Source organism: Stomoxys calcitrans, chromosome 2 (genome assembly GCF_963082655.1).
Source record: "Stomoxys calcitrans chromosome 2, idStoCalc2.1, whole genome shotgun sequence".
NCBI lineage: Eukaryota > Metazoa > Arthropoda > Insecta > Diptera > Muscidae > Stomoxys > Stomoxys calcitrans.
The window spans coordinates 166,676,914-166,896,892 of NC_081553.1; the positions used below are offsets into that span (position 1 = coordinate 166,676,914).

Genomic DNA, 219,979 nt, shown 5'->3' on the forward strand with positions numbered 1-219,979 from the left:
AAGCCCCATTCTGAATAACAATTCCCTGGGAGCTAATTCCCTAATCCCTTTCCCCTAGTCTGAATAATAATTACTGGGAGATTTAGCAGCACTATGTCCAGCAGTCGTCCCAACCACCAAGAAAAGCGACCGCCGCCCTGAAATATCGATAAGATCTTCAAGTTCTAGCTCCATAAAAGTAGGATTTTAGATAAAGCGGCGTACCAGGCAGAACACCACAGCATTTATGACGACAAAGGAGAAGTAAACCTCTATACTACACACTTAAGTATTCTGCCCAAGAACGATCCGGTAGATTCAGCCACCGTAACTCCTTTTGGCAAGAGAAAACGCCAACATGCAGGATGTGTGCCCAATTCCCGGTACGGAATAGCAGTCAGCACCACATAGGTCGGAACATTTAGCTACGATTTGTGTGGTGTTGCGAGAAGCTTAGCTGCGAGCTACCGGATGCGTTCACAGATTGCCGATAGTAGAATGCCACATACGGAGTAGCGACAACGGCAGTCGCGGGCAATCATCGGTATCAAGCGGAGTCTCAGTGAGAGATTGAGCGGCACCGGCTCTTGCACAAATACAGACTGCCTATGATGCTCGTTATGGCAAAGCGGGTTAATGACGCCTTAAATAACCTACAGGAGCTTGACGTGGATCGCCAAATCCACATGAAAATGTGGCTTCAACAACAACACGACACAATTAATCTATTTATCTGTCCATCAGACAACTCTGGGAGCATCTTATTGTTGGATGAAGACGGAAAGTTGTTATCACAACACAGAAATATGGTGACAAGCCGTAGGCCAAAATGGTGTACTATTAAAAACCAAAATTAAAATAAACATTACGAAAGCAACACTAAGCATGTTTGTAAACTTTTTATAGCAAACCTTATAAATTCGTCTTGCACATGGCATATGACTGGGCTAGACCCAGAGGTCTCCATGTTAACCCAGAGAAGATTAAAATATGCCTATTCACGAGGAAGACGAAGGTGGGACAATTTAACGCACCACGTTTCCTCAATAAGACGATTTCGATATCTGACAACTTAGGTGTGATCTTGGACAGGTAACTGAATTGGAAGTGTCGCATTCAGAAGCGTACTGAGAAGGCTCACAGATGTTGGGCACTATGTAGACGGGCCGTAGGCTCGAAATGGGGCCTGAGTCCGAGGCTAGTTCACTGGCTCTAAAGGAGCGTGATTAGACCAAAACTTACTTAAGCCTCAGTAGTTTGCTGGACTGCTATGGAGAAAAAGTGCAACATAAGGACCATACAACAGGTTCAGAGAACATGTTGTCTTCGCATAGGCGTAGCGTTGAGGACCACGCCCACTAGGGCACTGGAGACTATTCTAGATATTCGACCCATTGACTTACAGATTAAAAGTGAGGCAGCCACTGCGGCTATGAGACTTAAGGCGATGGGAGAATGGATTGAGGATGGAAGCAGCTCATACCATCGCGGTATAATCGAGCCGACGATAGGAAACCTGGAAGAAAGGGAAGACGTTTCTGAGCGGATACCTGAGATGAACCTTGAAGTCGAGTGCGAGGCACTGCTGCCATCGGCTCAGTCTTGGATTGACGGAAGCCTAGTATTGCCATCTGGAAGATCATGTTACACGGATGGATCAAAGCTGGAGGACAGAGTGGGCCTGGGGGTTTACATTGAGAACCCGGAGACTGAGATCTGTTTTAGACTGCCTGACCATAAAACGGAGATGCAGACGGAGATCCGGGCGATCACGGAATGCGTATAATGGTGTGGTGCTAACGCGAAGACGTCGAGTGTGAACATCTTTACCGATAGTAAAATTGCCATAAGGGCAATAACAACCAGGACGGTAAGGTCACGAACAGTCTTGCAGTGTAAGAAAGAGATTAACGGCTTCCCTGAGGATGGCAAAATCCGCATCGTTTGGGCCATAACGGAGTAAGGGGAAATGAAAAGACAGGCGATTTGGCGATGAAGGCCAGACGGCTGCCGTCAATAAACTTGGTTAACCCGAAGCCTTTCGGGTTGACGAAGTCCGAGTTAAGAGAGCGGACGACGAATGTGCATGCAACATTGTGGAACACTGAAACGGTCGGTAGGACGGCGAAAAACCTATGGGGGGATCCAGATCGCAAGAAGATGAGGCTATTACTGAAAGGAAGCAAGAAGGAGGTCAGTATATCTATTGGTATCATAATGGGACACATAGGACTACGAGCTCAATTATGTAAAATCGGTGCGGCAAGTGATAGCATGTGTAGGGCATGCGGGGAAGATGATGAGACGTTGGAGCGTTTCCTTTGTCATTGCCCGGCTTTCGCGTCTAACAGATACCGGCACTTAGGTGGATAGAAAAAACCCGAGATGAACAAACTTGGGGGAGTAGTATTTTGTAAGTAGCACGGAATTCGCAACTTAAAATTTTCTTTTTAAAGGTTACTTTATAGTTTTTGGAGCGCACAACAAGACGATTACTGGCTTAGGTGTATGTCCATAGTGGCATGGGGCGGATTAATATCTGCACCCTCTTTTCAACCTAGCCTAACCTTATAAATTCGTTTTGCTCATTTTTCCATTTCATGTTCATTTTGCCAAAAGAAAAAAAAATAATAGTCAAATGTTTAGCTAAAATAAAACAGCTGAGACAAAACAGCTGATTTCGAACCGCTGATTGTCCGCGACTGCCGTTGCAACTACTATGGAGCCATGACATTATTACCAGGTAGTGTAACGTAAACAGCTGAGTACAATTTTTTCTGGCGAAGTGCACTATCTGTCAACGAGTTTGTGTGTGTGAGTGTGTATAGTAGTTAAGAACCAGAACACATAAACAACGAAAAATGGTGCGAAGTTGTAACTTATTCAAAATCAGAGTTGCACTAACCATTGATTTTGACAGATAGTGTACTCCATATTTTGTTGTTGGGCAACTGCCACTACCTGTAAATGAATATATCTTGCTATGGAGCATTCCACTATCCGCATGGTTGTTGCAAGTTGTGTATGCCAACAATGTGGAGTATATTTAGAGTCAACATACACCCATTGAACCTAAAAGTTTAGTTTATAAATAAAAGTACATTTTTATTCTGTGTATTGTAGAAGGCACAGCGGAGCGTGCTTGAGAGGGCTAGTTGTTAATAACACCAATTTTTAGGATCAATATCTTATTTTTATACCCTCCACCATAAGATGTGGGGTATACTAATTTCGTCATTCTGTTTGTAACTAATCGAAATATTCGTCTCAGACCCCATAAAGTATATATATTCTCGATCGTCGCGACATTTTATGTCGATCTAGCCATGTCCGTCCGTCTGTCTTGTGAAAGCACGCTAACTTCCGAAGGAGTAAAGCTAGCCGCTTGAAATTTTGCACAAATACTTCTTATTAGTGTAGGTCGGTTGGTATTGTAAATGGGCCATATCGGTCCATGTTTTGATATAGCTGCCATATAAACCGATCTTGGGTCTTGACTTCTTGAGCCTCTAGAGTGCGCAATTCTTATCCGATTGGAATGAAATTTTGCACGACGTGTTTTATGATGATATTCAATAACTGTGCCAAGTATGGTTCAAATCGGTCCACAAACTAATATAGCTGCCATATAAACCGATCTGGGATCTGGACTTCTTGAGCCTCTAGAGGTCGCAATTATTATCCGATTTGCCTGAAATTTTGTACTACGGATCCTCTCATGACCATCAACATACGTGTTTATTATGATCTGAATCGGTCTATAGCCCGATACAGCTCCCATATAAATCGATCTCTCTATTTTACTTCTTGAGCCCCCAAAGGGCGCAATTCTTATTCGAATTGGCTGACATTTAACACAGGTCTACAACCTATAATTTAATTGTGATCCGAACCGGACCATATCTTGATATTGCTCTAATAGCAGAGCAAGTCTTTTCGTTTATCCTTTTTTTTTGTCTAAGAAGAGATGCCGGGAAAAGAACTTGACAAATGCGATCCATGGTGGAGGGTATATAAGATTCGGCCCGGCCGAACTTAGCACGCTTTTACTTGTTTTCATAGGTAATGTGGCTTTTCGTGAAAGTTATAAGACTTGATACATTTTTCCGTTTTGGATTTGTATGATTTAAAAAAAGTAATTTTTCAAAGTGGGAGGTTTTGTGCGGGCCCTTTTTTAATATTTAAATGGAATAGACGTTATTTTGGCCATAAATAGTCATTCATTCGAGCAACAGGAAATAATTGTTAAGAAAAAAGTCATCACCCTAGTACCCACAATCCGGTACCTTCATGAAGTAAGGTTTCGAAAAAAAGACTGAATTAAATACCATATGTTTTTTTTTATAATTTTTATTATTATTATTATTTTTTTTAAATATAAAGTTAAAACTACAGTTATTATTTATTCTGTTTTTTGTGTTTGTTTTGTTTTTATACAATATTAATAAATGTATGTAGAGTAGGAGGAGTAGGAGATGTAGAGGGGTATGTGGGGAGGGGGTCTAAGTAATTTGTTTTTTTTTTTTGTTTGTTTTGTTTCAAGGGACTAAGAGGGGTGTTGTTTTGTATGTTTATAGTGTTTTATTTTATTTGTTTTTCTCTTGTAATTTTATGACGAATTTATATTATAGCTAAGAATATTATTTTTTGTTTGTTTTCTTCATTTTTGTTCATTTATGATATATGTATGTATTTTTTGTTTGTTTTATGTTTAAAACTAAGCAATTGTTTAAATGTATTCTTTTTTTCTCAATTATAGTTTGTTTTTCTTTCGGTTTTTATCTGTGTGTTGTGTATTGTTTCTTGCATTCACATAATCAATTTATTTTGTTTTTGTTTATTAAGTTTCTTATTACTTGCATCAATTAAATTTGGGTGTTAAGATTTTTTTTGTTTATTTTTAAATTAATTTATTTATTTATGTATATATCGCAAATGAGTTGTTTGTTTTTTGTTTATTATGTACGACGATGACGACGACAGACAAAAAGCGAAAAGATTTCGCTTCTGTAATAGTAACGTTATAAGCTAAAAAAATTTGTTTTCTATTTATTATGTGTATATAATATACTCGTATGCTTGTTTTGCCATTTATTTCGTGTTTTCGTGCTTTTACATATGTACATATATATGTATGTAGCATGTCTTGTGTGGCAACTATAACGCTTCAAACACCAATAGCCTTTATATGTTCATTATATATGTTATTATCTGATTTGGGGATGGGGGGGGGGGGCACATATGTATGTATGCAATGGAATCACGGGGCTCAATATGCTGGTGGTGGAGGAGAAGTAGGATTGTAATTGGAAATGGTGTTTTCGAAATCGAAATCTTCTGCCTGTACCTAATAATCTGTTGTCTCTGTTTTGCTTTTCCTTTTTATAGTTACCTTTAAACCTTAGTTAGTAGTTTTACTTTATAGACAGCGAAGTAAATAAAAAGGAAATCAAACGCTGGTAAACACAAAAAAAAACCCTATAATAGAAATTTTTAGAAAACCATAAAGGGGGAAAATATTGCATAGATTTCAACATTTACGTTATATCGATTTGTTGCTTGATGTTCTATAGTTTATTTATATATAGGGTGTATATCAATGTATTATATAAGTTATAAGTGCTCTGGAAACACTTTGCCTTTTTTCCATGCCTTATCCGTTGTCCTTTCAGAAGGTCTTAAAAATAAAGTATTTATTAATTGATTTTTTTTTCGTATCATGGATTTGTGTGTTTGGTTGAGAGGGAAAAAAGTGAGGGGCAGGGCGGACAGGGGATTGTTTTCTTGCAAAACAACAAGAGGAGAAACAAATTAAGAAATTATGTAGAATAAATACTGCCGTAGACTTTAAAATTATAAAGAAAACAAAGTTTAATTAAATTAAATAATAAAAAAAAAGATTGGAGCATATTATTTTCTATATGTATTTCTTTATGTATTTTTATAAAACTAATTGTTTATACACGTGCAGACACATTTATTAATATAATAATAATAATAATAGTAATCATAATTATAGTAATATTTTTTATATATATATATATATATATATATATAAATTTGTTATTTAATATTAATAATAATTAATAATGACCGACCATAAACTACAAATTCTTCTCTTTTTGTTATTTTAATTCTTGCAGTTTGCCTGCTTTGTTTTTCGTTTTTTTTTTCCTTTTTTGTATCATGGTTTTATTTTACGCATACATATTATAATTAATTAATGTTACAGATTCTAACAGAAAAAGCATTACAATTTATTTTTTGTTGTTTTTTTTTTTGTTTTTATTTTATAGGAATATCTTGCAGTTGCGCGTATGTTCTTGCTTTATTTTCTTTTTTATATATTTGTCGTATTAAATATATTTATATATAGTTTTTATTTAAATTTGTTTTTTTTTTATAAATTATAATCTTTACATTTATAATTAATTTCAATTGTGGGGAGGGGGAAGGGGTAGGGGTTGTCTATACAATGTTTTTGTTTTTGCTTTTGTTTTTACGTTAAATGTATTTAATATATTTTAACTTTTATATATGTGCAATTAAGTATTTAAACCTTTACTTTACTTTATTTCTCTTTTGTTTTATTTGTTTTTTTTTTTGCCGAATTTTCAGAGTCATTGTTTGTTTTGTTTTGTTTTTCTTTTTTTATTTCTTTTGTTTTTGTAAAGTAATATCTATAATTTCATAATAAAGATCTTTTTAAAAAAATCTATATGTAATGGTATACTTCTTTCTTCTTCTTCTTTTTTTTATCCTTTCTTGATTATTTTTCTTGTCAAATTAGCAACATTTGGGAGATAAATTCGTTGCGTCAGTATGTTGTTGTTGTTGTTTATAATGTTTGCCTACGATTTGTTTCATTTTATAATAGTTTTTGTTCGTCGTCTATTTTATCGGCGTTTACATATTTACACATTATGGATGATATAAACACAAGATCAGCTATTTATTAAAACCAAGAGAAAAAAATGTTTTGACATTTGATATAAAACAATTTGTATGTTTGCAAAATAAAAAGAAAACTCCATCTAGAAGTGAACTACAATGAGTAAGGGACGACAATACACACTACTAACATAGATATGGTAAGAAAAATTATTTTTTTTTCATTACTGTAGATAAACATTTGAAATTTTCATGGTCATACTACCCAAGATACATTCATTTACAGGTAGTGGCAGTTGCCCAACAACAAAATATTGAGTGCACTATCTGTCAAAATCAGTGCTTAGTGCAACTCTGATTTTGTGTATGCTACTAGTTCGCGCCATTTTTCGTTGTTTGTGAGTGTATGGTTCTTAACTATAATACACACACACACAACCAAATCTCATTGAAAGATAGTGCACTTCGCGAGAACAAATTGTACTCAGCTGTTTACGGTACACTACCTGGTAATTATGGCATGATTCCATGGTAGCATAATTTTGTTGGTCATACTACCAGTCAGTCTTTTGTCTTGAAGACACTTGAGAGACTGTGGGACGGGTACATCAGGGAACTTCTTCACCCATCGTTGGTAAGCGGCTATCAGCAGCCAAAAACGGTTTTTTTAATTTTTCATACTTTAATTCTCATTTCTTAACATTTTTTGTCACAGATCGGGGTTTTCAATATCTGTGAATTAATGATTACACATTTATTTGTAAACGGTAATCGATAGTTTTTGATTTTTTAACCAAGACTGATGGTTATGTGTACATTTTCACCAATACTATTACAATAACCATACATCAGATAAACTCAGCATTAGATATAAAAGGGTCTTTTAATAACCTGAATATAGAATCTATTAGGGTGTACACTCGATTAATCGATTATTCGCGACCTTTCAAATAATCGAACATTTAAATATGGCTCATTTTTGACCCTACCTGTCCAAAAGTTTATTCGATTGTGACGAGAATATTTTGCTTTAGTTCAAAAAGGAAGGTCAAATAAATCGGATCCATTTGCCCTATTCACAATTCAAATCGTCGTACAGATATAAGAAAAATTTGAAGAATAAAATCCTAAAAAAAATTCCAAAATATGTAACTTCGATTAACCGGTAATCGATCGACAACCTTTTTCGGCCTTGTTCGATTAACCGTTGAACCTGGATTTACAAATAAACAATTAATAGAATAATCCAAAAATACAAATAAATGTACACCCTTGGGTCTAAACATGGTTCTCTGGTTAATAGGAGAGTTCCCCTCTTCTGGTGATTTGGAATGATGTTATTCTGAAGAGTATAGGGCATAATCAATTCTTCAATGGCTGAGGCGCATGTGTCTGAAGGAGTTAAAACACTTTGAAAAGCAATAAAATTGTAATATTTTTCCAAAAAACAACAAAGTTTTTAAAATTCTGGAGCTACCCCCTGGAAGCCTGTTTACAATGGCATTCTCGGGTGCTTCGTGGACGAGACAGAGTGAAGGTGGTAACCTATGATGATGACGTCGTCGGGCAAGAGCTTGGCTTAAACCACAGAAAGACAAAGTTGGTGTTGTTTACCAAAAGAAGAGCGTATGGCGAGTTCAGGGGATCGGTAATGAATGGAGTGTAGCTGCCGCTAGGAATTATTCTTGACCAGAAGTTGAACTAGATAAGAAACGTCGAACAGGGGCTGAAGGCGCTCTACTCATGTTGCAACTCGATAGGAAAGAGTTGGGGACTTAAACCAAGAGCGGTCCACTGGATGTACACTGATGTGGTTTGGCCGATGCTCACCTATGGGTGCCTGGTATGGCACCGCGTCATGGCGACGGTGCCGATATCAACAACGCGCGAGGAGGAGTGTTCTGAGAGTAGCACTAAATGCCATACTTGATCTGAGACTTTTGCACCAGTACGTGAAGATCGCTGCGGGCTGTAGGGCGGCCAAGGCTTAGTGGCCAAGGTTCACGGGAACGAGGATGTCTATTGCCCTTGAGCTGAGGAAGGGCCAGCTTGGATTGTTGGTGGGAGTCCTAAATGGCCACTGCGATATCAGGTTGTTGACATCGTGATGGGCTCGGGGCAAAGAAGATTTCTGCAGAGTCTTCTGCGATGAGGAATAGAGAAAAGGCCAAGGATTATGAATGAACACCCCTTTTCTTCTCTAAGCATTGTATTGTCAATAAACACTTCAGTAGGAGCCTGAGCTTGCTGACGGGGCGGATTTCTAGTCGGTGAGACTACAGTTTCTGCGTCGGCCTTTTGTTTCTCGCTCTCTCTCCCTCTCTTTTGTCTTCAGGCGCATGTACCCTCATCTTTCTCTCTCTTGTTTCTTCTTTATCTAAGACGAACACAATGGACAAGAGGTCTCCGAGTGAAGCGGCTGGCAACTGCGGTTGCCAGTTGCGTGTCCTTTAAGCTAATCTAACTATTGGTCATACTAGCACGCTTAATGGCCTAAAACATCACTACTGCAAAATGATCAGAACGAGAATGGATTAATTCTATTACAGAAAAGTCAAAAAATGCAATTGTCTTTTAAAATGCTTTCATTTATTAAGTTTTTAATCGAGGGGTCGATTATGGATTTTTGCTCACAATACCATAAAATTAAGTGTGTTTTGAGCGTTCAGCTACTAAGTAAATTGTAAAATCATTTGTAATATTACACAGAAATGGAAATTTCTTTAACATATTTAGCCGTTGGAAACTTAACTGAAGTTGGGTTGTAATCCATAATTTAAAATTGTGCTTCAAAAATTCGCTGGTAGCAAAAGTTAGCGCCAGCCGACATAATTTTTATAAGATTTAGGGGTCGATAATGGATGACAAACTTAGTTAAATTACGGTAAATTGAAACAAAAAAAATACAAATGGCATCCTGCAACTAAGGTTGTCCTTTTGAGTTGCTTAAAAGGGGAATTTTACTACAACCGCCGAACAATGAAATTGAAAGGAAATAACACTTGCGTTGGCGTTTGTATGCTTCATTTAGGTAAAAATCATCAATTTCAATCAATTTCCAACCTTTTTCCGTTGATTCTTTGTTTATTTGCAGTTTTTCTTGCTGCCAGACTACCACCTAAAAAACTATTGGCGGGATCAATTGCCAAAAGTTATCACACAAGTAACACAAATTTTAACTTCGGTTGCGTTGTAAAATCCAAACATAATAAATTGAGGCTGGGATGAATTTCTTCCAAGCCGATCAAGATAATACACCAACATGAATGGGAAGTTAAAGAATGCTCTTAGACATGGCTGGCTATATTTTTGCTTTTTTTCCATAATTTGTATGTTTTGCAATAAGGAAGGAGATTCGTTTTAGGAATTTGTATGAATTTTAAAAGGAATTTGTGGCATTTTCAGTAATTTTTGTCATTTTTCAAGAGAGATTTTTAAAATGCATGTGTCTGATTTTATTGGCATATGCTAAACTATAATACATCGTGTTTGAAAGAGTGAATTGCATGTTTCTGCAGTGGTTTGCTGAAACACACAGAAAGATGGCGGCAACTTCTTTACCCAACACCCTTGCAGTTTGTCGTTTGAACAAAGAGGTCGCTTGAGGATAAACGCAAGTATTTTCATACATACACAAAAATGGCTTCGTCAAATGTCGATAGATACATTAAGATATACAAACCGAAACTGATACGCCTGCATTCAGTTTGTCTGGCCTTTTAGGATTTAGTGCTTGACAAACAGGCTAATAATGCTCATTTTTGTTTGGGTCTTTAGTTTTTTTTGGTTGGCTACTTGAAGCAACCAATATAACTTAATAAAAAAAAAACAATTTACAATTCTGTTACATTAGCCCCTTCTCTTTGTCTTGTCATGCTCACTATAAACTTGGCACTACAAAGTTAAAACGTTGTTTACAAACAAACAAACAAAACACACACGAAGAAATAAAATTTCTAGAAAAACATGTAAAAAAACTAAACATTGCAACTTGTTTCGTGAACTTTTCTTTTCAACGAGCTTCGAGAATTATGACATATCCAGTTTTGGCTGCTACCTATTCGCCTTTTTGTAATGTAAAACAAATGGTACGACTCTCGCAATAGTTTCTATATTTTTTAAATCCTTTCGACGAAAAGATTAACATTTGCGCAAAAAAAAAAACATTGAAATATTTCTACAGTGAAATAATTAAATGGAAAAATACTATTAAAACAATTTTGTTTCTCTACATTAGTCTAAAAGCACAAAATATACATAGATACAGTTTGCAGACATAAAAAAAGACAGAAAAAAAGACCAAATATCCAAACGTAGTGCGCATCCCATCATCTATTTGAGTGTGAATGCAGCCCAAGTACCGTCGTAGCATGAAATATCCACAAGTTGAATTTTCTTCCTAATAACCGGGCATAGTTAAGAAACGTTTTCTCTAACCGTTAGAGAGTTTTAGTTAAAGTATGCAGCATTTCAGAAATCTAAACTCATGCAAGACCAAGCTACATGGATATCTGGTTATATTCGAGGCAACCCTAAACACACACAAAGAAATCACCACATTGCCATCATATTCTCCATGCAATGTGGATATAGTTAACTAGTTAACGTGCTGGTCCCTTCCGATTTACAAACATACAATTGAATTATTCGCTCGACACAATCCATTTTCAGCTCCTTCCGTCACATTTCCCGATCGCGATCGCTAGAGGTCGCTGCTCAAGCTTTTCAATGTTGATAAACAAAAATATCAATTTATTGTGCGGGTTGTCTACCACCCGATTAAAACGTAAATAAAACTAACAATAAAAAAAATAACGTTTGAAATATTCAAACTTTCCATAAATCGAAAAAAGAAATTTGATATTTTGTTTTGCTATGCACAATGTTTGATTTTGACGAGGGCGGGATGGAGGGCTGGTTTTTGTTAGAAAAAAAAAAAAACAATTAAGTTTAAAAATTAACCTGATCTCTTGCGTCATGCTGTTGTGGCTGGTGATGGAGGATTGGGTGGCTCTGATGGCTTGGTGTTAGCATTGGCTGATGATGACTGTTACCCGTTGCTGCCGCTGTCGTTGGTGGCGGTGGCGGTTGCTGCAAGTGCTGCGATGACAGAGTGGGGGGAAGAGTGTGTGCTTGCGTTACCTGAGCATTGTTCTCATATTGTGATGACGACATTGTCGCTAAACGTTGCTGTTGCAGAGCGGCGGGGGGGTGATGGTGGTGCTGGTGATGGTGCTGATGAGGACTATGCAGCTGGTGATGATGATGATGGTGGTGGGGGTGGAGATGCTGATGCTGATGCTGCAGATGATGTGGCGTTTGTGGTAAAACCGAAGTTGGTGGAGGAATATTGTAATGTTGATGATGCAGTGGTGGCGGCAAGGGCTGTTGAAATGTGGCCGTATCCTCGTGTGTAGCAGCTGTTGTTGTATTTACCGCATGCATATCCATTAGACTTGTTGTGTTAGTTTGAGTTGTTATGGGAGTTGCGGTAGTAGGGTTGGGGTTATTAGCTAATGTTGTTACTACTGCTGCTGCTGCCGATGTTGTTGTGGTTGTTGTTGTTGTTGTTGTTGTGGTTACAGAAGGTATATTCGAAACAGATAGAAGTGGCATCGTTTGTGCCCACATTTGGCTAACAGTTTGGGGATGTTGATGGAGATGGTGTTGGTGTTGGTGTTGTTGTTGCTGCTGCTGCTGTTGTTGTTGGTGATGATAAGCAAACATTGTTGTAGCAGCCATTGCATTTTCAGCTGCCTGTAGCATTGTATACTACGCAACCGCAGCTGTCGTTGAGGTATTCGCAGTTGGGGCTTGAGATGGAGGAGCTGTCGTTGCAGGTGGAGGTGGTGGAGGTGCGGATATTGGTAGTTGTTGTTGTGCTGCCGCCGAACCACTCGACGATGAGTTTGTCGTCATGTTGTTCATGCTATTACTATTAATACTACTACAACCGCTGCCACTAGTGCTGCCAGTGGCCATTGGCGTTGTATTTGAGGAGGAGACTGCACCGCCCAACATATTGCTCTTTAGCTGTTCACTCGTCGTCAGCGTCGAATTACTACCACCGCCGCTACTACTATTGTTGTTGTTGTTGTTGTTGTTGATGTGCAGATGATGGTGCATGGCAGCTGTTGTAGTGCTCGAACTCATATTGCTACAGCTGCCCATGGAACTGTTCGTGCTATTTTGGCTAAGGCTGCTGGCCGCTGTACCGCAACTGTTGCTATTTGTACTGCTGTTGCTGACATCGTTGAACGCGGCTGTGGGCGTTATCTGAGAGCTACTATTACTATTTTCACTATCGGCAGATATTATCATGGAGGAAGATGGATTTTTACTTGGCATATGTTCAATGTTGTTGCTATTCGCTGTACCTTCGTTGACGGCATTGGCATGTGTGGATATGGGGGCCATTTCATTTCTCGCCTCGCACTTAGCAGTGTCCGATGTTGTGGCGGTCGCCACTGCTGCCGTCGCGTCCTTAGGCTCAACAATTTGCTCTTTCTCATTCAATATTTCGTCGTCCATTTTTGACTCTGCTTGGTTTTTCCTCTCTTGCATTCCGAGTTTTTGCTGCAATTGCTTCTGTTGCATGCGATATTCGAGTGAATTGACCGCTGCTCCTGGACCCCGAGATACTTGAAATAATACTCGCGATATTATCAAAGCCACCTGCTGATCCAGAATGTGAGACATCACCAGACCCAATAGTCGTTGTTCTTGTTGCATAAACAGGGATCTGTTGTCGGGATGTTTGGCCAAATGCAATAACGTTCCAGCAGCACGTCGCAGCATATCCAAACTGGTGCCCATGGAATCGGGATTCTCCCGCAAGTAGTTTATGCCGTGCTGATTGGCAACGCCTAAGGCTGTTTGCTCAGCCTGCTCTATAAATGCAACCAGATACGATATACAGGGAGATTGTAGGGCCACAGTTCGCGCCATAGCACTGTCGGCTGCAGCCAAGTAGTGAAGCAAGTTGACGGAAAACTCTCGAAGCACTTGGTCCTCATTACGACACAAGTGCCGGGTGAGAACAGCGCACAATTTCTCTAGCCTCGAGTGAGGTGGCGTGGCAATTACTAAGTCGACATTGTTGTCGGTAACACACAGCTTACATAAAGCCTCCAGGGCAAGTCTTTGGGGTGATAATGATGAGGCAGGACCACATGAGGGGAAGGGATCTTGACCATGCGCACTGGGGCACACTGCCCAGTGTAGCAAGCCGTCAATTAAAGGTCTGGCTATTAGCTCTTCGTAGCGTGACAAATCTAAGTGGCCGGCTATATTTGCCATTATCACCAGCATGTTTTCCCGTATGCTTATGAGATATTCCCACCACCATTCGCGTTCTCCTTGCAGGGAGCTGCACGAGTCGGAGAAATCTGTATCCTCCTCTGTGCCTCTGTCGTAGTTGCGATTTTTCGGCGTTCGTGGCAAGTGCTCGTGGTTCAGTAGAAGCAGACGTCCAAGTACCGCTAGAAATCTTTGCGATTTAGCTAATATCGACTCGTTGCCGGGAACAAAACTCATATTGCGGAATATATTTGAAATGCAAATGCACCGCCGTGCCAACGAATCTTGGCTTTCGTTGACCAAATATAGGCTGGCTTCGTCGCGGGTATAGCACTCGTCTTCGAGCGAGGAAGAAGAACGGCGGCGTTGTAAAACCAAAGCCGGATCCCTTATGGTGGTTTTGGGATCAAATGCTTTCGTAACTGAGGACTCTTTGGTGGTTATTGTTTCCAATTCCATGTCCACCTCTCGACAATCACTATCGGTATTCGTTGTTGTTGTGGCGGCTGCCGTTACCGTTGTAAGCGGCTCACTGCAGTCATCGTCCCTCTTTATTTCGAGTGGTATTGCGAAAGCAGACTTTTCAATTGGTCGATGCTCGTCACTTTGCAGTTTGGATTTCTTGGCTTCCGTCGGTTCCGATTGGGGCACAAGGTTACCCGACGCCGTAGAATTGTTGAACAGCCGGCGTTTTTTGTTAAATGTGTTTTGCTGTAATCTAGCTTCGACCTCTTCGTCCTCCTCCATTTCCCGATCACTCTCCTTGCTTTCCAGTTTGGGATTCAGCAGGTCTTCGCAACTGGTATCCTCCTCCAATTCGATTTTTACATTATTATCACCCTTTTTATGCTTTCTGTCTTTAGGCTTGGTTTTGATATAACGGGCAAATGGAATGTCTACAAACTCTGACTTGAACACATCGATAATGCCCTTGTTGATGTCCCGATCGGTAAAACCATAAGTCCAGGCATTGCTGCCAATTGGGGCCGTCTCTTCGTAGTTGCCACTGAATTCGGAATCCCACTCTTTAAGACCGTCGGTTATGAAAATATCTTGTTCGGCAGGCTGTAGACGTACTGGCAAACCTTTGCGAGACATCATTGTGTAATTGGGTGTATGGGCTAGCAATACTACCCGTTCCTCAGGATGCGGTATTTGCTTCACCTGGCCCAGATCGATGCCTTCATCCTCATCTGAGTCGATGCCGAAATCACCTTCGATATCGGCCTCAACATACGTTTCCTCTATGCCGTCCACTGTGTGGTCATGCAGGCGAGCTTGAGGATCTTCCTTCTCCTCCTCCTCCACCTCCTCCTTCTCCGGTTTAACGGTATCACAAAGCCTTCTTCGGTTGTGTGTCGAGGTAGTGATACCACGTCTATTTGAGGCTTTTCGATCACTACTAATTCTATCATTTTGGTTAGCCTTCTCATCCCCCTCGTCGCTAAACATCTCTGCGAGATTCTTTTGGAAATGTTCTAATAACAGCGTCAACAAACCGGGCAAATGAGCCAGACCGAAATATTGAACTGTGGAATCGTCGAATAGCAGAACATTGAGAACATCCAAAGCCCATGTACATTCGGTCAACTGACCCGATCTCATTGCCATGAATATACGCCAAGGATCCACTGGACAAACATCGGCTTTTGTTAGACGTTTACGCCGGTACAATACCGGCGTGGTTGACTCTACGCTGTCGGGTGGAAAAACTATTTCCTTTTTGATTAACGGAGGTCCCGGGCCCACTGGCGGTGGGGCAAAGGGTTGCTGTTGTGGTTGCGGTTGTGGCTGCTGCTGTTGCTGCTGCGGCGGTTGCTGTTGCTGCTGTTGTTGTGACGGCTGTGTTTGCGGTTGCTGTGGCGTTTGTTGTTGCTGTTGTTGTTGCGGCTGCTGCTGTTGTTGAGTTGCTGGTTGAGGTGGCATGACAGGCGCCCCAGGCGGACCAACAACTCCTCCTATCATCGGCTTTTGTTGGCTCCCACTTCCTATTGTGCCTGGCATCATGCCACCACCCTGAGCAGGTGGTATTCCTTGAACACCAGAACTGACGCCGGCCGCTTGTGGCGGAGGAGGCATTGAAAATGATGGTTTGCCAATACTATTCGTAGGCATCGTGCCCGTTGCGCTGCTACTATTCGGGGGAGCACCTGGTTGGCCGGGTTGAGGTCCACTGACTGGGGCACTATTGGGACCCGTCATACCCCCTCCAGGTCCGGAATTGGGCATTCTTTGTTGTTGTCCAGCACTTGGTGGCCTTAAAGGAGATCCTGGTGCCCCACTTGGTGGTGTTCCAGGTGCACCAGTCCCAGCTCCACCCATTTGCGTCCACTGCGGTGGTGGTTGCTGTTGTCCTGGCTGCTGATAAGGTGGCTGCTGTTGTTGCTGTTGTGGCTGTGGGGGTTGTTGCTGCGGCGGATACCTATGCTGATCCCACTGAGCACCAGAAGCAGGTGGTTGTTGTTGTCCCGATGGCCCCAGTTGACCGCCCGGGGGAGCTTGTGTTCGTGGCGGTGCTACACCCCAGGCTTGGGGCGAGGCTGAAGACGGATATTGGTTACGGTACTGGTTGGCGCCGCCTGGCCATCCTGAAAATATGGAATGTATATATGTAGTTATAAAATTAGTAGTACAATTGATTGGTGGTACTTAAAGCTACGCAATGACCACCAAATTTAGAATTTTCTCTACTTTTTTCCGGCCTCCAGAGATGCTGAATAAGTCAAATCAGAAGATCGATTAGTTAGTTTGCCAACAAAGACTGTCAGCCCTATTCTGAATAACAATTTCCTGGGAGATTTTTCCCTCTCCCTTTTCCCTTATTCTCCCCCTGCTCCCTTATGCTTCCTATATTCTAAACGAATTTCGAAAAAGGAAAATATTTCCCCAGGATAAAAGTGAGTATTCTGAATCGAAATAAAAGGAAGAATGAGATGATAAAATTTAGAAAATACAAATGGATGGGAGTTGAGATGAAAAGCATGAATTTAATGTTACTCAATAAGAAACGTTATACCACTTCTTACTATTTACTAACAATTTATTATCTACGCATCAAAAACAAGAGCATTTTTTTTTATTTTGTGTACCCGATAAAGCTGGTCAATACTTGTAACTTTCCAAGTGTTCCAAATGCACCAAATGCCAAAAGAGGTCCGTGGCTTTGGTGTTGGTTGCAGCACTTTTGTCAAAAGTACCAAGAATCTCCTCTAATATTTATGATGACCATCGGGTCCATCAATATTGAAGTTTATTTCGTCACAATATAAAACAAATCGTATTCTTCCCTCCAAAATTTCTTTTGTTTAATCGTGTGACCTTATGGCGCTGAGTTAGGGAAGTTTTTGAAATTTACTTTGCTATAAAAGGCAACTATTGGGTTGCCCAAAAAGTAATTGCGGATTTTTTAAAAGAAAGTAAATGCATTTATAATAAAACTTAGAATGAACTTTAATCAAATATACTTTTTTTACACTTTTTTTCTAAAGCAAGCTAAAAGTAACAGCTGATAACTGACAGAAGAAAGAATGCAATTACAGAGTCACAAGCTGTGAAAAAATTTGTCAACGCCGACTATATGAAAAATCCGCAATTACTTTTTGGGCAACCCAATATATTGCGTCAATATTTGTTGGATATGTTGTCTGGAAACAGATGGATCAAATTCGTGTTATATTTGTTTGTAACTCATGATTTCATTAGCTGCTAGTTGTCGAATAAACCTTTTTGTCTATGGTTTGAGTACATCCACTCCGCTAAACGCTGCTATAGTTGACAGAGTATTAACAAAAAGCTACAGTATTGTAGTGTGGATGGACTGTAGCTGTAACTTTCACTATTCTATTAGTAACTAAACTCATTTCAATAATCATTCTGCGTAAAAAATCTAAAAAAAAATGATATATTCTAGGAAATTTTAAACTTCAATAGAAATTAAGAATAACGGTACTTTGGATGAAGCTTAAACAGAGAATAGGTCATGGAATGGCAAAGTATTCAAGGTAGTGAACATTTTGTCCTTTAATATGTGTGTTCGCGCACTTGAAAATTTGTGCAAATTTGCACGAATTGTTACTGGAAGTCGTTTGCGTTTATTTGCCATCAGAAGAGAGCGAAAGATTGCGTGAGAGCGAGCACAATTTTGAGTGTTTGGTAATTGAGAGCTTGCAAATTTCTACTGAAAGGTCTTTTTCCCAGCAGAATTTTGCAGCATAGATCAGCTGATTTATGAAATTCAGCTGTTTAATTCAAAGAAAAAGCAAAAGAGACTAGAGCAAAAGAAAATTTGCAGGAGAGTAACTAAGAACTCTGGAACTTCACCAGTACGCGAACAGACCTAATGTTGTTCAATTACTGGTCTCATTTATATGACAATTTGTCTAAGATAAGTAAATTGACAATTTTGACATACATTTTAAATTAGATGTAAATACAAAAAGTGGCATGCCGTGTAATAGTGGCTTTAGAGTGACAAGCTGTAGGCCAATATAGAACAAGCATTACTAAAAACCACACTAAACATGTTTGTAACCTGTATGCTCACATACAGCTGCTTTCGAAAACTCGAAATTTCCTCTCCCAAATATTTGCTCTTCTCTTTCATTCACAATGGGAGGATTTAATTCGGGGGCGGGGGAAACTAATTTGCTAGGAGATTTCCGAATTGGGTTATGTGTCTCGTTGGACTAATCCTACTGTTCATTCATCAATGGAAGGCAATGGTCGTGGTCACATTTGCATTGCCAGGTGTATGCCCTTTGCATTATTTCGATTTTTCATTACACAAATTACAACTTACCGTATATTTGAGGCCTTGCGTTATATCCCGGATACGATTGAGAGTCCTTAACAAAATCAGGATGACGTCTAGGTTGGGGACCCTGCAAAGAAAGAATACGCTATTAGGACTATTTGTGCCGAGGGAGAATGCGATGATATTCTTACCTGATCTGGAGGCCTGTAGTACTCTTGTTGGCCAGGAGCACCCGGAGGAGGATAAGGTGAACTTCCAGGTGCAGGGGGTCCCCCTGGCTGAGGTGGACCGCCTGGAGCCGAGGGTGCGCCTGGTGTCGAGGGAGCCTGTGAAGTGCCAGAAGGAGGCTGACTATATGGACGATTGCCATATGGACCATATTGATTCGAGCCGGTTGGTGGTCTAATATTTACAAAAAAAAAAAAAAGTAAAAAGACAAACATTTTAGTTAGACTCTGTTCCAAAGAACATTAAGACAGTTTTAACAAAAATATTGACAATTTCCAATAAGTGAGGAGGACAATACAATTCGGTTAACGTAAAATGACAGAAATGTAAATGAGAAAGGAATAAGTTCACTCACGCTTCCCCTTCAGGTCCGTAGGGAGGGTACATGTTGCGATTTTGTGGAGGAAATTGTCCTTGTTGCTGGCCAAACTGACCGGGTGGACCAGTGGCATTATATTGATCGCCAGAGCCATATTGGCCGTAAGCACCTGGTTGAACTGGATATGGAGAACCTGTAAAAAAACGCCCAAACGAAAATTGTATGTAACAAATTGCCATATGTATGTAGAAAACAGTCAATTGGTAAAAGATTTTACACGAAAGCAAACACAAATGAAAATGAAAAATAATTTTGTTGCTGGAAACAGCATGGAGAAGAAAAGTGCGGAGCCAAAACAACACATAGACATTACTAGAGTTAGACCAATAAGAGAGTAGAGAGTGACTATTGTGTATATATTTGTTCTCTATATACCTGGTGCACGAGACACCGGCGGTGGGGGATAAGGTCCTCCAGGAGGATATGGCGGTCGGCCTGTTGGAGGAGGCTGTGGTGGCGGTGGACCCACATTTGGAGGAGGCGGCGGCGGTCCAGCCGCGCCACTGCTGGCACTATTTGCATGGGCAGTTGTACCAGCATTTGGCGCATTGCTGTTAACACCGCCAACCGGCTCGTCGAAGGGATTATTAACACTTATGTTATCCCCACCAGGTGTCGCCGCAGACGTCTGATTATTTGGACCTGTACACAACATGGCCAGGCATGAGGGTCACCATGTGTTGCCACACATATGAGTTTTGAGTCAATAACAACAAAAGGTGTGGTCGTTTGTATTTATGGATGAGAGGATGTTGTTGATGAGGACACGACGATGAGTTTTGGGCGATTTGATGGTGGGTGGATTAAATAGGTGTGGGTGTTTGTGTATATGTGCGTTACATTAATAGGTGTTGTTAAAACCAAAAAACAAAAAATAAATAAACAAATAAGAATAAATGTTTTTATTAAAAACGAACAACAAAAAATCAATTAAAAAGACAAGAATTCAAGCTACAATGTTTAAAAATTACCTGGATGAGGACTTTGTGCATTACTTTGAGATGGAGGCCGAGGCATTTGTCCGGCAGCTCCGTAATCAGGCTGCGGACCAGTGCCGGGATAGTTGCCAGGATAAGAAGGATAGCCATCCATAGAGGTATTGGCAGCACCCACTGGGGCTGGGAATGAGTCTTGCGAATTAGATGAGCCAGCTAGAAAACAAAACATACATAAGTTAATATACGATACAAACTTGTTTGGGTTGACACACATTTATTACCTGGCGATGGTACCGACGCGGCTTTAGTTGACTTCTTCTTAGTACCCGCTTCGATTTGTTGTATAATCGGCAGGGGATCTATATCGCCACGGTCAAAGTGGCACTCATAGGCCAATAGATTCTTTGTGTAATGTTTCCGCAACGTGTAGGCAGCACTACTGCTCGCACCAATGCCCAAAAGACCAGCAATATCCTTCCAAGTCTTACTTTTTGTCACCTTTTGTTATGGAGAATTGGAGTTTGAAAGAAATCAAAATACGACACATGGTTAATCAATTATGTTTTTTCTCTCTCTCACTCTCTCTAAGTGTATGGCAAAGAGAATAGGAATATTTATGAAAAACATAAAACATTAGATGAAGTTGTTATTTTTATTTGAAAAAAAAAAAAAATGGGTAAATATAAAACATTCGCCATTACGGATGCAAATAATTGAAACACAATAACGGGTAAGTTTAAAGAGAGCTACTAATTGTGGGTGTTCGTACTAACATGGGCAACTTTTGGTTTAATGCATCGTTATGAAGCGACGTTGAGAATTCGTAGGTAAAACGCTGGCTACGTATTTTAAACAAAATTGATATTTGCTTGCCAATCAAATCAGACTAAAGCTACAAAGGATCGTAGAAAACATACGTACTTTCGGCGTTGGTTTTTGCCGTACTAGTGCTTGCGAAATGTATAAGTAGGTCTTTGCACCTCCTCTGTGCCGTAGAAAATTAATCTCCTATCAATCCATAAAAACCATAGCCGTCAATCACGTTAAACGCTTGGGTTTAAGTCCCAACAATGATTATCCCCACACTATTGCTGGTGTCATTTCAAAGTATTTCAGACTAAATTGAACTCTAAACATAAATCGTGTTAAACGCCTCTTTGTTACGAGAGAAATTTCGTCCGCTTCTGATCCTAAATTTATAGAGCATATTAGGTAATTCAGGGAAAATACAAGATTCAAGAACCCAAATCGTCTTCAGATCAAGACATCTGTTTATAGGATGCAATGGGTAGGATCCCATGGGAAAAGTGACACTCCACGACACACGACACAAAAGCCGACCCATACTATTACAGGTGCCATGGTAGAAGGCATGCGTTTAGCTAGCAGATAACGGTGACGCCCGGCCTCTCACCGAGACTCTACACTCGATACCGCACAAACCCATGGCAGCCGGTTGTACGTACCGGATTGACCCGACGAAGTCCTTCATCGGCAAGGGCTGCCGCATCAGTGCACAACAAACTGCTACAACCACAACAATTTGATACCGCAGATTGTATGCGACTGCAGTTGCATCCCACTATACGCAAGCTATGGAAGCGCTCGGTTGCTCTCAGCTGCTCTCAGTCATCCCGTACCAGACAGCGGTGGTTATCCCCTCTTATTGCTGACTACATTTTTCAGGCAAAAAGCTGTCGCACTGCGACACACCGTTCGAACTCGTCTTATAAAAAGGAGGTCCCTTATCATTGAGCTTGAAATTTCACATCGGACAGCAGTTTGCCCCTGTTCCATAATGGAATGTTCATGGAAGAATTTGAATTTGTATAAAAATGCGGTATAAGTAAGCATCATGATGCGGTACACCGATATGAGTGGGGATTGTTTGAATACCTGCACATTCATTTTCATGCTTCTTGTACCACCGCTTTTAACATCGTCTTCGTCCATAGCGATGTTATGAGTAAATGTAAGACGAGAATGGAAACACCGCATCAACAAACAACACATTGACCCGAATCATAATTGCGGTGTTGGTTTTGGAACGATGAGAAAACCCATTTTATATTTTATTTAAAAAAAAGTACTTGTTGGGTTGCCCAAAAAGTAATTGCGGATTTTTTAAAAGAAAGTAAATGCATTTTTAATAAAACTTAGAATGAACTTTAATCAAATATACTTTTTTACACTTTTTTTCTAAAGTAAGCTAAAAGTAACAGCTGATAACTGACTGAGAAGAAAGAATGCAATTACAGAGTCACAAGCTGTGAAAAAATTACTTGCGATTACTTACTTGGGTTGCCCAATTACTTTTTGGGCAACCCAATAACATTAGTATTCATAATTTTTTGGAATTTTTTATGTTGAAAATAAAATGGCGGTGTTTGCATTGTTTTTTCAAAAACTCATCATAGACACGTGAGTTGAAGTATTTGCGGTGGTAGTTTAAACTCAGGCGTCGCTTGTTTGCTTCATAACTGTACATACGTAAAGACATCAGCACCACCTCAAAATCATTTGTTTTTGTTGTTGTTGTTGTTGTTGTTGTTGCCGATGAAGAATTCCATCGGGTCAATCCGGTTGCCATGGGATTCATTTGTTTTTGTAGAAGTCGGTTGCGTTGATTCGAGTTGAATGGTTACATTAGCTGCATTAATTCATAAGACAAGTTTTATGCGGTCATCTGATTCCTACTAACCCGAATCATCAAATTCATTGTTGCGGTAGATTAAAGTCTAGCAAAACGAGAAGGACAAAAAATATGTCAAAAACATCTGTTATTGAGCGTTCGCATACTTTTCCAATACAAATTTGGCAGTAAAAATTTGCAGGACAGTAAGAACAGCCTTTACTCCCGGCACGGGATAACTGTGAGCACCACACAGGCTAGAAAATTGAAGTTCGATCTGTGATTTGTTCATTGCTGTCACGAGAAGCTTAGCTGCGAGCTACCAGGCGCGACCACAGGTTGCGGATAGTGGAATGGTGCATACGGAGTAGCTGCAACGGCAGTCGCGTACAATCAGCGGTATGGAGGCGAGAGTCTCAGTGAGAGGCCGGGCAGCACCGGCTCGATATAACAAGGCAAGTTTTAAGCGCCTTTAAGTTACCAATGGCAATCTTGTTCCCGCGGAGATCGGTCCTTTTGACCGGAACGAACTTGCTCACCTACAAAAGCTCGACGAGGATCGCAAACTCCACATAAAAATGAGGAGGTGACAACAACAACAGCATTTATTCTCTTTTGCTATTTATTTGAACAGCTGGTGTACCTCGGGTATATGTTAAGCATCTGATGAAAAATGCATCATTTATAAACCCATAGCAGATATATTGAAATATGATCCGATTCGGAACAAACTCGGCACGGACGTCGAGTAAACAAAATTCACTGTTGGTAAAACAAAACATTGGTACGTATGGCACCTATAATTAAATATACATCGATCCGAACCATGTATGGCACGGATGTTGAAAAGTCAAACATAAGGTCACTATGTCAGCGAAATAAGGAGATCGGTATATTTGGCAACTATATCCAAATATAGACCAATAGGGGCCATATTGAAAGGGTCAAACGCAGCTCATTGTGCGAAATCGGTTAATAAGCGCTGAATTAACGGGCCCAACGACTAGAATAGGGAGATCGGTATATATCGCAGCTATATTCAAATATAAACCGATCATAACCATTTAGGGCACGGGGAACGAGAAGCCTAACATAGCTGTGTCAAATTTCAGAAAACTTGGGCCCAAGACCTTAAATCGGGAGATCGTTTTATATGAGATCGTTCTATATCCAAATATAGCCAGCCCAATCTTGACCAACGCAACAAATTAAGTCAAAATTTATCGAAATCGGATATTAAATGTGGCTTTAATGAACCTTAGACCTTAAATCGGCAGGTCGGACTATATAGGGGAAATACCAAGATGTAGGGGGAAATATCAAGATCGAAGTTGGACTTCTGCGAACTTAACCTGCCTATGGACAAAAAAATCTTTGCAAAGTTTCAGCTAATTATCTCCATTTTTTAAGTCAGTAGCGTGATTTCAGCAGACGGACGGGCGGACAGACATGAGTAGATTGTATTATATTTTTACGACGATCAAGAATATATATACTTTATAAGGTTGGAAATAGACATTTCGCTGTGTTGCAAACGGAATGCCAAAATTAAGTCTAGGTGTTGTGTGAAGAAAAGAAACAAACGGAACTTTGATGCAAAAATCAGGAAAAACAAATTTATGTTCGGCTACAATTACGTCCAAAGAATAAGTTATGTGTTGTACTGTGCAGGAGTTGAACAGTTGTATGAAACCTAGGTTGCTAAGTTGCTCTGTACTCAGAGACCTTAGGTCCAATCCATAGTAATGTGCAAAACAGCAGAAACAATAGATGAAGGAAACAGAAGTCCAAAAAGTGGCGAACCAATCGGACAAGGGAGAGGCTCTCATCGGAGAGAGCTTCGTCCAGTCAATCAATTCAGGTCTCTACAGAACTTCAGAATACCGAGAGCACTAATCGCCTGAATTGATGCCCTATGTTCACACTAAACTTTTTACTATTGGTCACATTTTTTTATATTTAATATGCTCCAATTGTAAATAAAGGACATAAACGCCTGAAGAGAATCCAGGCAGGGAGAGATGCTCATTGAATATCTTGTGTAAGTGATGTAAACTGTGTATCCAACTTTTTTGTGTGGCCAATTTAAGAAATTTTACCAAACCACATCTACATATAACTAGGGTATAGTTCATATAACTAGGGTATACAAGACGTCATGTGCAGACCACGTCGTTTAGGAACTCAAATTTTATATCGAAAAACAAACTTGATTGGGAATTTTATCAAATAACCGATAAGATGACACAAATGTAAGTTGTGTATGCTCTAATAAATGCGAATAGGACATCATTTTAATAAATAGTTATGTAATGTAGTATGTGTATGTATGTAGCTTAGAGGATATTGTATTAAACCAGAATCTGATGAACATAAAACAAACAAAAAAAATTAGAGGTTATTAAACGATCATGCACTACCATTTGGAGAAAAAAATCCATGAAACAAATAGAATATATCCATATTCATAATTTAAAAAAAAACACACACACACACAATACAGGACGAACAATTTAAGGTCACTATAATATGCGGTACAGCGTGAAGGGCAAATAATTGAAAGAAAAACAAATCACAATATCGCATGCAAACATTCGTCGCTCTAATATTGAATATGGACCAACCAAACGGAATAAATTTAAGTGGCTTGTACTTAATCACGGATGAGTTAAAAATTCTTTAAAGGTTTTGGTTTGGATTCTCTACAAGATATTTCTTATTTTGCTTGTGGTTTGCATTTTTTGTTTGGATATTGGTGAGATACGTATGGTTTTTTTGGTATACTTGTTTTTTTTTTTTTTTGGGAATTGCTAGTAAATCTAGAAAGAAGTTAGTAAAAGGAAATTTGCTACGGCACCTTGCATACCTCGACGAATCCGCCTCTTTCCTTTACGTACAAATACAATCTGTAAAGATCGAGGGGTTGTTTCGAGATGGTGGGACAAGCTGTTATTGGCGTCCGCCTCTCGTCCATGAATGCTCTCAATTTGTCAAGCCATATGCGGCGCTCGGGATTGTCGTCCATTTCATAGAGTTTACAAAGACTATCTGATTTCTTGGCTGACGTGGTGGCAACGGTGGGAACTGATGGTGTTGTCGTACGAAATGTCTCCGGTTGAGGAACATGACTGTTGAAACTCTGCAATTATAAATGCCGAAATGGTTTGAATGGAAGAAATAAATAGCTATGCGACAATTTGCCTTACCGGACTGGCAGGTGTTCGTGCCCAATTGGGTGGTGAATTGATTTCATAGTCTTCTCCTGGATGCCCTGGATGGGGACCGGCTCCTACACCACCCGGCGAAGTGCTTGGTGGTGCCAAGTGGCTTTGCCCATATGGATCATTTTTCCGCGATTTTGGGGTAGTACATTGGGGATCCTCACCCGATGCTGAAATGAATAATATGGTATAGTCGTTAAAGCGTTACATACGTGGCATTGTGGAGCAGAGGGGAGAATTTTCTAATTTTTATCTCAATTTTTTCACAATCTGTAACTACTCACCTGCTGAAGCATTGGATATTGTGCTTTGCTGGCTTGCATCATCCATTGGAGCCCCATCTGGGCCTGTTGTGACAACGGATGTGACAGGATGTGGTGGCCCTGAAGCCGAACCAGATGACCCCGAGCTCAGACCATTATCCTGTGATATATGTTCAGGTGGTGGTGGTGGAGGACCACCACCTTCTCCAACACTGACACCAGGCATCATGGACTGCGGAGGTGTGGTGGGTGGTGGCCCCATGGTGGTTGGACCGTGTGGTGGACCCATGTGATGTGGTGGACCCATAGGTATACCGGGATGCATGCCTGGACCATTGCCATAGCCTTGTGGCGGACCGCCAGGAGGTCCACCACCTGGATAACCACCCTTATGTTGCAAATGTTGTTTCAGATAATTAAGTGGACGAGGTGACCCACTACCCTGGGGTGGAGGTGGCGTGGCTTTACCCTGGATATGATTTCCCATACCGGGAGCTCCAGGTGCACCTGGACCTCCAGGTCCTGGTCCTACGGGTCCACTTTGTTGCGGTGAAGGTGGTACCCAATTTTGGTAGGGCGGATATTGACCACTATGATTTGGCATGGGTCTGCTGCCGGGATATTGCTGGGGCCCACTACCTGGTGGCATACTATTGGCAGATGAGGCCTGACTTGTGGGTGGTGGTGTCGATCCGTATCCACCCGGCGGGTACTGTGGTCTAGGCGGGTAGCTACCTTGGGAGTATTGTTGAGCTTGCTGTGGCGGCGGAGGAGGATATCCGGAGAGCATACCCTGTGGGCCAGGACTTTGTCCTCCCATTTTGTAGCTGCCGTGCATGTGAGGCGGTAGAGGGTAACCCTGAGCACCACCTGGCCCTTGTGACGGTGGCTGAGAGCCTATACTATTCTGATTTGGTAACGGCGGTGGCTGCTGACCACCCCCTTGAGGTCCACCCGCAGCAGCCGAACTAGGTGGTCCTTGCTGAGGAGAGTTGCCAGCCGACGACGAAGAGTTTGCGGCCCCCGTCACTGGTTGAGATTGCTGTTGTTGTTGCTGCTGCTGCTGTGTCGCTTGTTGAGTAGGAGGTGGAGGACCTCCACCACTACCACCGCTAGGTTGTTGCATTGGCCCACTACTAGATTGATTACTAGAAGGTCGCGAAATGGGATGGTTTTGAGCTAAAGAATGGAAATGTAGAAACAATTGTAAAACGTATGCAAAGAAATCATAAAAGACATTAGTACTTACCCACAGCAGGGGACATTGATCTTGAACCTGATGAGCCTGTGGGTGACGGTGTAGGACGCATTACCTGCTGAGGATTGGGGGTACCAGGTGGTCCCGAACCTAAGCCACTGTGACCGCCACCGCTCGAACTATCATTACTGTTTTGTCCTATGAGTTCCTGCAGAATAGAGAAAAAAAATGTATTACTATCCCAAGTTCATTGGCAAAATATTTTGAAATATTTCATTATGTACTTTGTATAAATTTTCAAAATGTTCCCAGGGTAAAACTTTATTCATTTTATTGTTATAAGTAGTTCTTCGGCAGTGTGTTTTGGTTTAATAAAAAAAATCACAATTTCGCTTTTTTCTGCACACAAATTAAACATGAAATACAATCCGTTTTCTTGATTAAAAGGAAAATGTAGTTGTCAATGTCATTTTTTTAGGTAACATTGTGAATGAAAGGTTTGGGGTAGAAAATAAGGCAACTAAGATGGATGTACAAGTGCGGTGATACAATTGAAAAAACAACAATAATAATAATAATTAAACTGACCTTCTCAATAATAGAAAGAACTTATCCAACTATTTGTAAACAAATTTAACCGCTAAATACCTATGTATGTTTAAAAAAAACATACACCCTTTATATCATTAACACAAACCAATTTTTACAACAATTCCAACAAAAAACAAGACATATGGAAAAAAACTTTAACGCTTCGCGTACACACTACACAAAATTCCAGCAGCCACTAGGAAATTAGTCACAGATTCCCAAATGTTGTATCAATGAGATAGACAAAATAAACACAACGAATTGGATACAAATAATGATAAAAAAAACATAAACAACTAAAACGTATACATAGGTAAATATACCGGCCGGCGTTCTTCTGCTTATTTTTCTCGTGTCAATGGTGCTCGTTATGATTGTGTAGTTGGTTCTGCTTAACTTTTCTATAATGTCCATTCCAATAGCAAAAAAAACACACGAACACATAAACATTTTTGACTTTCCTTGAATTCTTTCCCTTAAAATAGTATACAAATTGTTTTCGTTTTCATCATTTTCGAAAACAATTGTTAAAATTGTACGAGGGTAGTTTGAGATTGAACAAAAGTAAAACAATGAAAGTTTCGATATCTTTATAGTTTCATTCAATTATGTATTTATAAAATTTCTTGAACAAATCTAAATAAATTTTAGTCTATTGCAATTGCATACACGATTTGCAAGTTTTAATCAAAAATTTTGTTAAAATTGTACTTTTATTGTTTTGACAACAGTTTGGCAAACGTTAAAAGAGTTTAGGCTGGTACTATGTTCGTTAAACGAGTTTAAGGCTGGTACTATGTTCGTTAAACGAGTTTAAGGCTGGTACTATGAGGATCAATCTTTTTCACGATTACTTTTTTTAAATAATAAATTTTGAAGCAAACAGATTGATGTTATGCGGTAGGACATTCCCTCATTTAATACATATTTTCCCATGAACATTCTATTTAGGAGCAGAGATACTTAAAACTTCTCCAATAAGTTGTGTCATTAATTGGCACGACGTTCGGACTCAATATAAAAAAGGAGCCCCGTATCATTAAGCTAAAGTCTTAGGCTTGGAGCGATCAAAGCGCTTAGTTACTATACAGAGAGAAATTTCCTTCATAAATATAATGGTCGAATTTCATAGCTTTTTATGCGTAAATATTAAGAAATTCTTTTATTATATTATTGAAAACATCATAAATATTATGAAAATTCTTAATGAAAAAATGTATGAATATGATCGTTTAGAAAAAGTTCTTCCATTTATGAAACTTTGTTTCATCCATGTAAAGAAAATTTTTATAAATTAAATTATGTTACTGAAATATATCCACGTAGGTATACAATGAAAATTGTCTCATTTATGAAAATTTGATGGGGGAATTTTCCTGGTTTGTTGTTCATTTTCGCTCACATGCTTTGATTTTGTGCAAAAGAAAGAATGAAAAAACACACACAACTATACCTTCTTGCCTGTTTTACATTACAACAATGCACAACATAACAACGTGCACAGTTAGATCTCTGCGTCATTTATTATACGCAAAATATTGAAGGCATTGGGTGTTTTTAACTTTGCGGTAACATAGTATTTTTTGTGCCGAGAAATGTTTTCCAACATGAAATAAAACTGAGAATACGCGATATTTCATTAGCATTACACAATCTTATAACAAATCTTTACATTTTAAGGATCATCAGAACTGACTATCGCATGTATGAGTAAATGAAGAGTAAAAACTTGGTATATTATTTGCAAACTGGAGCTATTGATAGACTACCAAAATTTACAAAAAAAATGGCAACCGTTGAGAAGTATTTTTTTGTCAACTGTGGAACACAAATACAACAACAAAGAACCTAGATTAGTGTCAACTAATTTTATATTAATAAATTTAACTAAATACCTATCCAAGCTTTTGTTTTATTTTTCTGGCGGAGTTTGTATTATTTATAAAATGTATTCATCAAGCTTGATTTCACAAAATTAAAAAAAAAAATCAAATATGTAATCTTTATAAATACAATGAAAAAATTTCATAAACAGTAGAATAGGATTTCATGAATATAAGAAATATTATTTTAAATTTTATGATTTTTTTTCTTAATCTTATGCAAAATGCTCATAAATGTTACGAAAGTTTTTCATAAATGTTTTAGAAATTTTTCATAAACTATATGTTTAATTTTCATAAATGTTATGACAGTTTTCATTGATTTGAGATTTATGAAACGTGTTTCATATATGTTATGAAATGTTTCATTGGGACGTAATGTCATACATGTTATGACAAAATAATTAATACCGTGAACATTTTTCTTTCTGTATACAGCTTTTGGAAAAATTGGGAGAAACAAATATTCTCTCGTCTAAAACTAGCCCATTAAAAAGTTGAATACAGAGGTGTCTTTTTTATTTTTTAAAATCAGAAGGAGAAGGATATTAATCAATGACATTTTGGACTACGTAGAAAATACTGGTGCTTCAATCGGCGATAACGTATTACCACATATATATCAATATAGTGCATATACACGAATACCTGTCTGAGCTAACAATAGCATCGACTGGGACAATCCCGGCCATCTGGCAAGCCCATTGCCATCATCAAAACCATTGAGAATTTTATATAACTGCCAAACAATTCCTAAGAAACTTAGAAATGAATCAACATTTGCAATAAGAAGATAGTAAGTATGAGTAAATCGGAAAGTATACATACACCCATATGTATATGCATATACATACGCACGCACATACTCATGTACATATATTTAGTTCAATGCCCGAAGAAATCATAATAAAATGTATGAAAAAAATGTAAATAAATGATATTAAGATGCAATTAAAATAATCAAACATTACTCAATAATGTTGACGACAATGAAAGCAACACAACGGACTGCCGTGGCATTGACAGTTCCAACCTCACTACAACAACTACCAACGAAAAGTCCACAACTTGACGTTTCAAACAAATAGGGATGACGAATATCTTTCATTCGTTCACTTCCACTTACAGAATGTCATGCAGCTTATGAATTATTTATTCAAACGAAATGCAAAGAAAAAGAATACATTGCTCAAAGCTAAAATAACCGTAAACAAAACCAAATGGTTATCAGAAATTATTTCGCAGTGCATCTCATACTTAAACATTTGTATACCTACAAACACATGCATAAACGTTCGGTTCTATCTATACATTAGCCAGCCTTACAAAAGGTATGTAAGGTTAGGTATATATAGAAAAACATTTATAGGCTCGCTCAAGCAAAGTCATGCAAAAGTTAGTCGGCCACCCTATATATGGTGTTTAAGAGTTGCCGTATAATTGTTTTTCTACTATTTGTCACATTATGATAGAGTTACACTTTTTAAAACTTTCCATTATGGTTTCAATGAGATTTTTATTATATGCATTTGACAGACGTCCATATGAGAATCAGAACCAGAACGGCCTGCCGTAAGAGAAACCAAAATTATTAAAACACTATCGATACGTCTATCATACAAACTGAGGCGGTCTTATGTACATACATGTGTATTAATGTATATAAATATTTGAGACCCCATGTGTGTGCATGTTGATTATGAAAGAAGGCACGATTTAGAAAAATATGTGAAGAGACAACTGTAACGCGGTGAGGTATGGGCGCCACATAATCATTCGGATTTCATTAAGCAAAGAAGAGTACAACAAAATATGTTGAACCACAAATACAAAAAAAAAAAAGAAAAGAGGGTGGTAATCCCTAATGAGACTGGTATCTTTTTTCTTTGCCATTATTTTCTAAAACACTCCACTCATCATTCATTCACTTGTCACTAAAGAAACTTGTGCAGAAAAAAGGCGCGCATCAAAGCGCCTGTATTCATGTGTGCGACTTAAGAAAGAAATCTATATGAAAACACACTTGTTGTAAATGTAATTTAGCACGACTTCTAAACAATTAAACACAACAGCGTAGAAAGAAAATGGCACTATTTGTTGTATTTTTTAAGTTAGAATATTTGTTGTAACGCACGACGTTTTGGAAAAGAACATTTTCGTTTGAGAAATTAAGAAAAAAAAACGAAACAAATTAATAAATACGAGAATTGCTATACGTGCTTCTAAAAAACCGAGCTAAACTTCAACTAAAGCTCCCTCTCCTCTAAAAAAATATTTCACTTGCAGCGCATACAAAATATACACACACACGCAGCAAACGACTAAATAATAACGTACGACGAACATACGTTGGCTGAGCGTTGTGTGTTTTGGTGTGTCGTTGCGGGGACTAAGCGAACGAGTGGTGCAAGTGTATGGAGAAAACCACACACATGCTTGTTATTGTTGTTATTTGTTTAAAAAGTGTATAAAAATTAATAATAACAATATACACACACATTTACGTACATGTTCATTCCTCTATGAAAACATTTCGTAAAAAAGAATAACTTAGCAGCAACATCGCACACCAAGTTAGCCTCACTTCTCAAATCCCCCTTCTTCTATAAACACTTCCAATGCGCTCTCTTCACCGCTTTCAAATTAACAACACATAAACGAAAAATATAAAAAAATAATAACAAATTCAGAACTGCGAGAGAATGATATCAAATAGTTTTGGTGTTCCCACCGCATAAAGAAAACAAAAAGCAGCATTTCAACAATTCTACAGTCATAAGTTTTTTGAAATTTGTTTGTTTAAAATGTTCGCTTTAGATTAGTAAAAACCATTTAAAAATCTCCACGCTTAATGTGTTCCGACGCAAGAAGTTTCGATGAAAATTAAAAGCAAAATAATTTTTTTTACAAATCTAATATCAATTTACTGTTATCACAGCTGTAGTGTACCCAAAAAAATATAGGATTAAGGTCAACTATTTCCAAAAAAAAAAATACATAGGACAAGGTTTAATGAAACATTTTTACGAATTGCATTTTATGTTATTTTGCAAGGAACCCTACCGTCATTATTCTCCCAAACATAGGGTACACACGTATCCTATCCAACGAAAGGCATAGCTAAAAGACCTAAGAACATGGCATTCAAAGTAAAACTAGTTAATTTCATTCAGGGTTTCGACTCATACACATAGAGTTTAGTTGTTAGAATGCTTACTCCACCTTATAATTAATGTTTAAACCTAACAATGACACCAGACATTTGTATCTTGCCAGTATCAAGGAAAAATACAGAAAAGTTTAAATGTGTCCTGCCAAAATAGGCTGTCTAAGAGAAATTTCATCTCATCTTGAGTATACTTAGCTTTCAAATGTCAAATTCATTGTCTGTAATTTCACTGAGCAAATGTCACTGATCTGGATAGGTCCTAACTCACCGGAAAGTAAACTAAGATGATATTTGTTTAATTCAATTATTGTGTTTCTTAAAAAACACGATCAAATCTTGAAACCAATGTAGTCCTTCGTAAATGACTACATACATACTTCGTTTATAATGATAAAATCAAAAAAATCTATAAAATACTAAATTTGAACAACGATAAACCAGGCTGCCCAAAGTTTCATCAAACATTCATTATCACATTGTAATAACCGCTGAGAGTAGTGTAGTACCCCAGCTCAAGCTACACTTTTTGGCAAAACATTATGAAGTAAAAACGGCTGCACTCGAAACAATCAAGAAGAGCAGACAGACAATAACAAATTTCAAGTGACCCATAAAAATGCCGCAAAAAGATGTGCTGCTGATGCCGCATCAAGCAAAGTAAAATAATAACGTTACGATCAACAACGAGCAGTCGGTCCCACTCACGAGGGTAGAATATTTTGAAGATTATTCTGTTGATTTCAGAAATAAAAACAAAAAACTGTTGTTAAATTGAATGCGCCGCAGAATGTACGATGAGCACATAAATGCAATCATCAACAAAAACAGAAGAGGCGATGAGGAAAACCCCCCAAAAATACAACTAGAAGTCTTGTGTAGTCAGCAGCTATCAGAAATTCTGCAGAGAAGAGGCGATTTGAACGATACGATGGTCGTCTCAAAAGTGTAAGCAGATCCAATGATAACATGGAGTTGACATTTTTAAAGCCAAGCATAAGAAAAATACAGAAAACCAACTGGCCGCTGAGAAAGCAAATGAGACAAAATGAAAAGCGAATTCAACGTCAATCCAGCAGCAACAAAACATTAACTCAGCGGTGATTAATAAGAAACTCATTTAGTATTTCAGAAGAAACCCCAAATTTCCATACAGAGGGAAAGAACACACATACTTACATTTACATTAAATATAGCCGAAGCCAGTCAGCCAGCCAAGCCATTAAATGAAACGAATGTATATAAAATTATAAAATGAACGAACTCAGTCTCACACTGATTAGAGGGAAACAACAGTGTGGTGGGGAGAGCACACAGTAAAATGAAATGTTATTAAGAAACGACAGTGCACAACAGAAAATGAGGCGAGAGTCGTATAATGTAAGCAGTAGCAGCAGCTCTGCGAGCAACAGCACAAACAGTGGTCTTTGCTCACATCGTCGGTCGTAGTGAGTATCTCCGCACGACAGTAGGACGAACGAACCACCGAATAGACGTATTAAATAAAGTAGATTGGGTAAAAAAATACACAAATCTACTGAAACAACACAACACACTCAAACATTTCTGCCTCCCCTCCAACCAACCAACCCTCCTCAAACCATAGACACACAAATTGTATCCCCCTACTAACCATAAGAGCACAAACACGTACACAAGCAGATGAAAAACGAAAAGTATCGGCAGCCATGAAACGAACAATGGCAGCAACATGCATAGAGTTGCCATTTCTAAATGAATGTTTTTGTTGTTTAAGCTTTCAGCAAATATGGAGAACCATGCACCAATGCAGTATGTTATTGATAAGTCGATTTATCGTCGATTTATATTTATTATTATTATTTTTTATGATAAGAGTTCTCGTAATAAGTTTGTATTTCATTGCGAAAATAATGTTTCTGCACGATAAGCTATTAACTTAAAGGGAAAAAAATTAGTGGTACATTTCCTCATTATTTATGATGATATTTTAATACAATAATTAGATATTATTAATATTTTATGGTTTTTACTACAAACTTAATACCCACCTCTATATAACCAAAATCACTTCTAGTATAACATATAAATTATACCTCGACTGAAGGAGAAAAAGCCTCAGCCTACTTTGTAGTTACCATTAAGTTTGTGGAAAATTGAATTGATTTATTTCAAGGGAAAAACTATGTTGAAGAGAGATTGCGAACATTAATCCTCCCCACTGCCACTGATGATGAAACTGTCCTAATAGGCCATGATGTAGCAATCAGAGGCAAAGGAAAGACTAACTGTATTATTGTGTGCTAATGATGCTGGTACTCCCAACTGCATGGCGTTAGGTATTGGAAAAAGTGCTTGGAAAAGATCTTTAATGAGTTTCAACAAACTTCACGATATTTATAAAGCCAATATAAAAAGCTTTGGTAACTCAAAATTTTTTTAGAATGGTTTTACAAACGTTTTGTTCCCGAACTAAGAAGTCATTTTCAAAAAAAACAGGTCTGAAACATGATAGTAGAATCTTTCTATTAGTAGAAATCGTTCGAAGCATCCAGACGTAAAATTAATTAAATTCAGCCGATGGACCAGGGTTCATTATGAAGATTTAAATAGCATTATCAAAAAAAGTATATACTCGTGTTTCAGATATAAAAAATACAGATAACATACATCCGACAATGCAACAGAAATATTAAATGTAACGAACAATTTTACCATTGAAGGAAAAGATAGCTTATGTGCAATAATGCTACTGAATTTGCTGTTTTGTCCGATGTTAGAATTATGGACATGACATATGACACAGATAAGACTCAGAAGGGAAATAGTTCAGATAAAACTGATGGCGATGATATTAATCATCCAAAAACATAAAGAAGCAATAAATGGTTCCACAAACATTTTTGAACTTCTTGGAGATGCCTGGCTACTCTGCCATTTACAACCAAGACAAATGCTATTGAAAATGCGAGTAAAAAAATATTACTCCATTATCCAGGAAATCCGTAATGCCTCCGGTCCCGGGCATGCCGGATAATCGAGGTCCGACTGTAGTAATATCCAATGAAATTTTCTCTTAAGACAAGATTTTAATAAATTTCTTTTAAAGTTAATTAAAGCTTCTATAAAAACAAAAAAAATAAAATTGTTAAGACAACTTTTCAAAGAATTTTTCTCTAAAAACTGCATTTAAAAAAAGTTTTCTAGATAGAGAAAACTTTAATAAAATTTTCTTTAAAGCCAAAATTTTAATAAAAAATTATCTAAGTCAGAAATTTATTAAAATTTTTTCTAAATGTAAAGTTTGAATTATATTTTCTCAAAAACAAAATTAGAATGACAAATTTCAACAAAATTTTGCCTTCGTGAAATTTTCTTTAGATAAAAAATTTAAATAACACATATATTAAGGGCAAAACTTCCATAATTTTGAAAAACTTCTTTCAATTTGCGATCAGCGTTACCGTTGTGCCAATTTAGTATCAAATTTGACACTTTTTTTGTACGATGCCACTTGTGTGCCACTTTTTTATTGTATTTTGATACTAAATGCCATACTTTTAACATTTTTGCGCCACTTGTTCAAAAATACAACTATGTAGCGATTATCTATCGTCCAACAAATCGCATGTAAATCTTCAATGTTTCGAAAAATTTTAAATTTTTGAGCTGGACGCAAGTAACTGGATAAAACAAAAAAATGTTTGTTTTTTTTGTGAAATATATCACTTAAATCTTTAAATACCCAACATCGCAACTCGTCAAATCATTTATTCTAAATCCTACAAATACATGTTCAGTATATCGTAGATCGGATTTGAGAAGTCCGTTCGTCCGTCCAAATTTGAATTTGGCTTTTTAGTTCCAAGAAGTCTTGACCGAAAACCTAGGATTGATTTACGGTGGTGAGAATCTAAGATTCGGATTGACCGAACTTATCTTTTATACACCTTTTTATGCAATGTATAAAAAACGGAATTGTTTATGATACACCTTTTATGTTTGTTTGTTTTTTTTTATGATAATATTGTGCAAAATTTTGGACCAATTTCAACAAATTTTTTTTGTTGTTTATGTAAAAAGCTGAAGATTTTTTTTAATAAAAACCAAAAAATTTGCAACTTTTCAAAAAAAAATCCACTTTTTTTGACAAATGACACTTTTTGTGCCACTATTTGAAAATTTCTAACGGTAACGCTGTTTGCGATACAGTAAAAAAACCTAAAAAAAAATCGTAAAATCAATCAAATTTTGGCCAAAAAAAAATCAAAATGATGTAAAGTAGTCACGTCTAGCAGCCCTGGTTCTAAACAAATAAGTAGATCAATAAATCATTGTTAAGTAAAGTAATTGTAAACGAACTGTGTGTGTAACAATATGTAAAGGGTAGTTAAATTTTAAGGACTATGGTGATTTTGAATTATTTGTCACACGGTGCTCTTTCCGTGTTGCAAATTGAGTTAGTCTGAATTTGAGAAATATAAAATGAAATACAGAAAAAAATTGCCGTTTAGGTGTGGTTCACATTCAACATTGGTCCATAAAGTTTAACACTAACCCTTTATATGAACTATATATAAACGTGAGTCGTGAGTTATCGTGTCACGCGTGAGTCACGTAATTCGTAAGTGAGATGCAAATCCAATCACGTGATCGTGCGTGACCGTTCTTGTATTATAACTTTTTCGTGAGTCGTTAGTGCTTCCAGAGTCGTGAGTGCCTCGTGAGTAGTGGCTGCCTCGTGAGTGTTTTGTCAGTCGTGATTGTCTTATGAGTCGATTTTCTCGTGAATATTTCATGAGCCGTGAGTGTTTCGTGAGTCGTGCGTGAGTCAAGTTTTTATCTCGTGCGCGTGAGTGGAAAATCACTCACGCCTACATATCCAATGTGGAATATATTTGTTTCTTCCATGCGTTGTATAATGACGTTCAAAATATAACACGAAAGGAAAAAATCGGGCGGTGCCGACCAGAGAACGGTTTGAATGTCATTTTCATTGCCTATGAATCCATTTGTAAAAATAATGCATATTGTCGTCACCCCACATCATTTCAAAACAACAGCATTCAACACTATCCATAGAAAGAGGATAAGACAAAACACGTGCATTGCATTGTATGTCTTTTGGTTATCTCATCTAACACTCTCAAAAGGCAACGAATATGCAGCGAATGGAGTGAATCATTTTATTGAATATGATTGAATAAAGCCTTAAAATAGTTAAATAGAATAAAGCCTTAAATAGTTAAATCGAATCAGAAAGTGATTCTGTTTCGATCCAAATTCTTATCAATGGGTCCATTTCATTTCCTTATGGTTGTTACAAACAAATGCACAAAGTTATAATATAATGTATTTGAGGTTACTATGGCCGCGTGTAGCAGAAAGCTCTTACAAACAGTGAAGGCTGCAATGCAAGAAGTTGAAGATCAAATTTGTTAATATATTGGACTAATTTGATAATGGTGATTTAGATTGTGGAAAAAAGTGTACCATTTTTTTTGACATGTTGCACTAAAATCGAAATTTTGTGTTCGTAACCCCATCATCGGGTGTAGTGTTCGCTTATAATGGTGTTGCCTACAGAGAGTGGAAATATACTGCATTTCTTACACCGTGCCAAGTCTAATGTCGCATTTAAAATCAGCGGCTATCATTCAAGCAAATTTTGTTTGAACGGAAGAAGAAGAAGACAAAATTTGTTGAATGTTTGGAAAAAAAGCCTCAAATATTAAAAATAAATATATAAAAATGAAAAGTGAACGCGTTTTATTTAGCTAACGGCATATTAGTTGCATTGCTAGAAAGTACTTCATCCGAAGACGAGTTCGAAATGACTACATATGAACATGTTCGATTGAAAATGCAAAAAGTGTAACACTTGGGGCGACATTTGCAAAATGTTGTCCCGTATAAGTGCAAAATTAGTGTAATATTTTTTTTCGGAATCAAATAATCACCATAAGATTTTTGATAATTTTGTTGATTGTTACCATCAGAGATACTTATTGATGAAAATTGGCAACCCTGGACTCGAAGAAATAGACGCATATAGCATGATGAATACAACGAATTAAATTGACTTGAATCGTAGTCGTCGTAATGAACGACGACAGTGAAGATACGAGTACGATATGTTGGTGGCGGCGGCGGCAACGGTGGTGACAATCTACATCGCAGGAATATCTATCAACTCAGCGTAGAAGTAGAGAGAAGACAAAATGCCAACCGTAACAACTGAATAGCACTTTAAACGTCGTAGTCGTATATTGTACAAAGAACAAAATCAAGAAGAGAAAGAAGAAACAATACCTACATTTATTTTAGTCGACAGCATTGGGCAACGACATGGACGATTACAAATAAGAACAATGGCGAGAGGGGGGCTACACCAAAGTACTAGTTCTGTTCAAATCTAAAAGAATTAACACATTTACCAACACAGTTACGCAGCCAACAAACAGAGGCAGCCCCTTAATCAGTGTTGCCGTTTTGGGCTTTTTCTACCAAATTTTCATTGTGATCATCCATATTAGTAGCTTATGGCTGCTACTATGTCCGTTTTTCGCTACATTTTTTCGTGATTACTTTTTTTAGATAATAGATTTTGAGGCAAAGAAACTTGCTGATTTCATTCAGTAGGACATTCCCTCATTACTTATGAAAAATTTTCATAAAAGTGATAAGTTTTCATTGAGATTTTTCTACTGTTTCGTAAAAGTAACCGTGAAAAATATGTGTTTTAAATTGTGAAAAACGAATATAGTACCAGCCTTTAATTGGAAATATTGTTTAAGATTCCTGAAACAACGATTCTTCTCTCAAGAAAGCAACGGGTCAGTAAAGATTCGGTGTATGATTTAGAATTTCCGTTTTTTATCCAATAGGACTATTTTGGTATGGATATTAAACAATGCAGCCAGACAGTCTTTCACTTAAAGTATGCGGTATTCGTACAATTATTGGGTTGCCCAAAAAGTAATTGCGGATTTTTTAAAAGAAAGTAAATGCATTTTTAATAAAACTTAGAATGCACTTTAATCAAATATAAAAAATATATTCTAAAGCAAGCTAAAAGTAACAGCTGATAACTGACAGAAGAAAGAATGCAATTGCAAAGTCACAAGCTGTGAAAAAATTTGTCAACGCCGACTAAATGAAAAATCCGCAATTACTTTTTGGGCAACCCAATATATGTGAAAATCATACACTCAACAATTTTTTGAACAAATGTTAAAGATTCGAGCCAAAGATTAGCAAACTTAATTTAAAAATGATCAAATCTACAACTTTTTAAGGAAACATTCCCTTTAGTGAAAAATATTTTCCTTCATATTAAGAATTTTTCTAACAGATACCGGCACTTAGGTGGAGACACAATATTAGATATGAACCAACTTAGGGGAGTGGTATTGAAAACAATAAAGGATTCCTGACTTAAAATGTTCTTTTTAGAGTTTACTTTATAGTTTTAAGAGGGCACAACAAGCCGATTACTGGCTTAGGTGTATTTCCCTAGTGGCATAGGGCGGATTAATATCTGCACCCTCTTTTCAACCTAACCTAAGGAAAACTTCAAACGCACAGTCATGTCCGTTAGTAAATAGGAAACTAGATTTAAAGATAGTAGCATCTCCATTTTAATTTGTTAGTTCCTCAGCTCGTTTTCATTGCATTACGAATAATGAACAATTTAAAATTTTGGGACAATTTTTTTCAGTGTGGGGTGATCAATTCGGGGTTTTCAAACAAGATTATTGGGTTGAATATTGTAATATTGGGTTGCCCAAAAAGCAACCAATAGGTTTCTTAAAAAAATAATTTTTCGATTTTTAATGAAGCGGTGCGTGCCTTTAGAGAGAATTTTCTTTGATTTTTTTTTTGAGGTTTTGTCTTTAAAGAACATTTTTATCAAAATTTTGTTTTTAGAGAAAGGAGGTTTTAGAGTTGGTGTTGTTAGAGATAGATTTTCACACATTTTCTTTTTAGAAAATCTTTTAACAAAATGTTGTCTTTTAAGTAGCTTTCAAAAACTGTGCCTTCAGATCATTAAAGACATTTTTTCTTTGAATTATATTTTATCAAAATTTTTTATTTAGGGAAATTTTTATTGGAAAATTTTATCAACGGTTTGTATTTTTAGATGATCACTCAAAATTTTATCTTCAGAGAAAATGTTATTTAAGGAGTTTAAAATGTTGATCGGCTTGCTGGGGCTTGGATACACTGAAAAAATGTTCGTCCTAATTTTAAAGATTTGAGCCAAAGATAAGCAAAGTTAATTTAAAGATTATCAATTTATCAACTTTCTAAGGAAACATTCCCTTTGGCGAAAATTTTTTGCCTTCATATTAAGAATTTCTTATTTTAACTGGTAGGTTAATAAATCCTTAACTTTACGTATTGTTATTAAAGACGAAAATCTCATGAAGGTCAAAATATCGTTGAAAGTTGGGAAATAGACTTTGGGACAAGGCAACAGTGTGCCTTAGCCTTACAAATGGAGCGTCTTTAAATGTTTCGTTTTTTAAGGTTAAGATGCTAAGTTAAAAAAAAAAAAACATTTTTTCAAAAAATAATAATAGGATAGCCATCTGTGAAGTAAAATAAGAATCAATTTGCGATCAAAATTTTTAATGGAGGGTAATGTCCGATCGCATATTTATTGCAAAGTTTTGGTTCTTTGGCTCGTTTTCTTTGCTAAAATCCTACGAATAAGAAAATAATTTTAAATTATGGAACAACTTTTTTCAGTGTAGGGTGATCAATTCGACGTCAAAAAAATCCATTTTCCGAATTTTAATAAAGCGGTGAGTGTCTTTAGAGAGAATTTTCTTTAATTTTTTTTTTTTGGGTTTGGTTATCTTTTCACAAATTTTCTCTTTTTAGAATTTATAGAATATTGTCTTTTATGTAGGTTCCACAAACTAAGCCTTCAGATTTTTTGTCGAAATTTCTCCTTTGAAGTATATTTTATCAAAATTTTGTATTTAGGGAAAATTTTAACAAAAATGTTTTTTGGAACATGTTATCAAAAGTTTGTCTCTCAAAATTTTGTCTTGAGAAAAAATGGTATTTAAGGAATTTATAATGTTGGTCGGCTTGTTGGGGATTTGATAGGTTGAAAATATGTGATAGGATTTTTTTCTTTTGTTGTGGCAACACTGCCCTTCATCTCAAATGCGCTCTCACGATAGATAGTTAAAGGAGAGAAAGAACAGGGAGTAACAAAATGAAATTTGTATTAGAACCCTTGAATGTTAATGTTGACGTTGTTTTTGGCGAGACCATTCGACAGACGACCGACCAACCGACCGCCGTCGAATCACCAGCAGAACGGCGACTTATAGATAAGAATTACTCATACCCCAGAGGATCCATACATAAAGCAAAGGAATATAAACGATGAACCCACCGACAAGCAATGTTGGCAGCAGCAGCATTATTCGAAGAGAAGATGATATCACGAAGAAATACCATTAGTTGAGCTTGAAAGGTTGGTGGTGTTGGGTGGCATAAAAGGGAGAAAAATTACTCCAACGAACATGGTTGCAAGCCGGCCGGCCGGCCGGCCGGCAGTCCAGTCAGTTGGCTGGCGAACGTACCAACTGACTGACAGTCAGCCTCAATTGAATTCAATCCATAATAAATAAAACGACTTACGACTTATTCATTCCTTCAGAGCGAGTGATAGAAGGGGGAGATAATGGGGATATTGTAGCAGTTGGAATGCTTGCGCTATTCGACTTCATGCATACGAAGCTACATACATACACACTGTATACGGATAGAAGTATGTACATTCGCACATAGCAGTACATACTTGCTTGAAGAACATTTAAAGGGGGTGTCCGTCCGGTGGTGGTCCGTTGGGTTAGGGTCACAGAAGTAATAAAACCACACTGTCAGTCAATCCAATAAAGTTAAAAAGATATGGATGGCATGATTTGGGTTTGGCATGGGACTCAAGTTGGTTTGATGTAGTATATGTACCACGCCTTTTCACTCCGGCTGGAGGGGGTACTACTTGGCTAAGCTCTTTTGTAGTTGCTCGGTGCAAACTCAGTCGCACCAAATCTAAGCATAATCGACTCATAGGGATACATTTTAAACTAGGAGGACAACTACAATATACAACCATAAATGGTTATTTGAGTGATGGGACAGTAAGAGATTTTATTAACGGTACAGTGTTTTGGTTTCAATGGTGATACACCTCTTACGGAAGGCGGATTAGAAAATAACCAACAAACTGCAATATTCCAATTCATTTGTCATTACCTAATTAAAGCATTTTCAAATTGTGTCAAATTTATGTCCTGGTAGTAGGTTAAATTACCATTAAATTTGAAATATTTTTGTTAATAGAATGTTCTTACTAATTCAAATATATTTTCAGAAACCTTACAAATAGGAAACCCTTCAGAGATCATTCAATATTATTCAAAATGAATGAATTAAGAAAATTGCCCCTGGCAAAGTTCGGCCTGGCCCAATCTTATGCACCCACCACCATGGGATCGTATTTGTCAAGTTCTTTGCCCGATATCTCTTTATAGGCAAACAAGGAATAATGGAATTGCTATGCTATTGGAGCTATACCTTGTAATGGAACGCTTTGGGCCATACGTGTTTAGGATGTTGGAGACCATAGCCGATGTTAGTGTGCTTAATTTGGACCGTGATTTGCAAAGTTGTTGTAATTCGTAACTTAACACCATGTGCAAAATTTCCAAATCGGACAAAAATTGCAGGTGGTAAGGGCTCAAGGTTTCAAAACGGGAGACCTGTTTATATAGGAGCTACATCAGGTCATAGCCCAATTTACATCGTACTTAGCACAGTTGTTGGAAGTCGTAACAGAACAATCCGTGCAAAATTTCAGCCAAATCGGACAAAAATGCGGATTGTAAGGGCTCAGAAATCAAATCGGGAGATCAGTTTATATGAAAGCTGCTATATCCAAATCGGAACCGATATACGACCTACATCGAAAAGAGGTTTCAGTGCAAAAGTTTAAGCGGATATATTTATTGATTCGACCGCTAGGCACGGACCGGAGGAACGGACATGGCTATATCGACTCAAATTGACAAGACGATCAAGAAACATATCCTTTATGGGGTTTCAGATAAATATTTCAAGGTGTTATTGGTGGTGGGTATAAAAAGCTGCCAGAATGAATGCGCCGAAAAAGTCATTGTACGGGAATGGGCCAAAACGCCGTACAGTTTGCAACTCGTTTTTAGCCGACTCAGAGCACTAGTCAAGTCCAAAGGTGGTTAGATCGCGCAAACGTGTGTAGTGCAGGATGGTAAGGTCACGAACAGTCTTGCAGTGTAAGGAGATTAACGCCTTTTCTGAGGATGGCAAAATCAGCATCGTTTGGGTGCCGGGCCATAACGGACTAAGAAGGAATGAAAGGGCAGACGATTTGGCGGTGAAGGCCAGAGGACTGCCGTCAATAAACTTTCGGGTCGACGCAGTCCGAGTTAAGAGCGTGGGCAATGAATGCGCATGCAACCCTGTGGAGCAGCGAAACGGTAAGAAAGAGGCCAGTATAGCTTTCGGTATCATAACGGGACACACAGGACTATGAGCTCGATTATGTAAAATCGGTGCGGCAAGTGATAGCATGTGTATGGCATGCTGGGAAGATGAACGCTGGAGCATTTCCTTTGTTATTGATCGGCTTTCGCGTCTAACAGATACCGGCACTTAGGTGGCGACACAATACCAGATATGGATTTTGTAAGTAGATTTCCTTTTTCGAGGTTACTTTTTAGTTTTAAGAGCGCACAACAAGCCGATTACTGGCTTAGGTGTATGTCTATAGTAGCATAGTGCAGGTTAATATTTGCACCCTCCTTTCAATCTAACCTAACCTAATTGTCCACTATTATGGCCTACAGCTTGTCACGATATTCCTGTGTTGTGACAACAACTAACCGTCTTCATCCAACAATTATTGGTTAAAATGATATGCTTTCAGAGTGGTCTGGTGAACAGATAAATTGTGTCGAGTTTTCCCTGGATGCATGCGGGGAACACATCCTGCACGTTGGCGTTTACCCTTGCCAAAAGTAGTTAAGGTGGCTGAATCTACCGGATCGTTCTTGGACAGAACTACTTTAGTGAGTAGTAAAGAGGTTTGCTTCTCCTTCGTCGTTATGAATGTAGTGGTGGTCTGTCTGATACGCCGCTTTATCTAAATACCTACTTTTATGCAGCTAGAACTTGAAGAACTTGATATTGGTGGTTGGGACAAAGTGCTGCCGAAAAGCGACATTATTCCTACCCTCTTTGCGTAAATGCTTCTAAATATGGCGCCAAGCATTTTTGAATAATTCAGGTTTATTCAGAATTGGGCTGATTACTTTTTAATGGGGGAGTTTTATTTGGGAGTTATTCTATATCATATATTGTTGTCATAAATCCCTCAATCATTATGTTAGATAAATAAGATATGTAATAAAATTTAGTCTTTGCCGTAGTGATTCTCTTTATCTTAAATTGGCTTTTGACTGGCCTACATGATCGTTTGGAGCCCTGATCTACCCCTACATACTTTATCTCAAAAATTAATATCAAATTCGTACTCTACTTTTAAAGGCCTTTATTTGACTTTTCCATTGAGCCAATCGGGGTACATGCCTCCTCAAGTCTTTCATTTGATACCAATAAATTTTCTGATCGTTTTACATGTCAATTATGGAGGTTTTATGGGAAGAACTTTCCCCTATGTTATTTGTAAATGCAAATTAACCCATGAATATTCCTCTAAGGAAGGGAGCAAACTTCTCAGATATCACTGATTGCTGTCCGATTCAATTTTTAAGCTCAATGATAAGGGGCCACCTTTTTACAGCCGTGCTCGAACGCAGTGCGTCACCTCGTTGGGAAGAAGTTTTTACATGGCATAGTACCTCATAAATGTCACCAGGATTATGAGGGGATTACCATGATGATCTCGCCAGGATTCGAACCCAGGCGTTCTGCGCTACGGTGGCCTCCCCCAGGTTATTTGAAGTTATTTTTTCCCCTTGGGCCTAAACCCTACATCGCATGATAATTTCAGAAAATAAACAAACAAAGCGCAATAATTTGACAATAAGGATAGGTTAGGTTGAAAAGAGGGTGCAGATATTAATCCGCCCCAAAGCCAGTAATCGGCTTGTTGTGCGCTCTAAAAACTATAAAGTAAACTTTAAAATTTTTTTTTAAGGAATTCCGTGCTACTTACAAAATCCTTAATTGTTTTCAATACCACTCCCCTAAGTTGGTTCATATCTGGTATTGTGTCCCCACATAAGTGCCGGTAACGGTTAGGCGAGAAAGCCGGGCAATAACAAAGGAAATGCTCCAACGTTTCTTTATCTTCCCCTCATGCTCTACACATGCTATCAGTTGCCGCATCGATTTTGCATAAGTAAGCTCGCAGTCCTTTATGTCCAGCTATGATACTGAAAGCTATACTGACCTCCTTCTTACTACCTTTCAGTAATAGCTTCGTCTTCTCACGATCTGGATCTCCCCATAGGATTTTCGCCGTCCTACCGACCGTTTCGCTGTTCCACAATGTTGCATGCGCATTCGTCGCCCGCCCCCTTAACTCGGACGGCGTCGATCCGAAAGGGTTTGGGGTAACAAAGTTCATTGAATGCAGTTTTCTGGCCTTCACTGTCAAATCGTCTGCTTTCTCATTCCCCCTTACTTCGCAATGGCCCGGCACCCAAACGACGCGGATTTTGCCATCCTCAGAGAAAGTGTTAATCTCCTTCTTACAAGACTGTTCATAACCTTACCGTCCGGGTTGTTATTGCCCTTATGGCAATTTTACTGTCGGCAAAGATGTTCACACCCGGCGTCCTAACGTTAGCACCACACCACCTCACGTATTCCGTGATAGCTCGGATCTCCGCCTTTAGGACTGTATTATAGTCAGACAGTCTAAAACAGATCTCAGTCCCTGGGTTTTCAATGTAGACCCCCAGGCCTACTAAAGTGCCATCACAGGTATCCGATCGGAAACCGTAAATTTTAATTTGGGAGGTTTTATGAGAAGGACTTTCCCCAGGTTACTCGTTCTTTTTCCAACTTGGGGCTAAACCCTACATCGTGTGATAATTTCAGGAAATAAACAAAGCGCAACAATTTGACTATAACGTAAAAAGGGTACAATTAGTATGACGTATGAGTAGTGTATTACACTTCTTTCAATTAATCATACGCACCAACGTGTGGTATGGTATTTGAAGACATTTTAATAATGCGCACCACTGTAGCCTACTTTACACAAAAATATCGGGCAAAGAAGAAACGAAACGAAGGAAAATAAAAGGTTACACTGAGGAAAGCCGACAGAGGGGCATTAAAAATTTGGTTGAATACCGGCAGTCAGAGCGTCGAATGGACGACCGACCGACCGACGGACGAAGCGACTAACTTACCAACCATTTCAGCCAACTTTGTATTCTGTACGTTCATACAGCATTGAGGGTTTTATGCTGCTAAACATTTTGAAAAGAAACAATGTAAATAGAGGGATACTTGGAACTTTACTACTCTCGGATATCGTAAAGAGCAGCAGCGACAAACAACCACACAGTCACAAAGGCATGCACTTACATCCACCGCCTGCTTACGTTCATACATACATACACACAAACACATATTTTATTGTATTGTAGACACAAGACTTTATGAAAAGACGACAACCACGACGACGACGTTGGCACAAAAACACTGAAAAGAGAGGGGCGCAAAGGAAATCTTTGAGAGTTGATTTGAGTTGTGTTCACTCAACCGAGCAGAGTATGAGTTGGAATACCAAAACCGAACCATCACCAATTTTTATGTGGAGTCATGTCTTTGATGTTGTCGTTGTCGACTTTGCTATTGCATGAGTAGAATGTTTGTGTGAATGTTTGTTTTTTGTGCTGAGTACGATTGTTGTTGGCACGTCCTCTGCTTCCCCCCCTGGCTTATTGTTGTAATAATGAATTTTGAGAAAAACGACAACGATAAAAAGAAAAATTAATGCGACATACAAGTTAAAGTCGTCTTGTGTTTTTGGCCTGTTTCTACAAAAACGCTTGTGCTCTCTCTCACTCTCTCTCTCTCTCTCTCTGCTCCCATGGACCCACACGTTTCTTCTGGTCGGTCGAGAAAGGCATAACTTTTTTCTACTTTTTTCGAGGGGAACCGATAGAAGTGAATGTCAAACTAAAGGAATGGGAGTCTGAGTGCGGGGCAATGGTAAAGAAATATAAACAATTTAAGCTGCTGCTCTGTTGGGACGCCGCTTAACAACGGCGACAGTTCGCTTGTGCTATTGCCGGCTTCTTAGTCTCTTGATAAGAGATTCAAATGTTGTTTTGCAACAAAGACCGGGACGTTGTACGCGCGATACTGATACACAGAAACACAAATAGATAGGAGTATTAATGTTGTAGCTTTACAAGCTGGCAGATAGATGGAGGAACATGCCTCGCTGTCCAAGAAGGCAAGAGGTTACTTTGATTGTTGTAAATATTTTTTTTTTTAGTTTATGAGGGATGTTGGTGGTTGTATAGTATAGCCAAGATGGTAGTTGGCACTTTTACGTTGAAAATGCCCAGTGGAGATTGCTGATTACCCTTCACTGCACTTACGGCCAGGGAGAACATAATATAAGGCTTTGCATCAATATCCATTTATTCAGCAACCATGAGACATGCACTGATATTGACACAAATTTAAGAGTAAAACACCAGCACATTTCACTTTCATTTGGGAAGACCAAAGATGCGGAATACCAGCACAGTTTATTGCATCTCACCATACCCATCGTAAAGGCGTTTTGGTTTTTGCACGAGAACAAAGTTCGTCAGCTTTTGCTCAGTTCCCTTAAAGCTAGCAAAGGCGCGTAAATCTCCCAGCATGGCAATGTCATAAAAGCACAGGCGTCTTATTTGTATTTTTGTGAAAGCAACACAAACAACTGGCAAAGAAAATATTGATACTGCCAGTTTGAGTTAGAAAGAATCACCTTTGAATAGTTCTCCCACTTTGGTTAACACAATAGCCTGAGTAGGTATAAACTAAAGAATTTTAATATTCCCTGGGTAAAACCACTCAGCACGTATTTTTGTTTTCTGCTGAGTCGGTCAAAAAACAAATTGCACTCTTTGTAATTGGAACCGATACCAAATATGTTCACACAAAAATCTTGGTATTTTGAATTTGCAACACTTTGTGTAAGCTACCCTGTATATACATACAAGTTTATTATTCAGTTTACATTGATTGCAATTTAAACATAAAATCCTTAAAAAAAAACTTCGTGCTTTAAAACATATCCGTCCAAAAACCTTGTCAATGAAAACAGAGCATAACACCCAAACATTTCGGCTTGAATTTTAGGCGTATGCCAACGACAGCCAAATGCTGAACGACTTACAAACAAACTGGCAAACAGCGAAAAGGAGGACCACTTGAGCACGCATGGCACGAATGTTAAGTAAATCATGTTGGCATTATCATACGAAAAAAAAAACACAACAGCTGAAACAACAACTGTTGCTTAAGTCAAATCCAAAGACCTCGAAGAAATTACAACAACTGTCGTAGCATTAGGGCAATGCCGCAACATTCAGAAGCATTACAGTGTCAAAAAGAGAGTTAGTTGGCAGTTGCAGCGTTCAAGATAGGCAGTTAAGATAAGTGTGCCACAATGTCTGGAGGGTACAACGTCAATGTGGGAATGTCATGAACGTTATGACGGGTGTTTAAAAAAAGTCATTGTGTTTCGGAGGTATGGGTTTCGAGAAATCAAAATCTAATCATACAAAAATAAAGCCTCATTTTTGTTAACACATGAGAATGATTTCAACAACTACCTCAAATGGAGCGAATTTATGATTTTAATCAAAACAATAGGCATACGAGTAGATACATTTATATATAGATAAAGAATTTGAAGTTCGCAGCTAGACTAGTTGGTGGCACTTGTGAATATAGATAGGTGAGGGTTATCTAAGAACATGCCGCAAGCAGAATTCTGCTCTCAATGGCATGTTGTTTGTGTCGTTTGCATTTTCTAAATATCCACTATTTCCTTTCCAGTGAAGAAAACTGTGGCGTAATGCACTTACATAGAGTTTCGGCAGCCTTAGCTTCCAACATCTATATCTTTCTTTCCTTTATTTATTTGCTTTTTGCTGTTAATTTGATTTTTCTAATCTTTTTCGGCAGACCTGCCTGCTTTGAAGAAAAATAAAATAATTAACGACACCTATTAGCTTGGCATTTGTGGTCAAATTTTGTGAGAAATTAAATTCCTCTGTTATTTCTATTCTCTTTGCAGTAGGCTCCGATCAGTGATGCCAACAAAATGCTCGAAAACAGAGTAAAATATTGTGACAAAGAGCAATAATAAACAAATTTGATTTGTTGGTGAATGTTACAAATAGTTACATACATCCATATGTTAGGTTAGGTTAGATTGAAAAGAGGGTGGGGATATTAATCCGCCTCATGCCACTATGGACATACACCTAAGCCAGTAATCGGCTTGTTGCGCGCTCTAAATTCTTGAAATAACCTCGAAAAGGAAATCCAAGTCAGGAGTTTTGTGCTACTTACAAAATCCCTAATTGTTTTCCATACCACGCCCCTAAGTCAGTATTTGCTGTGTTTTATTTTACTACTGGATAGATAAAGCGTGAAGGACAAAAATAAAAAAACCACCATGATGACGGTATTTAAAAAAGTTAGTTTAGCTTTGGCGGCTGCTTTAATTTTAAACGTAGTTTTTTTCATCTCAAACAATAAAATCAATTTGTTGTGGCTAATGCCATTATAGCCATAGCAGCATGCGGCAGTAAGTCTTGATAAATGGACAAACGGCATAATACGTGAAAGATAATACGATCGGATCAATTCATTGCCATCATACTAAGGAAATTTTATAAAAATTGTTTTTTGAACCCTATTTGAAGCAAACGCAACAAAATCGCTTTAAATGTCTTTAATCAATGCAATTACAACAAGTGATGCCTAATAAAATGTATGTTAACTGAATTATTCGAAAAATAAGTGATACAAAAATTGAGTTTATGGGTCGTAGACACTAGCTGCTCAAAACGTACCCCTAACATAACAAACTTGATGAAAGCATTCTTATAATTTCTACGAACTCGGCTATTGATTTCGTATCACCAGTGCCGCACTCCCGCCCAAGGGTTTGGCCTCTTATCCAACCCAATGTCTTTTATGCCAATATTTGTAGTGTTTTTTTCTTCAATTTTAAATTCGATTTTATTTTCGAATGTTCTCGAAAATCTGCATAGCTCTCGAACCATACACATTAATAAAAATGAATAAAGCAATACCTTATCTGATTTCGTAATGTAATCCATTTTTTTCTGGTTTACCTGAAATAGAAGAAAAATCATAATTAAAAATCAGACTTTAAAAATTATGTTTGTTCTATTGTGGTGTACTATATAAATGTGATATGAAAGCGAAATCTAAAAACAATCACGTGATCCATTGCAACGGCGTCGAACTGATCATAACGCTAACAGACTTGACATTGTTTTATTATAACTGCGTACATACAGTAAAACATGATCTTACTGAACATTTTCCTGCAGAAGCGCAATGCCTTACGGGTTTTTTACCTTTAGGTTCCCGTTATTCACAAAACCTAAAGCAGCTTTAAAATAGGATTATTTTACAGTTATATACAGGAAATCTGGCAAATAAACCTACTTTAAAGCTGCATTATGTTTTGTGAATACCGATGTAAGAAGTTAATCGTGAAGATCGACTTGTAAGAAAGATACAGTTGAAACAAAATAACTGTAATACGCTTAAGTGAAAAATCCCGCTTAAGTGAAATTTGGTGAAAAGAACCATTTATTTTGGATTTATCTGATGCAATCGAATTCGCTTTAGTGAAAAATCGCCTAACTTAAAATGTCGCTAAATTGAAAAAGTTTTTAATCCCCAAATTCCGTTTTTATATGAAATTGAGATCGCATAAGTGAAAAAGTTATATATATGAGAGGCTATGTGGAAATTTGAAAAATTCGCGTCATCAATCCAATTCGCTTAACATATTTCAACAGTCCGCTTATGATTGCATCTGACTTTAGGGAGTTCAACTGAGCAATGCTCATTTTCAATTCAATGCTTTTCATACATAATTAGATTTAGTTACTTAACTTACTTTAATTGGCTATGATAGAACATTTGGTCCACTACCCGAACGTAGAATAGCGTTCCAAGCACATCGATCTTCTGCGCTCATTCTAAAATCTCTGACACCAAGTTTCGAGGTGTCTCCCATCACTTGATCTTTCCATCGGGCTTTTGATCTTCCCGGTTTGCGTGTTTGCCTTCAAAAGACTTCTTTGCTGGAGCTTCTTCATCCATTCTGACAACATGACCTATCTTTTGATACGTGCAACTATGCTATCGTCGTCATACAGCTCGTGGTTCATACGTGGCCTATGCAAATTGCAAATTTTGCCCATGAACATTCCACTAAGAAACAGGGGCAAACTTCTCACATATCAATGAGTGCAGTCCGATTCAAGTCCGATTCAAGCTCAATGAAAAGGGGCCTCTTTTTTATAGCCGAGTCCGAACGGCGTACCGCAGTGCGATACCCTTTTGGAGAGAAGTTTTACATGGCAAAGTACCCCACAAACGTTGCCAGCATTCGGAGGGGAAAACCACAGCTGACATTTTTTTCTGATGGTCTCGCCAGGATTGGAATCCAGGCGTTCAGCGTCATTGGCGGGCATGCTAACCTCTGCGCTACGGTGGCCTCCAATACGTCGCCTTTTTTCTCCATTAACACAAACTGGTCCATATATTTTACGAAGTATCTTTCTCTCAAATACTCCAAGCACTTCCTCATCTGCTTTCTCATGTACCCATGCTCCAGAACCATATAACACAATGGGTAGTATCAGTGTCTTGTATAGTGTAATCTTCGTCCGTCGAGAGGTGGCCTTGTTTCTAAACTGCTTACTTAGTCCAAAGAAGCATCTGTTTGCCAGTATTATTCTTCGCTTAATCTCAAAACTGGTGTCATTTGTTTCGGTTACGGCAATGCCGAAGTAGATAAAGTTTCTTTATCTGATCGGTTATACAGGGTGTTTTGGGAGTTAACCCCTTGCATTTCGTCTTATCTCCATTTACTGCCAGACCCATTTTCTCTGACTCTCTTTCGATTTTTTCAAAGGCTGCGGTTAATATTTCCGGTGACCTATCTATGATGTCGATGTCGTCGGCATCGGCATCGGCGAGTAGCATGTGCTCTCTTGTGATCAATACGCCATATCTATTAACATCTGCATCTCGTATTATCTTCTCCAACAGGATATTAAAGAGATCACACGATGTGTCTTTGTCTGAAACCTCGTTTGGTATTAAATGGTTCGGTGTTGATTTGTCCTTCTCGGGTCTTTTCCAGGATTTGGCACAGTGTGAATATCTGTTCTAGGGTGGATTTACCAGGTCTAAAGCCGCATTGATAGGGCCCAATTATCTCATTGACTTTAGGTTTTAATCTTTCACACAGTACACTCGAGAGTATCTTGTATGCGATGGGGAGGAGACTTATTCCTTTGTAGTTGGCACATTCCGTCTTGTCTCCTTTCTTGTGTACGGCACATAGTATGCTGAGGTTCCAATCATCGGGTATGCATTCCTCTAGCCAGATTGCGCATACGCCTTATCAGCGTGTCGCCTCCGTCCATAAATAGTTCAGCGGGAAACCCGTCGGCTCCTGCTGCCTTGTTGTTCTTTAGTCGGGTCTCTGCTACTTGGACCTCAATCTGACTAGGAGGTAAACATTCTATACCATCATCATTGATTGGTTCTGCGGTATCCGCCAACGTCGGACACTAGCAGTTGTGTAAAATGTTCCTTCCATATCCACAGCTTGCTATCTGTGTCAGTTACCCGATTTCCTTCTTTGTCTCTGCAGGAAAATGTGCCTGCACCAAAGCCATCGGTTTGTTGTTAAATTCTTTGGTAGAATTCCGGACTTCATTCTTACTCCTGTACATCTCAATTCGCTCGCACTCACGTCTTTCCATTTCCTTTTTCTTTCTGCGGAATAGAAGTTTCTCCTCTCTCCTTTTCTCCCGATACCTCTCCTTCATCTGGCGCGTTGCTATTGATTGCAGGGTTGCTCTATATGCCGTATCCTTGGCTTCAGTAGCATCTTGACTCTCTTGGTCGTACCATGGGTTTCTTGGGGGAGGTTTTCGGGTCCTCAAGTACGGATTTCGCGACATTTTCCATGGAGTCGGCAATGGTTTGCCACTGCGCCATTATATCATCGGGACAAGCAGTTCTTTCATAAAGCAGTTGGGTCAGTAGAGTGGAGTATGCCGTTGCCATCTGTTGTATTTGCAGCTTTTCAATTTCGAGCTTCCGCTTAATGAAAATAACGGATAAACGGAACCAAAGTGATGCATTTTTCACATTGCACTTATCCGGTTTCGACTGTACATCCCATAATAGGTCCATTGAAAGCATACAAGGTTTGAGGGTCATAGTAATACAATTATTTTAAATGTGGGCTTCTTTCGAAATATTTATAGTCCAAACCGACCGAAATTTATCAGGGAAGATCAAAAGTTTATTAGTTTTTATCAGATAAATATCGAGAAGTACGTCTATTACCAAGAAAATGGCGGTAACAAAAAAAGAAAAGGGGGAGGGCACAATAATAACAAGCACACAATCATCAAGAGAATCAAATCGTTATATTTTCTTTCCACTGACAACATAATGGCCATGCAACACACAATGGCGTGCCAAAGAAGAATGTGGAATGAAAGAGGAAACGCTGAAATAAACAAACTTTTGCGGCATTTTTATGGGCAGCAAATAATAAAGTTGAATTGTTTTGATGCTGTTTTTTTTGTTTGTTTTTTGACGTTACATTCTGAAAGTCAGGGGCACAAGTGTCAGAGGAGTGCATACAAAAAGATTTGGTTAAGTTGAAAACGGGGGTAAAAGAAGAAACCAAAACAAAAGTGGTAACATTGTTGTCAAAACTATCACATCTTTATTAATGCCAAGTACGACGCCATGGATGGTTCGATTTTACAGTTGTCGTTGTTGTTGTGGTTGTTGTTGTACAACGAAAGACATATGTATGACATTCATACTTACACGTGAATTGTATACTTTTGTCATCATCATTGAAAGCATATAGGAGGGAGTATTTCATATGTTTAAGTACACGCTTTTTTCTCTCCATTGTTTTTGTTGTTATGCATGTAGCTACCCAGTGAACGTAAGTTCAGAATTCGTTCAGGTATCTGTACGAAAGTGGGAAAATCCATCCGAATTCGGATCCAAAGTCTGTCCGAAATCTTAACGAAAAATATATGGAGTGGTTGACACGACTTTGGAAATATATGTCGGAGGTAAATTTGATGTTTCTGACAGAATGCTTACAGAAATCTAAACGAAAATTATACGAAATTCGTAAGGTAATTTAGAGTTGTCGTCCGAATTCGGATGTTGCGTCCGACTTGTTTTATCGAATTTCAACCGAATTCTGAAAGAATTCTTATAGAATTGGAGTGTGTTTTTCGACGGTCCAAACTACAAACTTGCTCTATTAAGGATCTCCTATTTATAGTCGAGTCTGGACAGGACGTCGACACCTCTTTGGGGAGAAGCTTTTACAAGGCATTGTACTTCGCAAATGTGGCCAAAAATGTGAGGGGATAACCACGGCTGAAATTTTTTTCTGATGTTCTCGTCAGGACTCGATCTCAGTCACTCAGCGCCAAAGGCGAACATACGTTCTGTTCGAAATTCTGAGGGAATTTTTGTTCCGACCTCTGGCCTCCAACAAAAATATGCAAAATAGCAAACATAAAAAAAGACAAAAACATTCGACAACGAGTTCAGACATCGTTCAGAATTCTATCCGAACAGTTGCTAAAAAAAAATTCTACCGGTCAAAAAAAATGTGCCACAAAAGCAAGCACAAAAAAGAAGACAAAAGAAATCCAACACAGAGTCCCGACTTCATTCCGAATGCCATCAGAACTGTCGGAACAAAAATTCCTTATGCTTAAAAAAATTAATATGTGAAAAAGCAAGCACAACAATGGACAAAAACATCCGACACGGAGTTCAGCTATCCTTCAGAATTCCTTCCGAACCATTTAAAGAAAAATTAAGAAAAACCATACGACAGGATATTCAGAGATCGTCTAGTGTTTTTTCAAAACGGTCGGAACAGATTCAGGGTCTTAAGACCATAAAAGCCACATTTATTGTCTGCTTTCGCTGAAATTTGGAACAGGCACCCAATTTTGGAAAATAGTATGGTCAATAGTATGGTATGGCCCGAAGGACAACGAATGATAGATGGAATGCAGTGAGCATTCCAAAGCTATGTGGCCTAATCTAGATTTGAAGAGGACTACTGCTTTGCTGTCATTGGATAGAACAGACGTCTCAGTCATTGTGTCCCTCATGACAGACCACTGTCTAATCGGAAAACATGTTGACAGACTGAAGGTTGGCAGCAACGACTTTTGCAGAAGCTGTGAGGACATCGAAGAAGAAGAGACTATAGAACAACTTCTGTATGTGTGTCCCGCACTAGCAGTCGGAAGGAGTTCCACATTAGGTTCTCATTTCCTTGAGAAACTGTCTGATTTAGCGGATGTGAACATTCGCAAGTTATTGGGCTTTTTAGAGCGATCTGGATGGTTCAATGGTAGGAACTAGAAGGCATCTTCCTTTTCTGTTCCTGTGGTATCACAATGGAAGAAAACGTCTAAGTGAGGCAGACTGCCACTTTAACCTAACTTAACCATGGTCAAGATGCTACCACATTTGGATACAGCTGCCACATAGACCGATCTGCCAACTTAAGGTTAGCTTGTAAAAGGCGCATTTATTTTACGATTTTGCTGTGGGTTACATTGGGCCACCCGATATACGAACCGAGTATAGTCAACAGTAGAACTTATATTGAAAAGGCTGTCATATAGACCGATCTGCTGATTAAAGGTCTTTAGCACATAAAGAAACACATTTAGTATCCGTTTGGCTGAAAATTGGAACAGTGAGTTGCACTAGGCCAACCGATATCCGAACCGATTATGGTGCACGTTAAACCTTATTTGGATATAGCTTCCATCTAGTCCGAACTGTGAAAAAGCCTCATTTATAACCATTTTCTCTGAAATTTGGATCTATAGCTTGTATATAAGCTTCTTGGTACCTGAACCAAATATGTTCAGAACTACCCAATATGGATACAGACAGAATTACTGTTGGAAATTTCAGAAAAAGAACAAAAAAAGTGTATTTTTTTAAAAGGTTACAAAAGAGTAATTTAAACTTTGAAATTAAAAACAAGCGGGCATAAATCAAAAAACTAAAAACAATTATGTTAAACTGATAGTAACTTACAAAAGCGCTAATATTTTCGTAATCGATTCATACGTCATTTAAACGATATCTGATTTCCATCTTTAAAATCCGATGATATCGATAAATTTGGTAAATTAATAGACAACACTACGTCGTTACAAGGAACGAAAAGTGTTAACAAGGAAGAAGTAGAGCAAAAATTAAAAAAGCGTACTTTTTAGAAAGGGTCACAAAAGAGTCAAGGTTTTAAAAAGGGTTCAAAATGACTTTTTTGGGTCACAAACGGTAACACTGGATGAAGTAGTTATAATATAGTAGGTTAACAAATATATATATATTTATATATGGTGGGTATCGAGTTTTCAAAAAACATCTATACCTGCTGAGAAAAAAACCTCTAGCAGAAATGTGCAAATAGCAAAACCTCAAAATTTCGCTCGCTCTATTCTGCTGGCAAATAAAATAAGCGAAAGACTTGCAGTAAAAATTTGTGCAAATTTGCGGAAAATTTTTTCTTGACATTTTGTAAGAATAAATGCAATTTTTAAGCTTAATAAATATGATTAGTAGAAAACTTCTCTCTCTTCGATTTTTATTTAATTTAACCTTTTTATGTAATTATTAACTGAAGTTGGCACCTTAAGATTGGTTGCTGTTTTCGGAATAATCGCTGAAATGTGTAATTGTTTCACGTGCGTAACTTGGCATTAATCATTTGATTTTATTTCCATTCCAAAAGACGTTTTTGATCTACACATATTGATTTTAATTTTTTTACAAATAAATAAAATAACAAAAAGAAAAAATGAACCATCGAACCTAATAAAATGAACAAAAATAGTGCCGACAATGGTTTCAAGCGTTGCCATTAATTTTTTTTGCCATTTTCTCCACTACCAGCAGAGTATTACTTTCCAACCGCCTATTTTTTTTTCAACGTTTCGGCGACGTTTCTTTATATGGAGTTTGACAGCATTTCGCGTGAAAAGATGAACAGGAAACCCTGCTTTAAATGCAGGACAAGGTACACTTATATAAGGTAGCGTAAAGCATCAGCTGATTATTTCAATTTTGCCTTCCAATTCATTTTATCTTTCGCCATCTTCGTTAGTTGTCATAGTTTCACAATTGAATTAATAAATGAAACTCGTAAAAATTTTAGTGGAGGGTATCAAAATTTAATCACGCCTATTCCGGTTGTGGACGGCTTAAATCAACCGCCGTTGCCGTCGAAGGTAAATTTCTCATTTCGTGGTATTTTGTAACTTCTTTGACTTCGACAGTTTGGTAATAAAAATATATCGGAGTAAATCATAAGCAGGTGTGATGTCATAAGAGTGCCATGAACTTATACACCGATCGTTCGAGAACCATATTACTACATTTCCCTTAAACACTCCATTAAGGAACCGGGGATACTTTTTCATATGAATGAATGCAGTCCAACTAAAGTGTGAGCTCAATGTTAATGTTTTATACCGAGACCGAACCGCTTGATAGAGAAGTTTTTAACTTGCCACGCCACCGTAGCGCAGATGTTAGCATGTCCACTTATGTCGCCTGTGTTCTAATCCTGGCGAGAACAACAGAAATATTTTCAGTGGTGGTTACGCCCTCCTAATGCTGGCAACATTTGTGAGGTACTATGCCATTTGAACTGTAAGAACTGCAGGGGAATTATATTTCAAAACGCAATAAATAAAGTGATGGCAAGTCTTCTTCTGCAGAGTATTTCGCCTGCACTTGACAGCATTTTGAGGAAGGAACAGACAGGTTTTGCGGCCAGGACTATCTTGTGCCGACCACATTACCTCCCTGTAGAACTTAATACACATTTATACCTTTTATTCATCAACTTCGAGCGTGCTTTTGACACGGTTTCGCAAAGTTCAATATAGAGCACGCTGTTGAAAAAGGGAATTTCTGAAAAAATCGTGACACGAATTAGGGAGCTGTATAGGAATTTCGAAGTTTCAGTCCATTTCAATGGAAAAGACAGCCGATCTTTCGGGATCGACAAAGGAGTGCATCCTGTCACCGACGCTTTTTTTAATTTTATTAGACTCCGTATTAGAAGCGTTCAGGCACCCAATGGCCTACGCTGGGATTCACGAATTCCTCGGAGACATCGACTACGCGGATGATATATGCCTCTTTGCGCATCGCTTCCAGCACATAAAGGCGAAACTGGAACGACAGAATGAAAATGCTGCCAAAGTAGGCCTGAGGATAAACATGGCAAAGACAAAATTGATGAAGTTAGGAACATCAAATTGCACACTAAAGATGACCATATCATTGAAGTCGTTGACAACTTCTCCTATCTTGGCAGCAAATTTTTCAATGAAGAATTGCAAATAAGAACAAACACTTCCCCTGTCAACTTAGAAATCCGGAAGAGAAAATTGACTTGGCTGGGGCGTATCCTACCCCGATCGCGATGATATAGTGAGAAATGTCCTAGACTGGAACACGCAAGGACAGTGAGGGAGGGGAGGCCCGAAAAACACATGGATCCACTATACGAAAAGAGAGTTGGAATCAACCCATGGTTGATGATACTATGGTTGTAGAACTTGTGAGTAGGTTGTTTCGATGTTTACAGAAGTTTAATAACAGTTCAACTTGAGAGATTTATCGAAAACAATAAAGTTCCCTAAGATTGATGGCATTGTTGTTCGCCTATTGCACGGAGTTACTTAGTGCAATTCCCGGCGAGAAAAAAGATGATTTCGATGCCTTTTTTATTAAGCCGGTTGTATACTGAAAAAAAATTGGCCCAAAGTTTAAGATTTTTCCTTATTCGTAGGATTTTAGCAATGAATACGAGCCAAAGAACCAAAACTTTGAAATAAATATGCTATCTTTAAATTATCTATTTACAAACTATCTATTTGCTAATTGACACGACCATCTGTTTAAAATTTTTCTCCCTGGTCGATTCTTATTTGACTTCATAGATGACTGACCAATTATTGTTTTTTGAAAATTTAGCACCTTAACCAAAAAAAGTTAAACATTTAAAGACGCTCCTTTTTGGAAGGCTATTTTCTGTCTTTTACTACGGTTCACTGTTGTCATCTCCCAAGGTAAAATTCCTAACTTTCAACGATATTTTGACATTCATTTTAGATTTCTGTCTTTAGTAACAAGACGCAAAGTTAAGGATTTAAAAACTTAGCATTTAAAATAAAAAATCCTTAGGTAATATTTTTCACCAAAAGGAAAGTTCTCTTAAAAACGTGAAAATTTGTTTGCCAATCTTTGAAATTAGGACAAGATTTTTCTTCAGTGTACGTGCCAGATTCTCCCGATGAAATTCTTTATCGGCAAAGGCTGCCGCCTCAGTGTACAGTGCATTGCTACAACAACAACATAATAACAACCATCCAATAACTTTTTTTAATAATTCACATTTTTTAAACGAAAGATTTAAAATAAATAGAAAAACAAGACTTGAATTCTTAGTCAATTATTTATTTTCGGGCGTAAAAGTTTAAATATTTTTATTTATGTATATATACGGAAACAATAATTAGACAAATAAGCTATTTTTGTACGTCATTCGTTCTAAAAACATTTGTTTTATTTTGACACAGCTGTATAGAAATTTTTTGGACTTTGTTTTGTATGCGCATACTTGCTGAACGTATTGTTTTGATAAAAAGTTATTAGTATTAACATTAAATGGGTTTTACTTATTAAGTAAGGGAGTTCAAAACTAAAAATTTTATTAGAAATATTTTAAATATTTTTCAATAGAACTGGCTTATCGACCTACAGAGTTAAAAATGAATAAAAGTAATTGGATGTACAAAAAAGATCAAACGATATCTTGATACCAGATTACTGTAAGCAGATCATTAAGCAAATACGTAGGCCTATTGTCGACAACCTAAATACACTAGCGTCACTTGTCGAAAAAACTTTCGAAAGTGGAAAGGCCCCATTAACACTTATTAAAGAAATGGGAAACAAATATATATAAAAATATATACGAACTCCACAAGGGACTGAGCAAAATTTTATTGTTTTTTTTTTGTAGTTGAGAATCTACACTTTGTATCCTAGCTACAACCTTTGCGTTTTTTAACAGATGTTTAGTGAAAACATGCGGTTTTATTTAAGCAAACAAAGAAAATTTGTAAAGTCGTTCTTATTCTCCCGCAATGGAAAAGTATACAACTTGAAAATATTGAATAACCGCTGATCGCTTGCTGCTACCTCTTATAATTGTATCTTGTTCTTGCACTTGAAAATGGGAACTTTTATTACGACCAATGTGTGTTTAAGAGTACGAAAGAATATTTCCAAACCTGCGGGATTATATTCTACGTACAGCGGTCAAAAAAAGTATTCATCATTCAATGTTTTTTTTTTAATAAGTCTACAAAAGACAATTGGAATAAAAACATATTAAACTAATGATGCAGTAGTGCTTGTGTGATATATATGTACACAATTTCATTGTTTTTAAAGAAAAAAATAGTATTTATTGGAACAAAAAGGGCCATTTTACAGCTGAACACAAAAAATTAAACAAAAAAAGTATTCATCATTGCAAAAAAACAAAAAAATAAATAACATAATTAAAAAAAATTAATACTTTGTTATTCGACCACCGCGTCTTATAACTTCTTTTAAACGGTTTGACATCGATTGGACTAATTTAGCGGTTATATTTTGGTCTATATTAGTCCATTCCTCCATTATCACCTGTTGCATTTGACTCTTGCTCGAAAAATTGCGCGTTCTCAATTTGCGTTCGAGATGTTCCCAAAGATGTTCAATTGGGTTCAAGTCGGGACTTTGAGGAGGAGTTTTAATGACTTTGGGGCAGTTATACAGCATCCACATCTTGGTATTTAAAGCAGAATGTTTGGGGTCATTATCTTGATAATATTGAAAGTTATTACCAAGCCCAAGTTTTACAGCACTATCTTTTAAATTCCTCTTTAAAATGTCAATGTAATACTTATGATCCATTACTCCATTAATAATTTCAAGATTTCCCGCTCCTGAAGCCGCCATACACCCCCAAACCATTAAACCACCTCCACCATGTTTTACAGTAGCAACTGTGTTTCGTTCTTCAAGCTCTGTATTTGGTTTTCTGTACACTATGACCTTTCCATCGCACCCAAAAAGATTAAACTTGCTCTCGTCTGCAAAAATGACTGTTTTCCAAAATGATTCGGGCTGTTTTACATACATTTTTGCGAAGTTTAGCCTTTTCACTCGGTTTATTTTATTTATAAAGGGCTTCTTACGTGCAGTTCTTCCTCTGTAACTATGCCTTTTGAGTGTATTTCGAATTGTTTGTGTAGTAACTTCCTTCCCTAAATATTCCATAGTGTTTTTACGAAGAATGGTCGCATTTGTCTTCGGAGTTTTCTGAACTTGCCGCACTAGCCGACGCACATCTCCAACTGAAAGTGCTTTTGGTCGACCAGATCTTGGTTTATTGTCAACAGTTTTCGTTTCTGTCCACTTTCTGATGATGGATTGTATAGTAGATCGTGGTCTATTTAATATTTCACTGATAGTTTTTTGAGTTAAACCATTCCTGTGGTGTTTTATTATCAAAACTTTTACCTCATCAGAAACCTCGTTTTGCTTACGACCCATTTTGACAAAAACTATATTTTCAATGAAATTAAATATTTGCTGTCAAGGGCAAAGCCTCCTTTACTAAATAAAACAGAAAAGGGGGATTCCCAAATAATATTTGAATTTGACTTTGACTTTGATGATAGCACATCAATGATGAATACTTTTTTTGTTCTGTTTTTGGTGTTATTATATAAAATTGCATTTTTTGCGCTAATTAAATTTATTTTTTGAATTTATTTTAAAACATATTACGAAAAATAAACTATTGCATAAAACTGCATTATTTGTTTACTTTAAATTTTCTTCAATTACCCAAAATAAGTGAATTTATTATCAATTTTGCTAATGATGAATACTTTTTTTGACCGCTGTACCTACACAATTATCTGCAATTGTTTGTTTGTTTTTGTTTTTGGGAACCGTTTCCAAAGCTGAACGATGCGTCAGAAAAAAACACAGTGGCCCCAATGATAAAAGTACTTTGATTGCAGAAAAATTTGCATAAAAACACTGAAAACCGCAAGAAATTTTTATTACTTCCAATAACTCATACAATCGGATATTGTCCGGCTGCAGACCATAGGGTAATCTGTTTCTATTATCAACAAAAGAACCGTTTTTTAAAGGTAGGCAGAAAAATGTGTTTTTTTTTTGTTTTGTATAGCATTTGACCAGTTTTCTAGATCGCGATTTCGTTTGGAACCACCCAAACACGTCGGTAGGATTTGTTAAAAAAGTATGTCTTCTAGGTTTAAACTATGCTCTTAAGAGTATTTCCATCTGTAGCGCAGCAAGAAAGAAAACTACTCCACTTCATTAGTTTTTACCAAATGAAGACATCCAACCATTACAAAGAAACACACTTGCCCAACTCCTACGCTTAGTAATCGTTGATTTAATATTCAGATTCATGATAGCCGAGTTGAAAGTAGGATCATGGTTTCGATTCCCACCATAGACTAAAATTGTCTCATACAGCTACTTTATACCTGGAACAACAGACAATAGATCTGTGCCCTTAACCTACCTCTGGTTCAAATATCCTTACGGACCCCACTTCTTGGCATGTATTTATTTCTGCACTTTTCATTTTCATCGGCAATCATTGAATGTTACCGTATGGAAGCCAATAATAAGCCTTCAGACACACGTGAAGTAATCTTGAAAATATGCTGACAACACAAGGTTTTAGATGGAAGCCCAAGGCAGTCTGCAGCGCATTAAAAGTGGTGTCAAGAGAAAGGATGCAAAATTATTGCCATCGTTCTCAAATGACGGCAATAAACAACATTGTAAGAGTTTCGAAGGGAAAATACGACAGGATTCAAAATTGAACTGCAGGAGCAAGAACGAAATTGGCGCGAAAAATTTCTCTCGTAAGTGAATAAGGTGCCCTCAACAAAGACCACCACCAACAACAAACCGGACAGATGAGCATAAAGAACAATAATTCTAAGTGGCGCTGCTTCTTGGGGAGGTCAGCCATAAGAGGACTTGGGTTGGATGGAGGGGGGTTTGCAAAACATAAAGGCCTGATTAGGTAATGTGCACAAATGCTCCCGAGAACACAAACATGAGAATGGCCAGCCAGACCATGAGGGCACCATGGCACATATTCCATGAAGAGTGGGGACGCCACAATGCTGTATTGTTGAGTTCTTACCTCAAGCTCTAAAGGTATTTTATCCACATGTACTTGCATTGGCATAACATAGCCCGTCTGTGTCATACCAGCCTGTTAGCCAACAGTTCCACTTTTTTTAAGGTACGTCGACTGTTTTTCTCTTGCAGTTTTTTTTGCTTTCTTTTTCACAAAAAATCGTTTAGGTCTCGGTCGGTTTTATTATTTTATTTTATTTTACGATTTTCTTGTGTTGTTTTTATTTGGTTTGTTGGGGGAATTTTGCATGAGAGGAGTATAAATTCTTATGAAACTTGAAGTAAAAAAACTGTTTGTTCTGCTTGTTCTGTTCGCTCGCAATGTTGGAGGTTTAAATGGCACAAGGGAATGCCAAAAGCTCAGAAACGAACAAAAACAGCGACAAAGGCAAAAACAACAATTCTCATCATCATCATATCGCAAAAAGAGATATATAAAAAAACCTGACACACACACACACATGGGCATTCATGCAAACATAAGCATGAAAAACAACTTTAGTTTAACGACAAGAGCTCAGGGTATAACATCAAAGCACAGTGATGCCAAGTATTAATATTGAATTCGAAATTTAAGGCGTATGCCAAGATTAAACTGCTCATTCAGCTGGAAGAGAAGAGCGATTGAAGAACGCGACTTTTGACAACCAGGCAATTGAGATGCTGCAATGTCTGGATGTGAATTTTTCCCAGCAGCAATTTCAATTTGCATCATTGAATAGATTTTTTTCGGAAACCAGCCCTTTTATTTAAATAAATAAGGAATGAGAGCAAAAAAGTTTTGAATATCCTTGCGATTGCGCGTCTTGACGTTGTCACGTTATGAAGATTTTTTTACTCGGATGAATATCTCACAAATATCGTCAGCATTAAGGCAAGAGGTTAAGGCACTATTACACGGTATGTAGTTGTCTTATGACATGCCACTATTCAATATAGCACATGTTATTTTTTTCGATTAGAGCGTGCTCTATTCCTTTTGATAAAAAATATAAGGAAATCAGCTGTTTTTATTGTCAGTCGAATGAAAGTAACCCCAAATTAAATTATTTCCAAAACTTCATGATTTAGCCAGCTTTTTCACAACTTGAACAATTTGTGCGCATAAAAAATCAGCTTTTGCTCACATTTTTGTAACATACTAACGTTAATTGACAATTTTGACAAACATTTTAAATTACACGTGAATAAATGAAGGGAAATGTCATAAGACAACTACATACCGTGTAATGTATGTAGTAACCTCTTCGATGCGGTGGCCGGACATGCTACTTTCATTTCTTCCCACGATAATTATTTTATTTATCACCATGGGATGGGGGGTATACTAATCTAGGCATTCCGTTTGTAACACCCCGAGATATTGATCTGCGTTCTCATAAAGTATGTACATACATACGTATATTCTTAATCCTCATCCACATTCTAGTCGATCTAACAATGTCCGTCCGTCCGTCTGGAAGTTTTTCACAGAAACTTCTTATCAATGTATATTCGTTATGGATTGCAAGTGGGTCACATCGGTTCAGATTTCGATTTAGCCCCATGTAAACCGATCCCCAGTTTTGACTTCTTGTGTCCCAAGAGGCTTAAATTTTAGTTCGATTCTGATTCTGAGTATGATCCGAATCTAGCCCCATGTAAACCGTTCCCCAATTTTGACTTCTTGATAACCTAGAGGCCTCCATCCGAATACATCTGTATACTGATATGCAAATTTGCCCATGAACAATGCAATAAGGAACAGGGTCAAACTTCTCACATATCAATGATAAAGGCCCCCGTAAATACCGATACTCGCAATCAATTCTGGATTTGATTGTTACAAAATTATTCAAATATAAAATGAGTTTATAAGGGTGAACTTTTAGAGGGATCCTTGGTGGTGGGTATCCAAGATCCGGCCTGGCCGAATTTATCGCATTTTTACTTTTAAATCTAGTAGCATTATTGGGCAGCATCAAGTTTTCTTGGTCATTTACGTTTTCGACTCACAGGGTAGCAGACTGCATCTAATGATGCTTTCATGTGGCCTATCCAACCCTCTTACGTTTAGATTAAGATAATATACCCCATATTATTTACTCGAATTGTCGTAAATACGGGTAAATACAATTTGATAGGTTCATGAATAGAACGTGGTGCTAATCAAAAGTTTCATAAACCCACCAGATGCCTTTCACTAATTTTCTGGACACAATTATCGACATAAACATTTTGAAAGATCCAAAACAGGACACTTTGAATGAATGGTGTAAGAGTCAAGTTCAGACTAATGACACGGGGCATTGTTTTCATGGATCAGATCAAACGACTTGCCGAGCAACGTAATTCCGGTTAGAGTAGCTGCAATTGACTGCAATACTCACATTTTCTGTGTTTTATTTTAGTACAGGACAGATAAGCCGTGAGGGACAATAATAAAACGCAAAAAAATTCCAATGTCTGTTTGTTTGCTTTTCTTAAAATATATGAAGTAAAAGTGCAAATAATTGTAAAATTTATAACTAAAATTTGCAAAACATGTATGGGCATAGCAATCAAATTAAATTTATTAGGATTTGTGCATATAATTGTATAAATACATAGTTGGTTTTAATTTTATTTTACCATTCACAATAGACAACAATTGTTCGTCATAAGTCTACACTGGCAATTTATCCAGAAATAACACTTAAGTAACCTTTACACATAACGATATATAACGGTGTAGCAACTGATTGTCGATAACGTTTGATTTTCATTATCGAGACATTCTTCATAAACAACACTTAAGGAACCTTTACACATAACGATAACAACTGATTGTCGATAACGTAAGTCTTACTGAATATCTAAAAAATTGTCCATATTTATGTTTCTCACTTAAAAAAAAAAGTAAAAATTCTAGAAGTGTTGGTCGAGCAGAATAAACTCGATTTTAATTAGTTTATTTAATAAAAGAATTGTTTACAAGAAATTAAATTCATAGGTGAATGAATGAAAGTGAATCAGCTATGCGTATTTAGAAAGATGTTGGACACTATTTAGGGGGCCGAAGGGTCGAAATGGGGTCTGAGCCGTTTACACCATCAAGGTGTAACCGAGGTTAGTCGAGGCGGTAAAAGGAAAACTGGAATAAATGGAAGAGGTTTAGAACGGACATCTAAGACGACACTTTAGGTTTAATGCGAGGCACTCAGAGTTATCATATATATCATAGATGATTCGCTTTATATAGGAGCTATATTGACTAAAAGAACTAGGTATCAGGGGCGTTTAAAAAAATTTCAGCTCAATCGGGTTAAAACTGAGACTTCGAGGCCGAAAAAGTCAAATCAAGACTATAAAGACCGTATTATAGGAAACAGATCGAAACATCTAGGTATTACAAACAGATTATTATAACCCGTATGGTGGTATGGTATAAAAAAATCAAATTTTACATGTCTTTTTTAAGGGAATTCTTTTATAAGATATGGCGCTTAATATTAAACAATTCTTTGAATTATTAAATTATAAATTTCATATCACTTAAATCACCCCAACTTCACTGTGCACACAACACATTCAAGAGGAAACGAACAGCCAGCCAGCCAGTCAGTCGATACAAAGTACCGGGCCAGAAGCTCAAAAGAGCCTCAGACTCGTTTCATTTCATTAAGGTGGAATGGCAAAATGATATGAACGAATGTAACAAGAAAAAAACTAAATAAAAAAGCAAGCAAACCAAACGAATACAACAAATGAACGACCGACTGACTGGCTCGGTGACTCTGACTGCTGGCTGGCTCCGGTTCCATCACCGTTGCCGTCTCTAGCATTGGCTTTGGCCTGATGACTGACTCTACGGCGGGTTGTTAGGTTGGCTGGTTCGCTCGTTCGTTCGGTGGTATGGTTGGTTTGGCTCTTTGGTTCGTTGCTTGCTTGCTTGACTGACTGATTCGTTTCATTGGTGTACGGGAGGCAAGCATTTTTAGCGACCGAACCGAAAATCAATGCTGAAAAAACGCCAAAAGGCCAGACCAGACCAGAGCAGAATAAACAACAGAGGCAACACAGAAAAAGTAAGCACAGTCGAATGATTTCACCGGCATATAAATGCACACACGCACGCACATAAATACATGACCGACAGTCAACATTTACGCCATGGAGGCACTCTGCTGACGGACGGAGAGACGACTGGCGCGTCCGACTATTTAGGTTCGGTACACACAACAGTGTAGCTGGCTGGGGCTTCGATGGCACATAAATGTGTATATTTCAAACTATACAGCTGAAAATTGCTCATTCCATGAATTGTTTTCAGCTTGGAGCGGAGCGGATATAATGGTTTCCTACGAGGCCTGTTGGATAATTTGGTTTCATACACACCGCTCAAAGGTTATTAAAATCAATCACAGTTGTCTGTGATATCTGATCTAGCAGAAAGAGTTTTTTTGCAATGTGCGAACAAACCTGGATGTGGGAATAGACCATGATAATGGGATAAGAAATTAGATAAGCCATGAGATCATCTGCGAATAATTTTGGACGATTTCTGTTTTTATTGAGTTTGTCATAGATTGTGCAAAAACTGGGATATTTAATTGTACGAGTATGTTATCTGAGGATGTGGCCGACCTTACAGTTTACATATACCCTTAAAACACACTAAGGCGACAGATAATAAGAGAATGACCAAAAGGGAAAAATTACATAGTGACAAGTATTGCCATCATGTCAATATGGAACCATAATTAAAAGGTTACGATTGTCTTAAGGTCTTGCTGGTATGTGGACAAGGTGTGAAAGAAGCTGTGGAACCTAAAACCCAAGCTTTTATTTGGAACTTTGCCTCGACACTAACATTTTGTCACTCGATTCGTTCGCCAAATCATTTAAATCAGCTGTTTCCCCTTTGAAAAAACATTTGGTTTCGATAAATTTGCGAACGAATCGAATGAAAAAATGTTAGTGGTGAGAAGTGAGAGGTATTAAGATTATAACAAAAAGGGAACAATTACATAGTGACAGGTATTACCGTTAATATGGAACCAAAATAAAAGGTATTACATTACGGTTATCTAAAGGGCTTCTTAACATGTGGACAAGGTGTGAAAGAAGCTATGGACCCTAAAACCCACGCCTCATTTGCAACTTTGCCTGGACGCTAACGTTTCGCCAAATCATTTGAATCAGCTGTTTCCCCTATGAAAAAACAGCTGGTTTCGATAAATTGGCGAACGAATCGAATGACAAAATGTTTGTGTTCTAGCTAGTTAAACACTAATTCTCTGTATTTTGACACTAAACCAAAAGAGATGTGATTAGGGCCATACTAGTGATGGATATTAAAAGCCAATATATCGTATGGCAGTTGTTATATTTATGCATGGAGTGGTTTGGCCAATTCACAACCACCTTGGACCTACAATACAAATACAAATTTTGCCCATGAACATTCCACTAAGGAGCAGGGGGCCACCGTAGCCCAGAGGTTAGCATGTCCGCCTATGACGCTGAACGCCTGGGTTCGAATCCTATCGAGGCCATCAGAAAAAATTTTCAGCGGTGGTTTCCCCTCCTAATGCTGGCAACATTTGTGAGGTACTGTGTCATGTAAAACTTCTCTCCAAAGACGCGTCGCTCTGCGGCACGCCGTTCGGACTCGGCTATAAAATAGAGGCCCCTTTTCATTGAGCTCACACTTGAATCGGACTGCACTCATTGATATGTGAGAACTTTGCCCCTGTTCCTTAGACCTACAATACACAGGTAAAAAGATTTAGGACGAAATTTTGAGCAGATAGCTTTAGCTTATTCCATGGTGGGAGGAGGGTATACAAAAATGGAAGATTTTTTAAGTATTCCTACATAAATCTACTGCATAAAGCTTGTATGTTGCATTTAAACTAGCAAATCCGATAGCTTGCCAAATCAAACACGCTTCTCCATTAATAACGATTATTGTTTCCCAGACCATTGAGAAAATATATCTCACCTAAACATCATACCTTTTGCCGTGTTTTTTTCCAACCACCATCGTCAGTCGGTGAGTTCTCTCGACGTAACTACTACGATATTTTTCTTGATTCCTTCACATAGTTTTTTGCCGCCAAATCCAAATGAATGGACTTTATGCAGGCAAACAACATCAGCGCTAAAAGTTTGTGGTACTGACACAAAATACGCTGTGAAAAGAAACGACCAGACCCAAGGGGAAATGTAAAATCCCATGAAAAATATGACTTGAGCAAAGAGGCCAAACCTTACAACCTCGTCGGCAGGCAGCATGCACTATGCCAGTTTTTAACAACGCCAACGACGACAACGCACATAGTTCGGGCATTCATATATGTATGTATGTATGAAGCAGATCTGGCGAAGAAAACTTTTACGATATGTAGCAAAAACAAAAAGAAAACCTCTTCACCAAACACACGAAATTATTTATAAACAAACACACATGCATACATATACGACGTTACGTTACGAACATGTATGCATTTGCAAACGACAAGCTCATCCATTTTCATTCGTCGTCAATTTGGTACGACCGTCACGTCGCACGATTCGTTAGTCGCTTACTGACACTGGCGACCTGTCGTTTGTAGTTGTTGTTTTTGTTGCCAACGCTCTTAATCCGAAATCGTCGTCATCACCAACGGCAAAAACACATCAACAATGGCAACTCCGAGGGAGATTCCAAAAAAATAGTGAAACACTTTTCTCCATTTCGCAAACTCAAGGACTGAGGGAATGAAGTGTCGTCAACAATAAAAATGGGGAAATATACACTCACGTTGCCAGAGTAGATTTATATTCCAGGTTCGCTTATAAAATGAAAAGCAAAATAAAAAAAACCAAAAGCAATTCTGATTTGTACTTACAATCAAATAGGCAATAAATATTATGTACGGGGTAGCTGACACAAAGTGTTACCCCAATAGCCCCCAATTTCTTTATAGATGGTGACCCCAAAGGTCCACTTTGACCCTCTTCGTGAACCTTTTTTTTATCAATATCCTTTTTTAATTTTTGCAATGCAAGTTATGCGACACCAAAAGCCTACAGACCTATAGGCTTTACGTCCTTTCTACTCAAAACCATGGAACGTATTGTGGACACCATGATAAAGAGTAGGACATCCAGCGAACTGATCAAATACAAACAGCATGCCTACGTCAAGGTAAGGTCGGTGGAGATAGACCCAGAGGTCTCAATGTTAACCCAGAGAAGACTGAAATATGAACATTTTGTCTTGGCATAGGCGGAGCGTTGAGGACCACGCCCACTAGAGCACTTGAGACTATTCTAGATATCCGACCCATTGACATACAGATTAAGTGTGAGGCAGCCACTGCGGCTGGATTGAGGATGGGAGCACCTCATACCATCACGATATAATCGAGGCAACGATAGGAAACCTGGAAGAAAGGGCAGAGGTTTCAGATCGGATACCTGATATGAACCTTGACGTCGAGTGCGAGGCACTGCTTCCATCGGCACAGTCTTGGATTGACGGAACCCTAGTATTGCCATCTGGAAGATCACGTTCCACGGATGGAACAAAGGTAGAGGACAGAGTGGGCCTGGGGGTTTACATTGAGAACCGAGAGACTGAGATCTGTTTTAGACTGCCTGACCATAATACGGTCCTGTAGACGGAGATCCCGGCGATCACGGAATGAGTGGAATGTGGTGTAGTGCTAACGCAAGGACGTCGAGTGTGAACATCTTTACCGACAGTAAAATTGCCATAAGGGCAATAAGAACCAGGACGGTAAGGTCACGGACATTTTTGCAGTGTAAAAAGGAGAGGATGGGAAAATCCGCATCGTTTGGGTGCAGGGCCATAACGAAGTAAGGGGAAATGAAAGGACAGACGATTTGGCGGTGAAGGCGAGAGGACTGCCGTCACCCGAAGTCTTTCGGGTCGACGCAGTCCGAGTTAAGGCAGTGGGCGACGAATGCGCATGCAACATTGTGGAACAGCGAAACGGTTGGTAGGACGGCGAAAACCCTATGGGGGGATCTAGATCGTGAGAAGACGAGGCTGATACTGAAAGAAGGTCAGTATAGCTATTGGTATCATAATGGGACACACAAGACTACGAGCTCACTTATTTAAAATCGGTGCGGCAAGTGATAGCATGTGTAGGGCATGCGGGGAAGATGATGAGACGTTGGAGCATTTCCTTTGTCATTGCCCGGCTTTCGCGTTTAAAAGATAACGGCACTTAGGTGGAGACATAATGCCCGACATGAACCGGGCAACAACAAGACGATTACTGGCTTAGGTGTATGTTTATAGTGGCATAGGGCGGATTAATATCTGCACCCTCTTTTCAATCTAACCTTACCAAATTTTTGCTATATTTTTTCTTTGTTTACACTTCTTGTTACGACGTAGTATTGTCTACTATGTTTCATCGTCAAATCTGCTAACATGTTCGTTCGACAATTTGTCGATATCAGCTGATTTTATAGAGGAAAGAGGTTTAACGATGAATTTTCCGGTGGCAGTGATCAATTGCAAAAAAATCTACAGGAATATTAAAAACAGTTTCTGAACCACATATCACATTTGATTCAGAACCAAGAAATTACCAACCAAAGTTACCCGTAAAAAGAATTTATGGGATCCTCTTCAAAGAATGGCAATGTCAGTATGCAAATTTGTCCATGAACATTCCATTTAGAAACAGCGAGGATACTTTTTCTCATATCAATGACACCACTTGGTAGAGAAAGATACACATCTTATTCACTAAGGTATATGCCTCACAAGTCTCGCTAGCACTAAGAGGGGCTAACCGTTGAAACTTTGTTGATGTTCTCGCCATGATTTGAACCTACGGTGGCCCAGCAATTTCATTATAGAAAGGTCAAACAAGATCCAAAAATCCGTTTAAAAAACCCAACGGTAACCCTGAGCTACACTTTATTCAGTCCATTCAACCGACTCAATTTGAGTAAACTTTGTACAAAAATGTGATACAACGCAAATGTCACAGACCGACCATACAAAATTTTATAAAGCTAAAAACGCTAAATTTTGTATCTAACGGCTAGCAACATACAGCAGGTTGGCAAAATGATACTAAAACCAAGCTAAAAAGGTACTTTTTTACTCTATGTGGTCATAACTTCCTCTCAAAACCATAGGCGTAGAAAATTCCTTTAAGAAACATAGGGGATGCTTCTCTCATGTCTATGAGTGCAGTCTGAACCAAGTTTTTAGCTCATTAAACCTCCTTGTTATAGCCGAGTCTGACCTCGGACTAGTTTCAGATAGCTCCCATATCGAGCGCATTAGGCTCTTCTATATCGCATTAGTCGCATTAGGCTCTTCTACATATATCTCGTTCAAACTGGTCCCCATAGATCCACATTTCGAGGTAGCCTCCACAAACTGATTTTACATTTTGAATGCGTATTTTTCATCCAATTTCGATACAGTAGTTATAGCAGCTCATCCTTCGCATGTTTTATTTTGATATAGCCACCATATAGACCAGTTTCTTAATTTGACTTTTTTGCTCACGAAGGTCTCATTTCTAAAGAACATCATGGCAGCAGCACGCTGATTAGGCGTATGCGCAATCTGGCTAGAAGAACGCATACCCCATGCTTGGAACGTCAACATACTATGTCCCGTACACAAGAAAGGAGACGAGACGGAATGTGCCAACTATAGAGGAATAAGTCTCTTCCCCATTGCATGCAAGATACTCTCGAGCGTATTGAGTGAAAGATTAAAACCTAAAGTCAATGAGATAAGTGGGCCCTATAAATGCGGCTTTAGACCTGGCAAATCCACCCTAAATTTTGAGAATTTGGTAATTGCGAGCTTGCAAATTTCTACTGGAGGTTTTTTTTCAAGCACAAAATGAAGCATCAAACAGTTGTTTTACAAAAAACCAGGTGCTTAATTCAAACTAATAGCAAAAAAGAGAAGAGGCTTTTCTTACTCTCCTGCAATTTTTTGCTGGAAAAGTACGCGAACAGACCTATTATAGCAAATAATTTCTTATCCTACCTCATCGTAACCTACCAATGAACCATCTCTCTCAAACTGCTGCTGTGCTGTCATTATCATCATCAACAACAATAATAGTAGCGGCAGCAGTAGAAGAAACAACAACACCGGCAGCAATAGACATTAAAAAAGCAATTTAACTATGAACTCTCAACTAAGTAAGTGCAGGGTGTCTGGTTTGAGTAAGTTACGACCACTTGAATTACATCCCATCGGATCCCATCACAGAGAGTGGTTGCTATAAACTCTAGTAAAATAATGCTGATTTTCAAGTTGTTGCTGCTGATGACGATGGTGGTGGTTGTGACTACTGCCTCGCAATGCAAGACATTTAAGAGTTGTTGTGCCATTTCGTTCTATATCACCACCAAGCCCATGGAGCAAAACCAGAAAATCAGCTAGCAGCTTTTGTCTAAGAGATAGACTATGAGCCACACATTGCTGCCTTATGCGTTGTCGTCAACATCATATCGAATGTCTGTCATGCAGCAGAAGCAGTAGGAAGAAACTGCAATAATGGTTCACATTAAACTAAACAGAAATGAGGCAATCATTTTAAGATCCTCTAAAAACAAACATCAAGAAAAGCTAAATTGTTGTCTGTCCTCAAACTTCCATTGAGAGTGTTAGGGGGCAAAATTCAAATGTTGTAAGGAGTTGTTCTTGCGTTGCATGTTATTTGCAAATAAGTAAAATCTAATGTTTTGGAAATATTGGAATTAAAAGCAGTAAAAGGAATGTTGGCAACTTTTATGGAAGGTTACACTAAACAAGGTAGTGTTTGTTGCGCAACAGCACAGACAATAAATGAAAAATAGATGTGCCAAACGACTATTCAAAGATTAGAAATAAACCAAGAAAATTAAGAGAAGAGAGAATTTTAAGAGAACTGTGCATGAACAATTAATGTTTTCAATCGATTGTCGACATTTTTTTGCTTTTAAATTTTAAATTATTTTTACAAATCAGTTTTAAGGTTTATTCTTATTTTCTTTTTTTTTTAATTTACTTTTGTTTTAAAAATTCATAACTGAAGCTGAATTGGGAATTTGTAAGGCATAATATTTGAATGCAAATCTACACTAAAACATCGGGATTTCATGGCTAGACTATTCACTGCGACTGCGAGCCATGAGGCTCGAAGACGAAGATGATCCGAATACTGTTACACATTGCAGGAGATCTGGAATTAGTGGGTACGCTCCTAGTGACTTGATAGCTGATGCTTCGAGGCAAGAACAGAAGTCTCATTTATTGCGTCCGTCATGACATGTCTAAAGGGCGCCAATAACGATTTCGGCAGAAGCAGAAGTTCTTAAGGTGGTTATTTCATTGAACAATAGATGTGTTTTGTTCGAATAGCAGATGTGAACATCAGCAAGTTATAAGGGTTTCTGATGGGGTCAAGTGTAGGTAGTGGAACTACCTACCACTACCACTAGTAACTGCTGCCTTTGAAATAATCAAAAGAGAGTCAGTGAAAATGGGTCTGGCAGTAAATGGAGATAAGGCGAAATGGATGGTTTCAACTCCCAAAACGCCTTGTACAACCGAGCAGATAAAGAAAATGGAGAAAGTTGAAAACCACAATAGTCGGTTACCACCATAACCGAAACGAATGACACCAGTTTTGAGATTAAGCGAAGAATAATACTGGCAAAAAGATGCTACTTTGGACTAAGTTAGCAGTTTAGAAACAAGTCCACCTCTGGACAGACGAAGACACTGATACTACCCGTGTTGTTATATGGTTCTGAAGCATGGGAACTTGTGAAAGCAGATGGAGTATTTGGGAGAAAAATTCTTTGTAAAATATATGGACCAGTTTGCGATAATGGAGAATATAAGCGACGTATGAACTACGGGCTGTATGAGCTGTATGACGACGATACCATAGTTACACGCATCAAAATACAACGGCTGCGTCGGCTAGGTCATGTTGTCAGAATGGATGAAGAAGCTCTAGCAAAGAAGTATTTTGAAGGCAAACACGGTGGTACATGCAAACCGGGAAGACCAAAAGCCCGGTGAAAAGATAAAGTGGGCTCAAGATCTTACACCTCGAAACTTGGTGTCAGAGATTTTAGAATGAGCGCAGAAAATTGAGGCGCTTGGAACGCTATTCTACGTTCGGCTAGTGGAAAAAATATTCTGTCATAGCCAATTAAAGTAAAGTAGGTAGTGGAAAGGATTCTTCTTTCTCTTGCACCTGTGGTATTGTAATTGATTAATTCTGCAAGTAAATCTGATTTAAAGATTGCTTTTAAAACCTAACAACATCAAAGCATTATAAAGGAAACTTATGATGCACATTGCTGTTGTTAGTAATTTTTGTATGGTTTATATGAGTTCATGCCTATACCAGAAACAGTGTTACATTTTGAATATTCGTTTGCAAAAGCAAATTTTTCCACGAGCATCCCATTAAGGAACAGGGGCAAACTTCTCACATATCAATGTGTGGTGTCCGATTCAAGTTTTATACATAATTATAGCCGAGCCTCCTTTTTATAACCGAGTCTGAACGGCGTGCCATTTTGTGAACCCTTCTTGGGGAGAAGCTTCTACATAACATAATACCTCACAAATTTCACCAGCATTAAGAGGAGAAACGAGCTCTTAATTTTTTTTGGCGGACCTGCTAACATCTTTGCTACGATGGCCACCACGTATATTCGCACACCTTTCATGTATTTGGATACTTAAACTACAATAAAATCGAATATACATAATAGGAGGTACTAGCTTAATTGATTTTTCAAAGCATAATTGAAAGTAAATTGTTTTCCTTAAAATTCAAAATAATTTTTTTTCTACAAAAAATCAGATTCAAAGCGCAATGTTTGAAATTGTTATGTGATCGGTCCCTTTTTTATTGACAAGACAAGCGTAGTTAGTGTTGCCAAGTTTTCCCTCTAATGACAAATATTTCAAGTTTGACATTTTCTATTTTTTTTTTCAACTGAGTAGCAAAAAACGAACACTGCGACGCTTATTTGTAACGTAAATAAGAGTGCGGTACGTTCACTGTTCTGTCATTCCTCTTGCCGCACCTTAATAACTCATATCTGTTGTCCACTCCAGTGTCATTATTAGTTGGAAGAACTGTCACATAATCTAAAAAGTTTGCACAATTCTCTTTGGTTGTGTCCGTGTGTATAAACAAAAAAGTGGTCATCGTCAGAGGTGTAGTTGTTGTTGGTTTTTGTTAAATAAAAGTCTCTGTTGGCAAAAAATGTATTTCACTAAGCTTTTTTCGTAGTCATCATCATCGTCCACATTGGCCTCCGTCGTCGTGGTCGCCGTCGTTGTTAGTCTCACAGTTCTAAGTGGTTTTATCATTACTCGCAGCTGATATTGTTGTTGTTAATAAATGCGCTGTTATGGCTCGTTGTTTTAAAGTTGATTGCGTTGTTGAGTTGAATTCTGAGAATAAAAATTGCTTTCATTGCTGACTACTGAGTACGGTTGCGAAAAACAGCACCAACGAAAACGAAAAAAAAAGAAAAAACAAAATCCCCACAATAAGCAAACCACGCTAACGTCACTCTGAGAATAACACAACAACCACCACACCAACACCATACAAGTTGCGTTTATTTATTTGCTATTGCTATGTTTTCGGGTAATCGAGGCGCGTTCTGCCTGTCAGTTATCGTTTTGCAATATTTCTCACAGAGGAGTCCTAGTTTTGGCATTCGGCTGTATATACACAATAATACATATGTAGGTGGATGTTATATTTATTTTGTAACATGGTTTTTTTTATGACCGTCTGTGTATCGATCACAACGAGTTTGCAAATTACGCAAATTTATCGATAAACATAACTATTCTTATGAGGATTGGGTGATATGACGCAATTAGGATTAAGTTAATCTGAATAAAGATAACCTTAGCTAGTCAAAGTGATTTACAGAACGTCGCTCTAAGTTTATTTCTTCCATTCACTTGCACGCTATCGAACGCTACAGAAAAACGACTAATCGGGTGGTTGACAATACAAAAGACGTAACCAATTTGGTTTGTAATCGAGTTTCACCATGGGTGTATTGGCGTCAATTATAAGAAAACAAATGTCAAATACGCTCATGCAATTGAGCAATTGGCTTTCGTGAGCTAAAAATATAAGAAAATCTGAACATATTTTGTTCGTTCATACTTGATCTAAAAAGTAACATGTGAAAAATAAATTGAACATTTTCGTTAAGTTTATTAATTATTTGTTATAATTTTATTCCTACTGGATTTGGGGCATTTCAAGAAAATTCGCGGTGTTTCACAAAAAAATTGTTATTCCCGATTAGCTAAGCGGCTAATCTTATCGCCGTTTATTAAAACATATTGTGTCATCATTCAATCTGAATGACAAAACTAAAAGAGAAAGACCGCAACATATTTATATTTATATTGCTTAGGATTTTAATAAAATCACATTTATGAACTCCGAGAAACTCTTATTTAAATTTAAAATAACTTATTTTGGTTGTTTTATTAATATTTGATTATTTTGGATGCGTTTCAGAGCTGCCAACGTTTAAAGTATAAATCATTTAGCGGGAAGAGTGTTTTATTTATCCACAAGCTAGCGAATCCGCTAGACTGGTAAATAAAACGACCCCATTGTGTCAACCGCTCTGATAAGTGAAGACTACCTTTCTTTTTTACGTGTATCAGCAAAATGTCAAATGTTCGTTTTTTTTTTGATCTGATTCACATTTTCTCTCACTCGTGAAACGTAAGGCCATGCGAATAATTGCATATTAGATAATGATACCCATACCCATAGTGAATGACTAACATTCTTTCTCATGGCTTGCCACTCAGCTTAGTGAAGCAGGCCCTTAAAACAACAGCCATTCTGAGGGGTTGGAAATTACAATATAGGATGATAGTACGAGTATAAGGCCAATAGAGCGAATTCCCAATAGGTTCTATATTTCCCAAATTTTTAAAGAGCCTTTTTAAATAACCCCATTCGAAGAAGAAGGGTTCACGAAAATTTGCAAATTAGTTGAACTATGTGCATCGGAGATTGGTGGACAGATTGGGCTAGTGGCGTCTTTACCTTGTTTAATTTTATCAAGCTTCCACCTAGGGATTAGTACCTAGGTGGACGCCCTACACCAAAACCCCGAAACAGTCATATATACTAGTCGATACAATGTGGGTTATAAAATAAACTTAATTGTGTAGAGTAGGAATCTTTTTCACAGCTTGAGACTCTGTAATTGCATTCTTCCTTCTGTCAGTTATCAGCTGTTACTTTTAGCTTGCTTTAGAAAAAAAGTGTAAAAAAAGTATATTTGATTAAAGTTAATTCTAAGCTTTATTAAAAATGCATTTACTTTCTTTTAAAAAATCCGCAATTATTTTTTGGGCAATCCAATAGTAGCGACCAGTGTTGCTACTGAAGAAAGTTATTTTAAACCAAAATTTAAAAAAAAAAAACCTACCAAACATGATCAAAACCTTCGAAATGTTCTACAAGCCAAAAAGTTTGTTTTTATATCCACCGCCAGAAAATGACCATTTTGTCATTTCACTTGTGACATTTTTTTTTTCTAGACTAGATCACTGTTATATAAATAGATGATCCAGCCATTTATGTCCGTCTGTCTGTTAAAATCACTCTACAGCCTTTTAAAATAATACGATGCCCTATATCTTGATAAAGCTCTCTTTATACCGATCTCATGTTATGATTGAGGCCGTTGTTTGCCCTGATTTCAATGAACAACTGTGCCGTATAAAGTAATCTCCAGGTTTAAGGTCTTGAGCCCTTAATAGCGCATTACTACCCATTTACGCCATAACAGGCCATTATATGGACAGAGTATGGACCAGATCTATAACCCTATTTTCCTATTAAAGGCATTGAATATTCGAAGCCGCATTTAATACCAGCAATTTAAGAAATTTGGAACAGATTCCTTGATACTCGTACCAGTTACAGTCAATATCAGAACTTACACTTTTTCTTTGAAATTTTAAACAGTGAGACCCCTTGTAACAATATTAGGCCCCTCGATACCCTTGGTTTTATTCTGCACTCTTAGCGAATTCATAGAAACGATAGGCAGTTAAATAATTTTGAGTCATCCCCGGTAATTTTTTCAGTTATTAATTTAGTATTTATATGTTGGAAAAACCTACCAAAACTTGAGCTCAGTCTACCAACCTACCAAGAGAAAAAAACCTACCAATTTTGGTAGGAATCTACCAAAAACGGCAACACTGGTAGCGATATGTCGCTGCGTTAAGCTCGAGTTGCATATCACGCGCAGCACTCATGCGTGCTTAAGAAATCTAATGCGCCCACATGCGTTCTTTTGGCTGAGTTACATACCATGCGCCTTTTGCTGCGCACGAATTACTAAAAATCAGCTTATTTATGGCATTTCCAAGGTCAATTTCAATAAAAATTGGCAATCATGTGGTTTAGTATGATTTTAATAAAAGAATTTCTCTAATTTACGGCCTGCAGAACAATTTTTGGACAGTAATCATATACAAATCACAAATTTTGCGCCATGAAAGGCGTTCAAAATTGAGAGATGGTAAAATTATTCCGTGCGATGAGTGCGAACATTTGATGTGTAACTCACACAATACAAACAAACCTATTTTAATTTTTTGTGACATGCACGCGTAAGTACGCATAAGTGCTGCGCGTGGTATGTAACTCTTACTTTAGTATTAATTTCGCATCATTTAATTGCAAAGGTAATTGAATGCTCACGGCATGGGCGCCAATCAACTCTGCTTCATCGCTGTTGTGTTTTGTAGCTTGGCTTTTGTTTGTGCCTCCGACAAAGAATAGAGTCTGTCAGATTTCGCAATAATTAAAATGGCATTTTCGCTGCGAATGAAGTCAGTACCTCTTCAGGTGTTAGTATCTAATATAAAAACAATTCAAACACTTACATACAGTAGTTTCCAAGATTACAATACAAATTGATAGAATCTTACCTGAAAGAAAAAAAAAAAAACAAAAAATAAACATAAAATAAAGTAAATACATCTGAAATTATTTTTTTTTTTTTTTTTGGCTAGAGGCAATTATTTTTAACTTTACGTTTGTTTGCCATTTTAAGCAAAACAACAAAATATTTTTTTTTCGAATATTTCTTGATCTAGTTCAATTTTTGATTCAGTTAAGTATAACTGCCACCAAAAAACTGTTATAAAAACGAGGTAGACCACACAGAGGTTGAACAGCTTTTGCGGGGGCTACCTATAAGGCGTTACAAAGATTCGGTTAAGTTCGAACGTGCGTGTGTTATGGATGTGGCCCATCTAGAGGTTGTCCAACTTTTCGTAGGCTATTTTCTAGACACCAAACTATCAAACTAATGAAAACTTTCTTAAATTAAGTACTTTAAAGCGAGTGTTGTGAAAGACGTTTTCATATCTAACCAAGCAATACACTCGAATTTTGTTTTATATGTTTTTCCTTTCCATTTGGTGTTAGGTGGAAACCTTGAATGAGAAAGTGAATAATGTAATGCTCCCTTTTACATTACCCTAAAAACGACACAGTTGCCGAAATCCTCTACGAATATCCTTGAAAAAATCTGTTGTCATCTAAGGGATTGCGTCTTCGACAAATAACTCCCATCTTCATATTTTAACATAACAAATGCCAGATATCAATGTTAGCCTATCTGCCGTTGGCAAATAGCTTGGGGCTTGTCTTATATTGGCGCCATAGTGCTGTACACATTTCCGTTTCCTCACTCGCCTGTCTTTGTAATTTTCTTTTATCCTGTTTTTGCTGTTGTTGTCATTGTTCTCATGAGACCACCACTACCGTACAAACTTTATTTTTTTTCTTTTCTAAATCAATGACGTTGTTATATTGTTGAGTAGCGTAGAATTTAGTGGAAAACAGCAGCAGGCTATGAAGAAACCTCTAATAATGACCCATTAGTTGTTCTTCATGCTCTCCTTACACATCTCGCCTTGGCTTATGGTTGCTAGAGAACAGAAACACAGCACCCAAGAAAAACACACAAAAAGATTTATTCACCACTACACATCAAAGAAAGTCCCCCCCACTCACTCATGCACAGCAAGCAAAGGAACTTTACCCTTGAAACCGGAAGTTATAGTCATCAGCAACTGCCAGCACAGTCAAAAGCGAATGGCAAAATATTTGCCAGACAAAGTTTTCCATTTTTCTTTTGGTTTTACGTTTTATTTTTAGTGTGGCAAAAAGTCTTTTCCAAGCATCTCTAGGGAGAAAACTTGTGCAACTATATGGCTTATACTTTGTCATAAGTTTGGAAAAACTGAACATTTGTTAGAATTTTCTCGGAAGCATTCACACAGGCTCATTCTATCATGCGGTTCTTCTATAGTTTCACTTCCTTTCATTAAACTTTGTTTTTGTTTTTGTGCCACTTAAGATTTCACATTGCATTCAAGGAGATGGTGGCTAAAAACGATGGCGACAATGTGAATATGTACTTAGGGTTAATCCAATTGAAATGCCAGTAGCAGCAAGAATACCCCAACAATTAAAAGAAGCAACGATTCGCAACTTGCAAAGCTACATCAGAAAGTTCGATTTCAAATTCCAAAAAATTGTAAAAGGAAACTTTCTCAATTTTTCACTTTCTCTTTCACCTCAATATACTACAAATCTAAATTTGCCCATGAACATTCCATTAAGGAACGATTCAAATTTAAGCTCAATGATAAGAAGACTCCTTTTAATAGCCGAGTCCGAATGGCGTGCCGCAGTGCGACACCTCTTTGAGAAGAGGAGGGGATACCAACGCTGAAAATGTTTCTGATGTTCACACCGGGATTTGAACCCAGGCGTTCGGCGTCATATGCGGACATGCTAATCTCTGCGCCACTTGGTGCGTAGTATGTTCACTGAACATATTAGTCATGTTTAATGCGAAATTAAAAACAATTTGAATCGTATGTCCGTTAATAAACGAGACTACAGGATAGCTGACACGAAGTGTTACCTAGTTTGATTAGACTGAATATCTTCTAATATGAATCTCATCATATATGGAAAATTTGCTTCATCTTCTTCCTGAGTTAAAATCCCGGCGTGAACATCAACAGAATTTTCAGCTATGGTTATCCCCTTGCCATGTTAAAACTTCACTACCAAGTAGCTAAGCGGCACGCCGTTCGAACTCGGCATAAAAAAGGAGGCCCCTTATCATTGAGCTGCAACTTTAATCGGACTGCACTCATTGATATGAGAGAAGTATCCCCTGAAACAATTTTTTTAAAAATTATTTAATAAGAAATACATTTTTTAAGCCGAATTTTCTTAGATATGTTGAAAGAAAATGTTGTTGAACGCTGAAAATGTTTCTGATGTTCACACCGGGATTTGAACCCAGGCGTTCGGCGTCATATGCGGACATGCTAATCTCTGCGCCACTTGGTGCGTAGTATGTTCACTGAACATATTAGTCATGTTTAATGCGAAATTAAAAACAATTTGAATCGTATGTCCGTTAATAAACGAGACTACAGGATAGCTGACACGAAGTGTTACCTAGTTTGATTAGACTGAATATCTTCTAATATGAATCTCATCATATATGGAAAATTTGCTTCATCTTCTTCCTGAGTTAAAATCCCGGCGTGAACATCAACAGAATTTTCAGCTATGGTTATCCCCTTGCCATGTTAAAACTTCACTACCAAGTAGCTAAGCGGCACGCCGTTCGAACTCGGCATAAAAAAGGAGGCCCCTTATCATTGAGCTGCAACTTTAATCGGACTGCACTCATTGATATGAGAGAAGTATCCCCTGAAACAATTTTTTTAAAAATTATTTAATAAGAAATACATTTTTTAAGCCGAATTTTCTTAGATATGTTGAAAGAAAAATAACAAACAAATTTGGACGACTGGGGGAATCGAACCTGCCGGAAGGATATTTAGCTCTAACACCGTTAGGATAATAAGCAAAACTACCGTAAAACCTCGTTTACAGTACTAATTAAATCCGGATTTAAGGTTCTCGTCAGCTGATTTTAAAAAGGGAAAACAGATGATCTAGCCATTAAATCCGGATTTGAAGAACAGTGTACATGGTGTTTTAGGGTGTTATGCTAACTTTTTGGTGGTACTGCATAAATTAAAACGTTGTTGATACAATTCTCAGAAGCAAAATGACTTTATTTTTTATGGAAATGATTGATGGAACTGATACATCGCTAAGTAGCATCTTCTTTTAAACCTATTTATAGTATTGTTGTTCAGATAGCTACTGAACTATGAAAATAACCAAATTGTGGTTCAAGCAATTGAAATTGTTTTGACATTATTACCTTTTTTTCTTATAATTGAATTCCAACCAATGATTACTCTGGATGTCCCAAGTACAGATCGCACTAAGAGCTGGCAAAATGTCGATGGCACTATCGATATTTAGTTTTTTGACTACATATCGATTGACATGTTTCCGATGGATACAATCGCAAAAGTTATATTTTTTTTGGAAAACTAAACAAACATAAGCAAACCGACACTGCATGTAACCTTTAATATACATTGCGCTTATAGAGGGCGCAATTTTCATCCGATTCTTTGTTTATTTGTTTATTAGTCAATGGAACAAATATCCTTACAGACTAAGATGACTTCCGTAACAAATGTTTAAATAGTAATGTATGATAATAAAGAGGTGCATACTACAAAAATATATAATATAAAATGGATCTAAAAATTTCTTTTGATGTGCTAAAATCAATACATGGTTTTGACTCCCTTTGAAGCCTGTTGTTGATAAAATTTAAATTCAAAAAAGTTCGTGTTAAAGGTTAACATTTTGTACAATGATTTTTCGCATGACTTCCGACTGACTTTATAAACCTTGGTTTTATTTTGTCTGTGCATTGATATTGCTTCTATATGAATCGATCTCCCGATTTGTACTTCTCATTTTCGTTTGAAATATAGGCGATGCGAAATTAATAGTATCGATACTATCGAAATTTATTATTAAAGCCATGGAAAATATCGAATGTTGCAATTATCGATAGTTTGCCAGCTCTAATCGCACTACCGTACAAATTATACAGTGCATGGACCGACTCAAAAACTCTTGCTATTTTGGTTTTGGAATGTCTGTCTATCCGTGTTTTCTTTTCATACTGCTTATCCGTCCGCCCGTTTTTTGCTTATCAGTGTGCAGGTCGCGTTTCTGTTGTCCAATCACCACGAAATTTATCAATTATCATTTTTTTTTTGCCCAAAGACGGACGGTATACGTTTTGGTGAAAACGGTTCATATATATACATCGTCCGATCTACTTTAGAAAGGTCCTAGAATTTTGCACAGATACGCATTCTTTTACGCATAAATCGAAGTAAATAAAAATCGTTTCAGATTTAAATATTGCGTTCACATAATGATGACCCAATTCACACTATAACGTAGGTATAAGGTATTACATAGTCGGCACTTCCCGACTTTTGTCCTACATTACTTGTTCACTAATCCTTTAATCACAAACCCATCGGAGCCATAAAACCCACCAAAATGGCAAATAAATAAATGTTCTGTTTTACTCCAAAAATAAAATGCCAGTGAGCGTTGTTATCATTTTCATTTGCATGCATGACAAAAATTTAAGTTGCTACACAACAATTATAAAGCAAACAGCTTAAAGCTGTGCCTTTTAGACGGCACATCATGATCGTACTCATCGTGTATACGTACTGATTACAGGTTTTTCCAAAGACGGTACATCGATTTTTTCTTTTCTTTAATTTTATTTAATTTTTCAACCTTTACTTCTCTTTTTCTAAACCTTATTTGTCACAGAACATGTTTTTCAATATCTGTCAAATAATGATTACACATTTCTTTGAAAACCGTAATCGATAGAAGTCATTTATCGAAAAAATCAAATGATTTTGATTTTCAGCCATGACTGATGGTTATGTGTACATGTGATGAATACACCCAGTACTATAACAATGACCATACATCAGATGTGTCATGTAAACTCAGCATAAAAGCTTACATTTTTATTCGCTTCATTTATTCGTGTCTACATTCAAACGCATTTAGCGGTCGCTAAATCGATTTCTTTCGATTAAACTACGAATGAACTACAAAAATAAAATTAGCGTTCTAGGTAGCTAGTCTTTGCCACGAGTTGCTAGGTATATGTAGATATATATACAATTGAGTTCAAAAAGTGTACATCAATTGAGAATTTGTCGCAATCTTTAATGTGATTTTTGACACACTTAAAAGATTGTGGCAAAAATTCATGGAGAAAATGATAAAAACAAGGAAATTGCCGAGATCTTTCCAACATTCGCAGGGGGCAAGTTACTACCTAACCTACGACAACATATGAATGAAGAAAACAAAACAACGCACAGCATAGCGAGGGAATATGTATTAAAATAGCCAAAGAAGAGGCACATGAGGTAAATAAAAACACACACACACACACACCCACACACCAAAGAAGGGGATCACCATATACTTCTTAAAAATCAGTGGCACACATTTGTGTACGTAAATACACCCGCGCCGCATAAAAATCATGAATGAACGTAGTACAGCATGGCGGCGGTGCCAGGAATACAATGGGTTCGCATAAAAAAAAACAAACTCAATACCATTCTTGTCCTTGCATCTTCCTTAAATGACGGACGAATACACAACTGTGAAATTTTTGGAACCACAAAGATGAAAAAAAAAAAATATATAAACCAACAAGATTTCATCACTCTGTTTTTGAAGGCAATCGTTGCTACTTTTTCTTGTTATTTTTTTTTTTTTGTTTTTGTTGGCAGTTACGGTTTCGCATACTTTGGTGGAAGAAACCCTTTTTTATTTTATGTTGTTATTGTTTTTGTTGTTGGTTATTGCCATTTCTCGCATTGTTGGTCCATACATAAATCCTTTACATACAACTCAGGAAGAGCGGCAAACCCCCAATATAACCATCATATAATATATACGAACGAGTGTATGTATGTACGAATGTCGGAGTGACCCAATTTAAACGGAAACCCAAAGAAGAAACAGCTGCCTTGCACCACACATTGTCCTCGATTTTCTGTTAGCACGTGGCTATATTAACCATGAATAAGAAATTGTATTGCGAAATATGTATGTATAATAAAATCTTAAAAAATGAGATACAATAGAAATATATGCACACAATAAAATAGCCTATACACTTAGGAGTTGATTGTTTTATAAAAATATATTGCATACTTTCAGGGTTTATCCATATAAACTCGTAGTTTGTCGAAAAATTGTTCTGGTATTAACTTAACTATTGTAGGAATATTTTGTTCTTAGCTCGCCTACCTATAAGGGATACACTCAAAAAAATTTGAAATACTAGTTTAAATGAACTTAATTTGGGAAATATTGAACTTCCTATGGCGCTAAAGAATTATATGCTCGTTATGAGTTCAATAATTTCATAACAGCTATGAAATTGCTTTTAGATATTACTAGTTCACTTTGAACTTCCCTTACGTCAAATATGAACTAACGACCATTGAAACTGAAAGGTAAAATTATTGAAAAAAATCGATATTTCCGAACTCTTCGGAGCATCCAATTGGAGATTGGCGGAAACATCTTAATTATACAGAACGCCTGTGTTCCACACCCCATGCTATCAATGGCTATGCAGTTTTGAAGAAGTCAAATTGAATATCAAACATTGCAATTATAAATTAAATAAAACTTAAGCTTTTGTCGCAGCCGAAAGTGAACTTCTGAAACTTCACTATTGTTTGCATCTGACATTATTTTCCCGTTTCAATAATTCTTAACAACACAAAAGCAAATCATTTTCCAAATCTTTTTCATCGAAGATGTGCACGCTTTTTTGTTTTGGTTTGGATATATTCTATTTGTAGGCACAATGTTTTCACCAGTGGAAGTGAGCATAACTTAAAATAATATTTGTTGAAGATCTTGTGACAATGAGCATGTGATGCTCCTTTTCAATACAATGGTCCCGAGTTCGAATCTCCAACCAGCAAAATGATTTTTAATTATTTCAAACGTTAAAGTTATGCCTCAAAATGAAAGTTTTAGAAGAAATACCGTCGACGATAATACGGGTGATTGGTTCAATAGGAGCTACATATATCGGGTTATGGGCCGATTTGGACCATTATTCGCACATGAGGTGAAAGTTATAATAGAAATGGAAATAGACACAATTTCAGATTAATTAAAAATTGCTCCCTCCACATAGGTATATGTATGGTTCCCAATCACAAAATTTAACAAGATTTTATTGACCTGTGTTTTTTAAGAACATGAATTCCACTTATTAATTTTTCAAACATAAGTACGCAGAAAAAACATTGACCTAAATTTGACCTATTACACATCGTATTGACTTATAAAAACTTTTCAAACAAGCTGCTAATTGCTTTAATTATTTTTGATATAGAAATTCGATTCGACGCAGAAAAATGTTACCTGACCAGTTAGAGGTTATATAAAATGCAAACCATTTGAGATATTTCAAAAACTTTGCTACACAGAGAGAATTTTCCTTCGTAAATGTAATGATCGGATTTCATAATCTTTTGTTCATAAGATTATGAAAAGTTTTATTATATTAATGAAAAAATCATATATACTTAGAAAATTCTTAATGAAAGAAAATGTATGATCGTTTATGAAAAAAGTTCTTATATTTATGAAACTTTCATAAATGTAAAGAAACGTTTCATCATATTAATATATTTTATCATAAAAATGTTCCCGTATGTACAGCGGTCAAAAAAAGTATTCATCATTAGCAAAATTGATAATAAATTCACTTATTTTGGGTAATTGAAGAAAATTTAAAGTAAACAAATAATGCAGTTTTATGCAATAGTTTATTTTTCGTAATATGTTTTAAAATAAATTCAAAAAATAAATTTAATTAGCGCAAAAAATGCAATTTTATATAATAACACCAAAAACAGAACAAAAAAAGTATTCATCATTGATGTGCTATCATCAAAGTCAAATTCAAATATTATTTGGGAATCCCCCTTTTCTGTTTTATTTAGTAAAGGAGGCTTTGCCCTTGACAGCAAATATTTAATTTCTTTGAAAATATAGTTTTTGTCAAAATGGGTCGTAAGCAAAACGAGGTTTCTGATGAGGTAAAAGTTTTGATAATAAAACACCACAGGAATGGTTTAACTCAAAAAACTATCAGTGAAATATTAAATAGACCACGATCTACTATACAATCCATCATCAGAAAGTGGACAGAAACGAAAACTGTTGACAATAAACCAAGATCTGGTCGACCAAAAGCACTTTCAGTTGGAGATGTGCGTTGGCTAGTGCGGCAAGTTCAGAAAACTCCGAAGACAAATGCGACCATTCTTCGTAAAAACACTATGGAATATTTAGGGAAGGAAGTTACTACACAAACAATTCGAAATACACTCAAAAGGCATAGTTACAGAGGAAGAACTGCACGTAAGAAGCCCTTTATAAATAAAATAAACCGAGTGAAAAGGCTAAACTTCGCAAAAATGTATGTAAAACAGCCCGAATCATTTTGGAAAACAGTCATTTTTGCAGACGAGAGCAAGTTTAATCTTTTTGGGTGCGATGGAAAGGTCATAGTGTACAGAAAACCAAATACAGAGCTTGAAGAACGAAACACAGTTGCTACTGTAAAACATGGTGGAGGTGGTTTAATGGTTTGGGGGTGTATGGCGGCTTCAGGAGCGGGAAATCTTGAAATTATTAATGGAGTAATGGATCATAAGTATTACATTGACATTTTAAAGAGGAATTTAAAAGATAGTGCTGTAAAACTTGGGCTTGGTAATAACTTTCAATATTATCAAGATAATGACCCCAAAAATTCTGCTTTAAATACCAAGATGTGGATGCTGTATAACTGCCCCAAAGTCATTAAAACTCCTCCTCAAAGTCCCGACTTGAACCCAATTGAACATCTTTGGGAACATCTCGAACGCAAATTGAGAACGCGCAATTTTTCGAGCAAGAGTCAAATGCAACAGGTGATAATGGAGGAATGGACTAATATAGACCAAAATATAACCGCTAAATTAGTCCAATCGATGTCAAACCGTTTAAAAGAAGTTATAAGACGCGGTGGTCGAATAACAAAGTATTAATTTTTTTAAATTATGTTATTTATTTTTTTGTTTTTTTGCAATGATGAATACTTTTTTTGTTTAATTTTTTGTGTTCAGCTGTAAAATGGCCCTTTTTGTTCCAATAAATATTATTTTTGTCTTTAAAAACAATGAAATTGTGTACATATATATCACACAAGCACTACTGCATCATTAGTTTAATATGTTTTTATTCCAATTGTCTTTTGTAGACTTATTAAAAAAAAAACATTGAATGATGAATACTTTTTTTGACCGCTGTATACAATGAAAATTGTCCCATTTGTGAAAATGTCAAGTTCAAGTAGACTACTTAATGTATGATTGGAGCCGGCTTGGCATTTTGTCACTATTTCTCGTTTATTTGTTTGTTGTCCTTTTCTGTTCACATTCGTTCGTTGTGTGCAAACGAAAGAATAAAAATATACACACACGCATACCTATATGCATGTTTCACATTACAAAAATGCACAATTTGTACAGTTAAATCTATACGCCATTCATTCTACGTAAAATTTTGAAGCTATTGGGTGCAGTGAAGCTATTGGGTGTATTGAAAAGTACGTACTGCCGAAAACATGGTGTTTTTGTGCCAAAAAAAATGCCAACATGAAATAAACCTGAGGATAAGTGAGATATTTCACTTCATTTATTTAGGAGCATCCCGAACGGACTATAGCCTGTACGAGGAATTGAAGAGTAAGAAGGAAGTGAAACTTTTGATAGACCATCAAAATTTACCCAAAAAAGGTAACCATAAAGCAATATTGTTTTTTCAATTGTAGAACACATGTGTTCGAGTACAGCGCCGGTTTTATGTATCGGAACGATCCACCCTTTCCAGAGGCTGGTCAAGAATCCCTACCCCTCTTCCACATGCAAGTGTGACTACAAAAACAACAACACAGTACCTAAATTTATGTATAACATTTATCTCAATAAATGTAACTAAATAACAAGCTTTTGGTTTTATTTTTCTTTTTTATAAATGTAATGGAAACATTTTATAAACAGTAGAACAGGCTCCCACGAATATAATAAATATTATTAAAAAGTTTATGAAATTTTTTCCTTAATGTTATAAAAAATACTTATAAATGTTATGAATGTTTTTCATAAATTTTAAGACAAGTTTTCATATACTGTATGTTTGATTTTCATAAATATTATGATATGTTTCATTGAAATTAGATTTGTTAATCGTGTTTCATAAATGTTATGAAAAGTTTAATTGGGACGTATTTAAAAATTTATTTCATAAATGTTATGACAAAATCAATAATTTCATGAACATATTTCTTTCTGTGTAGCGGCTTCAAGTACAATCAAAACATTTATGAATAGAACTCGACTTCGTTCATATGGCCACCGCGGGCACGTTTGCATCTGACGATACGTTGCACCATATTTTCGATGACTCGGCCACACATTTCAGCCCAAAAGGGTCGTCGTTTTCAGTTCAATGTTGGCTCTGAGCTCTTCCAAAGTCGTTGGCTTGTTGGCGTAGACCAATGACTTGCATAATCCCAGAGAAAATAGTCTAGATGCGTCAAATCGAACGAACGAGGCGGCCAATTGACTGGGCCATTTCTTGAGATAAAACGCTCATCAAACTTATTCTTCAATAAATCGTTTGTAACGTGTGCTGTGTGGAAACCATATGTCGTCCAATTCAGCCCAAAAAATGTATGTCACCGACTGAATTTCGGTAGTAAATTTACATTGAGAAAACAAGTTCTTGATCAAGTACTATCCTAGCCCAAAACCAAATCGAAATTGGCACCATAAATTCCGATATTTTTACTCTAGCTTTTACACTATAAATGTGTCTACAACTATTCTGCTGGCATCTCATACGACCAATGCTATGAAAGTAATCTACGACAACTAACGACCTAACGAGAAACCATTCTTATTTTGGGAATTGAACAACAATCATCCCTTTATAATCTTGGCTATTCTAGTAGGTTCGAAAGCTGCATTGTCAATGTTTTGTAAAAAGGTCCACAGTGGTGGTGTAGGGTAAAAAAATTGTGACCAAGAATATGTAAACACATTTCGTAGAAGCGGATCTGAGATGAGCATAACACTAGCGAAATGTCGCTGCGTCGTTATAAATTTCGCTTCAATTCATTGCAAATGTAATTAAATGCTCACGAAATGGATCACCAACAACTCTGTTTCAATTTTGTTGTTTTTATTATGTGTCGTTGTATGACTTTTGTTTGTGTTATGTCTTCCAATAGAATGCGCTAAGTACAATAAGCCTATGGGCTTAATAAAATTTAAATTCTGTTTAAATGCATTTTTGCATACTTTGAAGTTATTAAAAAGTGTAAAAATTATAATAAGTAAATAACTTCTTCACCTCCAATTAGGGTTGGTATTCTATACTGCTTTCGGAATAGCCACTGAAATTTTTAATTATTTCGCGAGCGGAATTTGACAGCAATCAAATGCTTTTGTTCCCATACCAAAATACGTTTCTTTATCTTTTTGTTTTCTCTATTTTATATATTTTTTTCTCAAGTATATAAAGAAAGAGGAACCATTGAAACCAATAAAACAAACTTAAATGATGCCGGCAATAATTTCAAGTGTTGCCACTATAATAGTTTTTGCCATTTTTCTCACTATAAACAGAGTACTACTTTTCCGCCGGTTTTCAGCCAACGTTTCGCCGACTTTTTTATAGAGTTTGGCAGCATTCCGCTCGAAATACTGAACAGAATACTCAGCTTTACTTGTTGTAACACCGTCCCAGTCGATGAAAGAGAAATCGAAACCTGTCATCGATAGAAAAAGACTACATCGAAGAAAGCAGAAGTTAGTTGCTCGAGAAGTTTACAACCCCGCATTTGTGGCCAAACTATCCCATTGCATTTGAAGCTTATTTTATATTAATAAAATTACAATAATTAAAAAGTTGTTACGTTAATCGACTGAGCTTTATTTAAAAACAACAACTATATACTATTTCATCACTCAAGTTGGACTTCAGACTCTGCGTCTGTTATTTGATTTCGCCGCAAGCAATGTTTTTCGACTCTGACTCTTGGCTCTTTGATTGGGTTTAGAATCTAACTCTTGACTCTATGATTGGGTTTAGACTCTTATGCAGCAATGTAGTGCAATATGGATCAGGTGCTTAGCTCAGTTATGCAACAATTTATTGCAATATTACTACCCATATTCCAATTTCATCAATAGATATGTATGCATCGTAGTTTATTTTCGTCTACCTTTAGCTCCAAGTTTTATCTTGAATGTTATTAATAAAAAAAAACATAAAATGACGCTGCTTTTAAATAGCAGGAGAAGGAAAATGAGTGCAAAAACGACGAATACATAACTATTTTTATCCCATATCGTTTATTTGTATGCCTACGGCGAGCTGCTGGAGTAGGTTATTGGCATCAATATCAAACTCTTACAGTGCGCTTCTTCATTCCATACAGAAAACTATGTACCTACTTCCTGTGCTTGTTTGTTGTTGCTACAGCTGTTTTGCCTTTTGTGTCGACGTCATTTTGTCTGGGGGTTTGTCGTCCTTCATTGTGTCTACATTATGTCTACCAGAACCATTCAACCAACAAAAAAACAACAACAAAAAACAAACGTCTGCATCTGTGGCAATCGCAGCTAGTCAGAGGAAATGGCAGAGGAGCAGTACGTTCCAGTTTCTGATGATGGCTGTTGGCAAAATATGGTGGTGGGAGGAGGTGCCGTTGGTTTGGGGGAGACTCACGTGTTGTCGTTTTATTTTTATTTTCACTACAAGAATGTAAGTATGCATTCAGACATACAAATTACATACACACGCACACACAAAAATATCGACATGCAAGTGCTTGCTGCTTAGCAAATTTTGTTTGGCGGCTGCAATGGCTGGCGGTGGTGTTTCTTACATATGAATTTCTTCGCTTTTTTATTTACAATTTATAAATATACCTACCAACACAACAAACACACTCTCTCCCGCCATATATTTAGTGCCTTTTTTATTATATTTTGGTTGGCGGCAATCTCAAGGTTGTGTTCCACATTTTTGCAGAGCAACTGCAAAAAAAAACGGAACCGTATCAAAGCAAGCACTTCACACAGGCGTTAGCAAGAAAGCCAACAACAAGTGCGCATCACCACCAGCACCAACCTCTTTTTGTACCAATTTCAATAACAGCAGCGCACCACCAACAAAAACAACGGTTGAAACTTAAACATTTTTTTTGTTGTCATTCTTCTTTTTTTATTTTCTTCGTTTAGAAAACTTGCTTGAATTGTTTTATGTATGTGTGTGTGTGCATGTTGTATTTATGTGTGTCAATTATTTACAAAACAAACGAACTGTGCGCCTGCAATTAGCCATTGTTTTGTTCATGTCACGCCCCACTCCCCATTACTTCCCCATCTCAGGTTTCTGCACTCTGCCCATTGAGGTTATTGCTGCTGTGGCTATGGTTTAGCCGATGTACGTACATATACCATTTTATTGGTTATAGGCGAACACAATACCGTAAGTAAATACAACGTCCGGTCAATGACCTTTGCGGCGTTACAAATATTGCCGCGTTGCCGACGGCATTGATCGGTGTGCGCTGATGTTTATTTTTTTTTACATCAATATGGCATTTTCAGCTACCCAATGATGAGATTATTGCTTAGGCATTTTTAAAAATTTGTTAATTTATTGCAATTAATGATCTGAATTATTTAATAGCTTTAGGTACCCATATATTATTGGAAAGATAGGTATGCAGCTGCATATAAAGTGTATTAGGAAACTGAATCGGGTGAATAGTGGGATGAGAAATGATATTTGGGTAATAAATCCCAATTGATCTGAAACTTAATGGTAAATTTATTTTTTACGATTTTCAGGGCTTATTTTTCGGATATATGCGTCAAATATAACAAAGAAACACTTTTCACGCGTAATGTCAATGTATTGCAATATAACAGTTAATTGCGTACAGCTCAACGTGTGAACGCTGTTCCGCAAATGACTATAAAATCGTATCGGGAGATTTTAATGATAAGATAGAAAAGGAGAACATCTTTAGTTCGACGAACTACAATTCAGATCAATAAAGTAATGATAAATGGAGGCTTTAATACAGCGTTTTAGATGTTCGATCGATCCCAGCTTATTACAGTAAAGCTTCGCAACCGTCTAGGCACTGAACTGAATCAGCATGTCGTCGTCAAAAAAGATGACAACTCGACAGAATCAATTGCTTGAAGAATTTTTGTCGAGTTTTTAAAGAAAACGCAATGGAAAACTGTTTTCCACCCCATTGAAAATGCTGCGATATCCGTACTTGAATAACAAAAGCCCTCCCACAAGGAATTCGGTGTACAATGTCGAATTTCTACTAAAGCCAAGAATGCGGCATACATAGAGACCTTGCAGTTGAATGTGAACGAATCAAGACATTCAGGAGTCAGAATCAATTTCGGACACTTAGCAGAGAATTAAGCATCAAACCGATGACTTTAAGGCCATCACACCCAATCGCAGAGACAAAGAAAGAAACCCGGTAACTGATACAATTTTAAAAATAAGCAAACAGGAGCCGATGGGTTGCCGGCTGAACTATTCAAAACCGAAGACGTTACAGTGATGAGGTGAATGCCAAGAAGACCGAATACCCGATCATAGGAACCTCAGCATACAATGCCCCGTATACAAGAAAGGAAACAAGGCAATATGTGCCAACTACAGAGGAATAAGTCTCCTAATCTTATACCAAATACTTTCGAGCCTGTGTGAGAGATTAAAATCTATAGTCAAGTAGTAATTGGGTATTATCAATGGGACTTTTACTTGGAAAATTCACCATAGTTAGGGTAAGGGGTGTGCACATGAGTCATGTGTTGTCATGTCGCGCGATAATCCATCCGCTTAGTCCAATTTTGGCAAACTCTTTCCAACATTTCGACCGGTATCTCACGAATAAATGCTTCAATGTTGTCTTCCAATGCGTCAATTGAATCGGGCTTGTCTGTTTAGACATGAGCTTTAACATAGCCCCGCAAAAAAATTGCCTAAAGCTGTTAAATTGCACGATCTAGGCGGCCAATTGACCGGCCCCGAACGTAAAAAATAATTTAAATTGCATTTAAGGCAAAAAAAAAAGTTGAATATCATCTCACGGTAGCGCTCACCATTCACAGTTACTTTACGATTCGCATCATCTTTGAAAAAATACGTCCAATGAAGCCATCAGCCCATAAATCGTAGCAAACTGTGACTTTTTCTGGATGGATTGGTAGATCTTTCAATGCTTCTGGCTGATCTTCACAACAAAATCGACAATTCAGCTTATTTACGTAGCCATTGAGCCAAAAATAAGCTTCGTCGATAGAATGGAAGAAATGCACGATGGACTTTCTTTTGATAGTAAAATTCAATATTTTGCAAGCGTTGTTCGTTTGTAAAACGATTCCTGGTCAAATTATATACCAAACTCAAGATGTTTGTTGTCAGTGAAACAAAACACGAAACGTGCGTGAGCTGTTTAAATCAGTGTTGCCAAAAAAAAAAAAATATAGCTAAAAAATTACCCTTTATTTTACTAATAGAACTCTGAACCACATCCACGGAATGTGTTCGCATTTTTCTCTTCACCATTTTTTTATAATGCGCTTTGACAGTTGTTCGGGCGAATGAACTTAACTGTCTGTGACAGCCGTTAAGAAATAAGTCAGTTTTTGAAAAAAAAAAACACAAGGAAAAAAGAAGATTCAACTTCTCACTTAAAGACACTGCATAGTCTTGTTGAAATAACTGTACATTTTTTACATATAGACTCATACTAGAAGTTAAAATTAAAAAATCTCTAGAAACACACAACAGCGCTAAAATATGAATTATGACAAGCTTTTGAAAACATTAGTTTTCAAAAGCTTGCCTCAATGCAAATAGTTTGCATAATGAGTTACTTCTGACAGCCCATTGAACTTGTAAGGTAGCAAAAAACAGAGCGACCTTAAAAACAATTTGGGAATTGTTACAAGATTAACAAATCAAAACAATGCAAGAATACTATAAAAAGATTTGACACAATAGAAATTTTAATAACCAATTCGTAAATGTTTTTTTTTATTGGTAACAATTACTACCATGCGCACAAAAAGTGATTCATTTCTATCGCACTTCAAATGTGTCCAAGTCAAAAGCATGTGAAAATCATTTCTTATCTAATTCTTTCCGCTTCCGCCAATTATTGTTTTCTTTATTTTGATCACTGTATTTTCATAATTAAGTTTTGTTTATGTTTACATTGTTTGAAAAAATATTTATATGTATGTATGTATTTTTAGGCTTTAAATGTATGCGATTTGATTGCTAATCCAATTCCCCATTCTTAAAAAAAGAAACACTCTCACCCCTCTTAGACATACAGACTGACAGACAGCAAGCATCTCTGACCTTGCTCATGCTAGTATTACAATCTTTATTTATTTTGTTTGTTTTTATTTTTATAGTTTATTTTCGAAAATACAGACACACACTCAAACGTACAATACTTAAGCATATACACACATCTTTGCGAAGTGAACACACCTCTCTAAAAGGCGCAAATTGTTTCTTAGTTTAACAGCGCCCACTAGCAGTGATAACAACAAAACCGGCACAACAGTCATCAACATTCTTTAGAGTGACAGACATGCAGCAATATTGTTTTGCCATTATGTAGTATATTTCTGTTGTTTTTTTTGTTTTGTTTTCGTTGTTTTTGGCTATAAACGCCATAAAGCGGTATCTTAAAACAAGCCGGCTAATCATAATATATGGTATACGAGTATAAAACGTATGTACATACATATTTAACTACAAGTATATTTTTGTTTATATTTCTTGTGTAATCGCGTCACAATAAATGCCTTTTCTGTTCTTAGATCCCCCGATTTGATTGTTTTGCCATAATATGGCAACACTACATAAATAGCACCTTGAAATTAAAAAAAGAATCAAGCGATTAGGCGAACAAACAAACGTCGTCAAATCAATGAAGTGTGATTATAGAAAAAAATGGAACACACGGAATCAAATGACTTTTATAGCTGAGCCCGAACTTCTCACAGCGGGATGGAAAAAAAATAGTGGAAATAAATTTGCAATTTTTGAACGGGCAAAGATATAATCACTAAATTTTTGATGGTTATACATAGTCCTGATCACCTCGGCCTTACAAAATTTTGTTCGGGCTGTCAAAAAACACATTTATAGTCTATTTTGTAGCGTTATAAGCTAAGGTACGTCTTTCAGTCAAAATCTATGCGAGTTACAAATCAGAAAATGTGAAAGGGTAATTTTTTTCAATTTTCCGACTAAAAAGGTAATTTCATTGATACGTTTTAATAAAGAAAATGTTACCTTTTTTAAATTTTATCAGCTATTCAAATCAGTCAATATATTAAAAATCGGTTAAGAAATGCCTTCAAAAACAAGTGCGAGAATTAAAAAAAATGTAGCTGAATTTCTTGTACAGTATAAAAGGTGTCTTTTATATACATGTTTGAAAATAGGACCATAAATTCGCTTTTGGCAGTCCGTACAAAATTTTGTACGGCCGAGGTGATTAAATTTAAAGGCTCACCGATGGATCCCCGGGGCTTCTAGTGCGCTGAAATTTTGCACATCCACTGGTTAACACCTCAGCTATAACCTTCGCGATGATATCTTTATCTGTTCAAAAGTGGCAGACTTATTTCCACAATTTTTTTGTCTCTATCCCACTGTGCGCCGTGCCGTTCTTCTCTCGAAGGGAAGTTTTTACTTGGGTCAGGTAAGGTTTAAGTGGCAGTCTGCCATCAGACTCATTTAGACGTTTTCGTCTATTGTGATACCACAGGAACAGAAGAAGGAACCGATGAACCATCCAGATCGTTTTAAAAATCCCAATAACTTGCGAATGTTCACATCCGCTAAATCAGGCTGTTCTCAAGGAAACGAGAACCTAAAGTCGAACTCCTTGTGAGTGTTAGTGCGGGACACACACACAGAAGGTGTTCTATAGTCTCTTCTTCTTCAATGTCCTCACAGCTTCTGCAAAAGTATTTGCTGGCAACCGTTAGTCTGTCAGCATGCTTTCCGATTAAACAGTGACCTGCCATGACGGACACAATGACTGAGATGTCTATTATAGCCAATGATAGCAAATAGTCTCGCAAGCTCGTCCGCTTTACGGGTATCTGGGATATCTCTGTGGCCCGGCACTCAAAACAGGTGAATTTTTAACTGTTCAGCCATCTTGTTGAGAGATCTGCGACAGTCGAGGCCGGTTTTTTGTGTTCAGAAATACGTTCTTCAGGTATTTAATGGCTGTCTGAGAAGATATTAATGTCAATCGTGTTCTCGTAAGGCTTTAAAATCATGCGTACAGTGTCATAGGTGGACATGCTAAGTTAGGTTGAAAAGAGGGTGTGGATATTAATCCGCCCAATGCCACTATGGACATACAACACCTTACCCAGTAATCGGCTTGTTGTGCGCTCTTAATACTAAAAAAGTAACCTCGATAAGGAAAATCTAAGCTAGGAATACCGTGCTTTTTTCCATGCCACACCCCTAAGTTGGTTCATGTCTGGCATTGTGTCGTGTAGGTGGACATGCTAACCGATGCGCCACGATGGCTTCCAACCTACTGACCTGCGGATAAAGTAGGAAACGGTACTGCCGGTTTAGGGAATGGGTTGATGGTATGAGTAAGTCGCACCATCGTTGGATAATCGAGGTGATAATATGAGCACCTGTTTGGTTATGACAAGAAGGATTAAACTGGTGTAGTGCTAAGCCAATGCTTTCAACTGTAAACTTGTTCACAAATAGCTATTAGGGTAAAACAACTAGTACGGACCTCCGCAGTCCGTGCTAGAAGCTCAGAGTCTAAACCCAACAAAGAGTCAGAGACGAAAAAAAATCCTATCGGCGAAACCGAATCAGAGACGCGGAGTCTGAAGTCAACTTTTAGGGGAGGAAAGAGAAACAGCGAGACTGGTGGTAAAAATGTTGTTAATTTAAAAAAGTTTTTAGAATCTTTAAAAACTCCAAGTATAAGAAAATTCATTTAAACTGAATTGCAATTCTATCACTAACAGATTTTTTGGAAATCTAATATACAAACATATGCAATTTTGTAAACATGTAACTATTCTCAAGTAAGATTGCCATATTTTTAGTAAAATTCTTCGAAAATTGTTGGCAACGTAAAGAATCCCATGAACATGTGGCAACATTTTTAAAGGGAATAGAACATAATCTATGCCAGCGTCATGACGCTAGACTCTGACTCTAGCTCTTGCGGCTTTTTGCTTTCCCACATAAAATGCATGTAAAACAACTTGACACTGACTCTTGAATCTTTGGTTGGGTAAAGACTCTTGCCCCGCATATGGTAGAGCCTGCATTATTTAGGTGGAAAATAACAGCGACGATAAGAGGTAAAGAAAAGGCGTACAACTTAATGGTCAGGTAAACATCCCACATAAAATGCATGTAAAACAACTTGACGCTGACTCTCGAATCTTTGGTTGGGTTTAGACTCTTGCGCCTCATATGGTAGAGCCTGCTTTATTTAGGTGGAAAATAACTGCGACGATAAGAGGTAAAGAAAAGGCGTACAACTTAATAGACAGGTAAACATAGGGAACCCTCTATTGGTAACGCGATCTGAGTTAAAGTTATAAGATAGAGACCTACAGGATACACGTAGCATTTAAGAGACTGTCGGAGGGACGGCAAAGAATCAATGGGGCGAGCGGAATTACAATTACACAGACAAATACTTAGGGAAACCAGAAAGATCATAATGACCTTCTCCAGCTAAACGACACCCCGCAATCCCCACCTTTTATAAGTTCATTCGAGAAATAAAGGAAGTAAGCCCCAAACTTGTAGGGGTTGAGAAGGTTAACATGATAAAAAGACAAGAAATGCTGCTCGCATTAAGCCTATTACTGACTTCATTCACAGCGAATATGCCCTAAATTATTTCGAAATCCGACGGACTCTTTCTTTGTCAGAAGACAAACAAAAGTAAAAAAAACGGCACACAACAAAGACAAGAGTATTGAAGCAGAGTTGACTCGGCCCATTTCGTGAGCATTTAATTACATTTGCAATTAAAATTATGTGAAATTTATCCTGATGCAGCGACATGTCGCTACTATTTTGCTCATAGAACTCAGTACTACTTGTACGGAATGTGTTCGCATTATCTTCGTCACCATTATTTATAGTGCGGTTTGACAGTTGTTCATGTGAAAAATCGAAAAAGCCTAGTAGCTTTAGCCACAATACGAATCAATCTTATCATGGAAGTAAATCGCTGCATTTAGCAACTTGTTTAAATCTCAATTGTTTACACCAAATCGTTTTTCATGGTTCAATGGAGTGTCCTCCTTCGCAGTACACATATATTAAAAAGTACAATTGTAGAAGCTTTAATTCCAGGTGGTCTTTGTAACCAAAAGGTTTGAGCTCACATGTAGACAGCTGACAAAGTTGTAGTATTACAAACAAAAAAAAAAAAAAACAAAGAAAAAAAAACAAAACTTGGGGAACAAAACAAGTTCCATTTACATTCATTCGTCATCTTTCCTCATACTATGTATGAGAGAGGTGGGGTGGAGAGGGGGGGGGGGGGGGGTGAAAAAGTCTTTGGCGGTGAATTGTTAACGGGTAGTGAGAGTACATGAATGGCTATGGACCCCCAAATACATGTGACTGACTCATAGCGAGTCATCGTCTTCGTCGTCGTCGTCATCATCATCTCCATCCGTAATACCAGCACAATATAACCGTCGGCGACAGCGGCATTGCCACCAATTGGGTCAATGTCAAGGCCAATGCTCATTTTCCGTTGTGATGTTGTTGTTGTTGTTATTGCCGTTTTATACTTTACATTGATGGAATGGGCGATGGGGGGATGGGCTGGTGGTGTGGTGCTGCTTTGGGGCTTGTGACGTTGCTACTCTTTCCTTTGTTGATATTTATTCTTTTTTTTAATGTTATTTTGTTTTGGTTGTTGTTTTCGGTTTCTTATGCGGTCTTCTTGTTGGCGGTTTGTTATTTACTTATGCAAAAACGAAATTAGTCTTGTTTACTTTCTTTCATTATATATTCGTGTCTACGAAAGATAAAAAAGTCCTTATATGCACAAAAAAAAAAACAAAATGTTGCGTTTCCGGCTTGGTGTAGGTTAAGAAAGCCTGCAAGGGTACCGAAAATTTAGGGCAAGAAAGGCCAAATCATAAATGAAGCTTTGTACGTTACGAAAGGTGAAATTGGGGAAGCAGTACACATTTTTGTCGATAAGGTAATAGATGAGATTAAACGTTACAATGCGATGTTTTATTAAATTCCTCAGTCGAGACAATACTAAGTCCACTAGTATTTGAAATTTTCTTAAGCCATTGACCTAGCAAAATAACTAAACATAATTGTTTACATCTTACGTTTTTTGGAACTATTGTTAAAGACAGTTTTATTTACAAGCTCGAGGTCTGTTCACGTATGCCATCGCATAATTAGAGACGACTGGGAAAAAAAAATCAGTTAAATTACTTCTATTGTACATCACCGATCCTATAAATGCCAATATTTTACACTGAGTAAAGTGAACTTGGCGTTTACTTCAAAATCAGAGCACTTCTTTTGATACGGAATCCATATGCTAGGGATTTAAAAGTCAACTTCCGACTAATCGTAACAGATGGCCGCTTCAACGCCTAAACTCCTCCAAACAGATATATTGGACGCTCATGTCAATATGGAGTTCAAATGAAAGGTCTTGGGGAGTATATTACGAATATATAGCATAAAAAATGTAGTCCAAACAATAGAGAGTCAGAGAGAGTCGTCCGTCCACCTCCAAAACCCCCCAAATGGGCAAATTGACCGATCATGGCTGTATGGGACTCAAATGAAAGGTAGTTGGAAGTATATTACGAATATGAAATTGAAATATGTGTACAAGTATCTAGGTGGCGCTTTACTTCCTAATTATCTCAAATAGTTTTATTTGCAATTCATGACAATATGGGATTCAAATGAAAAGTAACAGACGAATCGGATATCAAATTTTTGGAGCCAAGTGTTTGGGGGTTCCAAACCACACCCCCAAACCGTACATATTTACCGACAATGGCAATATGTGGCTCAAATGAAACGCGTTTGGGAGTAGAGCAAGAATTTGGTATCCATATTTGGGGCGAAATCTCCGAGATGAGATGGCTATCTCCAAAAATAACTCCTCATTTTCCTAATTTTCACAAAAAACATTGATCTCGGCGTTGGGTGGTATGATTTATCCACCACCATGGATAAGTTTATTATTCTATAGTTTCCACTATATCCAAAGTTTCATACAAATATGCGCCGATTTTGATCATATTAGGTATTGAAGCTCAGAAAGCTTATACAAGTGCCGGCTTCAAATTTCAGAGAAATTTGTTAATAAATGCGCCTTTTATGACGATGAACGTCTTATCTCTTCTCAAGTTAGAACTTCGCCCCTAAGAGGAGTCGCACTGCGGCACGCCATTCGGAGTGGGCTTTAATGGGCTTAAGACCCTTAATTGGGACATCGGTCCATACGGCAACTATATCCAAAAGAACTTAACTTACGTATGGAAAAAATAGATTGTACCAAATTTCAGCTCTAATATCTCAATTATTAAAAGCCTATAGCGTGATTATAACAGCCGTATAGACAAACAGGCATCCTGAAATCGTATTCGAATTTTATAGTGGTCGGAAAGAAAAATTGATATTTCGATGTGTTGCGAACGGAATGAATATACCTCCTATACTATGTCTTAAGTCTAAATTTCAATAACTACAATAGATACGCTTTTACAATCCCAAAGTATACCCCCATTATTTGGTGAACATGCCACAAAATCCCTGTTTGATCCCTTTAATCGATTTAACACGTCAGAAATCGATTATAATACCCTCCACCATAGGATGGGGCTATACTTATCTCGTCATTCTGTTTGTAACTCCTCGAAGTAGTCGTCTAAGACCCCATAAAGTGTATATATATTCTTGATCGTCATGACATTTTTAGTCTGTCTAGTCATGTCCGTCCTTCTGTCCGTCCGATGGTCTGTCTGTCGAAAGCACGCCAACTTCCAAAGGAGTAAAGCCAGCCGCTTGAAATTTTGCACAAATACTTCTTATTAGTGTAGGTCGGTTGGGATTGTAAATGGGTCATATCGGGTCATGTTTTCATATAGCTGTCATATAAACCGATCTTGACTTCTTGAGCCACTAGAGGGTGCAATTCCCTCCCGGTTTGGCTGAAATTTTGGATGAGGTGTTTTCTTATGATTTTCAACAATTGTGCTGAGTATAGTTGAAATCGGTTCATAACCTGATATAGCTGTCATATAAATCGATCTTAGAATTTTATTTCTTGAGCTTCTAGAGGGCGCAATTCCTCTCCGATTTTGCTGAAATTGGGTGTGACGTGTTTCGTTATGACTTCTAACAACTGTGCTAAGCACGGTTCAAATAGGCTCCATAACCTAATATAGCTGCCATATAAACTGTTCTTGCATCTTGATTTTTTTGAGCCACTAGAGGGCTCAATTCTTATCCGATTTGGCTGAATTTTTGCGTGTTTTGTTATGACTTCCAAAAACTATGCTACTTATGGTTCAAATCGGTCCACAACCTGATATAGCTGCCATATAAAACGATCTCGGATCTTGACTTCTTGAGCCTCTAGAGGGCGTCATTATTAGCCGATTTGGCTGAAATTTTGTACCACAACTTCTCCCACCTTCAACATACGTGCCAAATATGGTACGAATCGGTCTATAGCCTGATACAGCTCCCATATAAACCGATCCCCTATTTTACTTCTTGAGCCCCTAAAGGGCGCAATTCTTATTTGAATTGACTGAAATTTTACACAATCGCTTCTACTACGGTCTCCAACTTTCAATTCAGTCGGTTTCGGACCATAACTTAATATACCACAACAATTCTTTTCATTTATCTTTTGTTTGCCTAAAAAGAGATACCGGGAAAAGAACTCGACAAATGCGATCCATGGTGGAGGGTATTAAGATTCATCCCGGCCGAACTTAGCACGCTTAAAAAGTCGTAGACCCTATTTTTTCCGTAATAAAGACTTTGATCATCGAAAATAGACTTTTTGATAGTCGAATAAAAACCCGAAAAGTCGACTTTTTGTTAATCCTAAAAAGTCGACTTTTCAATTTGGTCGAATCGTCTTACAAACGAACAACGCTTGCAAATCTGTTAGGAAAGTTTATCGCGAGCTTCATCCATTGAGCGACGAAGTTCATTTTTGGCTCAATGGGTACGTAAATAAGCAGAATTGTCGATTTTGGAGTGAAAATCAGCCAGAAGCATTACCAATGCATCCAGAAATAGTCACAGTTTGGTACGGTTTATGGGCAGGTGGCATCATTGGACTGTACTTCTTTAAATGTGATGCAAATCGAAACGTAACTGTGAATGGTGTGGTGGAGCGCTGCCGTGAAATGATATCCAACATTTTTTTGCCCAAAATGCAAGTGCTTGACTTGCATGACATGTGGTTTCAACAAGACGGTGCCACATGCCACACAGCACGCGTAACAATGGACTTATTGAGAGGAGAGTTTGGTAAACATTTAATTTCAAGTTCGGGACCGGTCAATTGGCCGCCGAGATAGTGCGATTTAACGCCTTTAGACTATTTTTTGTGGGGCTATGTTAAAGCTTATGTCTATACAGACAAGCCCGCTTCAATTGGCGCATTAGAAGACAAAATTGAAGCATTTATTCGTGAGATAGACCATTTGATTCAGAACTAGGTACAAACGTCCATATAGCGGCATTGCTCATTTTTATACCCTCCACCATAGGAAGGGGTTCCAAGAAAGTATATATGATCTGAGACCCCGAAAAGTATATATATTCATGATCGTCTGGATCGTCGGTCCAAAACCTGATATAGTTTTCATATAAACCAAAACACACCCTAAGTATGATCAAAATCGGTTCATAACTTGATATAGCTGCCATATAAACCGATCGTCCGATTTGACTTCTTGAACCTCTAGGGGTCACTATTACAATTACAGAGGTTAGCATGTCCGCCTATGACGCTTAACGTTAACGATGGTTTCCCCCTCCTAATGCTGGCAACATTTGTGAGGTCCTTTGCCATGTAAAACTTCTCACCAAAGAGGTGTCGGACTGCGGCACGCCGTTCGGACTCCGCAATAAAAAGGAGACCCCTTATCATTGAGCTTAAACTTTAATCGGACTGTACTCATTGATATGTGAAAAGTTTGCCCCTGTTCCTTAGTGGAATATTCATGGACAATATTTGCATTTGCACTCAAAGAATTTATCCCATGCGATCCATGGTGGATTCATGCGATTTTACTTGTTCCATTTATGAGTAGGTGTAGGGTTTTATATAGTCGGCGCTACCCGACTTTTGTGTTTCCCTACTTGTTTTACAATTTCATTTAGCCATTTTCATAAAGTAATTCAGGTGACAGAGGCCCAGAAGCCTTTTCATGTCTTATATTTCAAAATGGTGATAAGGTATTTAAACGACTTTCAATTCGTTGATGCGAAAAATCAATCATTTGTGATTTTTGCTTAACCGTAGACCAATTCCAATTCACATACATACATAGAAATTACGTATACCTACATATTTAATCTTAATTTATAAATGTGAATGAATTGACTTGACTGACTGGAATAGCGAAATAAGTTACTGTGAATCATTGATAACGAAAACAAAATAAACAGATAGTGATGTCGTCATAGAAATACTCTGGCCGCCATATAAAGACTTAAACATAAATAACTATAGTTGTCATTTAAATATATTGTACAATTAGATTGAGCGTCTGTATGTTTGTCTTTTCTTTTTCATTCTGGGTTTTTACTTTTACAATTCCTATTGAGATTGATGACAATACCTCATACTTCATAAATATTACACACCATAGCGTCGTCTGGGCCATTAGACCCGTTTCGCGGTTTCATGGCATGAATCACAAGTGACTGCATTGACTCTTGTGCATAACAAAGCGATCAAATGGCAAATCTGTATACAGATCAGTATATTCATAGAAATGTACATACATACACAAACAATAAAACTTCGTGTGAGCGTCGTCAAAATATAACTGTTAGTAATGAAAGAACACAGTTTCATAATAAAAGGTATAGACAATTTTGAGATGGCACTCGAATCTCACACATTTAATCGAAATTTGTAATAGCAGAGAATATCCAAGAAACCCTTAAAGAAACAGCGTCTGAAATCTGCTTGGCAGAAGGCCAGGATTCACCAATAGAAGGTTAGGTCACTTGCTCAAACATAAAGTGTATAGGCACCATGAATATCATTAAGGATGTCAAATCTGCCGATTGAAAATGTCATCGAATAGGGGAAAAGAGAATAAGTGAACTCAGAGCGGGCTAGTTGGCAATGGCAAGTACTGCCAAAAATTAAAAAAAAAAATTATGTCGGCTGATCGTGGCTTAACCTTATTCAGATAAGGCTTTGTCATATATAAAATAATAGCTGGTTTGCAAATTTTGATTACCTTAGCATTTTTAATGTATACTAATCCTTAATTGTGGCAACTCTAGTTTTGGCTGATCACGGTGATGGGGCGGTAATATAACGTATTGGATGCGATCTTTGCAACGTAACGTAATACTTTGTATGTATTGAAAAAAGCCGCACACTTGGCGTAAATGTGATTTCTTGCACCAAAATGTTTTTTTTTTTTACAGGAGAAATTTTATAAGTACATACATATTATGTCTATGCCTGTTTATTTGTTGGCTTGTATTTTCCGTATAAACTCAAAACGGCTGAACCGATTTTCTTCAAATTTTCACAGATGGTGTAGAATGGTCCTGTGGATAAATTGGGGTACTACATTTTTCGATATCTGAAGGGGGGACGGACCCTCTTCCGTCGTTGTTTGTACTCTTACAGTGACCTATAAACTACCGAGAGCAAGCCTTTTTCATATTTCATTTTGCTTTAATATTCGTATCCATATGTGTACATTTCATTGTCAAGCATGTAGCCATTATGCACACATCGTGGATTATAATAGTTCTAAATGTTGTTTTAAACGTAATCGACAAGTAATTTCACCCCATCCCAAAACCCGCCAAATATATATACCAATTACGACAATAAGGGACTCATATTAGAGGTATTTAAGAGAAGAAAACGTGCCCGAAATCCAATTGTGGAATCAAGTATTTGGGGGACCACCCCAGTCCCCAAAACACCCCTAAATTGGGCATTTTTATCGACCATAGCAATATGGGCCAAAGAGGAAAAATTTACCGACCATACCAAATTAAAGGTTTTTGTGAGTAGAGCACGAATCTGATATCACCACCACCATAACACCCCCCCCCCCCCCCCCCCCCCCCCCCAAATAGGACGTATTTGCTGGTCATTGTAATATGGGGATCAAATCATTGGTATTTTAGAGAAGAGCACGAAACTGATATATATATATATTCAGGGCCAAGTCACTCAATGGCCACCCATCCCCTATAACAATTCTCCCCAAAGGAGGAAAAGTCCCAAATACACCCCTAAAACGAGCATACAATTTTACCGATCATGCCAATTTGGGGCTCAAATGAAAAGTATTTGGGAGTAGAGCACGAAATTGATACCCACATTCAGGGCCACAATTCTGGAGATCCACACCACAATGCAACGCAAATCCCACCAACCACCACCCTGGGGCCCTTTCCACTCCCAAAATTATCCAAACTTAAATGACCCTAAACGCTCCGAGCGAATTCATAGGCCAATAAAGATCATATGGTATTTCACTAAAAGCTCTTTAATTGTCGAAAATAAATATTCAAATGATAATGTTTCATATATAGTAAAAGAAGGCGCAGCGGAGCGGGCTAGTTGGCAGATTTTCATCTTCACAAAAGAATGAATTTGATTAATACATATATCTTACAACTGTAACCAAAGTTATTTTTGACATAGGTCCTACGAAATGCAATTTGTTTGTTTTCTCAATTTTACACTTTCCACACATAATAATTTTTTCTTTACATGCTGATTTATATTCCCTTCTCTGGGAATATAAAACAATTTGCTGATTCTGGCGGCGGAGCGGCCCGGCTCGCCAAGTAAATTTATAGATTCTGATTCATCTGAAGCTAAAAGAATGAAAATCTCACGGTAAGTCATTTAAAAATGAACCTGAGGAAAATCCAGAGGTGAAAAAACCAAAATTTCGTTGGAAAGAAGAAAGAGCAAAAAGAGCAGTTTAAAAGACTTGGTATCAAAAAGTCGCAAAGGGGATAAAACCAAGAAGTGTCGTTGCAAAACAGGACTCTAATGTTGACAATGATTTGTTAGATCTTAGAACATCGATTGTGTGTCCGTTGAAGATCGCCGTGGCTTAGAGGTCCGTATGTCGGCCGATGACGCAGAACGCTTGGGTTCGAATTCGGCGTGAACACCATAAAACCAGTTTTCAATTTAATTTTGTATATGTCTGGAATACACATACAACATATTGCACAATTTTTTCCAACTACAATACTTTATCTACCTAAAATTTGTAGAAATCGATTTTTTTAATTCAAATATATCGCCCTAAGCCACATATGATTATGCCACATTTTAATTTTGGTATATAGTAAAACAAACCATACTCCCGAATTCAAATTTCAATGCAGTAATAATTTTTTTTTTCGAAGTATGTATTCACTTACCTGATGTGGGGATGGTGAGGCTTGTGAAGGTTGAGGCGATGGACTGGGCGCATGACTCGGACTACTGCTAGGCGGGGGACCGCCATGCTGTGTATGATGAGGTGATGCTGGCGGCAGGGGATGGCCACCAGGGCCAGGACTAGGAGCAGGTGATGAACCACCAGGCCAAGGCCGATTCGGTTCTGGATACTGAAAAAACACAAGAGATGAAGACAAAAACCATGAAATCAATTATAAATTCTGCTGTAGTTTTGCTACAACAACAAAAAAAAAACGCTTAAACCCCCCTTTCACACACCAACCAAGTGAGAACAGGATACACAAAAAGCAATTGTTTGTAAAATTAAATGAAAAACTCTTAGCACATTTTTGTTTGTCGGTTGGCAGATGCAGCAATTGTAAAGTACATAAGTGGAATTTTACAATAGCAAAAATTCATTTACCATTTGCAAACAAAAAACCATGTTGGAAATTCTTTATAGGGAACCATATTTCTGTAAAACAGAGTTTTTGCTTTCTTTGAAATTTGGGATTTACGCTCGGCTCCACTGATAACTGGTATTAAAAGAAAAACAAAACAACTTTTTTGTTCTACTGCTTTTGCTTTGTGCAAAATTTGGTTTTCTTATGAAAGGAAATTTATAGTTTAAATGAATCCTTAATTAAATAAATAGTAATGTATATTTTGGAATTCAATTGATGCAATGTCCAAAAAAACTTTAATCTTCACTTAATTTAAGAAATCTTTTTCTCTTACAACCCGTTGCGATTCAGGTTATGAATTTATATAGGGATACTTGAAAGATCTGGACGGGATTTGATGTGGGTTTTTAGAGATCTAATAAAGTTCGTTTTTTATTTAATTTCAAATGGTCCATTCGAAAGGTCAAATAATTTGGTCGACCCGGATTAACAATGTGGTATGACAATGGACTAAAAAGATCTATGTGAGTCTGTTAAGGGAATAGACCGCCACTCTACCTGATCTAAGGTCAAACTTTACACCAATTTGTCGATCATTTCAGTCTGCATTCCACAAACAACATGTGTGTGAGCCTCATTGCTAATCACAATTGTTAGATAAAATTGTGGTTTTCCATCAACATTTGTCGAAGAACACAAGTTTTCATAATAAATTTGCAGTCGTTGTGCGTTTGTAAATTTCTCCATGATGAAATGGCAGAGAGTACGAAACACTTTTCACTTTCACAGATGACGTTGGTAGACCTGGCACCCCGGCATGGGATAACAAGGCTACGAGGAGAGCCATTCGTCGTATCCGTGGTCTCCGAGCCGATGGACAACTATCACAATATGACGTGGACGAAGTTACGAATGTCATTTAAGGCCGAGATTTCGTCGGTGCCCAACGGTGCTGAAAATATGGATCTACCAAGAGTTGAGTACCTAACAACTGTCCTCAACCTGTCTTCGAACACTCTTACAGTATCCGATGTCTGGAAGATGGGCAGAGTAATCCCGCTTCTGAAGCCTGGAAATGACCCGAGTGAGGGGGGAGTCGTACAGACTATTTTCCCATTCTCCCACCCGTAGCCAAGACGCTTGAGGGAATACTCCTCCCAGGCCTCATTGGAGAATTTCTATTCGCCAAGCATCAGCATGGAGTTTGAAGACTGCACAGCACATCAACTGCTTTGCTAACCACCACCGCACACAATTGCCGTGTCTTCAAATCAGCCCAGGCCATGTGATAGGACGGTCCTCGTGGCACTGGACCTATCGAGGGCATTCGACACGGTCAGCCTTGCCAAACTATTTGAGAACAGCGCCAACACGTTCTTCCAGTCAGGCCTAAAACGCCGGGTCGCGAATTATCTGTGTGATCGCCAGTCATTTGTGGAATTTAGAGATAAGAGGTCGAAGCACCGTAGAGTGAAACAGGAAGTTCCCCAAGTTCCAGTTGGGGAGAAGAGGAAGTTCTACCTAATCTCCACTCCACCCTTCCGATGCGGACGGACGATTGTACGATCATGGCATGAGAACACCACCCATTGTTGATAGGTTAAACGTCTACCTCAACGAACTTTTTTCGCTGCACCCGTTGTTGATAGGCTAAACGTCTACCTCAACGAACTTATTTCGCTGCAATAGATCTGAAATTATCTACAGCGGTCAAAAAAAGTATTCATCATTAGCAAAATTGATAATAAATTCACTTATTTTGGGTAATTGAAGAAAATTTAAAGTAAACAAATAATGCAGTTTTATGCAATAGTTTATTTTTCGTAATATGTTTTAAAATAAATTCAAAAAATAAATTTAATTAGCGCAAAAAATGCAATTTTATATAATAACACCAAAAACAGAACAAAAAAAGTATTCATCATTGATGTGCTATCATCAAAGTCAAATTCAAATATTATTTGGAAATCCCCCTTTTCTGTTTTATTTAGTAAAGGAGGCTTTGCCCTTGACAGCAAATATTTAATTTCATTGAAAATATAGTTTTTGTCAAAATGGGTCGTAAGCAAAACAAGGTTTCTGATGAGGTAAAAGTTTTGATAATAAAACACCACAGGAATGGTTTAACTCAAAAAAACTATCAGTGAAATATTAAATAGACCACGATCTACTATACAATCCATCATCAGAAAGTGGACAGAAACGAAAACTGTTGACAATAAACCAAGATCTGGTCGACCAAAAGCACTTTCAGTTGGAGATGTGCGTTGGCTAGTGCGGCAAGTTCAGAAAACTCCGAAGACAAATGCGACCATTCTTCGTAAAAACACTATGGAATATTTTGGGGAAGGAAGTTACTACACAAACAATTCGAAATACACTCAAAAGGCATAGTTACAGAGGAAGAACTGCACGTAAGAAGCCCTTTATAAATAAAATAAACCGAGTGAAAAGGCTAAACTTCGCAAAAATGTATGTAAAACAGCCCGAATCATTTTGGAAAACAGTCATTTTTGCAGACGAGAGCAAGTTTAATCTTTTTGGGTGCGATGGAAAGGTCATAGTGTACAGAAAACCAAATACAGAGCTTGAAGAACGAAACACAGTTGCTACTGTAAAACATGGTGGAGGTGGTTTAATGGTTTGGGGGTGTATGGCGGCTTCAGGAGCGGGAAATCTTGAAATTATTATTGGAGTAATGGATCATAAGTATTACATTGACATTTTAAAGAGGAATTTAAAAGATAGTGCTGTAAAACTTGGGCTTGGTAATAACTTTCAATATTATCAAGATAATGACCCCAAACATTCTGCTTTAAATACCAAGATGTGGATGCTGTATAACTGCCCCAAAGTCATTAAAACTCCTCCTCAAAGTCCCGACTTGAACCCAATTGAACATCTTTGGGAACATCTCGAACGCAAATTGAGAACGCGCAATTTTTCGAGCAAGAGTCAAATGCAACAGGTGATAATGGAGGAATGGACTAATATAGACCAAAATATAACCGCTAAATTAGTCCAATCGATGTCAAACCGTTTAAAAGAAGTTATAAGACGCGGTGGTCGAATAACAAAGTATTAATTTTTTTAAATTATGTTATTTATTTTTTTGTTTTTTTGCAATGATGAATACTTTTTTTGTTTAATTTTTTGTGTTCAGCTGTAAAATGGCCCTTTTTGTTCCAATAAATACTATTTTTTTCTTTAAAAACAATGAAATTGTGTACATATATATCACACAAGCACTACTGCATCATTAGTTTAATATGTTTTTATTCCAATTGTCTTTTGTAGACTTATTAAAAAAAAACATTGAATGATGAATACTTTTTTTGACCGCTGTATTTTATGCGGGCTAAAAATATCCAATATAATTGGTATGGTAAATTCTGGCAAACTTAGGACGTTTTTTTGTTTGTTTCTTTTTCGAGACGAGCTTAATGATCGGAGATTTTTTCTGCAATGGAAAAGGAAAGCCAGAAATCTAAACACACACGAACCACTATGGGACGCGATTCGTTATTTGGTTAGAATAACTCATCGGCCATATTAGGTGTGAAGACTTCAGGGGTCGTACGTTGGTATGTTGTACTTATATCCAATTTATTACGATAATGCCTCTATGATATAAACACATTAAGCTCGCTCGACAACCCAGCTGTTCTTTTCTCAGCGCATGAGTTTTTACTATTATTTTATTAGAACTATGCGTTTTATTGTTTAAACAAATGTGCCGATTTTTCAAATTGGAGTACCGAAAATATCGATTTTTTTTCTTCAAAAGTGCTTATTTTCTGGTTTGGTATTGAATGGCTCGGATACGTTCTTCTTCCCTATTCTTACTGAGAAAGTGTATCAGCAAGCGTCATCCTGGAGTCGTATCAAATTTGAAAGGATACTAAACCCAGACTGCTTGAAATTAGAGCTGGCAAAGTATCGATAACCGCAACATTCGATATTTCTAATAACAAACATCGATAGTACCGATACTATCGTTAATTTCCCATCACCTATATTTCAAACGAAAATGAGAAGTAAAAATCTGAAGATCGATTTATATAAAAGCAATATTTATGCATAGGCCCAATAAAACCAAGGTTAATAAAGTTGGTTGGAAGTCATGAGAGAAATCATTCTACAAAATTTTAGCCCAATCGGATGAAAATTGCGACCTCTATAGGCGCAATGTTTCTTTTAGGACACATTCAGTATCAGATCGCATATTTTTGTTCAATTTTGCCAAAAATTTAACTTTGCCAATAGATCTATACTAAACTATACTAAAAATAACAATCGATATTCAGACATAAAATAAAATATCGATAGTACCATCGATATTTTGCCAGTTCTACTTGAAATAACTATGAACGTGTAGGGCTCACGAAAGCGACTTTGTAGTGGACAAGGAGATGTTACCTATCGACCTGTCTTTCTGGGGTTTGTTTCAGGATTTGGCGCAGTGTGGATATCTGGTCTATAGTACATTTACCAGAACTAAAGCTGCATTGATACAGTTTTGACTTCTACCAAATTTGGTTGATTTGTTTTTCTCTTGATAGGTTAGTAGATTTTATCGAACATAAAAATTAGTTCACATGTTACACAATTTGACTGGGTATATACACTTCTCTAATGTAGCACAAATGTCAACATTAGAAACTATGGCCAGTAACTAAATTTTAAAATTATTCTTATATATGATACAGGTCTACTTCTATCAGGTTGCCAGGTTACTTTTTGACCCATGCTTTGATGTATATCATTCACAATTACGAATCTTATCTAAGAGTATATTGAGGGTATCAAGGCAGTTTCCTGATGCCTATCTCAGTTTCAAAATGTCTGTTTTATACTCTCATCTCATATTCTGCACATTTTCTACTGTATTTCAGTGTTATTTGGGCATAAAAGGGTGGATGATTATCTTTGTCAGCCACCAGCATCCTATTTCGGGATTGCTAAAACATCCTTTTAAGAGCGACATCTTTCTAGAAGACTTGTAATATCTCAAAACATTTACTTAACTCACTTGGTTTTCAAGAGTTTCGGAACGGTTGACGCCAATTGAAATGTTGTCCAAATTTAATTTTTTATAATTCCAACCAAGTTAATATGAGGAGTAATTGTGAAGATTTGCTTTCTTTTGCAATAAATTTTCAATATTTTATTAAATTTCTTTCGATATATTTGATTTGTAGCGGTTGAATTGGCGAGTTTTTGTACATATACGGGTTCACATGTAGAAACGAGTCGTTTTGCTTTAATAATTTATACAAATAACATTAAAGTCCTATTTTATTTTCTGCAATTAAATCGCGATTTAGTAAATATTTTGCAACCATAAATTATTTGTAATGATTATTAAAGATCTTGCTGCCAACATTCACCCTTTTCCATTGTATAATCAATTACAAACTCTTAGGATTCAATTTCGAACATCCATAGCCATCCTAATTAACTATTCAACCTAAAATCCTCAATGAAGTTCGAAAAACAATGAGCAGACACAGAAAAATGTTCAATCATTCAATCGAATGGTTGGCAGATAACAAACAGGACTCACAAATAGACAAAATGGTCATCAGGCAGGCAACCCATTGCCGAGAAATCATCCAACAAACAACGACTACGAATTAAAAATGCATTTGTATGTGTTTTTTGGGCGAGCAAAGAGTAATGGAATGTTGCAATTTTATAGGGAATGGAAAGGGACCCAGTGTACATACGCACATTGTGTTCACGGGTATGAGTTTATTATATACATACATATACATATGTACATACATATCGATGTATGTGTGTGTATAAGAGGAGAGAACAATTGAAAATCAGATGGACAATAATGATAATAGAAAAGCATAAAACTTCAATTGTGTGTGTGTGTATACATGTCAATATTATGCAAATAAATGAACAAAGTGTGGGTGTGTACAGAAGTGTGAGCACACGACGCACGTTCTTTACATCAAAGTCCATCTAATATGTATTGACACTATGATGGGTATTTACATATTTAATGTTGACAAACAACGCACAGTGGTATGGAAAAAATAATAAGTGAAAATAAGTCTTCCATTTTTGAACGGATAAAGGTCTTAACCTAATATCCTACAACTACTTTACAATAATTCATACGTGCGATAGATATAATTGGGAGCTATAGCTGAACCGATTTTGGTGAAAATTTACAGACGTATATATCGTTTGAAAATTAATGTTATTACAGCCTTATAAGTGTAAACGAACGATACATAATACGGGGGCTACAGCTGCGGTCAAAAGTTTTATTCCATTAAGATAAAAAAAATACGTGGTCAATGAATTCCGTCGCCAGAAAATGCTGTTGAAGCGTTCAATAACTATGTTTGGGAGTTGTCGCAATCGGAGTGGTGCTAAGTGCTAAGAGCATTAGTTCGAGCGCATGCAAAAGTGTATAAACCTTGTTGAAGGATAGTTTGATGATAAAAAATTGTGTTTTCATGATTAGGCCATAAACTTATAGAGCAGCCCTCATAATTCCCCTTTCGAGGGTTCGTTTTCCAGAATTATGATGTCTAATGAGTATTGGCAATTACCTGATGCGTCGTATAGGCAGTTCGATGATTTGGTCCTGTCGCTGGGCCGGGCGGTGTGGGATATCTCTGAGGATACGGTGAATATTGAGATGGTGTTGTGCCTTGATTTGAAGATTGTGGCGGCGGCGGTGGACCACCTCCACTACCGCCACCACTACCACTACTGCTCTGCTGTTGTTGTTGCTGCTGCTGTGGTTGTTGTTGCTGTGGTAGTTGCTGCTGTTGTTGTTGTTGTCCCGGCTGAGGCTGTTGTTGCTGGGGCGAACTTGGATAGGAACCTGAGTTTTGACCTTGTGATGGCGGATATGGGGATTGACCTCTGGAAGTATTTGTCTGCAAAAAAACCAAAAGAAAAGAAAAATGAAGAAAACGAACTAAAATAATTTCCAAACAAACTAATTAAAATCAAGTAAAGAGGCATACACCTCGGCCGTGCCGACCACCACTATGGATAAATTTATCATCCTATTTCATTATAACTTCCCTACTATATCCATAGTTGTATCCAAATATGGGCTAATCTGCATCATATTTGAATTAGAAACCGAGAAGCCTTATACAAATCACAGTTTCAGCAAAATCGGGCAATAAATCCGATTTTTGTGGGATTAAGACCCTAAATTCGAAGATTTGTTTATATAGCGGCTTTGTTTTAATGCGGTACGATTTGAACCGTAATTAGCAGGATTGTCAAGAGATCGAATATAACTCACTGTTTGAAATAGGGTGATAAATGCACCTTCAATGGGCTTAAGACCCTAAATGAAAAGATCGGTCTATATGGCAGCTATATACCAATATGGTCGGAACTATATCGGATGACGAAAGGCTTAAAGCAAATCAAATTTCAGAGGAATCGGGTAATAAAGCTGCATTTATAAGCTTAAGACCCTAAATCGGCAGATGAGTATATATGGCAGCAATACGTAAACATGACCCTATCTGGACCATATTCGGGTCGCATGTCGTAAGGTCTAATACAACAAAAAGGCTTTAGATTCTTTTTGGAAGATCGGTCAATATGACATATACTATATATAAATATGGTCCGATTTGAACGATATTTGGGTCGGGCGACACAGAATGCTTAAGACAACTCACTGTTCTAAATTTCAGCCAAATAGGCTTATAAACGGGGCATTTATGGGCTTAAGTCCCTAAACCGGCAGATCGAACTTTAAGGCAGCTATGTGTTGACAGATGCCGAGAGTCGTAACACAACTCACTGTTTCAAATTTCATCGATATGTGACAATAAGTGCGTTTTTTCCAGGACGGTAAATACACTAACAGTCTCCCAGTGTAAGAAGGAGATCAATGCCTTCTCTGAGGCAAAATCCGCATCGTTTGGGTGCCGGGTCAAAGCGGAGTAAGGGCGAATGAAAGAGCATACGATTTGGCAGAGAAGGCCAGAGGCCGACGCCTACCAGGTCGATGCAGTCCGAGTTAAGGGCGCATTGTGGTCGGTCTTGTATGGAAAGAACGATCAAAAATACATAATTTCCGCATTTATAAACCGATTTCAAAGAAATTTTAAACAATGACTTTTACGATGCATACCGATTTCTAAACCAAATAGGACTACATTTCGATATAGCTACCTTATAGACTGATCTGCCTATTTTGAGTCTTAAGCCCGTAATTGTCACATTTATTACCTGATTTCGCTGAAATTGCGAGTTAAAGATGATTCACATCGGACCATATTTAGAATAGATATAACTCTCATAAAAACGGATCTCCCGATTTGATCTTTTGGGCCTCTGGAGTAGCTGCAACGGGAGTCGCGGACTCTCGCACAAATACATTGACAAATACTGGCGCCTTTAAATAACCGATGCCCACCAGGTTCCCGCGGCGATCAATTCTTTGGATCGGAACGGGTTTGTTCATCTACAGGAGGATGATGAGGATCGCCACCTTCACATTCCAATGTGGTTACAACAACATAGCTCCCATATAACTTTTTAAGTGGTCCAGCCTTCAAAACACCCCAAAACAGGAGTTATTTACCGACCATGGACATATAGAGTGCAAGTGAAAGGTATAAGAGAAAGAAAGAAAGAGCAGTGGAGCATGCCAGGTTCAGCTAGTACCGCACAAATAAACAATATCACGCACACAATCAAAAACTTAAAAAAAAGGGGTAAGAGTTGCCTTTAGTCTTTTGGTTGTAACTTCGAAGGTTGCAAAAAGTTGCAGCATGTGGCATCTTAAGAGCACCATTGATATTGGAGTTAAATGTCAATGGGGACTTAAAGGGGGAACATAACTAAAATCTAACTGGCGAGATAACATTGCGAAAAATACAAATAAAACTCTAATTTTAAATAACCTACACAACACCATAACATACACAAAACTACGATGAAAATCCTATGAGAATATCGGGATCATTAGAACACGATGCTATTGCTGAAAGGAAGTTAAAAGGAGTTCAGTATAGCTTTCGGTATCATAACGGGATACATTAGACTACGAGTTATTTATGAAAAATATGTCATTGCCCAGTTTTCGTGGCTAACAGACACCGAGACTTAGGCGAGGACACAATACCAGACATGAACCAAATTGGGGACGTGGTATGGAAAACAATTAGGGATTTTGTAAGTAGCACGAAATTCCCGACATTGATTTCCTTTCTCAAGTTACTTTCAGTATTCAGAGCACACATACTGGCTTAGATGAATGTCCATAGTGGCAAAGGAAGGATTGATATTCGCACCCTCTTTTCAACCTTACCTAATGGGCCAAAGACCCTTAATCGACAGACCGTTCTATAAGGCAGATATATCCAAATATAGTTTAAAAACTTAACCAGCGTATCGAAAAAATATGGGTCTGTGCCAAATTTCAGCACAATATCTCAATTTTTAAAGCCAGTACTGTGATACAACAGAAAAACGGACAGACACAATGACATCGTTAAATCGTCCTAAAATACTTTGTAGGGTCGGAAATGGATATTTCGATGTGTTGGAAATGAATGTATCCTATGTTGGCGGATATAATAAACATTCATATATTTTTAAAAATAATTTAATAATGTTGTTGTAGTAACTTCCTTTTAGCTACATATTCCTTGAATTTAATAAAGGTCTAAAGCAAACATCCTTGGAAACTAAAATGTAGCATGTAATTAAATCAAAATCCCTCTTTATTTGAAATTCTAAGAAAAGTACTTAAAATCCATCAATTCCACAGCAAGATACCATAATCCCTCGGCCAATGCCAAATGTACACAGAAGTTAGCAGTTTGTACAGAGACAGCAAGAATAGACCAAATCCAAATGCTACATAAATGTTGAACTGGACTGCAGAGAATACAATTGGATGTAAGGAAAATAGGGAAACATTTAAAGAAAATGCCAAATAGACGGGAGATACAGTCTAAACCGCATAACTGTAATACGCTTAAGTGAAAAATCGCGATTAAGTGAAATTGATGAAAAGAACCATCCATTTTTGGTATTATTCAATGCAATTGAACTCACATTGTCTCTGATTTTTAAAGAGCCCAACTGAGCATGGCTCTTTATCAACTCAAGTATTTCATACATAATTATTACGTTGCTGGAAAACTTTATTTCCCTTATGATTTTATCGCTTAACTAGAAATCAATTTCACCTATCCGAACTATGCTTAACTGAAAATTACGGATAAGAGCAACCATATTGATGCATTTTTAGCGTTTCAATCATCCGGTTTCGACTGTAAACTCTTATTTGCAACATTGACGAATAAATATAAGCTATATGAGACCACATATCGATAATAACTAAACCTTACAAACTGTAGGTCAATATGTACCATGCGAATTTGTTTTTAGCTTAGACACATTTTTCCCACACGACGACTTGAAGAGAATATCCATGTCTGAATATAAAAAAGTCCTAACTCAATTTTGTCCAGATGAAGTTTTCTTTTGTTCTGGAAGCCATATGTGAGATGCATCTTAACACCAAATTTCAGGTGGATACAATTGCAGTTAACAGATTTTTTAAGGATTTGAAAAAATGTCTACGTCAAGTTTTTTTCTTCTCCTAAAAATCAACAAAACAAGTAAAATCGTTCTAAGTTCGGCCGGACCGAATCTTTAGATACATGGAAGTCATAACTGTACCCCGCATGCAAAATTTAGCCAAATCGGACAAAAAACGCAGTTTCCAAGGGCTCAAGAAGTCAAATTGGGAGATCGGTTTATATGGGATCCTGTTTTGTTTTGACTGAGCAAAGAGCTGTACTTTGAGCAGCTCGGACGAGTGGTAAACTCGGAAAGTGTCCATTTTTAAAGTTCCGGTACAAAAAATGCTGGTATGCCCAATGACAAAATTCATTTGAGCTACAAAGAAATGGGTGCCAAGAAAACAACAAGAGTTTCTAGAAAAACAACCAGAGTTTCTAAGGCACATACATTATATGGCAACATTTAAGCGATAAAGAAATATCCATCATAAAATAGGTATTTAAACGTGCGAAAATAACAGAAACAATTGTTTTATTTATAGCATAACGAATACAGTAGATTATAATACAAAACCATAATGGATTGTGCGAAAATGGAAGTTTTTTAATAATATTGTGTGCCATCACATCGAAATAAATCCAAATATGCTCTGAAAGAGTTTGAATTACCAACTGAGATCTGCTTATAATTCGTAAAAATTTGAGATGTTACAACATTAAATTGAACTTGGCATCATATGATCAATCCATTATAAAAAAAAAAATAGTTGGAATCCCGAATAATATGTTCTACATACCGAGAATCAAAAGTATAGTCAGGGTAAAAAACTTTATATTTGTCGGAAATATACTTTTATCGTAAACAAAGTCCAAGGTTTTTAGAAAAAAAGTTTACTTGGCAAACATTTTTTCATGTCAAACTATTTTTTTTTTTGCGTGTACTTGTGAATTGTCTTTTTCTGCAACTTAACATCTAAGAGGAGAGAAAAACAAAAGTTTACTACCATTATTGCAATATTCGCGTTTTTGCGATGTACGATGATGGTCAAAGAAGACATTGTGCGAAATTTCACCCAAATCGAATAAGAATTGCGCCCTCTAGAAGTATAATCGGGAGATCGGCTTATGAAATTTATATCAAAACTTGGACCGATATGGCCCATGGCACAATCCTAACCGACCTTCACTATTAGGAAGTATTTGTGCAAAGTTTCAAGCGCCTACCTTTGCTTCTTCGAAAGTTTGCGTTCTTTCGAAGACAAACAGACGGACGGACTGCAGACATGGCTAGATCGACTTTCAATGGGATCTTAGTAGCTGTATACCCCATTCTATAGTGGAGGGTATAATATACCATTTGTAAAAACAAAACCGTTTATATCAAACTTTAACTTGTTTATAAAAAAGAACAACATTTTATTGTTCTTTCTTAGGCATAATGCATTACTCTATGCGACATGTAGTTCTTAAGGGACTCTTAGAACTAAAGGGTGATTTTTTTGAGGTTAGGATTTTCATGCATTAGTATTTGACAGATCACGTGGGATTTCAGACATGGTGTCAAAGAGAAAGATGCTCAGTATGCTTTGACATTTCATCATGAATAGACTTACTAACGAGCAACGCTTGCAAATCATTGAATTTTATTACCAAAATCAGTGTTCGGTTCGAAATGTGTTCATTCACCGTAACGTTGCGTCCAACAGCATCTTTGAAAAAATACGGTCCAATGATTCCACCAGCGTACAAACCACACCAAACAGTGCATTTTTCGGGATGCATGGGCAGTTCTTGAACGGCTTCTGGTTGCTCTTCACTCCAAATGCGGCAATTTTGCTTATTTACGTTGCCATTCAACCAGAAATGAGCCTCATCGCTGAACAAAATTTGTCAAAATTTGAACACATTTCGAACCGAACGCTGATTTTGGTAATAAAATTCAATGATTTGCAAGCGTAGCTCGTTAGTAAGTCTATTCATGATGAAATGTCAAAGCATACTGAGCATCTTTCTCTTTGACACCATGTCTGAAATCCCACGTGATCTGTCAAATACTAATGCATGAAAATCCTAACCTCAAAAAAATCACCCTTTACAAAACAAGTTAGTTTAGGGAAAAATTTTGCAAATAGTAAAAATTTTTCGTGATTAGGGAAAATTTTTCTTATTTGGCGAATGTGAGTTTTGTTTTGGGGAAGAATAAAAAATTGGGGATTTTCTAGGGGTAATTCCATCAGCATAGCTTTATAATCAATTTTTTTGAGTATACCCTTGGATTATATGTGATTGTAATAAGAAGCATATTCACCTACACTGGCGTTTTCTGTCGACACGTATCTTCTGAGATGAAAAAAATGTACATGAATATAGACATAGGATGTATTTACATGAACATAGGCTTTAGTTAATCATACTTAAGCCGGAAATGTTTCCAAAAATTCCGCATCTTCAATACTAAAATAACATTAAATGGGGGTTATACTAATCTAGTTCGACCCTCCGTAGCTTTGTCCAATTCATGATAGTAGTCGAATAATTGAAGCTATCTCTTTAAAATTTTCTGTCATTTGCAAATGAGTCATAATGGTACAGACTTCGATATATCTCTCATATAAAATGGTCTTTTGACTTGATTTTTTAACCCCTAGAAATTGCAATTTTTATCCAATTGTACTAAAATGCACGTAGTGTTCTTTTACGACTTCTACCAATAGAGGCAAGTATAACCCGAATCGGTTCATAACCTGATAATAGCTCTCATATAAATCGAATAAAATTGTCTTCCGATCTGTCCTGCAAGACGCAATTGTTATCGGCTGAAATTTTGCACTTAAAAATGCAAATTTGCTCACGAGCATTCCAATAAGAAACAGGAGCAAACTTCTCACATATCAATGAGTGCTGTCCGATTCAAGTTTAAACCCAAAGATATGGGTCCTCATTTTTATAGCCGTTTCCGAACGGCGTGCCGCAGTACGACACCTCTTTGTGGAAAAGTTTTTACATGGCTGTCATACCAAATGGTGGAGTATCTCACAAATGTCGTCAGCATTAGGAAGGGATAATCTACGCTGAAAATTTGTCTGATGTTCTCGCCTCTGTGCTAAGGCGGCCTCCACGTATTGCTGTTTTATTACTTACAATGATAAACTTTAAATGCACCAATCCATTGGTTGTGGGCATAAAACTTATATTTTTTTCCATAGGGCATTTTCTCAGGGGAAAAACAAATTATTTGGGGAAATTTGTATGGACTTTTGGGGATTTGTCTCAAAAAAATTTGGCAACCATATGGAGGAGAAATGCTATCTTCATATATCGATAACAGCTATGAGTGTTAAACAAATGTAGAGAGAGTGCGAGGAAACACATTCAACATCGGCAGGTGCAAGTGATGCACCTCTCTTTTATAACCCCAAAGTATGAATGAGTGTCCGTCATTAATAATTTGCCAAGTAAATGACTTGTATGACAACATGAGTAGACACTCTCTGGTCAATATGTCATTGTCATCATCATCATCATCCTTCTACATATGAATATACGACATTGCACACTGCGTGGCTGTCGTACACATTGCAACTGAATAACTATCATAACTTTTTATATTCCAAATGGGCTATACTCCGTTTATTAAACTCTGCCCCAAGGATAGCTACATTGTTCCACATGATTGTGTTGATGTTGGTCTGAGTAGCCACATCTAGGAGAGGAGGTGATTGGAAGTGAAACAAGTAAATGTCAATCGAATGGACGTGTCATTGCTGCATTTCGCCCTGACCAAAACCAATAAAGTGGATGGAGAGTCGAATACGGATGACAATATCAAAGATAAACTTACAGCCAGCTACAATAAATGAAATCATATCGAGAAAAATGAGGATACACAGACGTGTCACATACACACATACACAACTACATAATACAGTAAAAGGATTCAGGATGCATAATGATATGTATGAGCATACATACATTCAAACCATATGTAATGACGAGATATTGTTGCTATAGACCGATACACTGACTTTTTAGTAGTCATACACACACTCTCACACACACACAATGAAACGAATATATACACAAATGATTTCGTATTTATATATCGGTATGTCAAAGGATACAATTTGATAACTCTGGGACATTGTTGTTGATGATGATTATGATGTCGATTTTCATTTCAGTTCGGTTCTCTCTCTCTCTCTCTTTCTTGCCCTTTTGAATTAGCTCTCTCTCTCTCTCTCTGTCGTTTAAAATCACATGTGTTCGCCTCATGTGCACGTAGTCGATATAAATTGAATGAATGGAAGTGGGGGGTTGAACGATATATAAAATTTAATCGATTTTCCAAAACCAATTCTGCTCGTGCAACACCCCATAAAATATACCAGAGAGCAGCAGAATCAGCAGTTAAATCGTTTACATGCTTTGGCCGTTGCCACTGCACCAACAATAACTAAAGTGATTGAACACGAGATTAAAACGAAGCATAAAAAAGTGCTGCAGCATCAAGTGAAATTTCAATAGTTCTACAATAGTTTACCGTTACAAGCGAGACCAACAGTAAGAAGGGATCGCCGTTAAGCAGGGAAATTTTGGATGGGCATAAAACAGTTGGTCGAAATGGTTCTGGTAGCCACAGTAGGGATAAACTTAGTCTTTAAAAGATGTCAAGAGATGTAATTGCCAGGACTGTGAATTATTTTGTCAAGTCCTTATTGGAAACCCCGATATAAGTGAAAATCAAGTGATATAGATAATTAATCAGCACATCTTAGGGCTTGATAGCTATTGCCGAGTTTTAAGTTAGTTCTATCCAGTGCAAGTCAAATGTAATGCAAATTTCTCCATGAACATTCAATAAAGTAACGGGCCATACTTCTCTCATATCAATGAGTACTGTCCGATTCTCGTTTAAGCTCAATGACAACGGACCTACTTTTTATAGCCGAGTTAGAAAAGCGTGCGGCTGTTCTAACTCGGCTATAAAAAGAAGTTTTTCACAAATGTCGCCAGCACTAAAAATGTCTCGACAAGCACCGGTACCGATTGTGATAAGCACATTTAGGATTCGTTTTCCCGTGGAGGATTTTCACTGATGGCTCCAGAATGGAGATGGCGACTTGATTGAGATTCGATTCCGAACGCGCTCAACATCGTTATGTTTCTGAGAATAGGGGACGAGTTTCAGATCTTTCAGGCAGTGGTCTGTACTTTGGCCTTAGGTTTAAGGACGGTGAGGTCGACGTGTGTGTCGGATTGTTTGTAGTCCTCCCTGGATAGGCTACGGGTCCACTATTTGACGCTGACATCAGTATCCGAACATAAAGAGAATCCGGGGAATGAAGGTGCAGACGAATTCACAAGAGGGGTTCGTCTGCGCCGGGCGAACCGGTCTGTCCGCAAAAGTATACGAGTAAATTGATATTGATAACACTTTTCCTAAGTAATTGTGTATATTTTATTTAGATTTGTGACGTTTTTAACTTAAAATAAGACGAATTTCAGGCTATGGGAAGAACTATTTATTATTTTTTTTTCTATTCCTCTTTGTGCTTTTGTTTTTTCTGGGTAGATTTGACAGAGACAAAAAATAGATAAAGATTTCTGTTACCTAGGATTTAGAGATTAACATAATCGTTAGTGCAAACGCTTTTTTGTCGACAAATTTAACTAAACGGTTTTTGTCATAGACCGAAGCAGAACGCAGGAATTACTAGCGTTCAATAAGAGGTCGCTAAGCACATTGACAGGCGTCATATTCGGACACTGTGCCATAGCTCGCATGGCGGCGCGTCCTTAGAATACCGTACAATGACTTCTGCAGGAGTTGTCTTGATGACGATTAGGAGAAGACTATCGAGCACTTGCTCTGTTCATGTTCGAGTCTGCAGGCACGCTGGCTCTCCTTTCTGGGATGTCTCCTGAGACTTGTGAACGAAACGGGATGGTTCCGACGGTGGGTGCGATAAGATCCGGAGAAGCACAGTGGGAGTAAATTGAAAAAACTACTAAAAAACATGCTGTGAAAACGGGTAGAGATATCAATTGGAAATTTGGAGTAGTTAGAGCTGAGGTGTTATCGAGACACCTCGATACGAAGTCAATATCGGCCAAAATTTCACCAAATAAAAATTAAAACTCGTATATCCCCGAAACCAGTGGAGATATTGTATACCTCAACCGGACTTTTTTATAGGCATTTTTGAGCAAAATGCAGCAAAAAAATATTTTTTTAAAATTGGACTAATAATGAAGATTTGGCGAACAATTTTTTGAAAGAGGCACCCGGAACCTAGGATCTTGAAATTTTGAAAACTATCTCGATAAATCAGCTCTAATTACTCTAAATTTCAAAGAGATATCTCTACCCGTTCTCACACAGCATATCTTTTACTATTTTTTTTTTCGATTATCTCTCACTGTGCGATGGTACATACGTGCTTGCGTGAGGTATAGGCATTTTCACCCCACGCTCTGGTTCTCCTTTCATCCCGTTTCTTTTATTGGTGTATAACCTCTACATGTTTGGTGCGAGGTCTGACATTTTTTATTTTCTCTTTCTTTCAGGCGTTCAGCGTCATAGGCGGACATGCTAAACTTTGTGCTACGGTGGCCAGTGTTTTATTTTAGTACTATACAGTGTAAACCATGATCAATCGTCATTATTTTCTGTTATCGTATATCGATAATAATTTAACACAACTTTGCAGCGAAATTCTATCCAGAGCATCTGACTTGCACTGGATAGGACTTAAAAAAAACACAGTTGCTGTGTAAAGGACAAAGACAAAAAAAGTCTCCAGTACTAGTCTCTTTGTTTGACATCAGGTGGTAGCACTATTTGCCAACATGTCAAAACAATACGACAAAAAAAGTAAAGTATTTGCAAAATTATAAATAATTTACATAAATGTGCAGGCATAAAAGTTAAATAAATTTTTTTAATATTTGTGCACCACTTCATTGTATGAATAATAGGTATAAGTTTTATTCTGCCATTCACAACAGAGGTATATCAGCAGGTGGACACACTGGATTGTGAAAACATCATGGCAATGTGTAGAACAGCCTGCACTGGTAATTTATACAGAAATTCGTAATACTGTATAGATGTTATTTTCATACAATTTTCCATGCACTGCATTGTATAGTACTAATATGATTTTTTTAAAATTATGTAACTTTATTTAAGATAGTTTACAACAGTGACGTAATATGGATTTAAAATCGATTTTTAGTAGCAAAAGCATTGGAGCTACTTACTGTATGGCATGTGGTATCAACAAAAGCAACTACAGCAGCAAAACTGCACTGCACTGTTGTTGTACTAACATAATTTTTTAGATTTATGTAACTTTATTTAATGAAAGATGGCAACACTGACATAATAAGGATTAAAAATCGATTTTTAGTAGTAAAAGCATTGGAGCTACTTTCTGTATGGCATGTGGTATCAATAAAAGCACCTACAGCAGCAACATCTATTGCAAACGTAACTAAACATAAACAACTGTAGCAGCAGCAGCAGCACACACCACAATGATTGTGGTTTAAGGGGGGGCCAAGAAGCGATTCAACCTTAAACATAAAACTTCATTCTCTGCTTAAAAACAGCTGGCTTTTGACTTGCATACACACTGGCACATAGATAGAGAACACACAACATAACTACAGCAGTTCATGAAGAGAGAGAGCTGAGTCGGCAGTAGAGTTAAACTCTGACTGCCGATGATGTTGCGATGTTGCTTGCTTTATCGTTTATTTTATTGTATGTCATTATAAACGGTTAGATAGTTTGGGTTCTTTGGTGTCTTTTACATTTTACTGTGCGAAATGTCTACACAAACACACATACGAATATAGAATAAATAAGTTCTTTAACTCTGAAGATGTCAAAGTGTAGGAAATGAGCAAAGTGAGGAGAAGAAAACACAGAGTTGTATCTTAAAATGTAATTAAGCAAAGGATTATGTCAAAACATCGGGCGGCTCGAAGCAAAAACGAACAAACATATCGAATTCTGCAGCATTATCTGACACACACACACTCGCACAAACAAATTCACATTATCTACGAAGATACATTTCTAATTACGTTGAAATGTAGATATGTATGTCTATCTATTTGTATGTAGTTTTATTTGTATTTTATATCAATCCTTCCTTACTAATTGTAGTAATTATTTATTGACGAATTCTCAGTTGATGACAACTGGTATAGGATAAACTGCCGGTAGCAGCGGAAGAATGCGAAATCTCTGTTTCACCATCGCAGTTACAGAACCCAAACCACTTAGTAAACCAATAACAAATTTAGTTGTATCTATATTGCATAGGTATGCCAAGGAAAGGGTTAAGGCTGAAAAGTACTCCAAGTTTTTAATTAAAATAATTATTTCGATGTAGCGTACAGTACTTTGAAGACTCATTGCTGGGTGAATGATGACTGAAAACGGAAAATTGGATATACATAGTCTTGAAATGTAACCGGAAGAAATGATATCCAAAACAACACTTGCCAAACCTTCTTGGGAATAGATTCTGCAACTTGACGTTTTTTTAAAACCAGCAGAGGTTTCAGCTATTCACCAACTAGTAAAGTTCATTCAACGTAATCCTACAGACGGACAAGGGACTAATCAACACCTACCATCATTTGTTGACTACAAAGCCGCTTTCGATACTCCTTTACGTTCAAAGGAATTCCAAGCCATGTCTGAGTTTGGTATCCCTGCAAAATTAATAAGACTCTGCGGAATGACACTTGCTGATAGGCGTTCCTTAGTAAGAATAGGAAAACATCTCTCCGAACCATTTAATACCAAACGAGGTTTCAGACAAGCAGACACCCTATCGTGTGATCTCTAAAATATCTTGCTGGAGACAATTATACGAGGTGCAGATGTGAATAGATATGGTACACTAATCACAAGAGAACACATGCTACTCGCCTATGCTGACGACATCGACATCATAGTTTGGACACCGGAAGTAGCAACCACTCGACAGACGAAGATTACACTATACAAGACACTGATATTACCCGTGCTGTTATATGTTTCTGAAGCGTGGGTACTTGTAAAAGCAGATGAGGCAGTGCATGGAGTATTTGAGAGAAAGATTCTTCGTAAAATATATGAACCAGTTTGCGTTAATGGAGAATATAGGCGACGTATGAACCACGAGCGGTATGAGCTGTATGACGAGGATAGCATAGTTACACGTATCAAAATACAACGGGTGCGTTGGATAGGCCATGTTGACAGAATGGATGAAAAAGCTCCAGCAAAGAAGTCTTTCGAAGGCAAAGCCGGTGGTACACGCAAACCGGGAAGACCAAAAGCCCTTTGGAAAGTTCAAGTGTTGGGAGACACCTTGAAACTTGGTGTCAGAGATTTTAGAATGAGCGCAGAAGATCGAGGCGCTTGGAACAAATGTTCTGTCATAACCAATTAAAGAGAAAAAAGAAAAGAAGGAGTCCTACAGACGTCTAGTTTAGATTATCCAGTTTTAAATGCCATTTCTTTTAAAAATTTTAAGCTTATCTTATATGCCATGACCAAAGCACATTTTATGAACCTTAATCATCTTATACTTCTTTCTTTGTCCATAAAAGTGTCTTAAATGCCGAATAAAATAAGAAAATTGAAAAATAAATCAACTCTGCAGCATATGTGAAATATAATTCCCATTCATAGAAGTCATAGTCAAGTTTGATGGAGAGAACCAACAAAACAAAGGACTAAACTATTTATAAGAATTTCATCATTTACTCCCCCCTCTCACAGTACTGAAGTGTAAGTTTTCAGTACAAGTGGTATTACAAAAAAATTTATAAAAGCAGTAACATGTGCTGTGCATAATTATGGAAACTACGTTTTTTTATGCAGCAATTCGACAAGCTTCCTGCAACAAATTTCGTACGTTGCCTCTGTGTGATGAAGATCGAGTGCAAATAAAGAAAAACACCAGCACTTCCATTGAACAATCAACTGACCTTAAGGACGGAGAATTAAAAAAAAAGAGCCTGAGTTCAGCAGAAGCTTCATTGCTGTTGCTGTTGGTTGAGGAGAAAGTAGGTAAAGTTGCAGTTGTTAAAAGCATTTCATGATTCCTGGCAACAAAAGCTTGGACATTGTCTTCGAGTATGTGTTCGTACGTCAGTAGTTGTTCCATTAGTTTTCCCTGTTACAACATTGAGGAAAATACTTTTTGTACTGATGTTGTGTGGTAGGGTGTGGTGGTGGGGTGAAATACAATATAAAATACTGGATGTGTCTATGTTCTAGTGTTACTTTTATGACTGAGTAAACTTCGGGATATGGTTATACCGGGCAACTTGTATGGGTTTTCACCTGATGGGTTGTGAATGTTTAAGAGATATTTCGATTCCACCTACTCGGCCCATTTATGGGTAACTACACTTGGTGCATAATTTTATATTTGGTACCCAATAACTCAGCATTTGTTTTGCAATAATAGGAGAAAACAGTAAGGTTGACCTAGTGCTACCATCTGTTTTGATCGATACCATACTACCTTTACACTGTAGACCAGGGTATGAGAAATTGGATGCATGTATTCTTTACCTAAACGAAGAATCCATATGCTGCCAGAGAGAGAGAGAGAGAGAGAGATGGGAAAAGAAGGTGCTAATGATGAACAAACATTTTAACTTTGAGTTTGAATTCACTTTATTATAATAAAGGAATTTTTCAGACAGAAAAAATCGCTAGTACAAGTTGTACAAATCGTCAGACAACTGTCCTATGCCTCCTCGTCGGAGAGGAAGTGGCACCAGGCCCTCAAGTTTATTGAGAGGCTTGGTTTGACTGAACCCAACGATCACGGATGGTAGTAGATGTCACGGTCATCCCTGACGCCAGGCAACGATACAACAGTCATCCAATAGACTGGTCGCCTGATGAACATCTCATAACAAAGATAACTACGGCTGTCAATAATATTGTGGGTCAAAGAACATTTGTTCAAATGTCGCTAAAGTCAACTTTTGGGGATAAACGTTTAGTTGACATATTCCTATGCGCTCTGAAAAAGATTAGTAAATTTTTATCAGAAGCAGTACCGAATTAGACCAATAAGGAAAAAAAAATTAACAAAGACGTTGCTAATTTGACTCCATTCTGTTCATAAAAAAATCAACACACAAATGTTATCATATCAAGCACAGATGTTCATAAATCAAGCTGGAAGCTCGACTTTGATTTTGGAATAGTGTGCGGATGATGTTTGTTGTGCGGTCTAAATGCTAAAAGTAACTTCGAAAAAAAATCTGAGACGGTAATTCCGTGCTACTTACAAAATCCCTAATTGTTTTCCATACCACGCCCCTGGTATGGTGTCCTCACCTAAATGACAGTGTCTGTTGGCCGCGAAAGCCGTGCAATTACATAGGAAACGTTTCATCATCTTCCCCGCATGCCCTTCACATGCTATCACTCCCCCCCCCCCCCCCCCCCCCCCCCTATTAGCCTCGTCTTCTCAAGATCCGAATCTGTCCACAGGATTTCGTCCTCCTACCGACCGTTTCGCTGTTCCACAGTATTACAAGCGCGTTCGTCGCCGACGCCTTGACCTCAGACCATGTCAATCGGAAAGGCTTTCTATCGTCACCTCGATTATACCGCGATGGGGTGACCTGCTCCTATCCTCTAACCATTCTCCCATCACCTCTAGTCTCATAGCCGCAGTGGCTGCCTCACACTTAATCTCTATGTCTATGGATCGGATAGCTAGAATAGTTTCCAGTGCCCAAGTAAGCGTGGTCCTCATCGCTCCGCCTATGCCAGGACAACATGTTCTCTGAAACTGTTGTATCATCCTTGCGTTTCACTTTTACACCATTACAGTCCTCCACGTAAGTAAGTATTGGTCTAATCACGCTACTGTAGAGCCAGTGGACTATCCTCGGATTCAGGCCCCATTTCGAGCCTACGGCCCGTCTATATAGTGCCCAACATCTGTGAGCGTCCTCAGTAGACTCCTGAATGTGACACTTACAATTAAGTTTCGTGTCCAAGATCACTCCATCGGTCCATTGAGGATACGTCTTTCACATGAACAGGCAGATTTCAGTCTTCTCTACGTTAACACAGAGACCCCCGGATCTGCAAGACCCCTTCGGTACTTCTACATAGCAGATTCGGATCATTACTACTTAAGCCGCTATTACACGGCATGCAGTTGTCTTATGACATGTCACTTTTTTTATTCACATGTAATTTAAAATGTTTGTTAAGATTGTCAATTTACATACGATTCATAAGTTTGGTTTTTTCCGTATGACATAGCCTTAAAATGTGAGCAAATCTGATTTGTTATGCATAGAAATTGTTAAAATTTTGAGAAAGGTGAATAAATTATAAATTTGTGAAAACAATTCAATTTGTGGTTGCTTTCATTCGACTGACAATAAAAACAGCTGATTTTGTTTTTTTTTTTTTTTTTTGTTGGAAGGAATAGAGCGCTCTCTAAACCAAAAAATGACATGTGATGTTTTTAAAATTGATTTTCATATGTTTGTTTCATTTGTATCACAGGACATGTAAAACTTTACAGCTGATTTCTTTTTATTTTTGTCAGAAGGAATAGAGCACGCTCTAAACAGAAAAATTACATGTCGACTTCCAGTTACAATTTGTGCAAGTTTGCAAACATTTTTGAGTACACGAACACGCCTATTATCAAATACATCATTTCGCAGCATAGCATTTGATTTTAGCTTTGCTTTTTTGTGCGCTACGTTTCAATTCATTAAACGGCAAAAAACCAATATAGTCATAAGGATGTTAAAAATGTATATAAGTATTCGGATAAGTCATCATCTCTGGCACACCATCCTCGAAGCAACGTTTTCTCCCCCTCTTTACTATGGGGAAAATATCAAATCCTCTTCATCACATCAAATTCAATTTTCATCTATGCGAAAAACATTGAAGTGATCGGCAACGAAAAAAAAGTTGCAATGTTTCATTTTTTTAGTTGCGTTAAAATGTCACACTGCATAAAACCCAATAGGAATGGTAATGATACCAACCAACATAGCCATGGAACTTCCATAATCTCATGTCTGTGCTAGCAGCAGCATCAGCAGTAGTACCACCGCCACCACCAACACCCTTCGCAATTTCAACTGCCATCGATTTATATGGACCAACTAGAACAACAACAAAAATAATAATAACGGCAAGAAGCAGCCGGTAACGACGATAATATCTGAACGTAACTGCTGCTGTCCGCCTGTCAGTCAAAGTAACAGTCACAAACCCGAACAGCCAGAAACTAACACCGCATGAGAACGAAATGGACGACGACGACAACGACAACGAACGAATAAATGGAGGAAACGCACAGCAAGCACAAAAGAAAAGGCAGCTCCCGAGCATGGATGAAACATTGAATACAAAATGTTTGTAACTTGAACCAAAATCCTACCATATGATGCGGATAAACATCATTATGATGTTGATAACGAAGACTGATGGTGATAATGATGATGACAATGCGGCAGGATGGAAGCAAACATACACACATTTACGTAGACTTGCCGTTCGGAATAAACGAACTAACGAAGCGAACGACATTAAAACTCAAACGCAGCAGATGAGGGTGACATACTCATCCTCGCATTGGATATAATGCAGAGCTTACACAGAGCTAGCTGGCAGTCAATATATATGTACCTACCTATGTATGTATAGATAAATCGACCAAAGTTTGAGCATAACATTCTGAGGAAGGGCAAGAAAGTACATGTACATACTATAAATGTGGATGGTTGGGCTGCTGCTGCTGCTGCTGCCGCTGCTAGCCTGTCGCCTGTGTGCATGGATGATGGTGCTTTTGCTATGGATTTTTATTGAAACTCACTGTGTGCTATACACATGAAGCAATCTCACTCTCTCTGTACAACAAAGCGGCGGTAAGGTCGGTTGGCAACCATATCATGGCTTATACAACACACACGCTCCGGCATAAATACATTTAAACATGGCTAGTAGCATGGGTAGAAATAAATGTGTGTACTGAAGGTTTGACAGGAGGCAAATAATACGCTGCACTCACACAGGAAAGGCAAGCAGTTTAGTACCGTTCTATTTATTATCTCAAAACAGTGGAAACAACGGTAATCGCATACCAAAGTTTAAAGTATTTTATGACAGTAACAGGATTTCTCCTAAAATAATATGAAAGGAAATTTTTAAATTTTTCCAAACTACAGCGGTCAAAAAAAGTATTCATCATTCAATGTTTTTTTTTTTTAATAAGTCTACAAAAGACAATTGGAATAAAAACATATTAAACTAATGATGCAGTAGTGCTTGTGTGATATATATGTACACAATTTCATTGTTTTTAAAGAAAAAAATAGTATTTATTGGAACAAAAAGGGCCATTTTACAGCTGAACACAAAAAATTAATCAAAAAAAGTATTCATCATTGCAAAAAAACAAAAAAATAAATAACATAATTTAAAAAAATTAATACTTTGTTATTCGACCACCGCGTCTTATAACTTCTTTTAAACGGTTTGACATCGATTGGACTAATTTAGCGGTTATATTTTGGTCTATATTAGTCCATTCCTCCATTATCACCTGTTGCATTTGACTCTTGCTCGAAAAATTGCGCGTTCTCAATTTGCGTTCGAGATGTTCCCAAAGATGTTCAATTGGGTTCAAGTCGGGACTTTGAGGTGGAGTTTTAATGACTTTGGGGCAGTTATACAGCATCCACATCTTGGTATTTAAAGCAGAATGTTTGGGGTCATTGTCTTGATAATATTGAAAGTTATTACCAAGCCCAAGTTTTACAGCACAATCTTTTAAATACCTCTTCAAAATGTCAATGTAATACTTATGACCCATTACTCCATTAATAATTTCAAGATTTCCCGCTCCTGAAGCCGCCATACACCCCCAAACCATTAAACCACCTCCACCATGTTTTACAGTAGCAACTGTGTTTCGTTCTTCAAGCTCTGTATTTGGTTTTCTGTACACTATGACCTTTCCATCGCACCCAAAAAGATTAAACTTGCTCTCGTCTGCAAAAATGACTGTTTTCCAAAATGATTCGGGCTGTTTTACATACATTTTTGCGAAGTTTAGCCTTTTCACTCGGTTTATTTTATTTATAAAGGGCTTCTTACGTGCAGTTCTTCCTCTGTAACTATGCCTTTTGAGTGTATTTCGAATTGTTTGTGTAGTAACTTCCTTCCCTAAATATTCCATAGTGTTTTTACGAAGAATGGTCGCATTTGTCTTCGGAGTTTTCTGAACTTGCCGCACTAGCCAACGCACATCTCCAACTGAAAGTGCTTTTGGTCGACCAGATCTTGGTTTATTGTCAACAGTTTTCGTTTCTGTCCACTTTCTGATGATGGATTGTATAGTAGATCGTGGTCTATTTAATATTTCACTGATAGTTTTTTGAGTTAAACCATTCCTGTGGTGTTTTATTATCAAAACTTTTACCTCATCAGAAACCTCGTTTTGCTTACGACCCATTTTGACAAAAACTATATTTTCAATGAAATTAAATATTTGCTGTCAAGGGCAAAGCCTCCTTTACTAAATAAAACAGAAAAGGGGGATTTCCAAATAATATTTGAATTTGACTTTGATGATAGCACATCAATGATGAATACTTTTTTTGTTCTGTTTTTGGTGTTATTATATAAAATTGCATTTTTTGCGCTAATTAAATTTATTTTTTGAATTTATTTTAAAACATATTACGAAAAATAAACTATTGCATAAAACTGCATTATTTGTTTACTTTAAATTTTCTTCAATTACCCAAAATAAGTGAATTTATTATCAATTTTGCTAATGATGAATACTTTTTTTGACCGCTGTATATATTTCAAAAGAACCTTTTTCACCTCCTTCTAGCACGATAAAACAAAAGCGCAATAAATTAAATGATATCCACGTCCTATCTCAGAAATTATTCTTTAAACACTCGTAGAAAAAGACCTGCTGACAATGGCAAACATTGTCTGCTGACTGTAATTAGTTAATTCTACCTCTATTACAGCATAACGCTGTCATAGCTAAATGTTTGCTATTTCCGAACAGCAGTCTGATTGCTGAAAAGTCTGCTGCTTAATTGGTGATGGGGTTGTTGGAAGGAGAATAAAATAAAATGAAAGAACAGATTTTAATTCCTTGAAGAAAAGAAATTGCCTGATCACTGCCGGAAAAAATACCCAAATTAATAAAAAAAATAATTGCATGATCGGTCATAACAGCCACACATAAATAATAGCATAACATTCCACAGATCGCGTGTGGACTGCGAAACAAAACAGCATTCAAGTGATGAAAAATAGTAATACAAAGTAGTTTTCATATAAAAAAAAACATCCAATAGCAGGAGATAGAAAGCCAGAGACAACACGTTAAGGGTTGTGACATGACGGAAATCTTGACCAGCAAATCAATGGAAATGTGTGTCTCAGTGGATATTTGCAAATGCAAATTTGCCAATTAAAGGTGGGTATTAAGTTCCACAAAACATTGTTTCGCTTATTCAGAAATTTTCAAAGAAGCGCTTTTTACAATAAAAATACATATAGGCAACCCCATCATATGTTTTACCACCAGCACCAATGATTTTGGGAATTATACATGATATCAGATTGCTTGGTCTTCTTAATGTCGTAAAAGTGGCACAGTTTAGCTTCATGCAAGTTGGCATCTCGTATGCAGCATTTTTGTCAATTTCTCTTTGTGTTCCTTCGTAAATAGGAAATAATTGACAAAATATGTCGAAATTACTCTCAATTGTGTTAAAAAAGTTTGTAAAATATGCACAAACAATTTTTCTTCGTCTTTTGGAACTTTTTATAGCAAGTTTAAAACTTTTTTATTTAATTTTTTATTTAAATTTAATCATCATTTACTTTCGTAAAAAATTGCAGTTCAACACATGCTTGAGACTTACCAGAAAAGAAGACAAATCAATCGGAATATCTTGTATAATTCCCAGCATCTTTGACCAGCATTTATTTAAGTAAATTGTGTTGTTTGCATGGCGTTGGAGATGACCTTTATTTTCTAAGGCCGGGTTGCTCATTCTCCGTTTACAATCTATAGTACCCATATTCTTCTGTTTAAAGGAATTTGATTTTCTCAATATATGCTTGTTGGTTATCCTAATGATAAACCTTAACCGGCAGATATGTGCTGGTTAGCGAAGTATCTTCCCAATAAAAGTTTGCAAAAGAGTAAGAAACTTCTGCGGGGGGAAAAACAACCAGAAATTTGCAACCTTTCATTTATAAAACTTTCCAAATGTTTTTCACTCTCACACTCTCTTTTACTAAAAACGAGCTCTCACACTATCTTTTATTTAATAACGAACGACTTTCTGCCAGGGATGAAACGGTCAGTACTTTTGTATTTTTTTTTCAATACTTATTCCACTCGAGGAGTACCGTAGTACCCCCGCGTCTGATTTAGTACCTTTTCAAGCACTTTGAATTTTTCGAACAATTCGGATGTTTTCGAGCCTTGTTTATAACTTTATGCAACAAGCCACGATAAAATGTTAGTCGCTCGAATCATATCTGTCCGACTGTCAAATTTGCCTTATGCGGATCATTTGGGGATTGTAAGGGGCAATATCAGTTTATATCTAGCCGCCCTAATAGACTAATTGCGCCTCTCGAAAGCTTTAGGAGAGTAGCGGGGCCCTGACACTTGTCTCACAGTTTCTATATGGGATACGAGATTGTCTTCCAAAATTTTGATATCATATAGTAACGGAGGTTACCGTAGCGCAGAGGTTAGCATGTCCGTCAATGAAGCTGAACCACTGGCTTCGAATCCTGACGAGACCATCAGAACAAAATTTTTAGCTTTAACGTTTGTGTCCAAAGAGGTGTCGCACTGCGGCACGCCGTTCGGAATAGGCTATAAAAAAAGGATGTCCCTTATCATTGAGCTTAAACTTGAATCGGACTGTACTCCAAAAAGTACCTTTTTAGTACCATTTCGAAATTAATAATTTTCATCCTTGCTTTCTGCAAAAGTTTGGGCAAATTTTGGAGTACGCGAACATTCTAATTGCTGATTGCTGCGTAATGTTGCCATATCATCCAAATTACCTTAAAAGTGTACGAGAAAACCAAATTTGTTAACAGGAGGTTTACCCCCACGACAAATTAAGGTTAAGGCTCTATCACACTACATGTACTTGTCTATTGACATATCACTTTTTATGTTTCATTGGTATTTCCTTGTGTATCAAAATTGGAGCTGCTTTCATTTAACTGACAAAAAAACAGCTGATTTCTTTATGTTTTTGTCAGAAGGAAGAGAGCGCCGAAAAAATAACAGTGCTATTTTGAAAAGTGGGGCAAACGCGACGGATTTTTTATAATGTCGTTTCAAATTGAAACTAGTAAAAGCGTGCTAAGTTCGGTCGGACCATGGATTTAGCTAAAAATTTACACAAAAATTAAAGCTTTTAGGAACCAAAAAAGGATGACCGAGATACCGGTTTACATCTATATCAGGTTATAGACTTATTTGGACCGTATTTGGCACAGTTGTTGGAAGTCGTAAAAGAAAACTACATGCAAAATTTCAGCCAAATCGAACAAAAAATGCGGATTGTAAGGACTAAAGAAGTCAAATCGGGAGATCAGTTTTTATGGGAGCTATATCGGGTTATAGACCGATTTTGACCGCACTTCGCTCAGTTGTCGCATGGTAGAACACTACATGCAAAATTTCAGCCAAATCGGACAAAAATTGCTGCTTCCAGGGGTTAAGAAGTCAAATCGGGAGATCGTTTTATATGGGAGCTATATCTAAATATATGGCCCATTTGAAACCCCCAACGATCTACATCAATATTAAGTAACCGTGCATGATGATGTCTAGATCGGCCTACAATATATTTGGACACCTCAAAGTCGGCTTAGCTTAATGCGTTCTTACTTGTTTTTTTTCCATTGCATAGACCCACTGTGGCCTGTCTCGAACGTTCGTTACTGAATTTAATGTTCGAGCTAAACGATACACAAAACGTGGTTCAGAGGATGATGACTATGTCGACGCAATGTTCACGTTCACCTCAAATGTATTACGGTCTTATTGCAATCTATGGTGGTTGTTCGTACATTCGTTCCTTCGTTCGTTCCTTCCTTCGTAGTTGGTAGGTTGTTTCACACAGTGAATGCTGCTGCTGCTTGTTTGGTTAACTTTGGGATGATAAAAGGCGGGTAGATATCGAATGGATGGATGAATGGTGGGATATACAGCATGGAATGCATGTGCTGTGTTCAGAGCAATGGCATGGTAGAATTTTATACATGTTTATACGATAAAAAAGGGGGGACTAATGCGAACGAAAGCTAACTCACAGTGCTCCCAGCCCAAAGCAAAATCTTTTCCAAGGACCGAGCGAATCGTCGAACAACTGAATCGCAACGACGGTCTGTCTGTCTGTTCATCAGTCAGTCCGACCTTCTGTCGCAACGAATACATGACAATTCATACAAATGACAAGGCCAAAGATGGCTGGATTTGCTGGGTAGCTTGTACGGGATGGTTGGCTGGCTGGCTGTCGTTTGCTCTGTGTGGATTTCTACACAGAGGGCTTTCGAATGCCTGCAACGAACGTAGTTATATATGCACAAGACCAACAACTACTACGTTCGTTTGGAGGATTCATTCATTTCTGTGCGACTGTGTGCTTCGCTACTTCTGTTGTTTGTTATGTATGAAGAAAAAGAAGAAGAAAATAAAATGAAAAACAACAAAAAAAAAGTACAAGACAACTTTGTCGACTCTGTTGTACAATTCAAGAGGAGAGTCAATAAAGAACCCAGAACAGACAAAACACAGAATGTGGCATCAGTTGCAGGGAAGCGAAAAACGTGTTCGTAGATAGAAACTGGCAGATGAAGGTTTTATTTTCTCCTCACACATACACACACACACACACAGACGAGACTTATAAAGCTCCTCTCTTGCTGGTTGATTGTTCTTTGTGCTAAGGAGCAAAAGATGCGATTCGAAAACATTACACAGAACATTGGCACTGGCACAAATAAACTCAACATCCTTGTGTGCTGTGCTCGCTTTGATACTGGCTGGGTGCTTTGGGTTCGGAACACCATCTTCGTCAGCAGCAGCAGCAGCCGCACCACCACCAGTTCTGTAGTCATCCATCGTCATCTCACAAGTTTTTATAATTGCGCTTACATTGGTACATCTTCTTTTGGCATTATGTGCTGGCTGCTATGGTTTCTGACAAAACAACAACAACAACAAAAAGTTGCCGCCAGAAATTCTTAATAATTTTTTTTATTCTTTGCAAATGTTCAGTCTGAGGACAATGTTGGTGGGAATGATAAATTAACGATGGCACTGAGTTTTCCAAATCAAAGGGAAAGAGAGATTTCCTTGGATTTTTCAAAGGATGAAGATGCCATTTGAAATGTTTGAAAAAAAGGAAATTCATTTCATGAACCCAAAAAAACACAAAGGGAACCAAAGGGATTGTAGACAGCACCACCATCAAGACTCGGCAATGTGCAGTTCACTTCATTTTGCCTCATGTGGTTGTCACAGGGTAGTCTTTGTATGTGCATGACGAGCGGACAGACTTTGCCTGCATTAGAAAATTACAATTACAAATGGTTGTTGGTTGTTCCAATTTTGCTCTATAGATGCATGCAGTTCTTCCACCAATCGAAGGTGTGCCTGACATCAGCTGCTGCTGCTCTACGACTGAACTGTTTGTGAATGGCATAATGGCTAAAAGATAACTTTGTCTCAATGACTTCCTGCAACAAAGACGACGAAACAAGGAGACGAGGATAACTTCTGCACAAATGGCGCAACCATGTTGTCCGAAATTGTGAACATCAACCACAGATATGACACACTAAACACCCAAATCGTAACTCAGGTCAATCAGCGTCGCAATTAAGAATAAACCATCACTAAAATGTACTGAACGTGAAAGGAGCACTACGGACGTTTGTATAATAATCGGACAGAAAGTCAAATGCCAATTTAAGGGCGTAAGAAGTTATGGGTGTTGTAAAAAACAATTATGGAAAAACCACTGAAAAATATGAACTGTGATCGACCAAAGCCAAATAATGATCGATGAAATTAATTGCCTTTACCATTAACTTTTTTCTTGTTGCCACTTGATTCGTTTGCCCATTCTCTGGAAACTGTGGGTTTCCCTTTACAAAATCAGCAATTGGCCGGTCTGTGGTAAGTTATGCAGTGACAGTGTGGCCTCGTCAGCAATGTGACACGCATTGGAATAATATTCATATCCGATCTTCGGAATGCGACGGGCTGTCTCCTCAGTTTCCGTACACCATCAGGAGACAAAGATCCTACCCGTGCAAAGACTTAACTACATGTTGTCTTAGCCAAATCTTCTGGGCTGTTATCGCAACGGCTATCCAAATCATCACTTGTGGATGGGTATCCGCCGCCCAGAAGCCTTAAGGGTGATCCTCATGATCTAGACCGTTGGGTTCAACGCTACAACAGGGAACCTCTAGATCAAGCGTCATATCAGGTGAGTCTTGACAATATTCATGCAGATACGGTAGCAAATGCGGTAAATAGCTACCGGGTGAATATTATTCTTGTACCATTTCACCTTACCCGGCTCAATTACGATCCGGCAGATGCAGCCGGCAACCTACCAAGCAAGGATTGATGCCAATGTGCAGGATTGGGACCTCCCACCACACGATACACGTCACAACCAGCCAGACCCACTCGACTAAGACCTTGATCCCTCTGGACATATCCCGCCGAAGTCACAGAGTTCCTGAATTTGGATATTCAGCATAACCGAGGAGACGAAAGATAGACCACACTGTTATAACAACAGGCAAGCCCAAGGCAGAAAGTTGTACGTACCGGATTCTTGTGATGAAGTCCTTCATCGGCAAGGGCTGCCGCCTCTGTGTACAACACACTGCTACAACAACAACAGTTTGAATCGTAAGAATTATATATCTTTATATGAAAACTACATTTAAATTTATTGTAGATCGATTCACTCTTAGGGGTAGGTTGGTATGCGACCTACATGAATCTAAATATAAACTTATGGGCAACATTTGCATGGTTGTATATTAGGGCGGGTATATTTTTTTTTAAATTCTAAAAAATTACGTAGAATACGTTTTTGGTATACGATTTTTGTTTTTTTTTTTCTTCATTTATACAAATCAACTCGCCCTAATAAAGCTCATTTTTTAATAGTTCTTTACGTTAATATGATGTTCGTAGTACTACACAAAGCTTGAATATTTGAAAACTACGTTACGATCCGGATCGTAGGAAGACGAGGCTATGACTGAAAGCAAGTAAGAAAGGGGTCAATATAGCTTTTGATATCTGCCAGGACACAAAGGACTATGAGAACATCTCTTTCATACCCTACCTACCTCAATTTGTAATATATTTTTTTTTTTAATTCTTTGCTCATTCAGCAAAAGCTAGGTGTAACGAATACAACGCACACATCTCCAATTTTATTAGACACATTTTTACTTGTGTCTAATTAATCAAAATATTTCGTTTGTTTTCATTCTTTTGATGCTAGTCCATCACATCATTCACAGTCATGCGAGGGGGGCCGTCGTTCTCATCGGTTTGCCTTCATTGCCGGAAAAGGAATAACAGCTTTATTGGGGTGGTTGTTTACAAGTTGATCACTAACCACATGGTTGAATTAAGAAGGTTGGGTCACTTGCCCAACAATTTATGATTATAAACCTGTGAATTATAATTGAAAACAATTATAATGTGAACAACAAAGTATTTGACTTTCTAGTGGAATTTGCAGATGGAATTGTCCAAATGTCCTTATCTTCTTTAGCCATACTTTACATTGTGTAGAACTAAATAGGGATAATGCACAATTTCATTAACGGTGTCCTTTCAAGGTATCTAACTGAATCATTAAAAATCGTTGCTATGTATAAAATGTATAAATTTTTACAAAGTTAATAAAAATTTGGCAAATCGGAAAATCTCATGTGCATAACAAAAATATTTTATATGCCCATATATGTATGAAAGTATGTACTAAAAAGTGAGTTATTCTTGTTTAAAGTTAGGTATTAAGATCACTGTTCACTGTAAAAAGTTTTAACAAAACATTGTTTTCCTTATTGTAGATATCCTCAAAAAGCGTTTTTTGTTGAACCTACCACCAGAATTTATTTTGGTAAATTGCGTTGTTTGCATGGTGTTATCACAAAAAATAAAAGTGGAAGAGCTACATTTGCTGACAATACTTTTTTATTTAAGACAATGGAAGAAAATGCAACGAAATTTCTTTTTTTATCGGGTTGGCCCAAGCTGAGAAGCGTTTCGTCCACGGTTTTAATAAATGTCAAATTCCATTTATGGAATTTCTTATCTTATGACATGTTCTTTTCTTATGACATGTCAATTAGGTCACTTGCGAAAACATAAAGTGGATAGGCCCCATGAACATCATTAAGGATGTAAAATCTGTCAAATGAAAATGTCGTCAAATAGAAGAAAAAGTAAACAAAGAATGAATGTAAAAAGGTAACAAGTTGATATACTCAATGCAAAGTACTGTCAAATATTAAAAAAAAAAAATAATGCCGACTGATCGCTTGGCTTAACATTATTCAATGAAGCCTGCTAGTGTGATAACAAAAATTATGAATCGTATGTAAAGGGTGGTACTATATTCGCTTTTAGCGAAATTTTTCCACGATTACTTTTTTTAGATAATAGATTTTGAAGCAAAAGAACTTGCTGATTTCATTCAATAGGACATTCCCTCATTACTTATGAAAAAATTTTCGCTAAAGTATTATGTTATCATTGAGATTTATTTAGTGTTTCAAAAAAGTAACCGTGAAAAATACGTGTTTTCACCGGTGAAAAACGAACATTGTACCAGCCATGAATTGGCCATTTTGACACACATAATAAAGTACCAATCATACATGAAAATTGATGTGTCATACGACAAGAACTTAGAGGGTGTGCCAATCGGTTGCAATCAAGGTAGGGGGTGTTTTTTACATTGGCGAGAAAATTTACATTTACACAAATTTACGTTTTGCTGTGCCAAACGGTAACTTTCTCACTACACAAAGCCAAGCTATTTTAAATAACCAAAATTTTTTAAAAATTACACATGACTTGCTTAAAAACAATTGTTTAGTAAACTTGTAATAAGAACAATTAAATAATTGGACATTGTTTACAGATAAAATTCTCTTTGGATTAATGATTTTATTGTACCAAGATTTTATTAACATGTAAAAGGCGAATGATTGCTGATGCCGACGCCGTCCAACAATTTTCCTACGCAGAGTTTGCAAATCTCTCAAATAAAAACATTTTGTTTTGCCAATTTCTTTCAACAGTGTAGCTTTGATCATCATTTTTCAAATGGCAATGTGAAAATATAATATTTTTTACAAAATCATTAACAATTAAATATATGTGTATAAGCGGCTAATAATTGCCGCTCGTAAATTGAATTAGACCAGCGTATCTATTCACAACTAGTAACATGGAACTCTGCTTTATAACCACAAAATTTGCTTTGCTTCTGTCAAAAATCATACTATCATTATTCACCACACTAAATGTCATATTTTTACAAACCCTACAACTTTGCTATCAATCGGCACACAGCCTTAGTATCACAAATGAATGACTGAAAAGCAAGTAAATGTTCTAATAAGAGAATGCTAAAATTGCCATAACCAAGTTGATGAAACGGCATTAATCTATGCGGGCGCAACAATGAAACTAACCCGTGGTAATTGTTGTCGGTAATGTTTGAGTTCAATAAACTCATATGGCCAAAATGAAAAGTGAAATTTGCGTGCTGTTTAGAGAGCAAGCAAAACCGATGGAAAGCTCTGTCGGCGCCTTATGCAAACAAACATGACACTTTAATTTGTGGTGGAGATGACGACGCCAATGCGATGGCGATGATGAAGAACGATAAGGATGACGATGACGACGTCGCTGACGACTACTACCGTGCTGATGTTGTGATATGTATGACCTGCATTTTTGTTCTTGTTGAAAGCATTTGTGTTATTAGCACTGGAGGCAGGGGTCTGTCTCCGTTTGTCTGCATGTAATTGTTGGTAAAATGTGGTGTCTGGCTACACAAGTGGCGCACATGAAATTTTTTGGTAATACAAATGCAGCTACACAGCATAGCTGAACACAATGACGATGACGATGACGACACGTAACAAGTGGCTAGCAAATAGCCTTGAATTAGGCACTTAAATAAGGTCTGTTATGATCATGGCTATATTGAACAAGCACAATGAGTACTCACTCAACCACCACCATCCAATGTTAAATAATTGAAAAGGTTAGGTATAACATTCATTCAAAGCACCTTGTTCCGTTCTTTGCAATTATTTGTTTTATGAACTACATGTAGTCAACAAATTTTGTTAATATCTATGAATACAAAAACAGTTATTCTTTGTATTATAAAATCTTACGTTAGATGTCGTTTTGTGCATAAAAGTGACAGGGTAAAATTCCATTTGTAGATTTGTCTACAGGATTCACTGAATAAGGTTAAGCCAAGCGATCAGCCGATATACTTTTTTTTAATATTTGGCAGTACTTGGCATTGAGGATGTCAACTTGTTCTCTTTTTACATTCATTCTTTGTTTACGTTTTCTCCTATATGATGACATTTTCAATCGTCAGATTTGACATCCTTAATGATGTTTATGGGGCCTATCCACTTTGTGTTTTGCATGTGACCTAACCTTCTATTAGTGAATCCTGATTTGTCTATAGGAATTAGTTTTTTTTTTTAATGATTGGTGACTCTCCAACTTACACCTAATGAAATTGAAAACAAAATTAATAAGGTGGTTGGTCTTTATATCTCTTTTTTATCTCGTAACTACTGTGCTGTAGGCTAAACCGAGGAAAGCATATGCTGCATGAAATTTTCGGATTTTGATTTCTTATGAAAAGTTGTAGATAATCGAACAAAATAAAATCTTTTTTTGAGCTGCATTATTGCAATTATGTACTTTTTTCACTAAAAGAACGGGTGTTGTTGTTGTAGCAGCGTGTTTTGATTTATCCTTTTAAATATTCAGACTTAGGTTCTCTGCGTTTAAGTTGGGGTGTGTACAGAGGAATCTGGTCCTAAATCGAGTAGGATTAGCTAGGCAGTTAAACTGGTGGTGTCGGAGGTTACAATCAGGACAAACATCAACACGCTGTAACTTCCGAAATGGTTTTCCGTGTGAAGATAACTTCTTTTTTTGGGAACCCATCCCATGAACGAAGCCCAGGCTTTTCGTCGACGACGATAGCATGGTCAACATTCTGGTCGGCGCCAGCTCGTCGGCTGCACCGAATCAAAACTTTTATTCGGCGGCTACATAAATGAGTATTGTTTGATGATTTGTCGTTCAATTTTGTTGGTCGAAAAATATTTTAAAAAAAAGAGACAGGTGAGAAAAATATGTTGATTTTAGTATTACGAGCCAAGAACGCTCTGCTGTGCGCACTTTTACAATACACATTACAAAAAATCTTATACTTGTAATCTAAACTAGGTGTCGTGGCTGCATCTTGGCTTCGGGTATAATTTTACAAAAAAAAAAAATTAATATAATAAAAAAGCAGCAGTCTGCCTAAAATTTGCAAAAAACCTAATTTTCTCCTGGTTTTAATTGTTAAAAAATTGTCTGCAGGCTAAAAATATTAAAAGTACTTTAAAAAGTTGTATATTATATCTTCAGAGTTCTCCCGGGTCTATATTATTTTACTTTTTATGGCTAATCGTGAACTAATCATCGAATTCGTACTTTACCCATATACCTTTTATTTTCGCTCGATATGGCTATTATGAGGCTACATATCTAATTGAAGTCTTTGGGAGACTCTCAGGGGCTCCCTTCAGAGGCTCAATTTCGGGTTAGTTCTCTGAACTTAACTACATTTCATCAGACTATATGTTCTCTTGAGATGCTTTTTTTTTGAGTCAAACTGACACTTGGTGTAAAATGTTTATTTCCTCACGCTATATTCCTGTCAGATTCGCTATACCTGCTATTTGAGACCACATATTGCCATGAACGTACATTTTGCTGCATTGCCCCTATTATCATAAAGTGGACATGTACCTTTTGGGGTTGTAAGGGGAAAGGCACCCTCCCAAAATCCCGTTTTTTCATCACAAAATAATTTTTCACTGCAAAAATTTCAAGAAAATCGGTTGTGACTTTGTTTGCATAATTATGTTATGAGCCTTAGGCAATTGACTTACTCCCTACATGCCAAGTAGGGCCTTGCACATTACACCCCCACAACACCCTCACATAAGTAGTGATACTCTTTCTCACACACACACACACACATCTACCAGTTGCTTGTCTTACCCACAATATGAAAGTGCATTCACACAACAACTTAAGTAAAAAAGCAACAACAATTTGCTGTATTTCTTCTTTTTCTGCTTTTTCGTCTTCTATTCAAAATTAATTTCATATTTTCAGAGGATTTTCATAATGAAAATTATTTTAAATAATATATTCTGCACATTTTGGAAAAAAATACCTTTCGATTGATGCCAATTTCATTAGAATTCATTTAGCCGTAATATGTACCATATTTTGGTTCAAATCTTCAGCTCAATTTTAGCCGCAATAGCAAAATAAATTGCCCACCACCATGGTGTGCATAATTTTACTCAACGTATTACATTTCTGCGAAACAAGGCAAAAATTGAAGTTCGGGGAACCGTAGAATGTTAATCCGGAGATCGGTTTATATGGGAGCATATCAGGTTATAGACCGATTTGGACCATACTTACAACAGATGTTGGAAGCCGTAACAAAACACTATATTCAATCCATAGCAGCCGGTTGTACGTACGTACCGGATTGACCCGATGAAGTTCTTTATCGGCAAGGGCTGCCGCCTCTATGTATAACACACTGCTACAACCACAACAAGTTTATTCAAAATTTCAGCCAAATCAGACAAAAATTGCGACTGCGAGGGCCTCAAGACGTTAAATCGGAAGATAGGTTTACACGAGTGATGCAAGTCGTAACAGCACACCACATCCAACATTTCAGCCCAATCGGATAATAAATGCAGCCTCTAGGGGCTCAAAAACTCAAGTCGAAGGACCACTTTAAATGGGAGCTGTATTCAAATATGAATCGATATGGCCCATTTGTAATCTCCAATGACCTACCACAATTAGAAGTATCTGTGCAAAATATCTAGCGGCTTGCTTTACGCATTCGACCGACATCGTGATTTTGACAGACGGAGGGACGAAAATGGATAGATCGACTCAGAATGTCGCAACGATCTAAAATATACATATATACATTACGGAATGACTAGATTAGTATAGCCCCCAACCTATGGTGATGGGTATAACAAGAGATGTGTTCAATATCTTCAAAGTTCACTTATTTTGCAATGTGAGCTTCCGTTTTATGAAGCTGAACGATGGGTTCACTATTGCTGAAAACATTTGTGAGGTACTATGCCATGTAAAAACTTCTCTCCAAAGAGGTGTCGCACTGCGACATCGCCAATAAAAAGGAGGCCCCTTATCATTGAGCTTAAACTTGACTCGGACTGCACTCATTGATATGAAAACAATGTTGGAAAAACGTATGGTTTCGCTTAAAATAAATATTCAAGTTGTAATATTACATACTTAGTTGGCACAGTTGTGTTTAGAAATGTGAATAGATTACAAGGATTCGTGTTAGTATGTACACCTGTATACATGTATGTATGTGCCAATAAGTAAGTACATAGCTGCCACAGTTTGAACTAGCTATTGCTAGTTCAACCAACCATGATTATTGTTGATATTGTGCTTGTCCTTATCGTCATCATCATCATCATAGTCGCCGTAGCCATCCGTAGTGGCAGGCATCCACCAGCTGAGAATCATCATCAAACTAAAGGAGGAACACTTGTTGTTACCATCGCCATCGTTCAACTAAATGCGTCGTCGGATGAACGGCATAACACAACAGTAGGTAAGTACTATTGTACATAGTGGAATCACGAGTGAGCAGAAAGTTGTTCGTAGACAGTTGCGTATATAGTACATGGGTGCACATGTATGTATATTGTATTTAGGAGCACAAGTTTCGAAATATTATGGCATACATATAAATATAGTATCCATATACATGCTGGCATGTGATCGTATGGCTGTTTGTGTGTTTCGAAAACTAGAGTAGGTCCGTCTATATTTTTGGTCGCTTTCCTAAGCACCACCCACACCACATGGCTTTTAAAATTTTCATTCAGAAAATTTCACTACTATTTCCATGTATATTTACAACTACAATATATCCGTGTTACATACATACATAGTTGTACCTCCAGCAATATTAACCACTTGCATACAGACTCAATATGTTATGTTTGTACCGTTTATGCCCATGGAGGAAACTACTTTCAAGAGAATTTCAAATCAAGGGATGTCTAATGCAACTATTTCAGCACACATGCATCTATCCCATTTAAATAGTAACAAGTTTTCTTTTTCCCAAAATTTGCAAATGATAACGTGCATATCGAAATATTTTAAAACATACAACATTACTAGAATGGTTTTTAGGGTGTCCTTGAGGGTAGTAAACAAATCTAGTCTACAAAAACAAAAATTGTGTCAATTTATTTTTCATTGCGTCTTGCTTTTGAAAAGGTAGGACAGCAATACATATAGACATCTAGGGGGTAAACAGACTCCCTTTAGTATTGCACTTTCTAGTGAAATCTGTACTACGTATACGTCTTTCTTGTCATATATGTAGTAATAAAACATGGATCAAAATTCGATTTTATCTTTAGATGAACAAACCACAAAAATAGCACGCATTGACATGAGAAAATTCTGCGTTTATAGTGTCCCAGAATAACTTCTCAGCAACTAGGACATTCGAGTGGGGAGTGTAAGTTCACTGAAGTGGCGAGTGTCAGCTCCTTTATACCGGCTGGTTGTTGTTGTTGTAGTTGTTTGGCACTCAGAGGTTATGAAGTCGGGTGGTCACTCGATGGTGAGTATAATGGGCAGGTGGTCTGATCCCAAAGAAGTGACTGCTTGTCAGGATACGTCACTCAAGAGATGTTGTTGTCATTGTCGTAACAGTGTGTTGTACACTGAGGCGGCAGCCCTTGCCGATGAAGGACTCTATTCGCTCAATCCGGTACGTACAGCCGGCTGCCATGCGAAATATCTGCCAAGGTGCTGCATAGTCCAAGTGGGTACATCTCTTTTCACCGTGGGGCCTTCAATCTGCTTTGCCAAATCTATGCCCCGCTGGTCGTTAACTAGAAGAGAATGCCATGAAACGTGATGCGCATTAGTCTCCTAGAACCAGGCGATTATGGCCTGTCAGTAGTCGTTCCTGTAAACTTTACTGGGTCACAACTACCAACCGACGATATGTGCACGTTGTATAGCTCTATCTCAGCAGTACCGGACTTGACTGCTATCCCCATACATTCCATACAGAGGTCACCAGCGCCAGGCGCAGGCGAGATTGATCTATACTGCACGGAATGATGTATCACGAAAGCCCATCTCCATATACACTCCTTATGCGATCCTTACGTAGCATATTGTATCTGTGACAACTGGGCAGGCTGGATGTGTTGGTCAGCTTTGTTTCCTGGATCACTGTCTCCAATATGTTCTTCCGACTCATAAATTCTACCAACTCGTCGATTTTGCCTCGGAGACCATTGCAATTCAATTGCAAGAAAGATGCACTTCTCGGCACTGCCCTGGCAACATTGTGGCTGGGGTGTAGCTGTTGCGTATATTGCCGCACAGGAGAGGTGCGACGGCGAGGACGCCGAAGGCGAAGACGACTACGATTCTGGCCCACTGCTGTCTATGTTCGCATAACATATTTTGTGTATGTTTGACTTTAGTGGCATGGGGCGAAATAATATCCCCACCCTCTTTTTAACCTAACCTAACGTTAGTTATTTTCCCCTAAAGGAATCTAGCCTAATGACCATAAGAATTATGTTAGGTATTCCAATGGCTGCTATGTAAATAATAGCAATTTGATTTTGTATACATATAAGTAATGTCCCCGGCACGGGATAGCTGTGAGCACCACACAGGCTGGAACATTGAGGTCCGATTTGTGTGGTGTTCATTGCTGTTGCGAAAAGCTTAGCTGCGAGCTACCGCCCGGTTGTTCACAGGTTGTGGATAGTGGAATGCTTCATACGGAGTAGCTGCAACGGCTGTCGCGGACACTCAGCGGTATCGTGCGGAGTCTCAGCGAGAGGCCGTGCGGCACCGGCTCTTGCACAAATACTGAGAGCCTATGGTGCCCGATATGATAAGGCGGGTTATTGGCGCCTTTAAATAACTAATGGCCACACTGTTCCCGCGGCGATCGATCCTTTGCACCGGAACGAGCTTACTCATCTACAGGAGCATGACGAGAGTCGCCACCTCCGCATGCAAATGTGGTTACAACAACAACAACTTTAGCATATTGTTAGTTAAAACAATTTTGACCATAAATACATGGAATTGTGTACAGTATAAGGCCAATATTAGTGGCCATGACGAAGCTTTTACACATTAACATATCAACTAATGCCGCAATAAAATGCATACTATGGACATTTTGCTTCATGCTATATTTGTTAAATAATATTTTCAACCATTTTGACTTGTTCCACTCATTTTCATATTTCTACTTGGCTGTAATCGAGTTTTTACAAAAGAAAAAATTATATATTTAAGATTTACAATGCGAATATACCGTTTTTGCAGAATACGTGCAATTGTGTGAACGAACGCATATACAGCGTATAGAAGACGTGGTATATTCGTGATGCACATTCATTCTTTTATTCACTGGCGCAGTGTTGTTTCCTTTTTGAAAAGTTTCGACCTTCAAATATGTGTGCTATTTACAACCTCTCTGTGAGTATCATTGTCCGACCGCCGAAATCAACGACAGCTTGCTCTCATGCATGTACATAGTGTCTTCACTTGAGTGCAATGCACTTTTTCTTTTCTGTTTTGGAGAGCTTTTATCATTCGTGACCTTCCCCCTACTTGCCATTCAATTGAAGCCGGCCTCCTTGAGTGACAAGAAAAAAATGTAAAATTTTTAAAAGATTCATATCGCAAAAAAAATCAACATAGTTATAAAAAGAGCAGCAAGTATTTTTCCACGTTGTGTTCTTATTTTTTTTCTTCGGATAGATTGTGTATTTTTTGTAAGTATATTCCCTACATTTCTATACCCTACCCCAATACTATGGTGTTGGGTATAATAACTTAGTGCAGTTTTTTTTAACAGAAGGAGCAGAAGGAGGAGAGACAGACCCATTGATAAGCATACGGGTCGACTCAGAATCACATTCTGATTTAAATAAGCTATGTCCTTTTGTGTATCTGTCCGTCTATCCGTGTTAACTTGCGTTCAAAGTACAGGGGCCGAATTACGGCATACGTGAACGAGTAAAATCGTTCGACATCTCTCCATTGTGAATTATGTATAATATCGTCCTTTGTGAACCGATTTTGCACAAGGAATTATTTTATGGGTTTCGACAGAAATCGGTTTGGATTAATATACAGCTACCATATATATGTTTTGCGCGATTTCCACTTCTTGAGCCTATGCAAGTCCGTTTATAACCAAAACTTCTCAAAGCTTTGCACTACGCTTTCATCGTCGGATACCATAAACCTTGAGGATTTTGGTCGAAATTGGTTCAGATTTAGATATAACCCCCATAGTATATATGTTCGTAGCATCACTGTCAAAATTTCATAGCAATCGGTTCAGATTTAGATAGCTACCATATATATACCTATCAAACGATTTTCACTTTTAGAGCTTTTGTCTGCGTATTTAACAGATTTTGTCTCAATTTTACACAATGTCCTTTTTATGATTTTTACTAAGAATGCCGATTTAATTGAGAGCCATTGTTAACGCATTTATCAACCGATCTCTGTGGTCGAAATGAAGTATTCAGCACTTCAATACGTCCACACAGTGGCTTCCAATTCGCCAAATTCCAATATGCTGAACAAAGCCATTGCACAAGAATTGGGCCAAAAGGCAGTATGCACCTCTGGCAAAATTTTCGTTGCCATAAGAAATGCATTGACTATCCTAAGCAAAATTTTCGGTTTCGATACTGTTAACGAAAATTTCGCTTCCTGGTACGCAGCTCAAATGAAATTTTCTTTGTGTAGCAGTGTGGTATAATAGGCATTGGAATTTCGCTTGCAACTACAAATGAAAATCTATAGTTTGATCGTGTCAACATGAAATAAATTTGCAAAAAAAAAGATGTTTATCGCCATCTTGTGGTCTACACAACTATTTTACAGTGGAGAAATAAATATCTTGGCTGCAACAAAAATTTCGTTTAATGTGCATACTCGACTTAAACAAAAAGTGGCGCGATATAAATCATCTTATAAAGTGGTGTTGAGCAAGTTCTCCGAGCGCTTTCTCTTTGGTTCTTTTGGGACTTTATATGACATGAATGTTGGAAGTCAGAACAGAAGTCAACATGCAAGAGTTCCAACTAAATCGGAAAAGAATTGTGGCCTCCAAAGCTCTCAAGTAGTTTGAATGTGACTTAATAAAAGCTATACAAGCTAATAGACATATTCGGACCATACTTGATTGACATAAAGTGTGGAAAACACAAAAGAACCTTACATGCAAAAATTTTAACCCAATTAAATAAGAAATTTGCTAACAAGGAACTTAAGAATAAATTCGTAGATGTATTCGGTTTTCATGAGAGCTTTTTATGAATGTGGGATTCAAGAATTAAATCGTACATAAGGTTTTTGTGAAAGCTTTATATGAAAATCTCGAAGAGGTGTCATCTCAAAAATGTCGCAAGCATTAGTAAGGGTTTAACCACCGATGGATAGTGTTTCTGATGTTTACGACATAAATCGAACTCTTTTATTCAGTGCCATAGGATGGCACTGAATAATATGAAGTAGCTGCAACGGCCGTACCGAACAATCAGCGGTATCGATCGGAGAGTCTCAGTTAGAGGTCGGGCGGCACTGGCTCATGCCCAAATACTGATTGCCTATGATGCTCGATATAACAAGGCGAGTTATTGGCGCTATTAAATAACCAATGGCCACACTTTTCCACGGCGGATCGACCACCACAAGCAAATTTATTTATTTCATTTCATGCATTGCGAAGGCAGGCCTATAAACAATCACACTATGCATATGACCTACTTTTCTAACATAAGTTAAAAAACCACACGGCGCGGCGTTTAACCTGATACCTTCAATCTTGAATCGATTAATCTGGCAACAATGCGGCGGTTCCTATCCTTGTTCACATTATCTGAGTGAAATAACATCGATTTTTGATAAACCCTGTCAGACAACACTTGTTGTGATGTTTCAATAAACTTTATGGCAAAATAATACTTGAGTTCACACGCACGCAATTGTAAACAAAATCCGGCATGTGAATAGCGACTAGTTCATTGAACTGTCATGATATATACAAACATATAATTTATATGTTCAATTATAGCGAAGCAATATTTTTGAATGAAAACGTCATTCATTGGAAGGAAATAAAAATCAAAAACGTTTTAATATTAAATTGCAACTAATTCAGTCAGCAATTCAAAGTGACTCAGGCAATTTATACCTACATATGATATATGTGCATGGGAGGGGGTCATTCATCTGAGAATACAAAAAAAAAAAAAAACAAATACCTATATACATATAAACAAATTTATAGCTGGGGTGTTCTAGATAATAAAAAATCAACACTTTTTCGCTGATATTTTAGGAAGTTGACAGCTGCAGCAGCGACACTATTGTTGGTTTTTCGTTGACAGTAAGTGATGACGCCGGCAAGCAAATTCAACAATTCAATCTAAATCCACACCGTTCTTCCACTCCTCCCCCCCTTTCCATTACCATTGGCATTCGAAGTAGTAGTTAAATCCCATGTGTTTTTTGTTTTGCATTTTCTTTTTACCACAACTCCTCCAAGTTCAACGACCACTTTGGAATAGAATATTTCAGTTGTGTGTGCTAAATAGAACGTTTGTAAATACGATACGACAATATCTAGTACTAATAATAACACAAAACGTGTTACATAAATGTGGCAATTCATATACCAAATAGTTTGCACTGCATGTGAGTGTGTATGTGTGTGTAAGGTAACTACCATTTCGAATGTCTAAGTTGAATGTTGAAAAATGGATCCTCCTAAAAGCACGTGGGCATAGCCATGTTACAAACATTCACACATCAACGGGTGTATTCTACATCAGATAGGAATACAACAAGTGTATCCCTGGCTAAAGAAATGACAACCACTATGGTTGTACGAAATGCACATATTATACGAGTATGTGAATACATGTGCACTTGTGTGTTTTGTTTGTGTTCCTATATGAAAATGTAATTGAAGCACTACTACCGACTGACTAACTGGCTGACTGCGTTGCAATATTGCCTGTTATGTTTTGTTGTTGGTTCTAAACGTATTCACTTTCATTTTATTTTGCTGTCGTCGTGGTTGCCTGGCCGGCTGCCTGCCTGCATGCCTTCTGTCTTCTGACTGCTGCTTGCCTTTGCTTTGATGCGATGGAGGGGTATTTCCTTAAATTTCTGGTGTTTTTTTTTTTTGTTCGTTTCCTATAGATTTTATTTATTTTACCGTCATCATGTTGTCGTAGCTGCTTTATTCATTTCATGTATTCAACCTTGACACACTGACGAGAAACCAAAACAAGGCACATGATGATGATGTCGACCGTCTACGTAATGATAACACTGATGGGAGGTAAAGTGAGGAGGACAACAATTTCGATAAAAAAGTGATGTTGGCGCTTGTTTTTCTTCTTCTTTTATTCTAAATGGCATTTCAGAGAAAATGGCTTTCGACTTTGGTATTAACATTGTTTTTGATTCTTTTTTATTTTGATTGCATTGATCTTTCGCATGCGAGAACGCCTTAATCCACTACAATGATTACAACCTCCTTAAAAGAGAAACTCAAGACAAAAGGTTTGCGACAACGTAATGCCTATGTTTACCCAACTGTCTGTCATTTTGCGATTTAATATTTGGTGACAGTCGTTTCATTTTCATCAACACATGACAACGCAAATTGTCGGTAGAAATTGTTAGGGAAATTATTTACTATTTTCTGTCATGTACATGTACATCTACTCTACTTTTTTCTTGTTATTTAATAAGCTAAAGTAAAAAAATGTAAGTATTTCAAGAGAAATAAAAATATCCTTCCAAAATAGAGCTGCTTTTATAGCATCTATCATTGTATGGGACGTACTAACTAAACTCGTCGTTCTGTTTGTAATTTAACTCGAATTTTGGCTGATAATTTCTGTTACGTCTTCCAAAGTTCATGTCGTATGTAGCACGAATCTATGTTTGCCTTTTAAGGGCACAAATCTTATGGAAATTTCGCATAACAACTTCTGTTATGACTTCCAATGTCCACACCAAGTATAGACCGAATCAGTTTATAACTTTCCTTAGCTTCCGTATGACCAATCTCTCCGAGTTTCTGACACCTTTAAATAAGCAATGCCCATCATGTTTCCGCGGTGATTGGTCCAGGAACGAGCTTGCTCACCTATAGGAACTCGTAGATGATCGCTACCACCACATCCAAACGTGGCAATAACAACAACAACCGATTTCTTCATCTGACTTCTTAATCACCTACAGGACACAATACTTATTCAAATATATCCAGTGCAAGTCTGTTTATTTGACATCAGATGATAATGCCGTTTGCCAACCTTTCGAAACAGTACGCGATAAGAGGTAAAGATATTTATATAATTGTATTAAGATCTGTGCATCTTTTTTTATAATAAGTTTATTTGTACTTTATGCCATTCACAATAGAGATGTTTTTCTTCAGTTGGCTACACCTAAATGTGAAAAACATACCCTGGCAATAGAGGTAGATGAACCAAATAAGTCATATCTAGACTTTGTTTTATCGTATAAATATCGTGTTTAAACATTCTTATGCTCTGCAAACAGTAACATTCCAATAAAATCTTATGATCTTTAACCTGTTACCTAACCGATATTGATTTTCTGTCGCCAGAGAATGACACATTCACATGTCTTATTGATTTAGGTAAGGGCTGATAATGGTACTCGCTTCATAGAAATTAATTAAATGTCGATTTGCAGACTTCATGCCCGTCTACATAAGGCGGTACCACTTGAAAAAAATTGATACCACCCCCAAAGTTATGACCGTTCTCCCAACGATCCGGTCTATGCACTGGAACGGCCTTGTCCTCTGATGGGAGCTTGCCAAGAATCGCTATCATCACATAAAAGTGCGCGGCTGCAACAACAACAATATGGATTTACTGCACGAAGGAATAAAGATTGCACTTGTTGGCAATATATTTCTATTGGAGGGTAACTTCTGACCTGCCTTCCAATTCTAATGCGGTAACTGTATTAACGGTAAGGTTTAAATTCACAATTCTTATATTGTGAATGTTTACCCTCTAATTAAGCTCATATTTCAAAAAAAAAAACTGAAACCCAAGTCATGAATGAATCAAAAGACTAAAGACCGGCAAGCGATTGATTCGAAATATATTGCGACTGTATTGTAGATGTTGTTATAGTTTCCCCATTTGTTATATTAAAGAGAAGAAACATTCAAAATAAATTCACCCATGCACACGTAAATACAAAGAAAACTTTATCACAAACGAATATAAAAAAGTAGCAAAACGAAACAATAAATAATAATAATAAAAAAAGTGTGAGTGCCACGCGACAGCCGGTTGTCTAGAGAATTAAAAACAAGAATACAGTCAACAGCAAAGCTGTAGAAGGCTAGAAGGGAAGGCAAACACTCATCCAGTCGTCATTCATACAAATTGTGATACAGATACTATGGTGGTACTTTAAAACATACTAAACTATAAAACAAAAGTGTATACTACATACACAAAACATACGTACGTACATACATACATGACTACATTAAGAATGAATAAATGGATGGATGGATGAATGGATTTGTTGGTGAATGTCGCACGGAATGCGGCGGAATGCCTGCTGACAGACAGCGGCGTGACATATATAAGACCCAAAATGGTAGTAGATATGTACCAACAGCTACAACAAGCAACTTAATGCAGCAGCAGCAACAAGCAAAACAACTAACAAACTGTGTGTGGTACTGTTCTTGTTTTCACATTTGATGGTGTTTGTCTGGCATTACTGTCAAACCAAGCGATAAAACACACTTAAATGCCCCTACCTCCTCTATCTCCCCTCCTCCCTTCTACGCCATTCCAAATTGCATAAATGGAGCCTTGCCGCAAAGGGGAATCTCCGGCTTTTTAAGTTTTCTGCTAAGACCACCTCAATACATTGCCCAGTAAGAAAGGATAGGAATCCTTGTACATATGTATATGTATGTTTCAATGTAGACATGTACATATGTATGTAGGTTGATTGCGCCGCATTTAAGGCAAACCCAAAGCTATAAATACCTAACTAACCAAAGGCGCAAAGTGCAAAATGAAAACACCAAAACAAAGAAAGACATTCTCGTCATCGCCAGACCAGACCAGACCCGGCCAAGCCTGCCAGACTTTACATACATACTACCTATATACATATGTATGTATTTAAGAATGTATTGAATCAACCGGCACAAATCTGCTTTTGAATGTTCCATAAAGAGAGGATTTATTATTTGGTTGGAATAATACGACGACAACAACAGAGGGCACAAAAAAAAACACAAAAGCAAAAAAATAATAATAACACCGGCAGAGTATCACAAACTTACTACATACCTAAATATACATATATTATTTATACTACATACCTACAAACATAAGCTCATCCATGGAAAGTTTATTCATGCTTCTGACTAATCATCGGGGCCATCTATTGTTTGGTTTGAGATTTGGGGGTGGTGGGGGCGAATTGCCACACGACTTGTTTGATACCCTTTTTCCATCTGCTCAACAATAAAAAAACACCTTGTTTACATCAGCTGTTTTCTTTATTGTTTATGGTGTTGCTTTTACCGTTTGTAAGAGAGGGAACAAAAATGTGGTGTATTCGATTAACCAATTTACAATTTCGTATTTAAATTGTATTGGGGTACACTACGTTACGTATGAATTTCATTGTCGTTTATTGTTGTTGTTGTCATTGTCGGCCGTGCACATCAGCAACAGCGACACTGGCATCAATGGCAAAAATATAAAGACACACACAAAGTGCCGCACAACGATATACCATATTTTCATATGATGGAGAGGCATGTTTGGGTCTTTGTTTATATGGTGCGGTGCTGTTTTTTTTTTTTTCTTTCTTGTTTTGAAATCTTTCAATTCAATGCTGTGTTGTTGGTGTTTTTTCTAGTGCTCTTTAGGTTTATTAACCTTTCTTATTGGCTGGCTTAACGGCATAAATCGTGACGTCATAATAAACGAATATTGCGATAGGGAATGTATGTATGTATGTATGTACGTACACCTCAAATGACTCAACACGAACAAAAACATGTACATATTTATATGTATATATGTCAATATGTACGTTTGGATGTAGGTATTTTAGATTCTCGCGCCAATTCATTTGTTTATCGTCCACAAAAAAAGTGTAATTCAAATTGCTTAAGACATTCAAAATAATCACTATCGGTAGAAATTTGTTTTAGATCATTGCGAAGACTTTAATGATGATAATTTGTTTTATTTGTCAATCAATCATCGATCGGTCCGTAACTCTTATTAAGGCTACGTTTTGGTAGCAATATGCGGATGCCACTCAAATGGTGAAATATGAACAGGGGGATCTGAACAGCCGATGGCGATTTCTTGTCTACTTTTGCTTAAAGACGACTTTGCTAGTCCAGGACAATCCGTAGTCTGAAACGTACGCTCTATTGTTCTTCCATTCGGCTATATCAGATGTATAGGACAATTATTGTCTTTTTTGTTCCAAAACGTTGGATACAAATCACAGTTTCATGTCCAGCAAAAAACAACGGTTATTTTGCTATTTCAACAAATGGAAACTTGAAACATGTCAATTCGCACATGTTGTATAAAAGCACCTTTAAACGAATGAACTTCTAGACCATTTTCGACTGCCCTTCTAGACCATTTGAGCTCCTTGAAAGAAATATGTATCCATAAGCTCCGAGAAACTTTCCCTTACTCGCAATAGGCATGTGGATTACTGCCTAATCTTAAAAACTGAACAACTAATTCACAATTTTAAGTTTTAAAACATACGCATCTTTGAATAGTTTCTGTTAATTTATACCTTGTACTTGCCAACGATTATTCAGAATTTCGAAGGTTTTAGTTTAGTTACTTTGACATGCACTATCTATAAAATGTAATTGAATGAAATGTTTACTTACCGGTGGTGGGGTTCTATACTGCTGTGAAGGTCCCAATTGTGGACTATATGGTCGTGGCGGTGGCGCCCAACCTGTTTGTTGAGCACCATATGGTGACTGATGAGGCTGATGTGACGGAGGAGGTGGTCCCCCATGCTGTGGAGGTGGTGGACCACCACCACCACCCTGTCCGGCTGGTCCCCCAGGTGGCTGGGGTCCACCTGCTCCACCTTGTGGCGGAGGCTGTGATTGAGGAGGTGGTGGTTGCTGTTGTGGCGGCTGTTGTGGATCGTAACTGTTCGTATACCTGTGCTGTGGTGGTGGTGGCGGATGGGACGATTGCAACAGTGAATTCAGAGTGGGTGTGGGTCCTTGCGGTTGTCCTGGTATATATCGTTGCGAAGGTGGTCGGTTTGGAGAACCTATCCCGGGACCGCCACCCGGTGCAGATTGCTGCGGTTTACCTCCGGGTGGTGGTTGTTGCATTGGAGAATGGCTATAACGATACGGATCCATACCCGGATCACCATGATGATATCGACCATACATGGGGTGATGACCACCTGGTATGGGCGGTGGAGGTCCACCTAAGGGACTTTGTCCATATTCTGCACCAACATCTTTTTGTGGGTGTTCTCCGGGATTTTGTGATGAAGATGGCGGTGGACCAACCTGTTGATGTGGTGGCATATGCTGCGGGTGTGGTGGTTGCTGATGCATATGGTAATGCGACATAACGGGATCCCCTCCGCCTGGCGGTCCATATGGATGTGGTGGCATTTGTGCCGGTGTATCGTTCCCATTGTTAGGCGTCGGTGGTCCACTCCCTGAAGTAGCCGCCGCAGGTGCTGCTGGTCCCCCACTAGTTGCACTGCCATTTCCTCCACCCCCATTGCCAGCTGTTGTAGTTTGTGGGCCACTTCCAACAGGACCAGGACCTGATCCAGCACCACCCTGCCCAGAGGGTGATTTTATTTTCTCATTCATTACTTGTTGAACTCACTTCTTGTTGATTTTGGTTTCTTTTAGTTGCAGCTTAAATCAAAACAATTGTTTGAGAAACACTCCTCCTCCGCTGCAACGTTACGCGAGGGTAATCTAAAAAGGCAAAAAAAAAAAACAATGAATTAGTCTTTAACATTTAAAAAGTGTAAACAAAACAAGTTAAAAGTTTCATTTTAGATAGAAATCAGAATCAAGACATGACTTGTATGTATATGACTTTCCTTGGTATGCTCTAGCAACGAATTACGACTAATGCAAGATCCACTGACCCACTGTCCCAAGACCCAACGATATCTTGTATATTGAAGCAACTCATAAAAAACACAAGATTTAGAGAAAAATCTTTTCGAAACGAGACATGTGGGAAAAAATAGGGACTGCGGCTATATAGACAAATGAAACATTCTAAGCGCGTAAAAAGAGGTCTAGAACGATGGTTTGAACAAATTTTTATAGCTTGTAGACTAGACCGTCCCAACTCATAAGGGAGAAAGTTTTTTTACAAATAGAGAAATGCATTTCCCCATTTTTTTCCCTTTTGATCCCAATAAGCGAAATACGAATTATTATGATGATCGGTTAACGATAATCCGTGCCGACGGGACGTTCAAAGTTGGATGTAGTACTTTCTCAATCAATCCCATGGCAGCCGGTTGAACGTACCGGATTGACCCGATGGTGCTCTCCATCGGCAAGGGCTGCCGCCTCAGTGTACAACACACTGCTACAACACACACACACTTTCTCAAGAATCCAGTTGAGTATTTTAGATCCTAGCATGAAATTGGTTAACTAAGTACAAATTTATTTAAAAGGCTAGTTTTGAGCCACGAATGTAGCTTATTAGTAGATATCGGATACATATGCATGCGAATGCATATATTTTTAAGGGCATCGGAAAAAATTTAAAACGCAAAAATTCGTTTCAACGGATTGTAGGTTCAGAAATGCTAAGAAATTTTTTGCATATTTTTTCCATATTTTGCAGATTTTTTTTGATATATTTAACAATTTTGGATATTTTTTTAAACATTAAAATGTTAAATGGAATGATTTAAGCGAAATTTTGTTTGCACCATTCAAGTAATTGAAATTTAAAACAGTGAATTTTATTACATCTCTCTATATGTTGCCGAATATGGTATAGATTGGATCATTTTAAAATATAGCTGCTATATAGACCGATCTCCCGATTTACAGTTTTGGTCCACAATATGTTCATTTATTAATCGATTTGTGTGAAATTTTTTGAACGCTGGTTGTTGAGAGGACTAATACAACTCGCTGTTCCAAACTTCATCGAAACAGGAATAATGCATCTTCTATTGTCTCAAGGCCCTAAAATATCGAAGTATAGTTCGATATTGTCCATATTCATTTTGTGGTCGAGTGAACTAGCATAACTCCTTCCTTCAAATTTTAGCGAAATCAAGCAATAAATGCGATTTTTATGGGCTTAACACCTAAAATCGGAAGATCGGTCTATATGGGGATTATATTAAGATATTCGAAATGAATGTCAAGGATCTCAACGCTACTCACTGGCGAAATCGGGTATTAAAGGCGACTTTAAAAGGTCTAAGATTTTGAATCGGGAGAAAAGAACCACACTCAGTACGTGAAAAACTTTGTACAACTCACTGTGCCAGATTTTAGAGAATTTTACCTTAAAACGGGAGATCGGTCTATATGGGGGCTATATTAAGATATTGGCCGATCCAATCCCTATACAGCACAGATATCAAGGAATTCAATACAGTAGCTTGTGCCAAATTTCAGCAAAATCGTATAAAAAAAGGCTACTTTTATTGGCCTTATGCCTTTAATGAAGAAATCGGTATACATTTGGGCTATATGAAGATGTAGACCGATCTGAACAATATTCGGAACAGATATCATCTAACTTAATACAAAAAGTTGTGCTAAATTTCAGCAAAATCGTGTAATAAATACCGTTTTTATATGCCCAAGCCCCTAAATCGGGAAATAGGTACAAATTTGCATGTTGTAGGTCCTCAGAGTACAACTAGATGAAAACGGATTTAAAAACTACATTTATATCCATAAAATTATTTAAAAACCCAAACGTCAACTTATTTAAAATTCTAAACGTATCTATTTTATATTTTGCATATTTAATGAATAAAGAATGCATATTTCAGATATGCATTCAAAGTTCATTTTCATACACCAAATTATGCCTAAATACAAATTTTGGCTATAGTCGGCCAATTAACAAAAAGTGAATATACATCCGCTCTCTACTTATTAGTTATTTGATTATATTTTTGTACCCTCCACCATAGGATGGGGGTATACCAATTTCGTTATTCCGTTTGTAGCTCAATGAAATATTGATCTGAGACCTTACAAAGTATATATATTCTTGATCTGCTTGACGTTACAAGTTGATTTAGTCATGTCTGTCCGTCTGTCTGTCTGTCGAAAGTACGCCAACTTTAGGAGTAAAGCTGGGCGCATGAAACATGACATACAGTACTGTGGGGAAAAAAGACTGGACCGTCTCATCCCACAAGGGAGAACCATTTTTTTACAGATAGAGAAACGCATTCCCTTCATTTTTTCCTTTTGATCTCAATTAGCAAAATGATTGGTTAACGATAACCAGAGTCGACGCGACGTCCATATATGCACTCAAAATTCATTTTCTTACACCAAATTATGCCTAAATATAAATTTTAGCCATAATAGGCCTATAAACAAAAAGTGAATATATGTCCGATCTCTACTTATTAGTTATTTGATAATATTTTTGTACCCTCCATCACAGGGGTATACTAATTTCGTCATTCCGTTTGTAAATCATCGAAATATTACTCTGAGACCTAACAAGGTACATATGTTCTTGATCGTCTTGACGTTCTAAGTCGATTTTGCCATGTCCGTCCGTCCGTCTGTCTGTTGAAAGCACGCTAACGTTAGAAAGAGTAAGTAAAGCTAGGAGCTTGAAATTTTGCACAAATACTTCTTATTAGAGCAAGTCGGTTGGGATTGTAAGTGGGCCAAATCGGTCCATGTCTTGGTATAGCTGTCATAGAGACCGATCTCGGATTTTGACTTCTTGAGCTCCTAGAGAGCGCAATTCTTATCCGATTGGTCGAAAATTTTATACGTACCACATGCTAAGTATGGTTGAAATCAGTTTATAATCTTATATATCTATCATATAAACTGATCGCGGGTCGCAATTCGCAATTCGCAATTCTCATCCGATGTGGCTGAAATAATGCTCGAGGTGTTGTGTTATAACTTGCAACAAAAGCGCCAAGTATGGTTTAAATCGCTTAATAACCTGATATAGCTGCCATATAAGCGCCTCTACTCGGCGCAAATATTATCAGATTGAGCTAAAATTTATGCCAAGTATGGTCTTAACCTGTTTATAACTTGATATACTGTTATGTGCAACAAATAGGGACAGGGGATAAACAGACAAATAAAGGATTCTAAATCGCTTAAAATGAGGTTTAGATCGTTGGTTTGTAGCAAATTTTAAACGAATTTCGATTGGAAAAAGTATATCGAAATTTGACGTTTGGAAAATAATAGAGAAACTTCTGGTTTTAAACAAAAAACTGCAAAATTAGCTAATTAGTATCTCTTGTGTTCAAAAATGACTTGAATCACCCTAGGCATAGAGTCGGATCTGTTCTGGCGAACGGAAACGGGTATAACTACTTACGAAGTCTAAACGATTAACCAAAATTCAGTTCTCTCATTCAGTAGTCCTCTCATTTGAGTTTTAACGATATTCCACAGATTTTCAATCGAGGTTAGATTCGGAAACTTTGGGTGCCACTTCAGGACAGATATTTTATTGTTCCTATACCAAAGTTATCTGTAATAAGAAGTGAACTTAAAACTCCAATACATTTGGAAAATTTGTCTGACTTGCCTATAGTCTTCAGATAGTGTAAGAATATTGTATTGTTGATATAGTATTCTGTAAAATTTGTAGCTATATAGAAACATTCCCCAAACCATAATATTTCCACATGACATGCTTGATGGTTTACACAGTGTACTTGCGGTTTGCTGTGGCTTTAGCCGGTCTCATTATACTATATTATACGCTATTTGGGCTATTAAAAATAATTTTTAGTTATCAGACCAAAGAAAATTGTGCAATTCTTCTTTTCGTTAACTTAAAATATCATATTTGACTATTTCGAATATTCAACTTTCGTTGAATAACCTATTGACAACATAGACGTCCTTTTATGCTCAAACTTTCAAGAATTAAAGTTTTTTCGAAGAAATGAAGTAATAACTTCAACATGTACTAACGTTTTGTTGATGTTTAGACTATATTAATAGACTTTTTTGACCGTTCTATGTTTTGTCTCAAAATCTCCAGTTGGCTGACGCAAGTTTCTGGTTTGGGTATCAATTTAACAGCGTTTTCTATCAGAATTTTCGAAACTGTAAGCAATTCGGCCACTTTTCCGTAGTTTATTGTAGTAAATTTTGAATATTTTTTCGTTGAATATGGTCACAGTGCCTCGGTCTGGCTACGTTACAAGTTCAATTAAAATAAAATTTTTGACTTGAACTCTTTCACATTTTTACGAAAAAAATTTTTGTTTCACTTTGGATAAAAGGTTTTAATGAATTTTCTACATTTCTTTAACGAATTGATTTACTGTCCTATTATTTCGTACAACCTAAAATTGGACTTTTTGTAGCTATAATGCTTTTGTTATGAATAGCCAACGTAACCATACATTCTATACAGTTCGTTGTTAATTCTTCGCACATATACCTGTATTATATAAATATAACGCAGACTGGGTCCATATATTTTACGAAGGATCTTTCTCTCAAACACTTAAAGTACTACCTCATCTGCTTTCGCACGAGTATTATCAGTGTTTTGTATAGTGTGATTTTCTTCTATTGATATCTTGTTTTGCTGCTGAAATGCTTGCTTAATCCAAAATAGATTCCGTTAGCCAATTTTTTTCTTCGTTTTGTTTCGTTCATGGCATTGCCGAGGTAGATGAAATAGCTGACTATCTTATTTTTATAGTTTCGAACTTTTCCATTTTCTATAACTACTCGCGGGTACAGTGCTTTGCGGTAGTTGTCCAGGATATTAAACCGATCGTGCGATAAATGGTCTCGCCGCCTGAAACCTCGTTTTGGTATTTAACGGTTCAGGGGGTTCATCCCAATTTTGAACGTGTATCCACAAACGTCATTCTACAGAGTTTTACCAATATGACAGATATTCCAAAACCAAACAGACATGGCTTGGGATACCTTTGAACTTATAGGACTGTCCAAAGCGGCCTTGTAGTCGTATAAAATATGGTAGTTCTTGATTTGTCCTTCGCGGATCTTTTCTATGACTTGGTCTATGGTGGATTTACTATATATATAGCCACATTAATAGGGCCTCAATATTTCGTTGGCTTTAGATTTTAATGTTTGACACAGTACGCTCTATAGTATTATGTATGCAATGGAGTGCAGACTTATTCCTCTGTAGTTGTCACATACTGTCTTGTCCCCTTTCTTGTGTATGCTGACGTTTGTTTGTTTTGTTTCGTCGGGTATGAGTTCTACTAATCAGATCGCGCATGCGAGCTGATGCATATAATTCAGCCGGTGATCCATCGGCTCCTGCTGCCTTGTTGTTTTCACTCGGTTTCTTTTACTTTAACCTTATTCTGACTAGGTGGTACATATTTTATATCATCATCAGGTATTGGTACTGGTGCAGGAGCTGGGAGAATTATTCTTCCCATATCCTTAGCACACTATCTATCGTATATGTGTTGCTAGATTTCCTTGCTTCCCATATCCTTAGCATACTATTTATCGTATATGTGTTGCCAGATTTCCTTGATTATCTCTGCAGGATGTTTAACACTTTGGTAGTATTTCCAGACTTCATTGTGGCTTCTGAACATTTCAATTCGCTACCACTCGCGTCTCTCTATTTCTTTCTTCTTTCTGCCCTTTCTCCCTTTACTCTAATTATGCCTTTTAAGGCGAAAATTATTTTATTTTATAATTTTAATTTCTGTGCAATGGAAAAGTAAACCCGGAAGATACAACAACACCAAGCATAGTGTGACGCGCTAAGGTCAAGGAAGTACATCTTCGGACACTTTTAGGTTTGAAGACTTCAAGGGCCGAACGTTGGTAGGTTGTATTTATTGCGAATTCGTTGCGAAAACACCTCTATGATATAAATACCAATTAACAAAATTCGACATCCTGTCTTCTAGCTGTTCCAATGCTTGTGTTTGGGTGTTGTAGTGGCAGACTTTATTTCTACTCAACTACATTACTCCCATGGCATACACATGTTTCTGTGCATCTTTCGGAAGTTGTCTCAATGGTTTCGAACGCAAGAAAACGACAGAGACTCTCGCTGATGCTCCGATCGAAGCTAGAATGAAGTAATTTCAGAAGAGACAACAACACCAACCATAGTACGACGCGTTTCGACCTCCTGGTTAGGGAAGGTCATCTTCGGACACTTTTAAGTGCGAAGACCTTAAGGACCCAACGTTGGTAGATTGTATGTATACCGAATACAATGCGTAAATGCCTCCACTCAACTACGTTACTCCCATGGCATACACATGTTTCTATGTATCTTTCAGAAGTTGTCGCAATTGCTGTAAATGCTAGACGACGGCAGCGACTCTCGCTGATGCTTCGAGTGTCCAGGTTTTCATTTCTATTTCTGTTTCGAACTCAATGATCGAAGATTTTTTTCTATGCAGATTTTGTTTTATGTTATTTCAGAATTGTATATAGGTTAAATTTGTCCAACAATTTTTGTGATTGCATTCTTGTTTATATAGATCCTGAGGAGTGCTTTCCATTATTCTTTTGTCTGGAACATCATCCTATAACATTGCCTAGTGAAAATAAGCATTGTATATTAAAGGGCAGTGTGCACCTCTGGCGAAATTATCGTTACCATAAGAAATGCATTGACATCCTGATATCCTAAGCAAAATTTTCATTACCAAAAATTTCGAAAATGTCTTGGCTGCAACCGAAAATTTCATTTGAAAAATTTCGAAGGGTTTAAAGTTAACGTAAATCCTATCCATCACAGAAAACTCATGTATCCTACGACGCTTTTTTTCTCTGTTAAGCCTATTACTGACTTCGATTTTTTGCCCAAAAAGCTATAAAAACGCACAAACAATGGCAATGAAAAGAATAAACAGGCGTTCCGCAGAAGTGGTCCTGAGTTCTTTGATAAAAATACAAGCGACTTGACGCTGCGCCAAAAAATTATTTCGCCTTAATTAATTGCAAATGCAATAAAATGCTCACGAACTGGCTCACAAAAGTTGCTTTTATTGTGTGGCTTTGTAAGACTTTTGTTTGTGCTATGACGTCCAACAGAATGCGCCATATTTCGCAATCAATTTGGTTTCGCAAGTATCCTTCGGGTCTTCTCACTTAGTTCCACAGACGGTAAATTTAAGTAGACGGAATTTCCCTTTCGAAAAATGATTTCTAAGTACAATGATTAGAAATTAGACATATTTCTTTTATTCTTTATGAGTCACCTCAAGCGAGAAAAAAAGGAAATAAGGGAAATTAAATACTGTAAAAAACACAAGTAAATTAACAAAAAGAAGCTAACAACAAAATAAAAAATTGATTTGTAAAAATAAATTTAAAATAAAAAAAATTGCAATCGATTGAAAACTGACTGAACCACTTTCCTTGTTCCCTCATAACACTCTTAAAATTCTCTCTTCTCTTAAATTTCTTTGTTTATTTCTAATTCTTACCCCAGCACTTTTTTAAAGAGTGATCAGTAGGTACATCTACTAAAATAAAATATCTGTGCTTAGTCTAGTGTCAAATTTACACTTCTCCTTTGTTTGTTTTTTATATTGGTATTGATGTGAATAAGGATGCTGACCATTCTAAAAACTTTAGATGTCAACATTCAGAGAAATTTCTTAGTATAAACAGCAAAATTATTTGCTAAAATAATAAGAAGTACGTTGACAGCAGTAATTTTTTGATAAACCAGGTACCAATTTCTTTTTCAGATGGTAGATAGGTAACTGTAGCAAGAGACTACAAGCTAAATTATTTTAATGGTTTTAAAAAATTTATGGAAAAATATAGTAATGTATTGTTTTAAATTTTTTCCAATAGTACTTATTTTTCATCAATATCTATTTTGTCCCCTTTAAAGTAATACTATCATCGTCCTTTCGTTTGTAACTCACCGAAGTAATGATCTGAGATCCAACAAAGTATACGAGGTCTGATCAAAAAATCGTTTATTACAATAACTATCTTGTCGCCTTCAATGTAATACACCTCAGATAGTTTTTTTTCCAATTTTTTCCGTTTTTTTCCTATCATCGAAACACTTCTGAAACGAACTTTTTGTTTACACAAACTTAATACAGTTTCTTTGATCCATTTTTTCGAATAGTAAAAATCGAAGAGCACACAAAAATACGACTAACCTTTTTATCATTAAAAAAAACTGACAATCCAAAAAAGCTGATATTACCAATATATATAACAGACATGTGTACCAACATAACAGAAAAAAATGCGAATATCAAACATCGTAACTCACGAAATTTTAAAATAACGATTATTTTTTGATCAGACCTCGTTGAATGTACTACTTATGCAAACTGCAACTTTCGCCGTGAAGATTCCATTAAGAAACCGGGATAAACTTTCCAGATGTTAATGAGCTCTTTCCGATTCAAGTTGTATGCTCAATGATAAAAGGCCTGTTTTTTAGAGCTGAGTCCCAAAGGCGTGCCGCAATGCGACACCTCTTTGGGGAGAAGTTTTAACATGGCAAAATACCTCACAAATGTCGCCAGCATTAGGAAGGGATAACTACCGCTAAAAAATTGTTTCTGATGTTCTCGTCAGAATTCGAACTAATGTGTTCAGCGCCATAGTCGGACATGCTACGCTACGCTAACCTCCGTACTACCTATACTATTTATAAAAAATGTCTTTAAGCAACATCAAACAGTTTGACTTAACTTTGTAGTTCTTTGCTGTGCTATTGTTTGAATAGAAACATTAAACAAAGTTGTCTATTGCCGGAAAATATCCTAAAAAAATTGTAAAAACCATTTTCAATTCGCTCTTTTGCCAAAATAGATATGTATGTATGTACCTATGTCCATATTCTATCCTTTAATTAAATATATACAAACATATGTAGCTACCTATACTATCAATAAAACATCCTCGCATTCATTCGTACAATCATCAATAGATTATAATTAATATATAAGAAGTATGTACTATGTGTGTATGTAGATACATTTTAATTGCCAACACCCGGAGCTGAAAAAGTGAATACTATTTTTTGCCAACATAGTGGAGTAGAAGGTAAAAACAAAACATATATAAAACATGCAAACCTACATATGTACCTATATATGTATGTATTTACAACAACAAAACCCATCCAACATGGACCAAGGGGGGCAACAGCAAAACAGCAATAGATATAGAAAATCGTAATGATAATAAAGCAGCAATGAGCAATGACAAAATATTACCAAGAACCACCGCACAAAGTGGGTATTTATGAGAAGAGAAAAGAGCAAATCTAACACAAATTGGCAACAGTAGCCGCAGCAGCAGCATAGAAAACAGCAGCATTCAAAATCAGCAGCAATCGACAACGACAAGCTGAAAAACTAACGATGAATAACCGAAAGGAAAGAGGCGACAAAGGCCAAATACAGCAGAAAAGACATTAGAGAATAGATGGCGGATGAGGTGATGAAAAAATAGAGAGAAAAACTTAATGAATGCCAAAAACAACATAGGGCAAAAATATGCCCCAACCGTGTAATTGGACAATTCAACGTCGAAGAGAGAACACAACGATCCAACAAAACACTAATTCACCAATGGGCCCCAAAATATATCGAAACTCATCTTCTCTATTATTTTTTCACCTCGCTTTTTCAAACGAAGAAGACAACTACAAAAATAAACAAAACAATATAAGAGAGTGCTTGGTGCTTGGAAAACAACAAAATAAATTCTCCATTCCACGTACGTTTTGGATTGAACACTTAAAAAATGTGAATGCACATACACATATGCTCACAATGCACCACACCACTCCCCGCCGACACGAACAACAAAAACACCACACACACACACACACACTCATCCTTCCATGTTTCTTTTTGTCGACCGACCCGCAAAATAATCCCACCAACAGATGAAAGCACGAATGGATGGATGGATGTTGGTGGCAGTCAACAAGAACGACAACGAACAATAAACACAGAGTATAAGAGACAAAAAAACAAACAAGAAAATGAGAAATACGTAAAATTTGAAAATAACAAATATAATATGATGCCACTAACAAATCAACCAACCAACCAACCGACCAACCGCCCGCCTGCCTGCCTGTCCGTCCGAACAACAGAGCGAGCGACCGAGCACCAAAACGTATACGAAAGAAACGATTAAATACAACCAACACATACTGACAGCGGCGCTGCCAACTATTACTCTCTGGTGGACTCTGTCACACACTCATTGTTTTTAAACATTCAACATACATATCCAGCCGACAATGACACACGAGTATAGTATGTCTGTGACACTCTTACTTGTGTGTACTTCCATTCGTAGCCGTCGTTCGGTTCAAACCAACAATTTGATGATTTTGTTCGTACGTACATTTCAAAAAAACTGCTTCTGGCATTTAGTTTTTTTTGTGCAATGCGAAAATATGAACAAAAAAAAACAAATTTTTAATGATTCAGTATACATTTTGTTTTATACACACATTTTTTTTATATTTTTGTAATATACAAGCATTCTTTGACTACATTTATCTATTTGGGATATTTTTATTGCAATATTTTTGTGAATTTTACGTAAAAAAACCAGCACAAACGAACGATTCCCGGACTTTTTACTTTGGATCACACAAATGAAACTCTTCTGCTGCAGCAGCAGAACACAACCCGTCAGCAGTCTGTCATTTTCTTTGTACTCTTTGGACGCATATTTATTTCGGTTTCGTTTTAACGTTGGGTTTCTCTCTTCTCTCCTTCCTAACCAATGTAACGCAGAGTTGTATCACAACGTAGTAAATACTAGTGTAACCTGCCGAAAAAGCAAATTTCTTTCACTGTAGAAATAATTCGAAAATAAATATCAATACAGGTACACAGAAACAAAATATTTTCGAAGAAATTAAACAATTTTTTTGTGTCTTTCGATACTACTCGAAAACTTTTAATACAAATAAAGCCTTACTTTGAAATTTAGTTACATAAAATTTATAGTGATATATGATAATAAGAGTTTTGAATACATTACAAATTTTTGTATCAAATACCACTCGAGGGAGGGTTCGATATCGACAAAAAACTTTGGTCTTTTAATACAGCGGAATTTCATATTGTCCTAGTAACCCGATTTTAACCTGCCACTGTAACCGAACCTAGCCTAACTTAATTTATTACTTCACGCTAATATCTAAACTTAAAGCAGAAAGCAAAAAATCTTCACTTAGACATAGGACTTAAAAAGTACCATTCAAAAGGAGGTGCTGTTTTTACGAATATACCACCTTACCACGTGACTTTCATATTTCAAGTTTTAGCGCAATGATAAGTGACTCCATTTTTAACATCTTTTCGTCAAGATGTGTCACACTGTTAATGATATCATAAATTTAGCCAAAATTAATGGATAACCGTTAAAAAATTCTCATTTGTTTTCGACAGGATTCACTTTGATCGGTAATTATCAATGCCAATGAAAGAATCAGAAAAGGTAAGATCTTACCTATGTTTTTCAAGCGAAATTGGATGCGAAATTTATGTCACTATTGCTATGTGATTCCCTGCAAAATTTTGCAAATGTTTAGAGTCTGAAACTTCGATTCCGCATGTTTATTTCTATTACAGTTGTTTTTAATGGCAAGAAAATCCTTTGTATTATATTATTTTATATACAAATCCGGACTCATTTTAATGTAAATGACTGTTTATTTTAATGGTGGTAGAAAATTTCTTTAAACAGGGGTAAGGTACATTTGGGTGGTAAGTGGTCAATAAGGGGTGCATCTGGAGAGGGAAGTCCCGAAGTTTGTTTCTCTCTCCATTCAGTTGCCATCATGTTCTAGTCTAGGGAGCAGCGAGGTTCTTATCTAATGGTCGTTCACTTGATGCTACACAACGTTCCTTCCTCCTCACAGACTCATTCCTGGCCTTAATTCGATTCTGTCGTGGTTTAACTTATTTCAGGAGTGTGAATGTGTTGCTAAACCCCGAGAAGGAATTCGAAGGACCATCAGACCGCCGAAAATAACGAAAGAGTGAGTGTGCGTTCGCAAACACGCAGCTGCTATGCTGACATCACAGTTCGACGAATTCTCCGTCAGGACCTTAATCCTACATCTCTATAATTTGGCTGTTGTGCAGAAATTAACAGAACGCGATTTTGATGCCCCTCAAAATGCTTGACAACCTGCCTGAAGACGCGGTAGTTTTTTCAGTGACGAGGCTCACTTTCACATTTCCGGCTGCGTCAACAAGCAAAACGTGCATTATTGGGGTTGTGTAAATCCGCGCAGGCTTCACAAGAAGCCACTTGCCAACATACCGATTGATATGTTGCAAATTTAAAAATTTATCCGATATTCCATACATAAGCAACAAATGCAAATACAGATATAAAACACATTTGGAGAAGATCAGTTGTAAAACAAAGTTTATTTCTAAAACCACTTTGACATTTCAATTTATAGTATTTGCCACCAAGGTAGTTTCGTTGGGGAGAGAGTTTTGTTGTTGTGCTAATGACGTAATCAGCGATGAGGCTCATTTCTGGTACGTAAATAAGCAAAATTGCCGCATTTGGAGTGAAGAGCAACCAGAAGCCGTTCAAGAACTGCCCATGCATCCCGAAAAATGCACTGTTTGGTGTGGTTTGTACGCTGGTGGAATCATTGGACCGTATTTTTTCAAAGATGCTGTTGGACGCAACGTTACGGTGAATGAACACATTTCGAACCGAACACTGATTTTGGTAATAAAATTCAATGATTTGCAAGCGTTGCTCGTTAGTAAGTCTATTCATGATGAAATGTCAAAGCATACTGAGCATCTTTCTCTTTGACACCATGTCTGAAATCCCACGTGATCTGTCAAATACTAATGCATGAAAATCCTAACCTCAAAAAAATCACCCTTTAGTATTAACCAACAATTTCATAATTCATAAGCCAAAGGTAAGTTTTGATGGAAACCTTTAAAACTAGAACAAGTTTACTTTCTTAATAATAAAAATACAGTAAACTGAGCTAATAACAGTCTGCATCATCATACTAGGTGTGGGAAATTCCAGTTTTGGGTTTTATGTTTGTCCTATCCAGTGCAGTCAGACGTTCTGTTAAGTTATCGATAACATGCAGTAACAGATTTTACTCGTAAGAAACGATTAATCGTGATTTTCACTATATAGTACTAAAAATATGGAGAATATCAAATAAAGCGATTGGTGTTCTTCTGCGGCACGCCATTTGGACTCGCCTATAAAAATGAGTCACCTTATCTTGGAGCTAAAATTTCTATCAGGTAGTCTTCATGTTCGTGGACAAATTAGCATTTCTATACCTATACTATGACAAGAACTATTAAAAATGTTGGTGTGTCAAGTTTCTGTTAAGTAAAAGTTTTATTAACAATTCGTTAGCACTTCAGTGGAGGAAACTTTAGCGCATAGGTTGGCATGTCCGCTTATGACGCCGAAAGCTTGGGTTCGAATCCTTGCGAAGACATCACAAAAAATTGTCCAACAGTGGTTATTACCTCCTATTGCGGTACTATACAATGAAAAACTTCTCTCCAAAGAGGTGTCGCACTGCGGCTGCCCGTTCTCATTCGGCTATAAAAAGGCGGTTCCTTATTATTGAGCTTAAAACTTGAATCGGACAGCACTCGTTGATATGTGAGTAGATTGCCGCTTTTCCTTAATGGAAATTTACAATACTAGAATTTCATGGGCAAATTTACAATACTATAGCAAGCAGATACAAAAAGGGCGATCGTAGGTCATCGTAGGAAGTGAAAAGTGTTCTTTATATATTGAGTTTTCATCACGCAGAGAGTCACAAACAAGCAACGACTGCTCATCGTTAACATTTATTATGAAAATTCGTGTTTTGTGGCAATGCGACCTTTTTATGGTTGCCATTTTCGACCAAGCGAATCAACTATTCGTGCTGTCATTGCCAAATTTACTTTCCTGGACGTTCAGCAACCGACTTGCGTTCGTAGAGTGCGTACCGAAGACATTATTGCAGCCGTAGTGGCCAGTGTTAATGGGGATAACGAAATGTCAGTTCGTTGCCCTCCTCAGGTATTGGATACGGGGTCAAATTTTGCATGAAGTTCTTTTTAAACAGCAAATATTAAAGACAAATTTATCGATTCCAATTCCATTTTGAATATGTGATGCAAATTTGAGTGCTTTATTAGATTAAAACAAATACTACGCTTAAAAATCTCCATTTATAGATTAGTACCACAAGCAAAGACAACAAAAAGCAAAAACAGTTCTTATATTGCAACTGATTTATTATCGGTGTTGTCTGTGGTTACAACTACTAGGATCTTTTTTATTATGTACTATAAATTCAATTCTTATGTTTCATGGCTGGGAGGCTTCGACGATCATTGATTATTTTTTATTTTTCATGTAGTTTCAACTAATTCATAAGATTCATACTCAGATTTTTTTAGGTAATATTAATATTTTGGCTCTGGAGGCTTTTTGTTCTACTTGTTAATGAATAGAACAAATGCTTATTTGGTAAAAAAAAAAAATAATTTTAAAGGGCTATAGAGTTACATTTTTGGTTTTGTGAATGACGAATTGGCCTTTTCCCAATGAACTTGTGTTTCAAACAATCATTTGTCACCCAGGCTTTTTCTTTTCGAATCTCCTTGTGTTTTTATTGCAGGGTATCAAAGCATACTAAATAGGTGTACCAAATAGATTTATTTTTTTAAAAAATCTTATCCATTTAGTGTGTATTAGATACGAGATAAATTTGTTGTTGTTCAAGCCATCGCCTATATGTATTATGTATTAAGCACTCTTGTTTCGTCCCAAATGACCGATTGTCGCGGTAGCGTTATGACCATTGGGTATTTAGAGGAGTCAATAACTCTGGTGCCGCATGGCCTCTCACTAAGACTCCATTGTTTATCCGCGACTGCATGACCTTTATCATTGAGCTTAAACTTGAATCGGATATGCGCGTGTGCAAATTTGCATTTTTTACTCCAACACCATTGGTCATTTTTGCAAATTTTCCCACAGAAAAATATGGCTGGCCATAGTTGGAATCCAGGCGTACGGTGTCAGGCGGATATTCTAAAAAAAAAACCTCAATTAGGAGAAATTTCTCGACGCTTTGCGTCTTTTTCTTGTTTCTCTGGAGTATGCCCTTTCGGGTTACACGTGACTTTGGCATCCCTGCCTACGAGTTGTATATTCATCTCATTTTTTCTATAATATAAAAGCAAACAAAGTCAATAAGACTATATTACAGAGTAATAAAGCTGAAGTTCATTCATAAATAGTAAATATGTTACGGCCCAAATTTCCATATTTGAACCACTAGGAGGCCAATCTGGACCACTGTGATGCCGTAGCGAGAAAAGAAGTACAGTAACAATTTGGAATTCCCTATCAGCATGCCCATAGACCGGAAAAACACCAGTCTATACCCACTCAAATATACTAGCAGACGACGTATAACCAGCTACCATGGGATTAAAACTTGTATTTGTCATTGAATTAATATGAATGATCAAAAGAAAAATACACGCGACAAATACTTTTGATTAGAGTACGTTGAAAAGAAGTGTTATGAGCATAAAAAGTGACAGGTCATATGACAAATACATATCGTTTGATAGCACCTTATCCGACTTGGTGTGGTGCAAACCAGTGGTGCTGCGTATCTCCAACCACTTAACAGCGCATAGGATCTGAACTTTCGGACCCTTGTCTTGTCTTGGCTACTACTTCTACTAAATTTCTCATGAACATTCCATTTAGAAACAGGAGATACCTCTCATACCTCACAAATATAGCCAGTATTAGTAGGAAGATAATCAGCGCTGAAATTTTTTTCATGTTCGCGCCGGGATTTGAAACCATGTGCTCGGCGTCATAAGCGGACATGCTAACCTCTGCGCCACGGTGGACTCCTACCGCAGGCCGTCTTCAAAATACTTCGAAAATACCTCTCACAAATGCGTTTGCAAGATCCGAGAAAAACCTCATCCCCAAGATGAAAATATTTTGTAACGAAGTGCTCTATTGTCTCCTTATTCTCAAAAAGTCAACCATTTTGCGGAATTTCCATGTGTACGACATATGGCCTTATCGCACAGTGCACGGTTATGTGCCCTGTCATAGTACCCAGCGGTCCCAACGTATTCCGGATAGTCCTGGCGGTCTAGCATCCGTGTACTGGCCAACACTTGTACTGTTTAAAAAAACCCATAACAGCCGGTTGTACGTACCGGATTGACCCGATGGAATTCTCCATGTAACACACTGCTACAACAACAACACCAACAACAAAAATTTATTGGTTCATTCACCATAAGCAATCTCTTTCTAGAATATTGGTCCGTCTTTCCATTGCTCCTCGACCTGGTCGTCGTTATCGTAGCCAAATTTGCATGTGGAGGAGGTGGCGATCCTGTAGGTAAGCAAGCTCCGGTCCAAAGGAACGATCACCGCGGGAAAATGTCGGCAATTTTTTATTTAAAGGCGCAAACAACTCGCCTTGACTTAACGAGCATCGTAGGCACTCAGTATTTAGCAAGAGCCGTTGCCGCCGGTCCTCTCACGGAGACTCTCCACTCTACATCGTTGGTTGTCCTCGATTGCAATTTCAGCTTCTCCCTATGGAACATTCCACTATCCGCAAAATGTGGACGCGCCTAAAATTGAGTTATTATATATTTTCCGCAACGAATCACATAACAAAAAGAGAAAACAAAATTGTGATTTCGATAAAAAAAAAAATCACATCTATAAAAAGAGGGTAAAAAACCACTAACTAAAAATATAACAAAATGGGTTTCCCATGCTCTAAAAAGCACCGAATAGAGAGAAAAAAGTACTGTTGGCATCACTGGGTACAGCAGATTCAATGTTTACTTTAATGTGGCAGAGGATTTATAAAATTGTATGAAATAGTGTGACCATAGCAATTTAAATTTAAGGTCGGTGCGCAACACCAGAGTAATTTTCGTTGCAATAAGAAATGCATATATACATATGCAAAACGAAAGTAAAACACAAAAAAAGTTTCCAGTGCAAGTCTATTTGCCATGAAGTGGTAACGCCATTTGCCAACCTGTCAAAAACAATACGAGGAAAAAAGTGGAAAATTGTAAAATTTAGAAATAAAATTTCAAAAGAAATTAAATAAAATGTATAAACATTTATATATAATTGGTTTTAATTTTATTTTGCCATTCACAATAGATCATTTCTGTCCGTGGCCAAACTTATTTGTGAAAAACATCATGGCAATCCTGGCGACAGATGTTCTACACAGGCCTGCACTGGTAATTTATCCAGAACTTCGTTGTCCTGGCCTGCACTGCACTATATAGCACTTAAATAAAAAACAGCTTTTGTTAGCATGCGAGAAAATTGTTTCCAAGAAAAATGAATGAGAACCAATTGATTGTACATAATAATGTTAAATTTTAATTAATGCTCACTTTAACCGCTAAAAATGGGGCCGTTTGGCCAAACGAATGTATAGTTTTTTGTCAGTGAAAGTAGCTATGAAATATTTAATTATCGATGTTCTTTATTGAATTATTATTATTATAAGAGAGTAGCTTGAATATTACGTAGATAATTTTGTAATTTATTTTCATATAGGCCATCTGATGGCTTCAAGTTACATTCAATCAATAAAAATCAATTCACCATGTGTTTGCTGACAAAAAATTTCGTTCGGCTGCGTACCAACCTTAACAAAAATTTGTATATTTAAAAATATGCCAAATGGGAAAGTTGGCCAAGTTGCCATCGTCAGATTTAAACGCAAATGCAAATTTACAAATTAACATTTCATTAAAAAAACAGCGGGGTTACTTCCCTCTTATAAATGGGGCTTGTCCGATACAAATTTATGTTCAATGATAAATACATCGTTTTTATTGACGAGTCCAAACGACAAGCAGAATAGGGAAACCACTTAGGAGCGAAATATACACGGCTGATTACCAAATTTTGTTTGATCTTTTCGTCGGAATTTGAACCCATGCGTTCAGCATCAAATGCTTCCACCCAAACTTCTGAGCTAAGGTATGGTCCCGTAAGATTTTGAAAATACCACCACAAATACTTAAGAATATAAAAAAATCTTATTATTACTAGAAAGGTATGAAAAAAAAACATGGTAAGGACTTACGCATTCAAATCATGACAGCAAAATATAACCACGAATGTAGCAAACGTGTACGCATGAATACAGCACTCCTCAGCCAAACACAAGTTTCATAAGCATACACATGCAAAAATCTATATTCTTTGCAAAAATTGCAAGTGAATCTCTATTTGCGACTCCGGATAAAGGGGTTTTTGTTATTTACTTTTTTTATCAACCTCCTTTCGATAGAATTTACTTCGTTATTATTTTTTTTTTTCAATGTATTTTGGATTTCTTTTTGTTTTCTTTTAACGTGTCTGTTTCTGCTCTTTCATTTTTATTTTCTTTTCATTTGCTTTTTGCACACTTCCCACGTTTGTTGTATAGAGGTCTTTGTCTTGTTGATAGGTAACTTGTTATAGGGCAGAAAGAGATGGCTACAGTTACAAGGGATTAAGAAAACAGAAAACGACAGTTAAACAGAGGAGGAATAATGGCAAAATAAAATGTGTTTTTGTTTTTGCTTTCGACACTAATCTATTACAAATTAAATGCCGATTTCAATGTGTTATTATTGCTGCTGCTTTGTTGTTGTTGTTTTTATTATTATTATCTGTAAAAGTGGAAAGGCTAACAAAAAAGACAACAAACTTGTTTCGCGGCCGCTTTATATTATATTTCAGTTACAATGCACAATTTGTCTTTCTTTGCTAATCTCGAATTTTTTCTAATTGTTAATTGTATGGCTTTTAACTTGCTTGCAACCATTTCCATCGAGCAAATTCATAATCCGTAGATTGGACTTAGAATACCAAGTCCAATTTAAATCTAATGGGTGGGTTTATAAAAAAACCAGCTATTCTCAATCATTATAGAAAAACCTCAAGTTCTAAGTGTGAAAATGTGCCACCAGTCTGCCAACCAGCCGCAGCCACCAGAGTAGTGTACGTCGTGGCCCGTTGTAGCTTGGAAGGTGGCAAGGCAGCGATGACGTTCAAAAGGAGGCAAGGAATGACGATGAGAGTGTGTTCTACAGACAATTAATATACACAAATTTATGGATACATGCATTACTCAATAATTTTCGGACTTTTTCTATTGCAGAAAATCATAAACGAGGCATTTTCTTCTCATGAATACTCTGAGATTAGTTTTATTCGGGATTACAAAGTGTTTAATTCCGTATTTTGAATGTGGTTTCAGGGTACATTTTTCCTTCGAACTCTCCGACATATGTATGTAATTTATCCATTCCAGGCGTTACGATTCATCACTTATTCAGTTACACAATTGCTGCGCGTTCTTTTAGCAATTTGTCATTATTTATTTCTATTATTAATAATAACGGCAACAGAGCACGAACCATTTACGGATTTTAGTTGGATTTAGCACTAATGTTCCCTCATTTACACTGTGGCTAGTAGCTTGCTTGGCTTTCGGGGCACACGAATAATTTTTACTTGAATGTAAGTCTGCGATTGACGAACAATTTGACTTTGCCGTTTTGAAATTGACTTTTTGCAGCTAAATTATGCAATTTTCATATGAAACTTTATTTCAAGGGGCAGCCCGTATCTTTTTCTTTCTTTTAATCACTTTTTTATCACTAATTTTAATGTATTTTATTGAAAATCATCAATTAATATTTTGCACAACGACATGACTCCATTTTTGTTGAAGCTTCGGCGTACACACACTACAACAAACAATATCATCGTCGCACACAAGCCATTTGGAAAAAGTCTATTTGACTCGCTCACACACTCGTAATCATCAAGCGATCAAATTCATTCAGCCGAAAATTTCAGATAGTTGAAACACTCTAACCTGTGAACTAATCCTCCGAGCAAGACGGCGTTGCATATGCACCAGTGGCCATTGTACTCTATAATTTCATGTGTTGTATTCGATTTGTTTTCATTCAATTTTATATTAAAAACGGCATAATTTTCGCTTTTTAAACCAGAACGAGATGGGTACCCTAAAGATAATGCCCTATAAAGGTAGATCTGGATAAGCACGGATTAAAATTAAAAAAAGCCGACAGCATATTTCAGTTACATTGGGTCGTTCACATAAACTGAAAAGTTTGACAGATTTTTTCAATATGTATGCATACATTCACAGAACTTAATGCAGCTTTAAACCATGTTTACACTTGGAGCAAATCTAAATTTGTGAACATGGCGAAACTATTAAAGGTGTCATGACATAATTACCAGGTTGTGTACCGTAAACAGCTGAGTACAATTTTTTTCTCGCGAAGTGCACTATCTATCAACAAGTCTCGGTTGTGTGTATCTATTACAGTTAAGAACCAAAACACACACAAGCAACGAAAAATGCCGCGAACTAGTAACATACACAAAATCAGAGTTGCACTAATCACTGATTTTGACAGATGGTGCACTCAATATTTTGTTGTTGGGCAACTGCCACCACCTCTCAATAAATATATCTTGAAAGGTGGTCTCATTTGTACAATAACCACAAATCATATAATGCAATCCGCCCTCTTGCCATCAAGCCGATCGACGTTTAACCAATACGTGTGTGTATATATGTGCGTACATGAGCAGAGGATATGCGAGAAAGAAGATGACAAAAAAGAGAATGTGAAGTCTGACATCTTAACACCGTCAAACTTGGCAGCCTGTTAACAGCTGTTCGCGAGAGACCACCTTTTTAAATCCGCCTTGAGTTGGGACGAGATTTCGTATATGACAACGAGGTATCTAATTTGTTTTCTGTGTAATCAAATATCCTTCAAATTAAAATGCAAAACTTCGTTTGTATTAAAAACCAGCTATGTTATTACGTTAGTTTTGGACATAACTTTTACCCAACATTCAAAATTTCTTTAATCGCATTTAAACTGAAGCCCAAATCAAGTGGATTTGGGCTCTAGTGTTAAACAGCATTTACGTTTTATTCAATAAAACCATGTTTAAATCATGTTTACACTGGAGCCCAAATCCCCGGTTTACACTTCGATTCAAGTGAATTGCATTTGTCAACAGGGACGTTTTTGGCAACGTTTTTATTGTGATCTGCATTTTTATTGTGTTCAGCATATATATTGGTGAAATGATATTTTTAAGTTAATTTTAATAAGAAATTGTCAGATGTTGAGAAAAAGTACTGCCCAAAACCACCGATAATAACCGGTATTCAATACAAACGCAGTGTTGCATTTGCATTTCGATACATATTTGCTGCAAATCTCCTCAAATAAGTAGAATTGCTCACACTGAAAATGTATGGGAAACCTCGTTGCAAAACACGATATTTCCGAAATCTCGTCGCAAATCTAGATTTACTTCAAGTGAAAGCATGGTTTAAGGTTGAAAAGAGGGTGCGGATATTAATTCGACCCATGCCACTATGGCCCTACATCTAAAGCCTAGAACTGATTTCATTCGCACCCATGGCGAAACTACAATATTAAAGGTGGTCTTATTTGTACAACAACCACAAATCATATGGTGCAATCCTCCATTTTGCCATCAAGCTGATTGACGGTTTGCCAACACACACAAAGAAATTTGTGTATGCATATGTGTGCGTAAATGAGCAGTGAATATGCTAGAAAGAAGAATGCGTTTTGACATTTGTTCGGCCGAAAAGTCAGTACTAGGTTTTAAGACAACTGTCAAAACGTATTAAGCCTAGCACTGACTTTGACTTTTCACCCGAACAACCAAGAAATATTCATTTTCAGGTATGAGCAGTTGCCCAACAACAAAATATTGAGTGCAGTATCTGTCAAAATCAGTGATTAGTGCAACTCTGATTTTATGTATGTTTCAATTTCGCGTCATTTTCGGTGCAAATGCAAATGCAAATTTTGCCCATGAACATTCCACTAAGGAACAGGGGCAAACTTCTCACATGCAAAAGCGCCAACGCAGAATGCAGTCCGATTCAAGTTTAAGCTCAATGATAAGGGGCCTCCTTTTTATAGCCGAGTCCGAACGGCGTGCCGCAACAATAATACACCACACAGCCAAAACTTGATGAACGATAGTGCACTTCGCAAGAAAGCTGTTTGATGTACACTACCTGGGTTAATGTCATGCGAACAACTTTCAAAATATTGTATTGTCAACAATTGCGCATTATGAACGCCAGATGTCGTTAGTAAAAACAGACCCCATCTTTCAGTTACGTTTTAGTTACAAGTAGTGGTCAACAAGTATCATTGGTTAAAATGAACCCAAACTTTTTTTAGTGTTTTTCCTAAAATTTGATATTTTAAGTAAAATTTTGCATCTGTGAGCCCTTAAATAAATATATTTATCGATTAAATTAATCCACATATTCATTGGGCTTATATATGTATAATTTTTTTATGTGTAATCTTGGTTTCTTCCCAATGAATATAATGCCATCTATGCGTTAAAAATTATCCCTAATCGACTTTTTCAAATGCCGTATCTTTACGTATTGTATGCCTTTGCAGGCTATTTTTGGTAGTTTTGAACAGCACTTTTTCTCAACATCTACAATTTCTTATTGAAATAATAAAAATAACATTATGTTGTTGTTGTTGTAGCCACACTTGCATGTGGAGTAGGCGATCCTCGTCAAGGTCTTATGAGCGAGCAAGCTCGTTCCGGTCTATACGACCGATCGCCCCAGGAACGTGGTTGGTCATAGGCACTCAGTATTTAAGCAAAAACCGTTGCCACCGGCCTCTCACTGAGACTCTTCGCTCGATATCGCTGATTGTCCACGACTTCAGTTGCAGCTAATCAGTATTGTGCATTCCACTATCCGCAAATTGCGGATAACGAAGAACATTACAAAGTTCCAGCCTGTTTGATGCTCATAGTTATCCCGTGCAGGGTATATTTTGTAGTTAAGTTTTATGAAATCGCTTCATCAATTTAATTGCGGAACACAATATATATGCTGAACACAATAAACATTATAATGACTATAAAAACGCTGCCAAAAATATCCCCATTGACAAATACAAATCGCTTAAATTCTAGTGAAAACGGTGTTTGGGGATTATCTGAAAGCATGTGGATTTGAGCTCTAGTGTAAACGTGGGTTTAGAGCTTTTCGGGTAAACAGCTGTTCTGTAATCGATGCAATCGACTACCTTAGTTTATTCCCAATAATAAAAAAAACAAAGAGTTCGTCATAGCCACAAACGCGAACATGTATCAGGAATATCTAAACCAATTGCAAATATCCATAAGTCCATTGTCTACGGAGGATCTTAGGGATTTGCTTAACGATGATGAAAAACTTGACGAAAAAATTGACACAGTTTTGGAAATATTAAAAGCACAAAAGGACAGTCTCTTTATTGAAAACCGATCGAAAGCCGAAAGCAATATTGAGAAGGAACCCAAAATCATCGAATTGAAGGGTAAAATAGCCGAGCTTAATGAGGAAGGCAAGCGTTGTTGTGAAGCTGTTCAGGAGAAATTGGCTCAGATCAAGGAAAAGTCAGGTGGAGTTAGTCAAGAAACTGCGTTGGCGCTTTTGCAAACAGCAGCCGCTGAAAGCGAAGAGAAAAGTGAGGAAATTGTAAAAAAATTTACAGATAATGAAATTACTGTGGAAGCTTTTCTGGATGAATTTCTAAGTGCACGCACTTCCATGCACTTGCGTAAATTAAAAGCAGAAAAAATGCAAGACTTGATGAAACGACAGGCACAAGGTGGTGGTCCTCCTTTCCCCCGCAACATGGGTGGTGGTCCAGCCTACAGTAACATCCCATCTAGCGGATTTTATCCAGCCCCACGCCTACCATACGGCGGCGGTGTCCCATACCCAGTGGGAGGTGCTATGATGCCGATGCCACCTCCCCGACCATATTGATAGCCATAGCTTTTTGTTGACCGACAATATAATATGATCACCTCCAAGTAGCGTACAAATCGCATTGTTTTGTTTTGCAATTTCTCTTCTAATCAAACAATAAACTTAGACATTTCTTTTTTCTTTGGAATAATAAAAATCTCACAGACGATAAAAATGTTGATTTATTTTCTTTTCCCAAAATTTTCAATAAGAACAAATACTACGTGGGTATTAGGTAAAAGTGTATGCCTACAGGCATGTGTAGTATGATGTTCAGAAATAACAAAGTAAAAACAACTTTTTTCTTTCATTATAAAGACTCGTAAAGCCTTTGATTACGAATAAAAATGTGGATATCTGAATTATACTTTTAAAAGATCCGAGTGAAGCAAAAAACTGGAACCTATAGAGATTTTAAAAAGCCATCACACCTTTGGTAGACTTTTGGAGTTGGTTATTTGCACCTTCTATAATAATATTGATCCCAATCTGACCGTAGCTAACTCGGATTATAGTGACTAAGAAAATGTCTGTAATTTGAAAATCAAACCCGCTACCAACCAATCCATGTTTCGGCGTGCTGCTCATAGTAAGTTAGGAAACTAACACCAATCATGGATTTTTTCATTTCATTTTATGTATATAATAAAGAAGCCAAGAAGGCCCATCATTAAATATTACAAACATTATACTAACTGCATATTAAATTGCAATTATTTCAATTTACTATAGTTATTTTCGGCATATAAAATAGAAACACACATCCAGCCATAGACTGTAAGTTATTTTTACTGGGCGTCGTCATCAATTCTTAAACTACGTGTTAGTTCCGTACATTCGATTTCATATAAACTGCGTGCTAATAAAAAAAGATGATGATGGTTAGATTTTAGTGGCAGTCGGCCATAAGACTCACTTAGACGTTTTCGTCTGTGAGTCTTAGGAGAAGGAAGATGCCTTATAGTTCCTACCGAGGAAGCATCCAGGTCGTTTTAAAATGCCCAATAACATGCGAATATTCCGGATAGAGACACCACTGAGAAGTTGTACACGATTAAATAATGCCTCTCAAATGTCGCCACCGCTCAAAAAGTTTCTGATGTTCTCGTCATGCGTTTAGACTTAAGCCGGGGACCGGCTTAAGTGTCACACCACAACCAACTTTGATTATTAATGTTTCTACTGCAGAAATGAGGCGTATAGGGGCTCAAGAACAATCTTTTTATATGGGAGCTATATCCTGAAATGCGCCGATACAGCCCATATTTAATATACCAATAAGATGTGCCGACCATGTTCGCTTTCGACACTGAACGCCTGGGTTCATATCCCGTTCAGAACATCAAAAGCGGTGGTTATACGCTCCTAGTGCTGACGGGGTCAGCCGAGAAAAACTTCTCTAAGTGCTGTCGCTCAGCCGCAAGCTGTTTGAACTCAGCTTTAAAAAGGAGATCTGTCATCATTAATATTTGACTTAATTCTGACAACACTCATTGATATGAGATAAGTATACCCGCTGTTCCTAAATGGAATGGTCATGGGAAAATTTGCATTTGCTTCCTCAATCTTTCTTGTGGGTTATATATACATATGTTAATCATGAGACTTTTTCTTTTGTACCATTACAGCCAATACAGTCGAAATAAGTCATGTTTGCCACTACGTGAACTCCAAATGAGTAAGGAAATAATTTATATTTTATAGAAATAATCCTTAATGAAGTATTTATTAAAAGTATTGCAAATTTGTCACTGGAATATTCGATGAAGCTTAAAATACTGTATTAAAATTTGTGTAGTGCTGCAAGTTGGTAATATTTTCTAAATGCATTCGAATTTTTGCGAAAATTATTTATTTTTCTTGCTACCACCTTTACGATGTTGTATAGCTTCAGGAATTGTGGAGGTCTTATGATAACACTCATTTGAAATTCGATCCACAAAATATAATGCTAATATGGAAAAAATTATGCTGAAAAAAAATAAAGTAAAGCAATTTAGTGGAATCGAAATTTTTGTTTGTATTTCAATGAACATAACATCTTACCATGTTGTTGCACACACTCGATGCACAACACTAGCAGACAAGACCGAAAGGAGGAGACATACCAACACTTCTGGTATAAATTTGCAAGCAAAATCATCGCCAAACAATAACATCTCAAAGTTCGATAAAGAGGTTAAGCTAAACAAAAATATAAACGAACTGACGAAGCCTCCGAATAGAATTGTAAGTTGAGTTGAGATAAACCAGTCAGCATAGAAGCGCAAAGTTCCGAAAATCACTAAACTAAGTATACAGGATATAATGGCACTGCCAAGATGAGCGGGCTCTGAAAAAAGTAAATATTTGAAACTTTAATAATTTAAACGTAAACAAGTGTTTTATTGTTGAATAAAGCTACAGTGTGATTACTGTTAGTCTGTTGTTGTTGTTGTAGTAGCAGTGTGTGGTACACTGAGGGGGCAGCCCTTGCCGATGAAGGAATTCATCGGGTCAATCCGGTACATAAAACCGGCTGCCATGGGATTGTCAAAAGTACTTTATAAAAGCATAATAGTGGCAGTTCGTCTAAAATTTGTAGCCATTTGTGATATCGAAGTAGCAACAGAGTAAACCACGACCCACACACTGGTTCTTGTTGCAGCTAAATAATTCCATGTGAAGGCAGCGATCCTTGGCAAGTTTTCTTTGGGAAGCAAGGTCGTTCCGTTGCATAGAAACGTTTGTGGGGGAACGAACCTCGCGATGATAAACTGATATTCTTTTTTTTCCTTAAATGTTGGAAAACGTCTTGGCTTGCACCCACTAGTCTCAATTAGTATGTTTAAACCAATCCCATGGCAGCCGGTTGTACGTATCGGATTGACCCAATGGAGTTCTTCATCGGCAAGAGCCGAACAACAACAACAACAGTATGTCCAAACACCGTTATGATATGGTATACTCTTTTAAGGATATCATGACGTGTTTGTATGTTGTTGTTATAGCCACATTTTCATGTGGAGCAATCTCGTTTCGGTCCAAAAGACCGTTCGCCGCGGGAACAAGATAGTCATTGGTTATTAAAAGGCGCCTTGTCATATCGAGCATCATAGGCACTCAGTATTTATGCAAGAGTTGGAGCCGCCCGGCCTCTCACTGAGACTCTCCGCTCACTACCGCTGATTGTCCGCGAATGCCGTTGCAGCCACACCGTATGGAGCATTTCACTATGGACGCGCCCGGTAGCTCGCAGCTGAGCTTCTCGTAACAGCAATGAACACCACACAAATTGGAGCTTAATGTTCCAGACTGTGCGGCGCTCACGTACTATCCAGTGTTTGCATAAACTGCAATTAAAGATTTAATAGTATTGCAACTCAAGATAATTATTTATTGAAAAATTATGTCCATTCCGTTTGCAACATATCAAATTGTACATTCTCAACCCTATAAGTACACATACTAGATCGTCTTTATACTGATTGACGATCTAGACATGTCCGTCCGTTGTTTCTTGCAATCACTCTACAGCCTGAATTTCAAAGATGGCCTATTCTTGGACCGGTATTTCCCGATAAGAAATCTTGCATAAAAGTCTTATTATTGTCTTGATTTCCATGAACAAACGTGCCAACTGTGAATACAGGGATATCGCGATTTAATAGTTTGAGCTCAGAAATGCACTTTCACTATCCACTTTTGCCGTTACAGTGAGTTGCATGGACCCTGCAGCATCTGAGTATGGACCAGATCTGTAGGCATTGAACGCACAAAACCCTCATTTGTTATTCAGAATGTACGAAATTCGGAAGAGATTCCTTAACATTCGTACTAATTACAGTCAATATCAGAAATTACGCCATTTTTCCTGACATTTGAAGCAGTGAGACCCGTTGTAACAGTATTTGGCCTCGACATCCATGGTTTTATTCTGTACTCTTAACGCAAACACAGAAACCACTGGAAGTGGAATAATTTTGAGTTATTTAAACGTTGGACAAATTTACCAAAAATTAAGGTCAGCCTACCAACCTACCGAGAGAATAAAAACCCACCAAAAACGGCAACATTGAGCAGAGTATGTAAAGGTAATATTGAACTGTGTGCCTGAGTCAGTTCGCTTCTGGTGTACTACGCCCCTACCTTGTTGACTTCTTTCAACTTTATACTCATTGTTTGGAAAACACTTGACTTCTTAACTTACTTTCAACCATAATTAGAACCCTTCACTTTGACTTTTGTCGTATCCAAAAAGGATGATATATTTCTATCTTGGAATCTTGCCCGGCTTATAGCACCAACAACTAGGAATCTAAAACTCGATTTTCGACCAATCGATTAATCGATTTTTTGTGTAAAAAAGTCGAAAATTCGAAGTCGACTTTTATTGCTTAAGGCGTTATCACACTATATGTGCTTGCCTTATGACAAGTCAAATTTTGCATTTGTTGAAGTTGCAAATAAACAGGTCTGTTACGATTTTCACAGAAGTTTGCGATTACAAATATCATGTTATTCGTGCAATGCATAAGTTAATTCTTTTTACATTGTATTTCTTTGGCAACACTTAAACATGTGTAATAAAAATGAGTCAAATGTATTGCCTAATTGCATACGTCATACCAAAGCGGAAGTGGATTTAAAAAGATGGCCTTTGTTAACAGCCGGCCGGGTTTGACGGTATTAAGATGTCATATTTTTGTTTGTATTTTCTTTGTTGTCATCTTCTTTCTCGCATATTCTCTGCTCATGTACGCACACAAATTTCTTTGTGAGTGTTGGCCTAACGTCGATCAGCTTGATGCCTAGATGGCGGATTGCACCATTTGATTTGTGATTGTTGTACGAATAAGACCACCTTTAATGGTTTCGCCATGCCCAAAATGCTGGAGCTTGACTTGCATGACAAGACAGTGCCACATGCCACACAGCGGCGATTAAACGGATGGACCATTTGAGGCGCAGTCACGGTCAACATTTGCACGAAATAATCCTCAGACATTAAATTATATAGATCGTATTACCGATTCAAATAAAGATTTCATGCATTTTCAAAAATCACCCTTTATATATATAGATAATATTATATATATGTTCCTACCTGTAAATGAATTTATCTTGAGATTGCCAGGCGTATACTGAAAAAAGTACTAAAGTATTAAGTTTTCCATCCCTGGTTCCAATTACTGTTTGTAACTGTACCACACTTCTTACTAGCACACGACCAGCTGTTTAATGTCATCACGATATTCTTTCACCAGTAAGAAGAAGATTATTGTGATTGTCCTTTCATCGCGTGCATTGACCACGAAATCCATTCTTTGTTCAATTTATTATAAAATAGCAAGTTCAGACGATTGTTCATTTCAATTGTACATATCGAGGAAAAGCTGTGAAACAATGGTTCCTTTGACACAGGCTTCCCTTGAGGAGGCTTTGAGCAGTGATGTATCTATTAAACAAAGTGCGGAACAAATATCTAAAGGTGAGCAAATTGCCCGTCTCGCAATGAAGTGGGTGGTGGAAAAAATACTACATATATAAAATATTAAAGCACAATCATATTTTAGATATTGAGACTAGAAAGTATGATGTTGTGAGCTTATGCGAAAGCTTACACTTTGCGTTGACCTCTAGCAGTGTGGAACAGCGTGTCCAGGGGACTCTTTTATATTCGCGAGTTTTATGTCAGCTGCCTAAGGATTATCTGAATGGCGAGCAATTAGAGGTACTGGCTAATTTCTATGCTGCGCGTTTGAAAGATCATCATAATGTAATACCGGCAATAATAGAAGGAATTGATGCTCTCGTCCATATGAAAAATTTCCCCGGAAAATGTGTGGTTACTCTCTTGCAGAATTTCTTCCTGAATACAACGTGCCAATCACAATTACGTAGCGATCGTTACCGTTTATTTCAGATTTTTAAATACTTGTCGGAAACCTACGTAGACGGTAAGTCGGGAGACCCTCCTCTTAAAAGGATGTTTGCTTATATAATTCTTACCTCTTCCAAATAGATTTAAAGGCAATGTCAGGTGATTTTATATATGGCATTGTCAGCTCCATCGATGGCGAAAGAGATCCCCGAAATTTAGACTTCATATTCTCATTTATGCCGCACTTTATATCCACCTATCCGTTGTTGCATTTAAGTGAAGAGATGTTTGAAGTATTTGCCTGCTATTTCCCCATTGATTTTAATCCAACCAAAAATGATCCGGATACAATAACCAGAGAAAATTTGTCCAGAAAGCTTACTCAGTGTTTAATTGCTTCACAGGATTTTGTTGAATGGACTGTAGCGTTGGCCTTAGAGAAGTTAGAAAGTGATTTGGTGGTGGCAAAATGTGATTCATTGGTGTTACTGGTAAGTTGAATAGTAAATTTTAAGAAAAAAAGAAAATACATTTTATCTACTACGCTCTGTGCCAAACCGTTGAGACTCGGAAATTAAAAAGAAGGATCCCTTTTATTGAGTAAACAGGTTGAATCGGACTTCAACCTTTTATATTTTATATGAGGATAGCATCACTGCTTGTTTCTTGAAGAAAATGTTCTAGTGTAAATTTGCAATTTTTGTTCTTATCTTTGTACTAGCATGCTTAACATGCTATTATAAAACTATTCTCTCCCTAGTTTAATGTATGCATTCAAGTTTCCCAAAAACCAAAAAGTTACGTTTTAAAACGCACACCCTCTAGTTCTTTCAACCAATATTCACGAAATTTGGTATGAAATTCATTATCGACTATCAGGATGTGGTAAATTTCACCAATAACGGTTCAGATTTGAATGTAGATCACACCACAATTTTCTACCTACAGTCACTACTGAACAATAATTGAAATTCGATTGATATATTTATATGGGAGCTATATCCAATTCTAAACCGCTTTTTATTAAAATTTAGCAGAGGATTTCAGTTGGGTAATAAACCATCCCACACCAAATTTATTTAATTTTATTTATTTATTAATTTCAATATAATACAAAAAGCCTTACAGTAAAATCAGGCAAGTAAAAGTATCTATACGAAAAAAACAGTCAAAAATAAAATCTAAATAAAAAACTTATAAGTAGCAAAATTGGCTCCCCAGCTGTAATACACAAAGAATATATTTATGAACATACTTGAAGTATAATTGCCAAAAGAAATTAACTAGGTCAGCGATGAGTGTAAGCGATGAAATTGTACATGAAGATGTAATGAAAGTCGGTCTAATTAACTTAAACGTATATTGAAATGTCAATTGTAACTAAGGGCCAGGTACTTAACGGTTAAAATATTCTAACAATACCTTGTTACACTGCAAAAAATACGTAAAGACTGGGGCAAATAATTCCAGCAACGAGAAACTCTAATTCTCAACGACTTCATATAAATAGAATTCCTAATAAGTGGAATTACTATTTGCGGATTTCTTGTAGACATACTAAACATAAAGCTTTCATGCAGAGTAAGCGGTCGCTCATATTTGATGATTTTATGATACATAAGAAGTAAACGGAATTTAAGCAAATCATCAAATGGACAATCTAGGAACTGCTGTACGTTATTCGAAATGTAGTCACGCCTATTAACATTATAAACGATCAGTGTTGCCACTCAAGAAAATTATTTCTTACCAAAATTTAAGAAAAATCCTACCAAAATATACCAAATTTTCTACAAACCAAAACTGCGGTATATGATTTTATACCCACCACCGAAAAGTTGCCCACTTTGCCATTTCAACGGTAAAAAGTACTGGAGCGTCGTTTTTTATGTCCGCCAGTCTGTTTGTTGAAATCACTCTATAGACGTACCGATTACCAATCTCCCGATAAGAAATGTCGGGTTCATAAAGTTATATTTGTGCCCCGATTTCAATGAACAAGTGTGCCCAGTTTGAATAAAGCGATCTCCTGATTTAAATGTTCCGATTGAAATGCGCTTTTACTACCCATTTTGCCGTTGCAGTGAATTTCATGGACCTCTCAACATCTGAGTATGGGCCAGATTTGAATATATTGGTATGCAGCTGCCACAAAGCCTGCTTTACAATGGAAGGCACAAAAGCCGCATTTTCTACCCAGAATTTGCGAAATTTGGAAGAGATCCCTTTAAAGTCGTAAAAGTTACAGTCAATATCAGGACTTACGCTTTTTTCTACTGAAACTTGTAGTGAGACCACTTGTAATAGTATTTGGCCCCTCGACATCCATGGTTTTTTTGAGTTGAGTTGTACCTGGCGATTTTTTCATTAAGTACTTTGTATGTTGGAAAAACCTACCAAAATTTGAGGTCAGCCTACCAACCTACCAAGAGAATAAAAACGTACCAATTTTGGTAGGAACCTACCAAAAACGGCAACATTGTTCACGATCCGCCGATCGATCGACGTTATATGAATTAAGTTAGTACCGGAAAAAACTTCCGGTACTAACTTGGGTCAGCAAAAGGGTATGAGCAAGTCATTTCCTCACAGAAGTAGGCAAGTAGATATTTGAAGCATAAATTCTTCTCAATGAACTCCACACCCTACTAGTAACCAAATGAATGTGAGGTTTGTGAGTCTCGAATCGGAGACAATGCCAAGAATTTTAAATTGATGCACATATTCAATTTAAACACCGTTCATAACAATATTCAAATCAGAGATGCTATGATCATGAGATCCAAACATAAAAGCCTTGGTCTTGGATGTATTAACTGTAAGGTGATTAACAGATGTCCAATGCAATATCTGACCTAATACTGGCTTCCAGTTAACCCGATGAACAACGATAACCACCAAACAGAAAAAAAACATCATCAGCGTAAAAGTAGGTTTTGCGGGCTACAGTATCAATAGATTGTTTTATGTCATTGACTTGCAGATTAAACAAAAGGGGACCAAGAACAGATCCTTAAGGAACTCCAGATGTTTAATAAAGCATGGTTGACGTTAAACCGTTGGTCACTACAAATTGAGTTTTTCGTCTCAGGAAAGAAAAAATAAGTTTGGAATTTCGTGTAATTTGGTGGAGAATAAAATAACGCCTATTCCGCAGAAAGAAGATGGAAATGTGAGCGAATTGAGATTTACAGGAGTCAGAATGATGTCGGGAAATTCTACCAAAGAATCAAACATCAAATCGATGGCTTTGGTACAGGAACATCCTCCTGTTAGTGTGCGGAGGTTGTGGAAAGAAAATTTTACCAAGCTGCTAGTTGTTGTTTTAGCCACATTTACATGTGAGGGTGGCGATCCTCGTCAAGCTCTTATAGGCGTGCAAGCTCGTTTCGGCCTATTAGACCGATCGCCGGTATCTCGACTTGTCGTATCGAGCATCATAGGCACTCCGTACTTAAGTAAGAGCCGGCGACGCTCGGCCTCTCACTGAGACTCGAGAGACTGCAGTTGCAACTACTCCGTACGTCCACTATCCGCAACACTTGGACGCGCCAGGTAGCTCTCAGCTAAGCTTATCGTGATAACGAAAAACACCACACAAATTGGAGCTCAAAGTCTAGACTGTGCGATGCTCATAGTTATCCCGCGCCGGTACCAAGCTGCTAATGCCCGACGATGGCGGAGAAGAGAATAACGCAGACCCAATCCCTGATGATGCTATAGAATGTTTATCTCCTAGTCAGAGTGAGTTCCTAGTAGCCGTGACCCGACTGAAGAACAACAAGGCAGCAGGAGCTGACGGGTTGCCCGTTGAACTATTTAAGACCGGTGGCGACACGCTGATAAGGCATATGCATCAACTTGTCTTCGCGATCTGGCTAGAAGAACGCATACCCGATGATTGGAACCTCAGTATGCTGAGGTTCCAATCACGTATACAAGAAAGGAGACAAGACGGAATGTGCCAACTAAAGAGGAATAAGTCTCCTCCCCATCGCATACAAGATACTCTCGAGCGTACTGTGTGAAGAATTAAACCTTAAGTCAATGTGATAATTGGGCCCTATCAATGCGGCTTTAGACCGCAGATATTCACACTGGGCCAGGTCCTGGAAAAGACCCGAGAAGGACAAATAAACACCTACCATCACTTTGCTGACTACGATGACGCTTTCGACAGCCCTATACGTTCAAAGGCATTTCAAGCCATGTCTGAGTTTGATATCCCTGCAGAATTAATAAGACTCTGACACTTGCTGATACACGTTCCTCAGTAAGAATAAAAAAGAATCTCTCCAGACCATTTAATACCAAACGAGGTTTCAGACAAGGAGACAGCCTATCGTGTGATCTCTTTAATATCCTGCTGGAGAAGGTTATACGAGATGCAGATGTGAATAGATATGGCACACTAATCACAAGAGAACACATGCTACTCGCCTATGCCGACGACATCGATAACATAGTCGGTCACTGCAGCCTTTGAAAGAATCGAAAGAGAATCATTGAAAATGGATCTGGCAGTAAATGGATATAAGACAAAACGGATTGTATCAACTCCCAAAACGCCCTGTTCAATGTTCAAAGATCAGATAAAGAAAATTAAGAAAGGTGGGAACCACAACTTTGAGATAGTCAGCAACTTTATCTACTTCTGCATCGCCATAACCGAAACGAGCGACACCAGTTTTGAGATTAAGCGAAGAATATTGCTGGCAAACAGATGCTACTTTGGATTAAGTAGGAAGTTTAGAAACAAGGCCACATCACGACAGACGAAGATAACGCTATGCAAGACTCTGATACTACCCGTGTCGTTCTGAGGCATGGGTACTTGTGAAAGCAAACGAAGCAGTGCTTGGAGTGTTTGAGAGAAAAATTCGTTGTAAAATAAATGGACCAGTTTGCGTTAATGGAGAATATAGGCGTCGTATGAACCACGAGCTGTATGAGCTGTATGATGACGATAGCATAGTTACACGTATCCAAATTTAATGGCTGCGGTGGCTAGGTCATGTTGTCAGAATGAATGAAGAAGCTCCAGCACAGAAGTCTTTTGAAGGCAAACACTGCGGTACACGAAAACCCGGGAGATCAAAAGTCCGATAGACAGATCAAGTGGTGGGAGATTATAATGGAATATGGAGTGGAAATCTGGGAGGTATGAAAGAGTTTTTCGATCGGATATCGGAGACGACTCTTGTGGTCGAGTGCGATGCACTGCTGCCAGCGACACAGTCTTGGATTGATGCATACTAGAGATTGTCATCTTGAAGTTCATGCTAAACGGATGGATTGAAATACATTGAGAACATAGGGACTGAGATCTGTTTTCGGCTGCCTGACCATAATAGGTCCTGCGGACGAAGATTCGGCCAGGACTTCGAGTGTGAACATATTTCCGGCCAGTAAACTGGCCATCAGAGCAATAAAAATCAGGAGAATTTTTGTTATTGTCCTGATGAGGATGGCACCATTCGCATCGTTTGGGTGCCGGCCCATAGCGGAGTAAGGGTGAATGAAAGAATAGACTATTATGCAGTGAAGGCATAAGGACTGCCGGCAATAAACTTGGTTAACCCGAAGCCTTTCGGGTCGACGCAGTCCGAGTAAATGGCGGTCGGTAACGCGACGAAAATCCTATGGGAAAATCCGGACTATGAGTAGATAAGGCTGTTGCGGCACGGTTTAATCTGGGCCGGCTTTAAATAAGAAAGACAAACAATTGTCTTGTTGTTGTTGTTGCAGCAGTGTGTTGTAAACTGAGGCGGCAGCCCATGCCGATGAAAGACTCCATCGGGCCAATCCGGTATGTACAACCGGCTCCCATGGGATTGTCTTGTTGTTGTAACCACATTTGCCTGTGGAGGTGGCGATCCTCATCATGCTCCTGTAAATGAGCAACCTCGTTCCGGTCCAAAAGACCGATCGGCGCGGGAGCAGGGTGGCCATTGGTTATTTAAAGGCGCCAATAACCAGCCTTGTCATATCGAGCATCATAGGCACTCGGTATTTGTGCAAGAGCCGGTGCCGCCTGGCCTTTCACTGAGACTCTCCGCTCGATTACGCTGAATGTCAGCGACAGCCGTTGCAGCTACTCCGAATGGATCATTCCACTATCTGCAACCTGTGGACGTGCCCGGTAGCTCGCAACTAAGCTTCTCGTAACAGCAATGAACACCACACAGATCGGACCTGAATGTTCCAGCCTGTGTGATGCTCACAGCTATCCCCCGCCGGGAATGTAGAAGGCTCATCGATTCAGTAGCACTTGCTGTTTGGTAGCTACAACAACAACAACAACAACTTTCTACACTAATCGTGCGAATGAGGCGCGATTATCGCCAAGATACATACATACTACTCGTATTGATAAAGTTCTTACTTGATATTGGAAAATTTTACGTTTTACAATGAGTCTTAATGAAATTATGTTCTAAGGCATTCAAATTTATTCACTGCTTAGTTGTTGTTGTAGCAGTCTATCTATTATTCGTCTGCTTGGTTCTGCTGAATATCCAGGTACAGAAACTGTGCGGCTAAGTCGGGGTGCGGCGTCTAGAGGGATCTGGGTTTGAATCGAGTAGGTTAAACAGGCATGTGACTTGTGCCGTGTGGTCCAAGGTCACAATATGGACACACATCCTGCACGTTGACATTAATTCTTGCACTGGTCAGTAAAATGGAATTCTTTTCTTATTTTCTTTTCAGTATGAAGCAGCCCTCAAATTCTCATGTGAAAGTTTGGAACCACATTTTGACCAAATATGGACATCATTGAAGGTAGACATATTTCCTGGCTCTGATAATGCTGAGGTCACATCACAAGGTTTGCGAACTTTGCGTGCTATTTTGGAACAACCAACGTCGCAATCGAAAACACATATAAGTCACAACTATCAAACAATAATACTGGGTACTATTTTACCCCACTTAAGCGATGTAAACCATCGCCTGTTCAATCCTGCATCTCTAATAGCTTTAGTATGTGTCGCTGGCGATCCTGTGTTTGCAAGTGAAAAAACTCTTAATGCATTCCTAATTAAACTCAGGGAGCAACCTGCCAACCTAACCGACGATGAATGCATACGCATTTACAACATTATTGCACAGATATTCAATATTATTTCCCTGAAGGGTGAAGTTGTGTACAAAGCTATAGACACAGATATATGTTCCCAATTACATGAGCATATGATAGCAAACTTGCGCAAGGTGGAGACGGATAGCGAAAGCGTCAATAACGACTTGCTAAGGGTCAGTCTGTCAGTTCTTATTGAATGTGCCCCCATGATAAGTGAAGCAAACAGAGTCCTAATTTACAAAGCATTGATGGCTCTGCTAATTGATGATAAAATCGATTTGGAGCAAACACAACCGTTAGTAGAGCGATTAGGAGCACTACATCCCATTGAGCTGCAGTCCAATTGCATTGATGGTTGCCTACGCAACTTTAGAATATTTTCAAACTTTGTCAAGCAAAAAATCCTTACAAACTTGTTGCCATTGGTTCGGCAAATAGCCTTTACCGAACGTATAATGAATCTACTGTATGAACAGATATTTGGAAGTGATGTATCAAATGATGTGAGACTTTTGTCTTTGGAGGCCCTCAATCGTTTGCTGAAGATCGAAGATGAGCGTTTTATTGTGGACCTTCAACACAATAGTGAACTAATTGAAAAGCTCGTAACTTTGGCACAAAGTAATAAAAACTTGAATTCTGCCACATTAGCACAGATATCGTACGCTCTGAATGCCATTATACAGACACTGCCCGTATCGGAACAATATATTGTTGCAACACAATACCTATATAAGTTGAATTTAAGACTCGAGACCGATTTGTATGTTGCACAGGGGCTGCTGGGTTTTTTGAACAAAGACATAAGTCTCGACGACCATTTCGAACGTTTAATGGACGAGCTTACGCAGCTGTCTCTACAGTCGGACAACGAAGAGGTGCGGCAAGTGGCACATCATTTGCTATGTAGCTTGGTGAATAAAATCGAATACAATGACACTAATCGTGGCATCATAAAACGTACCATTGTTAAATTGAAAGACTACATCAAAAAGGGGAACAAGAAAGCCGTAGAAGCATTGTCATGGATGGCCAAGGGTCTAGTTATGCGCGGCTGTGATGAAGCAGGAGAAATTGTTGAAGCGGTAAGTGTTTTGGCATTTATATTTAAACATCATTCATACCATCTATGTAATCTATTTCAGCTCTCTGAACTCTTAGATCACCCTTCCTTGTCGACAGTTGCTGCCTTGGCTTTTGACATAATAGCTGCCGAATATCCTCAATTGCATTTACCAAAAGTGAAATTTTTATTTCAACAAAAGTTCTTCCATTTAATGCTGTCAAAACTTGGTCAGAAATTGGAATCATATTGCGAACATCACTTAGTGGCATTTGTCTATGTTCTTAAAACAACGCCGCATGCCGTATTGAAAATGAATATAGCGAAGGTAAGCTTTACGTTTTTATACCCTCCTCTATAGGATGGGTGTTTCGTCATTCTGTTTGTAACACATCAAAATAATGATTCGAGACCCAACATAGTACATATATTTTTGATCGTCTTGAAATTCTAAGTCGATATAGCCATGTCCGTCCGTCGGTCGAAAGCACGCAAATTTTTGAAATTTTGCACGAATAATTCTTGTTTGTGAAGGCCAGTTGGGATAGTAAATGGGCTATATCGGTCCATGTTCTGATATAGCAGCCATATACAATAATTAGATCTTGAATTTTGACTTTTTGAGCCTCTAGAGAGCGCAATTGTTATTCGATATGTCCGGCATAAGGTTTTTTGATATGACTTCCAACACTGTGCTAAGCTCCCATATAAACCGAGCCCTTATAGGGCGCAATTCCTATCCAAGTTGTGTGAAATTTTGCACTCAAAATCCGAGGTGTTTTGTTTTGACTTCCAATAACTATGCCAAGAATGGTTCACATCGGTTCATAACCTGGTATAGCTGATATAGCCGCTAGATTTACACTATTTCGGATCTTGAATTCTCCAGCCTTCATGGGGTGCAATTCTTATCCGTGTTTGCACAAGGTGTATTGTTTTGATTTCCCGCAACTGTGCCCAGTATGTCCTAATTTAGTTTATAACCCGAAGTAGCTGTCATATAAAATGATCTTCCGGCACGGGATAGCTGTGAACACCACACAGACTGGAACTTTGAGGTGCGATCTGTGTGTGCTCATAGCTGCCACGAGAAGCTTAGCTCTGAGCTACCGGGCTCGTCCACATGTTGCGGATAGTGGAATGCTCCATACAGAGTAGCTGCAACGGCAGTCGCGGACAATCAGCGGTACCGGGCGGCATTGGTTCTTGCATAAATACTGATGCTCGATATGACAAGGCGAGTTATTGGCGCCTTAAAATAATCTATGGCCATCATGTTCCCGCGGCGATCGGTCCTTTAGAGTGGAACGAGCTTGCTCACCTATAGGAGCTAGGCGAGGATCGCCACCTCCACATATAAACTTGTGGCTACGACAACAATAACAACAGTTTGAGGACATTGGAAAGGTACTCGACTCCAGATAGATCCAGAATCTTCAGCATCAGTGTAGAGATTCCGTCGGGGCCCATCGCCTTCGATGGATTGGCGCGACGAATGACTTTTGTAACCGTTCACGGTAAATTGTGATGACTGTCCATCGGCTCGAAGAGCACGGATACGACGACTGGATCTCCTCCTAGACTTCTCACTCTCGGGATGCTCAGTAAATTAAAGGTTGAGCAATCTGGCACATATCTTCGGGTCAGTCACAGTTACAGTCGCCAAAATTGACCGATATCCTGTCATCCCGTCTACCAGGGTTCGAGAGTGAATTAACAGTAGACTACAACTTGCCTAAACCGGTAAGTTACATTGCTCCATAATTTTCGCTTATGTTCGTTGACTACTTTGTTTATTTCGAATCCCATCACGCTCGTCTGCGAGTACCACTGCCTGCGCCGGGAAATTGGGCCGCATTTGGGGTATTCGAACGGCTAGTATAAAGCGAGAGGCTTAATGATGTCTCGGAATTTCCTTTCGGCCACAAGCTCATCAGAGGGGGGTGTCAGTTCAATGAAGCGCCGATTGGTATAATCTCTGAAGCCAGCGCAATCGGCCTTCTTCTGATTGATGAACGTCCGGCGCTCAGAGGTTATGAAGTCGGGTGGTCGGTTGATGGTGAGAATTATGGGGAGGTGGTCTAACCCCAAAGAAATGACGGCTTGCCAGGATACTTTACTCAGGAGATCAGGGGATATAATGGAAATGTCTGGCGATCTGCTACACCTCCTCATAATCTTAGTTGGGGCATCTTCATTCACCGTGCAAAACTTGGAGCCTTCAATCTGCTCTGCTAAAGCTATGCCCCGCTGGTCGTTACCTAGCGGAGAATACCATGAAATGTGATGCGCATTAAAGCCCCCTAGAACCAGACGATTATGGCCAGATAGTAGCCCACTTATGTCGGGCTTGAAAGCCTGGCCGTTAATTGGGACACAGCTACCAACCGGGGGTTTGTACACGTTGTAGAGCTCTATCTCGGCACTACCGGACCTGAATGCTATGCCCGCAGGCGCAGGCGAGATGGGACTATACTGCACGGAATGGTGTATCACCAATCACCAATGTATCGCCAATCCCCCGCCTCCATTCCTTGAGCGATTCTTACGTAGCACATTGTATCCGTGACAACTGTGCAAGCTGCAGGTGTTGGTCAGCTTTGTCAATTACAATAATGATACACTTCCCGGCACTGGCCTGGCAATATTGGGGCTGGGATGCAGCTGTTGCGTATATTGTCGCACAGTAGAGGTTGGGGGTCACATAGTCCGACGACGAGGGCGTAGAAGGCAACGACAAAGAGCAAGATCGGAAATGTACGCACTCCATGCACCGGTTACATCTCACCAACACCAACCGGTGATGGAACCGGTTCTGGCAAACCGAACAGAACCAGGGTCCGGGGTTCATTTCAATCCCGGCAAGGACCAGAAGCGTACGAAAAAGGCACTCCGGGAAGTGCCTCTCCCATGACGAAAAAGGACGACCACGTACACTGACGCGGCAGCCCTTGTCGATGAGGATTCCGCCGGGTCAATCCGGTGTGTACAACTGGCTGCCATGGGATTAAGCTTTGAGCTTTGTCTCCTGGATCGCTGCAACCAATATGTTCTTCCGGCTCATAAAATCTACTACTTGTTGTTGTAGCAGTGTACAATTCGGTACGTACAACCGGCTGCCATGGGATTGTTGGGGCGTCCGAAGAGGACGCCGAAGGCGTCGGCAATGCGTTTGCACAGCACCTTGTAACATAATGCGAATATAATCCCGTGGTGATCGGAAATGCAGAGGAAGATCGGAAATGCATCCACTCCATGCACCCGTTACACCTCACCGACACCTACCGATGATTGAGGCGGTTCTGGCGAACCAAACAGTTTCAGGAACGGACCAGAAGCGTGCAGAGAGGGCACTCCGGGATGTGCCTATCCGATGACGAAAAAAGGATGAACGCGTACACTGGGCAAAAATTGTCTTAGCGATGCTGTGGCGATTTACACTTAATCAAGCCTCTCACCAATACTGGCTACATTTAGGAGGCCTTCAGCCATGTCAAACTTCTTAATAAAGAGATGTTGCTTTAAACTTCTCTAACAACTGATGTGGCTAAGCGGCACGCCGCACAGTGGGGAATTTGACCTCAAAAGTGTCGTTTAAAATCCACGGACAGGTCGATCTTCATGAAATTTTGAAAATATTACTTATATTGATAGAAAAAGAGAAATTTTAAGCTTGAAGTAAGTCGGTTCAGATTTATATATATATATATATATATATCTGATACATAAGTATATATATATTGTTTACACTATTTATTGGTATTACAATAACTCTTTGATTTATGTTTAGATTTTATCGAAATTCAGCACAGGAAGGAAGTTAAAAGGTTGATTTTTGGTGAATATTAAAAAAAATCTGTTCAGATTTGGATTTATATGTTTTGAGATATTTCTTTTTAATGCTATAACACCTACAAACAACAAGCGATTGGGATGAAACTTGTCTTAGATGTTTCCGATACCGGTTCAGATTTGCTTATAGGTCCGATATATATAGTTTTTGGTACATTCCTTTAAAGTGACTCAACATCAATATTAAACAACCGATTGGGGCGAAATTTACTGAAAACGTTGACGCATGAGAGAACATATATGTGGAGATTTAAAAAATCGGTTGATATATATATAGTCTGAAAGATGTTTCTTGTAAATGCTGTTGTCCCACATAACATGTCTTGAATTTTATAGGGTAGTGTGTTTAAAGTTATCGCTGAATATGGATTTCCCTATATAGCAACGAAGATTAAGAAAATAGATCTGCATAAAATCTCAGATCAGTTATTGAAGTTTTAATAATCTTAATCAATACAAACAGCATAATACACAAAATATGCGCTTTTTTTGGTATCGACAAAAAAAGCTCAAAAAATCCAAATGGGGCAAAACGTGCAAAACTTTCTTGAACATACGTATAGTCGAGGATGTCCCGAATTAAAAAAACAAAGATTCGAAGCATGATACGTTTGAATAGTTAATTTTATCTCCATGTTTTTCTAAAAAACGTACATTTTAAAGTGTCATAAATTTATGGATATAGATATTTTTGAATTCTGCTATTGCAAAATTTGTAAAATTAGCTTAACGCCTAAAGGAAATAGGTTTATAGTTTAAAGGACATGTGACTTATAATTTTTCCGAAAAAAATGTGTACAAAAATTATACGAAATCACGTTAAATTGAAAAATCAAAAAAAAAGTGCACATTCATGAACCTATTACAACCAACAACAAATGGCCTCAGACCATATTTTCCGCAATATGAAAGAGAATTTTATACCCTTTTGAATGGTGTATAATATTTTATTATAGCTTGAAATTTTCATTTTGAATTAAGCAACACTTTTGAGGTCAAATCCCTCACAGTGCGCCATTTGGACTCGGCAAAAAAGGGTGGTCTCATATCATTGAGCTAAAACTTGGACTGCAGTCATTGATATGAGAGAAGTGTGCCACGTTCCTTAATGAAATGTTCATGGGAAATGTATATGCGTATGCGTTGCTAAGCGACACAATGCTCAAGAGCCCCCAAGGGAATACAAAGAAAGTTTCCCCGCTGTTCGTTAATGGAGTGATTGATGGACAAAATGATATGTACTCTTTATAAGCACCTACAAATTGAGTCATAAACTTTTTTTAAAAGTAATTTTAACTCATCCAATATCCACAATCAACCTTTAGATAAATAATCTGTTGCCGCCCGAACAGACTGAATATTCTACCGAAAATTTTGTTTGTGTCTTCCTGCCTAACTAACATGAGTTACAGAAAATTTTAACTGTACATTATTCATTAACTTTTAATAAATATGGTATTGCCTTAATTTTAAATATTAAAAAAAAACTATGATGAATGTATCACTTAATTGTTATTGAACATTTTCAGATTGGCCCAATCATCTTTAAATGTCTGGAAGCCGACAATATACATACACAGAGTATATCGTTAAAGATTTGTGAGAATTTTGTCAAACACCAGGATGAATATTTCCGCGGACATTTAAGTCATCTAATACCAGCCTGCCTCAAGTTAACCACATGCATGCATTCTATGGTAAGCTTTCGATTACGTCTCTCTCAATTGGTATTCTTTATATTAAATGTCTTCCTCCTTTGCAGAAAGTACGCATTTCAGCTTTAAATTTGCTGCAGGACATTACAAAGTATGCCACTTTTGTACTGTTGCCGTATAAATTCGATGTTGTTTTGGAGCTTGCTTCTGCCCTGGATGATCCCAAACGTTTGGTGCGAAACGCTGCGGTACAGGCCCGAAATGCCTGGTATATGGTAGGAGCACCATCGGGAGACTAAATGAGCGCACATACTATGTGTCCATTAGCCGTACAATGTTGATCGTTTTTAACAGAAATTTAGTTATTTAAGATAGATATTTTTGTATGTTCTATGTATAAAGGAATTTCTTTGAACAATTGTTTAAATTTTATAAGAAAAAATAAAAACAAACAGGGAAATCAGTTCGAATTGTTTTTAATTTATTGGAATTTGTAAACATCAGTAGGGGTGGTCACACTGCGATCTGGCCATAAGGGCACATTTTTGGGCTTTTTGTACTATTTCGGGGCAGCGACGTTTGCGCAACAAACGGCAGTCTTGGAAAAAACCTTCATTGCGGGGAAACCCGTGTGAGAAATCCTTAAACGTAACCAAACCATGTCCCCATATTTTGCCACCGCGAAACTCTCCTTCGAATTTCATACCATCGGATCTCCAAAAAATGCCAAAACCATGGAACCAACCATTCATGAATTCGCCCTCATACCTGAAATTGTAAATGGCTTAGAGAACATACCGTAAGATCGATGCTATGAAAAAATTACTTTGCTCCATCAGCAAACCACATGCAGCCCAACCCATGACTAAGTCCTTCACAAAATTGTCCATCGTAACGCGTGCCATCTGCGAATAGTAGATGACCAATTCCATGCTTCATTCCACGTTGATTCCATTCGCCTATATAACGTGTGCCATCCTCATAGCGCCAGCCGCCTACTTTTATTGCGCCCGTGGAACTGGACGCTGCCACGCCGCCACCTCTACCTCCTGGAAAATGGAATCAGAATTTTACACAAAAATGTTTTCCAGATTCAGTAGAAACGATATATTGTTGCCCTTACCAGATTGTTGCTGTTGCGAATCCTCGTAATCGTCCATTTATGTTAACAACAAACTACCTCCTAGGTTTCTTAATAATAATAAAAATTATAAAAAATATGAACACTTTACTATTTTCCCCTTCGAATAGTATTTCAAATGTTTTTTCTCCAATGACCAATTGTTTACTATGCTTTGGAGTATTTTGTGTGGCTTCATCGTTTCTCATTGAATTCTTCTTTATTTTCCAAATCTAATTAACATGATTTTCTATTGTCGTTTGGAATGTGACCATGTGCGGCAACGAAGGCACTTGTTGCTTTTAATATTCCCAAGAAGATATGGTGAACAACCTACTACGTATTCTCGTTTCATTCATTGTACAAAAATGGAAGGGCACTTCAGTGCATCGACAGTTTTGTACCAGCTCAGCAATGATTCCCTCCTCTTTGGGTTGAATGCAGTTATTGAACTAAAATAAGATTATAAAACGAATTCATATTCATACTCTCAATTTTAGATAGTAGTTCCTTATTTATGGTTCTAATTAATGATTTTTTTATTGTCATATAAAAGCGCAAAATACCCGGGTGTTTTGCTGGCCAGGAAATCGAACTTCAAATCAAACATTTTGGAAAGGGAAAGAAAGGCAACTTTTGTCCTATATATGTACCTACAAGAGAGACGTGATATGCACTGGGTATATACTGCAGTTATCAGATTTAAAGGGTGATTTTTAAGCTATTATCTTTTTGGTCAACTAGTTTAAGCAGCTCACGCACGTTTCGTGTTTTGTTTCACTGTCCAACTTCTTCAGTTTGATCTATAATTTAACCATGAATAATCGTCTTACAAACGAACAACGCTTGCAAATTATTGCGTTCTCTGTTAAGAAAGTTCATCGCGTGATGTTGTTGTTGTAGCAGTTTATTGTGTTCTATCTTTCGTCTGCTTGATTCTGTTGAGTGTCAAGACCCAGGAACTCTGCGACTAAGATGGGGTGCGTCACAGGGATCTGGGTCTGAGTCGAGTGGGTCTGGCCGGGCAGTTAAACAGGTGACGTGTATCGTGCGGTCTCTGGTCACAATCGGGACATACATCTTGCACGTCGGCATCAATCCTAGCTCTGTGGGAATTGAGGCGGCTGCATCTGCCGGAACGTAATTGAGCCAGAACCACTCTGGTTTGCCGGGGGAGGTCGATTTCTTCGGGTGCAATGGGTGGCGGTCGTTCTCCAAGGACTACATTCACCCGGTAGCCAATTACCGCGTCTGCTACCGTGTCTGCATGATTGTTGTTTAGACCTGCTTGATCTAGAGGTTCTCTCTTGTATCGCTGAACCTCACGATCTAGATCATGTAGATCTACCTTAAGGCTTCTGGGCGGTGGATATCTATCCATAAGATGATGATTTGGATGGTTTCTGCGATAACAGCCCAAAAGGTATTGCTTAGGATCTTTGTCTCCTGATGGAGGTGGTCCACATGAGAACTCAGGAGACAGCCCGTCGCAGTTCGGAGGGCGGCATTCTGACAGATCTCAATATTATTCCACTGCGTGTCACAAAGTTGACGATGAGGGCATCCCCATTTACCGTGCAAAACGTGGAGCTTTCAATCTGCTCTGCCAAAGCTATGCAACGCTGCTCGTTACCTAGGGGAGAATGCCATGACGTGTGATGCGCATTAAAGTCCCCTAGAATCAGACGATTATCGCCAGATAGCAACCCACTTATGTCGGGGTTGTAAGCCTGGCAATTAATCGGGACACAGCTACCAACCGGCGGTATATACACGTTGTATATCTCTATCTCGGCAGTACCAGACTTGACTGCTAACCCCATGCATTCCATGCAGGGGTCACTAGCGCCATGCGCAGGCGAGATAGGTCTATATTGCACGGAATGGTGTATTACGAAGGCCAATTCCACACCTCCATTCCTTGAGCGATCCTTACGTAGTACATTGTAACCGCGACAACTGTGCAGGCTGCAGGTGTTGATCTGTTTTGTCTCCTGGATCGCTGCGTGTCGATTTTGTAGTGTAGATCAGCCAGAAGCATTGCAAGAGCTGCCAATGCATCCAGAAAAAGTGCGGTTTATGGGCTGGCGGCAACATTGGACCATACTTCTTCAAAGATGATGCGAATCGTAACGTAACTGTGAATGGTGGACGCCACCATAAGATGATATCCAACTTTTTTTGCCCAAAATGTAAGAGCTTTACTTGCATGACATGTGGTTTCAAAAAGACGATGCCACATGCCACACAGCATGCGTAACAATGGATTTATTGAGAGGAGAGTTCGTTGAACATTTTATTTCACGTTCCGGATCGGTCAATTGGCCGTCTAGATCGTGCGATGTAACGCCTTTAGACTATTTTTTGTGGGGCTATGTTAAGCCCGCTTTTTGAAGACAACATTGAAGCATTTATTCGTGAGATACCGACGAAAATGTTGAAAAGAGTATGCCAAAATTGGATTAAGCGGATGGACCTTTAGAGGCGCAGTCACGATCAACATTTGCATGAAATAATCTTCAAACATTAAATTATATGGACCGTACTATCGATTCAAATTAAGATTTCGAGAATTTTATGTGTTTTTTTTTCATTTTTGAAAAACTTTTCTATAGCTCTTAAAAATCACCCTTAAGCGGGTCTAGACAACATTTATGGAGACATGGCAGCAGATGAAGTGAATAGCTACCGGGTGAATGTAGTCCTTGGAGAACGACCGCTTCCCATTGCACATGAAACACAGTAAAAAAACTAGTGAAAAACGGCTGAAATAGTAAAAAGAGGAAAAAAATATGAAGTGAACAAATCGAATGGACAAATTCCAAACGCAACAAATTGGGGGAAATTTTACAATGCAAACGTGGTGTATATAACATATAAACAATAATTTTGTTATCTGCTGCTGAGGATATGGAAAGAACATTTTACCCAACTGCTAGTGCCCGACTTTGGCGGCGAAGAAAATACCGCAGAACCAATCAATGATGATGGTACAACAACAAGGCAACAGGAACCGACGGGTTACCCGCTGCACTATTTAAGACCGGAGGCTACACGCTGATAAGCCGTATGCATCAGCTTGTCGGCGCAATCCGGCTAGAAGAACGCATACCCTTTAGAAATTCGATACATCCACCATTTTTTTTCTTAAGAACAGGCACTTTCGAATTTGTTGATGGACACCCTCTCACTAAACGGGAATTTCAGCCGTGTTGTTATCAAGCTGATCGACGTTTTGCCAATAAACACGAAGAAATTTGTGTGTATACGTGTGCGTACATGAGCAGAGAATATGGGAGAAAGTAGATAACAACAAAGTGAATGCAAACAAAAATTTTTCATCTTAATACCGTCAAAGCTGGCCGGCTGTTAACAGCTGTACGCGTAAGACCACCTTTTTAAATCCGCCTTGACGTTATATGGGAGCGTGGATACCTCTGACGAGCTGTTTGACGGTATCAATACATTCCGTCGACGTAAAACGCAGTGTAAAGATGTCCCCTCTATACTCGCAGCTCATCATTTGTATGGGTGGACCCTCTACAGTTCCACACATGTTCAAAAATCCGATCGTTAACCAGATTCTCCACATGGGACCGATGATCTGGTGGAATCCTACCGGATGCACAGCCGATATTGATGAATGCATAAGTCACCTCATCTCTGTGGCTTCCTTGCCACTCTGGCGTAAGAGGGCGGCTCCTTACCATTCTCAGAGACAATCTTCCCCTTCCGTGATGACTGTGGCCTCCTATTGGAAGCCACAGTCCTCCATGAAGACTCAGGGGCCGTGCGCGCTTCCTTCATTCCTGTTCCGACTTTGTCTACCTCCGCTGGACACTGTCTGGAGTCTCCATTGGGGGATGGCTGGCTTGGTTTTCCCAGACTTCCTGAAAGCGGGGAGCTCTTTTTCTTCTTCAGCATTTTAGCAGTGCTATGCTCTTCGGGAGATCCGATTCTTTTTCCAGCTTCCGTAGAAGTGAGTGGAATGTCAGTTCTGTCCCTTCCAGCATCCTGCACTTTCGCCCGATTACGCTGCCGGTACATACTCCTCTGTCTCCTTCGTCGTGCACCGAATCGCTTTCTCGGTCTGCTTGTGAGCTTAGCAAAGCCGGTACATACTCCTCTGTCTCCTTCGTCGTGCACCGAATCGCTTTCTCGGTCTGCTTGTGAGCTTAGCTTAGCAAAGCCAACGCTCACTTCTGCCGTCATCCCGATGCCCTAATCTCCCGATTCGGCTCCGGCGACTGTTTAGTAGACGCCGTCGTTGACTGAATTCGAGTCAGAAACACCACCTTTACTTACGAACTGTGCATCCCTCTGGTTTATCCGTCTCTTCCTCATTAATTAGTTTCACGACTAGATGTGCGCGTGAAGCATTACTCTCGCTAACAAGTCCCAAGGCACCCACACCTATAGGAGGGGAGGACAACACGCTACGGTCTGAAGCCACCACCGCAGATGTTGAGTCATTGGAGTCCATTTCTAGCCTACTCCAAAAGGCTTTAAAAATTTTTCGTAATAAGTAGTACCTATTCCGAGATACGGATATATATTTTTTTTCTTTGAGGAGCGAATTAAAAACACGTCCGCTTCACTCAACGGCTACAAACTGACCAAAAACCAGTAAGGAAAGGCAAAAGTCGGGCGGATCAGTAACAAAACAATTCGTACCGAATATTGTGCAGTTGGTTGAAAACTGTAGTTATTACGGCCATTAAAGTGCAAATCGGGCGATACATATATATGGGAGCTATATCCAAACCTGAACCGATTTTGATGAAATCTCGCATACACGTTAAGATTAGTAACAAAACAATCCGTCTCAAATTTTGTGCATATCGGTTGAAAACTGTAGTTACTACGGCCATTAAAGAGTTAATCGGGCGATACATATATATGGGAGCTATATCTAAATCTGAACCGATTTTTACCAAAATCAATAGCGTTCGTCCTTGAGCTAAAAAAGTGACATGTGCAAAATAGAAGAAAACATGGACTCACAGACGGAAATGGCTAAATCGAATCAGAAAGTGATTCCGAGTTGATTGCTATACTTCTCAATGGGTCTAGCTCGTCTCTTTCTTAGCGTTGCAAACAAATGCACAAACTTATAATACCCTGTACCACAGTTGTGGTACAGGGTACCATGGCGATCCTCCACCATGGATCGCATTTGTCGAGTTTTTTCCCTGTATCTCATTTTAGATAAACAAAGGATAAAAAAAGAAATGCCTTGCTTATTGAAATTAATGTTTTGAGACCACAGTAGAAGTATATGTGTAAAATTTCAGCCAAATCGAATAAGAATTGGGCCTTTTAGGGGCTCAAGAAGTAAAATTGGGAGATCGGTTTATAGAGGTGCTGTATCAGGCTAAGGACGGATTCAGACCATATTTGATAAGTATGTTGGAGGTCATGGAAAAAGCCGTTGTACAAAATTTCAGCCAATCGGATAATAATTAGGCCTTCTTGAGGCTCAAGATCGGTTTATATGGCAGCTATCTATATCAGGTTATGGACCGATTTGAACCCTATTTGGCACAGTTGTTGGAAGTCATAACAAAACAGCTCATGCAAAAGTTCAGCCAAATCGGATAGGAATTTTTTTGTATGGATTTAATTGCGTATAACGACTTTAATTGGATTTTTGAGTTAATCATAAATTCAAATTGCAAAATTCTTAATCAATAACGCAAATTCGTTTATAGGACCGATTTCTGCAAATTTTTTAATTGAATGTACAAATTTCCTAATTGAACCAATATTTTAATTTTTTTAATTTTTTTAAGTTTTTTGCTTCAAAATTTTTTATCTAAAAAAAATTAATCATGACAAAATTTCGCTAAAAGCGAATATAGTACCACCCTTAAAGGCTGGTACTACGTTTTTTTTTCGGGTGAAAAATTTCCCAAAATCGTTCTTTCAGTGGTTTGACAAAGTTACCACATTTGATTTTTTTGCGTTTCTTTGGCCAAAACGTTGACATTTACATATAAAAATTAATATGGCACCAACCAATTTAACAGTTGTTTACGTGCATGTGTACACACAAATGTGAGTGTTTGGACCGTTCTCAAATGCATTAATGTGTTGTAATTTCATCCAAAACCCACCCATTCGAAATAAATAATGAAACACAAAACTATTAAAAAAGAAACGAAGTAGCTTTTATTGGTGAATATATTTAGATTTTGTAGTATTTTCATTGGTATAAGTTAAATAAACATTACTTTCCAAAAGCCTTTGTCAGCATCTTCCACTTGTTTCAAAATAATGTTGTTGTAATTGCAAGACCAAAAGCAAAACACAAGCTTTCACAATCGTTATATCTTCGTACAGATTAATTGCAATAGCTTGCGATGCAAGAAACATTTTTTATTTATTTTAGAAGTTTATTTATATTTATATACAAATTTTTTTCTTATATATGCATTCACAAGTAACAAACTGTTACTCCATCCCGAGTAAGTACATCTGAGCAAGATCACTAACACTAACAAACACTTAGTTACAATTAGAAGTTTGGCGATCGCGTTTATTATACGTAAGAAAACGACTTGTTGCGCACCGACTGTAGTTGTCCTCTTTTTGGGCGTCGTGAAATGTAAATTTTCCCTAGATGAAAAAACAAGTTATAGCGAAACGAACATTTTTCATTAATAATTTCCGATTATTTTTTTATATGCGATTTCACCGCGAAACCCGAATATAGTACCAGCCTCAATGATAAAAAGAAATCATCAAACAAGAGTATGACATTCGTGTCGACCAAGACCTATACCATTTATCGTTGTCTCATATATAGTCTCAGATGTGTTTATTGACCTCCTTTTGGCCATGCATAAAAGTGGATTACACACCTCAAAGTTACAGCTCGTATTCGTAAGGCAGGAAAAAATATGGAGGTAATGCAGCATAAAATTTCATCGCATGCGCAATTTATTGTCCGGAAATAAGTTTGATAATTTAAAAGAAAAAATTAAAAAATATATTAAGTGCAGCAGTCTCAATGGAAACACGAGTCAATTGTTCAAACAATGAATACATTGTATATACAAAATAAATCTGACAACAAACGATTAGTGAACACTTCTTAAACCTAACCAAGCTCTATTTTATTCCAGAAAATAACAAAAAATATTTATTGGTGCAATTCATACAGAAGCATTGCTCAAAGTGGCGTATAAAAACAAAATTCTAATAATAATACCTAGACATGGTATAATTCTTTATGAACTAGACATGGTGTAATTCTTTGTGAACCCTCAATAAGGGCTGTTTAAAATGTTGTTGCCAAATCTCTATCTAAATTTGAACTCGTTTCTATGAAATTCAATAGGAATTAAAGATCCATAGGTTGACAAATGACTACATTGTTGTAACATTAGCGTAAATCGGAGAAACTTAGATGTATATGAAAACTATTGGTTGCCAAAAAGTAATTGGATTTTTTAAAAGAAAGTAAATATATTTTTTAATAAAACTTAGAATGAACTTTAATCAAATATATAATTGCCATTTTGTTCGGATAACCTTTTGCCATCTTCCTGGCAAATTTAGTATTCCACGCTCATAGAACTTCTGGCCTTTATCTGCAAAAAACCGAACCAAGTGCGATTTTATAGCCTCATCATTGCCGAAAGTTTAAGGAGTTCTGCAAAGATCCAAATAAATGGTAGCCTGATGGTGCAAGGTCAGGGCTATATGGTGGATGCATCAAAAGTTCCCAGCCAAGCTCACTCAGTTTTTGGCGAGTGACCAAATATGTGTGCGGTCTGGCGTTGTCCTGGTGGAATATGACACCTTTACGATTGACCAATTCTGGTCGCTTCTCCTTGATGGCTGTATTCAATTTGTCCAATTGTTTTCGTTTTCGACTAACGTTGTTGTAAACAATCCAATTTTCATCTCCAGTTATGATTCGTTTTAAAAACGGATCGAATTCATTGCGTTTAAGGTGCATATCACAAGCGTTGTTTCGGTTTATTAAATGAATTTCTTTCAATACATGTGGTACCCAAATATCAAGCTTTTTCACCAGTCCAAGACTTTTTATGTGATAATGAACGGTTGATTTTGGTATATTTAACTTCTCTCCTATCGCACGCTTAGTTACATGACGATTCGACGAATTCGATTAATGCTTTGATTTGGTCATCATCAACTTCATTTGGCCGACCTGAACGTGGCTCATCTTTAAGTGAAAAATCTCCAGAACGGAATTTGCGAAACCAATTTTGACACCGTCTTCCTTTTAAGGCTTTATCACCATACACATCTCGTAACTTTTTAGCAACCTGCTCCGCGTTTTTTCCTTTACGGAAATATTGTAATAAAGTAAAATATGACGAAAATGCTCCTTTGTGGGCTCCGTATTAAAATTGACGCCAACCAAACAAATGGAAACAAAATTTCGCGCACTTTTTTTCTAAAGCAAGCTAAAAGTAACAGCTGATAACTGACAGAAGAAGGAATGCAATTACAGAGTCACAAGCCGTTTGAAAAAATTTGTCAACGCCGACTATATGAAAAATCCGCAATTACTTTTTGGGCAACCCTATATGTATACATCTGAACCAATTTTGACCATACCATGGTGAAAGCCATAAAATAGCACACTGCGCTAAATTTTGAGAAGATCGGGTAATAATGGGCATACGAAGTCTCTAGTTTTGAACTGAACTACGTCGCCATATGCGTCCTTTGGGTTTAGTTACATACCATGCGCCTTTTGCTGTGTACAAATTTATAAAAACTTATTATTTATGTTATGTAAAACGAGAATTTTAATAAAAATTATCAATAATGTTATTGAAAATGTGATTCTTGATTGAACCTTTGAGTGGAGCGGCCAATGGGAAAAGTACAACTAATAGACAAGGTTGTCGAGCGTGGATAACGTGCTACTTTTATCATTGAGGTACAAGTACAACATACTATCGTACTGCCCTTGAAGCTTCACATCTAATATGGCTGAGTGGAGCGGCAGATCTAGAGCCCAGGATTAGGCTAAGAATAGAATCTAAAGATCCAAGTGGAGCGCCTGCGGGAGCTTTCGACGAAACCATCTTAAGGGCAAGGCTAAACTTTGTATTCTATCTTCGCATGCCTATAACTTGCCTAGACCATCGGCCTTCTCTGGCAAACCAATACGCTGTTTAAGAGGTTGGAACAATAAAAGGCGTATAGTTCTCAGGTTTATTGAAAGGCTTAGTGAGAATGATCCTAAAACTCTCACCGATAAGAAGAAAGGCTCCCTTAATTGCAAATTTTGCCCATGAACATTCCACTAAGAAACAGGGGCAAACTTCCTTGAAGTCCGATTCAAGCTGTGCACGGAATAGCTGTGAGCACTGCACAGGCTGAAACATTAAGATCCGATCTGTGTAGTGTTCATTGCTGTCACGAGAAGCTTAGCTGCGAGCTACTAGGCGCGTCCACGGGTTGCGGATAGTGGAATGCTGCATCGACAGTCGCGGACAATCAGCGGTATCGAGCATAGAGTCTCAGTAAGAGGCCAGGCGACCCCGGCTCTTGCACAAATATTGAGTGTCTATTAAGCTCGATATGACAAGGCGAGTTATTGGCGCCTTTTAATAACCAATGACTACCTTGTTCTCGCGGCGATCGGTCCTTTGGACCGGAACGAGCTTGCTTACAAAGCAGCTTGACGAGTATCGCCACCTCCACCTCCACATGAAAAGGGTAGCTACAACAACAACAGGGCATACTTCTCTCATATCAACTAGTGTAGTGCGATTAAAATTTAGGTTATGGACATACATCTAAGCCTGTAATCGGCTTGTTGTGCGCTCTAAAAACTATAAAGTAAGTTAACTATAAAGTAAGTTTAAGTTAGGAATTCCGTGCTACTTACAAAATCCTTAATTGTTTTTAATACCACTCCCCTAAGTTGGTTCATGTCTGGTATTGTGTATCCACCTAAGTGCCGGTATCTGTTGGACCCGAAAGCCGGCAATGATAAAGGAAATGCTCCATGCCCTACATATGCTATCACTTACCGCACCGATTTAACATAAGTGAGCTCGTAGTCCTATGTGTTCCGTTATGATACCAATAGCTATATTGACCTCCTTCTTGCTTCCTTTCAGTAATAGCCTCTTCTTCTCACGATCTGGATCCCCCGATAGGATTTTCGACGTCCTACCGACCGTTTCGCTGTTCCACAATGTTGCATGCGCATTCGTCGCCCACTCCCTTAACTCGGACTGCGTCGACCCGAAAGGCTTCGGGTTAACCAAGTATATTGACGGCAGTCGTCTGGACTTCATCGCCAATTCATCTGCTTTTTATTTCCCCTTACGCCGTTATGGCCCGGCACCCAAACGATGCGGATCTTGCTATCCTCAGAGAAGGCGTTAATCTCCTTCTTACATTGCAGGACTGTTCGGGACCTTACCGTCCTGGTTGTTATTGCCCTTATGGCCATTTTACTGTAGATAAAGATGTTCACACTCGACATCCTCGTGTTCGCACCACACCACCTCACGCATTCCGTGATCGCCCGGATCTCCGTCTGCAGCACCGTATTATGGGCAGGTAGTCTAAAACAGATCTCAGTCCCTGGGTTCTCAATGTAAACCCCGAGGCCCACTCTGTCCTTTAGCTTTGATCCGTCCATGTAACATGATTTTCCAAAAATCAAAAAAATCCTCAACATGATCTAGTGTTCCGTCAATTCAAGACTGTGCCGATGGCAGCAGTGCCTCGCACTCGACTTCAAGGTTTATCTCTGGTATCCGATCGGAAACCTTTTCCCTTCCTTCCAGGTTTACTATCGTCGCCTCGATTATACCGCGATGGTATGAGCTGCTCCCATTCTCAATTCATTCTCCCACCGCCTTAAGTCTCATAGCCGCAGTGGCTGCCTCACACTTAATCTGTATGTCAATGGGTCGGATATATAGAATAGTCTCCAGTGCCCTAGTGGGCGTGGTCTTCATCGCTCCGCCTATGCCAAGACAACATGTTCTCTGAACCTGTTGCATAGTCCTTATGTTGCACATTTTCTCCATAGCAGTGCAACAAACTACTGAGGCGTAAGTATGTATTGGTCTAATCACGCTCCTGTAGAGCCAGTGGACTATCCTAGGATTCAGGCCTCATTTCGAGCCTACGGCCCGACTACATAGTGCCCAACATCTGTGAGCCTTCTCAGTACGCTCCTGAATGTGACACTTCCAAATCAGTTTCCTGTCCAAGATCACACCTAAGCATTTGACCTTGTCAGATATCGAAATCGCCATATTGAGGAAACGTGGTACGTTAAATTGGCCCACCTTCGTCTTCCTCGTGAACAGGCATATTTCAGTCTCCTCTAGGTTAACATTGAGACCTCTGGGTCTAGCCCAGTCATATGCCATTAAAATTTAAGCCACTGATAAAGGGCCTCCTTTTTTTATACCGAGTTCGAACGGCGTGTCGCAGTACTTCACCTCTTTGGAGAGAAGTTATAACATGGCAGGATACCTCACAAATGTAGCCAAATTTAGTAAGGGGATAACCACCGATGAAAATTTTTCTGATATCCACGCCGGAATTTGAACACGGG

The 219,979-nt window shown here is 37.8% G+C and overlaps 5 protein-coding genes across 14 annotated transcripts; 2 read left to right on the top strand and 3 right to left on the bottom strand.

Moving 5' to 3' along the window:
• Window positions 1-12,642: 12,642 nt before the first annotated feature.
• Window positions 12,643-182,384, bottom strand: LOC106080961 (trithorax group protein osa). 10 transcript variants are annotated; one of them, XM_013242599.2, is made up of 16 exons: window positions 181,990-182,384; window positions 162,504-163,580; window positions 118,008-118,340; window positions 111,007-111,195; window positions 51,775-51,816; window positions 27,833-27,989; window positions 26,605-27,762; window positions 26,306-26,490; window positions 25,966-26,238; window positions 20,749-20,965; window positions 20,501-20,680; window positions 19,905-20,171; window positions 19,506-19,662; window positions 19,114-19,324; window positions 18,968-19,049; window positions 12,643-16,757 (listed from the first exon to the last, which is right to left on the bottom strand). In XM_013242599.2, the coding sequence occupies exons 2-16, from the start codon at window positions 163,467-163,469 to the stop codon at window positions 12,643-12,645; spliced, it is 8,532 nt and encodes a 2,843-aa protein (XP_013098053.2). In that variant the 5' UTR covers window positions 163,470-163,580; window positions 181,990-182,384. The 10 variants fall into 10 exon arrangements, with proteins under 10 accessions (XP_013098053.2, XP_013098119.2, XP_013098061.2 ...); XM_013242665.2 differs by lacking the exon at window positions 51,775-51,816 and having other exon boundaries at window positions 20,740-20,965; XM_013242607.2 differs by lacking the exon at window positions 51,775-51,816 and having other exon boundaries at window positions 20,740-20,965; window positions 25,957-26,238.
• A 4,685-nt stretch (window positions 182,385-187,069) lies between these two features.
• LOC106080914 (vacuolar protein sorting-associated protein 37C) lies at window positions 187,070-187,942 on the top strand. The gene has a single exon (XM_013242522.2). It carries the CDS (start codon window positions 187,117-187,119, stop codon window positions 187,783-187,785), a length of 669 nt encoding a protein of 222 aa, XP_013097976.1. The 5' UTR covers window positions 187,070-187,116; the 3' UTR covers window positions 187,786-187,942.
• A 1,515-nt stretch (window positions 187,943-189,457) lies between these two features.
• On the bottom strand, window positions 189,458-192,068 carry LOC106080955 (protein KRTCAP2 homolog). Its single transcript, XM_013242586.2, has 3 exons — window positions 191,957-192,068; window positions 189,814-190,099; window positions 189,458-189,738 (listed from the first exon to the last, which is right to left on the bottom strand). The coding sequence occupies exons 1-3, from the start codon at window positions 191,964-191,966 to the stop codon at window positions 189,615-189,617; spliced, it is 420 nt and encodes a 139-aa protein (XP_013098040.1). The 5' UTR covers window positions 191,967-192,068; the 3' UTR covers window positions 189,458-189,614.
• A 942-nt stretch (window positions 192,069-193,010) lies between these two features.
• Window positions 193,011-207,747, top strand: LOC106081443 (MMS19 nucleotide excision repair protein). Its single transcript, XM_013243384.2, has 7 exons — window positions 193,011-193,237; window positions 193,323-193,706; window positions 193,772-194,121; window positions 200,342-201,799; window positions 201,860-202,105; window positions 207,159-207,326; window positions 207,392-207,747. The coding sequence occupies exons 1-7, from the start codon at window positions 193,153-193,155 to the stop codon at window positions 207,581-207,583; spliced, it is 2,883 nt and encodes a 960-aa protein (XP_013098838.2). The 5' UTR covers window positions 193,011-193,152; the 3' UTR covers window positions 207,584-207,747.
• Window positions 207,745-208,577, bottom strand: LOC106081448 (MORN repeat-containing protein 4 homolog). Its single transcript, XM_013243397.1, has 3 exons — window positions 208,408-208,577; window positions 208,111-208,333; window positions 207,745-208,052 (listed from the first exon to the last, which is right to left on the bottom strand). The coding sequence occupies exons 1-3, from the start codon at window positions 208,442-208,444 to the stop codon at window positions 207,785-207,787; spliced, it is 528 nt and encodes a 175-aa protein (XP_013098851.1). The 5' UTR covers window positions 208,445-208,577; the 3' UTR covers window positions 207,745-207,784.
• Between the last annotated feature and the right edge of the window lie 11,402 nt (window positions 208,578-219,979).

Coding starts and splice junctions, on each gene's coding strand:
- LOC106081448 (XM_013243397.1), bottom strand. CDS start 208,444: ATGGACGATTACGAGGATTCGCAACAGCAACAATCTG. Junction 208,334..208,407: donor TTCGCAACAGCAACAATCTG/GTAAGGGCAACA, acceptor TCCATTTTCCAG/GAGGTAGAGGTGGCGGCGTG. Junction 208,053..208,110: donor TGGTTTGCTGATGGAGCAAA/GTAATTTTTTCA, acceptor TTACAATTTCAG/GTATGAGGGCGAATTCATGA.
- LOC106080914 (XM_013242522.2), top strand. CDS start 187,117: ATGTATCAGGAATATCTAAACCAATTGCAAATATCCATAAGTCCATTG.
- LOC106080961 (XM_013242599.2), bottom strand. CDS start 163,469: ATGAATGAGAAAATAAAATCACCCTCTGGGCAGGGTGGTGCTGGATCA. Junction 26,239..26,305: donor CACGAACACCTGCCAGTCCG/GTAAGGCAAATT, acceptor TTATAATTGCAG/AGTTTCAACAGTCATGTTCC. Junction 20,172..20,500: donor TGCACAAAGTCCTCATCCAG/GTAATTTTTAAA, acceptor TGTTGTGTACAG/GTCCAAATAATCAGACGTCT.
- LOC106081443 (XM_013243384.2), top strand. CDS start 193,153: ATGGTTCCTTTGACACAGGCTTCCCTTGAGGAGGCTTTGAGCAGTGAT. Junction 201,800..201,859: donor CAGGAGAAATTGTTGAAGCG/GTAAGTGTTTTG, acceptor AATCTATTTCAG/CTCTCTGAACTCTTAGATCA. Junction 207,327..207,391: donor CCACATGCATGCATTCTATG/GTAAGCTTTCGA, acceptor CCTCCTTTGCAG/AAAGTACGCATTTCAGCTTT.
- LOC106080955 (XM_013242586.2), bottom strand. Junction 189,739..189,813: donor CGAGTGTGTGCAACAACATG/GTAAGATGTTAT, acceptor ATTTTTTTTCAG/CATAATTTTTTCCATATTAG.